At 38.8% G+C, this 288,358-nt stretch overlaps 4 protein-coding genes and 1 long non-coding RNA gene across 9 annotated transcripts in view; 3 read left to right on the top strand and 2 right to left on the bottom strand.

Annotated features, from left to right (window-relative positions):
* ARMH4 (armadillo like helical domain containing 4) overlaps positions 1 to 104,325 on the bottom strand; it is a gene marked incomplete at both ends in the record, with an annotated part of 135,098 nt that extends 30,773 nt beyond the window's left edge. The window contains 5 exons of the mRNA XM_082842175.1: positions 57,079 to 57,294; positions 82,172 to 82,381; positions 84,484 to 84,738; positions 93,304 to 94,696; positions 104,182 to 104,325. Of these exons, the coding sequence (XP_082698301.1) occupies positions 57,079 to 57,294; positions 82,172 to 82,381; positions 84,484 to 84,738; positions 93,304 to 94,696; positions 104,182 to 104,325 (2,218 nt within the window). The remainder of the gene's footprint in view (positions 1 to 57,078; positions 57,295 to 82,171; positions 82,382 to 84,483; positions 84,739 to 93,303; positions 94,697 to 104,181) is intronic.
* Positions 104,326 to 145,561: 41,236 nt separating this feature from the next.
* ACTR10 (actin related protein 10) lies at positions 145,562 to 170,229 on the top strand. The gene is made up of 13 exons (XM_082842197.1): positions 145,562 to 145,697; positions 147,824 to 147,896; positions 149,788 to 149,870; positions 151,123 to 151,231; positions 152,871 to 152,978; positions 155,209 to 155,276; positions 155,546 to 155,625; positions 160,069 to 160,104; positions 163,999 to 164,078; positions 164,158 to 164,231; positions 166,778 to 166,859; positions 168,306 to 168,507; positions 169,818 to 170,229. The coding sequence occupies exons 1-13, from the start codon at positions 145,621 to 145,623 to the stop codon at positions 169,997 to 169,999; spliced, it is 1,254 nt and encodes a 417-aa protein (XP_082698323.1). The 5' UTR covers positions 145,562 to 145,620; the 3' UTR covers positions 170,000 to 170,229.
* An 8,825-nt stretch (positions 170,230 to 179,054) lies between these two features.
* PSMA3 (proteasome 20S subunit alpha 3) lies at positions 179,055 to 201,637 on the top strand. Of its 4 annotated transcripts, none has more exons than XM_082842207.1 (11): positions 179,055 to 179,165; positions 181,728 to 181,810; positions 187,826 to 187,949; positions 190,633 to 190,734; positions 190,813 to 190,886; positions 192,896 to 192,968; positions 194,484 to 194,549; positions 197,523 to 197,569; positions 199,647 to 199,714; positions 201,026 to 201,090; positions 201,499 to 201,637. In XM_082842207.1, exons 1-11 carry the CDS (start codon positions 179,145 to 179,147, stop codon positions 201,541 to 201,543), a joined length of 768 nt encoding a protein of 255 aa, XP_082698333.1. In that variant the 5' UTR covers positions 179,055 to 179,144; the 3' UTR covers positions 201,544 to 201,637. The 4 variants fall into 4 exon arrangements, with proteins under 4 accessions (XP_082698333.1, XP_082698335.1, XP_082698336.1 ...); XM_082842209.1 differs by having other exon boundaries at positions 179,119 to 179,165; positions 187,831 to 187,949; XM_082842210.1 differs by lacking the exon at positions 179,055 to 179,165 and adding an exon at positions 184,276 to 184,354 and having other exon boundaries at positions 181,735 to 181,810; positions 187,831 to 187,949.
* A 123-nt stretch (positions 201,638 to 201,760) lies between these two features.
* On the bottom strand, positions 201,761 to 218,096 carry LOC309963715. The gene is made up of 5 exons (XR_014326306.1): positions 217,850 to 218,096; positions 216,835 to 216,887; positions 207,297 to 207,359; positions 206,209 to 206,991; positions 201,761 to 203,699 (listed from the first exon to the last, which is right to left on the bottom strand). It is a non-coding gene; the product is annotated as an uncharacterized lncRNA (long non-coding RNA).
* Positions 218,097 to 218,643: 547 nt separating this feature from the next.
* On the top strand, positions 218,644 to 277,220 carry ARID4A (AT-rich interaction domain 4A). 2 transcript variants are annotated; one of them, XM_082839262.1, is made up of 24 exons: positions 218,644 to 218,691; positions 219,777 to 219,833; positions 221,864 to 221,974; positions 224,037 to 224,102; positions 225,118 to 225,208; positions 233,375 to 233,454; positions 233,544 to 233,638; positions 234,886 to 235,018; positions 238,234 to 238,313; positions 239,947 to 240,023; positions 240,410 to 240,576; positions 250,700 to 250,772; positions 251,818 to 251,912; positions 252,066 to 252,163; positions 252,709 to 252,940; positions 255,812 to 256,062; positions 258,545 to 258,742; positions 261,398 to 261,482; positions 262,296 to 262,437; positions 265,388 to 266,524; positions 266,791 to 266,895; positions 270,397 to 270,603; positions 271,233 to 271,379; positions 275,433 to 277,219. In XM_082839262.1, exons 2-24 carry the CDS (start codon positions 219,828 to 219,830, stop codon positions 275,534 to 275,536), a joined length of 3,780 nt encoding a protein of 1,259 aa, XP_082695388.1. In that variant the 5' UTR covers positions 218,644 to 218,691; positions 219,777 to 219,827; the 3' UTR covers positions 275,537 to 277,219. The 2 variants fall into 2 exon arrangements, with proteins under 2 accessions (XP_082695388.1, XP_082695387.1); XM_082839261.1 differs by lacking the exons at positions 218,644 to 218,691; positions 219,777 to 219,833 and having other exon boundaries at positions 221,734 to 221,974; positions 275,433 to 277,220.
* Positions 277,221 to 288,358: the final 11,138 nt, after the last annotated feature.

Genomic DNA, 288,358 nt, shown 5'->3' with positions numbered 1-288,358 from the left:
TTTTATATGACTGTAAAACCAAAACAAATTCATAAAGTAAACAGAATCCCAGTAAAAATCCAAATCGACACCACCCGTCGCTCTATGGCTACTGCACTGACTGCTGCAGGACTGGTCCCTGACAGCACAGCAAGCTCAGGCCACACATGCTGTAGGAGACTCCATCCCCTCCCCTCTTCTCTCCAAGAACCATGGCCGGGCTTGCCTGCCGGCCTCAATGTCGTGGCCTTCACTGCATGAGAACGTCATCATAAACACAAAGCAATCACGCGGCACGCTCAGCTCTGAGGAATCACCCAAATAATCCAAAATATGCTTATCTTAGTGGATTCACATTCTCATCCAAATGCAAGCACAAGATTTAAAGTTTCTCATAGTAAACTTGTGGACTTCCCTTTGATAAACATTGATCTCATCCATCTGCCCTCCTTCCGGCAGAGTCAGAATTCAGTGGATGTGGGTTTCAATTTCTTAGTAACAGTTAACACTATATTGTGCTCACTGTATAGCAGACACACTGTTCTAAGCCTTTTACATGAACTAACTTGTTTACTCCTCATATCAACCATGTAAGGCGGGTACAACCATTACCGCCACTGTGCAGATGACAGAACTGGGCAAGAAAGAGTAAGTAATTTGCCCAAGATCACCCAGCTCGTAAGGGCCAGACCTGAGATTTAAACCCAGGAGGTCTGGCTCCAGAGCCTGTGCTCTTTACCACTAATTACATATACTTTCAAGTAAGGTATTCATATTCCAAGATTAATAGTAGAGTCTGACTTCTCTCTACTCCTAACAAGTAGGAATCTGAGGCATTGGTTCCAGGTTGGCATGAGTTGCATTGACTAGGAACTTGGGTGAGAGGTGGGAGGTTGCACTGCATAGAGATAGAAACAAAGGGCCTCAGGGACTCACTGGGTCAAAAAGCCAAGCAAACCCCCCCAAACAGGCATCCATCCAGAAAAGCTGGCTAACGTTGGAAAATCTGGGCGAATAACAATAGGACGGAAACCAAGGAAACCAGATGAGTGAGCAGGTCTGAAGCAGAACCAAACAGAACTTAGAAATATTCTCTAAGCAGAAAAGGGAAACGTCTGCAGCCTTGAGTGGGACAGGAAGATGTTAAAGTGGCCAATTTAGCTGCAGTAGAATGCTGCAAAAAAGAACCCCAGTCAGCTGAGTATGAGCTTATACATGTTGCCCAGGAGGACCGCTCACAAGAGAGGTAAAGGTGACACTGGGATCTCTGGAGAGTTGTAATGAAAGCTCACAGCAGGAAAAACCCAAGGCTCCCTCCTCGAAGCAATTGCGTCTTTTATCTTGTCATCTGCCAGGTGTTTAAATGAACTTTGCTAACTAATACTTACTTCTCCCATTCTAAAAATATAAAGACATCAGGCTGTATCAAGTTGCTACGGACTCAATGACAGATGAAGCAAGAAAATTAAATAGCATGCTTTTCAAAAAACTTATTTGGACATAATTAATGGGAGGCTGCCTTAAAGGAAAACTGGGTATGTGTGGTGACGATAAAAGATATCCTTGTCATACTGGCCAATATGGCTTTTTCCTGCCCTTCAAATTATCTGAACGTTCACCTTGGCAGTCAGCATTTCATGCCTGTCTGCTCCTGGAGAGATCTTGGCACTTCTAATAGAAGGGGCACAACAACAACAAAAAAATCACAAGGAACATGTTGGAAATGAGAAGAACTGAAAGAAAGTAAAAAGAAGGTGAAAACCTAACAAGCAAGAGGAGAAACAGTAGAGAGACATGTGACATATGGAAGCTAGAGAAGGGCGAGCAAAGTAGCCTTTTTAAGTGACTGATTGACATTGAGTAAGAAGAGAGAAAGTCATTCAAACGCAATTTGGAAATGCTTTGTGCCCATCATTAAACCTTTTACTTCATAGATAAGAAAATCAACCCACTGGACTTTAGAATAGCATTAATAAGCCTCACTGATGAGAGAGAAAGAAACTTAAGGAAAATCAAAGAAAAACTGTGCCACAGAGAATAGACGATCGTTTACTGCTGCAACATATACGTATTTGTTTCTGAACTACAAAAATGTCATAATCATAGACACACACATTTCACACTTTTTTCAAAGAGCCTCTCTCCCTCTCTCCCCGTCTGTGTCAGCAGTAAGTTTTAGGTATGATGGTTTCACATCAAAAGTAGCATTTATCTTACGGTACAAAGTAGAAGCAAAGATGTAGACCCAGAAGAACCAAATGCCTTTAATCTGATAAGCCTACATTGATTCTCTGTTTTGACTCAATTTAACAATTTATTAAGATTTTTCTGTGACCAGGCACTTGCTGGAGGATGAAAGAAAAGATAACTAAGACACAGTCCCTGCCTTCAGAGAGCTTATATCTCACAGGAACGACCTCGTGAGGATGAATAACACAAGTGGTTAAGCCCCCATGATGGCAAGAATGGCTGTCACAAATAATGAGTGAAGGCATTAATTAAGGAGTGTTCTTACTACTGCAAAAGCTCAGGGAGAGAGCTTAGTTCCCGCTGAGGATTTTCAAGGATGATGACTTAGTAACATGAGGTGCCACAGAGTAAGCTCACCCTTCCAACAGCATAAGCACCTTCACTGTAGCTCTAAAGTAGAAGAACAACACTTACTTTAAGTCTCAACCCTGATTCTGAATCTGAGTCTGATCCCCTTATGATTCAAAGTTCCCATGGCTTAGAGAGTGAATGATTCTACCCAGAGGTATTTCTGGTAAAGACTTTTGTATCCATCTAGGTTCTCACATAGAGCATCAAAACAACCAATTCGAACCTGGATTTCACAGTAATTTGTCTACATCTCAGGTCCCACAGCATGACATTCACGTTCTAACTGTTGGCTTCAAGTGCAGCATTTTCCAGATGGTTTTCCTCTCTGTTTTGATTTTTCAACTGGCAAAGTAACTGCCATTAGTATAACACTGTCCAGCCCTGCAGACGAAGTAACATGGGGAGGAGGGAGACAAAACAGACCCTTCTCCGAAGTCTGTGGAGGCTGAAATACAGCTCTTGGCTGCTTTACTTGAGTTCAGTTCAGTCTAAGCAAGTCCAAGAAGGACCGTATTCCTCAAAGCCCTGTCTTATAGTACTCAAACCTGTGCCTTCCTCTCTCTCTCTCTCCGCATTGGACCTGGGTTGAGCCAGTGGCAAACAAATCAACCACGTGAGTGCACTCTCCCACAGTGAGCGACCGATCAAGGGAAGAACATAAGGAGACCAGGCACAGACACTGAGACCTGAGGTTACTCCTGGGCAACAGTCCTGGGGGCGAGGGAACAAGCTGCCCAGCTGAGTAACCAGAGAAAGAAGAGCCCAGCTGTTTCCCTGGTCTTGCTTTGTGTTGAGTTTGCTTCTTTCTTTTGTTTTTGTTTCACTGTTGCTTTTTTTAAATTGTGATTAAACACACACAAAACATAAAACTTACCACCTTAACCCTTTTTAAAAGTACACTTCAATCGTGTTCCACATACCCAGATTGTTGTGCAATGGATCGCCAGAACTTTTTCATCTTCCAAAACTGAGATCTATATCCATTAAACAACTCCCCATTTTCCTCTCCCTCAGCTCCTGGCATCCACCTGCTCTTGGTTTTTAATGAGAAGGTAAGTTTACTTAGAAGGAGGGAACAGAGCTGGGTAGAGTGGCATTAAGCTCCTCCACTTCATAATAATATCAACATTATGTGACATCATGTCACGAACAGCAATGAAATAGGAATAAAGGACATTAATTAAGGATAATTTTACAAATAAAGGAAAGATTCCTGGTTTGTTGTTCTGTGTATACCATGAAGTCAGGCAACATCTCTTTCAGGGATGCAGCTTTGGCTAATCAGACACATAAAGGATCCAAGGTTCTTGAATCTAATAATATTTATTCCTATGCTCCTGCCAGTGATCTACAGCAATGCAAAATCTGTGGCAGCTCAGCAAACAAATAATGCAGTTTGAAGAACAGCACTAAAAGATGATGCTAAAATTAACCAAATCCATGTCTAGAGCCAATCGATAACTTCAGAAAACACCAAATTAAACAAACAGCCCCTCCACAGTAAAAAAAAAAAAAAAAAAAAAAAAAGAGAGACAGAGAGAGAAAGAAAAAAAGAAAGTCATATATTCTCAGCAGCGTCAGGCTCCCCGGGATAGGCCTGGCCAGGAAGGTGACAGATGCCGCAAAACTTTGACATAGAACCACCCTTACAAGAGGGCTGCACTCATTCTACTGTCCACACATCCTAGCACGCCACTGGTCCAGGCCAAGACTACTAAGTGTTCAATTGATGCCAACATCCAGCTCAGCTAAGATTATAAAGTTAACAGTTCTGCCAAAGAAAACAAATAACTAGACTTTCATTGCCAATATATTCATATAGATAACATTTATGGAATAGAGAAAACTCTTAGCCTCTCCACAACTTTTGATAAAATGGGTCATCATTTGTTACAGCAAATAATCCATGTCCTTTTCAGTCCAGGGCATCACCACTCTGGATTTAAATGCTCTTTCTCTGAATTCAAAAGGTCTATATGCGCCTGATGGGAACATACTGTATAGCACAGGGAACTCTACCTAATGCACTGTGGTAACCTAAGTGGGAGGGAAGTCCAAAAGGGAGGGGATATCTGTATGTGTATGGCTGATTCATTTTGTTGTGCAGTGGAAGCTAACACAATATTGTAAAGCAAACATACTCCAATAAAAATTAATTTTAAAAAAAAGAAAAAAAAAGGTCTATATGAACTTCCTCCTTTGGCCTCTGGAGGTCCTTCTGGGCTCCACCGTTGGCCTTCAGCCTTCGTTCACTCTACATCAGGAGACAAGGTGACACTGGCCTATTGCTTCCACCTGAGTTTCATAGAGCATTCTTTAAAAGACATCCTAGGCTTGACTACATAGTTAACAACTCAAAATTAAACACACTAAAAGAAAGAGAAAATTCTAGCATATTCTAAGCCTGAATGTTCAAAACTATTTTCAACTTCTCTATTTTAGTCCAGCCCACTATCAAAGTTCTGATACACTATCTAAAAGTTGTCTGCTCCCCCAACTTCCCTGACCTTATCCCAGGCCTTGGTCATCTCCCACTCAGATTATTCCCAGCATCCAAGGCTCTCCTTCATTTGGACCCACCTGCACTTTTCCACCCTCCCAGATACAAACCAAGCTCCAGCCAGACCAGGCCCTATGTCATCTACAACCCTGTCCCCAGCTTCTCTAACTCTCATTTCCTCCATAAAACTTTTGGTCATTCTTATACCAACTAACACCTACTGTATGCTTACTGGTTTCCAGCCCTGTGCTAAATATTTTGCACATATGCCATGCAACTCTCGAAACAACTCTACTGCCATGCCCATTTCACAGAGGAGGGAGCTGAGGAAGTGCTAGGTTCCTGCGGGCATTCTACAAATACTTAATGTGAACTGTCTCTTGATTTCAGAGCTTAGCATCTAAGCATTTTCAGACCTGTTGTTGGTTGGTTCACCTGCCTCTCAGCCGCATTTTCACTCCTCTATCTTGAAACAGTCCTTTCCTTTGGCTTCTATGACACCACGCTTCCCCTCGCCTTTCAGTTTATTCCTCCTTAGCCTCCTTTGGGGGTTTGACCTACTCTATCTCATCTCTGAATTACTAAAGCTTCCCCAGGTCCCATTCCAGGTCACTACCCTTCTCCCTCTAAGCTTGCTCCCTAGGCAATATCATCTACTCCCATGGCATCAGTTACCATCTAATACTGAGGACTACAAAATGGACAGCTCCAGCTCAGCTTCTCGTCTAAGCTCCAGACATATCTCTCCTTCAAGTGCTTTTCATGTACCTGAAATTTAACCAGTAATCTCTCCCTCTCCCCACACTTACTCTGCCCCTAACTCGGGTCATACCCTGGTCTTCCCCATCTCAGTAATGACACCACTACCTACCCAACTGCATCAGCCAGAAACATATGGGTCACCCTTACACTTTCCATCCTCCCTCCCAAGATCCAATCACCATGAAGACCTTTTGATTCTACCTCTTAACTCACTCTGAATCCATCCATTTTCCTCCCTGTCCCAGCAAAAGCCAGCTTTCCTCTTGCCCAGTCGATTGCAACAAGCTACTCGTTTCGTTGGCTTCCCTCATCTGCTCTTGCTCCCTCTCTACTACATTGTCACTCTCTACATAGCGTCCCCTAGCCATCCTGCAGCCAGAGCAACACCTTTAGAACTCAAATAGCACATTAGAACCCTTCCACAGCATCCCACTACTCACAGGATAAAATCCCACATCCTTACCCTGGGAAGCAAGGTCTTGCAGAGTTTGGTCCCTATTAGGTTCACTAGCCTCCCTGTACTTCCTCTTAACTCCAGGCACACCTGCTTTCTTACAAGTCCTCAAATACTTCTTCCTGCCTCCAGCCATTACAATTCAGTTCCCTTTCCCTGAAATGCTCCTTTCTCAGCCCCTGTTCCCCCTTTCCTATGCGCCTGAATTCACAAATACATTGCCCCAGGAAGCCTTCTCTGATCCCCCTCAGGTCAGGACCCCTGCTATAAGATCTCTGGCTACCTAATCTCCTTTATGGTACTAATCATAATAGTAATTTAAAGACTGGTGATTGCTTGATTAATGTCTGTTCCCTTCCCCTCACTGAAATGTAGGTGTCATGAGGGCAGTCACTGTGTCTGGGAGCATGCTATATTGTCTCTAGCACTGCAGGATTCTTACTTAAGTTTCCATAACTTTGGTTAGTTAAGGATGTTGACATGTTTCACAGGTCACATCAGTCACATCCTGATGTGACAACCATGCATGTGTCTTCATGTAATGGTCTTCATTTTTCTATGCATACACTGTTATAAATATGTTATCATATCCTAGACTGTAAGCTCTAGAGAGTCATAAAGGTTTAGCTTCTTAGAGCTGGGATGCTAAGAAATTAATACCGAGAATTAATGCCCTCAGTACTTCTCAAAGAATGTTGATCCTACTATCCCCATTTTACAGTTAAGGAAACCGAGACATTAAAAAGCAAAATACCTCAGACGAGAACACTCAGTAACTTTTATTGCGTTGCGTGGTCTACTTGCTGTGGTGCATGGGCTTCTCTCTAGTTGTAGCGTGCGGGTTTTCTCTCTCTAGGTGTGATGCTTGGGCTCTAGAGCAGGTAGACTCTGTAGTTTGAGGCCTACGGGCTCTCTAGTTGAGGCTGGTGGGTTTAGTTGCCCCATGGCATGTGGGATCTTAGTTCCCCAACCAGGGATCGAACCCACGTCCCCTGCATTGGAAGGCGGATTCTTTACCACTGGACCCCCAGGGATTCTACTATCCCCATTTTACAGTTAAGGAAACCAAGACATGTAAAAGCAAAATACCTCAGACGAGGACACTCAGTAAGTGGTGGAGCCAGGAGTCAAACCCTGATCTGTCGGCCCAGAGCTCATGGTCTGGGAGAGCACATGAGTGATGGCAAAGCTAGGCTGTGACTCTACCTGTAAAGTGGAGGATGGAGCCGAGCAGGTTTGGTGTGAATGATTACATAACCCATTTCACTTCGCACATGGAGACTGGAGACACATAGATTCTACAGCATTATCAAGGCCAGTTTCCACTCCTCTCAGTGTCTATGTTGGCCAACTGAGTGATGAGAAAGGCTTTGAAACCATATTGAAATATGCAATGAAGAGTTAGCTACCTACCAGGTTAATATCTATATGGCTTCCCGACGACATACCATCCAAGGACATTCTTTATCTTAAAAAAAAAAAAAAAAAAGAATTTGGGAATGTCACTTACCAGTCAAGCTACCAAAGCCTGCAGTATTACATACCGTGTGTTGGTGATGGTTTGAACACAAAAATACCACACTGAAAATTTAGATAAAAATATAATTATTCATGCCTCACCACTTATGTCCTTTGATTTCATTTGGGTTTTGTTCAGGACAAACAAACACACTCATTACTTCCCATCTGTCCTGGGTCAGGCCATGGAGCTACCCTCTCCCTTGGACCTGGATTTCAAGAAATGCACAGACCACGCTGCCACTGCTAAATGGAAAAAGTGATGGAAGCCTGCGTGACTTCAATCAAAATGGTGGCTGTGTCTTCCCGGAGCCCTGAGGATGCTCAGGCCGTGTGCTAATGCATACATCAATGGAGAAGAAAATAAATAAAGCACTATGAAAAAAATATTTCCACTGTGATCCTCTATGGGGCCATGTTTCCTCTCATATATTAATTCTGATAGAGAAAGCAACAAAATATGTCCCAGGTCAAACACATATACTTACTACTTGGAACAAAACAAGCATCCAGTTAAACTTGTCAATCATTCATTTAAAAAATAGTTTAAGGGCTTATGAAATACATGACAGTGTGCTAAATTCATAGGAGAAAGTGAGGTGAAGTAAATAGGGCTCTTCCCTGGGTTTCAGGATCTTATCATCTTAAAGGGATCATATATGCAAATAACTTGACTATGAGGCAACATAATGACCTCATATTTACCTAGTAGCAGAGCATATTTAAAGTGCCACGTTAATAGGAAATATTCCTTACATCCTTGCTCAAAGCTTGAGCCACGGACCAGCATCACAGCATCCTGCGGGAGCTTGTCAAAAATGCAGCATCTGGGCTTCCCTGGCGGCGCAGTGGTTGAGAGTCCGCCTGCCGATGCAGGGGACACGGGTTTGTGCCCCGGTCCGGGAAGATCCCACATGCCGCGGAGCGGCTGGGCCCGTGAGCCTGTGGCTCCGCAACGGGAGAGGTCACAACAGTGAGAGGCCCGCGTACCGCAAAAAAAAAAAAAAAAAAAAACAATGCAGAATCTCAGGAGCCACCGCACACCTACTGCATCAGAATCTGCACTATTTTTTTTTTAATATCTTTATTGGAGTATAAGAATCTGCACTTTAATCAGATCCCCGATGATTCAAATGCTCCACACGGTTTGGAGAAGCACTGCTTTACATTATTTGGCAATTCAGTCACTGTCCACCAGTAACAACTTGATGGTAGCCGACTTCAAAACAGGGACTCAGATTTTTATAGAATAAATGCTTAACTCACTATTTTTAAAGTGAATCTCTGAGGGCTTTGTTTTAGAATTTAAATGTACAAAATGTGATTCAAAAGCTTAGCAAACTGTATGGCCCTGCATTTTAATATCCTGTGAGTACTCAGACCCTTGCCTGAAACACTAAAGGATTTTAAAATATAGCTCTATTCCGAGAGGTGAGAATATTTTCTTTTAAAGCTTCATATGTATGAGGTTGACCTTGCAGAAGCCGCTGGAGGAGATGGAAACTTTTGTCCAGATATTCAACCTGACGATAAAAAAACTTTTAGAGGGAATGTCACTGGAGGGAACTGAGATGGGATTCCTCCCAACTTCAGAGCTGCTGAGTCACAGAATCATAAACTGTGAGCATAGGAAAAAAAAAAAAAAAAAAAAAACAACCTTAGAGGTTATTCTCTCAGCTCTGCTTCATTCCCAGAGAAAATCAGTCTGCAGTACTTCATATCTACAGTTTCTTCTTCCAATGAGTTCCCAGCGATTTACATTTGTCAACCAACCAATCAGCCAACCCATAAATATTTTTTGATCTTCTGATACCTGCAAAGTGCTGTAGGGACAGAAAGACATACTTGTTCCCTTTCAAAGCTCATAGCTTCATGAGATGGAATAAAAGCTCCTAACAAAGTTGCAGGAGTTGTGTGCCATGAGATGCACAGTGAAGAGATGCTTAGAGGAGAAAGAGATCCCTTGAGATACGGGTCAGGGAGGGCTTCACAGCGCTGGAAGGAACCTTAGAGCTCATCAATCCCAGGTCTTTCTTCCTACTAAGGAAACCGAAGTGCAAGGGGTTAGGTGCTTTAGCCAAAGTCATGATGCAAGTCTCTAGAAGAAGTAGAGTGAGAAGCCCAGGCTCCTGACCAACGACTCCTTCCACCGTGCCACACAACCCCTCGGCACTATTGGCTCCCTAGAATCAAGCTCAAATGCAAAGTCTGCTGGCTGTCCACCAAAATCCATCCTCCCCTTCTTCTATAGCCACAGAACCGTATCTGGCATGTGCTGGCCAGCTGCCCTAATTTTCCATTCTTTTGCAGTTAGCGCTGGCCCTGTGACTAAGTTGCTGCCAGTGAAATGTCAGTGAAAGTGTCATGTGTGACTTTGGGGCCCAGAAGTGCCTCCTTCACACTCTCCTTCTCCTTCCCATCAACTGCATCCCCAACACTGACAGCACCCTAGTGGATGTCAGTGCAGCAACTTAAAAAGGAACTTGCATCCCTGAATCACCCATGGAGCAGAACAGCCTGCCAACCTGGAATGCTCACTTTGGACTCCATGTGAAAAAAGCAATAAACTTCTCTCTTTTTTAAGCCACTGAATTATCTGGCGATGTTTTTGCTATAACAGTTCAGACTTACCCTAAGCAATATAGTCTATAACTGATATAATATAACCAAAGTAGGGTTCAATGAAATGGTGTAAAAGCTGTAATAAGAAGTCTGATACTTTCCTACTTTAATAAGAAGTTTCTTATGGTGACCAAAGGGGAATGGGGGTGAGGGAGGGATAAATTGGGAGCTTGGGATTAGCAGATACAAACTACTATATATTAAATAGATGAACAACTAGGACCTACTGCATAGCACAGGGAATTATATTCAGTGTCCTGTAATAAACCATAATGGAAAAGAATATATACATATGTGTATGTGTATGTGTGTGTGTGTGTGTGTGTGTGTGTGTCTATATATATATATATATGAATCACTTTGCTATACACCAGAAACTAACACAACACTGTAAATCAGCTATACTTCAATAAAAAATTTTAAAAACAAAAAAGAAGTATTGCTTTGCATTAGCTCAGTTCCTGGTATACATGGATGGAGATACAGAAAGAGATTTTATTGGGCAGACAGACATGTTATTGGGCACTTACCAGGTACCAGACAATTTGTTAAACAACTTACATGCACATTAGATTAATCTTCACTACAACCCTCTGAGCTTGGTACTCTTATTATCTTCAATTTACACATGAGAAAAAAATGCAGCTTAAAGGGCTGAATTAAGTCTATAACTAGTTAGTGCTGAGTAGAATTCAGACCTAAGTATGACTGACTCTACAGCCGGTGCTGTTTCCTAAAATGTTATATTCCGTGTGTGTGTGTGTGTGTGTTGACAGACAGGGATCAAGTGAATAAAATAAGTGTGGCAGCTAGATGTGGCGACCAGAAACACTGGATCAAGAGACAAGAGGGCTGGATTTTTACGAGTTATAGTTCTGGCCAAGCTATTTAGCTTCTCAGGGCCTAAGTGTCCTCCAGCGTTAAATGTGTTACCTGAACCAGATGATCTTTAAAGAAACAGCTCTAGCAGTCTGCAGCAGACGTACAAAGACCCAGCTATCATTCACGCACTACCACCTACATGAACAGTCTTTCACTCTCAAATCTGAACCGAGCAGAACACCTTGCTGGAGAAATAAGGGTTGAGCAGGTCTGAAAGCACAGGATAGTACAAAAGTTTAAAGAAATATAGGGCTTCCCTGGTGGCGCAGTGGTTGAGAGTTCGCCTGCCGATGCGGGGGACACGGGTTTGTGCCCCGGTCCGGGAAGATCCCACATGCCGCGGAGCGGCTGGGCCCGTGAGCCATGGCCGCTGAGCCTGCGCGTCCGGAGCCTGTGCTCCACAACGGGATAGGCCACAACAGTGAGGCCCGCGTACCGCAAAAAATAAATAAATAAATAAAACAACCACGGTACACCCATAAACTCAAATGCGTGGAGTTTCAGAGTGTCACAGGTCATTGCCCTATCTCTTGTTTAAATCGGGTTCTTCATTTTTCTTCAGAAAAGTTAGATAGTACTAATAACTGTCCCAGAATGGAAAGGTGGGAAAATCAGCTCTTTTCTACCATTGTTTTTCATTGCAGCCTTGCTCAAAAAGCAGTAAATTGAATCACTTTGCTATGCACTTGAAACTGACATGTCATTGTAAATTAGCTATACTTCAATTTTTTTAAAGCAGTAAATTAAAGAAGTAAGCATAGGAATACTCTATCATAGGCCATAGCATTTAAAGAGAAGAACTGGGAAGAGTCTTAGGGATAAGCCCAAAGGACTCATGCAAGTGGTGACTGATTCCTATAGGAGGAATCTTTAAATGCTGAGTAACGCGGTGGACAGAGGTAAAAAGAGCAGACAGTTTAAAGTGGAGCACATAACCCATCGTAGAGACACAAAAAGAAGGCTTTGTGGGATATAAATGATCAAAACAAGAGAGCTGCATTAGCACAGGTTAAGGCTGGGAGTCTTCAGCAACAGGAGAAGGCTGCATAAAATATTTAAATGACCTTTCTAGAGTTTCAGGTTTCCCAGGGTACGTATAAATCTGGGAGGTCGCGCTCTTGGTGGACCCGCTGAATGACACTAGGCCACTTTACCAAACACTTTGTCCCACCCTGGACAGTAAGGTCACTGTAGAAAGGGGGGCGAGATTTCAGAAGCGCCATGGCAAGGATACTCAATCTCATCACAGGGTGAGCTCTAATTTTAAAGTCAACATTTATAGCCAGGCTTTTACATTAAGTATGCCTTCCCAAGGTCTAGGGAATGCAGATTCAAAATGTCTCTTCAGCTGCTGCCTGTGGAGAGGACTCCAAATAGTCTGTTGGAAATGACTCAACTAATGTTTAGAACACTAATCATCTCAAAAGTACCCTGTAAATGCCAATTCACTCACAAAAAAAATAATGCCACTGAAAACCCTCTGAAGCAATAACTCTCTCTGCATAAGGCATTTATGGGGAGTTAATGACCAACTGGAGTCTATGGACTTTGACTAGAACCAGAAGCTATTAACTCATAGAACAAATTTTACACTCTCTTGATTTTTCCAAAGGTAGCATCCTTCGATGTGTGTAGAATATAAAACCCCAGAACCTGCATTATATGTGAGTTCTCTGGAATCTATGAACAGCCTGGTGGACTCCCTTGTGACCACAGCTCCAGATTTCAAGCAATTGGAAAGCTAAGTAACAGGATCTGTCAGGAGGATATTTACAGTTTAAGCCATGTTGTCAACACACAGAAAACAAAGTAAGATTCAGACCAACTGAAACATAAAATGGTCCTAGAATCTGCGAAAGGAAAAAATGCTTTCAACGTCTTTGTATTAAGTTCATTGGATTATAGCCCATTTTAAGCAATATTGAATTCGGTTTCGAATCTTATTTAATACGACCACAATTTCATCTTCAACTTTTCCTGAGCTATGTCGCATTCACTCTTTCACTCGTCTGCCTACACTGAAAAGACTGAGTAATTCATCTCTAGAGCCTCCTAAACAGGGTAGTAAAAGCAGCATTGATGAGTCAGCTTTGCAGTTATTTCCTCGTAACTCTTTGTCACTAATAGGGAATAGCTTGTTCTTGGCTTTGTACACCCTCCTGCACAAATTTGCCTCTTTATTTTAACTCCAACAAACTCGTGGAAGGCAATTTGGTCCTAATTCTAACAGAAAAATTGACTGCCATCAGCAAAGACTGGTGAAGGTCTGGTAGAGGTATAAAGTTTTTGAAAATATCTTTTCCTTTTAGTAACTAATAGTCCTCCAAAACTGTGGCTTGTTCACTAGAAACTGCAGCATTTGTGAGTCTTAGATCCAGATATTGCCAACAAGGAATAACTGGACAGCCATGACATTGATCTTGTAGATTATCCCTATAGAACTGTGTCTGGTAAATCTGCATTAAGAGATGTGAAAATAAGGCAACCACACGGAGCATTTCTGAGTCAGAATATCATTTTCAAAATGCCTTTCCGGGGCTTCCCTGGTGGCGCAGTGGTTGAGAGTCCGCCTGCCGATGCAGGAGACACGGGTTCGTGCCCCGGTCCGGGAAGATCCCACACGCCGCGAAGCGGCTGGGCCCGTGAGCCATGGCCGTTGAGCCTGCGCGTCTGGAGCCTGTGCTCCGCAACGGGAGAGGCCACAACAGTAAGAGGCCCGCATACCGCAAAAAAAAAAAAAAAAAACCTTTCTGGCAGAAAAAGGTGACTGCTCTTCAGAGCAATGAAGACCAGGAAGAACGGTATCTCTAGGGCATTTGGGGCTGTCAAGGGACTTTTCACAGAGTTCATACAGCAAATGTACAAAGGGAAGATGTTTTCAGAGTTCCCAGGTTCCCGGACTTCCTCCGTGTGTTTTTCTAATGGTCACAAGCAATAATGGACATGCATCTGTTAGCTTTATTTTCCCTGGCTCTCCCTCTCCAGGTCTTCCCAGCTGGGACCACTGTTGCACCTTGGTCTACCTCAGTTCCCAAGGTAATGGTGGCAGAGACAGCCTGCACCAAGAGCCCATGCTTGAGCCCCTCTGCCCTATTTGATGAGGCTTAGAATTAATTTGCATTCCGAATTTCAGGCTGTACTCCCACCCGGAGAGGTTCCTCCATGACTAGCCTGGCGCAGAGCAAGCTTAGAGAAGAATCTAGCTCATCCCTCTCAGCCCTTATTCCCTAGCCCTGTGCTGGCTCAGTCCAGAGGATCCAAATTCTCAATTCTGATTGATTGCCCAGTCTAGGACCAGAGACCTTCCCCAAGGCCCAGCTCACCGGCCAGGCCCTAAAATCCTGCCTGGTTTATGTCAATTCCTCCTCCAAGGCTCGTTCCTGACATCCTACCTCCCAGAATCCAATTCTCATACCTATAGCCCACCTTTCTGTGTAACAACACACATGAACCACTTCTGGATTCCCCATACTGGGTGCCTTAGAATCAATCATTTCTGAAATCAGGCTGAAACTGTTGATTCCCATCAGACATCATGTCTGGTTCCCCTGCTATCCCTCCAGAGCCAGAGTCTGGTTTCTTCAAAAGGAGAATGCTTCTAAGACATGTAGAAGAAAGCAAAGCCATGGCACCTGGTAACCACTGAATGTAGAGGCTAGTGAGATTAAAACGGCAAATATGACCAGTTTCAATGTGGTAGGACTTTTCCCAGCTCCTTAAGAATATTCCACAGATCTATCTCTGCATCAAAAGTTGGAAGGTGGACGGGGGCAGGGCTGCTGCATTCCATTTTTACTTCAAGTACGTAACTCCCCTTGGTGCTGTGGAGGACCCCAACTGCAGGGCCTTACATGGCAGCTTTAAACTAGGGGGTCAGAGGATGAGCCAGAGGTGGAGGTCCAAGTCATAAGAATCCAGCTTATACTGGGCCCTCTGCTTATATTATCTCATTTACTCCTCAAAAATGCCCAGTGAGGTCAGACTAGCCACATTTTATTTAAAAAAAAAAAAACCATTAGGGCTCAGAAAGGTTAATCTGTCCAAAGTCACTCACTTTAATAAGTACAAAGCTGAGCATTGAGCCCAGATCTGTTAGGTTCTAACCCTTGGGCTCTACCCACCAGCCACAGTGTCTTCCTAGGAGAAGCTCAGCCAGAGGCAGGGAGGATGACCGGAAGGCAATGGAAGACAGAGTCAAGAGAAGAAAGAGGCCAGTAGAGCCCAATGCTGCAGAAAGGCAGTGTAAGATCTGAAAAGGGACGACATATGTGGCAAATGGTATTAATGGAAATAAATGCACATTAAGTGATAGTTATGTGCTAGGAACTACACTAAATGCTTTGGCTGTATTAACTCTTTTAAGCCTTACAACAGCCCCCAGGATAGGCTCATTTTATTGATAAACACAAACTAAGACACAGGAAGTTTAAATAATTTGCCCAAGTTCATACAGCTAGAAGGTAGTGGAGTTTGGACTTGAACCCAGTCAAGTGGGCTCCAGGGTCTGTAGGCTTAGCCCCCCTCCTGGGAGGTTCCTGAAGACCTCAACAAGAACAATTTTGGGAGGGGGTTGCAATCCAGCCAATATGCAACTTGGCTATGAAGGGAAGGAGGCAAAGAAAGCAGGAGCTCAAGGGGGAATGTGTTCATTTCCTAGGGCTGCCACAACAAAGTACCGCAAACCAAGTGGCTTAAAACAACAGAAATTTATCTCTCCGTTCTGGAGGCTACAAATCCAAAATCAAGGTGTTGATAGGACCATATTCCCTCCAGAGCCTCAAGGGGAGGATCTTTCCTGGCCTCTGCCAGTTTCTGGTAGACCTAGCTGTTCCTCGGCTGTGGTAGCATCACTCCAATCTCTGCCTCAGTCTTCGCATGGCTCCTTCCCTGGGGCTCTGTGTCTCCACGTGGCATCCTTGTGTGGCTGTGGCTGTGCCCCAATTTCCCTCTTCTTATAGAGACATCAGTCACATTGGATTCAGATCCATCCCAATGACCTCATCTTAACTTGATTAAATCTGTGAAGACCCTATTTCCAAATAAGGTCATGTTCACAGGTGTTGGGGGTTAGGACTTCAACATATCTCTTTTTTTAGGGGGGAAGGATGCAATTCAACCCATAACAAGAGCCATGGGTCCAAGGGGAGGATTGGATTTTTAAAGATAAAGCTGGGAAAGATGATGTGTGTGCTCTTTCAAAATAACATTTTATTAAAGATCAGTAGGTAGGTCATGGCTCTTTCCAAACGAGCAGAAAATCTGATTAACTGCATCCCAAGAAAGGCTTGCCATGCCTGGCATATCATTTTTAGTATTCTGCTTTAATTTAATGAGTTGGAGAAGGACACAGCCTCATAGCTTTTGCCAGGACTATTCTGGTACAAGCCATCTATCACAACCTCCCCAGCTCACGCCTCCCCTGATCAATATGAAAGCAGAATTGATGTCCATGTCAAGCTGCACGGTTAACTCTCAGTCACACAGACTGACAGAGGCAAGCAGTTGTATAAACACTAAACTAACAAACAGAAACCTTCCACCTGGCTGGAATTTGGTCGGTTTTTTAATTGACATTTTTCTTAGGCAATTTAAAAAATTAGTTCATAATCCCTCAGTGTATATCAAATGGAAGTAGAAGTCCAAGGAAGTAGCCTGGAAATAGCTAGATTAGCAAAAGGAAGCCAACCTGGGAGCAAATGGTCCGTGTAGATAATCCTTACACTTTTAACCAGAGATTAGCTCTACTTAAATAGCAATAGTAGGTTGGTCCAACCATCACAATATTGGCATCAAAATTTTGCTTTAAACAATTCCAGAACAGGATCAGTAATCTATAAAGAAACTGCCACTCACAACATTTATGCATTCATTAACTTTTCCCAAAACGTTTATTACTCACTCCTCCCTGACTAGTTTAGCATAATATCCTAAGCATGAAAATTTAGCTAAACTCTAATTAAAAACACCTACAAAGAATGAGCAGGCAGTAGCTGTCAAAGGGTTTATAATACCAAGAGACATCTCTGATTCTCACTATCTTTGCCCTTTAAGTTCACAACCACTGTATTCACTACAGTACTGGAAGCAAAGAACGACGAATCCGGGCTTCCCTGGTGGCACAGTGGTTAAGAATCCGCCTGCCAATGCAGGGCACATGGGTTCGAGCCTTGGTCCGGGAAGATCCCACATGCCGTGGACCTACTGAGCCTGCACGCTGGAGCCCGCGAACCACAACTACTGAGCCCGTGCGCTACAACCACTGAAGCCCACGCACCTAGAGCCCCGTGCTCCGCAACAAGAGAAGCCACTGCAATGAGAAGCCCCCACCACAATGAAGAGTAGCCCTCACTCGCTGCAACTAGAGAAAGCCTGCTCACAGCAACAAAGACCCAACACAGCCAAAAATGAATAAATCAAATTAATTAATTAAACAAAAAAAGAATGACGACTCCCAACTGAGGAAGCAGACGTCAACATTATCAAAGGGCAAGAGTGCTCTTAAAACAGACACATGACTATTTATACACATGGATACTGCTCTATTCAAATAAGCAACTCAAAGGCTACCATTTCTTCCAATAATACCAATTATTACTCAAAATTACTTTTTGAGAGAATCCTTTCCTATGATTACCACCAGAGTATGTAAAATATTCTTTTGAATTAATTTATTAATTTTGAAAATTCTTATACAGTGCCCGCCACGTGTGCGATACGGTGCTAGGTGTCATAGATTTTGAAAGATTCAGGAGCAATTCAGGGAAAAATCAGACAAACGATACTGTCGGTCAAGCAGAGTCATGTCGTCTGGGATCCAAAAATGTTTCACAAAAAGTATGTTGCTAGCCAGAGTAGAGTTCACTCTTTATGCATCCAGTAGAACCCCTCAATGGTTCAGGAATTTCTTCAGACTAAGTCTGGCTGACACTGGACCTTGGAGGATGAATTTTTAACAAACAATGCCACTGATTTAAGAGAATCTATCTGCATTGCCTTATTTGTGATTGCAGCCATTCTGTTCCCTCAAGGCTCCAGGAGACACCTCCAATCAAGCATTTAGGTTGAGCCCATCAGGCAGTATCACCATTTAGTATCTTCCTCAAAGACTGTCATTTTTCCCAGTTTCCCTTGAGAGATCAAACCAAATGGTGAGTGGCTGTGGTTTCTAGGCAGCACTGCAAGTATTCAGCATACTCTGCACAGAAGTGCTCCTCATACCCCCTCTGTCCTTCAGAAGGAGGCTGTTTCTTTACCTAATTTACTCTTCAATGAAGGATGGAAATGAACTAGCTCTAGAGAAATGCAAATCAAAACTACAATGAGGTATCACCTCACACCGGTCAGAAGGGACATCACCAAAAAATCTACAAACAATAAATTCTGGAGAGGGTGTGGAGAAAAGGGAACCCTCCTACACTGTTGGTGGGAATGTAAATTGGCACAGCCACTACGGAGAACAGTACGGAGGTTCCTTAAAAAACGAAAAATACAGCTACCATATGATCCAGCAATCCCACTCCTGGGCATATATCCGGAGAAAACCACAATTCGAAAGGATACATGCACCCCAATGTTCATTGCAGCACTATTTACAGTAGCCAGGACATGAAAGCTACCTAAGTATCCATCAACAGAGGAATGGATAAGGAAGATGAGGTACATATACACAATGGAATATTACTCAGCCATAAAAAGAACAAAATAATGCCATTTGCAGCAATATGGATGGACCTAGAGATTGTTATACTGAATGAAGTAAGTCAGAAACAGAAAGACAAATATCATATATCACTTACATGAGGAATCTTAAAAAATGATACAAATGAACTTATTTACAAAACAGAAACAGGGGCTTCCCTGGTGGCACAGTGGTTGAGAGTCGCCTGCCAATGCAGGGGACGTGGGTTCGTGCCCCGGTCCAGGAAGATCCCATATGCCACGGAGCGGCTGGGCCCGTGAGCCATGCCCACTGAGCCTGCACACCTGGAGGCTGTGCTCCGCAACGGGAGAGGCCACAACAGTGGGAGGCCCGCGTACCGCAAAAAAAGAAAAAAAAAAAAACAGACTCATAGACTTAGAAAACAAACTTATGGTTACCAGGGGATAAGGAGGGTGGGGGGAGGGATAAATTGGGATATTGGATTGATATATACACACTACTGTGTATAAAACAGATAACTAGTAAGAACTTACTGTATAGCACAGGGAACTCGACTCAATACTCTGTAATGGCCTATATGGGAAAAGAGTCTTAAAAAAACAGTAGATATATGTATATGTATAACTGATTCACTTTGCTGTACACCTGAAACTAACACAACATTGTAAGTCAACTATATTCCAATAAAAATATATATTAAAAAAAAGAAATGAGTCACTCTGCCAGATCTGAGTGACTGGATGACCCATTTATATAGCAATATGGTTCCGCGTTACCCCCACCTCCTAACACTTGTGTCCTTGAGTGTCCTGATACTCCTCTTGAGCATGGGCAGAACCTGTGATTTGCTTCTAACCAAGAATATGGTAACAGTGATGGATGTCACATCTGTGACTATGTTACATAAAACTGTCATGTATGTCTTGCCCAAAGACCTTCTCCCTTGTTGGCTTCAATGAAGCAAGCTGCTAGGCTGTGAGCTATGGTGAGACCCATGTGGCAAGAAACTGGGGGCATTCCCCAAGCCAATAGCCAACAAAAACCTGAAGCCCTCAGTCATACCACCCACAGGAAATTGAAATCTGCCGACAACCATGTGACCTTGGATGCAGACCTTCTCCAGTTGGGCCTTGAGATGAGACCACAGCCTCAGCTGCTACCTTAAAGCTAAGATCCTGAAGCAGAAGACCTGAGCCACGCCTTGCTCTTAACATTACTTCATCTCCACAAGTTTTCTCACCATGTTAGTAGTCTTGCTTGTTCATTGACTTCACATAAAATGACCAGTAATTTATAAACATTCCCAGGACAGTTCTACAACTGCCAACAGCATATATGTTTAGTGGCCAATCCTGATACCGGTGTCTTAGCACATATAAACATGTTATAATATGCCACAGCCAGGCCCGTGCATTCTCTGCCTTCACAGGTCAGGTGAGAAGGCCTGTCCTTCAGAGTTACCTTCGGGAATAAACAGGGAATCCAAAAAAGGTAAATCCATAGAGACAGAAAACAATCTAGTGGTTTCCAGGGCAAGGGGAAAAGAGGAATGGGGAGTGACTGCTTAATGGGTCTTCTTTTGGGGTGATTAAAATATCTTGGAACTAGATAGAGGTAATGGTTGCACAACATTGTGAATGTATTAAATGCCACTGAATTGGAAGCTTTAAAGTGGTTAATGGTTATTTTATGTTATGTGAACTTTACCACAATAAAAATACGTTTATGTAAAAAAAAGAAGTAAACAGGGAGAAGTAGGGACCAAGAAGGCTATGAAAGGTTCAGAGAAATATTTTTTGAAGTGTAAAGGCAGATCAGTCCAGGGACTTCCCTGGTGGCACAGTGGATAAAAATCCGTGCTCACAATGCAGGGGGCCTGGGTTCGATCCCTGGTCAGGGAACTATATCCCACATGCATGCCGCAACTAAGAGTTTGCATGCCACCACTAAGGAGCCCGTGTGCTGCAACTCAGGAGCTGGCGAGCCACAACTAAGGATGCCGCCTGCCACAACTAAGATCTGGTGCAGCCAAATAAGTAAATAAATAAATAATAAAGATAAAAACAAAGGCAGGTCAGTCCAGTCACTTTTCCATGAGGAAAAAATCAAAAGCAACTCTACTCTATACTATTTCCAAATACTATACTCATGGACTCTAAGAGGTCATTGATGATAAGATTTACCATCGACATTAAAAATACACATTTAGGGCTTGCCTGGTGGTTCAGTGGTTAAGAATCCACCTGCCAATGCAGGAACACGGGTTTGAGCCCTGGTCTGGGAAGATCCCACATGTCGCTGTGCAACTAAGCCCATGCACCACAACTACTGAGCCTGTGCTCTAGAGCCCTCAAGCCACAACTACTGAGCCCATGTGCCACAATTACTGAAGCCCACGTGCCTAGAGCCTGTGCTCCACAACAAGAGAAGCCACCACAATGAGAAGCCCGTGCACCACAACAAAGAGTGGCCCCCGCTCACCTCAACTAGAGAAAGCCCACGTGCAGTAACAAAGACCCAATGCAGACAAAAATAAATAAATAAATTTATTTAAAAAAACAACACATTGACTGCAAGACTTATCCATGATTTTAGAAGCATTAAAATGCAAAAATCATTGGTATTAGAATCAAAGGAAAATACTATAACAAACAAATTAAACATGGTTGCTACTAATCTAAGCAGATACATTTTACTGGACCAATTTGCAATGTAATTTAGAATACACTGAAAAAAAATTTTTTTAACTTTAATGTCAACTATGGAAAAAAAATGCATAGAAAAAAAAGACTGGAAGATAATAGGTCATTTGTTTCCTCTGAGTAAAGGGACTGTGGATGAGTTTTCCCATCTTCTTCAAACACTTCTGAAATGTGGCAAGATAGGGTTTCCTTTCCTTTCATCGTCTTTGTGCCTTCCCATCTTCCCCTGGTAGGAAGAGGGCCTTCTAGCCTCAGGTACCAACGTTATGCATTGAGAGGGGAAAGTGATGGCAATAGAGAGGGTGGTTTATCTAGGTCAATATCTTCCTCTGCAAACTTCATTTAGTCAACAAAAATATATCGAGGGTCTATCACATGGCAGGCATTATTCTAGACACCAGGGAGATGACTGTGAATACAAAAAGCCTCTTGACTATGGAACTTCCAACCATGACCATAGGGTACAGCTGGAGCCCCAGCAGGAGAGTGATAAAGAGGAAGGGGTAGGAGACCAAAAGAGAGGGACTTCTGACCACTCATGTGAGGAGCGTCAGCACTGCCTGAATGGAAACCCGAAGGAAATGGTAGCAAAATGTTTGCACCGTTCTCTGGCCTCCAATTATTTTGTGGTCTGCTCTAAATAAAGCTGCTCTTTGGTGTCCAGAGCCAGAAGCCTGCCCAGCTGTTCCTGGGCATGATGCCAGGATTGTATATTTTATCCAAAATTTTTGCTTTGAGCATATACTGCTTCACAATCACGGTAAACAAACAAAAATGAATGAAACAGACTACTATTAACCCCTACCTTACCCCTTGTAACCAACCAAGCAGGTGGTTTTAGAAGGGGTCAGGTCATTATCTGCAAAAATAACCACCTTATGAAAATGTCTTATTTTCTTATAAAATAAGAAATCCCAAGAGAAGCTGAAATTTCACCTCAAGTAAAGAAACAAGAGAGAAAGAATAAGTGAGAGTGTCACGTTTCTCTTTGGAAAGTGCTGGCTTTTTCTGAATGCTAATGGATAGTGTGTCATTGAAACATCATTTAAGTGGTCTGAATTATTTTTGTTTTCAGGATGATAATGGATGTGGCATAGGGGCTAGAGGACTAAAAGGAAGCAAGACTGTGAGACAAGCAGATACTGAAAAAAGATCTTGTGAAAGCTTTTAGTTCTTTTTATTATTCACATATCTGAAAATGGATATGTCTGCAAATTCATTATAAAAATCAACTTTCCACGTTTGGAAACGACGTGGTGGATAATCAGTTCACTCCTCCCCCTCCAAGAAAACCTTCAGCTGCTGATGCTTTTGCATTAAAGGATGGATTGATGTTTCTACCTTAAGCTTTGCATATTGATCACTACTGACTGACTGTAGTAATTGCCTACACTGAGGTAGGCAGTAGTCTTGAAAGATGTTCCTCGCTTCTCGGAACATCACGTCACCATGCCTGTCATGATTAGATAGCATCATATTTGCCTTGCTCAGCTGAAACTAAGACGTTTCACCAGTTTTAATGATGCCTACCTGACAACCAGTTCCTTTGGGAATGAGCCTAATGATCTGTCATTGACCGACACAGAAGTAGATTTCAGAGAACCAAGGTAAGAGGCAATGACAAGTTGTGTTGAGCAAACTACCCTTGTTTCTCAGCCAGCTGGTAAAAGTGTTACAAGCCAAGTGTTCCAACTCTTGGATTTGAAGTCATACAGCCAAAATAAAGTTATCAACTCTTACAGCTTAAGGGGACCCTAAAGATCTAGTCCAAAGATTCCCTGGCCATCAGGTAAGGATCTACCTGCAGATGTCAAAGCCTTCCCCAGAAGATCAAGCCAGTTGTAACTTCCAAGTTTCTTTTTTCCACAGTTACTGTCATTTCCACTGAGATGAGCAATACTGTAGTTACCACTTCTATCCATGCATGTATGCACGTACATTCATCCATTTATTTCAGTCCATCAGGAACCACTTACTGAGCTGCTAAAATGTGCTATATACTATGATAGGTCTTAGGAATACAAAGATGAATGAGGCAAGATTCGTTGCCTTCAACTAGCTCACAATCCTATAAGGAAGACAGACATTAACAAATACAATATAACACTATCAGCAAAGAGAAGTACAAGTATAAACAAGGAAGTAATCAACTCATGAAAATTCTCCCAAATAAGATATCTGCATCAGGTATTGCAGAATGAGTAAGCATTCCACAGACCAAAAGAGGAGAAGGGGAGAAAGGAATTCCAGACAGAGAGGCCTGGTTATGCAAAATCTTAGACACATGACAGACCACAGCACGCTAAGGTTAAGAAGCGTTCAGTGTGGCAGGGATGTGAAGTACACAAGGCAGGAGCAGAGGTAGCAGTAGGTAAGGTTATAGGATGGAAGGTTTGAGGCCAAAATGTGCACAGCCTTAAAGGCCATGCAAAAGAGACTCGTATTATCTCATAGGTAAATGAGGTAGCCAACATAGGTGTTAATTTCAGTGGGACTATGCTGTCTTATTCAAACTGACTGTTTCTCAGAACCTGGCCTAACACCCTCTCAGAATATAAGTATCTGTTCAGTGGGGTTGCGCTGCTACAACAGTCATAATCGGTCTTGTGTTTTAGAAGGATTTCACTGAAAACAATGTAGAGATGGCCTGGAAGTGGAAGGGAATGCAAGGAAGAAGATCAGTAAAGAGGCTCCTGCAATGGTCTGGGCGAGAGAGGATGGCAGCCTAACAAAGGCGGGATGGCAAGAAAGGACGTGTCCAATAGCCACTTAGGAGGAAGAACTAATGGGACTTTGCTACCAACTGGATGTGGGAATTGAGTGAACAGAGAGGAATCAGAGATGACACCCTGATTTCCAACTTAGACAATGAGTGTTCCCAAATGGCTTGTTACCCCTATCAGCTCAAAGAGGAGGAAGAAGTCAACAGGATCCAGATCACAGGTGGAAGGGTTAGACTTGAACAGGGGGTGAGTCACCTCTTCCTTTGAGTCAAAAAGGAAGGCAGACCCAATACACTGGAAGTGAGGACAGAGGAAAATTAAAGGGGCTGGCCTTCCCTGGTGGTCCAGTGGTTAAGACTCCACTCTCCCAGTGCAGGGGGCCTGGGTTCGATCCCTGCTCAGGGAACTAGATCCTGTATGCTGCAACTAAGACACAGCATAGATAGATAGATAGATAGATAGATAGATAGATAGATAGATAGATAGATAAATAAATAAATAAATAAATATAAAAGGGGCTTCTATGTAGTGATCTCAGATCCATTCAAAGCCCCTTTAGGTAGATGAAAAAACTGAAGCTCAGAGCAATTAAAAGACACCCAAGACCACACCATACTTTAGAAGCAAAGCCAGAGCAATATAAGAGGTTTCCCCAGGGCTCCTCCCATGATATTACAATGTTTCCTTTCACAAATTAACATACTATCAAACACTTTAACTTCCTGAGTATGGAAATGGCAGAGGGCACATGTAAGTAAATTAAGAGAACTTGTGTACAGCTATGCCTTTCACTGTTCTGCTCAGCTCTTGGCAATCTGTTTTATGAACTGTACACTGGAACATTTGTTTTCTTTATTCCAAGGAAAATAGTTGGAAAGATCAATAGATATAGTCATACTAGCCTTGAGGCCATGGTTTTTCTAATGTGACAAATAAATGTTTTTTGAATGAATTAAATACAGATGAGTGCAGACCACACAGTTAAGTTTAAAAAAAAAAAAAAAGCTTAGTTTTGCAATTTCTTAACTGAAAAAAAGGCAAGAAAAGTTGTTACTGATTCACCAGAACACATTTCCGCTGTCTTTGCAATACAAATTTTTGAGTCTCTTTAAAAGGAGGCATTCAGGTTTACTCACTTGTTTTTATTCATCCAAAAGTCATTATCTGGGATTCTTAATAAATTGAATTTAGAGTTTCAAAATGTAATTCATGAGTCACTGGAGATACAGCAAATATTGAACAGAGTAACTTCATGTTCCTTGTCAATATTTCTTTCTTTATTATCTGCTTAAAATGTTCGAGATCTAATGCATGCTCAGTGCTTCCCTCCAGCCAGGTCACATAACTGTTACCAAAGTAGCTCCCAGTTGTGCTTTAGGCTGACTTCAAACCCTAATGGAATGTGAAGCTTTTCATTTAATCCATACACCCCAGTGTGGAGTGAATGTAGAAACAAGGGAAAGACAGACCACTTCAACACTCAGTTTTACCTTCCAAGTATCACACACCAATAAAATAATCAAGAGTATCTGTCAAAGTATCTGACATATAAAAGGCACAACGTTTTCAATATCTCAAGGGAGAGGTAATGACATTAATTAATTAATTTTTTAAAATTAATTAATTATAAAAAATTAATTTTTTAGATCTGTCAAATTATCTAAGTACCATAAAATCAGGAAGGAAGACATTTTTCTATGTATTTCAGATGGTACTGATAACAAAAGAGATAAAATGAACCACAAGAACCCGTGAGAATCTTAGAGTGAAGAAATCCAGGTGCTGGCTTTCTAATTTGTACCTTGATGTATAATATGGGCACCTTCTGAAACACCATTTTATCTCAGAGACCATCCTGACCCCTCCACTCAGGTCCCCTTGTCGTCTAGTTCTTTTCATCTAGTAGTTGCCCTGTGATTACACTAATCTCTCTACATACTTCTTTTTTTTTTTTTTTTTTGGTATTGCCTCTTTAATTGCCTGTCTTTCCCACCCGACAGGAAGCCAGACTGTCTGTACTGTTCATCATGGTAAGTCCAGAGCCTGGCAAGTACCTCAAATACCATAGGCACCTAGTATTTCTTGAATGAATGAATTGGTAAACAAAAGAAACATGGAATGGAATGGTTTGCTGAATCAACTTTTTTTCTGAAAAGATTTGCCCATAGCTGGACACATGTTATTAAAAATAATAAACAGTAATATATTGTAAAGGATTTGAGTTCGAGGTGGAGAAGAAAGCTACATGCTCAGTAAACTTTAAAAGCTACTAGTACTCCTTTCCTTTTTCCTCTAATAGAATCCTTTTGGCCAGCACTTTCCTGGAGCTTTAGTTGACTGCAGTGACATCTACTGACAAGTCAGAGGAAGAGCCATCTTTTCACATGCTGGTCGCAGGTGGTGCCTGAGACTAGACCCCAGGGCATTCACTCAGGTGTCACCCTGTCGTCCTGCATAATGATTCTTACAGAATGTTATCTCCATTTTACAGACAGAAGACTTGAGTGCATATTTCATTCACATATCCCACAGCAAACCAGGGACAGAGCCCTCAATAACAGCTCCTGGCTACAACGCCCCTCAATGCAGCCTTGCCGAATGAGGAGGGGGACGACTGTCACACAAATGCCTCCCTAGAGGAAATGAACCGCTAGCGTACCTCCTCTGTATCTGAAAACTACCTCTATGTCTATATTTGTCTTCAAGAAATTCCCACCCTTTTGAGAATTTGCCCCATAAAAATGTGGCAAGTCCAAACTAAATGAATGGTGCGGAAAAAAATCAGGAAACCTAGAATAGTAAAAGGAAACATCTTTATGCCATTTTGCAAAACTAATATAACCTTGTTATTTTTCTAGTGCCTCTTGTTCACTTAAGAAGTCACTCTGGGGACTTCCCTGGTGGCCCAGTGGGTAAGATTCCACGCTCCCAATGCAGGGGGCCTGGGTTTGATCCCTGGTCGGGGAACTAGATCTCGTATGCATGCCACAACTAAGAGTTCTCATGCTGCAACTAAGAGTCCGCATGCCACAACTAAGATCCCACGTGCCACAACTAAGACCCGGAGCAGTCAAAATAAATATATAAATAAATATTTTTTTTAAAAAAAGGAAGTCACTCTGTGTTAGCTCATCACTAAATCCAATCTGCTGCTTATGCTATATAAAGAAGAAAAAAAATACTAGAGACAGCATTGCTTGTGATTACAGCCAAACATATCCCAAGTTATACACTCATATGCTTACAAAATTCCAAATCTTACACAGGACTATGTTGTCTAAAATAAAGTAAAAAGTCAAACACCACCCACCCCGAGCTGCTGTCTCCTCATCAGGTCATTCTGTCCTCTGATGCTCACTCTGGTGTGTGCACATTCATGCTCAATGCCTTTGAGCTCTAAAGCAAGTATTATCCTAGCAAGCAATCTACCGTTGCTTCCTCTTAGCCTCCTTGCTTGATCTCAGAAAGGATGAACTTATTGACTTAACCAGAAAAAAAATCATCTTTCTAAAGCTGCAATCTACCTTTAAACAGACTTTTTTCTTCAACTTGTGCTTAGAAGACATAAGATAATGTGACGAATACTGTGTGGGATTTTCTGTTTCAGCAGATCAAAGGTAAAGGACATTGGAGATGGAGAAAGTGACCTGGAAACCCCAGATCTAGCTTCTCTGCCAACTAGCTCTGCACTTGGAACAAGTTATGAACTACCCTGAGCCTCAGTTTTCTCAGCAGTAAAGTGGGGATATTAATGATTCTCTGTTTATATCATTGTTAGGACAAAGTGTGTTCAAACGTTTAGTAAACTCTAAGAGGGCCATACAAATTTAAGGAACTGTTATCTCTTAAACCTCCAAATCGAATGATTGAGGAGGTTCTATTATACTTTCATATACCTTGATAAACAAGAGGACTGCAGAATTTAAGATTGCAGAGGACTCTGAAATTGACCTTACTTCAAACTTTTGCTTACGATGAAATAACTGAGGGGATAACTCATAAGGACAACCTCCTGCAGGGCAGTAACCCAGGTCTCCTAACTGCCAGCTCATGCTCCTTCCAGGCACCGTCCTCGGCGGTCCCCACCGAGGCCAGTCTCCCATCCCACCCAGCATGGATCGCCTCCTCTCTAGAATATTGTCATGTGTCCTGTTCTGCACCCCTCACGTAAAGAAACGTTCCTACCTGATTCCAGACCACTCAGAGGAAACTTGGAAAATAAAACCTATAGGGAAAGATCAATGAATCACAGATTATTCCACTTAGAGAAGAGAAAGCTGTGGAAGAACTCCATAAGTAGCATGGTTGCAAATGTTCTTCATTTCCACTGAGGACCAAACAAGTGGGGATGGCAGTGATAAACTGGTAAATGTTTAACAACCAATTCTCCTGAGAAAAGGTAGGGGTGTGTGTGTGTGTGTGTGTGTGTGTGTGTGTTTATACATTTTATTGATATAAAAGCATGTGTAGCACACAATGTACAAATAGCCATAAGAGACATAATATTCTTTATTGTAAATCTTATACAGCCAATTGATTCTTACAGAATGCTTTCATTAGTTTTTTTTTTAACATCTTTATTGGAGTATAAATGCTTTACAATGGTGTGTTAGTTTCTGCTTTATATAACAAAGTGAATCAGCTATACATACACATATGTCCCCATATCTCCTCCCTCTTGCATCTCCCTCCCTCCCACCCTCCCTATCCTATCCCTCTAGGGAGTCACAAAGCACCAAGCTGATCTCCCTTTGCTATGCGGCTGCTTCCCACTACTCATCTATTTTACATTTGGTAGTATATATAAGTCCATGTCACTCTCTCACTTCGTCCCGGCTTACCCTTCCCCCTTCCCGTGTCCTCAAGTCCATTCTCTATGTTTAAGTCTTTATTCCTGTCCTGCCCCTAGGTTCTTCAGAACCATTTTTTTCTTTAGATTCCATATATATGTGTTAGAATATGATATTTGTTTTTCTCTTTCTGACTTACTTCATTCTGTATGACAGCCTCTAGGTCCATCCACCTCACTACAAATAACTCAATTTCATTTATTTTTATGGCTGAGTATATTCCACTGCATATATGTGCCACATCTTTTTTATCCATTCATCTGTCGATGGACACTTAGGTTGCTTCCGTGTCCTGGGTATTGTAAATACAGCTGCAATGAACAATGTGGTACATGACTCTTTTTGAATTATGGTTTTCTCAGGGTATATGCCCAGTAGTGGGATTTCTGGGTTGTATGGTAGTTCTATTTTTAGTTTTCTGAGGAACCTCCATATTGTTCTCCATAGTGGCTGTATCAATTTACATTCCCACCAACAGTGCAAGAGGGTTCCCCTTTCTCCACACCCTCTCCAGAATTTATTGTTTGTAGATTTTTTCATGATAGCCATTCTGACTGGTGTGAGGTGATATCTCATTGTAGTTTGGATTTGCATTTCTCTAATGATTAATGATGTTGAGCATTCTTTCATGTGTTTGTTGGCAATCTGTATACCTTCTTTGGACAAATGTCTATTTAGGTCTTCTACCCATTTTTTGGATTGGGTTGCTCGTTTTATTGATATTGAGCTGCATGAGCTGCTTGCAAATGTTGGAGATTAATCCTTTGTCAGTTGCTTCATTTGTAAATATTTTCTCCAGTTCTGAGGTTGTCTTTTCCTCTTCTTTATGTTTTCCTTTACTGTGCAAAAGCTTTGAAGTTTCATTAGGTCCCATTTGTTTATTTTTCTTTTTATTTCCATTTCTCTAGGAGGTGGGTCAAAAAGGATCTTGCTGTAATTTATGTCATAGAGTGTTCTGCCTACGTTTTCCTCTAAGAATTTTATCGTGTCTGGCCTTACATTTAGGTCTTTAATCCATTTTGAACTTATTTTTGTGTATGGTGTTAGGGAGTGTTCTCATTTCATTCTTTTACATGTAGCTGTCCAGTTTTCCCATCTATTGAAGAGGCTGTCTTTTCTCCATTGTATATTCTTGCCTCCTTTATCAAAGATAAGGTGACCATATCTGCATGGGTTTATCTCTGGGCTTTCTATCCTGTTCCTTGATCTGTATTCTTGTTTTTGTGCCAGTACCATACTGTCTTGATTACTGTAGCTTTGAAGTTTAGTTTGAATCTGGGAGCCTGATTCCTCCAGCTCTGCTTTTCCTTCTCAAGATTGCTTTGGCTATTCAGGGTCTGTTGTGTTTCCATACAAATTGTGAATTTTTTTTGTTCTAGTTCTTTGAAAAATGTCATTGGTAGTTTGATAGTGATTGCATTGAATCTGTAGATTGCTTTGGGTAGTAGAGTCATTTTCACAATGTTGATTCTTCCAATCCAAGAACATGGTATATCTCTCCATCTGTTTGTATCATCTTTAATTTCTTTCATCAGTGTCTTATAGTTTTCTGCATACAGGTCTTTTGTCTCCTTAGGTAGGTTTATTCCTAGGTATTTTATTCTTTTTGTTGCAGTGGTAAATGGGAATGTTTCCTTGACTTCTCTTTCATATTTTTCATCATTAGTGTATAGGAATGCAAGAGATTTCTGTGCATTAATTTTGTATCCTGCTACTTTGCCAAATTCATTGATTAGCTCTAGTAGCTTTCTGGTAGCATCTTTAGGATTCTCTATGTATGTATCGTGTAATCTGCAAACAGTGACAGCTTTACTTCTTCTTTTCCGATTTGGATTCCTTTTATTTCTTTTTCTTCTCTGATTGCTGTGGCTAAAACTTCCAAAACTATGTTGAATAATAGTGGTGACAGTGGACAACCTTGTCTTGTTCCTGATCTTTGTGAAAATGGTTTCAGTTTTTCACCATTGAGAATGATGTTGGCTGTGGGTTTGTCATATATGGTCTTTATTATGTTGAGGTAAGTTCCCTCTATGCCTATTTTCTGGAAGGTTTTTATCATAAATGGGTGTTGAATTTTGTTGAAAGCTTTTTCTGCATCTATTGAGATAATCATATGGTTTTTCTCCTTCAGTTGTTTAATATGGTTTATCACATTGATTGATTTGCATATATTGAAGAATCCTTGCATTCCTGGAATAAACCCCACTTTATCATGGTGTATGATCCTTTTAATGTGCTGTTGGATTCTGTTTGCTAGTATTTTGTTGAGGATTTTTGCATCTATGTTCATCAGTGATATTGGCCTGTAGTGTTCTTTCTTTGTAACATCTTTGTCTGGTTTTTGTATCAGGGTGATGGTGGCCTCGTGTAATGAGTTTGGGAGTGTTCCTCCCTCTGCTATATTTTGGAAGAGTTTGAGAAGGATAGGTGTCAGCTCTTCTCTAAATGTTTCATAGAATTCTCCTGTGAAGCCATCTGGTCCTAGGCTTTTGTTTGTTGGAAGATTTTTAATCACAGTCTCAATTTCAGTGCTTGTGATCGGTCCGTTTATATTTTCTATTTCTTCCTGGTTCAGTCTCGGAAGGTTGTGTTTTTCTAAGAATTTGTCCATTTCTTACAGGTTGTCCACTTTATTGGCATATAGTTGCCTGTAATAATCTCTCATAATCCTTTGTATTTCTGCCGTGTCAGTTGTTACTTCTCCTTTTTCATTTCTAATTCTATTGATTTGAGTCTTCTCCCTTTTTTTCTTGATGAGTCTGGCTAATGGTTTATTAATTTTGTTTATCTTCTCAAAGAACCAGCTTTTAGTTTTGTTTATCTTTGCTACTGTTTCCTTCATTTCTTTTTCATTTATTTCTGATCTGATCTTTATGATTTCTTTTCTTCTGCTAGCTTTGGGGATTTTTGGTTCTTCTTTCTCTAATTGCCATAGGTGTACGGTTAGATGGTTTATTTGAGATGCTTCTTGTTTCTTGAGGTAGGACTGTACTGTTATAAACTTCCCTCTTAGAACTGCTTTTGCTGCATCCCATAGGTTTTGGGTCATTGTGTTTTCATTGTCACTTGTTTCTAGGTATATTATGATTTCCTCTTTGATTTCTTCAGTGATCTCTTGGTTATTAAGTAGTATATTGTTTAGCCTCCATGTGTTTGTATGTTTTACAGATTTTTTCCTGTAATTGATATCTAGTCTCATAGCATTGTGGTCAGAAAAGATACTTGATATGATTTCAATTTTCTTAAAGTTACCAAGGCTTGATCTGTGACCCAAGATATGATCTACCCTGCAGAATGTTCCGTGAGTACTTGAGAAGAAAGTGTATTCTGTTGTTTTTGGATGGAATGTCCTATAAATATCAATTAAGTCCATCTTGTGTAATGTATCATTTAAAGCTTGTGTTTCCTTATTTATTTTCATTTTGGATGATCTGTCCATTGGTGAAAGTGGGGTGTTAACGTCCCCTACTATGTTTGTGTTACTGTCGCTTTCCCCTTTTATGGCTGTTAGCATTTGCCTTATATATAGAGGTGCTCCTATGTTGGGTGCATAAATATTTACAATTGCTATATTTTCTTTTTGGATTGATCCGTTGATCATTATGTAGTGTCCTTTGTCTCTTGTAATAGTCTTTATTCTAAAGTCTATTTTGTCTGATATGAGAATTGCTACTCCAGCTTTCTTTTGATTTCCATTTGCATGGAGTACCTTTTTCCATCCCCTCACTTTCAGTCTGTATGTGTCCCTAGGTCTGAAGTGGGTCTCTTGTAGACAGCATATATATGGGTCTTGTTTTTGTACCCATTCAGCCAGTCTATGTCTTTTGGTTGGAGCATTTAATCTATTTACATTTAAGATAATTATCAGTATGTATGTTCCTATTACCATTTTCTTAATTGTTTTGGATTTGTTATTGTAGGTCTTTTCATTCTCTAGTGTTTCCTGCCTAGAGAAGTTCCTTTAGCATTTGTTGTAAAGCTGGTTTGGCGGTGCTGAATTCTCTTAACTTTTGCTTGTCTGTAAAGGTTTTTATTTCTCCATCAAATCTGAATGAGATCCTTGCTGGGTAGAGTAATCTTGGTTGTAGGTTTCTCCCTTTCACCACTTTAAATATGTTCTGCCCGTCCATTCTGGCTTGCAAAGTTTCTGCTGAAAGATCAGCTGATAAGCTTATGGGGATTCCCTTGTGTGTTATTTGTTGTTTTCCCTTGCTGTTTTTAATATTTTTTCTTTGTATTTAATTTTTGATAGCTTGATTAATATGTGTCTTGGCATGTTTCTCCTTGGATATATCCTGTATGGGATTCTCTGTGCTTCCTGGACTTTACTGAATATTTCTTTTCCCACATTAGGGAAGTTTCCAACTATAATCTCTTCAAGTATTTTCTCAGTCCCTTTCTTTTTCTCTTCTTCTTCTGGGACCCCTATAATTTGAATGTTGGTACGTTTAATGTTGTCCCAGAGGTCTCTAAGACTGTCCTCAATTCTTTTCATTCTTTTTTTTTTAAATTTATTTATTTATTTATTTTTGGCTGCATTGGGTCTTCATTGCTGTGCTTGGGCTTTCTCTAGTCGAGGCAAGTGGGGGCTACTCTTCTCTGTGGTGAGCGGACTTCTCATTGCGGCGGCCTCTCCCATTGCAGAGCACAGGCTGTAGGCACACAGGCTCGGTAGTTCTGGCGCATGGGCTCAGCTACTCCACGGCATGTGGGATCCTCCCATCCAGGGATCAAACCCGTGTCCCTTGCATTGGCAGGCAGATTCTTAACCACTGCGCCACCAGGGAAGTCCCCATTCTTTTTCCTTTATTCTGCTCTGCAGTATAGTTATTTCCACTATTTTATCTTCCAGGTCACTTATCTGTTCTTCTGCCTCAATTATTCTGCTAATGATTCCTTTTGGAGAATTTTTAATTTCATTTATTGTGTTGTTCATCATTTTTTGTTTGCTCTTTAGATCTAGGTCCTTGTTAAATGTTCCTTGTATTTTCTCCATTTTATTTCCAAGATTTTGGATCATCTTTACTATCATTACTCTGAATTTTTTTTCAGGTAGACTGCCTATTTCTTCTTCATTTGTTTGGTCTGGTGGGTTTTTACCTTGCTCCTTCATCTGCTGTGTGTTTCTCTGTCTTCTCATCTTGCTTAACGAACTGTGTTTAGGGTCTCCTTTTTGCAGGCTGCAGGTTTGTAGTTCCCGTTGTTTTTGGTGTCTGCCCCCAGTGGCTAAGGTTGGTTCTGTGGGTTGAGTAGGCTTCCTGGTGGAGGGGACTAGTGCCTGTGTTCTGGTGAATGAGGCTGGATCTTGTCTTTCTGGTGGGCAGGACCGAGCCCAGTGGTATGTTTTGGGGTGTGTAATCTTATGATTTTAGGCAGCCTCTCTGCTAATGGGTGGGGTTGTGCTCCTGTCTTGCTAGTTGTTTGGCATAGGGTGTCCAGCACGGTAGCTTGCTGGTCGTTGAGTGGAGCTGGGTCTTAGCATTGAGATGGAGATCTCTGGGAGAGCTTTTGCCATTTGATATTACATGGAGCTGGGAGGTATCTGGTGGACCAGTGTCCTGAACTCAGCTCTCCCACCTCAGAGGCACAGGCCTGACTCCCGGCCAGAGCACCAAGACCCTGTCAGTCGCACAGCTCAATTTGGTACGAGGGATGCTTGCCAGTGAATTAAGGTGCGAAAGAGACACAAGGCATAAATACCAAAGGTGTTGTGTGTGGTGCCAACTCTCTGGTTCCACCCTTTCATTAGTTTCTGCCAAACTTTTCTAGCTGTAAGTAACCTATGGTTGCAACTCATCTATGATTTGACAAGTGGAGTTGCACCCCATCCCACTAACTCTTTTCTCAATACATTTACTGTCATTAAATCTGACGTGTAATCTACTGTTCAGCTATTCCTCATCCTGATACAAATTATATTCATTAAACTGAAGCCACTCTCAGCTTTGGCATTAGACACAACACACTTTTTATCTGCATTATTAAGGTTTTTCTCCATCACTTTAATTCTAGACAATCAACAGAACAGTAAATCAAGCCCTGATTTGTAGCATTTGCCCATTTCTATGGTATAATTATTCCCACCATAGCCAATTCTAAGCTATCAATATGACATTACTGAATGCAGAGTTGGGAAAAGAGACACAGCAGACCACCATTATATAGCACTTCCACCATACAGACACAATAGATGTAAATAACCTCAAGAGCACAGAGAGAACTAAAATGTAGTAGAATAATTAGGAAATGAAAAGTTTTGAGTATGTTTACTTCTATTTTTAATATAATTTATTTAAGTTTAATTTTACATTATTAACTAAATTAAATTTATTTAAATGTAAGTTTAATTTATGTAATAATAATTTGATTTTTAATAATGGCTGGATTTAGCAATTGGTTTACAAAATTCCTGAAACTTTAACAATTGGCTCTTGCAATTCAGTAAGTGCTAGCTCCAGCATGGGGCTCCGAAAACTGTGAGAGGGATTTGGGTTCATACATTAAGAGCAGCATTTTCATAGAGCAACCATATGATCCAGCAATCCCACTCCTGGGCATGTATCCAGAAAAGACAAAAACTCTATTTCAAAAAGATACATGCACCCCAATGTTCATAGCTGCCCTATTTATAATAGCCAAGACATGGAAGCAACCCAAATGCCCATCAACAGATGATTGGTTCAAGAAGGTGGGATATATATATATATACAATGGAATGCTATTCAGCCATTAAAAAGAATGGAATATTGCCATTTGCAGCAACATGGATGGACCCAGAGAATATCATACTAAGTAAAGCCAGTCAGACAGAGAAAGACAAATATTATATGATATCACTTATATGTGGAATCTAAAAAAATAATACAAATGAATCTATGTACAAAACAGAAACAGACTCACAGACACAGAAGACAAGCTTATGGTTACCAAAGGGGAAAGGGATTGGGGCGGGGGGATAAGCTAGCAGTATAGGACTAACAGCTACAAACTACTATATATGAAATAAACAAAAAGGAGTTACTGTAAAACACAGGGAACTATATTCAATACCTTATAAAAACCTATAATGGAAAATAATCTGAAAAATACATATATATCTGAATCACTTTGCTGTATACCTGAAACTAACACAATATTTTAAATCAACTATAATTCAATTTTTAAAAAGAGCAGCATTTTCACAACCAAATACAGATGTGGGTTTAATTCTTGGCTCTGCCACTTGTTGAATGTATGAACTTGATCTTAAATTTCTTCATAGTTAAAATGGAGAAAACATTACTATCTCTTAGGGTTACTGGGAGGATTAAATCAGGTTTTCTGTAAAACAATGAAATTAGAGCATTTTCTCAGGCCATATACAAAAATAAATTCAAAATGGATTAAAGGGGCTTCCCTGGTGGCGCAGTGGTTGAGAGTCCACCTGCCGATGCAGGGGACACGGGTTCATGCCCCGGTCTGGGAAGATCCCACATGCCGCAGAGTGGCTAGGCCCGTGAGCCATGGCCGCTGAGCCTGCGCGTCCGGAGCCTGTGCTCTGCAACGGGAGAGGCCACAACAGTGAGAGGCCCGCGTACCGCAAAAAAAAAAAAAAAAAAAAAAAAAAAAGAATAGAACTACCATATGATCCAGCTATCCCACTTCTGCATATTTATCCAAAGAATACAAAAACACTAATTTGAAAGCGATATTGCATTATTTATAATAGCCAAGACATGGAAACAACCTAAGTGTCCACCAACACATGAATGGATAAAAAACATGTGATGTATAGATATACAATGGAATATTAGACATAAAAAAGATGAAATCTTGCCATTTGTGACAACATGGATGGACCTTGAGGGTATTATCCTAAGTGAAATAAGTCAGATGGAGAAAGACAAATACTGTTTGATTTCACTCATATGAGGAATATAAAAAGCAAACAAACAGGGCTTCCCTGGTGGTGCAGTGGTTAAGAGTCTGCCTGCCAATGCAGGGGACACAGGTTTGAGCCCTCGTCCAGGAAGATCCCACATGCCGCGGAGCAGCTAAGTTCATGCTCCACAGCTACTGAGCCTGTGCTCTAGAGCTTGCGAGCCACAACTACTGAAACTGCATGCCACAACTACTGAAGCCCACACGCCTAAAACCCGTGCTCCTCAACAGGAGAAGCCACTGAAATGAGAAGCCTGCGCACCTTGATGAAGAGTAGCCCCCACTTGCCGTAACTAGAGAAAGCCCACACACAGCAACGAAGACCCAACACAGCCAAAAATAAATTAAATAAATTTTTTTAAAAAAAGTTGTAAAAAGCAAAAAACAAACAAAATAAATGAACAAATAAATAAAAACAAACAAGTAGATATAGAGAACAGAGTAGGGGTTACCAGAGGGGAAGGAGTTGGGGGGAAGGCAAAGTGGGTAAAGAGGATGAACTGTATGATGATGAATGGAAACTAAATTTCTGATGGTGAGCATGCTGTAGGGTGTACAGAAGTATAAGTACAATGTCGTGCACATGCAACTTATGTAATGTTATAAACCAATGTTACTTGGATTAAAAACAAAAAGAAAAAATATGCAACCCAGTAGGATTGAAAGTTGGTCCTAGGGAAGCTGACCAAGAGGGCAAGAGAGCCACCACCTGATAAGAGGAGACTTGGGAAATGGGAACTTGAAGGAGCATCACCTGAGTGCCCAGGAGTCACGTGAGAGCAACTGCTGCCTGCCTGCAGACCAACTGCCCTGCCAAGAACACACTGCTGAACCCAGGCTTGAGCCACTGGATCCTCCTGTCAGGGCCACCTACCAGGACTTTGTTTTGTCTGCATCAAGGCCTCAGCCTGACTGGCCAGCAGCAGTGATGTCTGTCCATGCCGTAACCTTGCTTAGTCCCCTCTGAATACCCTGTGAGCTCTCCACACCATGGCCAATGCCCCAGACCATTCTTAAGCCCCATGAGGGCCCCACAGAGTGCGTGGTAGTGTGTATCTGGTAGGCACACAGAGCAGGGGGTGGGGAGGCTGAAGGAAACAACCTAATGGCCCCCGAGCTAACCCACTCTTAGCCATTAATGACACACTAATTATAAAAGGTTTTGTTCCCTATAAGGATAAGTAAGATCCAAAGATTTTCAAGAGTGACAACTGATGCAACAATGTCTCAAAGTGAAAAAAATGAGGTCAAGAGCAAGAGTGGATACACTGGCCTCCAAGAATACTCTGTATGGGTAAAAATTATATCCTAACTTACAAATGGAGAAACTGAGGCTGAGAGAGGTCAAATAATGCTCTCAAGTTCGCCGAGTTAGTAAGTGATACAACCAGGGTTTGAATCCACATTTTTCTTTTTTTTTTTAACACCTTTATTGGAGTATAATTGCTTTACAATGATGTGTTAGTTTCTGCTGTATAACAAAGTGAATCAGCTATACATATACATATCCCCATATCTCCTCTTTATGACTCCACTGCTCATATACACACATCTTCTGAAATCCAAATTCCTCTTGAAACCACATTGGTCTTTAAAATTCCACCCTTTTCTTCTTCATCAGGTTCATTTTTAGTTGTACTATCATTTTAGTTAACAGAAATTTTTAGGAACTAGTACCAATCATACCAGTCTTGAGGTATGTACCATTTAGAGTTAATGAACAGAGATAAGACTTTCTTAGCTTCCTGACATTTGCTTTGCTGAAGTCCAGAGTACGGTTAAATAAGCCCAGCAATCCCTCCTACCTTAAGATGAAATGGACATTGCCTCTTACATTTCAGCTAGCAGTTCTGCCTTGTTTGGATTTGCAGTTCCTCTTGTCTCCTTCATCTTCAGACTTTAAAACCGCCACCAGGGCAAGACAAAAGCTTAGGAGCTGCTCTGCTCCCTGTCACAACTTCATGTGACCACTGGGAACTACAAGGGACCTGGCACTTGTTTAGTGGTCTGAATTTTTTTTTTTTTTTTTTTTTTTTGGCCACACTGCTGACTTGTGGGATCTTAGTTCCCCGCCCAGGGATCAAACCCAGGCCTATAGCAGTGAGAGCACTGAGTCCTAATCACTGGACCACCAGGGAATTCCCAGTGGTCTGAATTTTGGAAGGATTGTTCACATCTTCCACACGCCAAGACCTAGGAGACATCACTTCTGCTTCTTTCTATTTTTATTCCCATTTAATACTCTATACCTAGCCTCAACCTAGGACCCTGTACTGTCACTGAGGTTACAGCTACCTTCCTACGCAAATGTCCTTCAAAGCACATCTGCTTCATTGGAAGAAAGATGCCCTTCTGTAGCAGTCACTGCTGGTGGCCTAGCCAACAGCCACGCACTCCTTTGTTGATAGAACCCCAATTCTATCCAAATATCCCCTCCTTGGTGCAGGATGTGGATTCTGACTCATCTAAGCCAATAGTAAGCAAACCTTTTCTGTAAAGCACCAGACAGTAAATATTTTTGGCTTTGCAGCGCCATAAGGTCTCTGTTGCAACTACTCCACTCTGATGTTGTAGGGCAGCAGTCCCCAACCTTTTAGGCACCAGGGATCGGTTTCGTGGAAGATGATTTTTCCATGGATGGGGGTGGGGAGAGCAGGGGATGGTTCCAGCAGTAATGTCAGCAATGGGGAGCGGCAAATGAAGCTTTCACTCACCCTCCACTCACCTCCTGCTGTGTGGCCCGGTTCCTAACAGGCCGGACTGGTACCGGTCTGCGGCCCGGGGGTTGGGGACCCCTGTTGTAGGGTGAAAGCGACCATAGGCCATAGGTAAAAAAAATGGGTGGGGCTGTGTTCTAATAAAACTTTATTTAAAGAACAGGCATCAGGATGAATTTGATGTATACTCTCTTGACCCCTAGATTAATGCAATGGGACCATTGTAGTTCTATTTCTTTTGCTAGTGATTGGTTTAGACATGAGCACATGATATAACTACAGACAATGAGAGATGAAGGAAGATCTTTGAGCAGCTTTTAGGAGTCTTCCTTCTTTTAAAAGATAGTAAGGAAGAGATGATCCCTCTTTTCTGCTGGCCATTATCACATCAGGATGTGATACCTGGAAATGTCACAGCCATTTTGAGACCATGGAAATTTGGGAGCCATTCTGACCTGTGGGACACCCAGATGTTCCCCTAAGTGTGAACAGGGAACAATCATATCTACCTATGAGAGCTAAATGACGCAAAGTAAATCAAGCGCTTTGCAATATGAGTACAGAGCAAGCACCCAGCAACAACTGGTGGTAATTTTACTCTACATTTATGTGCCCCTAAAAATGCTGTGTAAAAGGTAGGTGTTCAATAAAAAATTTGAAGAAGTATGTACTTTGATGTTTTTTCTCCCAAGAGCAAGGCTGGATTTGCCCTGTTCTAATCTGCTCTGACTGGGACTCGCCCGTGATAAATGGCACATTCACGTGGCTCTTCTTTAGGATTCAGCCTGTGATCCTTACCTAAAGGGAGCTGGGGAATGGCTTCCTTGGCACTTTGCTCTCACGAGCCACAGGGAAGTTCTAAAATTCCAAACTTCTTATAAGCACAAATAATAACCATGGAAATGATCTGAGTAGCTGGATCACGGCAAGAAGATCTGTCAGTAAGATTACACACACTAGCCAAGAGAGGCAGAGTCCATCCTCATTCCTCCTCTGCAGTAGGTAACAGCCAGGTGGTTTTACTTTTGAGGATACTAAGGCAGAGACAGATGAAATGCCCTTGTCGCTATCATTAAGAGTAAAAAAAAATAATAATAAATTAAATAAGTAAACACTTTAAAGCACAGCCAAAAAAAAAAAAAAAGAAAAACAAAACAAAACAAAAAAAAAGCACAGCCAAAACTAACTAATCTAAGGATCTAGAAAATTCTGTCCTTAATGGAGGACAGAGAGGACCAACCAACTGCAGCTTTAATAAAAGCAGATACTATAAAATTCTAACTCCTTTTTAAAAAGACCTCTAGACCCCTTAATCTCCCAAGTAAGGCTTCCTCAACTTCCCATATAAAAAGTATGCCCATTGGCCCCTTGCCCCTCACAGTGTGGTCCACAGACCAGCAGCATAGACATCTCCTGGAAGCAATGCAGCATCTGAGGCCCCTCCTCAGACCTACTGAATCAGAACCCACAGTTTATCAGGATCCCCAGGTGATCTGGATGCACCTTAATAGTCAAGAAGCACCGTACCTGCTTTTTCCTAAGGATTATACTCAGCTGTATAAAATTATTGTTAAGACATTCATGACACAGAGAAGTTGGATATAAAATTGCATGAGGCTACTAAGTAGTACAAAAGACTTGCAATTTCCAAGTTCACATCTTAATGCTACTGCCTTTATACTAAATGTCCTGAAAATAGTCATGTTGTGAGTTTTTCTTTCCTAACAGCATTCTATAATTATCCTACCTGTTCCAAAAATTAAAATATATAATTAACCTGGGGAAAAATAACCCTTAAAGGCAAAACTATAGGAACGACACAGAAACCTTACCTACAGCTTGAAGAAGTAATATCTGAAAAGTGAAAAACTCTGATCAATTATTTGTGTTGTCTCTAAGACAGGCAATCACTTTAAATCTCCTCACACTACACTCTTTAAACTGAATGGTTAATGGAGTGTTGGGTGGACAACCACTGGGTCATGCTGGAAAAAAAAAAAAAGAATGAATCAGCAAAAGCCACTAGAAATCCTTGTCAGATTTTTAAATAATTCAACTATTGCACTCTCAAGAGCATCTAGGTCTTCCAATTTGTGCTGGGCAGTGGATTCCCTCTCCTTACATATAGTCTTACTGGGAACTCCCAATGTATACAAGCTCCTTGAGAAAATACGGAGGAAAGGACAGAACCCAGGAGTCTTTCTTACCAGGTCCCTTGCCTTCTCTGCCTGTTGAAGTCGACCTAACCTTCAAAATCTCATATAAATGACCTTCTGCTTCACTTTGCATGTATATACCTACACATGTAAAGTTACAATAACCCTATGAGCTAACAGTTATGATGCCCTTTTTCAGAGTTAGGAAAACCAAGGCTCAGAGAAGTAAAAGATTTGTCCAGAGTCAATGGCAGCAAAGAGAAGACTTGAATTCAGGATGTCGTGACTCCAAATTCTAGGCTTTCAACTGTCGCCCTGCATGTTGTCTCTAATACTTTCCATGGTTCCCCTTGGTTGAAACTACTATTTCAGGACTTCCCTGGTGGTGCAGTGGTTAAGAATCTGCCTGCCAAAGCAGGGGACACAGGTTTGAGCCCTGGTCCGGGAAGATCCCAGATGCCACGGAGCAACTAAGCCCATGTGTCACAACTACTGAGCCTGTGCTCTAGACCCCCGCGAGCCACAACTACTGAGCCTGTGAGCCACAACTACTGAAGCCCACGTGCCTAGAGCCCATGCTCCGCAACAAGAGAAGCCACCGCAATGAGAAGTCCGTGCACTGCAACGAAGAGTAGCCCCCGCTCGTCACAACTAGAGAAAAGTCCACACCCAGCAATGAAAACCCAATGAAGCCTAAATAAATAAATAAATAAAATTACTATTTCACCCTTATGTACTTTCAGAGCATTTTTTTCCACAGCATATGTCACTTCCTGCCTCACATTATAGAGTTTCGTCCCCATGACTCATATGCTCCTGGAGAGCTGACACTGTGTTCTGCTCATCACTAAGGATCTAGTAATAATTTATAAATAGAAAACTGGGTTTTCCTCAGTTCTCTGGGGTTTGCCTTCCTAGAGGAAGTGTCCCTGGAAGCATACCCCTGAAAATGCAAGTGGTCACCAAGCTGGTTTTGATTCAGCTAAGTTGCAATAACCACCATGACCACGACCACCACCATCTGCCCCACCTTCACCCGCGTGGGGTCACATGACTAGTTTTCACCAATAGAATCTGAGTGGAAGGAAAATGAGTCCATTCCAGGCTGAGGAATTACAAACAGGCTTCCCTAAGTTTCCTCTTTTTCCTGCCTCCTGGCTGGATGCAGAGGATCCACTGAGGTCACATAGGCCCAAGAAGATAGTGGAGACACTTGGTGGAAGTGTAACTAGTGACAGTGGAACTGTGAAGAGGGGAAGTAATAAATCTACTGTTAAGCCACTGAGACTGGAATTGTTTGTTACAGCAACTGACCTTCCCTGACAGATACATCCCCATTTATCCAAAGTCTACCATTCAGTTCTTTCAGTTAACATGTATTCTTTTACAATAAAATGCTTCCAAACAAATTAGGGCTACAAGATATTCTTTGAGATAAGGAAGACATTACTGAATATTCTTTTAATGGAGTGTTGGAGCCCCTGAGAATTATCTGATTCCCTTTAGGGCTCTGAATCACCTTTGGACTCTTTCACAACTCTTTAAATTGCAGATAACTGATAGCCATACAAATAATTCTTCTCTAGATGAGAAAATTAATTGTCCAGTGGAGAAACAGCCCTCATACCTCGGAAAAAGTCTGTCATGCATCCATTTGTAAATTTTTTTGTTGTTGTTGTTTAAAAGTTTGAGTTTATTTGACAATACACAAGTGATTTGCAAATTTTATGGTTTAGTTGGAGCCAAATTTGAAACAGTCCTTGACTCCACGTAAATTTGTGATGCTTTGGTCTTTCCTTTGAACAAGTTGTGGCAACCGCCTGGTTCCTTTATTAATTAATAAGCTTTTAAAAATCTTTGACACATGTTCATTTTATATCAAGAATCATAATTATATCTTCTTTAAAAATATATTTTTGGGGGCTTCCCTGGTGGCGCAGTGGTTAAGAATCCGCCTGCCAATGCAGGGGACATGGATTTGAGCCCTGGTCTGGGAAGATCCCATACGCCGTGGAGCAGCTAAGCCCATGCACCACAACTACTGAGCCTGCGCTCTAGAGCCCGCAAGCCACAGCTACTGAGTCCGTGCGCCTACAGCCTGTGCTCCCCAACAAGAGAAGCCACCACAATGAGAAGCCTGCACACCGCAACAAAGAGTAGCCCCCGCTTGCTGCAACTAAAGAAAGCCCACGCAAAGCAACAAAGACCCAACGCAGCCAAAAATAAAATAAATAAATAATAAATTTATTTTAAAATAAATAAATAAAAATAAAAATATATCTTTTAACAACTATGAATTATTGACGGTCCCTCAAAGTCTTTAAACCATGTTCTTAAAGAAAGAGTGTTCTGATATAGTGAAAGGGATTAAGAGAAGACTGAAGCCTCTTTGGATCCCAGGGCAGTCCTGGGTGGCCACTACCAGTGCTGAAAGGAAGGGTGGAAAGCGAGGATGATAAGGATGATGACCAGGGAGAAGGAGGAAGAAAATAGAACACAACAAACTTCCCCCGCATCATGATTTTTTCCATGGTTTTCCCCTACCTCTTTTCATTAGTGGATTAAGTAAATGAGTTGTTTTTAGAACTATCTGTGGTTTCTGTGGCTCAGCCCTGAATAGTAAGGCCTACCTAGCGACAGCTCTTCACTTTAGCTCTGTGTGCATGGCCTCCATCACCCACCCGCTTCCCACATGGCAGGGCTCAGAAGCCCAAGGCCGTGGTCCTGCAGGATGTGCAATACTTTATCAAGCTTGTGATAAACAAGGTGGTAGTTACCCTGGTGCCTGTGGCTGACTTCATATCAAACCTTATGCTGTTGGAAGCTGCCGACATTACTTGGAGCATTTATCCCCAAGGATTCATCAAAGCCATCCTGTTCCAGACAGTTGCTGTCCTCTTTCAAGAGGAGCAGCTTGAAATTCAAATCCCATTATTTCAGAAAGATTTCAGCCCTGCAGGAAAACTTAGAGGTGGAAAGCATAAATCACAATTCCCTCAGCTGTAAACACTCCTCTGTTTTAAATTCTTTCCCTGGGTCTTGATAATCTGGATGTTTGTAAAGTTTATTTTAAAGATTCTTCACATGAATTGAAACTGGGCATTCTTTGTTGGACACATATCTATATTTTGTGCCAGATTCTGTGAAAAAGTCTTTCTGTCCAACAGAAAACCAGAAAAGTTCTTAGTTGGAAAATCAGAACTCCGTGGTCGTTAATTCTCAAATGCTGAAATGAAATGAACTGGCTGACTTCAACCTCACCTGATCACTAAGCTAAGCTTTGAGGATTTAGCATCATCTTTTTATGATCTCAGTAGAGAAGGGGAAATTACTGAATTGCTCTATTTTCTGAAATGCAAAAGTTAAGTGCATTCTTTCTCTGATCCAAATTAAGGAAGACAAATCAAACTGCGGAGACTACAAATATTCCAGATTCTTAACACAGCAGACCTATAACATTTGATTAATTCACTTTAGCATCATGTAACTTCAAATCAAGAGATAGGGACACTGTTTTCACTACTTTCTCAATTTTGTTTTAAAATAATTGGAAGCTTTTTTTTTTTTTTTTTTTGCGGTACGCAGGCCTCTCACTGTTGTGGCCTCTCCCATTGCGGAGCACAGGCTCCGGACGCGCAGGCTCAGCGGCCATGGCTCACGGGCCCACCCGCTCCGCGGCATATGGGGTCTTCCCGGACCGTGGCACGAACCCCTGTCCCCTGCATCGGCAGGTGGACTCAACCACTGCACCACCAGGGAAGCCCTGGAAGCTTATTAACATCATCTTTGTTTACTTTCCTCTGTACTTTTCAAAGAGGACAATTTATACTCAGTTTCTTCATTTCTGAAATTTTTTTGCAGTCCTCTCTGTATTTCTTGTTTAATTCCCAGAAGAGCCTACTAAATGTTTTCATATGTTACTAATTCCCCAGCTGAGCCTATGAGTGCATTGTGATTACAAAGAAATTAGTTCAAAGTACTCTCCTCAGATATAATGTGCGTTATTAATGTTTATATTAACTAGCTGATGAAGAGATTATTTTCTGGCTTAGTTCCAAGAATCCTTTTTTAGCTCTCCAAAGGAAAAGTGACTGCTGAATTTTCACATAAGAAATTCATTCCTAATGAATGAAATGTGATTTTTTTTCCAATTCTCTAATTCAATATAGTTTAATCATGAAAATACAGATAAGGGCTTCAACTTCTGGAAAGCATTACGTCTATTATCTCACACAGATCATTAACAGAAATAAAGACAAATAATGTGAAGCCGAGATGTTTGGCTTTAGTTCCAGAAGGCTCTTCCTAAATCAACAAGTCCAAATTTACTTTTCTTTTAAAGCTTTGATACAAGAACCTATGATCCAGGGCCTTTTAAAGGGCCTTAAAGACATGAAAAGAGAGAAATTTTGTTCAAACCAGAACCCTAAAACATTTAAAATACTATATTATAAGTTTCTTCCAGCCAGAAGTGAGATACAAAAAGACAACTCAGTTCTCTGACTCAGAGAAGCAATGATCCAGTGGCAAAGCGAATCAGGTTTAATAAATTTCTCACTTCCATGTAGATGATGCCATGGCTGCTTTTATTCTTCGGCAGAAGCTATCAAAGGCCTTATTGCTATTAAGGCACCTAATTAGCTATTTGGAAGTTTTTTAAATGATTGATCACTACGAGAATGCAATCATTTGATTCTCATCTGATTCAGATTCGAAGGTAATGAAGGTAGCTGGCCCAGCATTTTCAAGGTCTGCTCATTAAACGGTGTAGAATCACTCCAAGCTCATTCTAAAAACCCATTCTAAAATGTTAGATTGCTGCCCACAAAAAAGAAAAGGTAGTTACTCAACACAGTGCAGGTGTTAGCTAATGCTATGATGGTAATCATTTTGCAGTATATAAGCGTATCAGATAAACACGTTGCACACAATGTTATGTTAATCAATACAGCTGGAAAAAATAAAATAAAACATTAGATTATGTTCCAGAAAAAAACCTAGGCTCAAAATGTTATCTATGGCCGATGACCTGAAGGCATGCTATATTAGTTCATTACTAAAGGCTTTGTAGATGTAAAAACTATTTTGAAGTAAGTAGAGAGAATCAGAGAAAGTTAAGATCACATGAAGTCCTACCTGTCACGTGATATTTAAGTTTAATCTCAGTTATAAGCATTATGGAGAACCCTCAGCACCTGATCAGTTACCATTTTTTCCACAAATCCAACTAACTCCATTTAACATGCCCCTTCCCGTCCCGTCCCCTTCAGGTCCAGCATGGCTACCAGCTGGAAGAGAACCCCCTTTTAATCAATCAACAGTACTCAATGCTGAGTACTAGATATTGTGCACTTCCAAAAAAGTCCTAAGCAAAATGAGACAGTGGAGTGGAAATGATCCCTACTGCCAAGAACGGCTGGGGGAGTTTCACAGGGGAGGACTGAGTGGGAGTTAGGGTTGCCAGGAAAGGCTTCAGCGAGAGCCAGGGCGGGGGGTGGGGGCAGACAGACAGAAAATGGAGAAGACCATCCCAGGAAAAAAGAATAATGGTAGGAAAAAAATGCCAGGTCCGGAAATGTCTGATGCATGTTCTGGTGACAGTGATTACAGCCCGCTGAAGGCAGAGGTCTTGGACAAAGCAGTCGAGAGAAACGAGGAGGGAAGATAGACCCCAGACAGACCCTGGAGGTCCTTGAATATATCAGGGGTGTATAAAAGAAACAAATACACTTCTAAGAAATGCTTCCTACCCATGAACTGTTGAATCCCTGAGTTACCTGATGAAAATCTCTGATCCCTTCATTTTATATTCAATCTCTCCTTCACTTCTGCTGTGGTGTATTTTTAATTCGCACCACCAATCCTCTGAATTTCAAAAATAGCTCTGGCTTCCTGAGGCCAGTTTGAGAGGTTGGCAGTTCTTTGAGATCACACAGAACCTACTACTAAAGTTCTGGAGAGACCCAGCGGCACAAAGATCAATGTTTTAACAACGAAGACTGATTTCCCTTCCTCCACACAGGAACATCCCCAGGGAAGGTTTATGCACAGGGGAGTTAGCTGCAGATGGGGCTGTGGCTGCCACTGTGCTCTCCACTAACTCTGTTCTACTAGTTTCCCTCATTAGCGTTTGAGACTTAGAGTTGACTCCTCACTAGTTTTCTCAAAAGAAATCTTTGGAGGAGAATAAGGGAATTTGCAGTGTCCCACAGCTGACTTGGGCAAAGGGAACTCTGTGTGTGTGTGTGTGTGTGTGTGTGTGTGTGTGTGTGTGTGTGTGTGTGTGTTAATGATCTGAGTTCTACCACTCTTGGAATTTATGAATTTCAAAGCCTCAATTCCAGTCTGCCTGAAATTCTTGGTGCAAAAGTCCTACATATAGCTGTGAAAAATCATTAACTGTCAGTCCTAAAAAGAAAATTTAACACAACCCACAAAGTCATCCATGCCATCAATCCTTTCCTCCTTCCAAATGACTTAACATTTCCTATGCTGAAGGAATATAAAAGTTTGACTGTAGCCATTATACATAACTGCTCATCAGAAGTGTCATGAACACCAAAATGAAAGAAAAAAACCCAGAATACATTACATTCTTTTTAGGCCAGAACCTGGTCTTGTTTAGCCTTGGCCAGCTATTTTTTTGATTTTTGGTTCAAGACAGGTGTCCTCAGAACATATCTGCAAGCACGGTTGGAAGTGGGCAGCGGGAAGGAAGTCTATTCACTTTTATGTATTTAACCTACTTATAACCAACCCCAGGCTAAAAAGAGGATTTATGGCTTCTAACAAAAATACCTACAATATAACAGGTTAAAAATAAATAAATGGAAAACTCAGGAAATAAATGCATTTAAAACCTAAAATCCTGAGTTTGTCAGATTTTTCACCACAGGCATGGGGACAGATTTTCTCCCCTAGAAATCTCCAACTACTGCTAATCTGCAAGTAACCAACGGCTCAAATGGAAAGATCTATGAAGAAATGATTTCTTGGACTTGGAAGGCATCCTGCTCTGCAAACCTAACATCCCTTAAGCACTCATTCTCCTGAGGTGGGGAGAGGCAGGGATCACAATCTCTAATTTAAACTTTGGCATCAGTGTGTCCTGCCTAATGTGGAAAAAGGAGGTCTACACCCGAGTTCTGCTCCTCTTGTCTCAGAAAAATAATTCAGTTCTTTCCAAAGAAAGAGTAAATGGCATTACTCTTAAACCCAGAAACCCTGGGCACCATCTGAGGACAGGAAGGAACTCCAAGTAACTCCAAGGCAGGTGCCTACTCAAGGAAACTCACATCCGGAGATGCTCACTCATTCCAGATGCAGAGGTCAGGGTACAGACCTCCATGGTACAGATTTAGAAGTCTGTCATGTTGAGGCAGGAGGCAGACAGGCCCCAGGTAAGATACTTACAGCTGGCCTCCTGTTTACATTTCATGAAGCAGGAAAAAGTGGGCTTCAGGCCAGACACTCACAACTAGCCTCCTATTTACATTTCCTGAGATAGGAGATAGGTGGGCTCCAGGTTAGGCATTTACAGTCAGCCTCCTGTTTGCACCCCAAAATGGACGTAACAACTGAAACAGGGTAAAAAGCCAGGCTTTGCCTCTTGTGGACGCCTTAAGATAACAGTTGTGGCAGGAGCAGAGAGGAGCCAGACCTTGTTTGAGTAAAGGATCAAGAGGCCATATACTTCCCATCCTTGGGGCAAGGGAGACACTACACATGTGCAGAAAGGCTCCTTGCAGGTCAAAAGTCAGGGGACAATGCCAGGCCACAGCGAGAAAGAGAAGAGCTGACACGTTTGAGGACAAGGGCTCTGACTTTCTCACAGACCAATGCTCAGTTTCTCTAAGGCCGAACCCCCTCACCTTTGCCTACCGTTCATTCTACCTTTCTACCAATTCAAAACACATTCTCTTTCTTTCATATTAAAATCATCCTAAATCACCAGGTAATGAACCTGATAAATAATAATAAATCCATGATAACATCTTATGGGTTATCCTATCCAGACAGCAGATCTGCATTTTTGTAAGGCCTTCTCAAAATATATTATTGCAATCCAAAGGAAGGCTCTTAATATTGAAGAGTAGGCACCATGTTCAAACGGGGAGGGGGATATAAATTAGAGATCACACAAGCACTCCCGAAGTCACACCCCAAAGATGGCTGCCCACTCAAAGAAACGCCCGGTTGTAAATGATGATTCAATTCCCCACTGTGTAATCGCTCAGCCACTGGCCTCACATCTATAGAACCATTCTCTGCCCCATGGCAATTTATCTCTTTACAGGTCAACCTCTCACTCTTTCCACAACATACAGCACACACTTAGCTCTATGAATGTCTGGTGAAAAACTAGAAACATGAATGCTCTTCATTCTTCTGCTTTCCACAAACAGCTCTATACTGTTAATTGAATACTTATCATGTTTTTTAAAGACCTCCAGAGAAAAATATTCCACTTCCTAAATCAGGAACCCCTCCCAATGTTAGATGCAGGCTTTCGAATAAAACGTGAAGACAGCTATAGTAATTCTGCACTTAATTAATTGATGGCTTTTGGAAGCCTTATCTATTCAGAACATCAACCAAACCATAAAGTGGCCAAAAAATGGTCTCTTCTTGGAACAATACCACCACCCTCGGGCCCTCATCCAGAACTCATGAATTCAAAACATATTTAAGATAAATACATTAGTTTAACAAGATTAGTCACAGGATTCTTGGAAGATAAAAGAAACATGGATAAGAACCAGCCCCAAGAGAAGTAAACAGAAAAACACAGAAATCATAGATAGGTATAGTGATTGACACACGCCCCCATCCATTCCACCAGTCATGTGATCACATTCCCCTTGCCAATGATTGTTTAGAAATGAGCATGTGACCTAATCCCAGCCGATCAGTGGTGAGAATTCTACTGGGGGATTCTTGGAAAGTCTTCCTCTCTCCTGAGGAAGAAACACAATAAAAAGACAGTCCTCTTCTTTGTCTGAACAATGTCTTGTCTAGGTGTGACATCTGAAACTGCTTCAGCCACTGCAACTGTACGGAGGAGAGCCTGGGGCCAAAGTGAACATCCCAAGGAGGACAGTGCAGCAAGGTGGAAAAACATGAGTCACTGATGACAGCTGAGCTACTGAGTCAACTGACCCAGGAGCTCCATCTCTGGACTTCTTGTTTTCAGAGAAAATATATTTCTTTACTCTTTAAGTCAACTTAAGGTTTCTGCTACGTATAGCTAAAGGCATCCTAGCAGATACAGAATGCACAGAGAAAAGAATCACCAGACATTAATTACATGGCAAATGTTTAAACATTAAAATGGATATGTTGGGCTTCCCTGGTGGCGCAGTGGTTGAGCGTCCGCCTGCCGATGCAGGGGACACGGGTTCGTGCCCCGGTCCGGGAGGATCCCACATGCCGCGGAGCCGCTGGGCCCGTGAGCCATGGCCGCTGAGCCTGTGCGTCCGGAGCTTGTGCTCCACAACGGGAGAGGCCACAACAGTGAGAGGCCCGCATACCGCAAAAGAAAAAAAAATAAATAAATAAGATATGTTGACTCAACTTTGCCCATATTGATTTTATACTTTTAAAAGAATAATCGTGTGATTTATTAGAGTGAAAGGATAAGAAGTGGTGTGGGGGGTCACAGTACCTGCTCTCTGTACAGGTTCTTACCAATAAATTTGAAAATAAACTTGTTAAAAAGAAAAAGAAAATAAACTTGTTAGATCAGAAAAGAAATTGATTCTGCATATGTAAATAAAGAGCTTCCTATATGCTACTAGCACTTTACCAATCAATGCACCTCAGTCATAACATGGAACTTTCACTCCTGATTCTCTGTCCTCTATAGTTCAGTCCACAATCACACCTCCCAACAGCAAGATCAAGAAATTGGGCTCTCTCTCTCCAGAGCTTTACAGGCAATGTGTATGTGACAATACAGAAAACAGAAGTGCACAGAATTAAGCCATGGATCTACTGCTTTGCCTCAGAAAGTCATCTAAGTTTTCTGCTCTTGTTACTTCACAGAAAATGAAACGATAATCTATTCAAAGAGTATGTATTATTTTTAGCCAATCCCAACTACCCACTTCAATCTGTTCATTTTTAAAGGTTTCTATGGGTTTTAGCATTTGCTTTGGAATACCATTCATATTGTAAAATAGGATGTGATAGTCTATAAATAAAAATAACCCACTTAAAAATAGGAATGAATAAGATGACCAATGAAAGTATAATTATATTAAACTGGATTACTTTTTAAAGGTCTCAATCTTTGCATTTTTAGTGATTCATTAAGAAAAAACTATAGTTAAGTTTACAACACTCACACTCAGACTACAGCTGCCACGCAAGCTCTACTTCTAAAAGGAAGCTGCTCATGAAATACTTATTGAAATCTGTATTAGTTTCCTATTTTTGCTGTAACAAATTACCACAAACTTAGGGGCTCAAAACAACACAAATTTATTACCTTACAGTTCTGGAGGTTAAAAGTCTAACATGGGTCTTGAGGGACTAAAAATCAAGGTGTCAGCTGGGTTGTGTTCCTTCTAGAGGCTCAAGGGGAGAATCCATCTCCTTGCCTTTTCCAGCTTTGGAAGCTGCCAGAATTCCTTGCTTATGGCCACATCACTCTGACCTCTGCTTCTGTCATCACATCTTCTCTGACTCTGACTTGATACTTCTCGCTTATAAGGACACTCGTGATCACACTGGGCCTTTGCAGAAAATCCAGGATAACCTCTCCCTCCCATGATCCTTAACCTAATCATATCAGCAAGAGCCGTTATTCTTGGTACCACAAAATCCATCACAAATAGGGGAGGTTTCCCTCTACTGCACGTGACCTGAGAACATTTAGGAAACTGTATCAATGAACATTGATCCAGAAGTTGTCACTCATTTTGAGTTACTAGGAAATACTCCTGTCCCTCCAAGAAAAAGTTGGTGAGCTAATAAAATCCTAGACCCGGACACTACTACTCCAACCCAGTCTTCCCACAGTGGAAAAAAAGGAAGGGCTTGAAAGATTTGTTCCTTATTTTGGTTCCCACGAAAACTACAATGCTAAAAACATGTTGGCAAACTGAAGATATCAAGAAAAGAAGTGAAAGTAAAAGGTAGGAGACAACCAGGAAAATGGTAAATTTTATTAAAAGGAAAAATCTGATATGAAATAAAAATTCAGGACTTGGGGAAGTCACTTTAAAAAGCATAGCAAATCACTCAATTGGTATCACTAATTTAAGAAACCTTAGCCATGCATGGAGGCTGGAATCAGGAGGCAGGACAGGGGACAATAGGGCTATTTGTCCTGTGCCTCATACCCTACACACCTTAAAATGTAACTGCTATTAGCCAAAAACTGGGGAAAACCCAAATGGTCATCAACAGGTGCCTAGATAAACAAAATGTGGTATATCCATACTATTGAATGCTACCCAGCTATAAAAAGGGAACAAATTACTGATACAGACCACAACATGGTTGAATCTCAAAATCATTATGCTAAGTGAGAGAAGCCAGGTACATAAAGGCATGTATTATATGATTCCGCTTATATAAAATTCTAGAAAATGCACTCTAATCTGTAGTAATATAAGTAGATCGGTAGTTACCAGGGATTGGGGACTGAGAGAGAGACAGACTGCACAGGGCATGAGGAATCATTGGGGGGACAAAAGGGAAGTGATGGAAATACTCTGCATTTTCAGTGAGATGGAGGCCACATGAGTGTAGCCTCCATCTTGACAACTGTCAAGACTCGTCGAATTGCATACTCTGAGCGCAGTTTATCGTATATAATTTATACCTCAATAAAGTCAATTTTTAAAAAATTTGACTCTTCTTCAATGGTAAATTTGTGTTGAGAAAGTCTAGAGCCCAAATGATCATGTTACCCTTGAATTGTAACCACTACAGATTTTTCTAAGATTCATAGCCTCTCCAATTGCTTATAATTATCATAAATGGTAAGCCAACTTCCTAAGTGGGGAAAATTGGCTTCCTGGACCACAATCCAGGAATAGATGCCATATGGCCTCCATAGAGTACCTCTGTACAAAAGCAACCCTCTCTCCAGTAAAGGGGTACAGTCCCTAAACATTCACCCAATCCATACTTAAAAGACTGTCCAACTGTCCATGATCCTTCCATATTATAAATCCACTACCTGAGGAGTCACTTGATGTGTAGATTTTTGTCTTTGTGCTTAACCTCTATAATAAGTTACACTGGTATTTTGTATTTTATTTTATTGATCTCAACCAGCTCATGTAGAACAGGTGCATTTCAGACTAAATATTTATTCACATGTTCCCAGGCCAGTGTTTGTGTTTGTTTTATAATATTTTGATATATTTATAACTTTTAGCAGTTTCATTTGATACGTTTTTTTTTGTTTTTCGGGGTTTTTTTTGCGGTACACGGGCCTCTCACTGTTGTGGCCTCTCCCGTTGCGGAGCACAGGCTCCGGACGCGCAGGCTCAGCGGCCATGGCTCACGGGCCCAGCCGCTCCACGGCACGTGGGATCTTCCCGGACCGGGGCATGAACCCGTGTCTCCTGCATCGGCAGGCGGACTCTCAACCACTGCGCCACCAGGGAAGCCCTCATTTGATATGTTTTTAAAGTAATTACTGCCCAATTACATGCCGGATTTGTTCAGGAAATAATTAAATACATAAATGCATAAATACAGCGTTGTATGCACATGTATGATACCTTCTGCCTGTCCAGTGGAAGTCCATCCTTTATCACTTCCTCTGCTTACCATAAGCATATTCCACAGGAAATCCCCGGTACCTTTCAACTACAACCTTTATGCCAACCTAGAGGGTGATAATCCCAGAATAATTTCTCAGTCGCAGACTTCTTCCCTGAATTCAAGACTCAAAATCGAAGTCCATCCTGGACACCCCACAGGCTCCTCGTATTCAATGTGCCCGGAACTAGCTCATCATCTCCCCAATACGCCAAGTTCACGTCACTCTCTCTATTCTCTCTCTCCATCAGAGATATCACTCTCCACCTGTTCGCCCAGGCTAAAAACCTAGAAATCATCCTCAACTCTCTTTCTATTTTTCTTCATCCCCCCAAATCAGTTAGTACCCGTGATGAAAAGCTCTCAGGTTGGCTCCTTTTTCTTCATCCCACTTCCTCTGCCTTAGTTCACGCCTTCGTTCCTCACATGGACATTTCATTGGTCTCATAAGCGGCCTTTCTCTCTCCCCAATCTCACGCTCCTCCCCTGTTCCTCCATTGCACTATCACTAGAATGGTTTTCATAAAGGACAAGGGAAAGCCTCTTGGCAGTCACCGCTCTTCGTGATGCGTCCTTGTTTACCTTACCTTTCCAGCCTTGTCTGCTGTTGTATCTCCTAGAGCTTCTTTTTACCCACTTACAACGTTCTTTGCCAACCCATCTGTATTATGCCATGCTCTTTCATCCCTCCAATGCCTCTGTGTATGTTCTGTCTTTGACCTCTTTCTCCTGCAAGCTATCTCCTATTTATATATCCTTCAAGTGACAGCTCTGAACTCTCCAAGCTACTCTAAATGGCCCCCTTCTACATTTCTGCTCTGGCCTCCTATAACTCTACTTTTATTATAGAATTCATCCACCCTGCACTGAAGCCTTTACAAGTGGGCTCTGCTCTAATCAATAAAAGGCACTGCCTTGTTTTTCTCTGTGTTTCCAATGCCTTGCAAAGGAACATAGTAGGTGTTCCATTTTTGGATAAATTAATTAACCAAATCTAAAGGACAGCTCGTGAAAGAATTCTATAATGGAAGAGAAGATGACATTAAAGATCCTTATGCATGTTTCCTTAGTTTTAGAGATTAGGGAAAGGATTCCCCCTTTGACTGCAAACCTTTAAAGGTTTACCAACTTCAGTCTGAGCTTTGAAAAAAGCGAGAGAGCTTATTTTAAACTACACAATCGTGTGATAAACAGATGATGCGACTTTCCCACTCCATACTCATTTTAATGCACTTACCCTTCCTCATCACTAATCTGAAAGAGTTTTCATGGGAGGAGAGGAGAACAATATTTAAGAAACCATATGTAATAAGATTCTGAATTGGAAGTTTCAACCGAGGCACCAGGATACACTAGTATGATATTCCAGAGCGAAGTCGAAGACCAACATCCCAGTTTTCAATGAAATACTCCAAACGCTGGTTATATGACCCTTAAATCTAACCTCTGCTGTACTTAAGGTATAAATGGGCCTTTTAAAAACTAAAAGAGTTTCAGGGAGGAGATTTCTTTGGAGAAGAGGTCACTTCCCCTCAAGTCAAGAGAGTGAGGCCTCAAAGAATCACCCAGAGCTTAATAGCCTCTCTCCAGAAAAAGGTAAGAGGAGACAGACAGAGGAACGTCCCTGCTGACAAGAAGAGAGTGTCATAAAGTTGGGGTCAGCCTGCATCCGCGGAGACTCTCACCGAACATCCAGGCCAGGCACAAGAGAGAGTAAGCTTGGAGCTGTCTGGACACTAACTGCTGAAACAACATTGTATTTGATGATGAAATGCAACCACGAGAACAAGCAGAAAAGTCATGGGACGGCTGCAAGCTCACCCAGAAGTGAAGGAAGGATTTCCCCAGGGAGGAAATTCTAAAAGGACAGAGGATGACAAGATCCATTTGTTTTCCGACTCCAGTCCGTTCACGCTGCTTGTGCAGCTGACTGGTTACACACAATTCCTCCCATTTTGGAAGTCCTCCCAAAGCCGACAGCTGTCCTCCAGCTGGGAAGGAAAGATGGAATTCCTTCCAAAAATTAGGTAACTGTGCTCTTCGTGGGCAGATGGAGACTGTCTGGAGCCTGAGTATTGAAGAGCATAAATATAAACATAGTGAAGAAAGAACTGAGAACCTTTTCCCAGCTGAAACACCCATAAACAGAAGATCCATTTTGTTCCATAATCTATGCCAATGAAGGAAAGCTGTCACCTAAGAAAACTACAATGAGGGGAGATGGGAGGGAAAGAAACACACATGACTCTTACCCAGGCCCTGACTCTGCTGTTCCCACTCGATGGTGTCCGGCACCTGATAGGTGGCTCCCTCCAAAGAGACCACGTTTCCCTGCTCTAAGCCAGGCTCCTGAGACGTGATGCCGGGGAGAGTAAACCCAGGCAGCTCGGTGTCACCAGCCAAGGTCTCATCCAGGGAGTCTGCATCTTTATCCTCCTCATCTTCTTCATCCTCATCTTCTTCTCCCTCTAGGCAAGAAGAAAGCAAAGGGAACATGAAGAAATACAGTGAGTGCATACAAATGAATCTTTTGAAATGACCCAAACACTACAAAACAATCATAATTGGCCTTTTCACACAAATTTTACAGCTAAAGTTGAGCAATATGGGCTTTGCGGGATTACATGCCCACCGTATTCTCACATTTTAAACTTTCAAAACCACAGCTACGTCAGATGATTATCACGCATCATGTTTACTGGGAGTCAAAGTTCAGGTAATACGGATTTTTGTTAAAGCCATATTTATACTTACAAGGGTAGGAAACATCCTCTTCCTGTTTTCTGGAGATCATTAAAGATTTATCTGTTAGAAAGCACACTGAAACACTAACAGAATTTCAAAGGAGTGTTCCAATCTCTTTCTATCTCATAATACTAAACAAGAGAATTATTATGTTGGCACAGTTTTCTTTCTGTTCTTCTTCCACATTAGTGAGTAGAACTCACAACAGTGTTAAGTGTGAGGTCCATAAATCCACACCTGTATCTGTGTTCCTTACAGAGGAGTGACCCAAGAGATGGGAAACCATTACATCAACGTTCTCCATACAATTCTAAAGGGGACTGGGAAATGAAGTATTGATCAAGGACAGTCAGAAAAGCAACACATGAAAAAAATCATTATCGTTACCATCATCATAAGAGTTAAATTCACAGCGTGTCATCTGTGACGCTTCAAAAAGTGTTGGATTAGGAAACATAAGGCCCCCAATTTCATTTTATTTCATTAATTTTAATTTTCTAGGAATACTTTGAGCCCCCACCCACATCCTGAAGGCACCTCTGAAGCCCCGGACAAGGGCCCACAAAATCCACTGAAGGCCTTTTCCTTGGTCTCCCTGTTGGCTCTGAACACAGTGGTGACTGCAACAGGGAACGCTCTTTAGATGGTAAAGAGGAGAGGGAGGTGTAAAGCCACCCAAGAATTCTGAGACTTTCCTTTTCCTCTTCCAGACAATCTTCTCCACATATATCCCTTTTCATCTATCATTTACAGGTTTTCTTAACTTAAAAAAAATTACCTCTAATCTTTCTCATTCTTATATATCCTTTAACTTTGTGGGCCTTAATACCTGTCACTGTTCCAAAAATTCAACAAATATTTATCAAACACCTAGTTCCAGGCACTAGGGATAGAGCAATGATGTCTCTGCCTTGATGGAGCTGATATGTCCCTCAGGAGATGTACAGCAAACAAAGAGATATACAAATAGATATACAATATCTCCTTACAATACATTACACTCTGATTAAAACCAGCAAGAAGATAGAAAATGCCCGGTACTACTATTATAGTATACTATACTATAGTATAGTATACTATACTATTATAGATGGAGAGATCAAGGAAAGTTTTTCTGATAAGGTAAAGTTTGAACAGAGATCATAACAAAATAATGAATTCTCTTGTTTCATTTAGGTCATTAAACATTCCAAGCAGAGGAGAACAGGGGGAACAGCAAGACCAAAACCTTGAGGCAGATGTCTGCTTGCTGTGTTCTAAGAATGGCAAAGAAGACTGGGCTGGGGGGCAGGAGGGACAGAGAGAATACAGGAAATGAGGGGGAAGGGGTAGGCAGGGGCCACATCTAACATATATTTATAAAGAATGACTCTGCTGTAGGGCAGAGTATAGGCTATATCAGAGCAAGAGACAAAGCAGGGAGACCCAATGGGAGGCTATTTCAAAACCCAGGGGAAAGGGAGAGCAGTGTCAAATCTGGGATGTAATTTGAAGACAGAGCCTCGCTGATAATTACAATGTGCGATGTGGGAGGAAGACCCCACTTTACTGAAAATAGGAACGAAAGAATAAAAAGCAAAATCAAGAATTTTATTTGAGATATATTAATTGTGTGGTGGCTTGTGCCTATGACATACAAATGGAAATGTTGGAAACCTAAGGAAGGTCAAAGCTAGAAATAAAAACCTAGGAATCATCGACCTATAAATTATATTTAAAGCCTTGGCACTGGCTGAGATCACCAAGAGAATGAGAGTGGATGAAAGCGAAGTGGTCCAGCCCAAGCCCTGGACAATCAAACATTAGAGGTTGGCCAGCAGAGGGAGATCCAGCAAAGGAGACAGAAAAATGACCACAGGTGGCAGAAAAACTAAGATTGAAGGACTGAGTAGCAAACTGAGACTCTGGCTTTGACATTTGGGAAGTCATTAGTGACCTTGACAAAACTTGCTTCCTTGGAATGGTAGGGACAAAAGTCAGACTGAAGTTCTTCCAAAGAAAATTAGGAAAATGGAAGTAGACACAGCAAATAGAGAAAACACGAGAAATTTTAAAAAGAGAACAGGGACATTAGGGGGTAGCTGGAAGGAGATATGGGGTCAAGGGTAGGTTCTTAAAATAGGAGCTACTAGAATTTGCTTGTAATTGATGAGTAAGATCTGGTAGAGAGGGGGAAATTGATGACGCAGGAGAGAGGGGAGAGCGGCTGGAGGAATGTCCCAAGAGATGAGGTATAATGGAGAGGTTACACACATGGACCCTGGAGCCACACCAACTTATTATGGCTGCGTAATTTGGGGAAAGTTACTGAATTTTGGTGTGCCTCAGCTCTCTCGCTGTAAAACTGGTATGAGTCCTACCTCACAGGGCTGTTGTAAGGATTACATTAGTTAATACATCAGGTACTTAGAACTAAGCCTGGCACGTAGTGGCCACCATATAAGGTTGGCTTCTTTGCTATTACAGAGAGGGGAGGGGGCCCAGTGCACGGCCTGCTCAACTACATCCTCCGCCGTAGCAGGCACAGGTGCCGGCGGGCAGGTAGATTTGGTGGTGGGAATACGTGAAAGTTATCATATTTCTTTTCTTAGTCAAATAAAAAACTGGAAAGGAGAAGAGAAATGGTGGTGGTTTGAAGCAACAGGAAAAAGTGTGGAATAGTCACCTTGAAGAGTGTGTGAGTGAATTCTTGGGGAAAATGAGGTAGGACTGCCAGGCCATCCTATGAGTCCACATAAGATATGATGTCATAAATTTAAAGTAAGGCATGTTAAGATGATTGTGTGTTTTTCTTCAGCCACATTCAGCTGCTTGGGTGCAGGAATGGGTGGAGGGGTAGAGTAGGCAGAGACATTTAACCAGAGTCAAGTTTTGCTAGGAGAGCTCAATCGGGGAGGGGGGAGGAAGAAGCAGTTGATTGTGTCTGGGCATCTCATGTACAGCATGGTGACTATGATTAACAACACAGTATCATATACTTGAAAGTTATTAAGACAGGAGATCTTAAATGTTATCACCATACCAAAAAAAATGGTAATTATGTGAGGGGATGGAAGTGTTAACTAACCTTACTGTGGTAATCATTTTGCAATATATATATATATATTGCAAAGTGCAATATATATATATATATATATATATATATATATATATATATATATAGCAAAATGATTACCGTGTGTGTATGTATGTGTGTGTATCAAATCATCACCTTAAACTTACATATGTTATATGTCAATAAAATCTCCATAAAGCTGGATGGTGGATAGAGAAAAAGTAACAGGGTCAGATTATGGAGAAAACTATCAAGGATCATCAAGACTATTTGACAATTTTGCTGACCTTCCTCCTATAGACAGAAATTTGTCATAGGCTAAAAAGAACACTTTATTATTTTTAAAATGTTATAAATCACTTTTAGTTATGTTTCCTCTCCACAAACCTAAGAGGGTTGTACTAGATGGAATAATTGTGACAATATGATACTGATCCCCTAAGAACCGCAAAGGCGAAGCCAGAGCTCCGAGCCATGGATTTCCAGCTCTCATCATTGAACCATTGTCCTCTGACCCAGCGGTCCCCAACCATTTTGGCACCAGGGACCACTTTCGTGGAAGACAATATTTCCACAGACCGCGGGGGTTGAGGGGAGATGGTTCAGGCAGTAATGCGAGTGATGGGGAGTGATGGGGAGCTATGGGGAGCAATGGGGAGCGATGGGGAGCTATGGGGAACGATGGGGAATGATGGGGAGCGATGGGGAGCGATGGGGAGCGATGGGGAGCAGCAGATGAAGTTTGGCTGGCTCGCCCGCTGCTCACCTCCTGCTGTGCAGCCCAGTTCCTAACAGGCCTCGGACTGGTACTGGTCCATGGCCCTGGAGTTGGGGACCCTTGCTCTGACCACCACCAACCACCAAGGACAACTTCTATTTGGTCCTCAATGTGTTCAGTTAGTTCCTCCTCTTTAAAATATAGAGCTAACTACATGATCCAGCAATCCCACTGCTGAGTACATATCTAAAGGAAATGAAGTCATTGCCCTGAAGGAACATCTGCAGCCCCACATTCACAGCAGCATTATTCACAATAGCCAAGGTATGCAAACAACCTAAGTGGCCATCAATGGATGAATGGATAAAGATGTGGTATATACTTATAAATATTTATATGTATTATGCATATTATATAATTTATATTATACCCATAAATAGGTGTAATAGAAGTATATTATAACATAAATGGAATATTATTCAGCCTTTAAAAAAAAAAGAAATCCTGTCATTTGCAACATGGATGAACCTGGAGGGCATTATGCTAAGTGAAATAAATCAGACAGAGAAAGACAAATACTACATGGTATCACTTATATGTGGAATCAAAAAAAAAAAAGAAAAGTCTAACTCATAGAAACAAAGAATAGAAAAGTGATTGCCAGGGTCTGCCGTTACAGGTGGAAATAGGGAGAAGTTGGCAAAAGGATACAAACTTTCAGTTATAAGATGAATAAAGTTTGGGGATCTAATGTATAACATGGTGACTACAGCTGAAAACACCAAATTGTACAATTGAAATTTGCTATTAGAATAGAATTTAAATGTTCTCACCAAAAATAAAAAAGGTAAATATGTAAGATGATGAATGTGTTAATCTGATGGTGGAAATCCTTTCACAATGTATGTGTATATCAACTCACCAGCGTACACGTTAAATATCTTACAATTTAATTTGTCAATTATACCTCAGTAAAGCTGAGGGGAGGAATACAGAGCTATAAAAATAATGAAAGGGACCTCAAAAGTCATCTTCCTCCATCTTTTTGCATCCTGAGGAGAGGGCAGCACCTATGCAAGTCTACGCAGACAAAATGTTTGCTGCCTTCACAATGGGATTTGGAGGACCTTGCTAGGTCAACGTGCCTCATGTCTCACAATCTCTCCCACACTCACCCCCCATGGTAAAGCCTTCCTTCTCCTCCCTGCCCTGAAATGCCCGACATGAGATGTCTAACTCCAAGTCAGACAATAAAACTGAGGAATACTCTCTCCAGAAACACATGATTGAGTAACATACAATTATTCAATTGTATATTGAGAAAGGGAAAGGAAGGACCCTGTCTGACGTGTGGGGTGAAAGAGGAAAGTCTTCTCCTTGTCCCAGCAACACTGACCTTCAACACAAAGAACTGTATAAGGTTTACTAGTTGTCACTTTTAATACCTGAGCAAGCCTGGGGAGACAGCTATAGAAAAAGGAAGTTTCAGAAACTGTGCAGAGAAAATAGGAGGGAGACAAGCCTTACAGGAGTGAGAGTTCTCCTTTAGTCTAGCTTTATCCCCTCATTATCTTTTTCTGCCAGGGAATTTTCTTATTTTTTAGGAGGCCACAACCATTTTGTAGCTGTTAAACATCTTTAGTAGAATGTCACCTGTACCATGCTGCAATTTCCAGTGGAATGTTGACTACTATTACAGATCAGTAACAAAAACAGGTATGATAACCTTTCTAATATTAGCAAAATAAAGTATTTTACAGCAGCTTGGCCCAGAAAGGTGAAAAACTATTGGATAAAGGAAGGACAATCTTGTCCTCTGCTGTATCACCAGTGACTAACCCAGTGCCTGGCAGTCTGTAGCTCTCAGTATTTGTTGAATGAATGGATTGATGGAGGAATGAGCAGTCAGTGAGCTAGATCCAGGTTTTTAACAACTGGATCTAAGGAAACACACAATAGCATTTAATAAGCAATTAGTAACACATTCCTCTGAGTAATCTTGCGACAAGCACAAAGGCAACATATCAAATGGACAGGTACAAAACAACCCAGAGTTGTATGCATGCTTCTTCCACTAATAAAAACTAAAGAGAAAGTCATCTGTATTTAGCCAGTCTTTCCATAGTTGCATCTAAGAGAAATAATAATGTTATGAACACCTCTGAACATAAAGGACAATCACATGAAATAATCATTCAGCAAATAAAACTGTGCCAAAAACAATAACAGGATCCCCGACTCAAAGAACTGAAACTAAACGAAGAACTCATTCAAATAACACTACCAGGTTATATGTTAAAGGCTATAGGGTAATGCTTTCTGAATTTTGTAATTTGGGGTTAAGATAAACCCAAATTTTATTTTCATTTATCTGAATCCCAAATAAGCATGTGGATCAACATAAAACACACACGCACAATTATTCCATACAAAGATAGCACAGAAAAAGAAAAAATGAACCTTTAAAAATGCTCTTGGTTTACCATTTATAACAGATACACCTCATATATCAACATCTGGCAACAGTGATCAGAGACTGAAGTTATATTTGTCCTGAGAATCCCTAAAGAACACTGCAACCCAGGAAGGGAAGGTTCAGAGAGTTCAGCCTAAGAAGTTTCTTCTAGTCATGTCCCCTGGAATGGAAAGTGCATCCTCGTAACTGATGCTTCTTCTTCCCAGGTTGACTGGACACCGATTACTTCATAAAACCAAACAATAACGCTGATGCTAACAGCAATCAAAGGGGCAGTCATGATGGTTTCCGAGTAACCACCTCCCGTGAGAGGCAAAATCCTCCCACCACTTCGCACCGCTCTCACTCCCAAACACCTGACACGGATTACATAAAATCCCCTGGTCACTCGTGCTGAACCAGCATCTGCTCAAGGCATCCCACTGAATTCAGGATGCACAGTCAGGCAATGACTAAGCTACTTGCCGTGGAGTTAATGGATTTTTCCGTAGTACTCTTACCAAGATCAAGTCACTGGCTAGCATGTCCAATGTCAAGAATTCTGACACCTAACGATAGTGAGAAAACCGACTTAGGTGTCAGCCAAAGCGCCTACACAGGTGTTTGGACGTTAGGCAGCTCAGCCTGCAACAGGGTCTAGGATATGGTTTGATTTCTGATTGATGGGCTTGAGGTGAACTGAAACAGTTAAAATTAAAACCGTAAAACATTAAATAGAGATGCCAGGTTACGTGCCACATGGCCAAGAGATGCTCGATCATATTAAGTAGTGTGGCAACAGCTCAAACAGAGAAATGGCCTGTTGCAAGTGGCAGGAAGAAAAAAAAAATATGTCTAGACAGTATCATCTCTAAGCCAATTTCATGTGTCCGGCCACTCTCTGACAGACTCTCTTCACAGCTGTTTCATAACCCATAACAGTACCTTGTACTTACATGGGGCTTTTCTTCTGAGGAAGTCAAAATGCTTTGCAGGCATTATTCTCCAAATGTACACAGTTGGCTAAGGAGAGCAAGTTTTATAAGCTCTGTATTACTTACAGCCTACTTCGCTGGTGATATAACGGCCTCGGGTGCTCAAATATCACAGCAGAGCCTCAAATGGGTTTGTTAAACCCCAAATCTTGACTCTCTAGGTCAGGCCTGTTTTCTTTATTTACTGCAAACATTTCTGCCTAAGGTTACCAAAACCAAGAGTTTTCATTTTGTTCGGGACCAGGGCCATGATCTTCCCAACAAAATCAATAGAAGATATGGGAGAAAGCTTGCCCTGTGGTCTGGGCCCGAGTAATCTGGTTCTGCTACAAAGTCCAGTTACCATTTAATAGGCAGTTCCCACCAAAGATGCTCAGTTTCTCTCAATCCATTTTTATCACAGTTTAGACATTTTAAGATTTCCAGAAGATAGAGACATAGCTAGCATTCCTAGAGTATTGCTAATGAGTCCAAGGGGAACCCTTGGTTGAGAATACGTCATCCCAACAATATGAGTAGGAAGGACCCCACCTGTAACACTTGTTACCCAACACGACCTCTCTATCCTTGACTTACAGGGAGAACAGGCTCCTGCCTGTACTTTCTGTCTCTTTAGAATAGCAATGATTAATTTGAATCCTTGTCTTTGCCTATTTATTCATTAGGTTTCAGGGTCAAACGTCTCTTTTTCTTTCCTTTACAAAGTTTAAAATTAAATCTAAGGTACACAAATTAGGACACGTGAAGAAGAGGAAAGATACCATGAAAAGAAACAGGGTGAATTCTCTGGGAAGAGGCTAAGCATGAGTCTTTCTCCCATTTCCCCTGTAAATGGAACGGCTGTGACACATCCAAGTGGCAGACTTTTAAAAGAAGAAACACTTGTTGGCAAGTGTTTTCCTGGGAACCCCTATACAATATAATCAAGAGCCACTGTAGCAAAATGGTTTCACACATAAAGAGCGACTGAAGTACTAGGGATGGTACTGCCTTAATTTTCCAGATTTATTTTTAACTTTGGCTTCAAATCGGATGCAAAACTTAAAGGCCAGAGAAAACAAAATTAAACTTGTTTTGAGGAGATGAAGCAATTCTCCAGCAGATGGCTCCCTGAGATCGAAAGGGATTGAGAAACCCCAGAAACTACTGAAATAATGACCAAAAAATTCAGCAGCTTACAATGTTAAATTTCATTACATTTCTTAAATCTTAAATATTTCTGCCAACTAAGTGCTTCTACATTTTTATCATGTAATATTAGATATATACAAGAGAATATGTATATAATATTTCTGTTATTAAGCATAATAATGAAATCACCTCCAGAGAACTCATCATTCAGCTAAAGAACTGGAAATATTATTACTGTGGCATCTGTTTGCATATTCCTCTATCATCTTAACCACCTACTTCCCCTGAACACCATAAAAAATTACTGAACGATGAGTCACCTTGCTGTACAGTTGAAACATTGTAATCAACTATACTTCAATTAGAAGCATGTAATGGGGAAAAAATTACTGAATGTTATATTCTGGGACTTTTTTTCCACTCAAAATTATGACTTTAGGTTTCACACATCTAACAAAACACTGGTTTGTTAATTTCACCAATTTATGGTATTCCATTTTGTAATTCATTTGTAATCATGTAATTTGTAATTCATTTGTAATTCATGTAATCCAATTCATTTATTTAGCTTCATGTGAATAAACTTTTGGGTTATTTAGTTGTTGCCAATTTTTTTGCTGTTATGCATAGTACTGTTATGAACATTCATATATGATCTCTAGTGGATCTATTCATTGGTTTCTCTAAGGCATATTCCTAAAAGTGGACTCGCTCGGTCAAAAGGAATAGAGGTGTTGAACATGCTAAATGATGTCTAGATAGATTTCCTTAGCTCCACATCCTCACCAACCTTTGCTACTGTCAAACTTTTTCTTTTCAGTCTAGTGTGTATAAAATGATGGGTCAGGGCTTCCCAGGTGGCGCAGTGGTTGAGAGTCCGCCTGCCGATGCAGGGGACACGGGTTCGTGCCCCGGTCCGGGAAGATCCCACATGCCGCGGAGCAGCTGGGCCCATGAGCCATGGCCGCTGAGCCTGCGCGTCCGGAGCCTGTGCTCCGCAACGGGAGAGGCCACAACAGTGAGAGGCCCGCGTACCAAAAAAAAAAAAAAAAAAAAAAAATCAATCAGTATAGTGTAAAGCAACTATATGCCAACAATAAAAAAAATCAATTAGTATAATTCACCGTATTAACAGAAAAACCATATCATCATCTCAATTCCAAAACACAGATTCGGAAAAACCATTTGACAAAATCCAATATCCATTAACGACCAAAAAACAAAACAAAACGAAAAAGTTTCAGCAAATTAGAAAAAGGCAGAAACTTTCTCAATTTGAAAGAGGACATCTATAAAAATCCCAGAGCTAACACCATATTTGGTTCCCTTGTATTTACTGTCATTATTGATATATTTGAATTTGTTCCTTTATTTGTTCCCACTTTTTCTATTCTTTTCCTTCTTGTTGTCTCACTTGCTGTCTCTTGGTGCTACTCTCTCTATAATGTCTTCAAACTGATCTTCCTGTTCACTAACTCTCTCTTATTGCATACTTAACCATTTAATTATCAAAGGTTTTTCCCCAACAATTCTATTTTTATTTCTAAATGCTTTATTTGGTTCCTTTTTTTTTCATATTTGGCTGCATTGGGTCTTCGTTGCTGCCCACATGCTTTCTCTAGTTGTGGTGAGAGGGGGCTACTCTTCGTTGTGGTGCTCGGGCTTCTCGTTGCTGTGGCTTCTCTCGTTGCGGAGCGCGTGCTTCAGTAGTTGTGGCGCATGGGCTTAGTTGCTCCGCGGCATGTGGGAATCTTCCCGGACCAGGGCTCAAACCCATGTGCCCTGCATTGGCAGGCGGATTCTTAACCACTGTGACACGAGGGAAGCCCTATTTGGTTCTTTTAAAAAATCTGCTGGGTCATTTTTGTTAGTTTCTTATTACTTGCTCATTTTTGTGATTTCATCTTTTCTTTCCTTCAACCTTTTATGCCATGGTTATTTTATATTCTACTCTGATCATTTTAGTATCTAAGGTCCTGGATAAGGAGTATGCCAATCAACTGTTTGACTTTTCTGCTGACTCTCAATCATGGCTGTTTGTTTTCTTGTTAGTTTATTGACCTTTTATTATGAGACCCTATTTGCCTGATTTTAATCTGTGGGTAAACTATGCATCTCTATTGGGCATGCTCTTTTCCAGAGAGCATTTACATCTGTTTTGTAGGGAGTCAGGGTGTGATATAAACCTGGAACTACTTTATTCCCCTTTTAAAGATACAGACTTAATGTGGAAATTTCAATCTGGGTCCCTCTTCTTGCTACAAGTCCAAATGTAGACTCCTAATATTACTACTGTCCTAGAGCGCCTTTACCTTTCCAATTTGTTTTCTCCTTACAGCTCACTTGTTGGGTTTCAGCTCACTTTGGGATGGACTGAGCTAAAAAGTACAGTCTTTGAAGATTTTTCTGATTGCTTGCAATTTCATTAATGTACTAAAGCATGTGTTTCACCCAAGATCTAGGCATTTCGCTATGGTTGGGTCTGTCAGAGTCTTCATCAGAAGCTGAAATCCAAACAATGAGCCTTCCAAAAGCAACCATATCATCTACATTTGTCCAATAAGTTGAGTGAGAGCGCTTATTGGCTTTTCAAACACCATTTTCAAATTCCAAATTTCAAACACTCATAAGAGCATCTGTAATCTGGGGTGCATTTTTAAATTAGATAAAATTTCAAATGTTATTGTCTATTAAATATTCTGCTTTAAACATTTGTTTCTTTAATTCTCTCTTTTCAAAATCTCCTCACAGTGATTTTTTAAAACCTCCTATATTAATCTATACAAATTTCTGGAAAACATTTTACTAAAGTTCAAACTTCCCAGTAACTCTATAATAGTAAATATAATCATTAGAAACTTCCTCCATTCTATCCTTAAGAATATTCAAAAGGTACATACGTGAGAAAATTTAAAACTTGAGACAAGATAATCTGCACACTTCGAACACCCCTTGAAAGATATTTTAGATTCAACCCACATTTCAGATAGATGTTTAAAATTTTTGTTTAATTTAATATTACTTTCTTTAAATTAGAGGATTCTGCTCTTGATAATGTAATCTCCTATATCTTGTTAGCAAGCTAAAAATATCAGTCTACATAACTAACCTCACATTTACTGGTCATTACATAATCCCTTTTCAGCCTTGACCTCATATAATTGGTGTTCTCCATTATCTTCTATAAATCCTGCCCCAAATTAAACTGAGTTATCTTAATAGAGAGAGCCCTAGAGCAATAATTATAAGTTCTCAAGTCTAGCTCCTGTTCATTAAACAACTCACTTTGGATTCAGATGACAGACTCTTATGTATTTCCCTTTGGAAAATGAGACTACAGCAATATTGCTCTATTTCTCAAGGGTGCTGTAAAGAGAAACATAAAAGCTTTATTATTATTGTATCTATAAATTCTGAGCCATCCAGAATAAAGCTTTCTCTGCAGTAACTTAGTAGTCTTAAAGGAATATTTGCTTTAAGCAAACATAGGCAAAACTTGTGTTTAAGAATCCACATACACTCAAAAGATAAATCATGGGTTGGTTAGGCTGATTATTGATTTTGCAAAAAATACCTATGAAAGTAGATATCCCCTTTAAAACATGACTCAAGTAATTCAAAATGAGGTTTACGTATTAATTAGTGGAAATGTATTTTATCATACCTGTGTATATTCTTGAAACCAGAGATCCTGTCTTATTCTTCTTTGTGCCCTACCCCCCCAGGATCAAGCATTGTGCTCTGCAAAAAAATAAGCCCTCAATATATGGTGACTGAACAGAAATAAAATGAACAGAACTTTAATTCATTATCTTCCTCCTCAAAATAAGTAGTAATGCCTTTATAGGACTCCAATATAATTTTTATTAATTTATATTATATATTCACTTCAAATGAGTATAATATCAACTTCTTAAGGAAAATCCACCTACATGCTTCTGTCACCATTGGGAGAGGGGTGGCCCACGGGGGGAAATGATCTTTGTACAAATTAACTTCAATAACGTTTCTAGAGAAGGATCTCCCTCCTCCCCCCTTAACTTTTCTTCCTTCCCTCTCACTCTGGCTTCTCAAAGTGGGTTTAAAGAATCATTTAAGTTTACTGAGTTGCCTTACCTGACTAAGTGCAGGTATCAGTATGGATTCCAATAAGAAGGAAATGAAATAATGTTCAACCCCACAGTGGGATGCAAGAAATCTAAGCAAATTCCTACCAGAAATAGATTTCTAGCAGAAGGTAGTTGGGAGCCACTGCTTTGTTCACATAAAAAGTGCTCAACTTCAGGCCCAAAATAAGCACTGGATTTAAAACAATAACAAGTAGGGCAAGTCAAATCAAAACACATCAATTAAAGAAGATAATGGTCCTAAAACCATCCACTACATCGCTGATCATCACTTGCCCAACACCTGGTACCTACAGACACTAGGGCAGAAAGCTCTGACCCTGCCCTTAAAGAGGTTCGGAGAATTCAGTTAAGAGCACAAACTGATGATCAATGGCTGCGAAGACAGATTCATTTCGGTTGTGATACTAATAAAAATGAAATAGGATAGGTAAACACTAGAACTGATTTCTGACACTTTAAAAAATCAGAATATTTCATATAAAAAATGGGAATTTTCAGCTTACCTCGGAAGAAATCTGAGATCTAGCATCACTGAACTCACATTCTCCTCCTTGCAACCATATCTGGATCTGTCTGGATCAGAGGGAGTGTGTGCTCTCTACTGAAACACACCACTCCCTACTGCCTTAGGCACCTTCCTCTTTGCTCATTTACACTATCTGCCTGGCCCCTGACCCCTTGGTTGCATGCAGAGGATGTGAATATTTCACTATAACAATGAATACATAATAATACTTGATCACAATACATAATTTTAATTGATAAATGATATTAAAAGTTCATATTTATTATGTATTTACTCTATGTCATGCATTATTTACTATACACAAGCTCTCATTTTACTTCATAATAGGAGACAGGAACACCAATATCTCTGCTTTACACAGATGGAAAAACTGAAGCCTAAAGAAATTAAATAGTTTGGTCAATATCACAGTGCTTATTCATGATGAAGCTAACACTTAAACTCAGGCATGTCCATTTGAGACCATAACCACAGCTATTTTTTTACTGTACTACTCATCAATACAGGCTGGGTGGTCTGAGAAGCTTCATAAAGAAGAGATATACAGAAGACCAAAAAGCACATGAAAAGATGCTCAACGTCGCTACTTATTAGAGAAATGCAAATCAAAACTACAATGAGGTATCACCTCACACCGGTCAGAATGGCCATCATCAAAAAGTCTACAAATAATAAATGCCGAAGAGGGTGTGAGAAAAGGAAACCCTCCTACACTGTTGGTGGGAATGTAAATTGGTGCAGACACTATGAAGAACAGTATGGAGGTTCCTTAAAAAACTAAAAATAGAACTACCATATGATCCTGCAATCCTTCTCCTGGGCATATATTTGAAGAAAGCCATAATTCAAAAAGATACATGCACCCTAATATTCACTGCAGCACTATTTACAAGAGCCAAGACATGGAAGCAACCTAAATGTCCATAGACAGATGAATGGATAAAGAAGATGTGAGATATATATATATATACAATGGAATATCACTCAGACATAAAAAAGAATGAAATAATGCCATTTGCAGCAACACGGATGGACCTAGAGATTATCATACTAAGTGAAGTAAATCAGACAAAGACTAATATCATATGATATCACTTATATGTGGAATCTTAAAAAATGATACAAAAAAATGATACAAATGAACTTATTTACAAAACAGAAACAAACACATAGACTTAGAAAACAAACTTACGGCTACCAAAGGGGAAAGGTGCAGGGGAGGGATAAATTAGGAGTATGCGATTAACATATACACACTCTCTATATAAAATAGATAACCAACAAGGACCTACTGTATAGCACAAAGAGCTCTACTCAGTACTCTGCAATAACCTATATGGGAAAACAGTCTGAAAAAGGAATAGATATATGTATATGTATAACTAAATCACTTTGCTGTACACCTGAAAGTCACACGACATTGTAAATCAACTATACTCCAATATAAAACAGAAAGAAGGAATGAAGGAAGGAAGGAAAGAAAAAAAGAAAGAAAGAAAGAAAGAAAGAAAGAAAGAAAGAAAGAAAGAAAGAAAGAAAGAAAGAAAGAAAGACGACTTAGAGCTGAATGGTTTCTGTCTCTCCTTCCTGTCCTCTTTTAACTTGAACTTCATAGCCTTCTGTTTATAGAGTAGCGTAGCACTGAGTATTATTTGCTATAGAATATGACAGAATGACTCTATACAGGTATATTTCTTGTATAGTGAGAACAATGTGATATTGCCCAGATGTGAATCATGACAGACTTTTAACAGAGATGGGATTTCCTCTAAAGAGTGGGATGTACATGGTGTCAATCATGATGGTTATCTGGTTGTCAGTTGCCTAGGGATTGGAGGTGTGTCCTTCAAACTGGAAAGCAGGACAGACAATATGTAAGTGGAGTTGGGGATTCCCTACTTGGCGGTGGGCCCTAGAGGAAATTTACATCTTTGTTTTGGCTATTCCACATGGGAGCAGGGATGGGAAGGAGAAAATAAGTTATCCTCAGAACAGGAAACAAGCCAAGAGTTGTGAAGCCAGAAAGCCTAGCAAGGTGCCTGAAAAACTGTTCCAGAGCTTTGGGTACCAAATATTAAAAACCTTCTCAGACCATGGAATGAGTCGAGGCCTGGGAGCCCTGGAAGCTCCTTAGCTAAGGTACGATCAGAGAGAAATGTGTACCTCATAAGCCTAATTCATTTTGTTTCTTTTATTTTCTTGGTTCATTTGCTTTGTGTTCCCTTAGGTTGGAGCCAAGTATATTTTAAATTTCTACTAATTTTAGTTGAAACAAATGAGAGGGTTTTCATCTATGCTTGAGCTGGAGTTTTAACAGGAAGTAGGGCTCCTCAGAGAGCACGTGAGGCAGATACCTTGAGAAAACCCAGAGGGAGCAATGTCGGGCCCCCACTGCACAGCATGCAGGATCTTAGTTCCCCAACCCGTGTCCCCTGCTGTGGAAGCCCTGAGTCTTAACACTGGACTGCCAGGGAAGTCCCTCTTTATATTGTTTTTATAGAAGTTTCCACAGAATATTTTGTCTGGAGATATCAAACAATTAGAAGGGGACTTCCCTGGTGGCGCAGTGGTTAAGAATTCACCTGCCAATGCAGGGGACACGGGTTTGATCCCTGGTCTGGGAAGACCCCAAATGCCACGGAGCAACTAAGCCCGTGCGCCACAACTACTGAGCCTGTGCTCTACAACCGTCGAGCCACAACTACTGAGCCCAAGTGCCACAACTACTGAAGCCGGCACGCCTAGAGCCCGTGCTCTGCAACAAGAGAAGCCACCATGATGAGAAGCCCACGCACTGCAGCAAAGAGTAGGCCCTGCTCACCACAACTAGAGAAAGCCCGCGCGCGGCACCAAAGACCCAACACAGCCAAAATTAATTAATTAATTAATTAATTAATTTTAAAAAAAACAATAAGAAGGAGGTAGAATGGCTAAAGAAGAAGAAACACAGGTAAATGCAGGCAGAATCAATGTAAATCTTTCAAGACAAATTTAATATTTCCAAGTGTGAACACTTTTAAAATCTTGTAAGTCCATTCAAATTGATGCATTATATTTTTCTTCTAATCTTTTCCTTTGGGGATATGTGTGTATTTTAATAATAAAAGGTAGTCTGATGCCAAAACAATTTCATGGTTATGAGCACAGCCTGATAAAGTGCAGTTGGTAATATTCTTACATTATTTTATACATTGTTAAGGTTTTTAATTATTTGTACTCCGATGCAATAAAATTCTCAATGATTATACCAGTAAAAGGATAGTTATGTCTAGCCTCATATTGAAAAATCATATTTGAAAAATCATGCTTTTAAAAATGCCTTGAGGGGCTTCCTTGGTGGCGCAGTGGTTAAGAATCCACCTGCCAATGCAGGAGACATGGGTTCGAGCCCTGGTCCCGGAAGATCCCACATGCCGCGGAGCAACTAAGCCCGTGCACCACAACTACTGAGCCCGCGTGCCACAACTACTGAAGCCTGCACGCCTACAGCCCGTGCTCCACAACAAGAGAAGCCACAGCAACGAGAAGCCCATGCAAGGGAGAGTAGCCCCCACTCGCCACAACTAGAGAAAGCCTGCGCACAGCAACAAAGACCCAATGCAGCCAAAAATAAATAAATAAAATGAATAAATTTATTTTTTTTTAAATGCCTTGATTTTCTGCAAACATCTAAAATGTCTTTGAAATCTCCACATCCTATTGTGCAGTTGCAAGCTGCATGCTTGCTTTGACAACTGCAAAAAACACCACACATGGAAAGCCCTGCTTGGACCACTCCTCACAGGGATTGTCAGTCCTGGAGTATGAGCCCAGATGAAACACTCAGAACCAATCATCTTGCCTAGGATTCTGAACAATCCCCTCAAGAGAGACCTGGTACAGTTTCCTATAAATCATATATTTGTTTGGCCTGAGGCTGAGCACCTGGCTGCTGCATCTAAAAACTATTCTTAAGAAATAATTTACCTCAGTAATAATGTAGTGGGACTTCCCTGGCAGCACAGTGGTTAAGAATCCGCCTGCCAATGCAGGGGACACGGGTTTGATCCCTGGTCTGGGAATATCCCACATGCCGCGGAGCAACTAAGCCCGTGCACCACAACTACTGAGCCTGTGCTCTAGAGCCCGCAAGCCACAACTACTGAGCCCACGTGCTGCAACTACTGAAGCCCACGCACCTAGAGCCCGTGCTCCCCAACAAGAGAAGCCACCGCAATGAGAAGCCCGTGCACTGTAACGAAGAGTAGCCCCTGCTCGCCACAACTAGAGATAGCCTGTGCACAGCAACGAAGACCCAACGCTGCCAAAAATAAATAAATAAATTTATTTAAAATAATAATAATAATGTAGTACCTTTGCATGGTGATGTACGGTAACTAGGCTTATCATGGTGATAATTCTGAAATGTATAGAAATATCAAATCCCTATGTTGTGCACTAGGAACTAACCTAGCCGGTCAATTATACCTCAAAAAGAAACGAACAAACAGACTCATAGAAAACCAGATCAGATTTGCGGTTACCAGAGGAGGAGGGTAAGAGGATAGAAAACTGGATGAAGGCTGACAAAAGATGCAAACTTCCAGTTATAAGATATGTAAGTAGTAAGGATGTAATGTACAATATAATTAATATAATTAGCACTGCCGTATGCTATACATGGAAGTTGTTAAGAGAGTAAATCCCAAGAGTTCTCGTCACAAGGAAAAAAAATTTTTTCTTTTATTTTGTATCTACGTAAGACGATGGATGCTCACTAAACTTATTGTGGTAATCATTTCATGGTATATGTAAGTCAAATCATCATCCTGTACACCTTAAGTTTACACAGTTCTGTATGTCAATTATATCCAATAAAACTGGAAGAATAAAAAAGAAAGAATTCATCTAACCAAAAAGCTAAAATTATAGAAACATGCTTGATCACATGCCTATAAAATAATTGAATGGTAGTGTAGTATGTATGATATCTAAAGGATGATTCACCAACCTTTAAAATGTTTTCCATATTTTTCGATATCCTATGACTTATTTTTATATAAATATCAAAAGAACAACACACACACACACACACACACACGACTCCCAAGAAGGGGCTCCCCTGGTGGGGCAGTGGTTAGGAATCGCCTGCCAATGTAGGGCACATGGGTTCAAGCCCTGGTCTGGGAAGATCCCACATGTCACAGAGCAACTAGACCTGTGCACCACAACTACCAAGCCTGCGCTCTAGAGCCCGTGAGCCACAACTACTGAGCTCACGTGCCACAACTACTGGGCCCACGCACCTAGAGCCCGTGCTTCACAACAAGAGAAGCCACCGCAATGAGAAGCTCGAGCACCGCAGTGAAGAGTGCAACTAGAGAAAGCCCATGCGTAGCAATGAAGACCCAATGCAGCCAAAAATAAATAAATTAAATAAATTAATTTATTTTTAAAAAAAGACTCCCCAGCATAAATATCAATTTTTATTTCTCTAAGCTGGGGCTAAGCTCTCTCTCCTATCTCTCTCAGTCCTTTTTCTGTAATTGTTTTGTGATACTTTCCCACCTTCTACCTTGTGTGTCTGTTATTTATGTATTTATCATAACTTCTACTAAAATTTACACAAGATCTACTCTCACTTCTTTTTATTATCTGAATGACCAAATACTTGCTAAGCGTACACATAAATGAATGAATAAACAAAACCACTGAATATGTACAAAGCTAAATCCTTTTGTCATCATGAGCCGTTATATAAAAATTCCTAAGTGTCTAAGAGTGAGCTTTACTAAGCAGTGTAACTTTCCGGTGCTGGGCAACAAAGATGCAGGAACAAAAATGGGAAGAATCGACTCTATAACAATGCTTACTTAATTGTGACCACACCAATAAATAAATTCCCTATGATAAGAAAGCACACCAGAAAACTTAGAGTGAATGTCAGTTATCTTTCTTCAACAGCAGAATTTGTAGCAAAGCTTTATGGTAATACATCGTAATATTGATTCTAAATATTCTTTGAAATACCACTGGCTATGTGAGCATTAGCAACAGACATGTGATGACCACTCCGAGAGCTGAGTAATTTACTGTACTAGCCTATAGAACATACAGGTACTTAAGAACAGAGACCTATCATAAATGCCAGAGGAAGTACGATGATTTCAGGACAAGCCAACAAAGTGACTTACCATACGGGTAATCAATGACTGAAATCATTGCCTCTGTTATTGATGCAAAATTAAATCCAAAGCATTTTCAAGAACAAAAGCCAAAACTTGTATCCATTCTTAACATACTCAGAGTAAAAATTAGAGTGAACATCCTTAACTTCATACTACAGTATCATAAGTAACAGTGGACAGTTCAAATTTCCAACACTCTACTGGATCTTTAATATTATGTCCACATAGCAGCTCCCAAAGGTAAGTCACATAAACTTGGCTTCATGAACATGGACTTGAGATGAGATCTTTGACTACACTTTCTCATTCATCCATTCTAGCTGCCTTCTGAGTTGAAACATTATATGAGAATTGAGAAAATAATAAGAAAATATTCTCTGAAAAGGAGTGCATATTGGGAAGACAAAAAAAAATGATTTTGTGAATTAAAGTGCAGTTGAAGAGCAAACACTTCTCTCATAAAAATTACATGGGCTCTTAAGAATCCTCAATGGAACTATTAAAGAAAAATATCTGAGGCTTCTCCACAAAGCCACTTAAAGAATGCATTTCCCAATTCATTTCTGATTGACCAATAAAAGACAGAAACTAAGCACCTTTTTTTCAGTACCAATTAAGAGATCACACAGCCAAAAAATATCACTCAGTCATCTGAACAAAGGCATACTTTTCAAACACGGCTTTCTCCTGAAATCCCTATCTATTGAAATTCCTGTTATTGTAGAGAGAATCCTAGAACAGAGACAGAACTGAGAATGCCAGATAAGAAAGGAGAGATAATATCACTGTCTTTCAGCAGAGGAAATTAAGAGATGCTGAAAATGTATATAGGACATGCTCTCAGGGGACTGTGGAAAAAACATCCATGAAATTAAACACACAGATGTGCACACACACACACTCACGAAGGGAGGAAAATTGATGTCACTGAAATAGATTAAACAACAAATGACAGAAAAATGACAGCCTTCTGCCCCATGTGTGCTACCTCGCTGGGAAAAGATGTCAAAAATACAATCTTTCAAAACCTAAATATAAGGACATCCAAAATGGTCTTCGAAAAACAAGGAAAAAACGGTCAGAAAAGAGAAAATTGAAGTCAAATGATATATTTGGTCTTATTTTTTAAAAATCAAGATATTAAAAAAATTAAACATGACTTTCCTGTTGGATACTAAGAATTTAAAACCTCTTTATATGTTAAAAAGGTAATATGCTATATGTTTATATATAACGTGTCATATGTAAAAAAAAAAAAAAAAAAAAAAGGTAATTCCCCGGCATGTCAATAACCCTGTAATAAACCCTGTAATAAACAGGCACTTTGAAACAGATGAGGAAATGGGAGTTGTCTGGAATAACGGCACGGGATTTTACAGCCCCACCACTCAGTCTATTATGCCTATAGAAACACATTAAATAGGACCAGTCAGATCGAGAATTCACATTCTCCAGATCAAAGACACTAGTGTTTCTCCTTGTCTTGCAGAAAAGCAATACATTAACCCAGGCTCATCTTGAGAGAGTCCAGGCAAATTCACCCTGTTCCCAAGTCTGTCCGGTCAGCACCATGGGGAGCACCAAGTGGTTTCCCACCTCTCACAGCTGGAAGGCCCGGCTATTGACTTCCAAACTTTAAGGGAGAAAGTGCTGGGGATGTGAAGAAGGATTACCAACACCTTAATCACAAGATCTGAGACACCTCCGTTTTTGTTCTCTTACCTCCCACACATTCTTAGGAACCTAGTACCTGGTACAAAGAGACCCACAGTAGATTTTTTTTTCTGAGTATTGAACTGTTAAAGCCATAACCTTCCACCCTACAGAATTATTGCTACAATGTTACAGCACAGATGAATTTCCATCTTCTGTGGAAATATAGGAAAGGCAGAAATAAGTCTGATTTGTTTAGAGTAAACAGATATCTTCATTTGGACTTCTAAAATTCACAAAGCAGAATTACATTCAGTAAGAAATATTGAAGGCCTTAGTCCATTTGATATTAGTATTAAAATATTTTAAAGACAGTTAACCCAAATGAAAGAACTCCAAGTAAGTTTTCATAAGCAATCAGAAATTTTAAGTTGCCGTTTTGGAGCAGAGGAAGATATTAACATTCAACCAAAAAGGACATCAACCTAAACAAAGATCATGTCCAAAAATAAGATTATGCAACACTGTTAATCAACTATACTCCAATAACAATTAATTTAAAAAGAACAAAAATTAGCTTATGTACATATATATGTACCTGTATATATATACACATATATACATATACGTGTACTTTGCCATTACCCAATTTTTGAATTAAAAGTTAGAACACTTTGTCATGTTTATATTTCAAAGATGCTGAATACGGCCCTAGTAGAGTTATGCCTGAGATAAGTATAATGCATTTTTTATCATCCTCAAAGCATTTATTCCCTAAAAAAAAAAAAAAATACAGACAAGTAAAGTGTATCAGGCAAGGTGACAGATAAACCATTATCCCTTCAAAAATCAAACTGCATTTTTGCTGACAAGGTAAAAGGCGTACTGAAATAGGCACAAGGCAGTACGCACTTATAGAAGCAGGCTTTCTTCAATGCCTGAGAAATATAAACCACACCAAACTTCTCCCACTCTACCAATGCCCATCTCTCAAGTGGGCGTTCCAGAGGCAGAGCAAGTCTGCCTTCAGAGCCAGCTGGAAAACTCCTCAGAAGCAGACCTCCTATTACAAGTTGAATTGTGTTCCCCCAGAAAATATGTTTAAGTCCTAAACCACAGAACTTGTGAATCTGACCTTATTTGGAAATAGAGTTCCGGCAGATGTAATCAAACTCAGATGTAATTATCGGGGTGAGTCCTAATCCAATGGCTGATGTCCTCATAAGACAAGGGAAATTTGGGCACAGAGACACAAAGAGGGAAGAGGTGAAGATGGAGGCAGAGACTGCAGTGATGCTGCCACAAGCCAAGGAATGCCTGAGGCACCAGAAGCTGGAAGAGGCAAGGGACGATCCTCAATCAGAGGCTTTGCAGGGAGCGCAGCCCTGCCTACAACTTGATTTCAGACTTCCAGGCTCTAAAATTGCAAGAGAACAAATGTCTGCTGTTTTAAATCACCCAGTTTGTGAGACTTTGTTATGGCAGCCCTAGAAAACTAATACACTCCCTTAGTCATTATGTTGTAGAGACATGAAGGAGAAGACAAGACAGGATACCACGCAGATACAAATTTTAGGCTCATCTGGGACATTGACTATCCCTTAAAGAGTAAACATTCAGAAATTTCCACAAAGGTTCTTGCTCCTTGGGTGTGTGGTGTCTAAAAGGGGCAGGTCTCTTGTCCATATCTCACTGAGACAAATACCCTGTTCTCTGGAGAACTGACATTTATCAACACATCAGACACAGAGATTCAAACTTGAAAGGTAGATAACTTGACATCACACAACCTCGTTCTAAGTGAGAATAAACTATCTTCCCCTGGGTCCAATGCTATGGAAGAATTAAAATGTTTCATCCAGTCAAAGCCTCAGGCTGCACTTACATTCCTGGACAAAGTGGAAAAACATGCACTGAAAATGGAGGCCTCCAATACATCCAGGAATCTATCGATTTATCGATTTAAATAATTGTAGTCACTCCTGCTTTAAGAGGACTAGATAGACCAGCATAAAACTAATTGCGACATTATTAACATACACTAATTAAATATAAATTGTACTCCCCGGTATTTAGGAGAAGAGATGTGCTCATTCAAAATCTTGTCTTAAGCCCAACAACATAGCAGAAAGAATATTTTTAAACCAAAAATGTCTTTTCATAAGCCTTGACAAGGATCATAACTTCGATCAAAACTGACAAAATATATTCTCAAAAAGAAGCTGGAATTGAGCTGTGTAGAAGAAAAGCACTAAAACTCTAGGACATCTTAGGCAAGTTAAGAAAATTCTCACACATCTCAATATAACTGCCACCATCTACTAAATTTAGAAAAGTATTGCAGTTTCACAAGTATGGATTATTCACAAACACAATTTTTTTCCTCTGATTAAATGAGCCCTGCCGGGTAAAGCTGTCATCTCTAACTCAGGTTAATTTGGGGAAACCTGGTCTTTCCAGATGTCATCAAGGAGAGCAGACAGCTAATATGAGACTACATTCCAAGTTTTTATCTTAATGTGGAGAGCAAGAGCTGCTGGCCTCTGAGCTCGCTTTGATCCATTTCTTAAACCAGCACTCCATGGAATTCACATTCCTCCTAAAATGTCACATTTCTCCGCCAGAAAACTACCAGCATTACCCTGAAAGTCTGCAATACAGCCTGCTGCAAACCTGGCTGAACCACCTTCTCTGTTACAGAGTAGACAAAATATAAAATAACAGCACATCCTATGTCTTTACTGAATCCAACACATGGCTAATTTAGTGCCCAAAAGCTTACCTGTCTTCCCGATTAGTTTAAGAAACAGCACTACAAATCTCTGGGCATTTTGCAATCCAGCCAGGAGCTGTTCACCTGCCAAAATGCTGATTACTTAAACGACCTTTCATTATATTTCCCGACTTCTCATTTGTGGATGTGCAGTTGTGCTCCAAGCATCTTTTTTCATGCTCAAAGCCAATGTCTTGGAAAGTAAAATTTGGCAAGAATTTCTCAGCCTTAACAGATGAGGAGACTGTCTATCTCCAAAAAGTGGAACATCTAACCCAGAGACGTAATTAAGGAAGAATGACCCAGTGTTAACAACCAGAGCAGTGTTACGAAAATACAATTCACATTAAAACTTCCACCCAAGAAAAGCTGGTGGGGAAACTCAAGTTTTCCATTAAACCAGTTTTCTCAATTCAGCCTGCACACTGAAATCATCTCAGGCAACTCTTGAAAAATGTTGATGCCAGAGTCCATCCCAACTGAATCAGAATCACTGGGAGAAGGACTCGGTCATTAGGATCCTTTAAAAGCTCCCCAAGGTGATTCTAATGTTCAACTGTAACTGAGAACTACTGATGGAGAGCAGGGGTCAGCAAGCTTTTTCGGTAAAGGGCCATCTCATAAATATTTTAGGCTCTGTGGGCAATTAGTCTCTGTCACAACTACTCAACTCTGCTGCTCTGGCACAAAGGTAGCCACAGACAATACACAAATGAACAAGTGTGGCTGTTAATTAGGAACACTGAAATCTGGATTTTATAAAAACTTCTACATGTCACGAAATACTATTCTTCTTTTGAGTTTTTTCAATCGTTTGAAAATGTAAAGACCAATTTTAGCTTGCCATACAAAAACAGACGGCAGGCTGGATTTGGCTGGTCATGGTCTACGGACCCCTGATCTACACTACACACAGAATATACTTATCCTGGATCTTTTCTCAAAGACAACAGTTGCTCAGTGACTCACTGAATCTGTCCCTTCAAAGCATGGATACCTTCAGATTCGAGTTGGTCCAGACCATAGGAGGCAGCTGTATTAACATAGCTAATGGATGGAGCAGCAGTTCTCTCGGAAGATGCCTCAGGATCAGCAAGCGCTGGGGAAGTGCTAGGTGCTTCCTCCATTATCCCAGGGGGCGTCACTGGAGAACCCACAATTGGTGTGAACAACTCCTCATTCGGCCCTGTGACTGTGTCCATTAGGTCTGCCAAACACAAGAGACATGACCCAAAGATGATCAGTATGGGGAATATATACAAGTGCTTTTACTTCTTAAGCAAGAAATGACGAATGAAGCCAGTATTCTTATACACAGTAAGTTTGGCACTTAGACCAGTTCTTCCTTCCCACATTGTACCAATCCAGCCACCGGAGGCAAATACTTTATCTTCCAGGAAAATATATTATCTCAAATCAGAACTTTGTTTTCAAATGTTAATCTCCCGTTTATTCTATTAACAATATTATGGATTTTGTGGGATTTTATATAACCTATTACCAAAGGTAGAAAATTTAACAAAAATGTATTTAAATATACCCCAAGGATGACTTTTAAAAATCAAGTCAAAGAGTAAAAGCTTAGATCTGTGTCTGCAATATGCTCAATTTTAAAGCAACCAAATTTAGCCCCAGATATTCCCAAATCTAGAAACTCTAGAATAGTAGTATTTTGCAAGCTTGGTGGATCATCAGAATCTCTTGAGGTAATTTTTTAAATGTCAGTTTTCATGCTTTCTACATATCCCAACGTACCGAATCAGAACCTCCTTGGTGATGAAGCCTAAGAAACTATTTGTGAAAGCTCCCAGGAAATGGACCCACAGACTCTCATATCCATTGCTGTTTGCAGTATAAATGGAATCAACCACTTTGGAAAGCAGTTAGGCATTGCCTCCTAAAGTGAAATATTCATATGCCCTATTGTCCAGCAATTCAGTTCCTAGGTATTTACCCAAGAGAATCTCCTACACACGTGCAATGGAGAATACGTAAAAGAATATTCATGGCAGCCGTGTTCACAATAGCCAAACCTGGAAATGACCCAAATGCAAATCACTAGAAAAGACTGGATGAAGATTGGGTGAATAAACTGTGATACATTTTCATAATGGAATATTGCAAGCAGTCAAAGCAAAAGAACTGCGGTAAGTAAATATAGGCCTTAGAATATTAAGTAAAAAAAAACAAAGTCCCAAAAAGGCTATCCACAGCACAATACTGTTTTGATAAAGTAAAAAATCTAAAAGTTTTAAGTGTATAATATCAGGAGTACATACAGACACGATAAAACTAAAAGAAAAGGAAGTCAAGGAAATGATGAACACAAGATTCAGGTTAATGGTTAACAGAGGAGGATGGGGTTTAGATGGGAAGGGTCATGGGGTTACCTGTAGGTTACTAACAAGATCCTAAGGGTTTGTTTTGCAGGGGAGGCCAGCAGGCAGGATTAGAAGGTATTTATTACATTGTTAAAGATAACTCAGTTAATAAATAAAAGTAGGATTTACTTAGACCAACGATGAGACAGAGACATGAAGTCCAAAAGTAATAACTAAATAATAATAATAATTTTTGTATTCTCAGGTGATTCTGATGATCACCCAGATTCCAAAACTTCACTGTCCTTAAGATATCAGAGCATCTGAGGGCCTCCTACATAGAAAGTACTTTTTATACATTATTCAAAATCCTTAAAATAACCCATAAGACAGGTAGGCATTATTTAAAGAGGAACAAACCAAGGCTTGGAGACATTAAGAAACTTTCTTGAAGCCACAGTGCTAGTGAGGGCCAAAGCCGGGATTCAAACCCACGTCTTTGTTGGTTTCACCCCCAGGTCCTTGCTGGTTTCACCCCCCTGGCACCTAGCAGCCAGACGTGTCAAACTAGGAGAGAGTTCTCAGGAGACTTGGCCTTCGTGGGCCTCAGATATGAGCCACCAGGAGATTTTACTTGGGAACTAACCCCTTGTCCTTTAGCTGTGCCACACCTCTCCAAACAAGAAAGAGTTCACCTACCTTTCCTGCTGAAAAAATATACTTCCAGGTGAGGGGTGTGTGTGTGTGTGTGTGTGTGTGTGTGTGTGTGTGTGTGTGTGTGTGTGTATTGTGTGTATGCGTGTATGTGTGTATGCGTGTGTGTATGTGTGTATGTTTGTGTGTGTGTGTGTTTGTGCTCTGTGTGTGTGTGTGTGTGTGTGTGCGCGCACCTTGATGACAGGGCCATCTGCCTCACTCATTCTATTCCTCATCAACTCAGAAAAGATCCACCCCCAAAACACTGAGCACAATTCTCTCCCTTACAGACCTTCTACAGCGGGAGTAATTTCGAAAGACAGAGGAACGGGTGTCGTTGAAACCACAGTGGCCAGAGGCTCCCATCTTCTCGACAGCTGAGTAACACCAGGAGCATCAGCTGTGGCAGAGGGCAACTCTTTCCCTCCCTCAGTCTCGACATCTCCTCTGGTAACCTCAAGGGTAGAAACCTGCTGCTCTTGCATCACTGAAGATAAAGTGGCTTCTGCTTCTTGAACAGCTGTTGTCATCTCTTGAGTGATGATGCCTTAAAAGGGAGGAAACAACATTTTTAAATACACTAAATCCCTATACCTGAAAAAGTCACTATATAATTAATAATTAAAAACAAAAAAGCAGACAGCCATTTCAGGGAATGAGAAGGGAGAGAAACAAACTGCCAGGAAATAAATGTTTTCAGTGTTGCTGTCTTCAGGAGTCATGAATCAATCTAAGACAGAGATAAAGATGTTAATATAAAAAACAAGAGAATAACATTTAAAACAAAACAGGAAAATCAACAGCTGAGCTCCCTTTTATGAATATCAACATAATCAATTTGTTCAGAAACAAATTATACAAAACTAAGTTCAAAAATGCTCAGAAGCAGGGACTTCCCTGGTGGCACAGTGGTTAAGAATCCACCTGCCAATACAGGGGACATGGGTTCGAGTCCTGGTCCGGGAAGATCCCACATGCCGTGGAGCAACTAAGCCCATGAGCCACAGCTACTGAGCCTGTGCTCTAGAGCCCACGAGCCACAACTACTGAAGGCTGCACACCTAGAGTCCGTGCTCCACAACAGGAGAAGCCACGGCAATGAGAAGCCCATGCACCACAATGAAGAGTAGCCCCCGCTCACCGCAACTAGAGAAAGTCTGTGCACAGCAACAAAGACCCAATGCAGGCAAAAATAAATAAATAAATAAATATTTTTTAAAACTTGTCAGAAGCACTTGTATATATTAATTTTCACATTTGCATTCCTGAAGGGGAACAGGAACTTGACATTTTGAATTAAAGGAATACTAATTACAATAACTAATGTTTACTGAGTTCTTATTATGTGCCATACACACAGCGCTAAGTGCATGATGGGCATTACCTTTTTTTTTTTCATTTATTTCTGCTCTGATCTTTATGATTTCTTTCCTTCTGCTAATTTTGGGTTTTGTTTGTTCTTCTTTCTCTAGTTCCTTTGGGTGTAAGGTTAGATCGTTTATTTGAGATTTTTCTTGTTCCTTGAGGTAGGATTGTATAGCTATAAACTTCCCTCTTAGAACTGCTTTTGCTGCATCCCATAGGTTTTGGAATCATCATGTTTTCATTGTCATTTGTCTCTAGGTATTTTAATTTCCTCTTTGATTTCTTCAGTGATCTCTTGGTTATTTAGTAACGTATTGTTTAGCCTCCATGTGTTTGTGTTTTTTACGTATTTTTCCCTGTAACTCATTTCTAATCTCATAGTGTTGTGGTCAGAAAAGATGCTTGATATGATTTCAATTTTCTTAAATTTACTGAGGCTTGATTTGTGACCCAAGATGTGATCTATACTGGAGAATGTTCCATGTGCACTTGAGAAGAAAGTGTAATCTGCTGTTTTTGGATGGAATGCCCTATAAATATCAATTAAATCTCTCTGGTCTATTGTGTCATTTAAATCTTCTGTTTCCTTATTTATTTTCATTTTGGATGATCTGTCCATTGGTGTAAGTGAGGTGTTAAAGTTCCCCACTATTATTGTGTTACTATCAATTTCCTCTTTTATAGCTGTTAGCAGTTGCCTTATGTACTGAGGTGCTCCTATGTTGGGTGCATATATAATTGTTATATCTTCTTCTTGGATTGATCCCCTGATCATTATGTAGTGTCCTTCTTTGTCTCTTGTAACATTCTTTATTTTAAAGTCTATTTTATCTGATATGAGTATTGCTACTCCAGCTTTCTTTTGATTTCCATTTTCATGGAATATCTTTTTCCATCCCCTCACTTTCCATCTGTATGTGTCCCTAGGTCTGAAGTGGTTCTCTTGTAGACAGCATATATTTGGGTCTTGTTTTTGTATCCATTCAGCAAGCCTGTGTCTTTTGGTTGGAGCATTTAATCCATTCACGTTTAAGGTAATTATTGATATGTATGTTCCTATGACCATTTTCTTAATTATTTTGGGTTTGTTTGTGTAGATCCTTTTCTTCTCTTGTGCTTCCCACTTAGAGAAGTTCCTTTAGCATTTGTTGTAGAGTTGGTTTGGTGGTGCTGAATTCTCTTAGTTTTGCTTGTCTGTAAAGCTTTTGATTTCTCCATCGAATCTGAATGAGATCCTTGCCGGGTAGAGTAATCTTGATTGTAGATTCTTCCCCTTCATCACTTTAAGTATATCATGCCACTCCCTTCCGGGTTGTAGAGTTTCTGCTGAGAAATCAGCTGTTAACCTTATGGGAGTTCCCTTGTATGTTATTTGTCGTTTTTCCCTTGCTGCTTTCAATAATTTCTTTTTGTCTTTAATTTTTGCCAATTTGATTACTATGCGTCTCAGCATGTTTCTCCTTGGGTTTATCTTGTATGGGACTCGCTGCGCTTCCTGGACTTGGGTGGCTATTTCCTTTCCCATGTTAGAGAAGTTTTTGACTATAATCTCTTCAAATATTTTCTCTGGTCCTTTCTCTCTCTCTTCTCCTTCTGGGACCCCTATAATGCGAATGCTGTTGTGTTTAATGTTGTCCCAGAGGTCTCTTAGGCTGTCTTCATTTCTTTTTATTCTTTTTTCTTTATTCTATTCCACAGCAGTGAATTCCACCATTCTGTCTTCCAGGTCACTTATCCATTCTTCTGCCTCAGTTATTCTACTATTGATTCCTTCTAGTGTAGTTTTCATTTCAGTTATTGTATTGTTCATCTCTGTTTGTTTGTTCTTTAATTCTTCTAGGTCTTTGTTAAACATTTCTTGCATCTTCTCGATCTTTGCCTCCATTCTTTTTCCGAGGTCCTGGATCATCTTCACTATCATTATTCTGAATTCTTTTTCTGGAAGGTTGCCTATCTCCACTTCATTTAGTTGTTTTTCTGGGGTTTCATCTTGTTCCTTCATCTGGTACATAGCCCTCTGCCTTTTCATCTTGTCTATCTTTCTGTAAATGTGGTTTTTGTTCCACAGGCTGCAGGATTGTAGTTCTTCTTGCATCTCGGACATTATCTTATTCTATCCTCCCATATGTACTAAGGGGAGGTAGGTACTAATATTCTATGGAAGCCATATATCATAGTGGCCAAGAACACAGGCTCTAGACCCAATTTGCCTGGGTCTCAATTCGGACTCAGCCACCTACTATCTGCGTGACCTTGAACGAATTACTTAATTTCTCTGGGCCTTGAGCTTCCTCAGTGGTAAAATGGAAATAAGAGTATCTATCTCATAGCATTTTTACAAAGATTAAATTAGATAACACATGTAAAATAGTACATGCCCAGTGCTTTGTAAGTATTCAATAAATATCAGCTATTATTACCTCATTTTACAAACAACTTAGGTGTAGAAAGGCTAAGGAATCTGACTAAGGTTACATAGTTAGGGCTCTTAACCACTGTGCTAACTGTGCTTATCCCATCAACAGATGAATGGATAAACACACAGACACACAGACATACACACACATACACAGAGGAATATTATTCAGCCATGAGAAAGGAAATCCTGCCATTGCCTAAGGAACAACTTGGAGTAGCCTCTGTAGAAGATCTGCACTTGCTTTTAAATCATAAAACAGAATGAAACAGACCTGTGGGGTATGACGTATCTATCAGAGGTCCACTTTCTTTACAACATTATAATCCACTCAAATACATTATTAAAGACTATTTATAAGGGTTAATATTTGCCCCCTTCCTAGGGAGGGGCTATGCTGGAAATTTCAAATACTGAGCCACTGTGAAAACTTAATTTCTAGAAGACTCTGTTATCTCTCTTTTTTTAAATACTAATCCTAGATACTTAGCACATTACCAAGTCTGGTAAATTATGCAATGAGAAATAACATTCTAGAAATAGGTGAAAAGGTTTTCTCAAAGTTTTTATTAATGACTTCATTGTTCTTCCTATTACTAAAAATATTTTTCCTCAGAAACAATTTATTTGCTTTAAAATAGTGTTTGCATGTTTTCTGGTACAAGCAGTTCCATTTCTTGGTCTCCAAACAGTTTCGACTATTTTTTCTTTTAACTGGAGATTTTTACATTTGATGGATTGATATACCTGGTTATAAGACAACCTTACTTGTGCTTCATATTCATATTTGCTCTTTGTGCCATTGTTTAAGTTTTATTCTGAAATAAGATCACACATCTCTTGAGAGATAGGATTCATTGCCCTTTTTGTATCTTTAGCACCTAAGACAATGCTATGTTTGCCATAAAAAGCTAATATATAGTTTTATCATTTTAAGCAGTATGCATTCTCCATGTTGCCCTCATTTTTGAAAGCATAATGAACACTTTTGAGAAAAAATATGTCAAAATAAATGTTCACTCTATGCTCATAGTTTCATGAAACAGCAAGAAATATCAAAAGGGCATGGTATGGCCTTCCCTGGTGGGACAGTGGTTAAGAATCCTCCTGCCAATGCAGGTGAAACGGGTTTGAGCCCGGGTTCAAACCCTGGTCCGGGAAGATCCACATGTCGTGGAGCAACTAAGCCCATGCACCACAACTACTTAGCCTGCGCTCTAGAGCCCGCGAGCCACAACTACTGAGCCCACGTGCCACAACTACTGAAGCCCGCGCGCCTAGAGGCTGTGCTCCACAGCAAGAGAAGCCACTGCAATGAGAAGCCCACGCACCGCAATGAAGAGTAACCCCCACTCACCGCAACTAGAGAAAGCCCATGCGTGGCAACAAAGACCCAATGCAGCCAAAAATAAATAAATAAAACAAATAAATTTTTTCAAAAATGGGCATGGTATAATACTTTGAATAAGTGACTGCTGTTAGAGAAAGAAGAGTGAGAGCTAGAAATAGTAATGGGAATTTTTTAAATAACATTCAGAATTTCTCCACATCTCTCATTCTTCCCAATTCCTGTAGAGAAAAAATATATAATTATTATAGATTGCTCTTAAAACCTGATCTTCAAGTGAAACAGCTGAAGAACCAGCTGAATCAGAAACCTGACTATAATCTCAGGATCCTCATCTGTTCATAATACCCAAAAATGCCAAGAAATTATTTCATTCCCTGAAGAAGAGAATGTCTTAAGTAGTCCCTGGGCCCTAAAATGATTGGCATTTGAGGTGATTACTTCTTCTTTTTTTTTTTTTTTGAAATTTAAGGCATTTTAATGGAGTAAAAATTAAGAGTTAAAATTCAGGACACCCAGGGATAAAAGTCCATCTTCCAAGTACTGGAAGCCACCCCCAGTTCCTTGGCTGAATTTCCATCATCAGCTATTCACATATATCCACCCCTATTCCCTCTTTCTTTTCCAATGATGAGTAAAACACACAACCTGCACCCCCATCACATTTACAGAATTCCTGTATAAAATTTCTCTAGAGCCTAACCTGCAGGAGTCAACAAATCTGAATACAGCCAGTAGGTTTGCTAAAAGGTCACTTCAAGAACGTGGTAGGATAATGCAATGGGTTGGTCATGACAGTTCATCAGTCACAGTTACCAGCCCTGCAGGGGGTGAGCCGAGACCTTAGACACCCCTCTTAGACAAATAAGGAAGGAAGGCCCTTAGATTTAATTTTGTCTTCCCCATTTCCAGATGGAGAAACTGAGGCCAACAGATTGGAAAAATTTTAATCAAGCTCAGTTGTGAAACCAGCTGACCACATCAGTGTGACTAAACCTTCTTCATTGATTAAAATGGGCAGAACAGTTCCAAAGTCCCTCTGCCAATGCAACCAGGTGCCACTGGCTTCGTTCAGAAACTAATGACTCCAGTTTCTCCAGCTCCTTCAGAAGCTCCTGGGATAAGACACAATCCAGGATATTTCTGAAGCACTCTTTTGACAATGTCACTCTCTGGGGGGAGAAAAGGCGAAAGTTATCGCCCTCCTGGGGGCTCCACAGACTGTAGTTGTCACATATCCCTCCCTCCTTGAGGTCACTAGGATCAGCATTTGTCCTGGGCAGGGGCTTTGAGGTCACTTAATGATCCTGAGAAGGAGACTCAAGGAGGAAATCCAAACCTGTTCTGCAAAAGTGACCTTTCTTAAAACTAGATTGTGTGGGATTGAGTGGTTTACTTCTCAGAAATACTTGTAATCACCAGAAAATGGGTAGAAAAGCTTTTTGGCTATTCTCTTACTACTACTGTCAATAATGTCAATTTTTCACATTATTTTTAACTCTACAAAACAACAAAAAAAGTAAAGGTGAAAGGAATTATTTGACCGTTCCTCTCTCTACCAAGAATTTTTCGAAGCTTTTTGATTAATTTGGACAATGCAGGCAGTCGGATTAGATAATTCTAGTCTGAATGGTTCTCTATCTTCATTTAGTCATTCAATGAACAGATATTTACTGAGCACCTACTATGTGCCATATATTGTGCTATGTGCTGGGAATTAAAAGAAGCTGCCTGTTAAAAGACTGTAGTTAAGTGAGGCAATTATGACTAAGTAAGGAGTATATTCAATAATCAAAAACAACAATCAATTACCAAATTCATTTTACTTTTTTAGGCTATATTAATGGAAGCTAATGCAAGTCTAGTACATAAGAATCATAGATTCAACTGTGCAGTGAATAATCTGGAACTACATGATTTAATGCTCCAGGAATATCTTAAAGTGTAATGGAGAACTGAAATAAACTTCTTGTTTGGTCATATGGACCCAACTCTCTTAATAGAATTTAAAAACCAACTTACAAAACATTTTCTGGAAACTTCTACAAAAACTTCCAGTATACTAAGTCTTACAGTCTTTAAAAAATGAATTGGAGGGCTTCCCTGGTTGCGCAGTGGTTGAGAGTCCGCCTGCCAATGCAGGGGACACGGGTTCGTGCCCCGGTCTGGGAAGATCCCACATGCCGCCGAGCAGCTGGCCCATGGGCCATGGCCGCTGAGCCTGCGCGTCCGGAGCCTGTGCTCCGCAACGGGAGAGGCCACAACAGTGAGAGGTCTGCGTACCGCAAAAAAAAAAAATTAATTGGACATGTAAAATTAAATCTTTTATCGTTTTAATTCAATCTCCATAACACTTTCTAAAACATATTATTAATTTGATATTTTCCATTAGCTGGAGTAACAGTTGTACATATTCCAAAACAATCTGGAATGAGCATATGCACATTACACTAAGTCTTTCCCTCCCTATTCTGTTATCTGACCAACTACACACAATAAAAGAAAAACATCATCCTTCAGCAACAAATGCAAGGATTGTCAGCTCATAGCATTCACAGATGTAGAAGCCACGAGGAAGTAGAAAGTGCAGAATCAAGCCAGCAGAGAGGATTTATCTGTACTGGTATTTTTTCCCCCTTATTTCTAGAAGAATTTCTTTTTAGGAAAACAAAGTCAGAGAACTCATATGGTTAATACTATGAAATAAATATTTACCTAAGGCTTTTTGGTAAGAAATATCAGGAATGTGAGTACTTTTTACAACAATGTATAAATAAGTATCCAACATTGTTGAGTATATCATTTAAACATATAGCTAATTTTTTCACATTTTCCTGTAAATATACACATTTTCATAATAAAAGGTTTAAAAATATTAATCTATATCAGGGCTTCTCAGATATATATATATACACACATATATATGTTTTTTGGCTCAGATATATCTTGGTTGCTGTGCACTGTAGGATGTTTAGCAGCATCTTGGCCTCTACCCGCTAGATGCTCTCTACTGTGATGACCAAAAATGTCTCAAGAAATAGGTAATGGAGATGAAGCGGTACAAACTTCCAGGTGCAAAATAAATGAGTCACAGGTATGAAATGTACAGTGTGGGGAATATAGTCAATAAATATGTAACATCTTTGTATGGTGACAGTTGGTAACTAGACTTATCACGGTGATCATTTTGTAATGTATAGAAATACCGAATCACTATGTTGTGCAACTAACTAACTAGGAACTAACACAGTGTTTTAGGCCAATGATATTTCAAAAACAAACACACTCATAGAAAAAGAGATCAGATTTGTGGTTACTAGAGGCAGGGGATGGGGGAGGGGAAACTGGATGAAGGCAGTCAAAAGGTACAAACCTCCAGGTGTAAGATAAATAAGTACTAGTGATGTACAATATGGTAAATATAATTAATACTGCCATATGTTATATATGAAAGTTAAGAGAGTAAATCCTAAGAGTTCTCATTACAAGAAAAAAAATGTTTTTCTGTTTCTTTAATTTTGTATCTATACGAGTTGATGGAAGTTCACTAAATTTATTGTGATAATCATTTCATGTTGTATATAGGTCAACTCATTATGCCACACAACTTAAACTTACACAGTGCCATATGTCAATTACATTTCAATAAAACTGGAAAAAATGTCTCCAAACATTGCCAAATGATTGGCGCAGGGGTGGGCACAAGGCATGACGCAAATTATTCCCATTTGAATACCACAGGTCTATATGCAGGGGTTATATTTGGATGTAATTTTTATGCATTTTTTATTTATTTACTTTTGCTTTTCATTAAAACTTAGATAACTTACTTCTAAATTGTCACTTTAAAAAAAAACATAAAACATCTAAAACATTACAACGTTATGTGTCAACTATATGTCAATTAAAAAATAATAAAACCAAACAGAAACATTCCAAGTTAAACAAAGCTTATTTTCCTTTTTTTTCTTTCTTTCTTTTACCTTTAAATGTATTTCCCAATGGCTGATATGCCTCAGACTCATATTCTGAGATGGAAACAGTGGTCTCTAAGAACAGCATGGCATTGTTCTCCTTGGTGGATTCCATGAAGTCTGCAGTATTTTGGACCAGGTTTTCCACAGAGACTTTCATACCTTCCACTGGACTTGTGGGAGTAAAGGAACTTTGATCAGTGAAGGCAGGTGACCTCTCATCCCCACGTGCTATTAGCAGGGCTGTTCCCCTGTGTGCTTCCCCTTCAGGCAGCCTCAGAGCCACATCTGCAGCCTCTGTCAAAGTTTCGCCCCCTGTCATGCCTTCCATACCATTACTGGTTGCTTGGGTTGTCTGAGATGTTTCCTTTCTCACCTGAGTCTCTGTATTGTCTCCAAGCTTTGGGGTCTTTATCTGGCTTACACTCTCTAATTTGGTGTCATCCCACTCAACACTTACGACGGAGACAGCTGGAACAGCTATGGTGACACTCACTGTGACTTCTGGGGCTCCCAGCAGGCTGTCAGTTTCTGGCTCAACACTCAGGGTGGACTCGGAGGTTGCGAGCCAGTGCTTGGTGGCAGTTGCCTGGGTATTATCAGCTGTCATCTGGGAAGGCTCAGTGCCTGCTGTGGGCTCAGCACCAGGAAAAGAAGTTGTCTTATGCTCTGGGTCTGCTTCAAATTTCTCAGTCCTTGGACGGGTGGTTAGCATCTCTTTAGCATTCACATAGGATAAAGGTGAATGTCCCAGACTAACTCCTGCCTGATTTTCAGTTGCAAACAATTGATCATCCACATAGTGCAGAAAACCTTGTGTTGCTTCGGTGGTCCCTTCCACAATGGGCTGAATGATGGTACTACGGGAGGATTCCTCCTTCTCATCAATATTCAGAGAAGCAGTTGGAGTGATAGGGTTGGTTAACATGGCCTTGGAAAGTCGGCTTTCGGGAGACATTCTCTCTGGCTGGCTGGAACCAAACAGTTCTTCCCCTGCTGAGATCACTGGCTCAGTAGCAGTGTAAACGCCAGGGCTATCAGGCTGTGTGAGCCCAGCTCCTATAGGAGGGGTTTCTTTGTTACTAGGGAATACTTTACTTAATGACATTGTTGATGGTCCTGCTAACACTATCATTGGTTCTTCAGAGACCAGAGTGTACTTTGAAGTAATGGAGTTATTTTCTAGGTCATCTGTGTTCAGCCTCTCAGACTGCCCTTTTTCTTCATGAACAGGTGCTATCTCCCTTCTTTCCACATTGGGGAAGGCCAGACATTGTGTGGCAAAGCCGAGAAGTAAAAGGCTACAGAAAGCCAGAAAAATGTGCAGTACAACTGGTCTGCTCATAGTGGAAGAGAAACGTGCACATAAATTGGTAGAGTTGACAATTCCAGTAATTGAGTCCTGCAGAAAAATAAAGCATATCAAACTGTCATATAAATATGTTGTAAATAAGCCCCTTTAAATTAAACTATAAGTAAAATAATCTCCTTGACTCCCAGCTCAGAGACAGTACATAGGAGGGAATGTTCTATTTCTTTGTACCTTTGAGACGCGGATAACCCAGTTCATTTTTCCCTGCTGAATTTTCAGCTGACTTAACTTGAAGTTCTCTAGCAAAGGGTACACGTAGTTACTAAGTTCATTGTTTTTTAAATACCTACTTGAAATAAACTACCCTGGAAGTCACATTTGTAATATTCTCCCCAATTCTTCTATTAATCATGGAGTCAAATGACTACAGAAATAGCAACACATCCAGGAAATAAAAAGTAATTTTAACATTTATTTACATCACTTTCACAGAACCTTTTAAGTATGTTTTAAAACTTATTAAAGGGGCTTCCCTGGTGGCGCAGCGGTTGAGAGTCTGCCTGCCGATGCAGGGGACACGGGTTCGTGCCCCGGTTCGGGAAGATCCCACATGCCACGGAGCGGCTGTGCCCGTGAGCCATGGCCGCTGAGCCTGCGCGTCCGGAGCCTGTGCTCCGCAACGGGAGAGGCCACAACAGTGAGAGGCCCGCGTACCGCAAAAAAAAAAAAAAAAAACTTATTAAATATCATCATAAAATACTGAATACCAGTTTCATTCAAGAGTTTTTAAAGTATATAAATGACTTTCAATTAAAATTTATCTTTAAAATACTTAAATTGTTTTCTCTGCAACAACTATAAAAATTATAGGTAAAACCTTCATGTCTCAAAAAAAAAGATTAGAAAAGGTAAACTAGTTAAACAATGTAAACAAGTGTGTTTTTGAAAAAAACTTTTTTAAGAGAACCAAAACACATTTTAAATTAGCAGTCTTTACTGAATGCACATTATTGTAAGATTAAGATTTATTGTATTTTTTTACAAACTGCTCACACTCTCATGACAACTAAAATTATACCAAAACTGCTAATTTCCCCCCAAACTTAAGGGTTTTAGGTCTTATCTATCCCATCATCAGAAAGTTCTTAGATACTGTGGGTTTTCTAGAAAATTAAACCTAGGAATGAAAATTCTAAATCTAACTATAAAGACCTTATCTTTATAAAAGTTATACTTTTCCTTTCTTGCATGTCTGATCATTAAACTATCTGGGTTAAGCATGTGATGTGCACACATCAAGTATAATAATTGACATTTTCGGGCTTCCCTGGTGGCGCAGTGGTTGAGAGTCCGCCTGCCGATGCACGGGACACAGGTTCGTGCCCTGGTCCGGGAAGATCCCACATGCCGCGGAGCGGCTGGGTTCATGAGCCATGGCCGCTGATTCTGTGCATCCGGAGCCTGTGCTCCTCAACGGGAGAGACCACAACAGTGAGAGGCCCGCGTACCGCAAAAAAAAAAAAAAAAAATTGACATTTTCATAGGGTCTTCTTCCCCTTAAGGAGTCTGAAGCTTCCACATGTTACCCCATTCAGTCTTACAGGTCCTTTTGAGATAGAGAAAAGGTCACGTGCTCAGGGCATAATCTAGACAGCTGAAGAGAAAAAGAAGGTTGAATTTTTCTACATGAGGAAAGAGGAATCCATGAATTCGGAGCTAGGCATCTTGCTCAACTACCAGCGTCACATGACGGAATTATCTTGGAAGCAGCTCCTCCAGCCCCAGTCAGGCCTTCAGATGACTGCAGCCCCAGCTGCTATCTTGACTGCAACTTCTTGAGAGACCTTGAGTCAGAACAGCCCAGCTAAGCTACTCCCAAATTCCTAACACACAGACATGGGATGAAATAATAAATATTTATTGCCACCAAGTTGGGGGTAATTTTTTACAAAGAAATCTTGAATCCACAGTTCTTTGGGAGAATACAGGAATGGGAAGATGTCATGAGATGCCATGTGCAGAAAAGGAACAGCATATCAGGGATCATAAATTTAGAAGCAGAAGAAAACTGAAGCCAGAGATGACTAGGAGAAATGTAAGCCACCCCACCCAAGAATCCTCAGAGATGGTGAAAGGGATGCTACATATCCTCATATGTAGGATGAGAGGTTGAAGCAATTGTATTTAAATATTAAATTACATACAGGTAGCTAGCATTATTTTAAAAGGAGAGAATATGAGAAAGATATCTGAAAAAGACGGAGTAGCATGTGAACATTCTGGACATTAGTTATCCCCATACTTTGGATGAGCCATAAAGCATCCCAGTTCATAGCCAGGTAACAGAATTAGTAGCAGTATTTGGCCTGCTGCCTCTATTTTCCTTCCTTAAAACAAAAACATATGATAGCTGTAAAGCAAGAGTGCTCACAGTTGATGAAACTACACCTTTGATTTCTGAAAATACAAGCTGAACTATAAACTACATAGTCAAAGATACATAAAAGCTAGAGAACTCTCTGGTTCATTTCTGATCTGTTCAGAGATCTGCCCTTTCCTATACAAATATTTCTCCCATTCAGTGAAATCTTACTAAACACCCCAGGAGATGGAGAGTGTGGCCTAAAAGTTGGGTCTCCATGACCCCATCCTTCTGGATTAAAAACCTGAAAAAGACAAGCCATCATGAGTGGCAGTAGAGTTTAGAGGGGCATAGACAGGCATGAGAAAAATGAATCCTAGCTTTTTTTTTTTTTTTTTTTTTTTTTTTTTGCAGTACGCGGGCCTCTCACTGCTGTGGCCTCTGCCATTGCGGAGCACAGGCTCCGGACGCACAGGCTCAGCGGCCATGGCTCACGGGCCCAGCCGCTCTGCGGGATGTGGGATATTCCCGGGCCGGGGCACGAACCCGTGTCCCCTGCATCGGCAGGCGGACTCTCAACCACTGCGCCACCAGGGAAGCCCAATCCTAGCTTTATTGTTGTTAAAACATGCTATGTGATACTGGACAAATAGCCGCAGTTTCTCCTTTGACAGAATGAGGAGTTAAAAAAATAATCTTTGAACTCCTTTCTATCTCCATGATTCCATTTTCATATTTTATCTATAGAACACAAAATAAAAATACAAATGCTTTCATTTTCCCACAATTTTGCCATCAAGTAGGCAAGGCACCCAAATGATTGCACAAATGCTTCACATTTTATTTATATGTTCTGGAATCATGTGAACTGAGAGGAGAATTTTATGAACAAATCAGATTTGGAGGGTAGTGGGGACAAACAATAAAGATGTAATACAACCTCTACTGCCTTTCCAAAACAGATTTTTCCTTCAAGGTTTCATTTTCATCTACATCTTGAGCTTTAGAATTTTGGGGTGAAGGAATTCTGCCATTGTTCTAAAAGACTTTCCTTCTGGGCTTCCCTGGTGGCGCAGTGGTTGAGAGTCCGCCTGCCGATGCAGAGGACACAGGTTTGTGCCCCGGTCCGGGAGGATCCCAGATGCCGCGGAGCGGCTGGGCCTGTGAGCCATGGCCGCTGAGCCTGCGCGTCCGGAGCCTGTGCTCCGCAACCGGAAAGGCCACAACAGTGAGAGGCCTGCGTACCGCAAAAAAAAAAAAAAAAGACTTTGCTTCTGTAATGAAGTGTCAGCCACCTGCTTTCTAAATCCAATTACCACAGAAAAAGTGGGGTGAATTGCAAGCCTATATTCTATGTCTGCATATTGCAGCCATATGCTCCTTCTCCCCAATATTCAAAGCGACGCCTGAACTTTAAAAGAAGCAGAAAAGACAGCCTGTAGGAAAGGCAGCAGGGAACACGTCTGCAATTCAGATGAATTGGTAGATGACCTTCAAGTTCCAGGTCTTTCTCTGTCTTTCCAAGCACAGAGCAGGTTCACATAGCCACTCCCATGAGTTTGTTGTCCTTCGCTGGGAGTTGCATGATGTTAGAGAATAAATAAGGAAAGACTGACCCTTGTCAATTCAATGACAATATTTCAACCTAAACAACCATCTGCAATCACATTTTGAAGGCTCTAGGCCTTTTATTTTTTCCTCAACATTGTCTCCTGTCCCTGGCAAAGTGCCTGGCACAGAGGAAACGTTTAGTAAATACTGGCTGATGTCTATAGCCCTGCCTTGCTGGAGGAGGGGGAGGGAGGGGAGATTTCATTGCTTATTAGAAATTGGGTTTTAATTATCTTAAATTAACTCAAATATCAGAATATTTAACAAACAAAACATGTCTCTAACTTCTCCTTTACACTGTGACTTTCGAGGCTCCTTTCTTTTCACTATATCCGTCAGTGCAAATTAATTCAGATAAACGAACTCTCACCCAGTTGCTGATAGTGGACATTAGCTTCTAAGAGCTTAAAAAGCATCTCTTTCTGAGCAAGTCATAGCACTATGTCATTCGTTATCAAGGTATCCTAATGGCTTGGCAGTCCTCTGAAAACTTTACTGCATTTCTGCCACCAGTGAGCAGATAAGCTGTTCTGTCAAGCCTTATCTTGGACAATCTTAAATAGATACAGTCCAGAATCTGTTTCTTTGTCAAGTCTAGGCATATTCAAGTTTCAAAGACAAATGAAAGGCAACATAAAAAAATATCGCCTTAGCCGTCTTGTTAGACTTAATAATCAGGTTTTTTCAAACACTTGGTCAATATTTTTCCAACGAAAATGTATGCTGCCATTGTTCAGTGTGTTACCAAAATGCAGACACAAAAGGGAAACAGTGTGTTCAATCATTCTCTTCAGTGACAAAGCTGCTTTTTTCAAAGCAAGTTGAGTTTCATGTGTAATATATAAGGAACATGAGCATTGCCCTAAGGGTACTCAAGACACAGGAGGCCTGTAGAGTATGCCAAAAAACTAGTGACAATCTGCCTGATATTCTCCTTTTGGGGGGATAAACACAAATACCTTAAACAGCTGATGTGGAGTTTGGGGAAGAAAGCTGCCTTAGATTTTCTTTGTCTACTGGATGGTACTTGGATGCCACCTCAAACACACCATCTTCATCTAAACTGCGGTGTCATCTTGAACTCTTCCCTCCTATATATTCCAGATTCACAACCTCTGTGGATCCTTCCCTCATAATGTCTCTTGGAATTGTCCCTTCTTGGGGACACTGGATTGTCATTATTTTAACTGCCTCTAACTGATGATCCTGATCAGACTCTCTCCTCTCCAATCCATTTTACACAGTCCAGATGGTTTACTCTTAAGAAAAAAGATGACAATAATCAATCAAAAATGGCTACCATTCAGGGGATGCCAAGTGTTTAACTGTCTTATGTAAATTATGTTATTTAATCCTTTACAACAACCTAATGAGATAGGTACTACCATTACCCTTTCCTTTTTTTTTTTTTTTCTTTTTTTTTTTGGTGAGAAAACTACCATCTCACAGAGGTTAATTAACTTGCCTGGGTGATCATGTCTGTCAGATACCAAGTTTCCTGCCTTTGCCACTGCAACCCTCTGCCTTCCCAAAACACATCATTTAATGACCCCAAACATACAATTGCCAAACTCCACACCTATAATGCAACCCCACACCACCAGTGCCCGGTACAAACACCATCGCTAGTTGCGTATATTGCCCTCTTATGTGCCTTACTCATTTCAGCGTCCCAAATTTTGCTCATGCTATTGCACTAGCCCAAATGCTCCCTCCTTCTTCCTTACCCCAGGTATCCAAACCCTGGTCCCATAGGTCACGTCCTGTTTACTAATTGCTGTCACAAAACTGCCTGGCCCGTTCTCTTCCCACCCTTCTCCTAGCTTCTCCAGCACAAATCGTCATGTCTGTAACACTTATCACCTCAAATAAAATTATGTTCTTTGCATGCAAACACTAGTCTTTCAGCTTCCTTTGCCATATAATTGCTAATAATGGTAGACACATAGGAGAGGTGTTCGATAAATATTAAGTGGCGTAAAGTGAATATAAATAACCATTTAAAAATGCGAAAAAAAAATGGGCTTCCCTGGTGGTGCAGTGGTTGGGAGTCCGCCAGCCGATGCAGGAGACACGGGTTCCTGACCCGGTCTGGGAAGATCCCACATGCCGCGGAGCGGCTGGGCCCATGAGCCATGGCCGCTGGGCCTGCGCGTCCAGAGCCTGTGCTCCGCAACAGGAGAGGCCACAATGGTGAGAGGCCCGCGTACCGCAAAAAAACAAAAAAAACGCGAAAAAGAATGTTCAGAATCTCTATTTTATACTGTACGATGTTCAATGACATTTCACAGTCTATCCATGTCTAACTGTACGTTTTGTTCATCACCTAGTCAATTTTGGCTACTTATCCAGTGTGTGATTTTAATAATAGTAATAATTTCTGTATTCTCATTTCTGCTATATTTTAGGTTTTCAGAGTGTATTTCATTTAAAAAAACAAAGAGAGAGAGAGAGAGAGGTCACCAGGAACAAGGGACAAGTTTCAGAGCTTCAGGTTAACTTGCTTCCCAATTCCCCTTCACCTTTCAAAATCCAATTCGTAATTCTTTGATTGATAATGGGAAAAGAAAGCTCTTTGCCTTCTTCGTTTGTGTCTTAATAACCTTTCCATTTTGTGTTTTTCCTGATCCTCAATGATAATTTCGTCACTGTCTTACCTTTTCTTTTTTTAATCCTTAAGGCTCTCATTGCCAAGCCTAACTCATTTGCCTGAAGCAGAGCTTAGCAAGACTCTGACCCTATTAACCCAGCTGTGGCACACAGCATTAAGGTACCCCATTTGTGATTCACTACTATTCACTGCTATTGACTACTGCTACTTGGCCTGATACATTGGCTTTCAGATGATCTGACCCCAGTCATCCTTCACTATAAATTAAGTGGCTGGAATGGCAGATGATCCTCTCAGTAGCATGTTCAACCACAGTGGAAGGAGGGAGAATAGAGTAACCACAAAGAAAAATCATAGTCCCACAGGAGAAAAGTGGCATCGTGCTGACAGGGAAGAGGATAAGTAGGCTGGGGTCAAGACGATTACTCTGGCAACTGCCAGCAAAGTGCTTTGCCATTCCTGCAGACCACAACTAAATTCTACGTATCAAGCCCACAAGCTTTATTCTCTACAATTTAGTGATGGAGACAAATGAAGATATCTGTGTTTATCACTCCCAGTGGATAATCCTATCCCTGGTAAAAGAAGCTGGACTTAAAGCTGGCTTCGAATTCCAACTCTACCTTGGGCAAATCGCTGAAACTCAGTTTCTTCTTTGCAAAATGGAGAAAATGGTGCTCATTCTGTTCTCTTCAAAGGTGAAAGACCAACAAAAGTGATAATAGACATAAAAATGGTTTGAAGAAAAAATGTTTTAAGTATCATACAATTTAAGACATATTATTGTGGTATTGCCATTCATTCCCCTCAAAATACAGAAACATGAGCAGTCTGAAACATCCATAACATCCTTTTTCTCCTAAGCTATTTCCATGGAGCTTCCCCTTTCAGCTTTTCATGTTGACCAGATGACCTGGGAATTGTCTGTTTGCAGAATTCCATCCTAGTCAATCTTGCAACAAGCTCCTATCCATCCATCATCCAGTTCTTTTCAATGACCCAATGGGACACTTCATTTCTGTTCTCTGTAGTTCACAAACCTCATTTGCTTGACAAAATCTCTAAATACTAGCTGGCATTTAAGGAGAAAGTAATCCCCAGGTAGACATTTCACGGAATAAGCATAATCTCTAACATTTCAAGCTGAAACTTGATTCAGATACTTTTCTTATAATCACCAAGTAAACACAATATGAAAAAACAGGACTGACTACACATCTTAATTAGAGAGTGAGCTTTCATTCTACAGAGATTAAACACAGGTTCTCTCTGAATAGCCAGCTTCCCTACGTGAGAATAAACAAATTCAATGAACAAAAATACAATTCGTTACACAAGTTTTCAGGCAAACACCTGCTGAATAAAAAGTGAAATACACCTTTAGTTGACGAGTAGAGATTTTCCATAGCAGGTAAGCCCATCGTCCGCATTTTGATCCTATACTTATATTTATCATCAAACCATTTCCACAAAACCAAATTATGATATTGAAAGGTCTAGCAGGAAATGCTGAATATAATGTTAAGAAGCCTCCCATGAAAACATAGACATCCACATCTCCCTAATCGGCTCTGTTGCTGTAGCTACCTTACACTTGCTGAGTCTTGGAGTTTTGTGAATAAATACAACCAATATCAAGTCTGCTGCATAAGTGCTTAGTTCATAATATGACAAATATAGCAACTCTACCTTATTCATAAGAGTAAGTCAGACTACCCTTAAATCTACTGTGTGTAAATGTTCTGATACTGTGAAATCTCACCCAGTTTTGAGTTTCTTTCAGTAGATGCTACAGTGGGATTCTGCCGGCAAGTGAGCAGAAAGTGGGTCAGTGACTGACTCTGTAGGTGTTTAAACAAGACTCCTTGGAGCCCAACAGCATCACTTGTGATGAAGGAAATTCACAAAAAGGAGGGGAGACATGCAAATTATGGCCACACACTTTGCTCCCTAAGGAAAAAAAAAATCCTTCAGAGTTCTATGGATGGTTTTGGGAGCCACTCCCTCTTCCCCTTAAGTTTCAAACTAAAACTTCCATAGAAAGAAAGCAGACTCTTTAAAGCAGCCTCTCTCCTCTCCTCCACAGCAGCTCTACACTGAAATGAGGTGCCAAGAGCCTGGCAGATCCTCGGCATCAGCTTGGGAAGGCAAAGATTTCTTATCTTTGAGAACTCCAAACTCTTGAAGGCTCTATATTTTGTGCGCCCGGCCGATTTTTCGCCAGCGAGGCTTTGCATGTTGGGAATGTACACAGGTCGGGTTCTGTCAGTGACCGGGACGCACATGCGACATCTGGGCACCTCCAGGTATCACCTTGCAACCATTCTGGAGTCTAACCCGCAGGCCCTCTTTCCAATTAAGTGACCGTTCCAAGGAGCATGCTCCTGCCGTGTCGTGGGGGACCGGTCAGGGTCTGAGCAAGGAGGTTCCGTGACATCCTTGCGCTAAACACTCAACTGTTTGTTTTCTGCAAAGTAACACAACACATTCCGGTGGCCACCACAGCCCCCATTAGCTCCTCGGCTGCTCGCACCGACTGGCATCGGGGTCATTGGAATCGATGCTTTAAAAGGAGCAAATCTTAGTCTGCGGGAACTTCTCTACCACCGCTGTGAGACTGAGAGGGGAGGGAGAGAAGAAAGAAAAGCCCACACAAAAGCAGCCAGCCCTGCAAGCTCCGCCAGCACAAAAGGCCCGCTCGCTGGTGTGGAGCCGTGAGGCTGGGCTGGAGCGAGGAGACAGGCCAGTCCTCCGAGGCCTGCACGCCTCGCCCCACACTCCCGGAGCTGCCCCCGCGCCCCCCGAGCCGGGGCACCGCGCTCTGGCGGGGGCGCAGGGCGCACACCTGGCGCGCCCCGGGCTGCCGCGCTCCCCGGGCTGCACAGCTACCGGGGCGTCCCCGAGCCGCCAGAGGCTCCGGCTCCGTCTCTGCCCGGGCGCACGGTCTGCAGCCGCGGTCGCCCGAGTGGCAGAAGCCTGGCCCGTCCTCACCTGTGCGCCTTCAGCCGCGCAGCGCGCAGAGGAGAGCTCTGGTGCCCGCGCTCGGCATCCCCGCGGCGGCCCCTGCAGCGGTGGCGACTCCCTCCGCTGTCTGGGACGCCAGGGGGAGGGCGCTTCGCTTTGTTGCTTATTCATGAGGCCGCGACTGAGGCTGGGGATTGGGCGGCGGGAAGATGTGCCCGCCCCGGCTCGGCGAGCACGGACAAGAGGGCCGTCGCCCCGCGCCCCTCAGCGCCCACTTCCCCGCCTCCGCTCCCGCGATGGGGATGAGGCGTGGGGCCGCGCGGGTCCTACCAGCGTCCGGGCTGCGACCCCTTCGGAGCCTCCCTGCCCTCCTGCCTCGCTTCGAAACCTGGGCTTCTGCGGCAGCTCTGCCTTAGTGCCTACAGAGAAGAGACCAGGGCACCGTTTTCTCTAGAAGAGCCCTAATTTCTCTGGTCCGTGACTGGGGCGAGGGGCGTAAGCTGGAGGCCGCTGGTTGTTCCTTGTGAAAACTGTACGGCTTAGCCCTCAGCCGTGCCCCTAAGTAGGACCCACTAAAGTAGCCCTACACCAAGTGTTCCCTTCTCAATCAGAGAAGTCGAAAATAAGGAGTAATAAGAAGGACTGTTTCTTGAGCCCTTACTCCTGCCGGGCACAATGCTAAGTGCTTCACTCATTACCTGCTTTTAATCTACTCAACAACCCTCAAATATAGATATTGGTAATCTGCTCAACTTAACAAAGGAGGAAGTTGAGGTTGAAGGCTGTGCAAGTTGCCCAAGGTTTTATGGCTAAGGTGGCCACCGGGAATTCATGACCTTCGTTCTTGAGTTTCTCAAGGACTCAGTTTCCTTTATCTGATTCTTCTAATTTTGGATAGAATCTAAAGACCCATTCTAGAAGAACCCCACAGCACTTTACATTTGCAATGCACTTTCCACATACATCATCTCTTGTACTTATTAACTCCCTTCTTTATAACAGCTTAGTCTGCTTTGTAGCTATTTGTAAACATCTTGAAGTCAGAGCAAGGTCATGTTCACCTTCGACCTCCACATCTAACACAATGCACAACTATGCACTATCTTTCCTACTCCACCTCTCTTTAAAATATATTATGTTTGTATTTCCAGAAAGCTAGTCAAATAGGTGTCAAATGCATGTGATTGGACTGAATCTGTAAGATCTGTTTTTGATGTGTATTCAGTGTAATACAATATAATACACTGTACTGTGACCAGGCCTTCTACATGGATTCAAGACCCACCAGATGGATAAGCCACACATCCAGCTGAACCAAGATGTGTTTCAACATTTTATTTTCTGCTTCTGCTGTTTCTGTGCCCCCCTCCCTGGGGGCTGGGAGGCCAGCGCTTGTGGTTCAGTGCAGAGCCTGGGGTCCCTCAGCCCCGCTGGCTCTTCCCTTTGCACAGTGTGCTGCAGAGCCTCCTCCACCCTCCTTACCTCCACTGCCCACACTCCAGCTGGGCCAGGGCTGGAGGGGCCTTGTGATGAGTCCCAGGAGTTGCCCTCGTGCCTGGGAATGCAGGGACGTGGACCCGGGGGTCAGAAGTCTGAAGCTTCCCATCTACTTCTTTAAGGCCACTGCAAGTGAAAGATGTAAAATGTAATAACGTTTGGGCTTCCCTGGTGGCGCAGTGGTTGAGAGTCCGCCTGCCCCTGCAGGGGATGCGGGTTCGTGCCCCGGACCGGGAAGATCCCACATACCGCGAAACAGCTAGGCCCGTGAGCCATGGCCGCTGAGTCTGCGCGTCCGGAGCCTATGCTCCGCAACGGGAGAGGCCGCAACAGTGAGAGGCCCACGTACCGCAAACAAACAAACAAAAAAAAGTAATAATGTTTTCTGGCCATGAGACATGACTTTTGTTAAACAACAAGGAGGTGTATGTGAGTGTGGGTTCACGTTGAAAGATAGTAAATATTCTATATAATGAATATAGCAATATATACATCCAGGATTTGGGCTTTTGGTTATTGATTGCCTGGTGGATTGTTTAAGAAAAATGGGCTAGCAGCTGTTGGATTTTCACTCAGAAGCATGTTCATTTATGTAGATGCCACTTTAAGCTTGATCAGAATTAAATGTGAGATTTCTTATATGAAAAAAACATTTTATTTTCATGTCAGTTTTTTGAAATTCAGACCGTATCTCATAAAAATAATGTTATATAGTGTGGTGAGATTCCCAGCTAGACTGCAAAATTGATTCTATTTGACCCAAATGCAGTTAAATAATAGTACTAATAAAAAACAACAAAATCAATCAGGTGGACCAAAGGACCAAGCAGAATAGGAGAAGCCAGCAGGAGAAAGGGATTACAGCTCTCCATGCATCTAGAGCCAGCCCTACACACAAACTTGAAATATTCAGTTTCTTTGACATCTTCCTGGCTCTCATTCTGCATCTCTCTCAAACATCCTAATGTTTTTCTTAGAGACTGTAATACTCTTAAGTCCCAACTATAGAACTCCACTTCCCAGACTGCCTTATTCTCAAAGTTTTCCATTCTCCCAAATTACCTTTCTCCCATAGTAGAATTCCTATTTCTCTTTTCCTTGATACAAATTATTTCAGCTTGCAGTTAAAATGATCTTATTGGAACTCATTTATATTAGTCCTTTATCCTTCCCCCAATGGTTTGTATTGCTTTAAACAACTCTGATTAATGCAATTTATCTCAACAGCTGCTGTTGGTACGTGGCAGTGATAATAAGATCCATTCTCCCACCCCAGCATATACACAAATTATAAATCAGGAAAAGTCACACTCTAATCAGTAAATCCACGCACTATGAATGTTATTAGCCTTTTATGGGTAAAGCAAGAAATCGTATGTGTACATTAAGAGAATTTGGGAACACCCAAAATTCCAAACAATGTAACAAGGAAGGAAGCTCAGGAAGGCAGTTTTGGTGTTGCCAGATTAAGTAAATTAAAATAGAGTACTTCCATTCAGTATTTGGGACATTCTTATGCTAAAAATTATTATCTGAAATTCGAATTTGACTGTATTTTATCTGGTAACCTTTGCAGTATTAGGTCATTACCTGGTCCTGGTTGGTAAAAACCTTTTTGTCTGAAAGGTTTTGGTCACATGAAGAACTGGATAACCAGCCAAAGAGCCAAGGGTGGACAATATCCCTGCAAATACCACCCAGAAGAGAGAGTCTTGGTAATGAGGACCTGAGCATTGTGGTGTCCTTGGTAAGGCTATCACTAAATTGGGTAGAAATGCTCTACAGTATATCAACTAATTTTCTTTACCAAGTACCAAGTAATCTATCTGACAGCTTGATTCCACATGTGTGTTGCTTATAAGGCACTGCTGAAATGAGTGTATGTGAGCTGGATTTTGTGTGTCTGTTTGCAACCAAGGTAACATTACCAAGGTAAGTACCACTTAAGGGCTCACATTAAGGGCTCTTGAAAACCAGCTGGCAAGACTTCCCCAGACTCTGCACCGCTGTTTCCTGAGGATGTTTTTTTGTTTGTATGTTTTAGTTTGTTTTGTTTTGTTTTCGTTTGAAATTACACCAGCGACAAGCATGTGAGGCAATAGAACAAAATGAATTGAAAGAGGCACACGAGAAAAAATTCTTCTTGGAAGGCTGAGTTTCCCTGGAATCTCCTCAAAAACATTTCCCTCAACTTTCTGAAAGTTCCTTTCTTTCAGTGATTTTCCCTCCCTTTATTTTTGAACACTTTAAAACTCCTTCCTTGGGGCTTCCCTGGTGGTGCAGTGGTTGAGAGTCCGCCTGCCGATGCAGGGGACACGGGTTCGTGCCCCGGTCCGGGAAGATCCCACATGCCGCGGAGCGGCTGGGCCCGTGAGCCATGGCCGCTGAGCCTGCGCGTCCGGAGCCTGTGCTCCGCAACGGGAGAGGCCACAACAGTGAGAGGCCCGCATACCGCAAAAACAAACAAACAAACAAAAAACTCCTTCCTTGGATTTTGTTGTTCTTATAAGCTCCCAAGGCATCCAACAAAGAGGTCCAGCGATGGAAGAAGGACAGGAGCTGCTAGAATAGTGGTCATTTGCATATTGGATATTTTGGTTCTCACTGCAGAAGACTGTCTTATTTTCCTGGCCTTCCTAAAAGTTTATGAACACGAGCTATGCAGCATCTCCCAATATTCTCTGCCCAGGTGCTCCCTGACTCTAATTCTCTATTGAGGACCTTCTGTTTGCTTTTAATTTTTTAAGTTGAAATTCCTAGAAGTAGACTTCAGTATAAAAGAGTATTGCTAAGTATACTCTACTCACTCTGGGTATTCAATAAATATTTGATGGTTGTGGTGATGATGATGTAGTAAATAATGGTAATAATGTTAGAATAAGCTGTTTAAATTCTGATACATGTTTTCATTGCATTCAAAACCCTCAAACAGGGGACTTCCCTGGTGGCACAGTGGTTAAGAATCCTCCTGCCAATGCAGGGGACACGGGTTCGAGTCCTGGTCTGGGAAGATCCCACATGCCGCAGAGCAACTAAGCCCGTGTGCCACAACTACTGAGCCTGTGGTCTGGAGCCCGTGAGCCACAACTACTGAAGCCTGCACGCCTGGAGCCCATGCTCTGCAACAAGAGAAGCCACTGCAATGAGAAGCCTGCACACGGCTCGTTGCAACTAGAGAAAGCCCGCACGCAGCAACGAAGACCCAACACAGCCAAAAATAAATAAAAATTAATTGATTAATTAATTTAAAAAAACAAAAGACCCTCAAACACTTGACAGACTTATTTCAGTACTAATGAGCTTAGATTTTTACCTTATACTAAATTATGTCTTCAGTATGCCGTTTACTGGGAAGACAAGTAGGTAGAATAAATCCAATAATAAAATGGTTTTCTTTAAGCAAACTTTTGGAACAGCAGAATTTTTTTTGAAGTATAGTTGATTTACAATGTTGTGTTAGTTTCTGGTGTACAGCAAAGTGATTCAGTTTTACATATTATATATATCCATATTCTTTTCCATTATGGTTTATTACAAGATAAGGAACATAGTTCCCTGTGCTATACAGTAGGACCTTGTTGTTTATCTATTTTATATATCATAATTTGTATCTGCTAATCCCAGACTCCTAATTTATCCCTCTCCCACCCCCTTTCCCCTTTGGTAACCATAAGTTTGTTTTCTACGTCTGTCAGTCTGTTTCTGGAACAGCAAATTTGTATACACTGTAGTTGCTTTTAACTGTCAACACAAAGTCCACAATATTTACCTACCTTTATTATTTAACTCTTATTATGCAAACACCCGGATGAATCTTCTTGCTTCTCTTCTTTCCCCCAAGAAACCTACTATAATTGTGGAAGCAGAATATTATATGCTTTATAGTCTCTTCTTTTTAAAATCTGTTATTTTCTATATTCCCTTATTAAGTGTCAGGTTTCTTTAGGCCTTGAACTTTCTGATTCTGTTTTAACAAGTGGAATTTTGTCTGTTGCCTTGAAAAAGCAAGATAAGAGAGGAAAGAGCTACTGATGCAGGTACAAAAAGAAAATTTCTAACAGTACAGCCATTTAAAAAGAAACTTTTTAGATAAAGTCAAGGCTGAAAACATTTACAAGAAGGAAATCTTGTCTCTCTCTCTTTCTCAGCCATAAATCATGTCCTTGTGAGACTGTCGGTAAAAAAAAAAAAAAATTAAGAATTTGAACATCAAAGGTCTAATGTCTCCTGTGGAGTATATACCCTTTAATCCTAAATGAATTGGTCATCATGAATAACTCTATTCAAAATGGCATCTATGGGCTTCCCTGGTGGTGCAGTGGTTGAGAGTCCGCCTGCCGATGCAGGGGACGCGGGTTCGTGCCCCGGTCTGGGAAGATCCCACATGCCGCGGAGCGGCTGGGCCCGTGAGCCATGGCCGCTGAGTCTGCGCGTCCGGAGCCTGTGCTCCAGAACGTTGTCTCTTTTTTTACATGCCTAATGATAAATAAATCGATGACGTCAATAGATTCCTAATATTAAATAATGAGCATGAGATATTTATTATTGACATATGGTGTATATACCTACTGCCTACGTTGCGAAGAAAAATTTACTCCTTTCTGCCTCTACCAAGGACAGAATTAAAGAAAATGGCTTTACCGGGAACGGCAAAGCTCAGGTCCAAGTAACCACTCTTGTCAGAGAAAGTTCTTAGAGATGGGAATAGATTAGTGAAAGAGGTTATATATTCCCTTTTGTTCTAGGTTTCTAAAAAAGGACGAATTTTATGCTGGCTGGGTTGGGGGTTTCTGGCGAAACCACATTAGCTCACTCAACAAGGAAATTATAGGAATAGTTTTAAGTGTGGGAAAACTACCAAATATATTAACTATGGCTAACCACATTGTTGTTTATTATTTGCTTTCCAACAAATGTTGCTTATTTTACATTTTAAAAATATGATTTGGGTATTAATATCACACTCAGGATACATTATATCAATCTGCAGCACACTGACAGCAAAAGCAGAGAACAGGATATGATGAAGGGGGCATCAATACCATTACAATGAAGATGTTCTTGAGACTCATAATCAGAATAATGCCAACAATTTGAACAATTTGAACATTGGTTTACTAAGCTTTAAATATGGTATGGACATCAGTGCAAAAAAAAAAAAAGACTCTCCTTCAGTATAGCACTCAACCTCAGGCTAAATTCCTTGTCCTTATACATTTTGGCTAATTCTTCTGGCTAACCTGTCTAAGAAACAGCAGAATTGAGTCTGTGTTTCAAAGTCATTAAGCAATAAGCAGCACATCACTTAATGTGGGCTATGCATTTATTTTGGCATTGAGTTTAGCTCCATGGTTAATCAATCAACAAGGGTTTTTGTTTTATGAAAAGAAAGTGGTTTATGTGACGATATCTAAATTGGACTTAACTTTCCTCACAGATCTTCAGTTTAGCTGAGAGAAAAAGTTTATACACACAACATTATGAATAATACATAATACATAATACATAATAATAATACATACATAATACATAATACATACATAATATATATATAATACATATACATAATACATACATATAATACATAATACATAATATACATACATATATACATATACATATAATACATAATACATACATAATATATATATATAATAATACATACATACATAATACATAATACATAATAATACATAATATAAAATTTCCTCATGTGCTTCTAAAAGTGGCACTGAAGAACTCTGAGAAAGCCTACGCGGAAAGTCCATGTCCTGATACAGTTAGTACATGTGTTATGTAACCATTTCCTCTCTCCCCCTAAAATTGTAAGTTCTCTGAATTAAGACAGTGTGTTTTATATAGTCTCACATGTCCCAAAACACCTAGGCAGTGCCTTACTATTCAAAAAGTATTTGTTGACTATTTAATTACGGCCATAAGCCCATTACCAAAATAAACAGGGTAACGCCCATCATCTTACAACTGTGAAGCAAGAACTAAATACTACTAACCAAAAAGGAAGTTTGACCAGCTTCAGAATGAAATATATTAATCTCATAAAAATTGGGAAGATATATTCCATTGTAAGTGGATTTGAGACTTAGGATTTAATTATTTTTTACATTCTGTGTGGAAGGGTTATTCTGTGCCTGTATATGTCTTGTCTGAAACCAGAGAACTAGGCCAATTGCTACATCAAGTCCCCTTCCTACTACAAGTCTGCAATCCTTTTCATTGGTAAAGTTCACATTCATTTAAAGAGAAGTTGCACATGAAAACAAGATACACCCTGAGAATAAGATTAAAAAGAAGAAAAAAACTGCTTCAAGCTGAATCTAGAACTCACATTCTATCCAGGCCCAAATCCCTTGAAATAGCCAGAGTAGTAGGTTTTGTTTTATTTATTCTTCGTTATGACCTACTATATAAAGGAGACATAAAACATGCATTTTGCAGAATGAGTTCAAAGCAATTCTTCCATAACTGGTGTACAGAAATAGCCAAAGGGAAAAAAATTTTTCTTCAGAATCAGAGTGATTGAAAATATGTCGCATACAGAAAAAATTACTTACTTTTGGACTGGTCTAAAGTGTGAGGCATCACCACAAAAGAAGAAATAAATTTGTCCCCAAAAGATTCCCAGTAAAGATAAATGGGATGATCATGTGATGCTCTTTCTTTTCTCTTTTTACTTTTAGGAGCTTTCTATAAGTGGTTTCCAGGCCTAGTGACATGTTTTGTTTTCATTCCATTTCTCTCTTTGTAAAAGGCATTTTAAGGCACTTACCACTGCCAGCTAATGTTCATTTTATGACATTTTTCTCCACAGTCATCTTCCATAGATGAGCATTTTTCACTCAGATCATATTCTGCTTAGTTCATCAAAAATATAAAACTTCTTTTTTTCCCTGTCAGACTTCATTTTTCCTGTAAATTCTATTTCTCTGGTCTTCTTTTATATATCATACCTCTCTGCTTGTTTCCTAGATTCCATGCTGCTGCTTTTGAAATGTATTGTCTTCTCCAGTGTGTATATTGTTCCTTGTTTCAAAGATGCAAGCCTGGGCACTTTGGCCCGATCCTTTTTTATGTCAGCGTCTTGAATCCCAGTTTACTGCTGCGTTTGAAGCTGCCTCGAGGACTAGAACAAAATCCCAGGTAATGCAATGCCCTGTTCATTCATGAGCAGTTTTACAGACCCATTCCTTTGCCCAAGGCACAATCTCAGCAATTGGCTCTACGTGGGAGGGGGAAATGTGGCAGGAAGGGCATCTTAAGCAGACAATAAAAAAAAAAAAAAAAAAAAGATACGGGAGGGCTTCCCTGGTGGCGCAGTGGTTGAGAGTCCGCCTGCCGATGCAGGAGACACGGGTTCGTGCCCCGGTCCGGGAAAATCCCACATGCCATGGAGCGGCTGGGCCCGTGAGCCATGGCCACTGGGCCTGCGCGTCCGGAGCCTGTGCTCCGCAACGGGAGAGGCCACAGCAGTGAGAGGTCCTCGTACTGCAAAAAAAAAAAAAGGACACTGAAACCGCAAGAGGTTGCCCGATACCAGCGGAAAGCCCATGCAGGAATCCTCGCCTCTGGATTTGTAGCCCAGGGCTCTTCCTCTCCTATACAGGCTAACTTTAGTGGCATGGTCCTGTTTCAAAGTGGGAGAAACATGTTCAATGGCTTAATCGAAGATTTAGCTTTACAGTGAAGCATCATAATATATGTTGACACCTCTGTGCCTGGGCTCCTGTTCTTTGCTCTGACTTGAACACTTTTGTCACCTTTCTTCTTTGGCTGACTAAGGATGTTACTCTTCTTCAGGACTCAACTGGAGCATCGCCTCCAGGAAGCTGTCTCTGATAACCCAGGCTGGGCTAAGTGCCCTTCTTCAGGCCCCCATCACACCTGGGCACACCTCTGTCGTAGCACTCAGGTTCAGAATAGCTACTTCTCAGGCACCCAGTCTCTGCATTGGTGCTGTGCAAAGTCTGCTTCCTGCATCCCACTCCAGCCTCTATCACTTTCCAGGTTGTATTCTCCCCTTACCCTGTATCATACCCTTGCCCATATTCCCCCTCAGTTTGTACCACTCGCCCACCTGTATGCCTCTCAGCTTTTGTCCTCCCAGCCTATATCCTTCCCAACCTACATACCCTCAACATATTCCCCTGCCAACTAGTAGTCATCCCAGCCTGTATCCCTCCCAGCTTGCATCCCCTCCCACCTGAATGTGCCCTAGTTGCGTCTTCCCCACCAGACTGTATCTTCTCACCATATCCCTCCAGCCTATATCCCCCTGTGAAAGGAAGAATTCTACCAATAAAACAGCTCCAAAGATGCCTGGTCCCTGATATGCACACACCTTCTCCCAGTTATTCAATCAAACTCTAATTTAGGTGCTGCTGTAAAGGGATTGTGCAAACGTAATTAAGGTCCCAAATTAGTTACTTTAAAATAGAGAGATTATCTGGGTAGGCCTGATCTAATCACATGAGCCCCTTACATCTGAGTGTAAAGGTTGGAGACAGAGAAATGAGAGATGTGAAGCATGAGAGGGCATGTGGAGAGGGCCTGATGGCAAGGATCTACGGGTGCCTTCCAGTTGCTGAGAGTGGCCTCCACCAACAGCCAGCAAGAATGGGGGCTCTCTGTTCTACAGCCACAAGGAACTGAATTCTTCCAACAACGATGTGAGCTTGAAAGAGGCCCCTGAGCTCCAGAAAGGAATACAGCCCAGCCGACACCTTGATTTTAACCTTGTGATACCCCGAGTGGAGAACTCAGCCTCACCATGACTGAACTTCTAATAAATGGGTGTTGCTTTAAGCCACTAAATTTGTGATAATTTGTTACACAGCCGTAGAAAAGTAACACAACCAAGCCCTGACTCTATCTCCCCAGTGTGTATCCCCTCAGCCTATACCCCCCAAGCCTGAATTTCCCCAGGATGTATCTCCCCAGCTTGAATCATTCTGCAGCCTGTTTGCCCCCCTGCCCCAGCATGGATCCCCCTGGCCTGCGTTACTCCCAGCTGGTACCATTCCCCAGCATGAATGCTCCCCGCCCACATACACACAGCCTGTAACATGCAATGCCCTCATCAATGCAGACACACACACACGCACACACACACACTGGTGTCACTACCAGCACCGATTCCTATGCACAGCACAGCACCCTAAGTGATTCAACCCAAGGAACACACCAGTCAAATCCACAGTCCACATTACCATATAGAGATTTTGTCTCCTTTCCAAGACCAGTGAGCAGGGCTGGGCATCCCAAAAGCAAAACTGTAGTCTCTCCTCCTTTGCTCCCTTGAGTCTCAAGCCAGTCGTGAGTAGACTGTCGGCCCCACTTCCTAAGCTCTGAGCTCTGCACTAGTTTCTCCAGCACTCTAGAATCGGAGGGCCCCTACAGGTGGCCAAAGGTACTCCATTTCCAAAGGAAATGAACTGGGCCTCAAACCCACTGGCCAAAATCCTTTCATCCCTCCTCTCTAAGGCTCTGAAAATCCCTTTCCTTCAGGAGTATTGCTGACATTCCTTCTTTCCCTGCATTTCCCACCTCTGTTCCAGGGCCAAGCATTGTTTCCTCTCCTTCTGGACTTTTTTTCCATTTGTGCTATCCCACAACTTACATTTGCAAGATGGTGCTTTTCTCAGTCATGTATTCCTCCATAATATATCATTGTACCTAAACCAGAACTCTCTCTGAGGTGGTTGGGATGAGTGGCATAAGTTGCTAATACTTACCTTCAAAAAGCAAACATTAGGTGAAGAAGATGGAATATCAGCATAAAAGGATAAATACCTTTATAGATAATAACCCTACGAGGTACAGTTATACTCTTATTTCACAGATGAGGAAATTGAGGCTCAGAGAGGTTAAGTAAGTTGTCAAAGATCACACAGCAAGCAAGCAGCTGAGCTGAGATACCAACTCAGGAAGTCTGGCTCCAGAGCCCATCCTCTTGCCTGCTCCACTGAACACTTACTAGGTGTGAGGATCACTGTGCTAAATAGAGTGTGTGCACGATTTATGTGACAAAGGAGAAGGAGAGAAAGCAGAGAGAACTGTGTGCTAAATTGATAGGGAAATTTTCCACAGAGAAAGTGGGGCTTGAGCTAGCATGACAGGAAAATTAGGACTCAGGGTTACAAGGGTAGGGTGTTCAAGTCAGGGGAATGGGATGAACTAGGCATAGGAGTGAGAACATGCATTTTCTGGTACCACAATTTGCATAGGGAAATCATGGGAAATAAAGCTGGAGACAAGATTGTTGCTGCCTTAAATGTCAAGGCAAGGAATCTGGCCTTAGTTACAAGGCAAAAGGGAAGGATTCTAAGCAAGTGATTCGTGAGAAGGGTGGGGCAGCTGAATATGGTGACTGACTGGACTTGGGAGATGAAAAGAATTTAAAAATTTTTCCAAGGTTTAGTGCTTGCGTGTCTAGAATAATTTTAGTTTTAATAATAGAAATTGATTAAATTCTATTTGGAATTGAAATGTACCTCCTTATAATAGTTACACATATGATTGGTCTTTAAATTCTGCTGGGATGAAGTTGCATTTGCCCTCTCCATAAAGCAATCCAGGAAAATTTTGTATAGGGCCAGACATATATGAGGAATTAACAGTATCATCAGAATCCTGTAGATGCTCCTTTCCTTATAGAAAAAGTCAAAAACTCCAGCTACACTATGGGCATTTTGGCAATGACCCAGTTACCTTCCGGGGTAGTATCGCCTAAATAGAATGACTGAGGAATTCAGTTCTAGGGGTTTCTTTCTTGCTCTGTATGTATATCTAGCTGGTGAGAAGTGGGTTTCTGTTGGCCATGAGATCAAAGCAGGTCTAATTTGAGGGTATAGAAAATATTGCTGGTCAACAGGTACAGATTGTAGGTCATCACTGTATACTCTCCAGCTTTTTAAAGATACTTCAGTGTTGTACAAATGAAACGGTTTGCAGGGCAGAAGTTGAGACACAGATGTAGAGAACAAACTTATGGACACCAAGGGGGGAAAGCGGCGGGGGGTGGGGATGGTGGTGTGCTGAATTGGGCGATTGGGATTGAAATGTATACACTGATGTGTATAAAATTGATGACTAATAAGAACCTGCAGTATAAAAGAACAAACAAGCAAACAAACAAAACAACTAATACTAAACTTTCTTTGGGTTATTTGTATGGAAATCTGTTAATATAAATGTTTCAGACTTTAATGAAATTTCTAAAAATCTTATATGTTCTGGTATAATGTTATAAGTCATAATTCTAGTTATTACTTTAAAATATATATATCTCAGAAATAACTAAATTTCCTTGTCAATTGCATTATTATGAACTTTCATCAAATCTTTAACTGTGGTCATTTTTAAGTCTTTTGTCATTTACAGACAGTTCTGGGTGTACTCTGATGCTTTTGCAAATATGTTCCTATAAAAGGGTTCCCATAAAAGGGTTTCATCTTCAAGGAATTCATGGAAAAGACTCTGACAAGTACAGGTTTCTGGTAACTGACTATACTGTTGAACTGAATGAATAAGCATTTTCAGAACTCTAATGGAAAACTGATGAACTCATAAAAGTGCTAACAAAAGATCAAGATAAAAAAATTAATTACATGGGACTGAGTGAACTGATGGGGATGATTATAATTTTTGTGACTTTCTGTTTGAATTAAAAAAAAAATCCCACAAGGACTCAGAGGCAAAAAATATACAAATCAATTTTCACTGCAAAGTAAAGGAGCTGTTACAGTGGAGGATTACTGTACTGAATGTCAATATTAGGACACAGTATGAGTGTGAAAAAAAAAAGTTTGTTGAACTTAACTCATCACGGGACTAATAGGATTTTAGAATTTCTGAGAATGTCACACCACAGAAGTTTTCATATGTAATTGGAATATGTCCATTGAGGCAGATATGCATCCAGGTGCAGGGACTTATGTATTTGGAGTGGATCAGAGAAAGGGTAGAAATGAAAAGGAAAGTGTAGGAGATGTACAAGCCCTGTACAAAGTAGCTCAATACTTCTTTAAAAAGAAGACAGCATTGAGGAAACTCAATCTTAAGGAGATTTACATAAGGCATTTTGAAAGATAAGCAGGGGTTTCTTGGGGGGGAGGAGTTGGTGGGTTTTGTCTCATTATCTAATTCTATTTAGATATTATATGCAGATAAAATGTTCAACTAAATTGAAATTTAGTTGAAAATACAAAATACATTTTTTATAATATAATAATAAACTAATTATGGAACATAAAAAAAGATACTTCAGTGTTTTTAGGAGTTTAGTTGCAATGAACACGCAACTTAAAAGATGTACGTTTTCATGCAAAGAGTGAATTAGCAGTAAACAAGAACGGAAAGAACGTGAGAAAAAATACCTCTTGTTGGTGCTGGGACACACTGTGAATACTCAACAAACCAGGAGAGGAGCCAGGTGTGCTCCAATACTGCACAGGAGAGTGAACTGAGAGGAAAGGGAGCAGTGGGGACCTGCAGCTGTCATGCCTCTCCCCCCAGCAACCTGCAGGACAGTCCAGACCTGCAAGATAAAGCCAGAAAGCAGAAACTCTAGAGCCAGCTCAGTTGAATCCTAGTCTTGCCATCTACCAGCTGCATTTTCTGTGGACAAGTTACTGTACCTCTCTGTGTCATATTCTTATCCCGCCCCCGAAAAAAAGTTAAAATAATGTGTTACATTAAATGCCATCTGCAAAATACCTCTTAGCAAAGCATCCAAAACATTGAAGAGGCCCATAACTGTTAGTTCCTTTTCTCTTCCCCTCAGTGGGCAGCAGGAAGGAAGCAGTGGAGGTAATGGGATTTTCCACCAGGCATGTGGGCAGGGCCCAGGACCAGAACCCAAGACAAGGCAAGTCCTGGAGAATAAGGCTGGGGCTGGGTGCCAGTATGTTGGGGACACAACTCCACAGCTGGCATACAGCTTGCTGGGATCGACCTGCAGAGTCTGTTCACGGATGTTCATGGGAAGGTGAATGAAGTCAGAAGTGGGCCCCAGGGAAGGCACCAAACACCTGGAGATGGCGTGGAAAAGAAAGGGAATTTAAACTGAAAGTATGTGTGTGGAGGGAGGGAATGGGAGTGAGGAGGGATTGGGGAATAGAGTGGGGCTTACAAAGTGCTGAAGGTTGAGTGTTTTCAATTAAAAAAACAAAAAACTAAAATCTGAGCCAAGGTAGGAAAACCTTTGTCCTGAGACCAAGATTCAGGGACATTCTCCCCTGAGAAAACTGGTGAGAAAAGGACAGGGGTTTGGTGACAGAACAAAGACCCGGTTATCGAACTGGGATAGAAAATGGGAGCAAGGTTAGAGCTGGGTGACGAGATCAGATCAGGAGGAACAGTTGAGACCTGGTGCTGAGTCACTCTGACCTGGTGCTGAGTCAGCAGAAGACGGACCCTCTGATTGGTCCCCAGGCTTGGGGGCACAGATGGGAGTCCAGAACCCTTGCTGTGAGCCGGGACGGACTGTGAGAGCAGGAACTTGAGCTTAGTACTAAAAGGGCAAAGATTTGATGGAATGTTGCAGTCAGGTTCTCTCCAGGCAATAGCAAACGCCAAATTCTTTTCACGGTTTTTGCCTCTCACTCACCTGGGGGGAACCTGTTAAAAATGCTGGTGGTCAGCCCTCCTCAGACTTAACGAATTAGGATCTTTATTGGTAGGGACAAATCAACTGGATCAGGTGAATCTGACGCACACTAAAGTTGGAAACCCAGAGGTTTAGATTCTAAACTTTAGGAGGACGATCTTCCTTACCTTGATTCTGAATTCTTGTATTTGTCTCTCCCCTCACTGTCTCTAGAAAGTAACCAGCTTCTAATAACTATATGTAGTTCAGACTGAGGTAGGTTCAAATAGGTTCTTTTTGGTGTGGTAAAATATATATAACATAAAATATACCATTTTAACAATTTTTAAGTGTAAAATTCAGTAGTATCAATTATGCTGTGCAACCATCACCACTATTTATCTTCTTTTTCATCACTCCTAACAGAAACCCTGTACCCATTAAGCAATGACTCTCCATTTTCCCCTGCCCCAACTCAGCTCTGGTGACTTTTATCCACTTTCTGCCTCCACAGTTTTGCCTCCTCTAGATATTTCATGTAAGTGGAATCATACAGTATTTGTATCTGGCTTCATTCACTTGGCGTAATGTTTTCAAGGTTCATACGTGTTGTAATATGTATCAGAACTTCATTTCTTTCTATGGCTGAAAAATATTCCATTGTATAATATGTATATACCACATTTTGTTTACCCATTCATCTGTTGATGGACACCTGGGTTGTTTGCACCTTTTGGCTACTGTGAATAATTCTTTTTTTTTTAATTTTATTTTATTGAAGTATAGTTGATTTACAATGTTGTGTTAATTTCTGCTGTACAGCAAAGTGATTCAGTTATACATATATATATATATACGTACATTCTTTTTCATATTCTTTTTCATTATGGTTTATCACAGGATATTGAATATAGTTCCCTGTGTTATACAGTAGGTCCTTGTTGTTTATCCATTCTGTATATAGTAGCTTGCATTTGCTAATCCCAAACTCACAATCCATCTCTCCCCCACTCCCCTCCCCCTTGGCAACCACAAGTCTGTTCTCTATGTCTGTCTATTTCTGTTTCATAGATAAGTTCATTGGTGTCCTATTTTAGATTCTACATATAAGTGAGGTCATATGGTATTTGTCTTTCTCCGACTTGCTTCACTTAGTATGATAATCTCTAGGTCCACCCATGTTGCTGCAAATGGCATTATTTCATTCTTTTTTTATGGCTGAATAATATTCCATTGTATATATATACACCAAATCTTTATCCATTCATCTGTCGATGGGCATTTAGGTTGCTTCCATGTCTTGGCTATTGTAAATAGTGCTGCAATGAACATTGGGGTATATGTAACTTTTTTTTTTAACATCTTTACTGGAGTACAATTGCTTTACAATGTTCTGTTAGTTTCTGCTATATAACAAAGTGATCAGCTATATGCATACGAATATCCCCATATCCCCTCCCTCTTGCATCTCCCTCCCACCTTCCCTATCCCACCCCTCTAGGTGGCGGCTACTGTGAATAATTCTTCAATGAACATTAACATGTAAGTATCTGTTTGAGTCACTCTTTTCAGTAATTTTGAGTATATACCAAGGAGTGGAATTGCTGGGTTATATGCTAATTCTGTGTTTAAAGTTTTGAGGAACTGCCAAACTGTTTTCCACAGAAGCTGCACCATTTTACATTCCCACTAGCAATGTACTATGGTTCCGCTTTCTCCACATCCTCAATGACATTTGCTGTTTTCCATTTTTTTAATTATGATCATCATAGTAGGTGTGCAGTTATATTTCGTCGTAGTTTTTATTTGCATTTCCGCAGTGACTGATGATGTTGACATCTTTTCATGTGTTTACTAGCCATTTGTATACCTTCTCAGGAGAAATGTGTATGCAACTCCTTTGCCCGTTTTTAAATTGGGTTGTTTGTCATTTTGTTGTTGAGTTGTAGGATTTGTTTATATATTCTGGATTTTAAACCCTTATCAGATATACGATTTGTAAATATTTTCTCAAATTCTGTAGGTTGTCTTTTTCACTTTCTTGATTTTTTTTTTTTTTTTTGGCTGCACTGGGTCTTTGTTGCTGTGCATGGGCTGTCTCCAGTTGCGGCGAGCGGGGGCCACTCTTCACTGCAGTGGTGGGCCTCTCATTGCGGTGGCTTCTCTTGTTGCGGAGTACAGGTTCCAGACACGTGGGCTTCAGTATTTGTGGCTCACGGGCTCTAGAGTGCAGGCTCAGTAGTTGTGGCACACGGGCTCAGGTGGTCCGCGGAATGTGGGATCTTCCCGGACCTGGGCTTGAACCCGTGTCTCCTGCATTGGCAGGTGGATTCTTAACCACTGCACCACCACGGAAGTCCTCTTGATGTCTTTTGATGCACAACAGTTTTCAATTTTGATGAAGTGCAATGTATCTACTTTTTATTGTTGTTGCTTGTGCTTTTGGTGTCAAATTAAGAATTCATTGCCAAATCCAAGGTCATGAAGGTTTATCTCTATGTTTTCTTCTAAGAGTTTTATAGGCTTTGCCCTTATATTTACGTTATTGATCCAATTTGCATTAATTTTTACATATGGTATGAGGTGGGGTGGTTCAACCTCATTCTTTTGCGTGTAGAAATCCAGCTGACCCAGAACCGTTTATTGAAGACACTATTCTTTCCCTATTGAATAGACTTGGCACATTTGTCAAAGATTTATTGGTCATATTATTACTGTTTAATGGATATAGAGTTTCAGATTTGCTAGATGAAAAGAGTTCTGAAGATGGATAGTGGTGACGGTTGCCCAACAATGTGAATGTACTTAATGTCACTGAATTGAATACTTAAGTTGGTTAAGATGATACATTTTATATTACATACATTTTACTACAATTTTTAAAAATCAATTGGCCATAGATGAATGGGTTTATTTCTGAACTCTCAATTCTATCCCACTAGTCTATCTATCCTTATGCCAAGAGCACACTGTTTTGATTACTCTCACTTTTAATAAGCTTTGAAATTGGAACACGTGAACTACTCCAATTTTGTTCTTCTTTTTCAGAATTATTTTGGCTTTTTGGGTCCCTTGCAATTGCATATGAATCTAAGGACCGTCTTTTCCATTTCTGCAAACAACACTTTTGGAATTTTGATGGGGATTGTATTGAATCTGTAAATAGGGATATTGCCATCTTAATGATATTAAGTTTTCTAATCCATGGATACAGAATGTCTTTCCATTTATTCAGGTCTTCTTTCTTTCTACAGTCTTCTTCTTTCTCTCTACAATATTTTGTAGTTTTCGGTTTGGGTAGGTTCTTAAACTATAAAGTTTTTCTTCCCTTGCTTCAGTATGACACTCTTTAGATCAAATAAGAAAGGAATAAAACTTACAGGAAGGCAGTCAGTATTTCCTTCATTTTGTTCGCACCCACCCATGAGAAGAAAAGACTTATAGATCACTCGGTATTAAATGAGCATTTATTGACAATTCTTTCTATTTTGAGCCCTGAACTAAGTGCTGGTTTCCATAAGTTTAAAATAGTATGAGTATCAGGTTGAAATCCAAACACTGATGGTATAATGGGAAATACTATAAAGCAGCCTTGGACAGAAAGCTGAGGGAATATAAACAAAGCAGAACTACGGGTTCTGCAGAGGGGGGTTGAGTTAGGAGAGGTTTCAGATAGAGGCTTTGAATGTGAAGTGGAATTTTGCCAGCCAGAAAAGGGGAAGGAGGAGGACAACATTTGGGGAAGAGAATGTGAATCACAGCATGAGGCAAGGCAAGTTCAGGAAATGCTAAGCCTGGTTACTGAGGGTTGTATGTGGCGGGAGAGGGGAAGAAACATGGGGCTAACAGGGAGGTAGACATGCCTCACTCACCTGTGGTTAGTCAACCAGCTTGCTCATCTGAACAAGTATAAAAAAAATCTTGAGGCACATTATCTGTTGATGTATTCCTTTCAAAATAAGATGATGCATTTTAAAAGTGAGACATAGAATAAAAGCTGTTGAGTAGATAATAGTATTTTTATCAATGTTAATTTCCTGATTTTGATACTTGTACTATGTTAGGAGAGAGAATGTTCTTAGGAGGTACACACTGAAGTACATAGGGGAAAGGGGGCACCATGAATGCAACTTACTTTCAAATGGTTCAGAAAAATAATATGTTTGTATATAGATAGAGAGAAAATCATAAAGTAAAAGTGGTAAAATGCTAACAGGTGGAGAATCACAGTGAAGGGTGTAGAAGAGCTTTTGTACTACTCTTGCAACTCTCTTACAAGTCTGAAATTAATTAAAATAAAATCCCCCCCAAAAGTAATGATGTCTCTCTTCTCTATAATACAAACCGAGTTCTGAAAAAAATAGAACAATTTTTGTTTAAAATGTTCTTATACACATAGAAAATGTCTGAAAAGACACCAAACTACCTATCAATGACTACTACTAAAGAGTAGGAATGGGTTGAGAAAAGGAGGATTTAAATTTAGTTTATACCTTTCAGTATTGTTTGAATATTTTATCAAGAGCATGTATTAATTTTATAATTAAAAATAAAACCACAGAAGACATCAAAAAATACCTGGGGGGGTAATAATTAATGACTGAGGGACTTCCCTGGTGGTGCAGTGGTTAAGAATCCTCCTGCCAGTGCAGGGGACACGGGTTCGAGCCCTGGTCCATGAAGATCCCACATGCTGCAGAGAAAGTAAGACTGTGTGCCAGAATTACTGAGCCTGTGCTCTAAGAGCCTGCGAGCCACAACTACTGAAGCCCACGTGCACCTAGAGCCCGTGCTCCGCAACAAGAGAAGCCACCGCAATGAGAAGCCCACGCACCGCAACAAAGAGTAGCCACCGCTCTCTGCAACTAGAGAAAGCCCGCGCACAACAACGAAGACCCAACACAGCCAAAAATATTTAAAAAAAAAAAAAAGCGTGTCATGTGAATGTTTAAAAACAAAAAATTAATGACCGAGGAACACTTCTCCATTGTATGATAATAGGGAGGGGGTGGTAATAAAAGATATTTTTAAATAAAGAAAAATATATATCTTACATAAATACATAAAAATCAACAAATAGGTGTGAACATATAAACAACTGTTGGTACTTAATGAGAAAGATTTTTATGTCCCTGAGAAGCTTTTCTTCAGAAACTGAGAGGTCAAAAATCTTACCACGTTGTTCTCCCTGTCCAATGCTCCATTGGCAAGGAAAATCAAAGAAACTCTCTTAATAATTTAAGCAAAAAGCCTACATTTTAATACTACTGCCTACATTTTGCCGAAGCCAAGGTTGTTTTTGTTAAGGATGACTTCTATGGGCTGACAAAGAAAAAACAAAAATTACTGCCTGTTGTAGTTTCCTTAGCCCACCCACATGATCAAACTGAATTAAGCACTCATTAAAATCGAGCACTTAAAAGAGAGAGGGATTTCCCTGGTGGCGCAGTGGTTGGGAGTCCGCCTACTGGTGCAGGGTACACGGGTTTGAGCCCTGGTCCGGGAGGATCCCTCATGCCACGGAGCAGCCGGCCTGTGCGCCACAGCTGCTGAGCCTGCGTGCTGCGGCTGCTGGGGCCCGCGTGCCTGGAACCTGTGCTCCGCAACAAAAAGAGAGGCCACCGCAATGGGAGGTTTGCGCCCGGCGACGAGGAGTGGCCCCCACTCGCTCCCTCTGCAACTAGGGAGGGCCTGCGCGCAGCAGCGAGGACCCAACACAGCCAAAAATAAATAATTTTTTTTAAAAAGAGAGAGAAGTTTCATTTAGGATATGTATAGATGAAAAGGGAAATATAAAAATGACACCAATAAAGCCAGTACTCAATTTCCTGCTTCTGGTCCCAGAATAGAAAGACCACCAAGTCATGCTTTCCCCAGGGTTAGAAGTGGCTGACAACAGAAGTGATGTTGATGAAGCCCCCTAAACCAAGGCATGGATTTGCCCCAACTCTCCAGTTCAAGAGAGGGCCAGAGGAGTCAGGTAAAGTCTTAGGTCATCATCCTATGAGGAATATCAAATGCCACGCTCAGAAGCTTCAGATGATCAGGGTTCAGACCTTTTATATGCTTTTATACTGTTGTCTCCCAACTAATTTCTCCCACTGCTGTACACCATTGTCATGGTCCCTCAGCCTCAAGGGTATTGGTGCAAGAAGCAGAGTCTTATCTGTTACTACTTTGGGTTGTTAATTCCCAAGACTCAGCAGAGGAGAGGGTGGCTTGATTGATCTATCTTACTTGTGATCCTTTTAATAAATGAGGACATTCTTCTGACGGGGTTCTTTTGTATCCAAGTACAATGTTATCTTTTTTGGCTCTTGATATATTTTGAACTAAACTATGCTCAGTGTATAAACTCTGGACATGAATGTGACCTAGGTTTTTCTTCTTTAATAAAAGAAAAAATTATAGAAGAAAACCCCCAATCACAGGTTGAAAACTACCTCACTTTTTAAAATTCTAAATCCCAAATTTAATGATCACAAATTTACCTTTTAAGATATATACTCTACAGCTTGACATTCATCTATTTATTCAAAAATTATTTAGTATCACTATGGTGCTGAATAAAACATATTCCCTGCCTTTAAAAATCATATACTCTAATAAACAATTTTTTTTATTTTTAAAAAGAGGACAAAAAGAAATCACCTAAATATATCATATCATCCTATCAGATAATAGATTATTTTGGGCAAGTTTGCTGAGTGACACACATACACACACACACACAAAATAATACAAACTGGCTCACAAAGAATTGTCTTGTATCGGTGGCAATAAATTCAACTTCATGTTGCACTACACTGCAGGTAGGCATCTAGCCATTTTGTATTTTATTCTTCCCTGAGATAACTTTATTTTAAAAGCCTTTAATTTGTCTTAATGTGTATTCTGAACCAGAATAAATATTGGATAGTATTCTCACTGAAATATTACAATGCAACAGAAACCAGTTTTGAGTAATCGCAACAAAAGGAAGCTCATGTGTTTATCTTCCTTAAGTTAGCCAGCTAACCATTCTTTTAAAAATCTGGATGTCTCTATTCTTTCTTTTCAAAAATATATATCCCAGGTGGGTCAGAAATTTAAACATAAGTATGTGATACCATAAATGTATTATGGGAGTATTTTCTACATATTATAGTTGTTCCAGAAGCCATAAAAAATGATAAAATAGATCATATAAAAATTACAATTTTTAAGGGTGAAAATTACTTTAAATAGAGTTGAAAGAAAAACTAAGAAAAATATTTGCAGCAAACATAAAAAGGACTGATTTATTTAATAAACAAAGAGCTCTTATAAAAATAAAAGCAAAAATAAATAAATAAAAGCAGTGATTAAATCAAGGAGGAACTGGGAGATGGGTAGGCTATTTCCATTACCTGTCCTCTATTCTTTGATAAGGACAATTGACTTTTTCTCAATCTTATGTAAATTACTGTGCAATCACAATTGCAAGGCAAGGTCCTTAGCTTTAACCTTTCCAACAAGGTTGCTTAACTTAAGCTCTTCCTATATAGAAATTCTGGTGTTGCTACTAGTAAAGAAGATATCAACTCAGTAGAATAATGGGCAAAGAACATAAATAGGCAATATAAAATAACCACATGAGAAGGTCTTCAATAGCAATCACTGTTATAGAAAATTACATTAAAATAATCATGCGATACCATTTTCCATCTATCAAATAGGCAAAGACTAAAAAGACAGATTATACCTTGTGCTTGAAAAGGTGAATGGGCAATCTTCTTTACAGTTGGTGGGAGTGTAATTGGTACAACTTTTGGAGATGCATTACAGATACATAAAGGATATATCTATCTGTATAGACATATATTGATACGGACCTTAAGCAATTCCACTTATAGAAATTTATCCTATAGATATACTTGTCCATGTTCACAAACATTATATATTTATTTTCAAGGATGTTCATTGTAGCTTTTGATAATAGTGGAAAACTAAAAATAACCTACATGTCACCAAAAGGGCTCTGCAAAAAAAAAAAAATCCATGAAAAACTATTAAACTATAGTTATTAAAAAGAGAGAGGTGAGAGTATATTACAGACTTAATTAGATTTCTAAGGTATATTATGTGAAAAATAAGTTTTAGAACCAATGATCACATTTGTATAAAATAATGTGTATATATCCACACATATGTGGGGGGAAAGGGCACATTTTGCTTGATATATTTCTGTACAATATGAATATTTGCCAAGAAAAAATGTTAATAAAAGATGTTTGTATCCTATGGACTTAAAGTGGTTGAATATTGTCAAAAACTACAAAGCATGTTTGTATTTTTCCAGAAGAATTAAATTACAGTTGAGGGGGGACAGTTGTTTATGTGTTTAAAGCAAAACATCTGCCAACTGTATTTAGTTTGACATTTTTTTCATGTCCTGCTTACCAAACTAGAAACAAACACTGAATCATAATTAAGATATAATTAGAGGGCTTCCCTGGTGGCGCAGTGGTTGGGAGTCCGCCTGCCTATGCAGGGGACACGGGTTCGTGCCCCGGTCCGGGAAGATCCCACATGCCGCGGAGTGGCTGGGCCCGTGAGCCATGGCCGCTGAGCCTGCACATCCGGAGCCTGTGCTCCGCAACGGGAGAGGCCACAACAGTGAGAGGCCTGCGTACCGAAAAAAAAAAAAAAAAGATATAATTAGAAAGAAGTGCTACCCCAGAATGATATGCTTAATGATGTATTTGCACTGTGGTGTACGTTGATGTGTAAATGCAAAAGAAGACTATAGCCGGAAAGAAGTGTGTAGGTTTAAGCAACTTGATACCCACTGAAATAACCCACTTCTAGTTAAGTTTTCTTCCCCACTGCCTTCTCTCATACGCAAGAGGGAATAATAATCCAAAAATCAAACTATTTATCTCTGGGAAGTCTGAAACTAGATGCTGATTGTGTTTATAAACCAGCTGGCAGCAGTCAGAACAAAGGTCAGAATGAAGAAAGGATCAAGACAACTTGCTCCCTTAGAGCTTACTAGGATAAACCTCTTAGTAATTTCCTTCTTTGTAGGCATTTTACTGTGCAGGAGTAATTTAGAGCAACAACTCTGGACCTCTCCTCTGAAGGTAAGTTGGCTTGCCTTCTTAAGCTATTATAAATGAAGGGAAAAAATTACAGGCTCTGTTTTATTAATTCATTATATCCTTCATTCATTCATTGTTCTATGTATCGTTGATTTATTTAAAAAAACATTTATCTAATAATTTGTATGTTCAGTTCAGGGAATACAAAGTTAAAAAGCCATTCCGTGGGAATTCCCTAGTGGTCCAGTGGTTAGTACTCCGTGCTTTCACTGCCAAGGGCCTGGGTTCAATCCCCGGTTGGGGAACTAAGATCCTGCAAGCCGCTTGGCATGGCCAAAGAAAAAAACCATCCCTAGACTCAAAGTAGATACTAAAGGTAGATAAAAGAGAAAATTAGAAAACAACATAAGAAAAGGTTCATACAGAAATGGAACCCCAAGTAGGGGCACCTAAGACCCAGGGGAGACTTCCCAGCAAAAAGGATGTCTGAACTAAGTCCTGAAGGATGAAGACCATCCAGAGAAGAGGGAGCAGTGTACAGCCACAGCAGTGAATTGAAAAAAAAAACAGCACATTTAGGGAAGTGCTCATAGCTCAGGGTGGTTATTGGAGTTCTAAGAGGGGAATGGTGGGAAGACAAGGCCAGGGATTGGTGAGCTGGGGTCAGGTCCTGAAGGATTGTGATCACCATATGAGAAATCTAGAATTTGTCCTAATGGTTATGGGTTTTAAGCAGGAGGATGACATGATCAGGGCTGGGTTTTAGGAAGATCTCTTGGGCAGCAGTGTGAGTAATGTGAAGGAGCAGGACAATGTTTAAGATAGAAAACTTGCAGCAACATAGGAAAGAGATGATGAGTGGTTTTGGTCTTTAAAGAACATACTGAATGACAGATGAGGACACCAGTCCTCTGGTTGGACCCTGAGGCCCTGGGAAGAACTCTGGAGGACAGCGCTGAGGCAGTTTATGGAAGCGTTTGACAGTGATGGTCGGGCCTTTGGAGGCAAGGCCTAAGACAAGGAGCGGTACTTGCTATACAAGGTGGGCCACTCGTTTAAGGCCATGGAGGTTACTTCCCTGGAGGACATTTCTTCTCTCTGCCCACCAAAGAGTCTGAGATTTTTTTTTTACTCCTTCCGGGGGAAATCCCTCAAGGTCCTGAAGATCTTGTCCATTCTGAAACAGACCCAGGGCAGTAAATGACTGAGGCTGAAGGAATTTGCGGCCATTGGGTTGATCTGGAAGAGTCCAAATGCCCCAAGAGAGCCAAACTATCATCCATGGTGCTGTCATTCTGACCAAGCCGCCTTAATTCCTGTGGGATGAGGCAACTGAAGGGAGAACAAAATCAATAAGCACTTTGCTCTTGCCAGGTGACATCCTCTTTGCAAGGTGACAGGGTGCAGGGTCTCATTAGGGGCGCATCTTGTTCTTGTTCCTAAAATAACTGACACTATCTCTCTGCTCTTGTGCCTAAAACACTGCTGCTAATGGCGGATGTGGATAACTGCTATACCTCTGCTAAAAGCTGCACTTCTACGGGCAACTTTGCTAAAGCCATCTTTGATGCCATCTCCAAGTCCTGCAGCTATCAGACCCTGAACTCTGCGAAGAGACCATATTCATCAAATTTACCTCTCAGAGATCTACTGATCATAAAGACTCAAGTGACAGTGCAAAGAACCCACAGAATCCTCCTGTGGCTACCATGTTCAGTTCTTATAGTACAAGCAAAAGTAAAGAAAGAGTGAGAGAGAAAGATGATGAAGATCTGATTAATCTGAGCTACTACTAGTAGTAGTAGTAGTAAGGATAGAGAGGAGGTAAGACTGAGATATACAAGAAGGGGAAATCAGAGGACTTCATGACTGATTGAAAGTGGGAAGTAAGAGGGAGGGAGAAGTTGAGAATGACTACTTTGGGTTTTGGCGTCTGGAAGGTCTTTCAGAATGATAAGAAAAGTAGGATATGGGGCCACTTTTCAAGGGATTACAAATAGTTAAGTTTGGGGACATACAGAATTTAAGCCAGTTGAGGGACATCCACAGAGATCAGTAGATAGTTGGATAATACAGCTTTTAAATTCAGGCAATAGAACTGGGCTGAAGGTACAGATTGTTAGAGAGTGGGTGGGGTGGGTGGACATGAGTATAAGATGGTAAATGAAGCTGTGGAGGAGAATGAGATGACTCAGGGAGAGTGTGTAGAGGTGAGAAGAGAAGTGAGCCAAACATAATGATTCTCTAGCCGAATGGTAGAGAATATGTATTAAGAGGTAGACAGAATAACAGAAGACTCCAAAGAAATACCCATAAAGTATGTTAAAAACCAAAACAGGGCATCATTGTAGAAGCTAAGAGAAAAGAAAGTTTCAAGAAGAATTGTTAGTTGTGCCTATGATTTATTTAAAGCTAAAGCTTTGAAGTACTAGGACCCCCGATTCTTTTTTTGTTTGTTTTTGTTTTTTGGCCACTCCACTGACTTGCGGGATCTTAGTTGTTCTCCGACCAGGGGTTGAACCTGGGCCCTCAGCAATGAAAGCACCGAGTTCTAAGCACTGGACCACCAAGGAACCCCTTAGGACCCCTGATTCTAATTTGTTTCTATGGAAAGCACCCTTGGCTTTATAATGATCCACTTTTTGATGCAGTTCCCAAGAATGTGTCTGGGAAAAACAGGAGCTTACACAGACTCATTTTTTTAATTGATAAATTCTCTCTGTTAATTGATAAACTAATAAATTACACATGTTTATATTTGTGCATTCTGTACATGTTTATATAAGTTATAAATGGAGGGAAATCTTAAGTCTTAAAAGTATTAACAGAATTTTGAATATACAATAAAATGCCAAAGTCAATTCCAAAAAAAAAAAAACAGTTTGAAAACTTGCAGAGAAGTTATATATAATAGGTTAAAAATTGAGATGTGTCCATTGGATTTAGCAACCAAAGAAGTCACCGATGTGTTAAGCAATAGCAATCTTGGTCATGTGGCAAAATCTAGAATGCAATGAGTTAAGAAAGGGAAGGGAAAAGAAGGTATAAGGCTGTTGCTAGAGAAGAAGATAGGTTGAGGGAGGGTTTTCTTTTTTGGAAAGATGCTGATGGGAAAGAGAAGGAGGCAGGCAATTGAGGATGCATGGCCACCGAATAGGCTGGGGAATGAGGTCTAGAGCCCAACTGGAGGGATTAGCATTGGATAAAAGAAGGGAAGCCTCTTCCCTTGTGATAAGAAGAAAGCCATGCAGATATATTTCTAAGAGACATCCACCACCCACCAAAATTTTTTGACACAAAGCTTTTTGGTGCTGGAATTCCAAATCGGATGGAGAGTAGGCATTCACAATGTTGTAAGAGGTGACAAGCAAACCCTCTCCCTGGGTCACCCCATCCCACAGCTTTGATAACTGCCACATCTCACATGTTTAGTAATGTCAAAAGTAGAGTGAAAACCAAGTCCTTAGTGCTGCTTAGTTGAGGTATAATTTACATACCATAAAATTCACCAGTTTTAAGTGTACACTTAAATGACTAGTAAATTTACCAAATTATGCAAGCATCACTGTTACCAAACCAAACTTGGGTCAGCTTGCCCATGCCCAGTAAAGCCAATCTACTGACACCGGGATTGTGGTGAAGGAAAGTGCCTTGTTTATTGCAAGGCCAACCAAGGAGTATGGACAGCTAATGCTCAAAAGACCCAAGCTCTCCAATGGATTTGAGGGAAGGGGTTTTAAAGGCAAGGTGAGGGAGAGAGCTGCAGGATGCACAATCAACTCATGCACAATTCTCTGACTGGTTGATGGTAAGGTAACAGGGTGATGTCACAGGGATTAACATCATCATAGGCTCCAGCCAGTCTGGGGGCTATGTGTTCATGGTCATCAGGCAGTTAGCTTCTTCCATCTGGTGGGGGCTTTAGTATCTGTAAAACAACTCAGGAATGTGTGTCAGACACTGTTATCTATGTCCTTCAGGGAGGAACTAAAGATTCTGTGACTCTACTGTATGGCTGATCTATTGTTCAAATTGTTACCAGTTCTTCTGGCCCAACTGCTATCTTTTGTTACTACATGTTCACACTATTCTAATCATTAACTCTTGAGCCAGCCTTTTGTGACTCAGGGGAGGCCTGGGAAACTAAAGCTTTCCTACAAACAAGAGGCAGGCAGAGGACGGGGACAGGGGTGGGGGGGGTCTGTCCTGGGAAGGCACCATAGAATCCTCCTTGGTTACATCACCATAATCCAGCGTTATAATATTTCCATCACCCCAGTAAAATCCCTAAAGCCCATTTTCAGCTAATCCCCATTCCCACCCCAGCCCTAGGCAACTACAAATCTATTTTTCATGTCTATAGATTTGCATTTTCCAGACATTTCATATAAATCATACAAAATGTGGTTTTTTGGCTGGCTTCTTTCACTCAGCATAATTGACTTTTAGGCTCATACGTATTGTAGCATGTATCAGCAGTTCATTCCTTTTTATTGCTGAGTAGTATTCCTTTGTGTGGCCATACCACATTTTGGCTATCTATTCACCAGCTGAACATTTGCTGCTTTGCTTTTGCTTCCCCCTTTGCCCCTGAATGACAGAGCATAGGCTGACAGTTTTCTCTTCATTCTTTCAATATGCCTATTTACAATTTTAGAGAGTGTGGCATATCAATTTTCCTAAGGGTGTGAAGCTAGGCTTTGCCAATTTTTTGGTGAAGGATAAAGCGATTTTTTGGGAACTGGTGAGGATAAAGACGTTATGATTAGACCAATGCCTTACAAATATTTCCAAACCACAGACAATTGTGACAGGATGTATACCTGCCACAATCCACAAGAGGATACCTCACACACTCCGAAACTGCTGCCATTACAATACAACAGCAAAAACAATAATGACAATAACAGTGATGGCCACCACAATAAAACCTCCCAGGAAATAATGGGAAGAATGATGCTATTTGGGGGGAATCCAAGGAGAAAAATTACATCAGTTATGCCAAAATAGGAATAAAAATGTTGTCCTAACATAAACATTGTCCTATATGCACTGATGTCTGTGGACAATAAGCAACCTTCTCAGAACATACTTTGAGAGCTATATGTACAGCCTAAATGGTGCACTTGAAGGTAAGAATTATCACTAAACGAATACACATCCCAAGAAGTGATTCAATCATTTTGTATTTTTTAGTTTTTTTTTAACTTCTACTTTTTAATACACAAAAGTATACAAACCAGTATAAAAAAGCCCCCGAGTAGCTATCACCCAGGCCCAACAACCACCAAACCATGGCAAATCTGCCCCATCCACAAGTTAATTCTGCCCCCCCATATTATTTTACAGCAAATTTCAGGCATCATATAATTTTATCCATAAATATTTCATCATGCAACTCTACAAGAGATTTTTTTTGGAATAACATAACCACAATACCATGATCACATCTAAAATATTATAATAATAATTGCTTAACATAAATTTTCTAGTCATTGTTCCTGTAATGTGAATTTATAACTTAAAGCAACAAGCCTAGATGGCAAAACAACCTCTATCAGATAAAGACTTGAAGAAGAGGGGCTCCATGCATGTCTTGATAGAATACACATGGTAACATTTCTTCACATTGCCAAGTGATCTTGTCGGGCTGGGTTTTAAAGGACAGAAGGGAATGCAAAAATAAGCTTGGAAAACGTATGCCATATGGACATTAAAGAATTACTCTCCTCTTTTGGGTATGAAATGACTAATTAACTATTTGCAGCTAAAATGTGTGAGCTCTTTTTCAGAAAATGGAATATCTTTTCCTCACTGAGCATATTGATTAGAGACATAATCTAGACTGTCTGGGAATAGTTTCTCTGTAGCAGAACAAATCACACCCTTCAATACACTGTTTAATTTTAGATATATCTTGACACATTTATTTAAATATTTTGGCTCTGGATTTTCTTTTCCTTTAGGCGTGCCTGATGTCCGCATTTAAAATTTAGCTGTCATTTTTCTCAAAAGGTTGTGTGGGGCAATAGGAAAAGCAATTCCAATTTGTCACATATGAGCAGTATGATCTTATACAAGTTACTTAACCTCTCTGAGCGAGATTTTTTTCCCATTTGTTGGCCAATAAGGATTTCTGAGGATTAAATGAGATAATGAATTTAGGATTATGCCTGCATCAAGAAATCAGAGCTGTTGTTAAAAAAAGAGGAATTTTCTATAATAAAAATGTATAATTTATCAAAAGTTCCCCTATGAGAGTTTTTCTTTAGCAGTATTATTTCTTACTGATTCTTCAACAAAATTATAATGTTACTATGCATGGATCAGATAGCCAAGAAATAATTTACATTGCCTCGAACGTTAACAAGAGCTTAGAGTAATAGAACTGTAGCTGATAGACACTCTCTTAAATCATTCTATTTTGAATCTATTTTTTAAAATTAGGTCAATTCAACCATCTTTATCTATTCTAACCTCTCAGAATAAAATATCAAACTTTTCTGTTTGAAACTAACACAAAAATAATGGGAAAGACCGAAAAAGTCTAATTCTCTCATCTTAGAGACAATATCAAAAATTCTACATCCTTAGGTTCTATTCCAAACCTGACCCTGGCCTGAAGTATGCATGTGAGGAAACCAGAAAACTCCCATTTTTGTCCATCCATTTGTAGGCACAGAATGAAAATCATTTATAGTAGAATATTAATGAAAGGTTGCTAGTTCAGCAAACACTTCTATGCTCAATGTATGGCTTATGAAAATCTGTATTAAATGTTTAAGTCAACTTTCTCTGCTTTTACAAGTTTAAATATGCTGTGGGTAACTGATTCTGTGATTGATGGTTTAGGATCTTGCCATACCTCATAGTTAGCAATAAATCTTCATTATGTAGTTCCTCAGAAATGAAGAGTGTAATAAATCAGCCCAAATGTGTCCTGACCTTAACACAGTTCCTGGTACTATTCTCTAGTGAATTACTTCCCTTTAGTAAAAGGGGACACAACACTGTAATTCCAGCTCATTGTAAGCTCTGATTCATTACTTGAAGTTTTATTACAAGGTGTCATGAGTATTCATGAAATGTGGCATGAAATATTCTTTGAGAGGTCAGCTTCAAAAGCACTATTGTGGTCAATCCTGTAGACGGATAGCTACATACTGAGTTTAAAGCAGTTTTCTATTGTCATTTGCCAACCAGCTACAAGGTGAGCTGGGAGCAGTTCAGCTGGCCACTTTTCCATGTCACTGTCATCCATTTAAAAAACTAGTGAGTGCCTACTCCATAGTCAGTCCTACGCCAGATGCTGGTCTACAGAGGCCCTGCTCTCCGGGTGAAGGCACAGTAAATCAGCAATCGCGTTACAGTAATAAGTGTTAGTCACTTATCAAATATTTATCCAGAACCTACTATATGCCAGGTGCTCTGTTAGGCCACTAGGGAAACAACAGTAAACTAAGCAGACAAAAATATTTTAATGTGCTGTAATGTGCACAGGATGCCATGGAGACCCAGATAAGAGGATCTAAATAGACTAATAGCACAGGGGTCAGGGAAAGCTTTTCAGAGGAGGTGATACTTCAGCAGAGTTTGGAAAGATAAAGAAGAAAAGACATTAGATAAAGAAGGCATTCTAGGCACATTATGGGAGGTGTGAAGTAGCAGGATACATTTGGGAAACCACTGGCAGGTTGATATAGCTGCTGCCTTATCTGAAAACAGCAGAATATCATTGAAAGACTAAGCAAAGAGTGTCATGATTGTATTTGCATGTGAGAGTGCTCACTCTGCCTGCAATATAGAAAATGGACTGTGGAGAGGATGGAGAGACCAATTAAGCAGCTGGTGCCATGATCCTGATTGCATAGTAGGAATGGAGAAGACAAGGTTTATACTAAACTTATAACAGGACTTTGCAACTGATTAGGATAGTAAAAGACTGAATGAGAGGGGCCTAGGAGACTTCTAGGTTTCTGGCTATAAATGCAACTACTTGAGTCATTGGTGCTGATGAAAACTCTTCTTCATCAACTAAAAATTGGAGAGCTTGTATAGTGCACTCAAGAAGCCTAAGATTAGGTCACCTTCCCAGCCACTCTGGACCCAAAATTGGTTTCTGAGTTAAAGAAGGTGAGTTATTCCTGGAGACATAAGTGATTGTTAGTTTTGAGGAGGGCTTTGATGACTAAGAATGAACAGTTTGTTAACATGGGCAAGAGCTAGTTATCATTTTCATTTTGGTGACATAACCTGCAGAAGTAGTTGAAAAAGAGGTTAAAAATAAAGCTACAGGGACTTCCCTGGTGGCGCAGGGGTTGGGAATCCGCCTGCCAGTGCAGGGGACACAATCGAGCCCTGGTCAGGGAAGATCCCACATGCCACAGAGCAACTAAGCCTGTGTGCCACAACTACTGAGCCTGCGCTCCAGAGCCCTTGAGCCACAACTACTGAAGCCCGCGCACCTAGAGCCCATGCTCTGCAACAAAAGAAGCCACCGCAATGAGAAGCCCGCTCACCGCAACTAGAGAAAGCCCGCGTGCAGCAACGAAGACCCAACGCAGCCAAAAATAAATAAATTTAGAAAAAAAAATAAAGCTACATTATGAGAGCTGCAATTATGATTACATCTTGTACTTCAGAAAGGATTAATTAGGAGGCACTAATAAAATTAGAACTATAAACCTCTCTGACCATGTAACTTTAGTTGACTAAATCGGAGTATTCTTTTTCTAGCACAGTGCTTGAGAAAACAGCTCTAAACTGTGATCAGTGCCTTATTACAATTTTACTGTGATTAAATATAAAATTACATCTTTTCCCATATGGATAACATTTTTTTTTTTCCTTCGGTACGCGGGCCTCTCACCGCTGCGGCCTCTCCCGTTGCGGAGCACAGCCTCCAGACGTGCAGGCCCAACGGCCACGGCCCACAGGCCCAGCCGCTCCGCAGCACGTGGGATCCTCCCGGACCGGGGCACGAACCCGTGTCCCCTGCATCGGCAGGCGGACTCCCAACCACTGCACCACCAGGGAAGCCCATGGATAACATTTTAAAGGTAATTTGTCACATATACATTATTATTCCCTAATTAACGGTCATCATTTCTCTCATGGACTCTTGCAATAGCTTGCAAATTGGTTTCTCACCACCGGTCTCTGTCCCCTCCATTTCACTCTGGTCTATCCCACTTCAGAATAAGTGAACACAAACTAATCAAACTGAACACAAAGCTGACATTGTATTTCCCTTACATATTTTGAATGGCGACTAATAACTATAAAGCCCAAACTCCCCAGCATATTAGTAAAGGGCTTAAGATTTGGACCCATCATTTCTTGTCAATAGACAGCATATTACTAAGCCTCACCAACTTTCTTAGACTCATGCCATGTGCAGTTATCTCAACCTGGAATGTCCTCCCTGTAGCTCTAGATTGGAAAACTGCCACTAAGCATCTAGAGAGTTCACATATGATGTCCTCCATTATGTATGCCCATTCCCACCTCTCCTGAAAAAATTTCAAGTTGCTCCCTGGTCTCTGCCTCTAACTACCATGTTCATGCAAGCATTAGCTTTTATCAATAGTTTTAAAAGTTTGTTTTTGTCTGTAAATGTGACTACAAGTCCCTGAGGCTAGTAATTTTCTTTTACATTTGTACCTCCAGTGCCTAACAGAGCATCTGCTTGAACTCAAGAATGGATAAATGAACATCTCCCTGAAGCTGCCCTTCACCATTCCCTAGGCAGTTAACTGGTCCCTTCCTCTGTCTTCCTTTAATACTTACCATATTATCGCCAGTATGGTACAGTACTTATTACTTTATACGTCTATCTCTCCAATATAGTCTATGAGCTGAGACCATTTTTTATTCTTATAGTTTCTGAACCTAGCACGTAATAGGCCCTCAGTAGGTACTTATTAAAAGAACGAAAACCTTGAAAGCATGCTCCTCAAACTTGTGGGTTGCAATATATTTAATATGTTTAATGTCAGACTCTTGATTCAAAAAGATTTGGATTGAGGGAAGACTGCTGCCATGTCTGCTGCAAACAGTGGGGTGTTGCTCCAGGACCTTGCTTCAGACATATGTCTTACATTTCATCCCTAGCCTGAGCAAAGGAAATCTCCTTGAGGACTGGGAAGCAACAATGGCCTCACTGCAAGATGAATCTAACTGTTGGGTCTACAGTGAGATGCTGTTGTCATCCTCCTCTGGACATCCATGGAAAATTGACCCAGGTAACGCGACCATGTGGGGATGACTGACAATGGGGGGAAAAGACAAACCACTTTCCTGTCCTGCAAGCCAGTATGTCAAAAGAACCCCCATCGGTAAACGTTACTGTACACACCACACACTTTGCCAAGGTTACTGCTCACGAGCCCCCCACCCTCACCCCCACCCCAGGCTATGTTGTGTGGAATGGAATAGGCTGGCTTTTGGACACACAAGTCCAACTAGCAGGATTAACTGCTTTTTGTTTGGAAAGTCATATAATTGGTCCACCCCTAATAGCACCCAAAATAACATGGGATGCCAGACCTGTACTGTGACTGCTGACTTCTGGCTAGGCCGCCAGAATGTTTCTTTAAAAGCTGGGCCTTCCCCTCTCCATGCAGGTGCCTCCGGGTTTGTGAAAACCCGGGCGGCACTTACCTTCCTTATAACTGGACAGGACACTGCTGCCATTGACTCTCCATTGACCTGGTAAGCAATTGGCTCCAAGATTTGCCTATATCCTGGCAAATGACTGTTCTTAGCATACTGGGTATCTTACTCTCGATAACCCTTGGCTGCTGCTGTCTGGATTCTATTTGTGGTATCTGGTGGCAGTGCCCCTCTATATACCCGACCCAGGGATGTCTCAGAAGAGGGCTGGACCAAGACTGTAAGGGTCGTGCAGGGTATGTAAGGGTGGAGGGTATGGTCAGGCCTGCCGAAATGGTTGTTCTCTTGCTCCCTGTATATCCCCCGCTTGACCAGTCCCTGCTTCACCTACACCCTACTCCCCTGACTGACCTTCCCTCTTAATCATAGAGCCTAATCAGTAAATGCCTAGTACTTGCCCCTAGCCCCAGCTAGTGATTGTTCTAATCTTTAGATCAGAACATCTCCAGCAAGATAACTGGGCTTCCCTGGTGGCACAGTGGTTAAGAGTCTGCCTGCCGATGCAGGGGACACGGGTTCGTGCCCCGGTCCGGGAAGATCCCACATGCCGCGGAGGGGCTGGGCCCGTGAGCCATGGCCGCTGAGCCTGCGTGTCCGGAGCCTGTGCTCCGCAACGGGAGAGGCCACAACAGTGAGAGGCCCACGTACTGCAAAAAAAAAAAAAAAAAAAGCCTGTTCTCCACCAAGATAACGTATCAAAGGGGTGGTGAGGGGCGTGCTCCTCTGCTGGTTTCCCTGGTAACAGATAAGCCAACCTGATGTCAATTTCCCCTATAACTGGTAAACACCCCTTCCCCACCCCAGGGAACAAAGACCGCTGCCATGTCTTGCATGTCCTGCCCATTGCAGTCTGCTGCACATGTTGGGGTGTTGCTCCTGTACCTTGCTTCAGACATGTAAGATCCCCCCCATCCATTAAACCATCGATGTCTCTGTTGCTGACTCGGGCTCTTTTTTCGGTCTTGAGGCTGGGTAAGTACAGAACCTGCAGGCCTGTGGCGTGCAGCCCAACAACAGTGAACTCAGGTGATCTGTCAATTAGTAGGCGTCAATCCCATTTGTGGAAAGTGAAAGTAAGAGTATGTGTGAGATGGAAAAGATTCAGAAAAGGATGAACGTGTTTATGGAGTACAAAAGGATAGTTACCAAGGTATAGTTGGATTGCCAGATATATTAGAAAGTTACTGGGATTTGTGATTCTGTATTTAGATGAGGATCAATATTCTAATAATGTGCTTCATCTGAAGCAGCCACTGAATAGGAAAGAATTTTGAGTCACTGGGATTGGTATCTTGATCAGGATATATGGTAAGAGGTCAGATAAACTTATGAATCATTTGTCTTAGTAAAAATGAGTAAATGGGGATTAAATTAGGCAGTAAGAACAAGGAATGCTAGGGGCTGATGGATGGAAAGTGGGGACAATGGAATATCGGAGTCCCATGTGATAGGAGAGCTTATACATGGGGAGTGATCCTGTGAATAAGCTGGAAGTAGACAATGTTGGGGTTGCTGGATGTGGTCTCTGATTATTGATTTTATAGGTCACATTCATGGTGAAACCTAAGTGTGGTATGTATCCTATTTTTAGAAATGTTAAGTTGGAAAACAAAGCAAAATTTGTACTACAGCTGTAGCATTGTTTAACCATGTAATTTTGTGATATCATTCCTTCCAAACCTTTGTTCACATTATTTGTTAAATAAACCACATCAGCAAGTTTTTTTTAATGAGGATTAATAAAGCAAATATATGTAAAAAAGCAAACTGGATTTTAAAAATATGATATGGAATGGCTGGAAAGATGAAACAAAACTTGCTAGATTAAATTTAACAGAAAGAGGGGACTTCCCTGGTGGTCCAGTGGTTAAGACTCCACACTTCCACTGCAAGGGGCGCAAGTTCGATCCCTAGTTGGGGAACTGATATCCTGAATGGCATGCGGCGCAGCCAAAGGGAAAAAAACAATTTAACAGAAAGAGGTGTAAAGCTCCAAATTTAGGTAGACATTAGGTTTTCATTTGCCAGGTGAGAGAGAACTGAATCAACAGTATGATATGACTGAAAATAAAACGAAGAAACCTGGGCTTCCCTGGTGGCGCAGTGGTTGAGAGTCCACCTGCCGATGCAGGGGACGCGGGTTCATGCCCCGGTCCGGGAAGATCCCACATGCCGCGGAGTGGCTGGGCCCGTGGGCCATGGCCGCTGAGCCTGCGCGTCTCGAGCCTGTGCTTCGCAACGGGAGAGGCTGCAGCAGTGAGAGGCCCGCGTACCGCAAAAAAAAAAAAAAAAAACCGAAGAAGCCTACTGCTACATATTAGTAGAGAATGCAGCTGGAGCAAGAGAGTTGAGCCTTATCATACCATGAGCTCTTCAGACATATCTTCGATATTGTGTAATTTATGGGCCCATACCAAAATAGAGAAACTCCAGAAGTAGGTAAATGGGCTCATAAGTGGCCTGAAAACCATGAAAATGAGGGATAGAGAGGAATAGGAATGACTAGCTTTGGGGGAAAAAAAGGTAGGAAGAGCGGGGGAGAATACTCAGTATTAGCCAAAGGGATGAAGATTCCAGTTCAACTTAGTTTAGGTTATTAGTGCTTATACATCTACCTCATTTTGCAAGTGAGGAAGGCATTATGTTAAGTGAAATAAGTCAGACAGGAAAAGACAAATACTTTATGATCTCACTTATATGTGGAATGTAAGGAAAACAAAACAAAAACACCAAACTCAAAGAAAAAGAGGCAGAGTGGGGGGCGGGAGGGATTGCAGGAAGATGGTTAAAAGCTATAAACTTCCAGTTATAAGATACATAAGTACTAGGGATGTGATGTACAACATGATGACTGTAGTTAACACTGCTGTAAGATATATAGGAAAGTTGTTAAAAGAGTAAATCCTGGGACTTCCCTGGTGGTGCAGTGGTTAAGAATCCGCCTGCCAATGCAGGGGACACAGGTTCGAGCCCTGGTCCGGGAAGATCCCACATGCCGCGGAGCAACTAAGCCCGTGCGCCACAGCTACTGAGCCTGCACTCTAGAGCCCGTGAGCCACAACTACTGAGCCCATGTGCCACAACTACTGAAGCCCATGCGCCTAGGGCCCGTGCTCCGCAACAAGAGAAGCCAGCGCAACAAGCAGCCCATGCACCACAACGAAGAGTAGCCCCCGCTCGCCGCAAGTAGAGAAAGCCTGCATGCAGCAACGAAGACCCAATGCAGCCAAAAATAAATAAATTTAAATTAAATAAATTTAAAAAACAAAGCAAAACAAAAAAGAGTAAATCCTGAGAGTGCTCATCACAAGAATTTTCTTTCTCTTCTTTCCTTTTTATTGTATCCATATGAAATGATGGATGTTAACTAAACCTATTGTGGTAATCTTTTCACAATATATGTAAGTCAATCCATCATGCTGCTTACCTTAAATTTATACAGCAATATGCATCAATTATTTCTCAATAAAACTGGAGAGGAAAAAAAGATTCAGGTTTCCTAAGGAACCAGGATAAATCTTGATACTAGTTACAATTATCTACTCAGGCTGACTGATTGGCAAAGAAGTCATCATTCTATCCAAAGGAGAATCAGCAACCACCAGGGCACAAAAACAAACAAACAACAAACAAAGGAGGAAACTGAAGCCCAGAGAGTTTAATGGAGTTGCCTGAGGTCAGTAGGCTAACTAACAGACTTAGGACTTAAACTCAGGTTCATATACCAAGCTGCTGGAAGTTGGGTTTCTTTAAAGTGATTCTTATCCTTGGGACTTCCCTGGCGGTCCAGTGGTTAAGACTCCACCCTTCCAATGCAGGGGGCGAGGGTTCGAAAAGATCTGGGAACTAAGATCCCACATGCCGCACAGCGTGGCCAAAGGAAATAAAAAAGTGATTCTTATCCTTACAGCATTTTCTTTTTTTCTTTTGTTTTTTTTTTTTAAACCTCTAAGTGTATTAGCAAATGCATTTTCAGTATCTTGTAGATCCCAACCAGTCATGAGTTCTCTGTTCACCCCTGGAACCATTTGAGGAGATAATTCTCATCAGAGATGAACAGGAAAGTCTTGTATTAGGTTGGAGTTTAGACTTGAAAAACTCTTATATCACTTCATATACTATATTAGACTTGAAAAACTCTTATATCACTTCATATATCACTTCATATACATATACATATCAGAGATGAACAGGAAAGTCTTGTATTAGGTTGGAGTTTAGACTTGAAAAACTCTTATATCACTTCATATACTAGGATTGTAAAATTCTACGATAAGATATAATTACTTGAATTAATATATAACTACGTTATAACCATGCAGTATAGTTTTGGTCCTGGAGTCAGACTGTCTGGGTTCGAATTCCTGCTCTGCCACTTACCATTTTGAGAGGCCTTGGGCACAGGATTTAACCTCTTTCACCTTCAGTATCCTCATTTGTAAGATGGAGATAATAATAGTTCATAAAGTTATTGTGAGAAATGAATGGGATTATATACAGCAAACAGCTAGCAAACAGAACTCAACAAATATTAGTTCTAGGTACGCAGGGGAGTAAGATTATTAAAGGAGAGTGTATACAGTAAGAAGAAAAGAGGTCTGAGGGCAGGGCTGTGGAGAACATTTAGCTGTTGTGCTGGGTTGCACAGTATTCTCCCCATTTCTTGGCCACTGGGAACCTTAAAATATGATCTTTTTTGGAAATAGAGTCTTTGTAGATATAATCAAGTTAAAATGAGATCATAGTGGATTAGGATTGGGGCCCTAATCCAATGACTGGTTTTCTTTTCTTTTCTTTTTTGGCTGCATGGCCCAGAATGTGGAACTTCCCCAACCAGGGATTGAACCCACACCCCCTGCAGTGGAAGACGGAGTCTTAACCCGGAAGTCCTGGTTTTCTTATAAGAGGGAAATGTGGACACAGAGAGCTATGCAGAAAGAAAATGTTGTGAAAACGATGGGAAGAGAACGTCATATGAAAGCACAGAGACACAAAACCAGGTGACAACAGAGACAAGAGATTGGAGTGATGCATCCACAAACAAAGGAAGACCAAGGGTTGCCAGCAACCACAAGAAGCTAGAAAGAAGAAAGGAAGTATCCCCCTAGAGCCTTCACAGAAAGCATGACCTTGCTGACACCTTAATCTCAAACTTCTAGCCTCCACAACTATGAGGATATATTTCTATTGCTTTCAGCCACTCTGTTTGTGGTACTTGGTTATGGCATCCCTAGGAAACTAATATAGCTGGTGAGCAGTCAGGGAAAACACAGAATGGATAATAATACTTTATAGTTTCAAAATACAATGTCAATTGATCCTCACAACTACCTTGAAAAGTAGCAGGACAGTTTATATATAAGTAAATGGATGATCAAAAGTATTAGAGACTTGACAGAAGGTGGCAGAAACAGAATTTGAGAGATGAGTCCCGTTCCAACACTCTGATCCTAGTTAGCAAAATGCTTCATCCTTTCTCAACCTTTCTGAAGTTTCCTTCCCCATTCACAACTCCAACATCGTCCTCTTACCTCTGGCAACTCAATTTCAGGAAGGCCACTGATCAGTGAATTATACTAACGTCACATTTACCAAGCTTACGCATTGTATAGCTTTAACTCTTATTATAGAAGGACCTTATCCTTCGGTGGGGAGGTTCAGGCACGTACAGTAGGTAAGAAAGACACACTGGGGAAAAACAGGTCACTCCCCTTTCTACAGTCATAGAGACAAGGCACCAACCTACGCCACTGACTCCAGTTTTCACGGGCAATTTCAGCAGAAAGAAAACAGACCTAATCTAACTTTTCTCAGGTTACACAGTTCCTCAGTTTTAGAGTAAACAGGAACCCGATTCAATGTTCCTTCCATTAAACCACCTTGATTGTTCCTCCACAGACAGATTTGTAGATGCTACTGCTTTCTTCTAGATTAAAATTAACTTTCAGCAGAATGACCCCCAAATAAAAATTTGTACGTGTTCTTTTCTAAGGCATCAGTAGTACAGGCTTTGAAATCAGAAAGTCTTGGGGTCCAATCCTGGCTTGGCGGTGGGGCACTGGGAACATTACTTCGGTTCAAACACGTAAGGAGGTAACACCTACTTCCGATATTTCTTGCGAAGAATAAATGATAGGCAAAACACCTGGCACAGCAAATTTTGTCCCAAGACTGCAGGAATCAAAGCTTTTGGGGTTGTGACTTCTCCCAGCGTCCTCTGCAATGGAGAGGTTCAGCGATCTAAGCACAGAAGCTCTCGAAAGGACCCCAGCCCCTGCGCCATTTGAGGGCGTGTCCGGAGGGAAGGACCCAGGGGTTGGCTCCGCCCCAACTCGGGGCACCCGGCGCGCCTGATCGCCTCGGTCCTCTGCATCCCCCGCATCCAGATCAGCAGCTGCCTGCACCCGTACCTTCCTAGTCCCCGGGACGCGGGCTCCTGCGAGGGTTAAAAGCCCGACGCGGAGTGAGGCACAGCCAGGGACAGCCCGGGCCCCGTGCGCCGCGGCCACGCGAGGCCCCCGCCCTCGCCACCACCTGCGCGCCGTCGCCCCAGCCCCGCCCCCGAGAGCCGAGAGCTGTCGGCAGCCGAGGTCTGGCAGCGCTCGTCTCCTTACCGGCTTGTTTACTACCATGCCGCTGTACGAGGGCCTGGGGAGCGGCGGAGAGAAAACGGCGGTCGTGATAGACCTGGGAGAGTCTTTTACCAAGTGAGTGGTCGCGGCGCCAGCTGCCGTTGTCCCGAGGGGAGGGCGGGTACCCGAGCCCCAGGCCCAGCCCGGGTCCTCGTCGCAGGCTCCAGAGGCGGCTTGTTCCGTCTCCACTTCTTCCCCCAGGACCCGCAAATGACGGCCCTTGTTACTTACACCGTGGGCGATGCAAATCCCGGGAATCCGGTGGAGCGGTCAAGTTCTGACTCCTGGAGAGGCCCAGGAGGCTTCGGGAAAGTTGCCTTCGTTGTTGCCCCGGTCGTCACCCCAAACTGAACGGACTCTTTGGGGTCATCTATGCAGGGGATGACAGCGATGACCTAGGCCCCGCTTATCTGGCTTTATCTGCTTAGGGAGGTGGCAACCGAACTGTAATCCTTGATGACGACCTCCGTTATTAAGCATTTATTGAAAAGGGATGCTATTGGTGTTGGAAATTCAAATATGTTTAAGACAGGGTTACTGCTTCCCAAGAGTAGGAAGTCGAATTAGGAAGGCTGAATGCATGAAAAATTGAAACCCTATAGATAATTCTCTAGAGAGTCTTCGTTGCTCCCACCCACCAACTCTTAGATTAGGAAATTTAGCATTTTAAAAGGCAACTTGTAAACACTAGAGTAGTGGTTTTCAGCTTTTTGGATGGCATAGATCCCTTTGACGACCGAAAGAAAGCCACAAATACACAAACCTTAAAATATTTGCACACAATTTCAGGGGTTGGTGGACCATCGCAGTGGTCCTTGGACTCCGGATTGAGAGCCCTTGTACTGCTCTCAAGAAAAAGGAACGTGACAGCCAGAATTGCATCTTCTATCTGAAATGGAAACATTTGAAAAAATTTTGTATGTCTCTGAACAGTGCCTGACATGTAGTATGTGTTTAATAACTATTTGTTGAACAAATGGTCAAAAGAGCCTATTTAAGAATTGGAGGGAATTCCCTGGCGCTCCAGTGGTTATGACTGGGCATTTTCACTGCCGAGGGCCAGGTTCAATCCCTGGTTGGGGAACTAAGATCCCACAAGACGCCCAGTGCTGCCAAAGAAAAAAAAAAAAAAAAAACAGGAAAATTGGACTTCAGGTGCTCCAGAATTGGATTAAACATAGTCCTTGGTTCATGTTATTCTCTTACTGTTCTAAGCAAGATGCTCCCATAATTATATATTTTTATTTATTTTTAAAGGTTTATTTAAATACCATAGTAAGTACCTTGAGGCTGACACCCAAAGATAATTATTTTAGGTATGCTGTGGAAATGAGAAATGGAACTACTATATAGGAGGACGGTTATTGACAAAGACAACAGGAGGGTGATAAGATGAGTTTGTGCATCCTGGGGAATTTGAGGAGCACTGGTACAAGTCAAGTAAACATGGGGATGTGACTAAAAGAAGATGGAGAGAGCTATTTGGGAATAGGAGGAGAGCAGTACTGAAAACCAGACAGGACAAGGAAAGATATTAAGACTAAACTTACATGGCAATCCTTTTTAACAACATTTTTAGCAAAGTTTTGTTTTACGTGAAACAGAAATGGAAATACTTAAATACTCTAGAAAGGAGAATAGTTTTTTAAAAGGGATGAAATATTTTATGCAATTTAAAAAATGATAGCAGTGAAGACTAACAATATGGGCAGAATCTTATTTTATGAATTCATGATGTGTGAACAGTGTGATTATAATTATGTCACATATAAAACTAGACCAAAGGAAATGCATCAATATGGAAGCTGATATTAGAATGATGGAATTATGAGTAACATGAATTATAGACATGAAGTCAGATAGTGGAGTACAGATTTAGGACTGTATTGATGTGTTACCTAAAATTCAAGTAAAATTAAAAACAGAAAAAAAAGTAAATGCGACCCTAAAATAATACACTGGTTTATTTCACTGTCACTAATTTGAAACAATTTTATTTTTTACCTTTAATACATAATTATGAATAGATGGTATTAACTTTTCCTTAGTTTTTTTGTCCCTTTGAATACATCAGAGATGTTTCTAGTTGTTTTTGTGACCACTACTTTGAAAAAAAATACAGAAAAACTTGTTTCTGTGACAAATATATAAAAAGAATGTTATAATAAGTTGAATTGTTTCAATTTTCTATTTATTTGTAGATGTGGATTTGCTGGAGAAACTGGTCCAAGATGCATAATTCCTAGTGTGATAAAAAAAGCTGGCATGCCTAAGGTATTTTTTTAATGACAAATTAGCAAAATAAATGCTGTACTGTAAAATATTTTTAAATGTGACTTTAAATAAGATTGATTAGAACAGTGCTAAATGTATAGCTTAGACTGTATTCCAAGAAAACTTTTTTGATTCTTTATTTAGGTTTAATTTCGCATACCGTAAAATTCATCTATTTTAAGTGTGCGATTCAGTGATTTTTAGTAAATATATCAAGTTGTGCAGCCATCACCACAGCTCAGTTTTAGAACATTTTTGTCATTCCAGTAGCATCACTAATGCCTACTTATAGTTAATCCCCATTCCCACCCCGAGCCCACCACGGATGTTCTTTGTCTTATAGATTTGCTTTTTCTATTTAATGTATATAAATGAAATTATATAACATTAAGAGAAAGTTTTTGAGCTCAATAAAATAATTGCCTGAGCCTTGTAATGTAATTATAGAATCATTTTATTCTTACCCTCTTCAGAATATGAGCCAGGTCCTCATTTCTTTATCTGTAATTCAAAAGACCTGTGAAAAACACAGTTTTTAAAAGCAAGTCTTGCCAAAGTTAATTTTGTAGAGTAGGAATTGTAGAACAATAGAAAGAATAATTTTACATGCCATAAAATTTGCCTGTAAAATCAAATACAGATTTTTCTACCATAACTTAATATTTGCATTCCTGAAAAACCTCTTCTTGATAGCAAACAAAAACAGGTTTTGGGGAAAAGTAGGTTGGGGTAGATTATTTAAAACCCATGAAACTTTGTAATCCGAGCATTAGAAAAACAAAAATTAATACCTCAGGAAAAAATTGGAATAGCTTTGAGTTGCGATTGAGTGTGGCTGGAAACTCTCTTGGGGATATTTAAAATAAAATGAAATAATTGAAACTGTTGGTTGGTGGGTGCTGAGACAATGCAGATATAAAAATGAGCTCTGAGCCTCTCTGGCTGTTGTTAAGGTGGGACCAGGAAGAAATGCAGCCCAATAAAGAGTCTTGAAGGGGTCCACTCTGTTACGGGAGCCCCTGGTACACGGGATCATTTAAACTTTTTAAAAATAGATCTGAAAGAATGCTGATTTGTGTGACCACTGAGTTGATGACTTTCTTTACCTTGATGAAGGTTATAACTCTGCTGTCATCATTTCAGCTCCTTTTGCCTAATATGAACTGTACAACCTTCACATCATATAGACATTATTCCCTTATTTAACAAATATGAGCATATTTGTTTTCATAAAAGCACATATTGGAGCAAGATACAGTAAATGGAGCCCTTGTGATGTGTTAGTGTTGACTTAGCACCCATGGTTTGGTAGGGTTTACTTTAGTGCTAATGGTGCATGTTTTCATTTTTGCCACACATATTTATGAGCTGTTTACTTTGTTCCTGGCACTGTATCAGTTGAAGGAGGATATATCATAAGCAAGCCAGAAGTAGTTCTTGCCCCATGGAGTTTGTAGTCTAATGGGAAGGTAGACATTTTACAAGTAATTAAGTGGGGTGATGCTACAAAAGAAAAAGTGTCAATGCTTTGGGAGTAAATAACAGGGACTGAACCAAGTCTGGAGTATTTGAGGAAGCCTTTGATGCTTTTTAATTGATGCTGCTTTTGATCGGTGATGCCAAAATAATGTCAGATGGAAGAAAAATGTGATGAGTACAGCTCTTTACTTACTGTGGACACAGATTTTTATTCCATAAACCAAAACATTTTGTCATCTTGGACATGCCAGTTCTTAAACATTTCTAATTTAAGTGATTAATCTATATTTGATGTTTGTATCTATTCTCAATACAAATTGTTTAGAAAATCCATTAGAAAAATAAATAAGCATGTTTTAGTTTGAGATTATTTTATTATTATAAATTAATAAATCATTTTAATTTTTTATAGCCTATCAAAGTTGTACAATATAATATCAATACAGAAGAATTATATTCCTACCTAAAGGAATTCATCCACATACTGTATTTCAGGTAAAATGCAATTGTGTTTCCCCCGCCCCCCAGCTTTTCCTCGTGCCCATCCTACTGATATTTGGTTGTATTATTTCTAATGCAAAAAAAAGGTTAATTTCCATTGCCATTTTAACTTTCTTATTTTCGATCTTTTCAAAAATATATTTGAAGACTAGGAAACTAGCAAGCATAAGGAAATATTGAAAATAAGTCAAATGTCTATTAATAAAGAGGATTGGATAATTTAATTATTGTACATCCATATAGTGAAACACTATATTGTCATTTAAAAAGTTCTGTATCTATATGTACTGATACAGAAAGATGTCTTAGATATTCTGATAATTGAAAACATGTTGCAGAACAACATCTATGGAATGAATATTTTTGTTAAAATATATGCGTATACATACACAATAATGAAAATCTATAAACTGCTGTAAGTGAAAGTTTCTGGGTAGTAGAGGTATATGGTATTTTTGTATTTTCCAAGTTATAAGCTTCTATAATATTTGGAGTCTTGTGAGCATATACTACTTTTGTAGCTTAAAAAAAGAAAATATCTTTTTAATGGCTCAACTCAGTATTCATAATAGGCTATAGTTTTTGTTTTCTGAGATAAACGAGTTAATAGATGTAAATTTCCTGACACAGTACATGGCACGTAGTAAGAGTTCAAAAATGTTATCTTTCTGTGGCATATATATTGATATATACCATGGAATACTACTGAGCCATAAAAAACCCCCGAAATTTTGCCATTTGCAGCAACATGGATGGATTTGGAGGGCATTATGCTAAGTGAAACAAGTCAGACAGAGACAGACAAACACTATATGATATCACTTCTTTGTGGAATCTAAAAAATACTACAAACTAGTGAATATAACAAAGAAGAAGCAGGCTCACAGATATAGAGAGCAAACTAAGGGCTACCGGGGCAACATAGGGGTGAGGGAGTGGGAGGCACAAACTACTGGGTGTACGATAGGCTCGGGGCTGTATTGTACAACACAGGGATAGAGCCAATATTTTGTAATAACTGTGAATGGAAAATAACCTTTCAAAGCTGAATAAAAAATTTTAAAACATTTAAAAATTTAAAAAATGAAAACGTGATCTTTCACAGATAATTAAATGAAGATGTCTTTTTGTTGTAAAGCTTCTTAAGTGAAGGTGGTACGATTTCTCTAATCTTAACAAATTGCATTATGTACCAAAATAAATACAAACTTTTATTTACTTTTAAAACAAAACTATCACTTTTCAGGCATCTATTGGTGAATCCCAGAGACCGCAGAGTTGTGGTTATTGAGTCGGTATTATGTCCTTCCCACTTCAGAGAGACACTCACTCGTGTTCTTTTCAAGTATTTTGAGGTACCTGTTTTTTATGTTGTTGTTTTTAGTAGGTACTCAAAGCTTAAACTAAAAGGTCCTCATTTTATTTCCTTCATTGGAAAGAGGAATTGGATGACAAAATAAACTGAATCCTTTACAAATTGACCGTTTATTTTCTTTCTTTGTGTGGTTACTTCATGCGTAATAAGCATTTCATCTAATACTTAGATAATTGAAGGTTTCTTTTTATTGCTGTTTCCCTTGTTTGTTTAGTTTAGTACAGGTTTTAAGTTTTGGGACTTCTTTCTGAAATTAAAAGTTATATTCTGTGCTGTGAAGTTGATGTTTTTCTTCCAGGTCTTTTCTAGTTTTCATTGTTTAGTTATGCTGACTGTTCTAAATTCTCCAATTCTTTCATTTTAGGCTTTAAATTCCCCTTAAATGGAGTATTCAAATAATGTCTCCCATAGAGTAAGTGGGCAGTGCCAGGAGTGACTCTTATATCTTGATATTAGTAATACTACTTGTAGCTTTCATTTTATAGGAGTCAAGATTATTTTAAAGACCAAAATTATGACTTAAATGATTACATTTCATAGTAGGCCAGAATCTTTATTATTTAACTTTTTAAAAAAATCTCTGCCTTAGGAATTTAGAGTTTTTCAGCAATTTAGAAGAATGTATAAAATGTGTATAGTATATAAGAAATTAAGCACATGTAAATGTAATTTTCATACATTCTACTGAACACAAAATATATCAAAAATCACAATGTATTTATGAGATAAGGGCAGTTAATATTTCTAAGTTATAATTTAGTAAGACAGGCACAGAGAAACAGGTTACATACCCTCCTGTACTTACTGATGTCACTAATTCAGGAATTTGGTTTGCAATAGGGAGAACACAAAACACAGCAGGAAGTCACTTTAGCTCTTACCTGAATAAAATAGATGATTTTCTGTATTTTTACTTGAACTTAGCATTTTAGTTATATTTATGTTAGTATGCTTATCTGGTGTATAACCAGAATACCTGCTGTACTTAGATAAAGGAAATATAGCCATTATTTTGTTTGCCACATGGTTATTATGGACTTCCATATTTTGATTGAATATTTACCTGATATTTGGGATGTCACCAGATCTGGCAAATTTTCACTGAAAAATGTCACTTAGAGCTAAGGATTTTTGTAGTTCTTCAATTTAATTTTAACTGCTATATTATAATATTTTTAGAATATAGTTCATATTGTGAACTTTGTGAATGAGGACAATCAAGAATTCTTCTTCTGTATTTCTATTTTGATGATAAAGGCATCTCTTTATTTTTTAAATTTAGCATCTTCCTTTGAATGTATGTTTCTGGACCTCTTCTTTTATCCTTTTCAGTTTTCCCTCCAAAAGAGAACTGAATTAATAAAAATGCTTCATAATTGTCATTTCAGAATGAAAAGACTTAGAGAACTTAAAGAGTGTTTCTATTTGTTACAGTGTATTTTGTTTATTGTGTAAATTCAAATAAATCAACTAATTCTTAATTTAGTGCCATAAAATGGTTGAGTAGGTATCATAATTATGAATTTTTTCAAATATATTTGAAATGTAAGGGAAACACCTTCAACTACTGACATTCATTCTGGTTTTGTTGTTGTTGTTTTGGATTTGTTGTTTTCTAGGTTCCATCTGTCTTGCTTGCTCCAAGTCATCTAATGGCTCTTCTTACACTTGGGATAAACTCTGCCATGGTCCTGGATTGTGGATATAGGGAAAGCCTGGTGTTACCTGTATCTTTTTTGTAAACCAGCTAATTTTGCAGTTTTTACTCTACTTTAGAATAATTAGGCTTATTACAAATTGTTTTTATTGCATCAAGCTATTTTGGGTTATCATGTACAAATATGACATATGGAAAAAATTCACAGGATTGTGAGACTTAAATTTACTTTTTGTAGAAATTGTCATTATGACTTGGTCCCAGTATAAACTCCAGAGATCAGACCTATTACGTTCAGTTTTTAAGAGGAATATCCGCTAATTAGGATGTGTCAAAGAAGATGGGTAGGATAATCAAGTTCTAAAAAAAGATCATATGGAGAATAACTGGAAACAGAAATGAAAAAGTTAGGGACTTCCCTGGCAGTCCAGTGGTTGAGACTTTGCCTTCCAGTGCAGAGGGTGCGGGTTCGATCCCTGGTTGGGGAGCTAAGATCTGACATGCCTCACGGCCAAAAAGCCAAAACATAAAACAGAAGCAATATTGTAACATATTCAATAAAGACTTAAAAAATGGTCCACGTCAAAAAAAAAAAGAAAAAGAAAAAAAGGCAGAGGTAGATTAGTGGTTACCAGGGGCTAGAGGGAGTGTAGAATAGGGGAATGAAAAATAAATAAATAAAAATAAAAAATTTAAATAAATGAGAAAGTTAAATCAAAAGTTAAAACTTAAATGGCAACGTGAAATCTGCTTTCAAATAGCTGAAGGGCTCACTGTGGAAAAGTAAATAGATTTTTTTTTCAATCTATTTCCTGAGGCTATGATGGGGGCAGTATGACAGCTAAGCTTCTTTCTAGTTGTATGATTTTGGTCAAGTAGCTTAATCTCTTTTGGGCTTAGTCTCCTCATCTGTAAAATGGGAATCATAATAATTCCGCCTCATAGGGGCATTGTGTATCTTGAGTGAGATAATGTATGTAAAATATTTAGCATAAGACCTAGCACGTAAATTGCACAGTAAGTGCTGTAGTTTTTATATCATTTGCCATTAGGAAGAACTCCCTAGTAATTTAAGCTGTTCCACAATGAAATTACTGACTATAAACTGATCCATTCCCCATCATTAGAAGAATTTAAGTAGAGTATAGGTAAACATCTCTTAGAAATGTTACAGTAGACATTTGCTACATTTGAAAAGGAGTTTGAAGTACATAAATGCAAGACGCTTGCAATTTTGAGACCTATGTGTGTATTTATTAGAAGAAGTACTCATGGGAAGGAAATCAAGAATCATTAGCTCCTAAAGAACTAAATTAGGCAATAGCTTTTTTAAATATAAAGTATTTTGTGTGTTAGTCCCTGCAACAAAAGTATTATTCTCTTCATTATATGATTGAAAGTTGAGATGGTAGTTGACCCAAGTTAATATTAAGTGTATAGCCAAGATATAAACCCATGTTTGTCTCCAAAGCCAGTGCTCTTAACAATATACTTTTTTCTTTTTCATAAATAATGTACTTATGAAACATCAGCAAAAACAATATATAAAATAAAGTAGCAAACCCACAGTACAGTATTGTCCACTATCCTCTCAGCTTTGATAGAAATACAGTGTGAGACATATGTAATTTAAAATTTTTCTAAGAGCTACAAATTTTAAAAGTTCAGGGGCTTCCCTGATGGCACAGTGATTGAGAGTCCGCCTGCTGATGCAGGGGACATGGGTTTGTGCCCCGGTTCGGGAAGATCCCACATGCCGCAGAGCGGCTGGGCCCGTGAGCCATGGCCGCTGAGCCTGCGTGTCCGGAGCCTGTGCTCCGCAACGGGAGAGGCCATTAGTAGTGTATTTTATCTAGCCCAATGTATTTAAAATACTATCATTTCAATATATAGTCAATATAATAAATTATAATGAGATATTTTACAGGTTTTTTTTTTTATTACTAAGTTTTCTGTGTTTGCTGTGGAGGTTATTCTTACAGCACATCTCAATTCGGACCAGCCATATTTCAAGTGCTCAATAGCCACATGTGGTCAGTGGCTACATTGTTGGACACCCAAGCTCTAACGAATGAATTGTGTGTGTGTGTGTGTGTGTGTGTATATGTGTGTATGTATATGTTTAACTGTTTTCTTTGGAGAAGGAAAAAGACTCTTTGATTTTTCTGTAACTCTTTTTAAAAAAAGAAATAAGAATTTGCCAGCCAAGCTGATTTAGAACAATAATGCAGAGGTGAAGAAAATACTGAGGGAAACACATTTTACCTCCTAAAATAGTAATACCCTTGACTGCCTTATAGATATATGAAGGAATCCCAGTACTAAATTGTTGGGGAGCACTCCCCCTAGGAGGAAAAGCTCTTCACAAGTAAGTTTCTTGGCATTTAGCACATTTGCTTCACCTGTGCCAAAAAAATGCAAATTTTTTTTACAGTGATCAATAGAGGACTTGTAGTATGGACATTTAATGTTATTTATTCCATTCTTTACTAGCCTTGAATATATTCATCTTTTAAGGGTAAAACCACTTTTATTTAAAGCATCATGATCTGTTATGAAGTAAAAGTATTAAATAAGAAAAGGACATCAGTTGCATTATTGTAATTCCAGTAACTTTTTTTTTTTTTTAATCTTCAGGGAGTTGGAAACTCAACTATTGGAACAATGTACTGTTGACACAGGTGCTGCTAAAGAACAGAGCCTTCCCTCTGTGATGGGTAAAATCATTATAAACTTTGAGTGGTTTACATTCCCTTTTCGTTCAACTCATCCCCCCCCCCCCCCCCGCCATTGCATAGCTATTCTCTTTTTCTCACATCACTCTGGTGACATGGCTCCAATTATAAGGTCATCATTGAGCTGTTAATCACCAAACCCAGTAGTTGAATTTTATTCATTCTTTCCAGAACTTTTGACATTATGGATTATCATATACTCTTTTTAAAAAAATTTTATTGAAGTATAGTTGAATTACAATGTTGTTAATTTCTGCTGCATAGCAAAATGACTCAGTTATACATATATATACTTTTTTCATATTCTTTTCCATTATGGTTTATCACAGGATATTGAATGTAGTTCCCTGTGCTATACAGTAGGACCTTGTCGTTTATCCATCCTATATATAATAGTTTGCATCTGGATTATCATATACTCTTTTTTTTTTTTTTTTTGATACGCGGGCCTCTCACTGTTGTGGCCTCTCCCGTTGCGGAGCGCAGACTCCGCAGCCATGGCTCACGGGCCCAGCCACTCCACGGCATGTGGGATCTTCCCGGACTGGGGCACGAACCCGTGTCCCCTGCATCGGCAGGCGGACTCTCAACCACTGTGCCACCAGGGAAGCCCTGTCATATACTCTTGTTATTATCTCTTCCCTTGGCTTTCAGGACTTTTCTTCCTTTATGGTTTTCTCTTATTTCTCCAAGTATTCCTTCTTAATTTCCTCTGCTCTTGCTTTCTCTGCTGATATTCTTCTAGCGGTTTATTTTTTGTTTCTTTTTTTCTTCCTACTGTCTTTTTAAAAGTGATCTCATGGGGCTTCCCTGGTGGCGCAGTGGTTGGGAGTCCGCCTGCCAATGCAGGGGATGCGGGTTCGTGCCCCGGTCCGGGAGGATCCCGCGTGCCGCGGAGCGGCTGGGCCCGTGAGCCATGGGCACTGGGCCTGCGCGTCCGGAGCCTGTGCTCCGCAGCGGGAGAGGCCGCAGCGGTGAGAGGCCCACGTACCGCAAAAAAAAAAAAAAAAAAAAAAGTGATCTCATGTGTTCCCGTAACTTCAGCTACATCAATATGCTGTTGGTTCTTAAGTGTATCACTGGGCCCAACCCTTCTTCTAAACTTCATATTCATAATTCCAATTGATTATTAGATATAAACTAGGCATCCCTCTCGGCACCTCAAACTTAAGACTTCCAGAAGTAAATACATTATCTCTTTCCCTAAATTCATTTTAACAAATCATGGTTAGATAAAGATAATATCTTACTGAACTCCCATTTTAGATAACTGGGAGTTTATCAGTCCTTTCAATTCTCCCTCAGAAATCTCTTTTTCATCTCTTTTTTTTCTGTCCTCCACAACACAGAACATCGGAAAACAAAGACGTCAACTAGGCCCTCATTGCTTCTTGCTTGGATTATTACAGGAGCCTGCTTTTTGGACCCATTTAGTCTATTTCACACTGTTAGCAGGAATAACTTTCACAAAATTAATCTGATTACATTTCTCTTTTGCTTGAGAATTTTTGCTGGCCTCCACAGGTTAAAATCCAAATTATCTGTTTGATATGCATGTTTCTTCACAATCCGACTTTATTCTACCTCTTAGCTTTAACTACTAAACTCAACCCTTTGCACCTTATTTCAGCTACAGTAAATTTCATACATCTTCCTGGCACCATTGTTCTTCGACAACCCTGTGCCTTCATTTATACTATTTCTTTACCTGGGATGTTTTTCTTTACCTATTTGGGTTTTTGATCCCTCTACATGACTCAACTGAAAGATCATCTTGATTGTGAAACCTTCCTCATTTTCCCTAAGCAGAATAAATTGCTCCCTTCTCTGTTACACCCTCAGCAGTATTTATTATAGTACATATAACAGCCTCATTTACCTGATAACTGTTTCCCTCAATAGACTTTGAGAATCCGTGTCTTATTTATTTTTCAAGTGCCTGGGCACTGAATAAATGTTGGAAAGAGAAAGGTGGGTTGTTAGGACATTTATCCTTGCATATATTGTTTTCCTGTTCTTCTTTAGGTAGTTAAGGTAATAGCACATTCTTCATTCTGTAGATCAGATTATTATTTTTCTATTCCAGATAAACTTTGTTACCTTTTTAGTATATCATGATGACAGTTAGTTAATAAAAGATATCCAAAGGTAATAAGTTTAGTGTAGCATCCCAAGTTTGTTTTCTTTTTTTTTTTGGTGGCCATGCCACATCATGCAGGATCTTAGTTCTCAGACCAGGGATCAAACCCATGCCCCCTGCAATGGAAGTGCGGAGTCTTAACCACTAGACCGCCGGGGAAGTCTCCCAGATGTTTTTAATAAAGCTCTTCACTAAAACTATGACATTTCCTTAAAATTCTAAACTGTATGTTCTTGGACACCCCTTTCTTTAACCAACTGTCTTGGACTGTGATTCTAATCTTTCCCTCTCATATGCCCCCAAAATCTTGAGTCTGCAATCCTAATAATTGAGGAATTAAATCATATCACTGTTTGCTGAAGGATCCACTTAGGAGGATCAGAAATGCAAATGTATTTTAAATATCTCTTGTCAAGGTCCTTAGCAAAGATTAGATATAAGTCTTACATATACTGGGATATCCTTAAGTGAACTTTGAATGAGCCTCTTTCATTTAGTATTTAGAACCTAGTTCAAAAAAGAATGAATATACTACCTTAAAACTTACAAAGACTAACTTAAGTACATTGATTTGAAAAGTGTACAGTTGATAAGTAAATTATATATAAAATATTGTACTTCTTATTCTCCTTAATTAGCTGAAATTTAAATATGATTTTTCAAAGCCAGAGCCAGTGAATGCCTCTTATTTCTACTCCTCATTTGCAAAGTTTAAATGGCTGTGATTATTCCCTAAGATTGAAAAGTCCCTTCCCAAAGCACCATCTACGCCCAGCTAAAATAAGCCCTTTATTTTGAAGCCTGCCTTCCATGTTGCCTAAAGAAAACTGTTTTTCATATTACCAAATGTCTCTGGCACATGTTGGAATTTATTAGAATATTCCTAGAGAGAGTTTAGCACATATGAAAAGTTACGGTTTTTAGCACTTATTCTTAAATTTGCAGGTTCTTATAATCTAGTTACATTTCTCTTATCTATTCATAGCCAGGTTTAAATCATTTTGGAAATCTTTATCCCCCTGTGAGATAAATTTTAACATTTAACAATAGGAGTCTTCAAACTTTTTGATCACACACTGACGGCATAGTAAAAAAATTTTGAGCATGTACCTACAGTACATATTTATGTCTATATTTATTTATAAACTATATGTGTATCATTATTACTATATTACAAAACACAGAGGTAAGAATTTGGAAAGGACAATATAATAAAGGTAAAATAATAATTCTCAAGTCATACTTACTAATGGTAAATTTTTTTTGCTCCCTCTCAGAAAAGCAATGTGATTAAATATTGTTTATTATTTTTAAAAAGTTATGGCTTAACATTTTGAAAGTGTGGTTTTAATTTTATCTTAATTCTTAGTTTCAGTAGCTGTCATAATGTAAAGATGTAGCTAACAAGATACGTAGCTCCAGATGGAAGAAGTGCCTGATTACCCTTATTAAATCATGATTCCTTTTGTAGCTATAAACTTCTGTCTTCATTGATATAAATAATTTGTTCTTACAGATCAATCAGAATATTTTTACATACTTAACAATGAGTTAAAAATTCTGAGTTTAGAAGATTCTAAACTTAGAAAACTTTGTTTTTGAGTCTGACTTGGAAACCTAGATTTATTGGCAACAAAATCACATAACAGTGGTAACATATGCAAATACTCTCTTCTAAAGTCATCCTGTATTATATAGGTTTCTCTGAATAGCTACTTTCTCACTCATTTTTTAAAATGTCACGTTTACCTTGAAAAAAATTAAAAGTCTGTGTGTGATCCTTTTTACAAATATGTATTAGGTTAGCATGTCACTGACAGTCATTTATTATCACAGAAAAGGTAAGCAAACTTGAAACTTCACTTTTTGTAAAAGAAAAGTAAATAGCTCATGTTTAAGCCCTACCATTTCTTCTAAGTACTTTAACACAGATAACCAGCAAATCTTTTTATGGTAGAAAATATTTTCTTGGTCAATTCCTATCTACTGCCAATTATTCTATGATATTTTTAAGGTCTTATTTTTATCAAATTTATGAGTATTAGTGACTTTCTTCAGCACCTTGTGCACATCTGGCTTCAACTTCCGTGCTTTGGCTTAGCTTCGAATGCTGAAGTTTCTTCCCTAAAAGCAAAGTTGATTTTTTTATTTGGCTTTTAAAAAATTATGGTACTTTTAAATTTTTTTTTAGGTTGCTGAAATGGAAAATGGAAATGTGAATGCAATTTTACAGACTGTTTCTGCTTATAAAGTTCTGTAGTTCTAAATAAAAATTTCTGTTTTAGGTTCAATTCCAGAAGGTATCTTGGAGGACATTAAAGGTAAACTAAGTTCCCATTTTTGTCCCCTTCATCATTAAGTATTCATTTGGAGGGCAAGTGTTTCTAAGTATTTACACAGATATAAAATATATTAAATTCATAATGTAATATCCTAAAAATATTTAACATTTAGGCTATAGAATAACGTAAATAAAATATTGGGTTTTCTTCAGATTTATGGAAGCTTTTGGTATTACTTTTTTTTTTTGGCCACACCATGTGGCTTGCAAGATCTTAGTTCCCTGACCAGGAATTGAACCCAGGCCTTCGGCAGTGAAAGTATGGAGTCCTAACCACTCGACCACCAGAGAATTCCCTTTTGGCATTACTTTTGATGTATTATTATTTTTATTTATTTATTTTTATTTATTTATTTTTTTTTTTGCGGTACGCGGGCCTCTCACTGTTGTGGCCTCTCCCGTTGCGGAGCACACGCTCCGGACGCGCAGGCTCAGCGGCCATGGCTCACAGGCCCAGCTGCTTCGCGGCATGTGGGATCCTCCCAGACCGGGGCACGAACCCGTGTCCCCTGCATCGGCAGGCGGACTCTCAACCGCTGTGCCACCAGGGAAGCCTGATGTATTATTGAAGAAACTTCTCAATGATAGAGTATAGAGAGTTACTAGGGAATTAGTAGTTTTCACAGTATGAATTAACAGTTACATTACTTATGAAAGCCACTGATTTTATGTTGTTTAGCATTTTTTTAAACTCTAGTATGTTAAAGGTCATTTTTATAAGGTCAGTCATTTTACTGACTTCAGAAATTCTACAGTTGGGTAAAGTATATTAGATTCACTTTAATAAGATATGTTACTTCTCCTTTGCTAGAGTGTATTTTTATGATAATATTTAAATTGAGTTTTCTGGTATTTTGATTCACTAAAAGGAAAAGCAGTTAAACTATAATGTAATGTTCTTCATTACTGAAAGTGTCATGTAAAATTAATACTCTAGAATATTTAATAGAGAATTAGACAATAATGGATTTTAGAGTTAAATGGGACCTGGAGATAATCTGGTACAATTGGGTCCCTGAAATATTAAGTGATTTGTTCAGTGTCACACAATAGGTAGGGTTAGACCTAGGGCTGCAAAATGGATCTTGTTCTTCATTATATTGCTTACTTATGTTGTATAATTACCTAAAATCTCTTCAGTTATTATAAAATTTCAGTCATTTGTACATGCTTATTGCAAAAGCTCAAGTAATACAGAAATATCTCAAGTGAAATAAATGGTTTCCCTTTTGTTCTTCCAATCCTATCCCCCATGATGTAACAGTTGATAATTCCTTGGACTGTTTCTTTCCATATAGCTTCCATCTTGTGAAAAGATGTTCAACTTTCCCATTACCCAGGGAAACATCAGATTGGCAAAAATTTGAAAGATAGACATTTAGTATTCGTGAGATTATGGGAAAATTAATATATTGCTATTAGTAAGAATTGAAAATTAAACTCTTTGGAAAGCATTCTGACAAATATATAAAAATTGAAAAGTGTGCATCCTATCTAAGAGGGTATGTTGAATGAAATTTGGTGACTTCATAATAAGGAATATCATATAGCTTTTATTTATTTGTTTTTTAAAATATTTATTTATTTAATTTTTGGCTGCGTCGGGTCTTAGTTGCGGCACACAGGATCTTTTGTTGCGGCGCGTGGGTTCTCTCTAGTTGTGGTGCACAGGCTTAGTTGCCCCTGCATTGCAAGGTGGATTCTTAACCACTGGACCACCAGGGAAGTCCCACCATATAGCTTTTTAAAAGGAGGAGCTAGATGTATTGATTTGGAAGGATATCCATAATGTATTAAGGGAAAAAGCATGTTGCTGAATAATATGTACAGTAGGAACCCGTTTCTATTAAAAACAAATATGCAATACGTACACATACTCTTGCCCACTCATTTATATTAGTTACTTATGTAGTACCTACATTTTTTTCAATTATTTTAAAATCCTTAAGTGTAATTTATCTGTTCTTAGATTTTTAATTCAGTGAATTTGGTTTCCTTAAAGAAGAACACCTTCATATGCCAAGTATGTAAGATGTTGAAGTCTAAGTATTTACCTTGCTTAGTTATGAGGACTTAAAGTGTAAAATATGTAAGTAACTTGAGCACGTAGCTTACTGTCTAGCATATTAGCATATTGTAAACTCTTTTTTTTAAATTGAAATATAGTTGATTTACAGTGTCTCAGGGTACAGCAAACTGATTCAGCTTTATATATTCTTTTCTTTTTTTTTTTTTTCTGGCTGTGCCATGCAATCTATGGGATCTTAGTTCCCCGACCAGGGATCAAACACATGCATTGGGAGCACAGAGTCTTAACCACTGGACTGCCAGGGAAGTCCCCAGTTATATATATTCTTTTTCAGAATCTTTTCCATTATAGGTTATTACAAGATTTGATTGAATGTAGTTTCCTGCGCTATACAGTTCTTGGCATATTGTAGATTCTTAACAAATATATTTTGAATTAGTAAATGAAAAGAATTTTGTATAATATATAAGTTTATGTAAGCATGTTTTGCAAGTCATTAACCAAATCATTAGATTTCTTGCTCTCAACATCAATTTTTAAAAATTAATTAATATATTTATTTGGGGCTTCCCTGGTGGCGCAGTGCTTGAGAGTCCGCCTGCCGATGCAGGGGACACGGGTTCGTGCCCCGGTCCGGGAGGATCCCACATGCCGCGGAGCGGCTGGGCCCGTGAGCCATGGCCGCCGAGCCTGCGCGTCCGGAGCCTGTGCTCCGCAATGGGAGAGGCTGCAGCAGTGAGAGGCCCGCGTACCGCAAAAAAAAAAAAAAAATATATATATATATATATATATTTATTTGGTCTTCATTGCTGCACATGGGCTGTCTCTATTTGCGGCGAGCAGGGGCTACTCTTCGTTGCAGTGCACTGGCTTCTCATTGCAGTGCCTTCTCTTGTTGTGGAGCACGGGCTCTAGGTACACGGGCTTCAGTAGTTGTGGCACGCGGACTCTAGAGTGCAGGCTCAGTAGTTGTGGTGCACGGGCTTAGTTGCTCCGTGGCATGTGGGATCTTCCCGGACCAGGGCTGGAACCCATGTCCCCTGCAATGGCAGGCAGATTCTTAACCAGTGAGCCACCAGGGAAGTCCCTCAACATCAATTTTGTCTCTATTTGAAAAAATTTTTTATTCCTTACCTATTTCTGAAAATAATTTGCACCCGCTTATTATAAAAGGTACTTTGCAACAGAAATAATCTTTAAAAGAATAAATGTTCATAGTGAAAGAAAAGAAGATATAGTGTGCAAGAGGGAGAAAATTATCATGCCAGAAAACCCTAAACTAAGGAGTGTTACTGTAACTAAGACCAAAATTTAGCTTTGTGTTCTGACCAACCAACATTTTTAAAAAAGAATAGGATAGATAAGTAAGATTAGATATAAATCAATCTGGTTCAAAGAGATATGCTGTTCAGTTAGAATGGCTACATTTTCATGATGGTAAAATTTATTTTTATTATGGTACTCTTTATACAAGGAATATCAAAGAACATAAGTTTCCTCAAATATGGTTTTTTTTTTTTAATGTGGCTTTGTGGAAGACGAACATGGAACATGTCTTATGATTCCTCAGTGAATGAAAAGTTTTTTATATGTGTATAAATTGTCATAAGCTAACTAAAGACGGAGATAGTTTATAAAATTGGAAGGAACAGATGATTAACATGTCCACTTGAATAGAATTGTTTTAACTGGGACATTGATTCAATCACAAACCATAACAACTAAAGACAGATAGTTTATAAAATCGGAAGGAACAGATGATTAACATGTCCACTTGAATAGAATTGTTTTAACTGGGACATTGACTCAATCACAAACCATAACAATGTCTCCTTTTCTTTTAAGTGCGCACTTGCTTTGTTAGTGATCTGAAGCGTGGACTAAAAATCCAAGCAGCAAAATTTAATATTGATGGGAATACTGAGGTAAGCTAAAAATAAATGTATATTCTTTTTTTCAGAGGTTGTAATTTGTATACTTATGCTTATGATACTTATATTTCAGCGTCCCTCACCACCTCCAAATGTTGACTACCCATTAGATGGAGAGAAGATTTTACATGTCCTTGGATCAATCAGGTTAGACCTTAATTTTTATGAGCAAAATAATGAACTAAAATAAATTTTTGGCCTGAATATTTGTATAAGCCTTTAGTATTGTTGATTTAATAATTATGTGTTTTTCATTAAGCCTCATCATTCGTGTTTATTTTTATTATTCGACTTTTTAATGTTTTAAAACTTAAAAAAATTTTTTTTCTGTTCTTCAAAGTAATTCAGAATCAACCATTCTTTGAGATGGAGAATAAAGTATGGTACTTTAAAACAGGATTCATCAGACTTTTTCTGTAAAGGACCAAATGGTAAATACCTTAGGATTGGTGGGCCATATGGTCTCTGTTGCAGCTACTCAGCTGTACAGTTGGAGTGCAGAATCAGCCATAGGCAATGTGTAAATGAGTGAGCATGACTTGTGTTCCAATAAAACTTTATTTGCAAAAACAGACAGTGGGCTGGATTTGGCTTGCAGGCCATAGTTTGCTGACTCCTGCTTTAAAACATTGTCTTGTTAGAAAGAATGCATTCTTCCAAATATACTAAATCTTTAGGACCAGTTAGTAATTCACCTTTTTATTATTCATTATTCGGTCTGATGATGCAATATAAGTTGTCAAGGACTTACATGATTATATTGGTAACAATGTAATTTTTGTTTATACCCAAGCTATATAAAATTTGTATTATAAAAGTTTCATCTGTAAAATATTAGATCAGAAGATGCACAGAAAAGAATTATATAAATATAGAAGATCCTGTTAGATTTTGAGATAATTAACATAGAGGTTGAGATACTAGAAGGATGAACATAAATATACAGATGTTAAAGATAGTAGGTTGGGGAAACAAAAAAGTCAGAATGTAACACTTTTTGGTAGTAAGTTTTTATCATTTTACCTTTTAGTTAAGTTATATTCACTAATTTACTACGTAAAAATTTCTCCTGATTGTTTAGTGGAGCCCAGAATAAGAGAAGAAAATAAGTGTTTATTTTCTACCGTAATATTTCATTGCTTAAGTGATAATTGTTAAATTATGTCATTTCAATATCAAATTAACTGACAAAGATTTGGAAAAAGAAAACTGATGCTTTGTGAGTATTTAGCTCAACTGGTAGAAGCACAAGTACGCAGGCATAGAGGCAAGTGACTGACTAACTATGAGTGAGTGAGTGTTCAGCATACTGTAGACCTCAGTATACTGTACTAACAAAATTGACAGGAAGTAGGTTGAATATCAGGAAGAGAATTTTATGTTTTGAAAAAGATTCAGAAATCTTTAAAGTAGTATGCATAGTATGGTCCCAGTTTTATTTTAAAAGATATTGTATGTATATGTATAGCTTTATATTGCATTGGTTCGGGTTCAGTTTGTTTACCAGTTATACAAACCGGAAAATAGTGGCTTCAACAAGATAGAATTTGTCTGTCATTTAAAAGAAGTTCAGAGGTAGATAGTCCAAGGATGGTATGATAACTGCTACCAGTGACCCAAGCTTCCTTCCACCTATCATCTTTGAGGTGTAGCCCTTGTCCTTGGGGTCCAGGGTAGTTGGTAAAGTTAGCTACTCCATCCGTGTTTCAAGCATGCAATCCTAGGAAGGAAAAGAGAAAAATGCTTCCTCTCCTTTTGAAGTGGACTTTCTAGCAGTCCCACATACTACTTTTGCCTCCATCTCATTGTCCAGTACTTAGCTATATCTAGCTGCAAGGGAGGCTGATAAATACAGTGTTTCAACTGGGGAGGGGCATTGTATCCAGCTTATAGGAGTTTTATCTTTTTTTATTTTCAAATAATTACAGATTCACAGGAAGTTGCTAAGATAATATAGAGAGGTCCCATGTACTCTTCACCCAGTTTCTCCCAATGGATACATCTTATGTAACTATAGTACAATATCAAAACCAGTAAATTGGCATTGGTGCAATGTGTATATATTGTTCTGTGTAATTGTATCACATGTAGATTTCCATAATCAGCACCACCACGATCAAGATATAGAACTATTCCATCACAACAAAGATCTTCCTTGTGCTACCAAAAATAACCCTAATAGTTCTATATCTTTTAATTTGAAAATGAACAGGCACATGAATATTTTATTAGGCAACTAGCCATCTTTGCCATGTATTGTTTTTAAAAACAAAGAAATACTTTGGGCTGGGTGGGGGAGGGTCTTGTTTGGTTTTAAATCTGTTGTATCACTACTGATCTGCTTGTTGAATTCTACCAACTGTTACAGAATTTCGCTCCTTTTCTGTTATTAGGTTTAAGGTGGACAAAATACTTGTAAATCTATACATAATAATAATAGTTATAGTTAGTACTTAGGGAGTACCTCCTATGTGCCAGGCACTGTTCTATTAACTCATTGAATCTCTATCACAACACCTGTGAGGCAAGTGCTATTATTTTTCTCATTTACAAATACAAACACCTTGTGTTTTAACCATTACTCTACATTAATATAGTACTGGTACCTAAAAATATGTCAGTAGAACTAATGGTATGTACTATGTCGTATTATGTGATGCCAACAAAACACTGTCTGTTTTTAATCTCATTAGAGATTCGGTTGTGGAAATCCTTTTTGAGCAAGATAATGAAGAGAAATCAGTTGCCACTTTAATATTGGATTCCCTTATGCAGGTACTTTTATTTTGTAAAAGGTTTCAATTTATGAATACAGCCTTTTACAGAGAAATTTTAAAAATCATATTGTCTGTCTTTTTAATTTTAGCCATTAGTTACATTTTTTAGCTTTTATGTGAAGTTTTATAGTTAATGAGTTTTACTTTGGCACTTATATATGGTACCCACAACATTTCAAATCCGGGATAATACGCTCTATAGACACATCATGCATTTTTTCCATGACAACGATAACAGATTTTTATTTTGTACCTAGTATGGCTTGTAGTTTCTTCAAATGTAGGTTTGTGTAGTATTAACCTTTTCATTCCACAAGGTATATGTCTCTTTTGTTTAATGACTGTGGGACCATAGAACTCCTATAAAATACTATCACTTTGGGAGATATTGTCTACCTCTATGGCTCTACTTGAGGACTTTATGAAAAACATAACGTCATTTAAGGACTGTAACATTCCTGATGCTTAGAGAGAACTGATGTGGAAACAATTTTTCTAAGAATGTTATCTTCCCACTCGATAACAGGCTCTGGATATAGTGGATATAGTACCTTAGAAAAATCAGGTTTCCACATGTTTTCCTTACTAAAAAAGAAATGGAAAGTTATTTCTTCTCATGTTCTTTGCACAGCTCAGTCATTCTACCCTGAAAATGAGAATACTCCCATATTACTACTATATTCCCTGTGGAATTTAAAAGTCTACACTATTAGCTTTTTAAATCTTTAAGGATTTATATAAGTACATGATAATATTATCATGGGGTTTATTTGCCACTTGAAAAACTCTTGTTAAAGAAACCTTGCTGTAGCCCTTTTTGAGGGATGGGATGAACTAGGAGATTGGGATTGACATATATACACTAATATTATAAAATAGATAACTAATAAGAACCTGCTGTATAGCACAGGGAACTCCACTTAGCTATACAGCAGAAACTAACACAACATTGTACAACAATTATACCCCAATTAAAAAAACAAAAAGATAAAAGGGCTTCCCTGGTGGCGCAGTGGTTAAGAATCCTCCTGCCAGTGCAGGGCACACGGGTTCAAGCCCTGGTCTGGGAAGATCCCACATGCCGTGGAGCAACGAAGCCCATGCGTCCCAACTACTGAGCCTGTGTGCCACAACTACTGAAGCCCATGCGCCTAGAGCCCGTGCTCCACAGCAAGAGAAGCCACTGCAATGAGAAGACCACACACTGCAATGAAGAGTAGCCCCCGCTCGCCACAACTAGAGAAAGCTCGCACACAGCAGCGAGGACCCAATGCAGCCAAAGACAGATAGATAGGTAGATAAATAGATTAATTAATTAAAGAAAAGAAACCTTGCTGTGGCCCTTTTTTGTAATACAAATGATCACCTAATAATCTGTATATTTTCTTAAATTCAATCAAGCATTATTTATAGTTAATTCTTTTTTCTTTCTCTTTAATAACAGTGCCCAATAGACACTAGGAAGCAACTAGCAGAGAACTTGGTAGTCATAGGTGGCACGTCTATGTTGCCAGGATTCCTCCACAGACTACTTGCAGAAATAAGGTATTTGGTAGAAAAACCAAAATATAAAAAAATACTTGGCACCAAGACATTCCGAATTCATACTCCACCTGCAAAGGCTAATTGTGTAGCCTGGTTGGGAGGTAAGAACTGCTTTTTTTTCTTTTTTGTTTTTGTCTTTGTTTTTGTTTTGTCCATACCACATGTCTTGCGGGATCTTAATTCCCCGACCAGGGATTGAATCCAGGCACCCCAGCAGTGGAAGTGTGGAGTCCTAACCACTGGACTGCCAGGGAATTCCCAAGAATTTCACTTTTAAAAATAATGATTATATAGTAATTGGTTCCTGAATGACATTACTAATGGTTATATTAGAACAGATGATTCATTGTTCAAAATTGTGTACTTAGTAAACTAATAGAACTATTAAATAATTTTCTTTGAACATTTACTTTTCCTTAAATTATTAGTTTTCAGAATTATATACTTATTTCTCTTATCATTTGCACTTCTGTTTTTTTTCAGTGAACTCTGTGCAATTAAAGTCATCCCACATAATGATAGTGATAGCTATGCATTTATTTTAATTATGCTACCATTGCTTAAAACCCTTGTTTTAATTCCTTACAAAGCTAATTTGTGAGCCATATATGAAAACTGATCTCTTTATTTTATAATTACACTATATTTTGTGACTGAGTTTATTGAATGTTTTAGGAAATGATAGTTTTATTAGTTTTATTGAAATACGGAAATAGCCTAATAAAGAGATTACTTTGAAGAGAGAACAATCATAGATGTGTATATTTGTGTTAAGTTCTGATATGTGTCTTATGATGCAGTTACAGCTCATAGGTATCAGGATCATTTAGAGAGAAAAAACAAGTCTTGAGATTTAAATTGATACGTATTATATTTCTTATAAAGTAGAATTTGGTCAAAATGTAATTTTGATCTAGGAAGAATGGATTTGGTCACTAAATTATTTTTTTGAAACTGCCTTGTGGGTCTTTATAAGGTCTTCAGCATAGACTCTTAGGATACTATGGTTGGCTTATTGAGTTTTGCACTGCTGTTTTTTTACTGACATATAATCTTAGAGTGTGGCAAAGAAAACTAAGATTATTATTTCTTGTGTTTACACAGAGTTGAAAATACTTTCCACCTTACTCTACCTCACTCTACCTGCATTTAAACACAGTAATACTTATCATTTTCACTATACTCTAGTTTAGAACATTTAAGTTAGTTTCAACACAGGAGTTATGGCTTAGCCTGTTTTTCAAAATATAGGATATAGAACAACTTAACCAGAATTAATTTGAAGACTGTGAATATGCATTACTGAATTTTACCTATTCTCTCTTGTCTTATAATGAAGTGGATGTATGTGTACATAAAATTTTCCAGTAAAAGTTTTCATATCAGCTATAAAAATATGTTTACCACACAGGAGCTATTTTTGGAGCACTGCAAGACATACTTGGGAGCCGTTCAGTCTCAAAGGAATATTATAACCAGACAGGCCGTATACCTGATTGGTGTTCTCTTAATAACCCACCTTTGGAAATGATGTTTGATGTCGGGAAGGCTCAACCACCTCTGATGAAGAGAGCATTTTCCACTGAGAAATGAAAGTTTGATTAAAATTCAGCTTTGCTTCTTTTCAAATATCAACTACAAACAAACTGTACAAAGTATATAGGATGGTGTTAGAGATGACTTTAGTAGAAGTGCAAGCGTTTCTGTAATTATACTTCACATTAGTATTTAATCATTTTGCCTTTGGTGTAATGGTAGAATGGTAGCTGATGCTTATTGAAATTAGTTGTATTTATATCAATAAAATATAGTAAAGCAGTTAATTTTGGAAGTTTGTTGCATAGTTCATTTTTCAAAAAGAATAAAAACATTGTCCCTCCACAATTCACATAATCTGTCCTGGGCATTGGAGACTTCATTAATTTCATTGTGTTCAACAATTATTTTATTTAAAGAATAATGTTACCTTTTCCAGTTATTTCAAGTATTAACATGGGTCTATGTCTTAAAATCCTTTTGTTTTGATGTTTGTGTCCATGTTATAATTATGCTACTTTTGGGCTGAGAATGTTGGGTAGCATAGTTAAGCATTTGGTAAGGAAAATGGGGAAATGTTCACTTTTTAACTTTACAGTTTATTTTATGAATTGCTAAGAAAAAAGATATTTCATTTTTATGCGGAGATACTCATTTTATGCATTTTTATGAAACTGCTTTATAAACATGTATTCATAATGTCTTTAATCTTTTGTGCTTTTTATCTTCTAAGGCAGGGGTTCTTTGAAATATGTACTCAGTCATTATTTAATTTTTATTTTTGTTTTTCTTCCTTTGTTTTTAATGAACTGCCTCTTACGAGAATTTTGCTGGTTTTATTCTTTCTAAATACCTATGAAGATGGGAAATATATGCGTATGTATGCTCATAGTCCTGAAGACCGATTATGAATTTATACATTTTCTAGACTATATATCCCAAGTCCATTTTTACTCATAGTTCAATCATTTTGATTGTCCTTTTTCTGGATCCTTCCTACTTTTGCTATATGATTTATGTATGAAAATACCAACACCAAGTCACACTTGAAAGAGCTGGTTCCTGGCATTAAGAACAGGAAAGGATTGGGGCTTCCCTGGTGGCGCAGTGGTTGAGAATCCGCCTGCCAATGCAGGGGACACGGGTTCGAACCTTGGTCTGGGAAGATCCCACATGCTGCAGAACAACTAAGCCTGTGCACCACAACTACTGAGCCTGCGCTCTAGAACCCGCGAGCCACAACTACTGAAGCTTGCGTGCCTAGAGCCTGTGCTTCGCAACAAGAGAAGCCACCGCAGTGAGAAGCCCAGGCACCACAACGAAGAGTAGCCCCCGCTCGCCACGACTAGAGAGAGCCTGCACGCAGCAACGAAGACCCAACACAGCCAAAAGTAAAATAAATATATTTAAAAAAAAAGAATAGGAAAGGATTCATTTGTGTGTGTGTGTGTGTGCATGTGTGTATGTGTGTGTGTATTACTTTAAAAAATACTACTAGCTCTACTTTGTCACCATGTAATCCTACTTTAGTAGCCCCAAACTAAGATTCATTCAGTATTTATTGACTCTCTACTGCGTACCTAGTATAGTTTTAGATTCTATAACTGCTGCAACAGGAAGACATGGACCTTTGCCCTTAGAGGGGTTGCAGGTTAGCAGAAGTGGATGTGTACACAGGTGACGATAAACAGTGTGCTGTGTGCCATAAAGGGATCAATTGCTTATTGCTGATGTAGTTAGTCCTGACCAGGGAGCCAAGGAAGCCTTCATAGAGGAGGCTTTTGACCTTGTTCCTGAAGGATGAGGAGAATTTCAATAACTGGGGGTTACTTCAGGCTATGTGAACTGAATTCTCGACACAAAATAAAGCATTGAGATGAAGCATTGCAAATTATAATTTAGGATTAAATCACAAAGAACTTGAAAGCCATATTAAACCAGTGAATAAAACTATGAAAATTCAGTTTTACCATCCAGTTTCCCAATATATTCATTCCTAAAGTGAGACCCCTCTGCCCTCTGGGACTTACTGCTTTCCACAGCACCCTTTCCCCCAAGGTAGTGATCTCACTCATAAGCACATTATCTGTAACTGAGGCACTTACAATTTCACCTTGTATTTGTTTCTATACAGGTTTTATCTTCCTTTCTGGAATATAAGTTCCATAAGAACAAAGCTCCATTTCTTAACTTTGAAACCCACCAGTGGGATGGCCAGGGATAGGTGTACTCGTTGTCAGTCTTAAGGATTCAGTATTTTATTAACATTATCTCTTGTAGTAAACATTAAATTGTCTTTTGTAGAATCCAGATTATTTATTAGAAGATTTTCATTATTGAATAATACAAAATATAAGCTGAAATATAGCTTTATAGAAAGCTATAAAGCGGCAGACACCCAGTGGCTGAGGTTAAGGAATGGAGCCCTCTTTTAAGGGTTTAGTTGTATGCCCCAGAGATATGTTGAAGTCCGAACTCCTAACACCTATGAATGTGGCCTTACTTGGAAGTAAAGTCTTTGCAGATGTAACCAAATTAAGATGGGGTTATTAGAGTGAGCCCTAATCAGGCACTATGACTGGTGTCCTCATACAAAAAGGAAAATGCCATGTGAGACAGAAACACAAGGAGAAAGGGTGTAACAACAGAGGCAGAGATTGGAGTTAGGCACCTGCAAACCAAGGAACACCAAGGGTAGCTGATGACAGCAGAAAGCTAACAAAGAAGCAAAGAACAGATTCTTCAAGACAGCCTTTGAGAGCATGACTCTGCCTACACCTTGATTTCAAGCTTCTAGCCTCCAGAATTGTGAGACAATACATTTCTTTTAAGTAACTCAGTTTGGGGTACTTTGTTTATGGCAGCCCTAGGAAACTAATACACCCTTCTTAATTCACTAATTCAACGCATACTTACTGAACATCTGCCAGATACTAATTTAGGTGCTTGAGATACATTCGTGAGCGAAGACAAAGATCATGCCTTTGTGGACCAACATTCCAAGGGTGTGGGTGAAAGTGAAGAGAGGTAATAAAGAAGATGATACCTTCTATAGAAAAAATAGTGTAGGATAAAGTGGATGGTGGGGTAGTTGCCAATTAGGGTGATTGTGGTTGGGCTTATAGCGACTCAAAGACAGATTAGGCAAGTGTGACATAATAAGAAATATATATTTGGTGTCTGCCCCTAGTTTCTGACACAGAGCTCCTAAAATCCTTGTCAATTCCTGCGTGATGGGGGTGTTAGGAGCATCTTACACAGAGCTTCTAAATCCCTTGGAATTTCCTGGGTAATAGGAGTGTCTTGTTCTAATGAGGCAACTCTTGGAGGGCTCCTGGATGATTTCTGGATGAGGTCTGGTCGCCAGAAAGTCTAAGTCATGATTAGAAACAGAACTTGGAAATTGATCAATAACTGATCATGCCTGTGTGATGAAGCCTCCATAAAAATCCCTAAAATACAGGGTTCACAGAGCTTCCAGGATGGCGAACACATCCAGGTGCTGGGAGAGTGCCATGCCAAGGAGAGGACGTGGGAGTTCCATGCTCCTTCCCCATACCTTGCCCTCTGCATCTCTCCCATTTGGCTGCTCCTGAGTTGTATCCTTTATAATAAACCAGGAATAAGTAAACTGTTTTCCGGAGTTCTGTGAGCCATTCTAGGAAATTAACAAACCTCAGGAGAGATTGTGAGAACCCCTGATTTATAGTGGGTTTGTCACAAGTGGGGAGGCCTGGACTTGGAATTGGCATCTCACAGAACCATTCACTTTAGACAAGTTGGTCCCTGTCCAACTTAAAACACCAAACATCATCCTCTCCTGCTAAATGAGTGACTTTACCAGTTTCAGCTTTATCCCTCCTTTAGTCTGCTTTCCCTATAGGTAAGATTTATTTAGATGATAGAATTGCCCTTACTTTCTGAGAACACCCAATCCAAAAGGAATCCTCACTTCCTTAGACCCTCCGCAAAATTCCACAACTATAGCCCCAATCCTGTAATAGGTTCTTTCTAACTCCCTCTTACTGAGACACCCCACAGGTCTCCCTCGCTGCAAGGGATTTTTTTTTTTTTTTTTTTTTTTTTGTCTGAAGGGCATTGTCAGGTTTAAGAGATGGGAGGAGAGGAATGTGACCTTAGGCGACTGTGGGGTAACTTACCCCAAAGAGGAACAGAGAAATACTGTAGAACGGTAGCCTGCAGGGAAACTAGGTCAAAGTTTTCGTTTTCTTTTAAGATAGAGAATTAACAGCATGTTTGTACGTTGAAGGGAAGAACCGAGAGAGACAAATGGGTCGTTTAGCAGGAGAAAAGCTAGTGGGTAACACGCCGAGTACAGGAACTAGTGCTTCAGGTAGGAGCATGCGTCGTTCACCTGCAGGGTCGGGTGAGTGAGATCCTGGAACGTGCCTGGCTGTGGTGTGGACATTCTCTTCCTGATTACTTCAAAGTTCTCAGTGAAGAGGCGAAAAAGGCGGAAGTCCTGCCTCCCACAATATCTAATTGCCTATTCGAAATTTCACGTCTCAGTTCTTTTGTGCTTCTGTTTCAAAGAGCCTCCCCTCTACCGGAATATTAATTTCCCTAATACCTATCCAATTGTATGGTTAGATTCCAAATACAGTCCCACGAACAATGGGAGAAAACCTGATTGTGCCCTAGTTGTCTAGATCTCACAACAGAAGGAAACATTTCTCACTGTGTATTTCTCCACAAGACATTCCCCCACCTCCACCCCAGGACAAGCCCTATATTGAGAAGAAAAAAAGTAAAATAAACAAGAAAGGACTTTCTTCGAAGTCCTCCGACTCTCTAACTGCTTTTACATAGGATCGCTTGTTTTAGAAAAGCTGCCAATATTCAGGCTCATAATTTTGGTCCGATAGAATAAAACACTGCCCTCTATCAGCAATAATGCAGCTATGCACAGTAACACAGAAAATCAATTTCAACTTTAAACAGTGGCCTTTTCAGTTTCTTCTGTGCTTTACGGAGGAAGTAGGCGAGGGATCCGGGAGAGGAAGAAAAACTTGCGCTTTTAAGTGCGCAAGCGCAGTTTGAGAACTGTTTCGTTTGCAAACTGGTCTTTTTTCCGAAGATCTGGTTAATATTGACAGTACGTAAATTAATCCGGTTTAAAAAACAAACAAAACCGTTCTTAATTACAGTGCTGTGGAGAGACCTCAAAATATTCAAGGGAAATTAAGTGCTATAACAAAAGGTGCCTTGCGCCCAACGTGGGGCTCGAACCCACGACCCTGGGATTAAGAGTCCCATGCTCTACCGACTGAGCTAGCCGGGCACTTAGATACCAGCTTTCTTTTTTCTTCTCTTGAAGGGTTCAATTACATTTGATTTTTGTTTTCCTATAATTCTTTATTTACATTAAAAAATTTGTCATACTATAACCTCCAAATTCGTTTCTTAAATTCTTTGAAACAGTTCTTTAATTGTATTTAGATTTTATATTTTTTAGTGCGTGTGTATCCCAAAGGCACTGAAAACACGCGTTTCTCATTACAGAATCACTGAATCTCTTTTTCTGAAGTGTTTTAAAATATTTACTGCCCAATACGTTATCTTCTTTACATAAACACGTATCAAGACTGTTCACTTTCTATCAAATGGCATAATGGATTCCTACAATTTTGGGCGCGGCATTAAAAAACAAAGTTTTTAATGAAGTTAGTTACACACACGGAAGAAAAATGGAGCTTAGCTATTTTCCTTTAATAGGATCTAGTCAAGGAAAGTTAAATTGAGGAAGGGGATACTGGTTCAGTTAAAATAAGCCCTCTTTCCGGTAACTGCCTGACAATTGAAAGATAGGACCCTGAGAGGTTGTCATTACCATCCATCTCAAGAGACAAGCTGAGAGGAAAGGATTGTAGAGACTGTGGGTCTTCTGGCAAAGAAAGTTACTTCTAGAAGAAAAGGAGAAGAACTGATTCTGACCAAATTATGACAAGCTGAGACAATGGAATAATCTTCTATGGAAATATATATATTCTGAGATACTAGTGAAGTTCTCTAGATAAGGAACTCTGCAGATTTCTGTGATGGGAGTGGTGTCTATCCTACTACTCAGAACAGCAAGCTAAAGCCTAATTGTAAACCTGGGAGTAACAGAATCCTTAGGTTACTATCCCTGAAACCCTAAAACACAGTATTTAGAAGTTAAACACATTGCGCATCACATTTCCGAGCTGCTTAATTAACACATAATAATAAGGTATGGCATAAAATATGTTTAGATTCCTCAAAGTGCACCTAGGATTTAAGTAGAATATTTAAAATTTCCAAGCTTGAAATATTAATGCAATTATTCACCAACAATTTTTTCCTGCAGTTGCAAATTCTGGCTTATTTTGACAATTTTATAACTTGGCAGAATGTAACTGGGAAGTGAATTTGTATTTATTTGCATTTTCAACACATTTATTAAGTACCTATCACGTGCGAAGCACTGTGTTATGTATTTTAATAGATGGAAGTATAAACCAGACTCTGATAACCAAAAATACCTTATCACCCTCTAAGAAAGACATGTAGATTACATACCGATTTTATATGCACTACTTCTAAAGTAATTTAAAGTAATTAAAACAAATACATCCATACTCACACCTTTTAAGTCTTCTAATGAATCAGGCAAACAATCACGAACCTTAGACCACAATTCAGTGTATTCTTCCAAGATACGAGATATATCAACAATCCAGCCCCCAAATAGGCAGTTCATCGAGTTCAGAAAGAGTTCCAAATTCATAATTATTAATCAATACACAGTAGGTATTAGACACTCAAATTGTGTTTATCACACACAAGCAGGAAAGTTAATTAAGAGTTTAACTGGATCCCTAAACAAGTTGGGAGTACTTGTAGTTTGCCTTCAAGGTGAACCCTCCTAGGACTATACTCTTCAGCTTTCTTCAGCACTTTCTTGGCCTACCCTGGACTAACTCAGGACCCTTCATGAAAAAATTGCAACTAGAATATTTCAGTGAGGGTTAGGCAAATTAAATGGCTAGTCTTCCAAGTATATCCAAATCCTTTCTTTATCCATTTGTTCAAGAATAAAAACTAACCTTTAATTATAATGCTTCATTAGCAGAAATTAGCAATTGAATTTCCTCTTTCTCTCTCACTTTCTACATATAATTTTTCAGCAAGCCCTACACTTCTAAAATCCATCCACGTATTTCCACCTCCACTGCCGCCACTCTGCTCATTCTCCATTACTGCTTGCCCACCGGACTGCAATAGCTTTCCAACTAGTCTCTGTGCTTCTGTTCTTCCCTGTATTTATCATTCTTCACACAGAAGCAAGAGAGATCATTTAATAAATAAATTAGATCATATCATTCTGCTTAAAAAACTGCTGATGACCTCACGGTAGAAAGCCAATCATTAACTGTGGAAGGAATGACGGAATTAGAAAATCACCATTTGGCAACCATCATCATAATAATTGATTCAAATATGAATCATGGGATACTATAATTAGTGGGTGAAAGGTGAAGGAGTTGCAGGATATTTACATAGTTTCAAGGTGTTTCTTCACAAGATATTTATTAATTACAAAGGGCAAAATTGAAACTATAGCGGAGAAATCTTAAGTGATCAAAGTTAACATCATCTGTAGTGGAACAAACTGACATCATTTGCCTCCTAATATAAGATTCTAATATGAATACATGTTACTTTTTTGGCATTCCTGACAAAGAATGCATCACCCAAATCTAATCATGAAAAAAGTCACACAAACCTAAACTGCAGAATATTCTACAAAGTAAATGTTTTGTATTCTTCAAGTGTTAATGCCATAAAACCTAAAGAAATATTAAGAAACAATTTTCCAGATTAAAGGAGACTAGAGACATGACAACTGAATGCAATGTGTGATCTTGGATTTTCTCTTGCTATGAAGGGCATTACTGAGAGATTTGCCAAAATCTAAATGAAGTCTGCAGATTAGAAAAAAGTATTGTTAATTTTCTACTTTTCATAGTTTTACTGTGGATATGTAAAATGATGTTCTTGATTTTGGGGAAATACACACTAAAGTATTTAGCAGTTAAAAATGGCTTTCCAGGGGAAAGAGGGGGAAAAATGGCTTTCCATTTAAAATCAGATTAAAATCCAAACCACTACAAGGTCTGATCCCACTTCCACCTCTCTGATTTCACTTCCTGTCACTCTCCCCCACTTAATCTCTATGACAGGCCACACTGATCTGACAGTTCCCATAACAAGCCAAGTTTATATTTCGATAACAACCCCACGTTTCAGTTTAAATATCACCCATTCCGAAAGTCATTCCTTAAGTATCAATAATAGGTCTAAAGTTCAAACTTCCATTGTCTCTTTTTTTTTTACCACAAGATGCAACTATTTGCCTATTTACTCTTTGTTGCCTATTTCTTCCCACTGAATGTAAATGTCTCCTTCGCCGTTTTATCAGCCAGCAGTATTTAACTGAGTACTTGGGACATATAGAGCTCAACAAATAATAGTTAATCAGTCTTATCCTTAATTCTACTAAATAGAGTCACACTCAAAGAGTCCTAATGCTTCTGTAAAATTCCGACCTGAGCTTAAAGGTCGGAATTAGAGCGCTCTCCTTAGAGCGCACGTTCCTTCTTTTTTGTTAGAATAGGTGGATGAAGGGGATGCCATCAATATACTGGTTTAGAACAAGGCCGCCAAGGGTGGAGGGAAACCCTCTCCCCTACCGTTTTCTCTGGTCTTTGTAAGAGTATAAGAACAACTCTCTGCTTTGCTCTAAGAAAGAATTAGGCAGAGAAAGAGAGGGATAAAAGATAAATAATAATTCCTAGGAAAAGGAATGGCGCAGCTCCTCAAGCCACCCGAAAACTTAAAGTTTCTCAACGACCCTCAAGACCGAAACCTGACTGTCAGAAGTAAGCAGAACCCTACGTAACTCCACGTCTATTGCTTCTGCACATGCGCGTTGCACCCCACGCGTTGCTTGCACCCCACGCGTTGCACCCCACGCACATCCCCTTCCTTTTCCCACAATCCTCTGTTCCTGGGCTAAGGCCCCAGGAACGAGCCACAGAGAAGGCTATTGGTGGAAAGAACAGCCAATGAGAGAGCCTGTTACTCGTCTGCGTGCTGCAGCGTAGGGGGGATCGCTTTAGATCCTGAAGACCTAGGCGTCCCCGTGGGTTTTAGCGCGATGAGCTCGATCGGCACCGGGGTGAGTTCGTTGTCTCTCGGCGTGATAGTCTACATAAGGATTAGCGTGGGAAGGGAACGCGGACGGACCGCGAGGGGTGCGCCGGCCCGGGGTGCGCTGGTGCTTCCGGGAGGCAGGTGGGCCGCTTCCAGTTGCGCGGTGGACCTGGGGTCTTTCCGACGCTGATTGCTAGGCCCGCGTCTGCAGTGACCGTGGCTTGAAGCTTCTCAGCTCAGGTGTGGCGGGCTTGCCGCGCAGCAGTTAGATTTGGAGCCGCTTTGGGTTGCTGAGTCACTATCTTTAGTCGCTTAGGGAAACCGAAAGTGAAAACTCGTGGGGCCTGAAATTGTGTGTGAGTGAAGGGTTTGGGCGACAGTTAGCCTCTTGAGAACCACTGAGGCAAGGCGGCTTGAGAGTCCAAGGGCTGAGACGCCGCTTTCCAAGGAACCCCTTTGCAGTTCCTGGGGTGCTGCTGCCTCACGGGAATTCTCTGTCTTTCCTTCGAGTGTAGTGATGGACCGCTCTGTATGAGTCCCTGGAGCTTTCTCAGAACTGATAAGAAAAATAGTCTAAAAAGCGGAATCGGAAGAATCCTTTCCATTTTTCCTGTGTCTCAGCTTTTCCTGTACAAATTACTTAACAGCACTATGAGGTATCAGTACCGTTAAGCGTTTAAATGGTTAGCTACAGACTTAACCGCTTCTGACTTTGAAGAGACAGTTCAGGATTTTGGAGTTGGATTTGTTAACTTTTCCGGCCTACTACTTTCCTTTGTCAAACGAACTGCATATATGCAATCTTCTGCTTACTCCTTTTATGTATTTCTCCATGTAGAAAATACAGTTTTTGTTTAGAAATATTTATTGGTGGTTTTCACTAGAGGCATTGAATGATGGGTTTCTCAGTTCATTTTATACTCCTACTGTGCACAAGACTTTTATACTCACCATTAGGCCCAAGTACTGGTTTTCCGAGTTTGATAATACGCAACGTATACTTGGAATGGTTTAATCCATTCGGTTATGAGATGCTAAGATTGTCATATCGTTTTTGGATTAGTTGATGCTCAGTAATGCCTGTTGTAGCAAATTGACTTTGCAACTACATTAATATTACCCTAGATTAATAGTGTTCTAAAGGGTTCTACAAACACTTTAAAAATATTTGATAATATAACCAGGTGAGATATTTCGGTATTACAGTGGTAGAGTTAAGGATCTTCATTTAACAAATCAACAAACTGAGACCAGGAAGCACCACTGTTGAAGATTTATCTCCTGTCTTTACTTGTCCCAAGAACTCTGGATATGAAGACCTGTCTTCTTGACATTTCTCTCCACTTGATTAATAGCCATTTCAAATGACATGTCCAAAGTAGATCTCTGGGTTTTCTTTTTCCCTTGCCATTTTGCATCTCCTACAATTTTCATTTCAGTGAATGGGCGAGTTCTAGTTGTGCAAATGAAAAATAATCTATGATGCACTTTTAATTTCTTTTTTACTCTACTCCTAGGGCCAATCCATTAGCAAGGTTTTTCTGATTGTACCCTCCAATGATAACACCTTCCATCTCTTTTTCTATAGTCTAAGACACTACCTTTGGAATACTTAACCTCTGCTTCCACTCTTGTTCCCTCTCTAATTAATTTTCCAGATGAACAACGTCTTAAAAAAATTAGACATAACCTCTCCCCCTTTCCCCCTCAAACTCCAATGACTTTCTGTTGGATTTAGAATAGAAATGAAAACTTCCTACTCCAGCCTAAAAGACTTAACATAGTTTGGCCCTTATATGCCTCTGATACAGTTTACTCTTCTGTTTACCACTTATGGTGCTCAAGACACAGTGGCCTTATTTCTTTTTCTTATTGTGCTCAGCTTATTTCTACCCTAAGGTCTTTTATGCCAAATACCAGGACGCTCCTCCTCCATATCCTAAATGACTAATTACTTGTTATTAATTCTAGCTTAGCCTAAATAACTAAATATAATTGCCCCAACAACAATGCCTTACTTGATCAGGTAGTCTGTGGTAGTCCCTGAGACTATCACTTCACCCTGTCTTATTTTCATCATAGTACCTTTTCTGATTTACTGCTGTATCTTCAGCTCCTAGATTTGTTCATGGTCTGATTTTTGAAGATGAAGGACTTCTAGAATGAGTAGTCTTTGTATTTCCTTATAGTGACTAACATATAATAGATGCTTATTAAATGTCTGAATGCTAAATGATGTGTCCAAGGTCCCTCAGTTTCTTAGTGCCACAGCTATGAATTAAAATGCTCCAATGCTGTTTTTACCATAGCAGTTTTTTTAGAAATGAGCCATGTCCTGTGTGGGAAAAGTTCTGACTTGATGCAGGACTTGTATCCATTGCTTTTCTAGCAGAAATCTAAAGTGTATAACTTTGTCTTAGCTTCTGTTGCTGCTCTGACATGCTTCCCCTTTCTCTTTAAAGCAAAATCTGTGTTGAGATTTAACACACATTTCTGATGTGTAAGCCATTTAGGGGGGAAAAAAAGTGTAAGGTTATTACTGCCAAAGATACATCATTATAAGCTTATTATTGCCTTTTCCTCCTAGTATGACCTGTCAGCCTCTACATTCTCTCCTGATGGAAGAGTTTTTCAAGTTGAGTATGCTATGAAGGCTGTGGAAAATAGTAGGTAAGAAACATTGTTTTACTTGAAATTACCATGTTTTAACCAGGTATTAAATGTCTTCTTTTCTATATTTTTGGTAATTAGGGTTTGTTATGTTACTTTGGCACAGAATAATATATGCCCTAAAATAATCTCAATTTATTAGTCATTTCCAGATCTCTCTTTAGGCCAGATCTTTCCATGTGCCTATATTTTCAGTTGACTCCAGAATTATCCACTTAGACATTCTGCCAAGTCTCAAATGAAGTGTATAAAACCAAATTCATCAACATCTTTGCTAGACCTTTATTCCTTTTTCAAATTCCTGATACATATCATTGTTTTCCTTGGCCATTAGGATTGTGACTTTATCGTCTGATCTTTTATTTCCTTGTGTTTTAAATGTCCTGTGCAGTTGGTCACATGATCATCTCAGCAGGGATGTTTTTTATTTTTCTCTTCTGCTGCCATACTCCAAAAGGTGTAGGATCACTAAGATATTTTCCCGTTGGACTTATTTCCTTCACTCTGTCTTTTTTTGTTTAGAGTAATTCACTAAAATGATTCCTTGCCACCACTGTAACATCTTAGTTGAATTACTGGCTTATTGACAAATTCTCTGAGTCTTATATTGAAGAATTTTTGCAATCAGTTATATGATCTTTTTTTTTAATTTTTTTTTTTATACAGCAGGTTCTTATTAGTCATCCATTTTATACACATCAGTGTATACATGTCAATCCCAATCTCCCAATTCATCCCACCACCAACACCACCCCCCGCCGCTTTCCCCCCTTGGTGTCCATACGTTTGTTCTCTACATCTGTGTCTCATATATGATCATTTAAAAAAAATCATTTCTAATTGAACATAGTCTGCACAAACTGGTTTCATTTTTAATTTTTTTTAATAGAGTTTGTTTGTTTATTTATTTATGGCTGTGTTGGGTCTTTGTTGCTGCGCACAGGCTTTCTCCAGTTGTGGCGAGCGGGAGCAACTCTTCATTGCGGTGCCTGGGCTTCTCATTGCGGTGGCTTCTCTTGTTGCGGAGCACAGGCTCAGTAGTTGTGGTGCATGGGCTGAGTTGCTTAGTTGCTCCGCGGCATGTGGGATCTTCCTGTGCCAGGGCTCGAACCCGTGTCCCCTGCATTGGCAGGCAGATTCTTAACCACTGAGCCACCAAGGAAGCCCCTTTAATTTTTTTTTTATTGAGGTATAGTTAATTTACAATGTTGTGTTAGTTTCAAGTGTACAGCTCAGTGATTCAGTTTTTTATTTATATATATATATATATATATATATATATATATAAATAATCGTATTTTTGAATCTAAAGCAGCTTCGGGATGAAAAAAATTTTGTTCATGACATCTCATTCAGATCTCTCAAAAATTTTTTTTTAGGCCTACTAAACAAATGGTGTTGATGTTTGAGCTTGGTGTTTTCATTATAATGAAAACCTGTGTAGTAGGGAAATGTTTCCAGAATTTTAGAAAAGTCCACGTGTAGATGTAGTTTTTTCACTTTCTACTAGTATCTTCGATATTTGATTATGGAAGTTTCATGAGGGTAGGGACTGTAACTGGTCTTTGCATGGGCTAGCACATAGCCCTCAGTAGTTACTGAATAAATAAATGTTCATTTTTTGTTCTATTTTCTGGGTGGTAGAAAGAAGGTATGTGGATTTCTAATGGTTTATGAAATAGTATTTTAAAGTTTTTGAGCAAAAATATTTTTTAAGTCTTCTTACAGGATTTGTTAATGAAGCTAGTAGATTCTGTGTTTAAATGTATTATTATAGATATTGTTACTTACAAACTGTCAGTATCTGATAATATAATAGAAGTAAGGCTGTTAAGAATTTTAGGCTGCACTGTATTTGTCGTTGTGTACAAGGCCTGAAAGAGTTCAGAAGAGAGTCAAATTCAAGAAAAAAGTTGACAATAAAAAAACTTAAAAATTAAAAAAAATGAAAGCAAATAAGTGTACTGGGGAAACTGGACAGCTACATGTAAAAGAGTGAAATTAAAACATTTTTTCACACCAGACACAAAAATAAACTCAAAATGGATTAAAGACCTAAAAAAAAAAAAGAAAAAATAAGTTGACACTTATTTTTCCTGTTGGTTAAAGAAGATAGGCTCATAGGCCAAGGAGCTGGAGAAAGACTTGAGGAAGTCATTGTTTTTCTCTTCCTCCTTTGCATTCTTGCGTTTTCATTGGTGTAAAAAACTGGTGGGAGATGTCTTGACTAAGAGAAAAACTGGGGATGCATTTTGAAGTCATCTGTAACCCAGAAAATTGAGACTAGCCTGTGAGGGTCTGGTTATCTTAGCAATTTGTTTTCTATAAAGTATTTCTAAATATGGTTTAAAACAGTTACATTTAAGCAAACTTGAAGAAATATAATTTTTTAAAATGGAAACATTAAAAATTAATGTATTTTTTCTGCATAAAGAAAAATTACTAGGAAAGTTCCTCTTTTAAAGGGATCTGTGTAACTTGGTATGATGGAATACTGGATGAGGATCAGAAGATGTGAATTTTTCTCCTAGCTGCTGCCTAATGGTAATATTATATAGGTTTCCACTATTCAGTCCTCTGAATGTTACTTTTCTGTCTGTAAAATTGGGATGTGGACATCTAACCTAACTACTTCATATACCTTACCATAAGAATGAAATTTGAAAATGTTTGTTTTGTGGGCACAGAAAGTAGAAAATAGAAAAATTACATATGAATTTTCTTACGAGTCTGGCATATAAACTGATAGTTAGAAAACATTTAACCAAATAATTTGATATGATTATATTCTGCATTAAAAGAGATAAATTCTTTTTTTTAAATTTTTTATTTATATTATTATTTTTTGGCTGTGCCTGTACAGCATGTCAGATTTTAGTTCTCCAGCCAGGGATCAAACCCATGCCCCCTACAATGGAAGCGTGGAGTCTTAACCACTGGACTGCCAGGGAAGTCCTGGAGATAGAAATTCAATCTCGGGAATTTAGAAGGCAAATACTTTTGAGTACCTGTTACGTTAAGCATAGGAACTACCAAAACAAATAATTGACATATAAGTGAATACTTAAAAACATTTTATTAAAAAAAAAAAAATATATATATCATGATCAAAACTATTTTATAAAAGTATGCTCCTAGCAGGTAATATGCAAAAGGAAAAACGGGATAAAATTATAATCGTTCCCTTTAGCCTCATTGAGGAGACAGGATATGAAAGGAAGATTGAGCAACATAACTGAAAGGCTAGATTGTTTGGAACAAAAATGTACACAAAATTTTGGCCTTAGGACCCCTTTATACCTGGAAAAAAAAATCACTGAGGACCTTGAAGAACATTTAATTATGTAGGTTGTAGGTTCTATCAATATTTAACATCACCCTGAAGAGCATTTATTTATGCAGGTTATTGGTTCATCAATATTTACCATATTAGAAATTGAAACTGAAAAATTAAAAATACTTATAAATTCATTTAAGTAACAGTAATAAACACAACTGCATGTTAACAAATAATTTAAATTAACATTTATTAAAATATTTGAGTAACATTAATAACATTTTTTTTTGAAGATGTTGGGGGTAGGAGTTTATTAATTTATTTATTTTTGCTGTGTTGGGTCTTCGTTTCTGTGCAAGGACTTTCTCTAGTTGTGCCAAGCGGGGGCCACTCTTCATCACGGTGCGTGGGCCTCTCACTATCGCGGCTTCTCTTGTTGCGGAGCACAGGCTCCAGATGCGCAGGCTCAGTAGTTGTGGCTCACGGGCCTAGTTGCTCTGCGGCATGTGGGATCCTCCCAGACCAGGGCTCGAACCTGTGTCCCCTGCATTAGCAGGCAGATTCTCAACCACTGCGCCACCAGGGAAGCCCATTAATAACATTTTTAATGCAAATTACTTTTCCAAAACATAGAAAAAAATGTTGTGAGAAGAGTGGCATTGTTTTACATTTTTGTAAATCTCAATAATTAATTGAATCTTAATTAAAGAGAGTCTCATATCTCCTTCTGCTTCAGTATGTTGTTACTTTTGTTGGAGCTTGTGAAACAAATCAGGCTTCATGTTGTTTTATGATACTATACCAAAACTGGACAAATATTAGTTTCTTAAAGATTAGTTGCAGTGTGGAGTCAGAAAACATAACAATGAACTTTTTCTACTTTTACATTAAAATCTGTTGGGCTGTCTTACACTTTGCATGTTTTACCCGTCAACATTGTGAGTTGGTCATTTGGAAAATATTGGTTCACTGAGTTATAACAGAGCTTCCAAATTAGACATATTTCATTATAGACTATCAGAAACATCACACTTCTTTTTTTTTTTTTTTTTTTTTTTTTGCGGTACGAGGGCCTCTCACCGTTGTGGCCTCTCCCGCTGCGGAGCACAGGCTCCGGACGCGCAGGCTCAGCGGCCATGACTCACGGGCCCAGCCGCTCTGCGGCATGTGGGATCTTCCCGGACCGGGGCAAGAACCCGTGTCCCCTGCATCGGCAGGCGGACTCTCAACCACTGCGCCACCAGGGAAGCCCCTGTCTTTGTATTTTTATGAAAATAATTTTGACCTCACAAACCACACTTTAGAACTTTTAGTTTAGAAAAAAGAATGTTTTAGGTTCTGAAAGGTGAGGAAGATGATGAGTTGGGAGAATTGGGAATGGCTACCTGAGGCTATTCAAGTGATTTTGCAAAAGTTTGTGGAAATTTATTTAAATGGGCAGTGGTGAGGAGGAAGTGTATTCTAGTACCCAGGATAACCGCAATAAAGACAGAAAAGCAAAAATGAACATTAAGGTGTTTGAGGGGTGACAGTGAGGTTGAATTTGGTAGAGCACAAGACCTCTATAACAGGAAACTGAATTCGCTAGATGGGCTTTGCAGATTCTTGGGGAGTGCTGAAAGCTGGGCCAAGGAGTTTAAACTTGAAAAGATACCTGAAGTGTGGGGGAAGGAGTGTCTGCAATTCTTTACATATTTGTGCCTGTGGCTCAGCTCATTTTTCTGGTTGTTTCTCTTTGTTAAAAGAATTAGAAGATTAAAGTAATTCATGTATTTTCATCTTGAAATGGCAATGTATAATTTCTCCACATTTTACTTCAGATTATTTTTTGATCTACTTTGTTTTAAACAGTTGTACAAAATGTTTATTCTTTTACACTTAAATAGTAAGCAACACATGATTATTGCAGAAAAAGCAAAAGAAAGAAAAATAATCTTTCCACCGAGAATAGTCACTGGTAACTTTTTAGTTTGTATGTAGCCTGTCTTTTGTATGCATATTATGTACCATTTTTTTTTTTAATAATAAATTAATTTTTTTGGCTGCGTTGGGTTTTCGTTGCTGCATGCCGGCTTTCTCTAGTGTGGTCAGCGGGGGCTACTCTTTGTTGCAGTGCGCGGGCTTCTCATTGCCGTGGCTTCTATTTGTTGTGGAGCACGGGCTCTAGCGCATGGGCTTCAGTAGTTGTGGCACACGGGCTCAGTAGTTGTGGCACACGGGCTCAGTAGTTGTGGCTTGCGAGCTCTAGAGCGCAGGCTCAGTAGTTGTGGCGCACGGGCTTAGTTGCTCCGCGGCATGCAGGATCTTCCCTGCCCAGGACTCGAACCCATGTCCCCTCCATTGGCAGGCGGATTCTTAGCCACTGCTCCACCAGGGAAGCCCTTACATACCAGTTTTAATTGCACATGACTTTAGTCGGCATTTGTTGTAAGATGGCTAATATATGCTAGACACTGTGCCATTTGGTACATATTTTGTTGGCATCTTTTTTCACTTATGTATTAATATCTTTCCATGTCATGATATGAGATTTTTTTGGTCACATGATTATTTATATGGATCTAATTCATCACATTTTAGACTGTCCTTTCTAGTTTTCAAATGTATTTATTTTAAAGACTTGATATGCTTTAAGAAACAAATTTGCCTGTTTTTGTGGTTTTTGTTTTTTAAACTTGGGTTTACAAAGTTTCTTTTATTTTCAGTTAAAAAAATTGATTTTCTTCTACTTGTTTCAGTACAGCTATTGGAATCAGATGTAAAGATGGCGTTGTCTTTGGGGTAGAAAAATTAGTCCTTTCTAAACTTTATGAAGAAGGTTCTAACAAACGACTTTTTAATGTTGATCGGCATGTCGGAATGGTAAGGTTACATTTAAAAATGTTCCTTTTTGCCTTGTCCAGTTTCTTGTGAAATAACTAACTGGAATATGTGAAAATGTGATTGTTAAGAACCCATTTAATACTTTAGCACTGAGGCAGAAACAGCAGAGAGCAGCTATAGAAGTAATCAGAAAGTTACTGGTTTGTGAACAGCTCACTGTCTAAAAGGAAGGTAGCATTCTTATTGTATAACCTGATTGGAGATAGATATGAAAAACCAAGTTGCCTTAAGAAAAGGAGGGGGGGGGAGGGGGTGAGAAGTATGGGTTAAAAAGAAATCTTGGCAGTATAGATCAATGAAGGTACATGCTTGGGAGGCAATGAATCTTTGGCTTTTTGTATCCTTTCTGGGGATCACTGTTACACTGAAGATGTTATCAGAAAGAGAAGACCTTTATAGTAAGGTGGAGCATCAGGAAAGGATGTCCGATGAAGGGAAGAGTGAACACATGCTTTCTAGTAGCTTCATAAGCATCACTGTATTTATTTCATGCAGCTGGTATCTTGAGTGACTGCTTTGCACAGTTGCAGGCCAAGACATAGATACATTACTGGTATATACTGAAGTCATCCTATATAGATGTCAGACTTTCTTCAGTAAGAGCAACAATCCAAAAAAAAAAGAAAAGAAATGATTTTTAACTTTGCTTACTGAAAAGTCAAGGAAGAAAAGAGAACACTGTGTGCTAGGTACTATGCTAGTTCTTTACATAAATTATCTCATTTAATCCTGACAACCCAGTACAAGTAATATTAATCCCATTTTTACAGATGAGAAAAAGATGCACAGGTGGTAAAGAAATATGCTGGGATTCATACTTGGGTCTGCATGGTCTGTGTGTTACTCTAGAGACCATTCTGCAGGGTGAGATCCTATAGGATCCACTCATTCTGCTGAAATACGAGTAGCTTTGTTATTTCTAAATGAGATGTGTTACAAACACAAAAAGGACTAGCAAAATATAGCCAGTAAACTATAAAGCTACAGATAAAAATTTTTTTTTTTTTTTTTGCTTCAGATTTTTTTTTTTTTTGAACTTGTTTTCTCTCCTGAACAAATTTATTATTGCCAGTGAAACTGGTATGTTTTCTTGAAACTTGCCCGATTGTAACCTAGCTGGTATGAGGTAAGGAATCCTGCTTTCTTTCACTTAAAAAAACTTTAGATAGGTATATTTTGGAAAAAAATCATATATGCTTATAAGCACTTTAGTGATGGAAAGAATTTTATCATCCTAGAATTTTCACATTTGTCCCATTTGTTATTTAAAGCCAGGAAACTGATGGCATTCCTTATAGCTGGAAATTGGCAAAACATTAGACATTGAACAGGGTTGGAGAAAATGAAGGATTAATGTTCTGTCTCCAAGTGATCTGATAAATTTTTAGACTTCACAGTGGGTTTTATCCAAAGCAATGGAAGATTGTTTAAATGGTGAAAATTACTACCTGGGTATCCTTGTGGAAGTTATTCTAAACAGCAGTTTTCTAACCTGCAAAACTATGGTGGTAATAGTACCTACCTACCTTCATGTATAATTATGTAAAATGCTTATTAGCATGTAATGAATGATCAATAATATGTTAAGGATTTTCATCATTATTACTACTACTAGGTAGCAGTAGAAAAAAAGGCTATTAAAAATTTTGATAGTACTTATTTTTAAATTCTGCAAATCTTTTGTGCCACTGGTTCCCAGTACCCATAAGTGTTTCAGTAGTTTTTTCTGTTTTCATGGCTTCCCTAGACCAAAAGAAATACCCAGTGGTTCTGTTTATTATATATGTAGGTCTAAACAACTAAGTGGTTGTGTCCTAAAAACTTAGTAGCTGTAAAAACAAAACAAAAACAAACTCATCACAAACAGCAAAAGAAAAATATTTTTAAACAGTCACAGTTAACTAATGTGTACTGCACAACTTCTTAAACTTTGGAATTGGATTAGATGCCGCCCCCCCACCTCCACCCCGTTTCCTGTTCTGCATTGTTTTTTGCACAGTACTTATTTTATATCATGGCAACCCAGCTTTTCAACGAGCGGATGGCAGTAAAAAGAATGTAGAATGATCTAATGTTGAAACCGTTAAGTACTTCAACATATGTTTCCCCCAAACTTAAAATGCCCCACAACTCTGAGTTCACTATAGTGCCCTGGGATGTCTCAGCACGTGGTTTAGTAATTGCAATTCTAAGCCACCAGATTTGTGGTTTGTCATGTTTTGGTTTGTCATTACAATTTATTAGTTAAGCTGAAAAAGGAATTTGAGGTTGTGCCTTTTAGGTGAAAACTTTTAATAGCTTTTTGAACACAGAATGGCTTTAAATAAAGGATCAGTGCTAACCAAAACAAATGGTTATATTCTTCTTTGTTGTTGTTTTGTTCTTTATAATGAAGTGGAGAATGGGGAGACATGGAGGTTTTTCTGAATGTGATCAATGGACAAAACAATGTAGTCACACTTGGGAAATTTCCAAATTGTAATCCCGTACTCAAGCATCAAAATGCCAGAATGCCTTGTAAAGAAAGACCTTTAAGCCAAACAGATTTATTCTAATAGTGATACTTGTTAAAAATATCAAATAAGCCTGTAATAATTACATACTTTCCTTGATTTGTGATAGGAATGTTATCTACTGAATTGGTACTTTTTTTTTCTTTCAGGCCGTAGCGGGTTTGTTGGCAGATGCTCGTTCTTTAGCAGACATTGCGAGAGAAGAGGCTTCCAACTTTAGATCTAACTTTGGATATAACATTCCACTAAAAGTAAGCTGATAACATGTTGAAGAGCCTTTGGAACAGAAAGAGAAGAGTATTAATAAGCTCTTCTGTTTTTCCCCACAGCATCTTGCAGACAGAGTGGCCATGTATGTACATGCCTATACACTCTACAGTGCTGTTAGACCTTTTGGCTGCAGGTATGAAATTTACTGAGATATTCAGTGATATCTGTACTGTAGGTATTTGTTTTCTCAGAATCTAATTAGCCTTTTATACCCTTAAAAAATGAAGTATCATCAAGAAGTATTAGGGCAGTGATTAAATAAAATGATGTACTTAAAAATAAAAACTGAAAAATGAAAGACTATGCAGATTTGGACAGGATAAAACACAGAATTCATAGTAATATTTTAATCTAATTATAATAAATTCTCTGGAGGAAGGTGGTCAAAAGGTATATAAACTTTTTTTAAAATTATTTTTGGCTGTGTTGGGTCTTCGTTGCTGTGCACGGGCTTTCTCTAGTTGCAGCGAGAGGGGGCTACTCTTCGTTGCAGTACATGGGCTTGTCATTGCGGTGGCTTGTCTTTGTCGTGGAGCACGGGCTCTAGGCATGTGGGCTTCAGTAGTTGCAGCGCATGGGCTCAGTAGTTGTGGCTCGCAGGCTCTAGAGCGCAGGCTCAGTAGTTGTGGTGCACGGGCTTAGTTGCTGCTCCGTGGCATGTGGATCTTCCAGGACCAGCGCTCAAACCCATGTCCCCTGCACTGGCAGGCAGATTCCCAACCACTGACCCACAAGGTAAGTCCCAAAAGGTATAAGTACTAGGGATATAATGTACAACACGATGACTATAGTTAACACTGATGTGTGATAAAAAGGAAAATTTTTAATATAGTAGATCCCTTAGAGTTCGTCACAAAAGGAGGAAGTTTTTTTTCTTTTAATTGTATCTATATGAGATGATGCATGTTAACTAAACCTATTGTGCTTATCATTTCACAGTGTATGTAAATCAGACCATCATGCTGTGCACCTTACATTTATATAACAATGTATGTCAATTATTTCCCAATAAAACTGGGGGAAAAAAGTATCTGGAACTAAACCCAAACATTTTCAGGAAATGGCAAACTGATTTTAAATATATTCCATGTTGTTACTATTTAGTAGCCAATTATACTGACACTTCAGTTTTCTCATTAGTTTCCATCTGATATACTTTAAGCAATAGGTCAGATGTTCTTAAATGGGATGTAGCTGTTACAGTATTCTGCACATGAAATGATAAGGCTGGTTTCTTTTCTACTTGTAATTTCAAAATATCAGTAATTCATATGATTTTTTAATACCCTAATTTTAATTTGTTGAGCATAAAAAAAATGCATTGAACCAATTTTCCTGCAATTTTTATTGCAGGAAAATAAATGGAGGAATACCGGGGAATAGCCAGAAAAGAATGAAGGGTGGAACAAGAGTTTTAGGTAGTTTCAGCATATTCACATCAGGAATTTTGTCCCCTTGGCTTTTTCATGTTTATTCCTTTAGCTGTTGGGCCCCCTTATTACTTGTCCATCTATCAGTACTCCTTTCTCTCCACTGCTGTCCTCTCAGGAAAGTTTCATCAGAAAGTTTAATACTAAACAAAGGCACATGAATTGTGAAAAGTTTTCAAGTATATACTAGTTTTTATCCAAACTACATTATCAAAGTGTTTACTATGAGTTATATGGGTATTAGTAAATGTTTGTCTTAGAAAGTACAATTGCATTTTTATCACAGTACTTTTTATTTTTTAAATTTTATTTATTATTATAAATTTATTTTTGGCTGCATTGGGTCTTTGTTGCTGCGCACGGGCATTCTGTAGTTGCGGCGAGTGGGGGCTGCCCTGCGTTGCGGTTCGCGGGCTTCTTATTGTGGTGGCTTCTCTTGTTGCAGAGCACGGGCTCTAGGCGCTTGGGCTTAAGTAGTTGTAGCTTGCGGGCTCTAGAGCGCAGGCTCAGTAGTTGTGGCACATGGGCTTAGTTGCTTAGTTGCTCCGCAGCATGTGGGATCTTCCCGGACCAGGGCTCGAACCTGGGTCCCCTGCATTGGCAGGCGGATTCTTAACCACTGTGCCACCAGAGAAGCCCTATCACTGTACTTTTTAATACTTTTCTGGTATTAAGAATCATGGTTTAAAATTACTAATTTACTTTTATGTAGTTTCATGTTAGGGTCTTACAGTGTGAATGATGGTGCACAACTCTACATGATTGACCCATCGGGTGTTTCATATGTGAGTAGTTTTGAATCATCTGAAATTCTATTTCTAGTTTAATGGTCTCTCATTAGCACTTAAATCATGTATTTGGATTATATGAGGTTTCTTTAATATTCTTTCAAGGAAGGTAACATTTTTTTCTTGTTTTAACATTAATGACAATAACCTATGGATGTGAGGCAGAGGAAGATCTGTGTCTTTTTTTTTTTGGTTTTCTGGCCGAGCCATGCCACATGCAGGATCTTAGTTCGCCCAGCAGGGATCGCCCCCTGCATTGGGAGTGTGGAGTCTTAACCACTGGACCATCAGGGAAGTCCCAGATTTGTGGCTTTAAATATGCTATTATAGAAACTGCATAGTGAAGATAAAATCTTGAATATGTGCTATTTCCTTTATTACTACAAATATTAGCAGTATCTTAAAAATGAATGTAAAAGTGAATGCCGTCCTTTTTTTTTTTTTGTGGTACGCGGGCCTCTCACTGTTGTGGCCTCTCCCGCTGCGGAGCACAGGCTCCGGACGTGCAGGCCCAGCGGCCATGACTCACGGGCCCAGCCGCTCTGCGGCATGTGGGATCTTCCCGGACCGGGGCAAGAACCCGTGTCCCCTGCATCGGCAGGCGGACTCTTCAACCACTGCGCCACCAGGGAAGCCCAATGCCGTCCCTTTTAAAGTTTTGTTTTTGTTGTGTTTTTTTGGCTGTGCCACACGGCTTGTGGGATCTTAGTTTCCCACCCAAGGATCTAACCCAGGTCCATGGCAGTGAAAGCCTGTGTCCTAACCACTGCACCACCAGGGAGTTCCCCAATTCCCTTTTTAAAAAGGATTTCAAGTGGGATTTCTTGGACGTTTCTCTAATTACCTTTTCTTAAGTGTCTTCTGAGATTTTTATGGTTTTTTTTATACTCATTAAAAAAAATGTTCTTTATGTTTTGCCATTATACACTGGTTACACAAGTAAAAAAACCTTTACAGTATAAATTAGGGGATTCCCTGGCTGTCCAGTGGTTAGGACTCCGTGCTCTCACTGCTGAGGTCCCAGGTTCAATCCCTGGTTGGGAAACTAAAATCCCACAAGTTGTGCTGGTGTGGCAAAAAAAAAAAAAAAAGTATATATTCACACACACATAATTCATATGTATATATTAAAAAAAGGCTTATTTAACTCTTAGGAATTATTTCTTTCTCTAAAATAACTTCCATTGTCAGAATGCTAAAATTTTTTCTATTCCTGTCCTCAGAAATGCTTCTAGTTCATGAAGTGTATATACATAATGAAATAATTTGTTTTTCTTTGGATATACTTCTTGAAAATAATACAGATTACTCTAGATTTAAGTTATTTTAATTTTTTTGAGTCCCTTGGTGGTCATTAAAATGTCTTTTGACTATATTTCTCCAGATGTGCTTTTGAATGTCATTTAACAACCTTTCATTAACCTTTAAACAAACAGTAGTCATTAATGACTTATGATAGTGTATTAATTTAATAATACATATGTATTTTTCGTGTATGTTCTTTTTAAATAGGGTTATTGGGGCTGTGCCATTGGCAAAGCCAGACAAGCTGCAAAGACAGAAATCGAAAAGCTTCAGGTAATACATACATATTTACTGCTTGAAATTTTGCTATAGCATTATCCTCATGTGGTGAAATTTTATCACCACAAACTAAACCTTTTACTCCAAGTGTGGTTTGCCGTTTTGAGTAGAGCTTTCTGAAGCTGCTAGCTAGGTGGCTGAGTAGGAAAGCTGGTAGCATATTACCTGTAGAGTTGGGTCATGGATCCCTTTATGATTTTGGTGGCTGCTTAATCCAAAAAAAATACGAACAAATCTTCATATAATGTCACAAAATCCTTGAAGCCCATTCATGGAGCCCTGTGACCCTTAGGCTGAGAACTTTGCTCTTTTATTGTATCATTTCTTCCATCTGGAGAACAGCTTTTGTCTGTGGAAGTCTTACACATTAAGAGTCTGTGCTCCTTTGCTTCTCTTTCCTTTTTGTTCCTAGCTAAATAGGGCATGGGAACCCATCATCTATCTATTAGTGTGAAAAAGGTTTCTTAAAAATTTGCTGGCTTTCCTTTTAGCCATAAATTGATCAACTTTATATTGAAACAGTACCCACCAACTCTTCATTGCTTATCAGAAACTTCCCTAAAGACAGGTGTATGATTCATCAACATTTTGGTAAATTACAGTGAGAAAAAATTTTATATACATTTAAATATTAATGCTGTACTGGGAGCCTTGCTCAACTAATTAACTTATTCAGCTTATTTAAGGCTAGGTCCTAGAAAACATTTTTTTAGTGCTTGGAATTTAATGGCAAGTTCTAGACGTATAAAAGCCTAATTTATGTTTGGTATTTTAGTATTGATAAAATTGACAAAAGGACTTTAGAGATCACTTAGTCCAAGTCCAGCCCTGGGTTAAACACACTGGCTAGAGTCATAGAATATTGCTTATGAACAATTCACAGACCTAATAACTCTTAGACCAGTGTTCTTTTCCATCATATACTCCCTGGTTTGTGCTAAGTTCCTGTCTTCTACTATCTTCTCTTTTGCTTTGATCTCTCCGTAGTATTATGTGGAAATTTGAAAATAGATTGTTTAGTACAATTGTTCTTTTGTCCTCTGTGGTTAAATCCTAGCAAGGAATGGGAATACTAACAAATCGTACTTAAGAATTGAGAACGATTACTTCTATTGAGGAACATGTACACTTAATGATGAAAACATATGCTCTAAATCAGAGGTTAGCAAACTGGCCCACTGCCTGCATTTTTTTTTTTTTAAAGTGAAGTATAGTTGATCTACAATGTTGTGCTGATTTCTGCTGTACAGCAAAGTGATTCAGTTATACAAATACATACATTCTTTTTTTATATTCTTTTCTATTATGGTTTATCATAGGATATTGAATATAGTTCCTTGTGCTGTACAGCAGAACCTTGTTTATCCATTCTGTATATAATAGTTACATCTGCCAACCCCAACCTCCCACTCCATCCCTCCCCCAGTCCCCTCCCCGTTGGCAACCACAGCTCTGTTCTCTGTGTCTGAGTCTGTTTTTGTTACATACATAAGTTCATTTGTGTCATATTTTAGATTGCACATATAAGTGATGTCATATGGTTATTTGTCTTTCTCTGACTTCACTTCGTATGATAATCTCTAGTTGCAATGCTTTTTAAAGTTTTATTGAAACCCAGCCATATTCAGTCTCTGGCTTTTGCCCTAGTACAACAGTGGAGTTTAGTTGGTGACGGGGACCAAACACCATATCCCAATAAGTCTAATAAAATATTTACTACTTGGCTCTTTACAAAAAGAGTTTGCCAACCCCTGCATTACTCTGGTCTGCTTTTCTGCTTGTGTTCTGTTTTACCAAGAATATAACTTTATGAAATAAACTTTACCAACATATATAAAAATATTTTTGACATTTAAGATGTATCTTTTCAAGTTTAAGTTTGTCTTTGTATGTTACAATTAATATACTAAATATAGAACTTAACATGTAAGGGCAAAAGTATGAATATTGGTATTTTCCTTTTCTTCACTCCCAGTTTTAACATGAAAAAAATTAATCATCAGAAAAGATACTGTACAACAAAATATCTCCATCTAGATTGAGTGAACAGTTGTTATTTTCCAATATTTTACCTATTTGTATAAGCTGGGTCATCAAGATTTCTAAATATAAAAAAAATACCAAAAATAAATAATAAGCCTAGATATACACCTCAAGTCTGGACTGCTGTATGACTATATTCATTATTTTTCACCATTTTCCATCCTCCTCCACATATCCAGAATATGAACACTAGTTTGCTCTTTTTTTGTTTGTTTGTCAGTTGTGTTCAGAAACACATATACCTAAAAAAATTTTTGCATTGGTTACTTCCAGTACCTACAGTACAGCAGACTTTTCTGCTGGGCATTTAAGGGCTGTTTTCCTACCCTGATTTCCAAATGTTCACTTTTGCTTTGTGCTGTTCATTTATCTTCCTCAAAATCAAATCAGATCCAACTAAGACCCCACTCAGATCTTGGTTCTTCAAAGCTTTCCCTGACATTTTGCATTTTTGTCTCAAACAGTTTCATGAGGGACAGTTTATTTCACTCCTTCATCCCCCTCTAGAATATAGAAGGTATTCGTGGTTTGTTTACATTTTATTATCCTGAATTGGCTATAAAGAAGAAAAGAAAAAACATTTCTTTGCTAATGTTTTAAATGTCAGGGTCTGCCTGTGAATAAATTCATAAAGGAATCTAGATTTTTATAAACTTTAATATTTTTCACAAAATTAGTGGTGCCCAAGGGTTGTCCAGAATATGTTTTGGCATAATCATTAAAAAACATTACACTGTAAATAAAAAACTTTGGTTCTGGTCTTTTTGTATTTCAGGTTATTTTCTTTGGTTTTATATCTGAGAATCTATCTCAAGAGCATGGGGTTACTGATAAAAGTTGTGGAAAGAACCTGGAAAGTTACACAAGTGGAAAGCGTTCTTCTTTGAATCATAACATAATGAATATATATTTTATTTTCTGTAGATGAAAGAAATGACCTGCTGTGATGTTGTTAAAGAAGTTGCAAAAATGTAAGTTGAAATTTTCCTTAGCATTGACAAAAATATTTCACTTGACCTTACCTTATACATTAACCCTGAGGCCGTTTTGTTTGGAAATAACTTGTTGCATAAGTTTTAGAAGGTGAATCCAACATTCTCAGAAGGCTCATTAAGGAGAATATCCAAGTGACAATGAATAGGATGGGGAAAAATAGCTTTTGACAAAATATACTCCTGTTCAGGTGACAGAATTCAAGAATAGGAGGATATAGTGAACCTCTAGGGACTTCATTTGATAGCTCCCGACTTCTTAAATCTCAGAAGTCCCGATAATATTAACCTTAGCTTACAACTTTAAGGTCTACAGCTAAAGTTGTAACAAGATGAGAAGAGCAATGTTTCAAAACATCTAGCAATAGCTGAAGAAAGCCTGAAGTAGTTCATATTACAGTAATAGTAAGCAAAAACAAAGCCAGTAAAAGCTCAGTGAACATGCTTCGAAGCCCATGATTTTTTTTACATCAAAGAAGGCAGGCATTTGGTATTTCAAAAAATCTAATAAAATGCTGGTGTTGCAGCCAGCTTTCCAGAGTTAAAAGTAGTAAATGTAATATTCCAGAGAATTCACAGAGACTTCTAACTATTCCACATTAGAACTACATGAACATGGTCTAGTCAGCATTTTGTGCACGTGTCTCAGGTTTTACATCTAATAACACATGCAAGGGAAAAGTCTTGGAGGGCTCTATTATATAATAATAAATATACTATTTGAATGGTACCCTTAATCTCTATACTGATGGTTGTAGCAAAGTATTAAAATCACAAGTGTTTTATAATTTTGTACTAATCGTCCACCACTCCTGCTACCCTCACTTCCCACCCCCCACCCCTCTTTACCATGAGACCCTTCCCCCCTTTCCAGTTGTGAAGAAGCAGAATCCATTCCATTCTACGACTGTCAGTTAATAACAACCTAGGGGACACTGGCAACTAACATATAATAGAACTAGTTAAAAAGTAATCCTTATTGAATTGCACAGCAGTTTAACATGATAACTCAATTTCCTTCACTGAGAAGTCTTCTGGAAATCAGTTCTTCCTGCACCTTTTATGTTTAAATATAACACTAGACTCTACTTTGTTCCGTGTAGGAAAGCCATCCCTTTATCATTTAATAAAATGGAGCACTATGCTTCTTTTACTTAGTTCTAGCAATTTTAAGGTGCTTTCTTAAAGCAAGGCTTTAGGAATACTCTCCAAATTACTTTTGTTACTTTGTTGTGTAAGATGGTGGAAAGTATAAAATAAGAAAGTTTTGCTGATACTTTGTTTTTACTTCTACTTTAATATGTTGTGTGACAGTGCCTTCTTGCTGGCAGCAATTTGTCATGTACTGTTTGAAGGCCAGGTTAAGGGACATACCTTAAGGGGTTTATCATAGGTATTTAAGGGGTTTAAAAATATTCCTGCCAAGAAGGTGCAGAACGAAGAGACCACTAATTGTAAACTAATGAATTAGTTTGTTTTTTAAAAAAATCAGTTAATGAATGGAAAAAAATATACTGAAAAGGCACACAGGGAATGATGGCCTTTTCCCATTTGAATATATGTTCCTTAGGAGGTATCTTTCAGGTATGTCTCTAAAAGAATGTATCAAGGGCTTCCCTGGTGGCTCAGTGGTTGAGAGTCCGCCTGCTGATGCAGGGGACACAGGTTCGTGCCCCAGTCCAGGAAGATCCCACATGCCGCGGAGTGGCTAGGCTTGTGAGCCATGGCCGCTGAGCCTGCGCGTCCGGAGCCTGTGCTCCACAATGGGAGAGGCCACAACAGTGAGAGGCCTGCATACAGCACAAAAAAAAAAAAAAAAAAAAAAGAATATCAAAATAAACAACTTGGGTTGTAAAGGTGTAAGGTATATTGAATCCTTTGTAGTGAGTGTTTAATTTTTTAATCAGTCCTAGTGTAATTTTCATAATAGACTGTATATAATGTATCATTTTATAGATACTTACATTAGGAATGGCTGTTCTAATTTGCTGAGCTGGGTGCATGAACTATGTATGTAGATGACCAAATGAATGTTAACGTCCTCTTTCTGTTCTAGAATTTACATAGTACATGATGAAGTTAAGGATAAAGCTTTTGAACTAGAGCTCAGCTGGGTTGGTGAAAGTAAGTTATTTTTCTACATTTATTTGCTCTCAGAGTCATCTGTACCAAACCTAATGTACTACTGGGTGCCTTATTTTTTCTTAAAAACAACAAAAAATTAGTAATGGTGTATACACATATAAGAGTACACAAATAACAAATGAATTGATAACTGTCACAACATGGATACATTCATGTAAATACTGCTTTGGTCAACAAGTAGACCAGCCCCCCAGATCACCCCTTAGGCTTCTCCCCAGAGGTAACCACTATCCTGAATCCTAACACCATAGTTCTTGGCCTGTTGTTGAATTTTATATAAATGGAATTAGACATTATGGATTCTTTTGTTCATTTCTTTTCACAAAATTATATTTGTGTAAATCAGTTTTGTTACATACAGTAGTATTTTTGTTCATTTGGCTTGCTGTACAGTGTTCTGTTGTCTGAAAATAACACTTTGTTCATCTCTTCTGTTGTTACACTGTTAGGCACTTTCCAGTGTTTGTTTACTGTAAAATGAACAATGCAGCTGTGGACATCTTGTACATCTATTGTGGTACACATATGTAGTAGCATTTTAGAAATATATGTTAAGAGTGGAATTGCTGGGTCATGAAATAGGCACACATTCAACTGCAATATTGGCCACAATGTGTTCTGACCACTGGGTGCCCTTCTAATACAAACAGAGCCAGAACAAATTTAGGAGGTACTCTATTTTTGAAGGAAAAGCTCTGCTTAATAATTGACTAAAGCTGTGACTAGTTTATTTACTTTTTTTGAAACATCCATTGCATTTTTTTTTTTTTTGCGGTATGCGGGCCTCTCACTGTTGTGGCCTCTCCCGTTGTGGGGCACAGGCTCCGGACGCGCAGGCTCAGCAGCCATGGCTCACGGGCCCAGCCGCTCCGCGGCATGCAGGATCCTCCCGGACCTGGGCACGAACCCGTGTCCCCTGCATCGGCAGGTGGACTCTCAACCACTGCGCCACCAGGGAAGCCCCATTGCATATTTTAAAAAAGAATTACTGGGAAATCACCATTTTTCTTTCTAGCATGGCAACTGTAGGGCTTCAAGGACAGCTTTTAAAATCTAACCATGCTGTGAATGAATGCTCAGGACTTAATAGCATCAGGATAAATCTTAGCATAATGTATTCTTTATTATAAGAGCTAAATTTGCGCAGATTTAATATGTAGGGAAAACACACAAAGATGAGTTCAGAGAATCTGGTATTACACTTGTAGATTGGCTAGATTATATGGTATTTGCAAATCACAATTACAGTCCTTGTTTTTAATTCATTTAAATATATGGCTTAATTTACAGTAACTAACGGAAGACATGAAATTGTTCCAAAAGATATAAGGGAAGAGGCAGAGAAATATGCCAAGGTAAGCCACAGCATTGAAACGATTCTAGCTGAAGATATGGAGATACGTTGAATTTTATTAAATAACCCTTAAGAGTTGAGCTGAACTGAAGGATGAAAACTTTCTAGGTTATCCTCAATGGGGATAAAGTTGCCCTGGTTCCAAAAAAAATTTTTTTTGTGCTTGTGAAAATGGCAAAGTTTTTTCAGGACATTTAATGCTTTCATACTGTGTGTATCCTATCAAGAATATAGTCATTGATTGTTACAGCAAGATGTACTTTAGTTACCCGTTTCTTTACCTGAATGTCTTATTCTAAACCAGTGTTCATTTTCACTTACAAAGAAGTTTAATGACAAGTGCTTAATTTAGATTCAGCCTGTTATAGCAATGCTAAAAATTGATTTTAAACACTTTTCTCTTTAACAGGAATCTTTGAAGGAAGAAGATGAATCAGATGATGATAACATGTAACATTTACTTCGTTTACTTCTATTTAACTATTTAGCCCTTTGGATTAATACATACCCACTGACAAACTTTCATTAAATCTTTGTCTTGTAACGACTGAAGTTTGGTTAATATCTGCTTGACAAAATTGGTGGGGGTAGCTGAGCACATATTTATTCAGCATTAGGATGCTGCTTTATGCCTGTTGTAAAATTCCTTGCTCTGGAATCAGATTAATTCAAAACTCCATTTCTTCACTCATCTATAACCTAAAGATCATATCCTGCTGGGCTGTTGTGTAAAAAGTACCTACCAACTTTGTAGGCAATTGATGCCACTGCCCAATTTTGTATTTAGTGAGATGATTGTCGGTCATCAGACACTGTTAATCTTTAGAATTTTATTTTTTTTTACTTTGAGGAGTGGATTTAAGGATTCAGAAAGCCCCTATCCTGTCACTTAAAAGAATTTCTTGATCTGTAAAGTTGAAATAAAAATACCCACATTTTATGCTTAAAAATAAATTAGAATGCATGTGGAAACAGAACTGATACTGAGTGGAAAAATGAGTATTGGAAGAAACAGTCTGAACTCAGGCCAAGCGTGCCATGCGTACACACACCCTTTATTGGCCTCATGCCAGTATCACTCCATTCAACTGTCATGCTTTCCTGAGGTCACTGAGTTTATTAGCAGCAGGGTGTTGCCAGACTTTTGAGCATCTGTATAGTTTAAACAGCAAATCATTATACCAGAATACTTAACTACTATACAAACAACTCAAGAGCAGTATCTCATTACCATGGCTGCTTTTATGTAAAATTACCTGCTACATCTTACAACCCGTATATTTAACTCAGAATGACACCAGTGGCCTTGGGCAGACACCTAAACAACTTAAGCTGGATGGATAATAAGTTGAGTATCCCTAAGCCAGTCTGACCATTCTATACTTTTCCAACTTCCAAAGTATGAATGGCACATGAATCTTCTATTTTCATTGTACTGTGAGTACCTCTGTTCTTAAATTCACATTGGAATAGCTAATAATCCTCTTTAAAAAAAGACAATGGTTCTCAAGAAACTTAAATCTGAGCAGCTAAGCCACCTCAAAAACATATATCAGATAAATCTAAAACTAAGCTTCTCAGCTATTAGAAAAGAAAAGCAATTGATTTTCATAAAACTATATAAAGGATTAATAAATAATCTAGGTTCAGCTGTAGGGGGACTTCGTAACTGCACCACTGAGGCATGATTAGCCTCTGGGGGGAAAAAATGGCTGGCACATTTTACTTTGACAAGATAACAAATTTATTTTCAGCAAAGACTGAATACCTTATTACTGTAAACCTCGATACTGGTACCTAGGAAAGAAAATTACAAACGTTTTAAAGAATAAAGTTTTGGTTTAGAGATTACAAATAATATTGGGTTGGCCAAAGAAGTTTGTTCGGATTCTTCCATAACATCTCTTCTATTCCACATTATTGTACAGTATCCAATTTTCATTGCCCATCACAATTTGTTTTTAAAAACGGAATGTTTTCGTTACGTAAGTAGAGAATCGCAGTGCAGAAATATGGTCAAGGTTTCTTTCGCTTAACGTGGAACCCAAACATCAAAGCGATTAACATAACCAAGCTGGTGCGAATGGTTTTCAACACCTGATTTGGAGATTTTGAGTGTGTCGGCTTATCTCCTGTGTGGTATAACGTTGATTGTTCTGAAATTTATGTCTCGATCTGACTGCTATCAACTTGAACTGGTCTCCCCGACCATGGAGCATCGTCCAGTCAGAAATCTCTACCACAAAACTTTGCAAACCACTTTTGACACGTTCAGTCACGGCACCTTTTCCATACACTGCACGAATGTTTTGCCTTTTCAGTTGTGTTTTAACCTTTCTTGAATAAAGCATAATATGCTGTTTTTTTCCTTCCATCTTCAATATTAAAATGGCTACACAAAAATTCACCAATTTTGATGCTTTTTTTAAAAAAGTACGCTGATATGACAGCTATCACAATACAATCTAACAAAATTGTTTCAAATGAAGTTAAAGACAACTAAGCACTACTAAAGCCATCTTATGGAAGAAACCGAATACATTCAGATAAAAAAGCACTTATCTGATAAGACTATCCCTTTGCTTTCATTTCTATCATTCTCAAAGGAACCTGAAAAATAAATGAGAAAAATAAAGTTGTAGGTCCTCAATATGTTTAACTGATTGAAACATTAAAATACTCTTCAAATTAAGATTTGAAAAGCAAATTAAGGTTACAAATTAATATCTCGTTAAAAAAAATCTATCAAAATGCTACTAAGAAATCAGAAGAAATCCACAAATGAAAAAAATGAAGTCTTAATGTAAAACAATTCTAATGCTGTTCCTCACCTTGGAAATGAAACCCAGGCGGAACCTTTTACTTTCCTGTGCTCTACCACATCCATATTGTATTTACTGTGCCTAGGCTATCTCTTAACTGGTCTTTCTGAAGGACTCCCACCACCTACAAAAGCAAGCCTTCTGAAATGACTGACAGATTTCTCCCTCTCAAAGCCCTTTACACGTTTCCCTCTTAATAGTTTTCAAACTATTTTTTTTTAAAAGGAACTCCGAAATATGAAATAAGAGTGCAGCCTACTCTTAACCCCAATCAAGTAGAAGCTTTTGTTCCACCATTGACCATGTGTATATATCTATTACAGTGTTTACTATAGTAAAATTTACTATAATTATATAAATGTATTCCTCCTCCCCCACCCTCCCTTGGGAGTTGTTCAAGAAATCATCTTTGTATCTCTACTGGTGAGCACACAGTATGTAATCAAATGCTAAAGGTATGTATTTTTAAAACTAAAATAACTCATACTAGTTAACTACAGGGTGAGATATTCAATATATTTAAAAACACTGGTTCACTACTGTATTGGTCAGAGGCTTCTAAATTAAGACAAACGTGGTTTAAAACGATTTGAACAGATCTGGAAAACCTAAGCTCAGGCAACAAACTTTGGGGGAATCAATTCTTTTATACCATCATGATAATGGGATTTTTCTTGTTAAAAAAAGTTGGGGCTGCTTCTCTGTCACCATTGTAACCACAATTTCAGAATAAGAAAACCAGCATCATAATTAAAACCAGGATAGTGGTTTATAAGCTAACGTAGGTTTCATACTGGCTTTGTCACTTAATAATTGTGTCACCTTGGGCAAGTTACTTATTCCCTCGTCTATAAAATGAGGATTATGTACCACTTTTAAAATGACATCAAAAACAGGAATACTTAGATATAAATTTAAATTTGTACAAGATTTTGTGTTGAAAATTATAAAATGTTGGTGAGAAAGTGAACTATATAAACAAACTGATCAGAAGACTCAGTATTGTCAGTTCTCCTTAAACTGATTTATAGATTCAATGTAAAACCCAATCAAATTTGCAAGAGGGTTTTTTTTTGGGGGGGGGAGGGGTGTGTTTGTGGAAAGAAATCAAGCTATTTCTAAAATTTATTTGGGAAAAGAAACTAGAATAGCCAAAACAATTTCAAAAGAGAAAAAGTTACAAGGCCTATGCCATCTGATTTCAAGACTTACTATAAAATTAATGTAATATTATTAATGGAAAAGAATAGAGTCTAGAAATAGAAATATATGGTTAATTGACAAAGGTGCAAAGGCAAATCAATGCACAAAGATAGTGTTTTTCCACAAATGGTGCTTGAACAACTGGACACCAAACACCAAACCATACCTTGTACCATATACAAAAATTAACTCAAAGTGATAAGTCAAAATGTACCTCAGGGCTTCCCTGGTGGCGCAGTGGTTGAGAGTCTGCCTGCCGATGCAGGGGACACGGGTTCGTGCCCTGGTCCAGAAAGATCCTACATGCCGCGGAGCAGCTGGGCCCGTGAGCCATGGCCGCTGAGCCTGCGCAGAGCCTGTGCTCCGCAACGGGAGAGGCCACAACAGTGAGAGGCCCGCGTACCGCCAAAAAAAAACCCAAAAAAATAATGTACCTCAAAGTCTAAAACTTCTGGATGAAAACAGAAAACCTTTGTGACCCTGGTTTAAAAAAGAGCTCTCAGATACTACACCAAAAGCATGATACATAAATGAAAAAAACTGACAGTGAATTTCACCAAAATTAAAAGCTTCTGCTCTCCTTTAAGAGAATGGAAAAAAACTCTAGACAAAATATTTGCAAATCACATATGTGACAAAGGATATTTGTCCAGAATGTATAAAGAACTCTCAAAATTCAACAACCCAATATTTAAAAATGGGCAAAAGACTCAGATAATTCATATTACAAATAAAACTAATGTTCCTTCTTTAACCATCCTAACCCTGCAAGAGGTAATCACCATATTATGTATATCCTTCCAGCCAATAAATATTAATTCTTTCAAAGAGTAAATGCTAGTGTAATTATAAAGATGTTGAAGAGCAAGGGTACTCACACACCTTGAGTCTGTGTTTGAAGTGTATGATTTGGAATTTGATTTTGATTTTTACTATGTGGAACCATGAAGTGGAATTTTAGGAAAAAGTCATTTAAATAAGTTGAACTATATGATCCATATAGGATTTATTAAAACTTTTAAATTTTTTAGGAAAAGCCAATAGGCTTCAAGATATAATATGGTAGAATCTGACATATAAAGATGATAACCTACCTTTAGTAGACCGATTGGTTTAAGAGTCAGCAGCAACCAAGTGATAGTAAAGATTCAATGCAAAAATTTAGATGTCTAAAATGGATCATACTGCCAGGAAAGATTAAAAAAAAATGATATGCAATTCTTTCCCCAGTGGGAAAAACAGACACATTTAAAAATCACTAGGAAAGTATATTAGAAATACATGGGGACTTCCCTGGTGGCACAGTGGTTAAGAATCTGCCTTTCAATGCAGGGGATGTGGGTTTGATCCCTGGTCAAGGAACTAGATCCCACATGCATGCTGCAACTAAGAGTTCACATGCCACAACTAAGGGGCCTGCTGGCCGCAACTAAGACCCGGCACAACCGAAATAATAAAATTAAAAAAAAAATATTTCATATCCATTAAAAAAAAAGAAATACATGTTCATGTATTATTAAGTATACATAGCCTGTATGTATATACTGACCATAAATGTGTACTCTGAGAAGGGGGGAGCAGGGGAGGAGATAAATCCTGACAAGGAATTTTGGACAGTTCCCTGGATATCTGGTGCATTAGCTCTCCAATTCAGTGAACTGGATGAAAAACTAAGGATGACAATAATAGGAAAAAATCTGAGATGTCAACAGTTGAAACAAACTAAAAAAAACTAATCCATATAAGAATATGAAGAACAGAATTTAGATGGGCGTGCCCGTAAGTTGATAACTGTTTCTCCATCTTGTTCAGAGACCACCCGCATAAGAATTCTCCATGGATTTGAATTCACCAGATCTGAAGCGAGGCCCAGGAATCTGTATTTTGAACAAACAACTGATGTAATGCTTATGAATACACTAAAATTTGAGAATCACTGATTTGGACACAGCTTATTAAAATGAGAATACAGCAACAGAATGGTTATTAAAGGGTTTCAAGAAAAGAGATTTCTGATATATAGCAAAACGGAGGATGAAGCTGTAGGGCATGATGGGTACTTGGGAAAACTTTTTTCCATTGGATTTTTAAAGAAATACATGTCTCAGAAATAGGAGCACATAACTAGATGATAAAAAGAGAAGTATCTGATAGAAACTTTATAAAAGATGGTTTCTAATACCTTATGATTCAGCATCAGTTCTCTCACCATTTCCAACATGAGGGTGGACAAAGAGCCAGGGAGCTGATAAAGAAGAAAATGCATATGAATTCAGAGATTAAAAAGCATCTTTTATATTTTACTGACAGGTCAAGAGAGAGAAAAATAGCTCCGACTTAAGACAGGCCAGGTCAATATGGCCAAAGAAAATTTTATATTAAGGGCTCAGTTCTGCCACTGCAAAAGAACCTTAACACAAGATTCCCTTACCAGCAATATCAAGGGATTCAGGTTTACACTGAAAGTATCTTCTACTGACACGTTCTACTAATACCTAATTCGAAGTTCATTTCATAGGATAAAAATAAGTGACAGATAATTCATTGTTTAGATAAATGTTGTATTTACTCACTATTTTACTAACAAAAGAGTAACATCATTTTACTGCAAACTTTCCCCCAAAGATATTCAATATTCACAAGGCAGCCCATTTCTATTCTAATCACCATTTGACCTTTCACCTGTCCCTACTGAAAATGGAGTAAATGTGGCTGAATGCAGTTCTTACATATTTCTAGAGGAAAGGTCTACTAGAAGTGAACACAGATAACAACACTTCCTTCAGAGGCAATACAATGATTCATTCACAAACTGAAACACGTTTGACAGGGAAAGTCTAAAAGGCAAGCCACCAATGTTGGCAAGTCATACATTAGTAATTATTTCTGACAACTAAGTTTTTCCTTCCTTGTCGGCAACCCTGGCTTTCATGATATGAAGCCAAATGAAACTTTCTGACAGATGACTTCATGTGAAGACATGACGTGCCACCCCCATCCCTCAATCTAGATATTTGGACAGCTTCCAAAAAGAATTTCAGAAGAGATGCTTTAAACATGAAACTCAAGCTTGTCTACTCTAAATCCATTCTTTTCCCTACATGGAAATCTGACAAAACAGGAAGTACTTGGCAGGATGGAGAAGCAAGTCTTGCGGCTTAAGTATTTACTGGTAACAGACTAAGTTCTTCGTGACTGTGTAATAAAATGCAGAACTACAAATTTGAGAAGAAAACAGCAAAAACTTGCCTTGGTTACCAAGCTTCCCTTGGCAATTTAAAGGCCTTAAAAAGACAGTATATCACATGATACATAGAGGAATAAGAAACAGGAAGATGGCTTTTTTTTTGTTATGGTACTTCATGTGAGAATCCCTCTCCCTACCCTGTCAGACCAAGATCTAAGCCACCAAAATTATACAAACACTGAAAGGAGTTTTGTGACTATATAAAAACTAAGAAACACAAAGATTCAAAACAAAACAAAGATTTCTGGTTTCGTTTGAGAGAACCTACTTGGGGAAAATCTTTGGTCTACGTTTGCCGAAGGATCTGAGTATAAATACAGTATCCTAACTACAAATAAATACAAATATAAATATACACCCTTAAATGGGCTGTTAGGATTAGCAGAGTCAATAACACACTAGCAAACATACTAAGGAAAAAAGAATCCCTCCCCCGTGACTCCTTCCAGCTGCCACCCCCAGCCCCAATTGAACTGTTGTTGAAACAACTAGAAGCATTTTCAGTTAACAGTTAGTTTGTATCTTCACTTTTAAGCTATCACACTTAAGGGTACAGCAGTATATCAAAGTGCCCAGTGAATGTTAAAAACTACCAAACAAATGTAAAGCACTGTTATCTAGTCCATTTGCCTACCCCTCAAAAGCAGGTTCAGACCCACAGTAAGTCATAAAATCAATTCGTGGGTCACAACAGATTTTATAAAAAAGTGAACTACAGGACAAAATACTGGAGGGCACTGTACTTTCATCTGTGGTGTGTATGAGCAATACACACACATACACAGAATAGAAACTTCACTATAAAGAAATTAATCCACGACCTTCTTAGCTATTATTTCAAATATCTGTTTTACTAGAACACTTGTTATATAAAACAGTGAGGTAGGTAAGGACATTAAAGCTTCTGTCAATTTGATAATAGCAGCAACTTCCTTAAGTGCTAAAATTATCAAGTCAGTGTCTGATACTTCTGATTTTCAGAAGTATCATTTAACCTTTCAGGGATACATAAATATTAGAAATATGCCTAGGAATTCTTATTAGAAAAATATGGTGCTGGATTAGAACCGTTAAGTATTAAGAGCTGTAAATACCTAGCCCCATGTCCCTTACACTTTAAAAGCAAACACTCATGTAGAGTAATGTATCCCAACCAATGAGAACACGCTTATGATCAGAACACAGAACACCTGGTCTTCAAATCCAGTGTTTCTACAGTAGGATACTTACTGAAATCAACATCCCATTGAACTATTGTAAAAATTCTGAGCATTTTCGAGCTAAGAGTACATAACTGCTGCTTTAGCTCTAAAAATGCCTACTATGAGCCTGATTTTTTAACTTATCTCCCCATTTCCCAACATTTCCATTTCTTCTAAATCTAGAGGCATAGACCCCGTCAATCTTACAGTAACTAAATATCAAGTAAGTGTCCTCATGAAATGTCTCACCCAGTTCCTATTTTCAGCCTACTCCTATTTTCATGCCTAGAGGCATTACGGTATTGTGAAAAGAAAAATGTATGTACAGAGTGAGATTATGGGTTCAATAACCAATCGAGCCACGTGGTTTGTAGATTCTGTTATTGGCAGATGTACCCTTAGTACTGGCCCAACTTTTCACAAATTTGGACCACTGAGGATGAGAAGATTGGTGGGCTGGCAGATCCGTGAAAAATCAGCTGTCAGAAGAAAAATCCCTCTGGTGGTTAATTAGACATACTAGCCTTTATAAAACAATAGGAAATCATTCTAATGAAAATTCCTGACCTGTGGATAGTCCCCAGAGTGATCTACCCCCACTACACATTCTGGAATCTGACCCAATTCCTAAACCTCAAGCGATCTCTCATTTTAAGCAACTCATCAGGCAAGATGTTCCTCTTGTACAAAAACTGACAAAGCACATTTTCACTGGCATGCATTTGTCCATTAAATGTCACCTTTTAGCTTGCTATACCTTTTATAAACTGTCACTCCACAAATGAGTGCGTACTAAGTGCCAAGGCCTGTGACAGGTTCTAAACCTACAAAAGTGAATAAGGTGCAGTTCTTTGTAAGATGTCATAACTTAGTGAAAGACATATTAGTGGACAAAAAGCTAAAATGCAATACAGAAAGTGGTAGAAATCACATAAAAGGAAATATATGAAATTCATACGGACAGATTACCTATAGTTGCAGAGGTATCAAGGAAAGCATCACTTAAAAAGCAGCTTTTGAATATGTGGCAATAGGGCAACGATCCAGATGGTGGGAAAAATATGAATAAAAACAAAGAACTGGGAAAATACAGAGCTTGTGTGGTGGAGCCATGATAGTTTTAGTGTGACTGCAGCAAATAATACCTGAAGAGAAGAAGTATGAAATAAGTTTGGAGAGAGGTCAATATGACCTTCAGGAAGGGAGAGGCAAAGAGTCTAGGTGCTTTATTTCTGTATATAAATATAACATTTCTTTAAAACTCTTGAATGACAGACATTATGAAACAGCACGATACATACTAACAACACCACATAATATCTGGAATCATTCTAAGCACTTTACGTATATTAATTCATTTAATACTAATCCTAACCAGGTCAGTTCTATTACTATCCCTATTTTACAGATGAGGCAGAGATTAAATCTGCCCTAAACCACCCATCCCCACAAAAAGCCTGGCCACACCCACACATTCTAAAGCTGAAGTATCTTCTTTGCTATCCCTGAATAATTCCCTGGATATTCACTAAACTGTAGTCATCATTTCATGATGTTAAGTCAAATCACTACGCGGTACACAAACTTATACACTACTATATGTTAATACCTCAATAAAACTGGAAGAAAAAAAGAATGAAAAACTAACCTTTCTTTAACTTAGTTCAGGAATCATCTGGTTTTCCTGCGTTTATTTTACTTAATAATCCACTTTAACTTTTCAAGTTAAAACCAGAAATAATAAAAGCCCCAAAAAGTCTAATGGAAGAATAGAATTAAAAGTCAGAATACAAGGAATTCCCTGGCAGTCCAGTGGTTAGTACTCCACGCTTTCACTGCCAAGGGCCTGGGTTCGAGCCCTGGTCGGGGAACTAAGATCCCACATGCCACGCCACGCAGCCACAAAAGTTGGAATACAGAAAACAGTATACAGTCCAGCATATGCCTTAATCCAATTAGGGACCTTATAGGCATTTTCACAAAAGTAAGAACAGATGCTTACTGGACATTTCAAGCTCTAACTAGCATGTTTAAAACTGATTTCACTTTCCTTACCAACCAGTAGCCTTTCCTGACTTTCCAAACTGATTAATGGCACAATCTATTTCCCATTTTTTAAAATCTTGAGTTTTCTTTCTTTTTACCTCTATAATCAATTAGAAATCAAATGCTATCAACTCTTTTTTTCTCACAGTCTCTTGCTCACCTATCCTTCCTTACCCTCCCTCCAGGCCCTACTCACTCTAGTTTCACCTCATGCTGACATCACTACAAGAGTATCTTAATTGTCTCCCCACCTCCAATTCCTGTGTCACTTCTTCAGTCATACTGGACACTATTTCCAAGTAATCGTTCAGGAATACATTTTGTCTATTCAAAAACCCTCAACACAAATAATGAAAATCAAAAGGGAAGTCTTTATGGAAAAATACCTGTAGCAAATTACTACTAAATATTATATAATAAGCTCAAAAAATTAAGGAATATCAAAACTCTAATATATAAATGGACAAAAGTCTTGAATAGACAACTTGTCTACTACTAAGAATCAGTAACTGAAATTATGGAAAGAGGTCCCACTTCACAAAAATATTACAGAGAAAAAGAGAGCTCAAAATATTTTGTACCTAGTAACTTAGCAAAAGTTATAATTACAGGCTACCCAATGTTGGTAACTAAACTCACAGGGAAGGTAGTGTAAATTATAACTCTTTTGGAAAACAACATGGCAACATTTCAAAGAGTCATAAAAATGTTCATACAATGACCTTTTAAATCAATCCTAAAAGAACAGTGCAAAAAAACAGAAAATACTGTATGTACATAGATGATAATTACAGCACAATATTTAAGAACTAAAAGAAACCTAAATGGTCCAGCAATAGGAAAATAAAGTCAGAGATAACAGAGTTTGATGGAATATTTTCAGACATTAAAATTACTGTTGAGGACTTCCCTGGTGGCGCAGTGGTTAAGAATCCGCCTGCCGATGCAGGGAACATGGGTTCAAGCTCTGGGCTGGGAAGATCCCACATGCCGTGGAACAACTAAGCCCGTGCGCCACAACTGCGGAGCCTGCGCTCTAGAGCCCGCGAGCCACAACTACTGAAGCCCACGTGCCTAGAGCCCATGCTCCGCAATAAGAAAAGCCACTGCAATGAGAAGCCCGTGCACCACAACACTGAGTAGCCCCCGCTCGCCGCAACTAGAGAGCCCACGTACAGCAATGAAGACCGAATGCAGCCAAAAATAAATAAATAAATTAAAAAAAATTACTGTGGAGACCATGCAGTCACATTGAATGCCTATTACAACGTTAAGTAACAAAGAAAAATAAAAATTTCTCTGAGTCTAAAGAAAGAATATGCATACAGACAAGGAAAAAGAAAATTTTAAAAATCCAATGGTAGGGTGGGATTAGAAGTAAGTTTTTGTTTGTTTGTTTAATTCCATTTTGATTTGTAAAATTTGAAAACAAAACAAAAAATAACCTTCATTTTCTGCTCATATCCCACCTTTCAAGGCCCTCTGGAAGTTCCCAAACCTATAAAAGACAAGCACTCTACATAATTCTGATGTGCAGCTAATTCTAGAAACCTCGACAAGCTGGCTTCACACAACTTTCCCAATGTAATCTTTAATCAGTCATCCTCTCCAAACTGGTTCACTTACTGTCCCAAACATAGCTTTTCTTATATATTGGGTTGGCCAAGAAGTTCCTTCAGTTTTAAGTAACTATAAAAGACACATTTTTCATTTTCACCAAGAATTTTATTGAATAATGTATTCACTAACCAAACAAACTTTTTGGCCAACCCAAATAACTGCATCCTTGCTCACAAGCTACATCCACTTAGAATGACTTCCTTTCTTCTAATTTTACATATTACATATCATTAACCTTGAAAAGCCTTCAATGATGGCTAAAAAAATTTCTTTCTGTTCTGTATTATAAAACAATTTGTTTTTTAAAACAATTAGATCCAATTGTACACTGAACTTTGACAAATCTATTTTTCTCATGTGCCATGATTTAAATCTTTAAAAAGTTAAACCAATCTAAATTGATGGAATCTTTTGAAATAACTATATTAACACCCACATGTTTAATTATGGTTTTCTTTTTATTGACAGTAAGCTTCTGAGGACAGATCCTAGTAGGAATGCCACTAGGTAATCTACCAAATCCTAAAATAATGCTCTTGTTTGCATTATATATGAAGGAAAACCAGTTATCTATGACTCCATGTGGCCATAAAATAAGCAGTGACATCTACTAGGGCAAAAGACCATACAGAGATTACAAAGGTTGCTTTGGTTGCAAATAAGCAAATTTAGTAACTTTCCAAAAAATAACAAAACCATTAGGAAAGCAGCTACATTCAACACAACAATCTGTCTGCTTTTCAACATACACAGACAGTTACAGGAATAACTGTACAGTGGAACAAATTCTATCATTTTTAAAAAGAGATATACATGTAAAGGCAACATGGCCAATCTCGATTACTAAAGAATAGTTAAGTAAAACTGCATACCAGAATTACAATTTCAACAGAGAGCAGATCCAAGTCATTTAAAAACTGGAACACTTTCCTTCATTATTCCACAAAGCGAGGCTAGAAGACAAAGACTTTTTAAAGTTTTGAGTATGTTATATAGCCCACACACTCAGAACAGACTGTTTTGCTTCACTTCTAAACACTTTTCCTGATGAGATCTTTATATGTCAAGTATTTTACCATGGGTTAAAGAAAAAAAAAAATCATGAAAATGTTCACAGTGTTCTGTGATTAAAAATCCAGAAATGGGAACCATATGAATGGGTAAAAAAAAAATTCATAGGAATGTTCTAATTTTGAGATTTCAGTCTAAGATACCATGATGGGAAGCTAATTTCATGCCCTCATTTGAATTCTTGACCAAATAAATAAAACATTCTGCTTTCAAAATAGTTTTTCATAAAAACATTATTAAAAATTTGACCATTTTGATTTTGTAGAAACATTATTCTACTAGTTTGGGCTCATTAAAATAGGTTACAAAAATCAATTTTATCAAAATTAATTTTCATTCATTTATTCCTAAGAGATGATTTGAGTGTTCAATTAATATTCATCTATAGTTGCCTTCCGCTAAGGTATCATAAAATCTTTAAAAAAAAAAAAGAATTGAGGAAAAAAGTCAAGAATAACTATTCTCAATGAGTTCTCTAAACCTACATTATTATTAGCAATTAGAAATCAAGTCAGTTCTGGGACTTCCCTGGTGGAGCAGTTGTTGAAGAGTCTGCCTGCCAAGGCAGGGGACACGGGTTCAATCCCTGGTCTGAGGGGATCCCACACGCTGTGAAGCAACTGAGCCCGTGTTCCACAACTACTGAGCCTGTGCTCTGGAGCCCTCGTGCTACCACTACTGAAGCCCTTGAGCCTAGAGCCCACGCTCCGCAACAAGAGAAGCCACCGCAATGAGAAGCCCGCGCACTGCAATGAAGAGTGGCCCCTGCTCGCCGCAACTAGAAAGCCTGCGTGCAGCAACGAAGACCCAATGCAGCCAAAATAAAAAAAAAAAAGTTTGCTCCCTTCAAAAAAAAAAAGAAAGAAATCAACTCAGTATTAAATCAAGTATTTGGAACATTAAAAAAAATTTCAAAGTTAAGACACCATTTGTGGAATATCATGAATTTTCAGAAGAGAACTGCTGTTAAAGAAAACATAAGTTAGCTTACTTCACATATTTTGTATATGAAAGTACATAACGATTCATAAGAAACAGTGACAGAGCACATACCATGTATCAGGTAAGGAAACATAAGAGTGATTAAAACAGCAATTGCTACCCTCTGGGAGTAAAGTCTCAAACTCGGGAAGAGCCAAACAAATGCAAAGTAAATGTGATGAGAGAGGCATGTAAAGGGTCCTATGACAGTACAAAAGCACCTTGAGAATGCACAGAAAGATGGAAAACTTTAAGCCAGGCTACAAGGAAACAATAGTTAAACTCAACTAACTCTACCATAAAAAACAATGTTTTTAGTTTCCTCTAAGTGTCACTTCTGCATAGCAAAATGTTTCACTGTACAAACGCCTAACTATTCTAGAGCAAAAAATAAATTAATTTTAAGAAATTACTCTTAAGGTCCAAAAAATTCTCAAGTTTATTTTACTATATGTGTGACTTGAAAGACTGATAATTTTACCTGAATAAACAGAGACCCAGGAGAAAAAGCTCAAAAATAAAGCTAAATTAAATTTTTAAAATGGGGATTGGGGGGGAGGAGAGTAATAAAAGGAAAAAGGATAACAAAAAAAGAGCAAAAGCTTTCTGATGAAGCATGGTATAATCTCTCTGGCCTTGTATTTCCACTTACAGAAATTTATTCTAGAGAAATAATCAGGCATGTGAGGGAATATCAAGATGCCTAGAAATTTTAGGCATAGATGTCAGTTCTCAGAGAAAATCTTTTGTAAAACATGCACAAGGATATTCAGACATATTACTGCCATTATAAAAATTAAGAGATCTGGTTACATAAAATACAGTACATCTATCCTACAGGACACTATGCAGCCATGAAAAACGTGCAGCATGTTCCCAATATTTTCCAAAAAGGAAAAAAACCTGAGTGACAAAATGAGCATGACTAGAATGATCTCTATTTTGTAAAACAAAACCAGCGAAAGAGAAACCCCTCTGAATAACACATAGGTACAGTACAAACTGCAATCACCTTTTGGTGGTGGTGATACAAGAGATTTTGTTTTCTTCTTTTGCCTTTTGGTAATTTCCAAATGCCCACTGACGTACATTATTTGGATCAGATAATAACCGTTTTAAGTCAGGTAGTGGAATTATAGGTGATTACCCACCCGCTCCGACCCAGGAAGTTAAGTAGTATTTACATGTCCTATAATTTCCTTAAGAAAAAAAATTGCTTAACTTCTAAACTCTTACTGAAATATCTTTTCTACATGCCAAATTTTTAAATATTGAGTAAAAAATCATGAAAATGTCCACATTATTCCTTGATAAAAATATTAAGTACTTAAAAATCTAGAAATGGGACTAGCATGAATGGGTAAACAAATTCTTAAGTATGTCCTAATTTTGAGACTTCATTCTAAAGTATCATATCAGGAAGCTAATCACAGACTCATTTGAACCCTTGACCAAACAAAGACTTTTCAACTACCATTCTTCCATCTTGCTATTTATGGCTCTACTTACTGGTCTCCCTAATTCTAAAGATTTTTACAGACATTAGAACTCACCTCAGTAATACTTCCGGATGTTTGTCACTTAACTGTCCTTTTCTTCAGGCCAACTGCCAAAAAAACCCCAACAAATCATTAAATCACTCGATCATTTTCTAGTCTGGAGCCCCACCAATACAGCAATAGGGTTCAAAACAGAAGTATTATGAGGATAATTTTAAGCAGCTATTCAGATCAGTGTGACTAGGTCACTCAGCAGAAATACTAACATGCATTTCATTTTCTTAACAATTCTGAAAAAATCACTGTTACGAATGAAAAATCGATGCAGCCTTAGTTAACATGTCCTCTTAACGAGTAAGTTTAGTCAACATGGATTACCGTCGATATTTTACATTTTTTTAATTATTTCATTCTTTAAAACAACTTGCCAATCAATACTCTATTTCCACCATTTCAAATGTGGTTTTGTTTTCTTTAACAGAACACAAGATCGTGCTAATGGAACGAGATCAATGGCTACCCTGAACAAAATCCTATCGGGGAGGCCCTTGTATTTTTATCTAAGGTGTGTCCCGTCCCTGCAAAACCACTGCTCGCTCCTTTCAAAAAGCAGCCTAAGCCTCGTGCAGCGTGGCACAGCTACTTGTCTAAGGCCAGAGCGGCAGCGTCTGTGCTAGCTAGGGAATTCCTCAGCACCCCAAGCCCAGCGTTTCCTTCATTTTCCTCACTGCTTAAACGCGTGACCAGCACGCGGAAACCCCTCCCCACGCAGGACCGGTTTGCCTCAGAACCCTGCCCTCCCTGTCTTAACTAAGGAGGAGCACACAGCCGGTGGCCTTGGTCGCAGAACGTGACAAGCTGCCGAAATCCACTTCCAAAGGGAGGAAGCACTGCTCTGAGAGGAGCGGCATCCCGAACATCTCTCACACCCCCGAGAGGAGTCCAAAGGATCAGCCCGGAGAAAAGAGACGTGCACGTCCCCTCCGCCTCTTTCTCTAGGGCCGCGAGAGAAGCCTCGCCCCCTCTCAGCCCGCCCCCAGCTCCCCACCCAGCCGTAGGGAGAACTTACTCAGCTATGGCTGCCGAGCGGCCCCCTCACTTCCGGTGCCGGTGCCGCTAGAGCTGCGCCATCCCCCAGTCCACCGGACAACTACCGCTTCCAACTGACCTTTCTGACAGATCGCTACTCTTCCGATCTTCACTAGGTGCTGTCCTGGAGGGAACGGTGGATGGTTGCCGCAGTTAAATGAATCCACGGGATAAAGATTCCGCTCTCGTCTCGCCAGAAACATAAAATACGGTAGACCTGCAGCCACCGCTGCCCAGACAAAATGGCGCCGAGAAACTGGTTCAGCGCAGGCGCTTTGGAAAGACCCTGCCCCGCCCCCGTGCAAGTCCTGGCCACAGCTCCGGGTTCGGTTTCCATGGGACACCCCACCGCCAATCCTCGTGCCGAACTGCTCTTCCTGACCCCTCAATTGACCAATCAGTGCTCAGTTAAGTACATCCGGAGTCGTCTTTACCAATCATTTTTCAGGACTTGCTTACTCAATACCTGATTCTCCAGTAACGTTAGTCTTCGGAGGCAGCCAATCATAAGTGGCAGATGTCCTACCTGCTGTTTTTCGCACCAATCCGTGAAGTTTCAGAGCTACATCCAATGAGGACGGCAGGTAGCGAGCTCCAATCCGAAACTCTTCGGCGTCATGAGCAGCCAATAGGAGTTCGTGTAGAAGCGAGTCTGCTCAACAGCTTGTTATTTGGTGGATTGTGGCAGTAAATCGGGCGAGTGGGGAACGGGGCGCAGGAACTGCCTCCGCGGCCGGGAGTGGTGCTGCCCGGACTGGGGCCCACGGGGGTCAGTGGGGCGGAGGACTCGGGGGCTGACAGCGCGCACTTCACCGGCAGTTGGTAGGTGGGGAGAAGAGAAGCGGAGGATACTGAATGGAAGAAGCGGCACTAGCAGCTGGTGCTGCTGCCCGGGGTCCCGGTGCAGTTGGAAGCTTTGGAGGTGGGGAGGGGGATGCTTGGCAAGCGGGGCGGCGAGCGCAGGGGAAGGGGCAAGTCGTGGAGCAGCGGCAGCAACTGCGGGAACAGCCGCCGCAGCTGCCTCGTCGGCCGCTTCCCCGGGTTCCCCGGGAAAATGGCTGTGGGCTGGCCGCGCCGCTAAGTTTGCTTCCGCGAGGCGAGGAGCGGGCTGCTTGGGGCAGCCGGCCCCCAACTCCCCAGTGCGTCCTCTCCCGTGGAGTCCGTGGTTGGACCCGAGGGACTGGGGGCTGGTACTGCTCTGGATTGTACAAAAAGTTGAGGCGGGCGCGGGGAGGAGGCGGCGGCTGCCGCTGTGCGGCTCCCCTCCCCTCCCACACCCTGTCCGGGCCACCTCCCCTCCTTCTCTCCGCCCCCCCCAGCCTTCTTCCCCTCGCGGGTCTTCCCTCCCTCGCGCGCCTCGGGGCTGAAGGCCACGGCCCCTGCCCCTTCGGGTGAAGAAGTGCTTCTCCTTTCTGATATGGTGCAGAGGAAAGGAAGGAGAGCAATGGCGCCGTGACACTCCGCTGCCGCCACCGCGGGCCCGGGGCGGGCGGAGGGGGCCGATCGGCGGAGGCGGGGCGCGGGCCGAAGTCGGGGTATCCGGGGGGCGGTTGAGCTCGGCGACCGCGCCTGTGGGGGGCCCGGGGAAGCCCAAACGGCGCCCTGCCCTTCTCTAGAGCGACCCGTCCTGGGGCTCTGAGTTGAGCATTCCGGGTCAAAGTGGCAAGCGAGGCGGGGGCGCGGTGGGCCGCTGGCGAACTCCGCGGCGGAACCCACTGCCCTTTGGCGCCCGTGGGGTTCTTGCCACCCCCTCGGCTCCTGCGTCCTGGCTGCCCTCGGAGGGGATCTTATCCCTTCCCTGTTGAGGGTTCTGCCCCTCCCCGCTGGCGTTTGTTTACTTTCTTTCCCCGGGTCGCTCCCCTCGTTGACTGATTCTGTGCCTGTCTTTCCCCTCCCCTTGGTTCCAGCGACGGAGAAGATAGCTCGTTGAGCTGGAACCCCACAGATCACCAGTGAAAATGAAGGTAAGTAGAGTCGACGCTGCTCGGAACCTCGTGCCCTGGACACTGACTGTCGTGAGGCCAGTGCTATGGAATGTCATTTTTTTGCTACTCAAAATTGATTCGTCTGCTGAGCAGCGCTTTCTGAAAATGAGGACGTGTTGAATGGGTGAGAGATGATCATTGTGTCTAAATGCGGTCAGTTGGGCCCCTCTCCGAAGCAGTTAGCACTTTGGAAAGGCTGCTGCAGCCTTTCCATTGTTGTCCATTGGGCTAGTATTTTTAAACACTTCCTGTGTTGGCAGCGACCTTTGCAGAAGTAAAGCTTTTGTCCTGCTTTGGTTCTTTGGGGGATTTTTTGATTTTTTTTTTTTTTTTCTCCAGTGCCAATGCGATTTTCTAAGGAAGGAATGTGTGGATTGTGTAAGGGAGATACCATTTCTTCTGGGGATAAAGTGAAATTTTGTGGGTAAAATATTTGAAGGTGAACTAAAACTAAGTATTATTATATATTATTATTATAACTAATAATACTTAATTTTAGTTCAGTAAATATTTTAAATGTATATCCAACCTAAAAAAAATTCTTCTGAAGACAACAAATATTGCAAACATCGTATGTGATGTTTAAAGGGAAAGGAAGGTATAACATCCTGCAGTTCTGTGGCATTGAATGTTTCAGGTCAGATATTTATTTGCAAAAAGTATTTCTTTTCAATTTGCGTTATTCGTAAATGCACTAACTTTAAACTTGATTCCTTACTCATTTACTCTTTCAGTGTATTAAGCTCTGAAATACAGGATTTTCCCAAACTTCCTCTTGCTTTCTTATCTCCTTGAAATGACAGTGTACCTTCTTTAATGTTAGTTGGGAAAACTTAATGAAAAATCATTTTCTACTTGAAAGTATTTCTCTAAAGTGTACACTGTCACCTTTGCACTTAGCATTGTTGAGTTGAGCTTTTATGAATACACTTAACTTTTGGAAAATATTCTTAAAATGACAGATTGAGATAGCAGTCATTCTGTTACTGTCAAGATTAAAATGAATGGTGGAGTGAAATTTCTCACATCTTTCCATGTATCATTCTGATCACGGACATTTGCTAAAAGTAGGTATTTCTTTGTGAAACTTTTTTTTTTAAAATATACCAAGAAGATTAATATTGATAAACTAGGTACAGCTACCCTCAGTTCACATCTCTGCATTCATCAGTTAATTTAGATTTAAAGCTTTAAAATGCAGCTTTTAGCCAATGATTTTTCTAAATAATGCTCTCCTTATCAAAAAGGTTGGCTTCATTTATTATCTGTACAGTTATTATGTATCCAAAAAACAGTTGCCTTTATGTAGCTATATTAATAAACATTTGGGCTTCCCTGGTGGTGCAGTGGTTGAGAGTCTGCCTGCCAATGCAGGGGACGCGGGTTCGTGCCCTGGTCTGGGAGAAGATCCCACATGCCGCGGAGCGGCTGGGCCTGTGAGCCATGGCCACTGGGCCTGCGTGTCCAGAGCCTGTGCTCCGCAACGGGAGAGGCCAGAACAGTGAGAGGCCCGAACAGTGAGAGGCCCGCGTACCGCAAACAAAACAAAACAAAGCACATTTAATTATGTATTTGTTAGTGTTAATTTTAATAGCAATGTTTCTTTTAATTTGAAAACAAAATTTCAGGAGGCCATAACTGACTAACTTAAAGTTTTATGAGACACTTAAAACAAATATACCTTTTCTGGATTTTTAAATTTTTTCATTTCTTAAATATATTATAAAATTGTTGAATCATTTTGTATCTGAATGAAAAAACATTATATTTCCTACTGATACTTTCTAGTTACAATTTAAATTGTTTTATGTTTTCGCGATATAGTTTATAAAGTAAAGGATTGCTAATAAAGTGTTTGCTTTAGGGATATTTTTCAAATTATCAATGATACTAATAAGCAAATAATGTTAATGTTCTTATTACTTGAAATACAGAACCTTTTGATGGGACTTGGGGTTGGAGTAGGGGAAAATAGTAGTGACATTCATATTGTATGTTCCTTTCATCAGGCGGCGGATGAGCCTGCCTACCTGACAGTGGGAACTGATGTCAGTGCCAAGTACCGAGGTGCCTTCTGTGAGGCAAAAATTAAGACTGTGAAAAGGCTGGTAAAAGTTAAGGTAATTTTTTTTTTTTAATGGAACAGCTTTATTAACTCGATTGAAGAGAGTTAGGGATGGAATTCGGAGACTACAAATCAACATTTTATTTACTGAACTATTACTTCACTTCGTGAATCATTACTATGTGAAAGCACTGTTATATACAAAACTATAGGAAAAGCACATTAAGAATTGGGAAATAAAGAACTCAAGATGAGAAATTATTCCAAGTGCTTCCATGAAATACCATACTCATGATACTTCCCATCATTTGGATCTTTCCTGTTTGCGGTAGCATGCTTACTTAGGCTATAATCTATTTTCTCTCCTTTCATATTATTCGGGTAGCGATGATTTCAAGTGATTAGAAAAAACAATAGATTACTAAAAACAAAACAGTGGGAATTATCATTTCAAGACAGCGATAAAAATGGCTTAAGAATTTTATCCTAAGATAATTTTAAGATGCTTTTGTGACCAGAAAAAAAGTTATTGATTGCTGTACAATATTTGGAAGTACAGAAAAGTACTGAAGGATTAAAAGCCATAGTTGACCTCAGAAATCCTACTATTATCATTTTGTGTTTACTCCTAGTAATTTTTCTATATAAATGCTTTTAATAATCTTAGTTACTTAGACTACAAAGGTAATCCATGCTTATAAACTTTTTAACATTGTGGAACTGTATAATGAAGTTCATGGAGGTCCTCTGTGATATTACTCCAAAGAGCCTTTATGTGTTCTACCAAATTTTGTGCTGTGCCTTTCAGTAACAGTGTTGATGTTATTATTATCATTGGATCATTCTGTACTTTCAGTTTTGCAGTTTGCTTTTCACTTACATATGTGATCCTTTCCTACAAAAATTAAGCACCCTGGAAGGAGGAAATGTTTGCCTTGTTCTGTTCACAATACCTAGAGCAGTGCCTTATAAACAGGGGGCGCTCAGAATGTGTTGAATGAATAAGTGAACAGTGGACCCAGGACCAGCAGCATCAGTCTCACCTGAGAACTGGTTTAAAATGCAAATTCTCAGGCCCCCACCCCAGACAAACTGAGTCAGAAACGCTGAGGATGGGGTCCTATGATTGTGTTATAACAAGCCCTTCAAGTGTTTCTGATGCATGTTGAAGTTTGAGAACCATTAAACTAGAGGAGTGTGATTTGTGTGGTAGACAAATAGATTTATCTATGATTATTATAAACTTTCTGTTTAAATTTCCATCTGCTGGTGAAACTTTTCTTCGAGTATTCTTAGGATATCATTTGACATTCATTTCTTCCTTGTTTCATATAGCCTTTTTACTATGTCAGCTATACAGGATTTCCTTACTAAATATTTACTTGGAATTCTTTGAGAATTTTAACTTTTTGTTAGTATTGTGGCTCTTTGTAGATCAATTTATTTAATTTAAAATCAATACAGTGATTGTCTGGGGAGGTCTTATACATAAATTACCTAGAATTTGAAGTTTCCCCTTATTTGGGTACATGCTTCCTTTCTGTCTCCCTCTCCCATTCTCCCTCTCTCTTAATAGAGCAGGTTACATTATATATGTGGGAGGATCTGTAGTAGAAGGGAGCACTTATTTGTGACTGAATTGCATATCAGATTATTATTTAGGTTTACTTTATAAAGGACCAGAAGACTTCTGGTTTTAATTTGTTTACCTTGCATGTAGGCAATAAAGTTTGATGCTGTTTTTTTTTAAATATACTTGGCGACGGAACCTTTATGACTAGTTGATAAAAAGCAATGAAGGCAATTTTAAGGTTTTACAATAATCACAATAATCACTACAGATTATAAACCTTCTATAGTCAATTCAACATTTATTAAGTGCCTGTAATATGTATTGACACTTGCTAACTGCTGGAGATATAGTGAGGAGGACTCCAGCCCTCAAGGAGCTCACAGTTAGTGAGAGAGACAATAAACGTAAATACAATGGAATAAGTATTATACCAGAGGTAACCCCAGGATGCTAAGAAAGTATAAAGACATTTTTGTTACAGTATTACCATAAATGTACTGTTTTAAAAGTAACATGCAAACTATTGTGCAAAAATGTTTTTTAGGTACTCCTGAAACAGGATAATACTACACAATTGGTGCAAGATGACCAAGTAAAGGGTCCTTTAAGAGTACGTATTTTGTACAGTTTACAATCTGAAATGAATCGTAAATTCATACAGTGATTTATTGGATTTTATATTTGTAGATACACTTTTAAAATGTTAAAAAATGTTAATCAGAAAACAAAATTACAAATAAGGTGTTGTAGAGTTAGTATAAATTACAATATTACAATGGCTGTATCCTTAGTTAAAGAATGTTAAACATCTTACAGAAGGATAATTTAATATATGTGGACATGAGTTTCAGCTACCTTTTGTTTTGAATTCTTGGACTGAATACTACATTTTGTTTTTCATATTGTTGCCACAGGTGTTTAGCTTGATAAGTGTAATATACCAGTATCATAAGTCTGAATCTTCTGTTTTTCTAACTTACCAAGTAAACTATGTTGACTTAATAGTTCAATTTAATGAATACCTACATTATGTTTTCCATCCATTTCTGGCCATTTATGTTATAAATCTTCATTATGTCAGAGTACCACTTCGGTTAATATCTGATATACAAAGGTCTGGAAGCTGAAAGAAGGTCAACTGGTCCATCCCTCTCTCTCCAGGTGAACCTTTATCTAAAAGGTCCCTTAAATACAAATGCTGAATCCAATATTCAATATTTACATGAAAGAAAATTGAAGCTGTTTTTGCTGTCCTATGGTGTTTTGGTTCTTACATTCCACAATTTTCTTGAAGGCAGTATCATGTAGTAAAAAAAAGCTCTGAAATGAGACTTAAAAGACTGGGTTCTCATCCTGGACTCTTTGCAAATTATTCTCTCTTCCTAAACCACAATTTCCAACACGTAAAATAGGGGTAATAATAGCTATCTTACTTAAGCCTAAGCATTTTGAGACTTGAATTGCATGGTAAATGTATGAACACTATAAATGATAAAGATCTAAGCCAATGTAAGGTATAATTACCATAAATAGATATATTTTTTTAACCCAGGTCATATAGTTGGTACGAGTGATTTGGTTTGTTTGTTTAAATTTGGTGATGAAATTTCGATTTTTTGTTTTAGGTTGGAGCCATTGTTGAAACAAGGACATCTGATGGATCCTTTCAGGAAGCTGTTATCAGCAAGTTGACAGATGCTAGTTGGTATACTGTGGGTAGGTAGTTAGGTAATTTAATATAGAGGATTTAATTTGTGGGTTTCATATCTATCTCTCTGTTTTGTAAAATCATTGAATCATTACCTTGGCAGAGAAATATGTATTCTTTCCTGTCAATTTACTTGATATAGACAGCTACAATTTTAATGACACCCTGATGGTAAAAAAAAAAAAACCCTATTATCTCTTTATAGTAACTTGGCCACTTATGGCTATTTCATCCAAGAATGTACTTCTTTTTTAGGTTATCTTGATATTTCCCTTTAAGAAAGTTAAATTATATGGTTATTTTTCTTCCGTTAGAAAAGTCAATACAACTTAGTATTGTAAGTCATCAGACTTTTAAACTTTTTCTGGAATTACAATTAAAATTGCATAGTTGCAGTCTTTTATTGTATTGCTGCCTATTCTATATAAGGGTGCTATAGATATTACCACAGAATTTACAGACTAAAAAAATTTGGGCCAGAGTAGATTCAAGCCTAGGTGATCATAGCTTAATTTTTGATTTTCAGTGCAGTCAGGACTCTCTTAGTAACACCTTTCACGAAAGATATATATGCTGCTAATGTGAATTCATTCTTAACATTTCATGCATAAGCTTATACTGGCTTTAAAAAACTTTACTGTAGTGAGTAGCAACAAGTGTCACAGTGCATGTAAATGAAAACCTAAATGTAGTACCTATATTGTTGCTGTCATTATGTTGATGAGAATAGCAATACTTAAGATTTCCAAGTCTCCTCTCATTACTTTCAGACTACACAGTCCTGTGGATAACATCCAATCGTTGGCTTTACACTGAACATCTGTAGCATTATTTGGTTTTTACATTTATGTCTTGGTATAACAAGATATAATTATAGTGTTGTGGTTTCCTTGCAGAAGGTAAAGAAATGACCCTTTAGGTTTATTTTTAGTTTACTTGATTTGTTGCTTTGGGTAAACATCATTCATCTGTAGTTGATGCTCAAAGCTGTGAAGAACACGCTTTGGTTGAAAATTGTACTTCCTGTGTCTTACTCTGTGGCTTCTATTAGTAGTAGCAATGTGCTGTATGTACCTAATATTTTCTAACCATTTTTATTCTTAGACCTCCTACAAGTTGGTGTTGGTTCACAATAGTGCTATTATTCTGAACTATACATATACATATATATATATTTTTTTTTTTTTTTTTTTTTTTGCGGTACGCGGGCCTCTCACTGTTGTGGTCTCTCCCGTTGCGGAGCACAGGCTCCGGACGCGCAGGCTCAGCGGCCATGGCTTACGGGCCCAGCCACTCCGCAGCATGTGGGATCTTCCCAGACCGGGGCACGAACCCCTGTCCCCTGCATCGGCAGGTGGACTCTCAACCACTGTGCCACCAGGGAAGCCCTGAACTATATATTTTTAGGAGGCTTAATTGTGACTGTTGATAGTTGTTAGAGATTTAAAAACTAAGCTTAAAATTAACTGTTAGATTTTAAGTGGATACAATTTTGCTATATTAAACAAAGCAGTGGTAAAAATTACAGGAGTTGATGTGTGCAGAGTCATGGGAAATAATATGATGCATGTTTGAATACTAACATGCATCCTGTTTGGTGCCCAATATCAAGGTTACATTCACAATACTTGTGAAGTTTTCCTGATGTAATGCTTACACTTCTGCAGCAGCAATACTTTTCAGGTTTTCACATTTTGGATTTTCTGCACCCCAGAATAATCCTTCATTTATGAATAGCAATCTCTGTCCTTTACCTGAATGGCACTTTAGTATTGATGAAAACTAGTTGCTACTTAGCATTCTCTGTGGTGATTTTCTTTGATAGACAATAACAGAAGAAGTTGTATAATTCTTGTTCTCAAAGAGCTTAGAATCTTAATTGCATATGGTTCATTTATTAAGCATTAGTGTACATAATCACTTGGTGCTCATTTGAAAAAAAAGGATTTGAGGACCCCAAATCTCTCTAATTTAGTAGGTCTGGGATGGCAACCCAAGAATCTTTTTTATAAGCACATTGGCTGAATCTAATGCAGTTAGTACACACTTAGAAAAACAGACCACATTTGTAGAAACAGAGACCAATTAGGGGAGAAGAATCCAAAATACTTAAAATTTTTGCATCTGTGTAATGAGAGACAGTGACCAAAAAATTTTAAGATGTTAAGAGGCACTATTCTCTTAAGTATTAAGAGTATTAAGTATTAAGAGGCACTATTCTCTTAAGTATTAAGAGAATTAAGTATATTCTTTTATTCTCTTTATAGCACTCTGCTATAAAGAATGTTTAGGTATTGAAGGATGTAGGCCACATAAAGAATGATCCTTATTAAAAGATGGCAAAATAAAATGTGTGATCTCTCACAGGTGACGAACTTTCTATAATTTTCTTTAATTGAGTGACTACCTAATTGCTCTTTTCTGGATTTTTTCTTGATTTCTAATTCCTAGCAAAGTGTTATATAGGTAGAATCAGAAAGTATTCAAAGTATTGTTAATGGTCTTGATGTTTTTTGATTTTAAAAGAACTTGAAATTATGTCAGGCTCTTAAAAATGAAACAAGGGGATACCATACTGCTGATTTGGATTAAATAGGAGTTATAATTATCAGTGATCAAAAATTATCTGAGAAACTGTTATTAACTCCTTATATAATATAGGTATTAATTTTTCATATTATAGCTGAATGATCAATTTTGAAAAAGATTATGGATCTAATATAACTCAATTAAAAAAAATCTAATAATACCTTGCCCTCCAGTGTTGAACAACAAATAGCACCAGTTCATGGATTTTTATGTTTTTTGAGACTTTGAAATATTTCCCCTTCCTATCATAAAACAATGCTTCCTAGTAGCTTATTCATTTGGCAGTTCTTTTCCTTGCATTAAAGATAAGGAATCTGTAATGTATGGAAGTATATTGTTATCTGTCCAGCCATTCAGAAGATACCAAAATTGGGATTAGAATTCATATCTCCACTTGAATGTTGCCTTTAATTCCTGACAAATATAACTGTCAGTAAGACATTCTAAAACTGTTCTTCTTTTGCTTTGTTAGAATATAAAAATAACACATGGTATTTGAAAAATAAGAAAAATGTAAAGGAGAAAGTTGCTTTTAATTTAAATAATTTATATATAAATGTACGTAAACACATACATCATATATCAAGTTTAACACTAAAATATTTTTGATCATTGATATATTGTGACAAATGCTTTTTAAGTTTCTGGATTTTTTTCATACCTTCTTATTATTTTGCACATCAGTTTGATCAGATCTCATGGAAATTCTAAGTTAAAGGAGTAGAGGAGGGTTACATTAACCTGGTGAATGGACTGACTTTTGTAGAATGTACTGTAGGCTTATAAGGCTTTTAATTTGATTAGAACTGCTTATGACAAATGTTGTTATAACCAGAATCAACCACAAAATGTTTTCAAAGCCAAATGGTTATTCCCCTGACTAGAAAATCATTCATTAAGAAAAAAAGTACTAAGTAACAAATCTATTTAGTCCTGTGATAGGCTTTAACCCATTGTTTAAATAGCCTTCTGTAAGACTTAACATCTCATGATATTTTGTTAACATAATTATACATTTGAATGTTAATTTCTTAAATTTCCAGATTCCTGAAGTTTTTGATCTTAGCTGCTGAGGGGCTTCTATAGTTATCACAGATGATTTTATGAGCAACAGAACTATTGGTTTTACCTAGGGTATGCATATATTTTTAATTTTAAAGTTTTTACCGTATCACGTGAAATGTTTTGTTAATTGTTACCGATATAAGCAGATATAACAATAATACTTATTTTCACCAAGTCAGAATTCTTTTTTTGTCTGTTTTTTGTTTATTAACAAGATAAAGTTTGAGGGTTTTAAAAAAATTAATTTTTATTATTGAAATATAGTTGATTTACAGTGTTGTGTTAATTTCTGCTGTATAGCAAAGTGATTCAGTTAGACATATGTGTACATTCTTTTTAATATTCTTTTCTATTATGGTTTATCACAGGATATTGAATATAGTTCCCTGTTCTATACAGTAGGACCTTGTTGTTTATCAAGTTAGAATTCTTAAACTCTCTTCCCAGTGTTCATTTTATGCCTCTGTTTCTTACCTGTTTGTTAATTCATTTTGATCCCCCCTTAACTAAATTGTAGCTCATAGATGAACCTTCTAATTCTCAATTTCTTTATCTATAAAAGGAAGATAGTGATTCCGACCCTGTAGAGGCTGCTGTGAGGATTAGGGCATAGTAGAAGCTTAATAAGTAATAGCCAATTGTATCTTTGGATAGATAAAGTTAATTTACTGTTGTTATTATCTTATTATTCTCCAGCATCTAACAGTGCTATGATAACAGGTAAATCTTTTGTATTTAGTAGTTAGATTAGATCCCTTTTACTTTTGTTTCTTTGAATTCTAACAGTTTAGGGTCAGGCTTTGTTTCCATTAGCATTATTTTGTCTAGTACAATTAATGTTATAGAGAGAGTCTTAGCTTTGTCATTGTCCTCAGATTAGGTTTTAGAATTTATATGTAATATACTAACAGATACAACTTTTGTAGTATCTGCTCTCTTGCACTCAGTGAATGATCTATTCAAATGCCATTTTTGGCAAGTATAAGACATTTCATATCTCATAATTACTAAATCCTTATACTCTGACTTTTTTTCTCTTGGTGTGCTGTAGTATACACCTTGAACCAAAAATAAGCTTAATATACTATACACACACCAGTTAATTATTTCACTCTTATCAAAATGCTAGAGTCAGTGTTCAATGCCTTCAAATTATGTGTTCTTTAAGATGATATTTCTAACATGGAAGTTATAGAGGAAACTTTTTGTTTTTGGCCGCACCGCGTGGCGTGTGAGATCTTAGTTCCCTAACCTGGGATTGAACCTAGGCTCTTGACAGTTAGAGTGCAGAGTCCTAGCCACTGGACTGCCAGGGAATTCCCTAGAGGAAACTTTTTTTTTCTTGCGTTATGCGGGCCTCTCACTGTTGTGGCCTCTCCCATTGCGGAGCACAGGCTCGGGACGCGCAGGCTCAGCGGCCATGGCTCACGGGCCTAGCCGCTCCGCGGCATGTGGGATCTTCCCGAACTGGGGCACGAACCCGTGTCCCCTGCAGCGGCAGGCGGACTCTCATTGCGCCACCAGGGAAGCCCGAGGAAACTTTTTTAAATAAATTTATTTTATTTATTTATTTATTTATTTTTGGCTGCGTTGGGTCTTCCTTGCAGTGTGCGGGCTTCTCATCGTGGTGGCTTCTCTTGTTGCGGAGCACGGGCTCTAGGTGCGCTCTAGGGCTCTAGGGCTCTAGGTGCGCGGGTTTCAGTAGTTGTGGCTTGTGGGCTCTAGAGCACAGGCTCAGTAGTTGTGGCGCGTGGGCTTAGTTGCTGCGCGGCATGCGGGATCTTCCCAGCCCAGGGCTCAATTCAGTGTCCCCTGCACTGGCAGGCGGATTCTTAACCACTGCACCACCAGGGAAGCCCTAGATGGAACTTCTTAATGATTTTGATAATCAGGGATGTCATGATTAAATAGGTCCACTATGTTGTCAAGTTTTCTGTTTGTCTTTCAGAAAATCTTGAGAAGTTATATGGCTCAACAAACTTGTATAAAGTACTCAAATACATACCTTTGTATAGTTTTATGAATTAAAAAAAATTCTTAAAAATATTTTTTAAGAGAAACAGAGAAAATTCTGTTTCTCTTTGTTCACTTGAAGTTGGAAGGGGTTCGGTTCTTGTGAAAAAATGTAAAAGGCTTATTTGTACCACAATTGACTTTGGTCCTTACCTTATTTCTAACCATGGTAAAATTGTGTTGAAGTGAGATTAATTTTTTCTTTCAAAAATCTGATATATTTTCAAGGTGAATATTTTAGAAAAATAAGAACTCAGAATGTTAAATTGTTGAAATTTCTCATCAGAGCATTTTGATTTGGGGCTGCCATTGATTAATAATAAAACCTTGTGGAAAAGATTTTGTTACGTAAATTTGATATTAGTGATTTGTCTTATAGTCTCATTTTCCTTCCTCACATCTCCACCACTTAAATGTGGTGTATATAGTGTATATGTGCGTGTCCAGTGTCACCGTCTTTGCTATTGTAGGCATTAAGGAAAATTGGAACTTTTAAGTTTTATTCTTTAGCATACTTATGGACATTAATAATAACGTGAAAAATTATTTTAAGTTTGGTATGATAATTTCATGATTTTGAATTTTTCAAAGAGCAGTGGTTTATCAGACTCGATGACACCATGTAAATCATAATTGTGATACAAATGTTTAAAGCAGTGTTAATCAAGTGTAGATTGGTGATGTAATTGTTGGAGGATGTTGTGTTTTATCCTGTCATTGTGTCTGCAGGTGGTCATTAATTTCTGCATCATTGACAGTGTATAACACAGATGATTTTGCGGAATTATTATGGTTCTTTAAATATGTGCACCAGGAGCTTTTAATATTCTCTGCATTGTCTCCTGCATGTAAGAGAATCTAAACTAGGTGTCTTTAGTCTAAGAGAAGGAACTGACTGAGGTGGATAAATATTGAAGAAGTTGAGTACTCTTACATAGTTAAGTTTCTACCGTGAAAAAAGTTTATGATTCAAAGGCAAAGTTTTTGCTAATAAAGCAGCCCTTTAAAAAAAATTCAGGATTGTAATTATATAGGTAACAAGGTAAAGATTTTAAGATATTAAATCAAGATAATGTAGAATTTTCCTTTCTTAACATTAATATATTCTGTTAAATTGGAAAAATATTAAAAAATTGAAAAACATGTAGAATTATAAAAATTAGGATTAAATCTTAAAATAATAATCACTTTTGTTTATGTATGCTTTCCTGTGTATGTGCTTTTTCCATAATATATATAAACATTTGTTGATGTATATATGCATTTTAAGTATCAGAGGTAAGGATTCTGTCTTCTTGTATTTTATTTTTTCAAAATGCTGGGCATCAGGTATCTTCTGAGAAAATTTTCTTTGTGAATATTAGATGGTAAAATCAGAGTACCTTTCTAGAAAATTAAACCTTAAGGAGGGTGGCAGGGAGGGTGGCAGGGAGGGAGACGCAAGAGGGAAGAGATATGGGAACATATGTATATGTATAACTGATTCACTTTGTTATAAAGCAGAAACTAACACACCATTGTAAAGCAATTATACCCCAATAAAGATGTTAAAAAAAAAACCCTATAAAATTATCAAAATAATATATATAGCTAGATATATGAAGAGCATTGGTGGTAAATTGTTAAATTCCTTGCCCCCATTTTCTTGAAATATTTACACATAGTTTCCAAGTAGTATTTCTTTTAAATGTAGTAGAAATAAAAACTTGAGAAAGCTTCTGTGCAATTATGACTTATTTTTTAGAATTAAAAAAATTCTCTTTCTGGTGTTTAAACTTTTATTTCTAAACTTCTTGCATCCTCCTCTAGCAAAAGAAACAAGTTGAATCTTATGACTTTAGAATTTGGCAGCCAGTACTTCTGTTGTATTAGGTTATCATGCAAATAAGTAGAAGCAGTAGAATGAACCAACAGCATTACGAGCAGTCAGGCAGTTTCTGGACATTAGAGATACTCCATTGATAACTGTTGCGAAAAAACCCATAATACTACTTCTTTTTTTTTTTTTTTCTGTACGCGGGCCTCTTACCGCTGTGGCCTCCCCCGTTGCGGAGCACAGGCTCCGGACGCGCAGGCTCAGCGGCCATGGCTCACGGGCCCAGCCGCTGCGCGGCATGTGGGATCTTCCTGGACCAGGGCACGAACCCGCACCCCCTGCATCAGCAGGCGGACTCCCAACCACTGCGCACCAGGGAAACCCCTACTTCTTTTTTTTAAACCAGGTTTTTGCTCGTTCTTCTAAAATTAAAGGTAATTTAATATCTGTGCTTTGACTAGGTTGCTCATGGTTTAAGAAGGTCGTTCTGTAGTGATAGAGATTGAAAAAGTGAATGGAGACACTTAAGCAGTTTGGGGCAGCCATTAACCTGTGTTTGTTTGGTATCTATAGAATGAAAAATGTGTGTAAATTTTAAAAGGTTTTGAAGCGTAACTAACAATGGTTCTTAAGCTCCAGGTAAATAGCAATAAGTGTGCATAAATTCTCTGATATTTTCTGCCTATTGCAGTGTTTGATGATGGTGATGAGAGAACATTGAGACGTACCTCACTATGCTTAAAAGGAGAGAGACATTTTGCTGAGAGTGAGGTAGGGTAACATGGGTGGACTTTTTAAATTGAACAACAGCTACTAATGTAGAAGCAAAAAGTGATTTAATTTGTCTGTTTCTTATCCAGACTCTTGACCAGCTTCCATTAACAAATCCAGAGCATTTTGGAACTCCAGTAATTGCAAAGAAGACGAACAGAGGAAGGAGGTCCTCTCTGCCTGTGTGAGTGTTTTCATGTACAGTAACATTACAATTATCACGACATTAAATAAGTGGTTTTTCTACGGTGGTGAAATTTGTTTGGGTGGCCTTTCCACAGCATCTTGTATCCTTGTTTTAGACATTTTAACCTGAGTAGACTTTGTTCTTAATTCTTGGACAAAGTAATAGGAATAATGATCTCAACCCCTTTTTAAAAAAGGCTATTTTTGTTTTGAGTTACTTTGCCAAATTCCTTAATTGATAGGATTATTTTGCTATGTTATGTGCGTATATGTGTTTTCTTAGCCTTCTTATTTCAAAAACATTTCAAGTTTAAAAATTGTAAGAATAATACAATAAACTTTCATATACTCATCATCCAGATTCACTAAATTATTAAAACTTTTTGACACATTTGCTTTATCATTTCCTGTCTTTATATACATATATTGTAATTATTTTTTATTTAATAATAATTTTAACTGGCTGAACCATTTAAGAGGAAGTTGCAAGCATCATGACTTCTTACCCCTAAATAGTTTATGTAAGAACAGGGACATTCTCTTATATAATTGAAGTATGGTTATTAAATTCAGAATAGATAACATTGATAGAATGCTATTATCTGACAATATATAATACATATTTCAGATTTTGCCAGTTGTCCCAATAATAGCCTTTATACCATCGCCTGATTCCAGGATTCAATCCAAGATCATGCATTGCATTTAGTTTACATGGTTCTTAAGTCTCCTTTAGTCTAGAAAAGTTCCTCAGCCTTTTTTTGTCTTTTCATGACAGTGACATTTTTGAAGAGTACAGGCCAATTGTTTTGTAGATTTTTCCTCATTGTGGCCTTGTCTGATTGTTTAGTTATCCAGATAGGTTATCTAAATAAACCTCCTGATGTGTTTGGTGAGATCTTTTCCTAACCTGTTGGAGAATTAGAGTTATATTATCTGGAACCTGGCATACATAAAAAGTGGAAGGGCAATCTCTTAAACTGTATTTGGCACAGCGAATACTTCCTGGTGATATAGGTTTTCTGTCCCAGCCAGTGGTTGGCATGAGAGTCTAAGTCCAGGTCCTCACTGATCTAGTGAAGTGGACTCAGAGTTACCATGGACAGCGCAGGACTACCTTTTTAGGGCTAGGGAAGTATCCATTTCTTCAATTCCGACTTGAATGAAGAGGCTACTACCCTGGGGTAATGACTGTATCAAAAATGGTTGATGTTAAGATCATGATAAAGTTATTCTAACTTTTAGTAACGAAGATGAAAAAGAAGACGAAAGTAGTGAAGAGGAAGATGAAGATAAGCGACGTCTCAATGATGAATTATTAGGAAAAGTTGTAAGTGTGGTATCTACATCTGAGAAGAGTGAATGGTATCCTGCTTTGGTAAGTATGGTTTCTTTGCAGAGTTAATTAACCATTTAAAGTATTTGTTTAACATGGATTTTAAGAAAGCATTTAAAATATTTTGAGAGTGTTACACAAATTTAGTTGGGACTTTATTGCAAAATTGAGCAGTCCTACTCAGGTCCCACATTCTTCACTGTCTTCTTTTGTTATTTCCTTTCTTTAATTCTCTGTAACCAAGTATTTATTGAGATCTTTCAGTTTTTCCTTCAAAATGTGTCCAGTGGTCTGTGTTTACTCTGTTCCCATCACCTTTTTCACCTGATGTATAGTACCTACCACCAGCTTCTCTTAACTTGATGCCTGAATGCTTTCTTTACTAAATTCAGACTTATTTTCTAGAAGTAACTTTTATAGAGAAATTTTAAAACATTGATTTAATCATGACAGTCCCATTCTCAAAAAAAAAAAAAAAAAAAAACCGGCACTGACTCTGCCTAGTGAATCAATTCTGCATTTTTAGATGGGTATCTGTGGTCATCCTTAGCTTTTAGTTTGTTTCTCATTTTCAGTGTAAGCTGTGTACTTAGGCTGTTTCTTAACTGCTCCCTGTGTAAGACACTTCACTCCTCCAGTCCTTTACCCCTTAAATCAATTAGTATTTACTAAGGATTTGCAGTGACTTCAGCTTTGCTCTAAGCTCCTTAAGAAAAGAAAGAGGTATGAGACATAACACATTGCCCTCAAGGAGTTTACTATACACATCTCAAAGACTGTGTAGTAGTTAAATATTATACAGTAATTTAAAAAACTTTTGGTGCAGACACTGGAATAGGACAAAGAGTTTTAGGGAAAGGAAGGGTATACCTAAGCTTTAGAAATGGCAAATCTTGGGTAGGTTGGTAGAGAAAACTAACCTTTGCTTACTTGGGAAAGGAATGAGAAGGTATGGGCAAGAGAATTACTTCACAAGAGGAATCAATAGTACTTGGTAATACCTATCTCCCTTTTCTCTTCTTCCTACTCCTCTCTTAAATATGTCTTAAGGCTCAGCTCAGGTCCTACCTTTCCTGCAGATTCTCCCCTAACCACTTTAACATAAGTATGCCCCTTCTTCTCTGAGTTTTGATATCACTTATATCTCTAATAATAATTTTGGCACAAAATACCTCCCAAATTAGGTTAGCCTCCTTTAAAGAACTGAGGCCTTTTTTTTTTTTTTTTTAGGTTTCTATGTGCATGTAAATACATTACTCAGTTCCTATGTAGTAGATTTACTTCACATAGGAAAAGTCTGAAAATCCTTTGAACCTTTCAGTTGTATAGGCCAACAAGTAAATGGGTTTGGATTCAGAATACTCAGGTCATAATTTGTCAAGAGATTAAAAAAAAAAAAACCTTTATTTACTCAACAGGTTTATCATTTCCCAGGTAATAAAATAAAAGATGAGTAAGAGTCAATGTAAGAATCAATCTTACATTTGATGATTTTAGTGTACTGCAGAGAATAATCCAGGTAACTGTAATATAAAATAGTATACATTCAGTATTAGGACTTCTTGTCCTGGGACCTTGCATTTATTTGAAGGAAATCCAAAAAGAAAAAAAATAAAAAGCCTTCATGAAGCTTTTGAGCTGAGCCTTGAAGGATTTAAAGTTAGTTAGCAGAGCTTCACTAGAGAACTTTCTTAGAAGAAACAGAATAAGTAATAGGAAAGAAGGGGGTTTGTTCATGAAACTGTTTGCTCTGGGAAGTCATTTTGGCTAAATATTAGATGTGAATAGGGGCATAATAGGAAAGAAGACTGGGAAATAATTTGGATTGAGGGCAGAAGGGTCTTTAAAATTTCATCTAAAGAATCTGGACATAGTTCTGCATAGAATTTTGCAGAAGAGTGACATTATTTGAGCTGCATATTTAGGAATGTTAATGACGCAGTGGTATGATGAATGGAGTGTTGTTGAAAGCAGTGGAGGTGATAGGAATCAATTTGGAGGCCATTAGAATGGTTCACAGGTGAGGTAATTAAGCCTTGGGTTTTGTCTACTCATCCTTTAAGACTTACCTTTAGCCTTTGCTGCCACACATTTTCCCTTCCCAGGTCTGGTTAAATCTTCCTCCTAGGTGTTTTTATTGATATTTTATCTTATGCCTAGTTGGTATCACTGTACTTAGCCTTCGTTATGTTTTTTTTGTATATCTTTTTGTATTTACCCTTCCATTTCAGTGTTAGCTCCTTGAGGGCAGACACAACTATATTATTAGTCTAGTAATTACCAGCACCTAACAAACAAAAAAACATTTAATACCATCTGATGTTAAAACAGCTGATACAACTGCCAAGAATTTTTGATTGTCTGGACATAACACTGTTTAATATGATAGTCATGAGCCATGTGTGGCTATTTAAGTTTAAATTGTAACTTAATTAATATTAAATAGAATTAAAAATTCAGTCTCTCAGTTGAACTGGCCACATTTCAGGTGCTCAGCCCCATGTGATTCATTGCTGCTATATTGGTCAGTGCCGACAGAGAACATTTCCTTCATTGCCTAAAGTTCTGTGGTTGGTGCTCGATTACCACAGAGGGGCTAATGTTGAGCAGGTACAGTTCAGCAATTTATTAGTAGTCTTTAATGTTTTTTAAATATTAAATTCTATAAAGAATATACAGAGATTGGTTAGTTACAAATGTTAAGACATTTGTTGTTTTTAAAAGTTAAGAAATTTAAAAGTTCTTCATTCAGATTTTCTCTGACTTGTTTAAATACTAAAAATTGTACATGCCTTGGTAAGAATGGGAACTTAGGTGCTTATTTTAACCAAATAGCCAGATTTCAAAATTGATCCTGATTTAAGTGCATTTAAAAAAAATAATAATATGGCATGTCTTCATCATAGATCATACATTTTGTTTTTTGGACAGTAAATGAGTTGTTATTATTTGGCTTAGAATAAATCCTAATATTTTTAGGATTTATATTATGGTTTATATTTCATTAATTATTCATTTTATTATCTAATGACTGTGTATATTAAATATCTAGAAAGCCAATATGCTAAAGAAAAATTATAAGGCAATCTTTTGTAAGTAAATTTATTATGGTATGGAAGCTGTTGACAATGAACCTATTTCTTGTCAAATATAATCATTTCAAGAAGTTAGGGGATCCAGAATTGTTATTTTAAAAAATATATTCTTTCTTTGAGTAGGGAAAGTAGTAATCAATCTGCTTTTATTTTATATTTCAGGTAGTATCTCCCAGTTGTAATGATGATATCACAGTGAAAAAAGACCAATGTTTAATTCGGTCATTTATCGATTCTAAATTGTGAGTAATGAATCACTTAATAGTGTTACATTGGGAGAAAAAAATGGAAATCAAGACTTTATTTTTAAAAATTTAATCATTTCATGAACTGAGAAATTGTTACCTAATATGTTTTGACTTTTTTGTAATGTAGGTTATTTAAAAAAAAGTTTTTTTTAATAAATTTATTTTATTTTTGGCTGCCTTTGGTCTTCAGTTGCTGTGCGCGGGCTTTCTCCAGTTGCGGCGAGTGGGGGCTACTCATCATTGTGGTGCGCGGGCTTCTCATTGCGGTGGCTTCTCTTGTTGCGGAGCACAGTCTCTAGGCACACAGGCTTCAGTAGTTGCAGCACGTGGGCTCAGTAGCTGTGGCTCGCGGGCTCTAGAGTGCAGGCTCAGTTGCTGTGGCGCATGGGCTTAGTTGCTCCGTGGCATGTGGGATCTTCCCCGACCAGGGCTCGAACCCGTGGCCCCTGCATTGGCAGGCAGATTCTTAACCACTGCACCACCAGGGAAATCCCTAAAATTTTTATATAAATACTGAACAACAGTATTTGAGAATAATATTTAAAAAGTTTTAAAATAAAGCATAGTATTGATTTTCTTTTTAATTGTAAGAATTCTTTTTTTAATTTATTTTATTTATTTATTTATTTTTGGCTGCGTTGGGTCTTCATTGCTGCGTGCGGGCTTTCTCTAGTTGTGGCGAGCAGGGGCTACTCTTCTTTGCGGTGCTCGGGCTTCTCATTGCGGTTGCTTCTTTTGTTGTGGAGCAAGAGCTCTAGGCGTGCAGACTTCCAGCAGTTGTGGTTTACGGGCTGTAGAGACCAGCCTCAGTTGTTGTGGCGCATGGGCTTAATTGCTCCACGGCATGTGGGATCTTCCCGGACCAGGGCTGGAACCTGTGTCCCCTGCATTGGCAGGCAGATTTTTAACCACTGAGCCATCAGGGAAGCCCTAATTGTAAGAATTCTTTATTTTTATTATGTGTACTATTTCATATTATAAAACATGAAATTTACTTTTAATAGAATTTATATTACTAGAATAATTATTTTGACTTTTTTTCTGATTAAATGTTAGGTTTTGAACTCCAATAAAAATTAATTTAAAAAAAAGTCAGAGTTTTAGAAACCTTCCTTCACTTCAACTTTGCTTTGTTTCCAAAAAATGTAAAATTATGTATTCATTGAGTTGTGATTCTCTGTGAAAAATTTGATACCATAATGTATCTTACAATGATAAAAATATTTTAATGTTACCATCTATTAAATTTTTCATACTGAACTGAATAGTAAATTTGAGAAATATGAAAGATCAAAATAGACACTATAAGGAAAATACCATGCTGATATAAATAAACTACCCCATATTGTAGGTAAGACAGTTACATAAATTGAAATATTACAAATCTGAGGCTCTCAAATTAGTGTGCTTTGAGTATGTGAATCTTTAGAATTAAGATATTAGCTTTGCCTATATTACCTCTTGCCCTTTATTAAGGATTAGGATATACATGGTCTTTTTAAAACAATTTATAAGTAAAATAATTTTGATTTTGAGATTTATATTTTCTGTGTGTTAACATGACTCTTTAAGTGATAATCCTTATTTAGTAATGGTTTCCCTCCTATTTATTTTTCTCTATAATTAGTTATTCTATAGCAAGAAAGGATATCAAGGAAGTAGACATTCTCAGTCTACCTGAATCTGAGCTCTCTGCTAAACCAGGTAAAATAAGGATGAATCAATTCATTATTTCATGATGTGACTCTAAATGGCAAATTTAGTGGCAAAAGCAAGACTGAATATTTTCTGGTGCCATTTTAACTGTTTAGAGCTGGTATCCACTCTTCTTTAATGCCTTTTTTTAATATCTAGATAAAGTATTTGACCTTAATTCTTTGTATGTTTTATCACTAACATTTCTGACAGTATTCCCTAGAGAAAAATAAACATTAATATAATATTATAACTTATATGTTCAAATTTACTGTATCATTTTAGAAATGACAGCTGAATTTGAATCCAGATCTTCTGACTCTGAATGTCATGGCTTTGTATTATTCTGTGGTGCTAATTCCATAACAACTGCTGAAGTACATTTTTACTTTTAGGGCTGCAGAAAGCAAGCATCTTCTTAAAAACTAGAGTTGTTCCTGATAATTGGAAAATGGATATAAGTGAAATCCTTGAGTCATCCAGTAGTGATGATGAAGTTGCCCCAGCTGAAGAAAATGATGAAGAGAAGGAAAAGGAGGCCAAAAAGGAAGAAGAAGAGATGGTAGGTGAAATTTCATGTTTGTAACATATGAAAACATTTCAATACTCTAAAAATAATACCTTCATATATTTTCCCTGTGTTTAGATTCTTTATATTATTTGTTGCTGTCTTTTTCTAGCTCAGCTTTATTTGGGGAAGGGGGAGCTTTCTGGCTTTTAGCTTAGTGGGCAAATCAGAACTAATTTTTAGTGGGTAAGAGATTACAAAGAAGAACTTTTCAGGTTAAATGAGCAGCAAGTGCAGACTTTTTTTTTTAGTAACATCTTTTCCAAATAACCAAGGAGGAAGGAAATGTAACTTTTAGGTATATTACATGTGTTAACTCATTTAAATTATTGCCAGATGGAGTAACTGTTATTATTCTACTTTAGAGAGAAAAGAGAGGGTCAGAAAGATTAAATAACTTTCCAAAGATGACACAGCTCAAATGTGGAGAGCAGGGATTTGAACACGGGTCTTGTCTGTCTTAACTTTGAAATTTCACCTCTTTCAGACATTTCACAGTATCTCAAGGATAATGAGGATTTAAAAAATCCTATCTAAATGGAAGAATATTTCATTTGGCAGTTGGATAAATCATAGAAAAGATTTAGATTGTATTTTATAGGTGCTAATGGTTTCCTTTGTAATATCACTGTGTTGTTAAGAATGTATATGTAATTGTAGGAAATCATTCATGAAGTACCACATAATTGCTGTCATGAATATTGCTGTCTATTTTTTCAGCAGTGTTTTGTCAAGTGGGATAAACTGTCCAGTATAGTTTTGGTTGTTATGAGGTAAAGGGGCTTCGGGGCAGACAAAGAGAATGAGTTTACTGAAAAAGACCTATTTGAGCATGAAAAATATTTGCTTGGAAAATGTGGAATGTTTGTTTCTGTTTTACATACACAAATAAGAATTTTTGAAACAAAATGAGTGTACTTGTATGTGATATAGGGCATAGGGTGTTTCTTCCCTTTTACTTCCCCTGCAGTATTTGGCTTTTTGCACTCTGAAATCAGAATGGCGGTTCATACTTACAGGCTGCCTACAGAGTTGCCATAGTAACGGGCTGTTGGTTTTAAGTGAGCATGCTCGGAAAGACAGGAAGGTTTTGCAGAGGCTTGGCGGGTTGCCAATGGAGGTTTGCCAGATGCTTTGAAATGGGCTGTCTTTCTTTTCCTTTCATGTAATGTCTGATTTTTATGTGGAAGAGAATGTAAGTAGTGCTGTATAACCCTGCGGATGCTATGCCCTAAGAGGAAAAGCAAATATTGCAAGTCAGACTGAAAAATGTTCAGATACTGTACTGATTAAGTAGAAGGGGAATCTAACCATTTTACATGTGAAAGAAAATGCAGCATATAGGTAAGTTTTTTTTATATATTACCATTTTGATTGCCAGAAATGAGGTTAAATAAGAATTTTAGGTATTGATGATTTGGCTGATATGGTAGGACTCGTAACCAAGCGTAATTGTTTCATGTAAAAGAGACAGTAGGAGTCTATTTTTAGAATATCAGAGGATGAAGGCTATTTTTCTGAAACATAAGATAGAGTTTGAAATGAAAATGACAGTTTGGAAAAATTTTGGGATTTAAAGTCTAAATATTAAATGTGATTTTTGTATTTTATCTGTATTTATTTATAGATTATATGTTTTCAGGGTAAATAGGCCACATTTTCAGGGTGTGAACTGTTGGAGTCTGGTTTTGCTTTTTTTTTTTTTTTTTTTGAATTAACATTGAAACATTGAAGTTAGGATCTTATATTGCCAAATACTGAAATACATAGTCTCTTTATTTTTGCTAATACTTTTGATTTGTATCCCTTTCAAAATGCATTTTCCCTGATCCCCACCCCCCCAAAAAACCTGAAATTTTAAACAAAGAGGGTTAAAAAGGCTGAGTAGTAAGGGTGGAGAGTATGGCTGTAAAATAGTAAGTAGTAAATAGTGGTCTTATTATAGCTATTAATTTTGTAAAAGTCATAATGTTTTGTTTAAGCTGTGAGTAAATGTTAGTAAAAAAGAATGAAGAGCAGAGGCAAGCTCTGTTACCTATTGTTTGCAGGTAGTAAGTAAAGAAATTTAAAAAGGTAAGGACCTTTGTAAGGATAGTATCTTCTTAAAATGTATTACTTAAATTATGAACTGTTAAAATTAAGTGAACCAAGATGCTTTTCATCTACTAAAGAAAGAAAAGCACAATCGCAAAATGTAGTCATTGATTATATGATTATTTAAAACTATTTTTCAGATATTCATTTTCATGCATCTACTTCATTGAATTACCTAATAGAAACTAATTTCCTCTTTTTCTCTGGCTGTACAAGTAGATTTTCTTTAGTGAGATTGGGTTGCTTTAGAAAAAAAAAAATCAGCTGCATTTCTTGCTCTTGGATTTAAGATTTAGATGCTGAATCATTCTAACCTGTCTTGGACAGTAATTTTTTAAAATTTGATATATTGTAAAACTGAAAAGCAGTTTAATCTATATTTAACAAAGGAAAAAAATGGATATGGTATAAAATGAATTAAAATCTGATAAGCCAGGGCCTACCTGGCTTAGTCATTACAGGCCTTTACTATATAAGTGAGGCTAAGCTGTTATATTTACATTACAGATCATATTCTTCCCAAAATGTAATTATGCTATGCTTTCCGTGAGGATTTAATGTTGCTTGACAATGATCAAAAAGATCTTTTATAATATTCTGTAAACCACTGTAACAATACTTCAGCCAGCCATTTGGTGTTTGTAAATTTTATGCAGTAGAATCATACAAGTGTTAGATACTTCTGCAGTACTAATGGGCAGTGCACATTGTTTTTATATTTGATACTTTGAGTACCCTAACATAGCCTTAATCAGGAGATTTGAGACTTACTGTGGAGGAGCATCTTTTATACTTAATATTATTTTGAATTCCTAAGCATTGGTAGTTCAGGATTTGAGTACAAGAAATATATTTCATACTATTACTGGGTAGGAAGAGACTTGAGAGTCTGACAGGAAGTAGGTCCTACCTATATTGATGACTCTACATTTTAAGTCATTGATAATTATATTGAAAAAGGTTCGGAGAATATTTTTGTGGGTATTACTTAAATGTCTTTTGTTAGGACATTTTTATATTAGAAAAGATATTACTGAATTTCCTTTTGAGCTTTGAAATTGATTGAAAAGTTCATGTAAACATAAACAATGATGTCAGGTATTCATTTACTCCTGACTTACATTCACTTTGGATGAATGTAGGAGAGTTGTCTAAGGGTAAAATAAATAGGTGAATGTTTAGAAGACTGAATATCAGGTGGGAATTTGACTAGTCTTAGTTCTTTTATCCTTTTGGTTTGCTATAGGTAGGCTTATATGTTGGGCCCTTTCAAAAATCTCCTCTAATTTCATATTTAGTAATGAAAATTAGAATTTAGTGAATTTTTATAAGAAATGCTCTTTTTTTTTTTTAATTTTTTGGCCTCTCCTGTTGTGGAGCACAGGCTCCGGACACGCAGGCTCAGCGGCCATGGCTCATGGGCCCAGCCGCTCCGCGGCATGTGGGATCTTCCTGGACCGGGGCACGAGCCCGTGTCCCCTGCATTGGCAGGCAGACTCTTAACCACTGCACCACCAGGGAAGCCCAAGAAATGCTCTTTTTTGTTTAGAAGTATTGACACCCATTTCTCCAGTCGTTGAACTTCTAGGGATCACTGTTAAATTTAATTCCTAGGATTACATTCTCCTATTATAAAAATCATAAGTGCTTGAACTTTTTAATTCATCGAAATGTGAGGGTTTTTTTTTAATGTTTAAATCAAGTGTTTTTTGTGTATTTATGCCTTTTTGTAGATCAACCATAAAGGCATTTGTTAGTAATCTTTCAAGATCACTTTGGGTATAAACCTATAGTAAATGCTTGATAACTCAGGAAAATCCTGTTAAGTCAATAAAATTTACAGAAAAATTTAAAGGTAATATTAGTATTTTAGGTATATCTAATAACTCCAGCTGCCAATCAGGTGTTTCTAAGCAGACCCTATAAAGCCAACCTTCAATGAATAATTGAGACTTTAGCTTGCATTCAAATGTAATAACTTACCTGCTAAGGTCTTAAAATGTAGCCTGTTAAATAAGCAAGCAAAAATGTCCTAATGTCTTTAGCAAAGCCTTTCTTCACAGTGTTAGCATAAGACTCTAACCAAATTAGGATCACCTCATCAGATTAATGAGGATTGCACATTTGTACACACAAATACACCTACATTTTAATGTACTTATAGAAAAAGGTATTTTATAGTTGTGTTAGTAAGACTGATTTTAAAACCTTAGATTTGATAGCATGTGAACCACAGCTTGATGACTGAAAGTAAGATATATGTACCTTTTAAAATGGGGGGGATTGCTAATTTGTTATAGGCAGGTTGTTTGTAAACTGTTCTGTGAAATTATAAAACAGTGTCTTACCACATAATGAATATATTAGGCATGACATGTGGTTTCTGAAATTTTCTGTTTAAGTGTACACAACAGAGAAGAATGGTACCACTCTAAATTTTATGATGAACAAATTTCACTGGGCCTTCGATACTATTGGTCGGTTCTCAGTTTCTATAATCTAATCATTATCTCCTCCATTAAGCCAGCAACGCTAACCCCACTCCACTCACTTTGGAAAGAAACTAGGAGCTTCAAATTGGGAGCCAGCTCTAAACCCCACCTGCCTGCTCTCCTTCCCTTAATGTACAATTGATAGTATGTTGTCCTCTTCTGTAAGATGAGTCCATCTTTTTAGGCTCTGGATCTCATTCCCTTCTTTCTTGTCTTAGACTGTGAAGTATCTCTTTTCTTTCCAGCATCTTTAATCTATTCGTTTGTGTTGTAACCTTCTTACCAGCTTTTAAAAACATGCTTACATCTCTTCCAACTTTCTAGCAACCTGTCCAGATTCCTTCCACCAACCCCTCCACCTTAGGGCCAGATTGCTCAGAGGTATATACACCGTTCTATTTCCTGACACTACCACCCTGCCCCCCATTCACTCTTAATTCACTGTAGTGCATCTTGTACTTCCACCACACCTAAAACAACTGAACTAAGGTCACCAGTGACCTCCAACAAATTTTTGTGCTAAGTCCAACAAATTTTTGTCATGATTTCATTTGACTCCTTAGTAGGCATTCAGCATCTTTGACATGCCTACCTTCTTAAATCACCTGACATACATGACATTGTATTTTTTTCTGGTTTACTTCGTAACTAAATGATGTAATGACTCCAAATCTATATGTGCATCAAAGATGTCTCTTTCTTAACTCCAGACATTTATATTAAAATTCCAATGAGGATTTCTTCATATTTTGTAAGTCCTCAAACTCTGTATGTGCAAGACTGCACTCATCTTTTCCCCCAAACCTGTCCTTAACCTGTTTGTTCCTAATTCACTTGAATAGAAGCACCATCCACCCAATTACTCAAGCTAGATAAATGGAAGTCGCCTTAATCCTCTCACCCTTGCCTCCCTATCCAATGAGACATCAGATCCTGTCTCTTCTACTTACTTTATAGCTCTCAAATTTGCCCACTTCCTTCAGTTCCTACTCTCTGTCACCTTAGTTCAAGCCACTCTTCTCTTTCACCTAGCTAGACTGGTGCAGTAGCAACTTGTTCTTTCCATGTCCATGCTTTCCCTACTCCAGTCTGTTCCTCTGTACTGCATCAAATCAGGTTTTTTAAAACTAGAAATATAAAAATGAGATTCCTCTTGGAATAAATTAATTTTGGGGCACAAAAATAAAAATAAATACCAGTCATTGACAATAAAACTGTGACTAAAATCAGCATGTCTTTAACTTCATGGAATTTATTGAGCACTTATAACATGTTGAAACTTTGAGGACAACAAACATGAATAACCTAAACTAAAAAAAAATCTCAGCATTAACACCTCTCTCTCACTCTCCCATGCTCTCTTTTCTCTCTGCTTCAGGGGGAGGGGTCATCTTTCCATCATCAGGTGGCAAGACTAATTCAGGCATTGATCCTCTCTTTGTGGACTGTGACAGTAGCTCCCCTTTCCCTTCCAATCCATCAAACTCAGAGAACTTTTAAAAATACAAATCTGACCTAATTCCTCTCTAGCTCTCTCAAACCTCACATCTACCCAGAGTGTCCAGTTCTGATTCTCTAACATATCATTACAAAGTCCTTTCCTAATCACAGCCTGCCTTTGCAAGCCTCATGTTTATGCTGTTTGCTCTTGTTCCCGGGCTGTATGCTCTTCACATTCTGAGGCTTTCCCTACTATTACCACCGTCACCGCAGCCCCAGCAGAACCATTCATCCCCTCACCTTGCTCCTGTATTCTTTTATGTATTTTACAACACTTACCACATTTTGTCGAATTGGCTGGTTTTACATTTCCACACCTCCTGCCAGACTTGAGGGCCAAAAGTTTTCTGATTTGAATTGCAATACTTTTGCAAAAGTCTGTGATTCATGGTAACTATCAAAAATGCTTGAGCTGTATTTGAAGACATAGTGTCCAAAGTCAGAAAATACATAATCTAGTAGTAGATAGATATACAACTACTATAATACTAGGAAGTTATACTCCTGCTAACTAAAGTTGTAAGTTTCTTAAAATTATGATCATATTCATGCCTCTTCTATATTCTTAGCCCCCTTCCCTGCCCTGGCATTTTAGTGGGTGCATAGTTACTCTTCACATCCTTGACTAAACGAAGGGAAGAAGGCTCATCAGCAGTCTAGTGGGCTCCACCTCCCATTATTATAGCCCTATTCCACTTCAGAACCCTTGAGGGATGGAAAACCCTCTTGGCTCCCAACCGGGAGAGAGACCCTGCAGGTATTGTGATAGCAAGCGCCGCCCCCATATAAAAGTCATAAAGGCAGTCTTTGGAGTAGTTGGAGGCATTTTCTACCATGTGCAATTTTACTCTAAGGTGACTAACAAGACAGCTGTTTTTTTAAAAAAAATGATTGTGAAGAATTACTTATTGTAAGAGATTAAGCAGTTTTGAGTTTTGCAAAGACCATCAGGTAAATTTAAAACTTTGTTTATAGCATCATCTTTTTTTTTTTACTCGAAATAAATTTCCTTTCAAGCAGGCAGTTGTTTTTAAGTAGAATTCTTTATTCATTTATATCTTGTTTTTACACATGATAACTGCATTCTGAACTTAAAATTTTATGGCCATAGTTTCTCATGGTACTTAAAACACTCTTGACATCCACTAACTTTTAATTCCAATGCATTTAAACTACCAATTTTTATCTATAAAACTATATTCTTAATCATTAAGAATTTATCAAATGTTTGGTAAAACCTTAATAAATACCTTATTTGCAATTGATGGGTTCATTTCGTTTACTTGCTTTTGGAAGAAACTTTGATTTCAAACCAGTGCTTTTTAAAAACAATTGCTTTTACATATACTGGATACAACAGTCTTCTTTGAATTCTGTAAGATCATAAATACTAAAAATGAGGTGTTAGTCTGAGGAGAGACTGTTGTGATTACGAGGTACAGGCAAAGCATAGACCCAGTGTGGTATAAGTTGTTTTTGTTTTTTTCCCCATACCAGAAGTCCTTAAAATTAGTATCTGAAATGATTCTTAGGCTGCCAGATTACTCTTTTCTTGAGTTAACTCATTGGCAGTTGTTTTCACAACCTTGTAAAAGCAAAATTTTTTAATGCAGTTGGGAAAAAATTGCCATGTCTTGATCTGAGTATTTAGTTAAGACCTCTATTAACTCTGTAGTGATTATTAAGTCTGTATGTATATTGCTAACTATTAAGTCTGTATATTGCTAATTTTTTTTTTTTTTTTTTTTGCGGTATGCGGGCCTCTCACTGTTGTGGCCTCTCCCGTTGCGGAGCACAGGCTCCGGACGCGCAGGCTCAGCGGCCATGGCTCACGGGCCCAGCCGCTCCGCGGCATGTGGGATCTTCCCGAACTGGGGCACGAACCCGTGTCCCCTGCATCGGCAGGCGGACTCTCAACCACTGCGCCACCAGGGAAGCCCGTATATTGCTAATTTTTGAGGCTTACTAGAACTTCGACTTAAGTTTCTTAAATTTTGTTAAACTGAAAGTACTCCGATGCTATAAGTCATTTTTTTTTAAGAAGATATTGGGGGTAGGAGTTTATTAATTAATTAATTAATTTTTGCCGTGTTGGGTCTTCGTTTCTGTGCGAGGGCTTTCTCTAGTTGTGGCAAGCGGTGGCCACTCTTTATCGTGGCGCGCGGGCCTCTCATTATCATGGCCTCTCTTGTTGCGGAGCACAGGCTCCAGACACGCAGGCTCAGTAGTTGTGGCTCATGGGCCTAGTTGCTCTGCGGCATGTGGGATCCTCCCAGACCAGGGCTTAAACCCGTGTCGCCTGCATTAGCAGGCAGATTCTCAACCACTGAGCCACCAGGGAAGCCCTGTAAGTCATTCTTAATGAATGTACTGAAAGAAAAAAAAGACTGTACTGAGGGAAAGACTTTTCTGTTGATTGCCTCATGCTTTTTATGTTATATATTTTAATCGACCGTGATTGCCTCATGTTTTTTTAATATATTTTAATTAACTACATGTTTATTGATCTTGGCTATATTATTAGCTGTTAAAAACTTAAAAAAATTTTTTTGCTCTCTGGATTTGTGAGCACTCAATATTTATTGCTTGACAGTTGCCTTTGCTTTGAATATGGCTTTGAAAGACAAAAGTCTGAATTCTTGTTTTGGATCATGGAAAAATAGTAGTACTCTGGGGCTTCCCTGGTGGCACAGTGGTTAAGAATCCGCCTGCCAATGCAGGGGACACGGGTTCGAGCCCTGGTCCGGGAAGATCCCACATGCCGCGGAGCAGCTAAGCCTGTGTGCCACAACTACTTAGCCTGCACTCTAGAGCCCATGAGCCACAACTACTGAGCCCATGGGCCACAACTATTGAAGTCCGCGCGCCTAGAGCCCATGCTCTGCAACAAGAGAGGCCACCGCAGTGAGAAGCCCGCGCCCCGAAACGAAGAGCAGCCCCTGCTCGCTGCAACTAGAGAAAGCCCGCGGGCAGCAGCGAAGACCCAATATAGCCAAAAATAAATAAATAAATAAATCTATTAAAAAAAAAAAAGTAGTGCTCTGAAATTAAATTATGATAATTTATATGAAAGAAATATATCAGTGTTTTCTTTGTTTCTCCATAGTATTGTTAAACTTCAAGAATTTTCCCAAATATTAATTTATAAGTAGTCTATCAGAAAAGGAAATATTAAAACCCCAAATCCATTTGTTTGCATAAGAAGAAATCATTAGGTTTATATAATTAGTAAAATGTAACACACAAATAGGTATTTGTAGGAATAGTTGTTTCTGTATGAATGTTTCCATTAATTTTTTTTTCCATAGAACTAAATTGTAGTTATGTATATAGTTTCCTTCCTTAAGAAATAATTTTCATTGTTCTATTTTAAGGGGTTGCAAAGTCAACTACAGAGGCCCTGCAAGAAAGGCAAATGAGAAAAGCAGGCTACTGTGATACAAGAGGGGCTGGTGGAGTCTGGGACAAAATAAAATTTATATGGCTCATTTACATGCATTTAAATTTCTTTAAAACATTGTGCTATCCAAACAAAAAACCTTTGCCATGCGACTTCGCAGCCTCTGGTTTATATTCATTCAACAGTAACAAAATTTTAGTATTAATTTGTGGATTATTTTAAAATAATAAATACATTTGTGATTATTATGCTTATCTATCAGTATATTCCTATGGGCCACATGATAATTTTGAGGATTTTTAAAAAAACACTAGATGAGGTGAAAACATTCTCACCCCATTCCTAAACCTTTTCCTCATGGCTAATCTTAGTCCCCACAGTGATAATTAACAGGAAGCTTCAAGTGATAAATGGGGCGAAGAGTAGAGATTGTATATCTTGACAGTCGCATCAAACCAGCTCTATCAAAATATGAATTAAAGTATGGCGTTGTAGGATTTTGAGAAAAATTCATATTTTCTGGCTTCATTAAAATTTTATCCCCTTACCTTGGGTTCCCAAAACAAAAAACAAAGAAGACAGTGTATCTCCTATTCATTGTTCTGTATATTTATATAGTTTATCTTTACAGCCTGAGGAAGAACCTGATCCTGAAGAGAGGGACAGCTTCCTTCAACAGCTTTATAAGTTTATGGAAGACAGAGGTATTTTCATGCTTATTATTTAAAAGCAGACATTTCTGGGAATTCCCTGGCAGTCCAGTGATTAGGACTCAGCGTTTTCACTGCTGAGGGCCCAGGTTCAGCCCCTGGTCTGGGAACTAGTGCGGCATGGCCAAAAAAAAAAAAAAAAAAAGTAGACATTTCTTTTACTGTTTTATATTCTAGGTTTATGTATTATTTTTGTTCAAATCCTGGTACAGGGATTTGGATTTCAAGCCTAAGAATCAGTTATAACTGGTAATAATAAGTATTGGGAATACAGACAACTACTAATATCTAGTTTGAGTACAAATGTAGAGGAAAAGTAGTTTTGGTATAGTTAAATTTTATCTTCATGAGACTTACGAAACCAGAAAATATTATAATAATATTTGAGTAATAGAAAGTGAACAATCATAATGTAAATCTACATACCCATTATTTACTAATGGCGTTTTTGTGGCAAGTAAACTAGTCTGATCCTTGGTCTCAACAAATTAAACATAATAGCCCCTATCTAAACGGAGTAGGATTTCTAATAAAGTTAGAAGAAATAGAAGCTTTATAAATCATCATACTTACTGGCATTATGTAAGTCCTGGAAATCCTCAGATAAATCAGTTCTACTGGCCTTCAACAGTGATCCTTCAGATGACTGCCACCCGTCTTAACGTTTGTGTTGAAGCATTCAAAATGGAACCATGGCCTCAAATGTGCCCTTTCCATTGTATGTTTTCTTGCCCAGGCTTCTTGAACCAGCAACATCATTGGCTACACCTTGCAGGCCCAAGGTTTGATTTAGTTTTATCCAATTCAGTGGCCGTTAGAGAGGTTATTTTATTAGTTGTGGCAGTAAAACTAAAGACCACCACAATACTGTGTAAAGAATATAGAGAATATTTTGTGTTGTCCTATATAATTTGAGGTTCTTTAAATATATGCCTCTGATTAGTGATATTTGGGAAATTAGAAATTGATAAGCTTTGTTTTCAACTTAGTATTTTCCGTTGGAATTAACATGGTATTTCTGCTCTCTGATATTTAAAAGGTACTCCAATCAACAAACCACCTGTATTGGGCTATAAAGATCTCAATCTCTTCAAACTTTTCAGACTGGTTTATCATCAAGGTGGATGTGACAAGGTAAGTAAGACTGTAATGCAAAGTTAAATTGTCTAATGTTGCACTATAATATGTACTTTAGGTAATAAGCACATTTTCTTAATGAACATACAGTATTAGTGTAAAGATTATTTCCCTTTGCAAACATTAACAAATAAAAACTTAATTTTCCAGATTGATAGTGGTGCTGTATGGAAGCAAATTTATATGGACCTTGGCATTCCTATTTTGAATTCAGCTGCTTCCTACAATGTAAAAACTGCTTATAGAAAGTAAGTAGTATAGTTTATTCATCAAAGAATACATATTTACAAGGAGTATTTTCCACTTAATTTGTTAACAGTTAAATAAGAACACATCAGTCGAAGAACATTAAAGTCAGAGAACGTATATTAAAAGGTTTCAGTTAATAAATACTGTGATTGAAAGTTATTTCAGTGTACCAAGTCTGCTTTACTCCATTTTTCATGTTCTGATTTTCTTTTCAAAATCACAGATACAGGCAGTGTTTATAGTCTGAAATTACGATACATGTTATAGAGTTGTACCTTTTGTGGTGAACAGCCTTCACATCAAAACTATGATAGCTGTGTTCACTTATCACAAGCTCAGATTTTTCAGGAAAGAAATTTTATGTTCTGATCAATATTTTTGTCTGTTTTCCTATATAAAACACCAATAAATCAGTAACAGAAAAAGTACTTTGTAAAAAAAAAGGCTTGAGTTTTACTTTTCAAAAAACATGTGTGTGTTTAATATAGTATTCAAGTTAAATGTAAAGACTAAGATTTCTTAAAATGAAATATTGTTTGTTTAGGTATCTCTATGGTTTTGAGGAGTACTGCCGTTCTGCAAATATTCAGTTCAGAACTATTCACCACCATGAACCAAAAGTAAAAGAGGAAAAAAAAGACTTAGAAGAATCCATGGAAGAGGCTCCAAAAGTAGATCAAGAAATGCCTTTAGTAGAAGTGAAGAGTGAACCTGAGGAAAATATTGATTCAAACAGTGAAAGTGAAAGAGAAGAAACAGAATTAAAATCTCCAAGGGTAAGTAGTTAAGACTAGTTTCATCTAGTTCATTTTTAGCATTATTTTAACCTTTTTATTATGGGCATTTTCAGATATACACAAAAATACTCCTATGAACCTAGTTTATTTTCCAGTATTTGGTTGTGCTTCAGCCAGGCTAGCCTAGCTCCCTTTCTCTAAATACACCACATATTATTTCTTCTACCTGAAAAAACATTCCTCCTCTTGTCCTGTTTATGTTTGTTCAAGTCATTCTCATCTGGGATCAGTCTCAAATATTCACTTCCGTCAAGTCTTTTGCTAAAGTGTCACCTCACTGAAGCCTATCCTGGTCACCTTACCTAAAATTGTAACCTACCTCCTCTCTTTGGCACTGGAAAGCCCTCTAATGTTGCTGTTTCTATCTGTAATTTACTTACTTGTTCAGTTTACTATTTATTGTTTCTTTTACCCCACTCTGGACTAGTATCACACTCCACAAGGGCAGGGATTAGTGTTTATTCCATTAATTGAGAGATCCCAGGCATCTAGAATAGTGCCTGGCACATAGTAAGGACTTATTAAATAGTTGTTGAGTGAATGAATCTCCTCTTTATAATACCTGTGCCCTCAGCCAGGTGGGATCTTTTCTTTCTCTTGACTTCACAACACACTGTACAGCTCTTGTGGCAGTTTTTCATGCTCTGCCTTGTTTCCTAGTCATGTGCACACTGGTTTTATGTTCTAAGTCTACTCTTCCTCTCCATTAGTATATAACTCAAATCAGGAATTGTCCCTCACTATTTTGATCTTTGTCTGATGATGTCTACACAGTAGGATTTATCAAATTTTAGAAGTAGAAAGAAAATTTAATCACACTGTCAAAGAAGTTCACTTATTGTAATGCATCTTATTTTTCAGTGAAATTGTATTTAAAAGAAAAGGTGAAATCATCTTCTCTTTTATTTGCTCAGAAACCATTTTTTAAAACTGTCCATTTTATCATCTAGTAAATGGAATCTTCTAGTGAATTTCATGAAATATCCAAAGTGGTTTGTTTCTTTTCTTTCTTTAATTTTTAAAAATTGTAAGTACACATAACATAAAATTTATCATCTTCACCGTTTTTACATGTGCAGTTCAGTGGCATTAACTACATTCACATTGTTGTACAACCATCACCACCATCCATCCCCAGAACTTTTTTCATCTTGCAAAACTGAAACCGTACCTGTTAAACAGTAACTCCTCATTCCTCTCTTCCCCAGCCTCTGGCAACCACCCTTCTACTTTCTATGAATTTGACTACTCTAGGTACTTCATATAAGTGGAATTATGTAGTATTTGTCCTTTTGTGACTGGTTTATTTCACTCTGCATAAGGTCTTCAAGGTTCATCCATGTATGCATTAGAATTTCCTTCCTTTTTTTTTTTTTTGCGGTACGCGGGCCTCTCACTGTTGTGACCTCTGCCGTTGCGGAGCACAGGCTCCGGATGCACAGGCGCAGCGGCCATGGCTCACGGGCCTAGCCGCTCCGCGGCATGTGGGATTCTCTGGACCGGGGCACGAACCCGTGTTCCCTGCATCGGCAGGCGGACTCTCAACCACTGCACCACCAGGGAAGCCCTTCCTTCCTTTTTAAGACTGAATAATATCCCTTATATGTATTGTGGACATACTTCCTTGTCATTACATAAAGACCCTCCTCATCTTTATGTAAAACATCTGCAGAGTACTGCGTAGTATGGATGTTTCATAAATTTACCTTCCTCAAGATTTTGTCCAATTTTTATGATTATAAAAAGTGATGCAATAAATATGCTTGTAAAAATGTCCTCCCCATTTATCTAAATGTAGAGGTTTGTAAAAATGTCCTCCTCATTTATCTGAATACAGAGGCCAGACTTCTAAAAATGGGATTTCTGGGATAAAGGTATAAGTTATACAAACCTAAATTTTGATGGATAACAGATGCTTTCATTCATTTACCTACAAATATTTAAAGAGCACCTGCCATGTGCCAGGCACTGTCTAGATCTGAGGTTACAGAAGTGAATAAGACAGAGACCCTGCCTTCATGGAACTTACATTTAAGTTCTTTTTTTTTTTTCCCCCGACCTTTGATGTTTAAATAGCACATAGTCGGCAACTAGGTAAAACATTTGTTATACTGAGATATTGTTAAGTATTCTAGTGCTCCCAAAGTTCTTGGCTCTTTTTTTATCCTCACTTTATTCCAAGTAGAGGGGAATTCTGCCAGTGTATAGAGGTTGACTGGAAGGAGAATTTAGGAGATAATGAAATGGCTCAACAGTTTCATGGTCGTTTGAGCAAGAGACTGGAGAAAAGCTGCTGGGCGTATAACAAGTCACTGCTGGCCTAGTGAGCTCTCCAGATACTCATTCAAAGAAATGAGCTCACTTTTTGGCCATTGATACAGTTCAGTCCTTTTAAAATGTAATCACACTGAAACACAGTGATATGTTAATTTTATCGTAGTAAACAGTAGAATTAGAGATGACAGAACTTCTAAAAACTTAAGGGACTGATTTATTATTATTAACTTACATCATTGACACTTAGATAATTCTTTAAAAAATTTTATTATAGTCAGGAAATATTAAAAGTGAGATAATAGAGTGAACACAGGAGAAAATTTTTATTTTTTATGTAGTATGTAGCCAGGGATCATAGTACACTTGGACATAATTAAGTAATTTACATGGGTTATTCTTTTCCTTTTGAGAGGAAGAGAAAAGTGTTCAGGAGTTGATGGGTTATCAGTGTCATGCCTCAAGCTAGAGAGAAGACAAGTCATTGCTGTGAAGGTTTAAGGAAAAGATGCATTTTTCTATGTTTTTTTGCCCTTTGTAGTGATAGTTACTTTAAAGCTTTTATCCCCCTATTAGGGACGAAGGCGAATTGCTCGAGATGCAAATTCTATTAAAAAGGAAATTGAAGAAGAGAAAACAGAAGACAAATTAAAAGATAATGATACAGAAAATAAGGATGAAGATGATGACTATGAAACTGCAGAGAAAAAAGAAAATGAGTTACTACTGGGGAGAAAAAATACACCAAAGCAAAAGGAGAAGAAAATTAAAAAGCAGGAGGATTCTGACAAAGACTCAGAGGAAGAGGAAGAGAAGAGCCAAGAGAGGTACATTATCTTATATTTGTTCTCCAGAAGCACCTGTCTGGGGTACAGCAGCGCTCTGTTCCTGCTTAGAGATTCAGGTTTGAGGGAATGTTTTCTTATTGGGACTTCCATTCCTCTTGTCTAATGAAGGTGAGACACATTGTGAAGATGATGTGTATCGCCTTTCGGAATTGGAGAATATACTGGTCGCACCATTTTAATAGCACTTGTGCCCTAAACAGTGGCCTCAAAGAAGGCTGCGCCACCCAGTCAAAAGAAAGGTCCTGCAGTTGACAGCAGGGAAGGGAGCTGGAGAAAAATGGAGGAAGTGGACAAGAGGAAACAGCGACAGCAAAAATTCCATTTTAAAAAAGGTACAATTTGGGAAAGCTAACAAACACATGGGTGCACAGTACTAGCAGATGTTTCTGTGTGTTAGCTTTATCTAAGAACATTTTTCTTTTTCAAGTTATTGTATTAGAATAAGTGGCATGCACCCCTGATTCTAGTTTGGAAAGTACATTCTTGCCCCACATCACAACAATTAAATTTCGGCCTTTTAATGTTCATCCTGTTTGCTGTTGAGTGAAAACTGTTTTTGTTTTTTCTCATGTATTACACACGTATGGACTGAATTGACTTAAAAATAACCAATGATTAGGCAGTCTAGCTAGATCACGGTAATGTCCAACTATGTTCAGTTGGCCATTTCTTTGTTGTCAAATGGATTTACTAATTTTTAGACACTACTAAAAAATGAATTTTAATTCAGCAGCAGCAGCATAACACACTTACTTGTATAGAAGCTCTCCTCCATAGTTATTTTTTGATTATCATCTGATGCTAAATTTTCTAGAAATGTGAGTTACTAAGCAAAATTGGGAACAGTGGCCTGCTGCCTCCGACTAGTGGCTGACACCCATCTGAAAATTAACCGTTGAGAAAATTACTGGAAAAATAGTAATGATTGGTGAGCGGGAGGTAATTTTATGATTCAGTACAAATAGGTGCAGGAGCTTTCACAATTACATGTGAATTAGGTTAGTGAATAAAGCAAGTTCTGTCGTGAAATAGGATTAGGATTAGGGAAAGTGGGAGGAAGTAATTCGAGTTGAGTATAATGATGTGAGTATAGTATTTGAAGTATTCGGACAATAAATTTAAGCAAAGATAAACCACCTAAAACGTAAGGCCTAATTACAGTTTGAAGATGTGTTAAAAATAAGCATCAAAATGTGTATATTTTATAGTAATGCATCAAACATGTAATACACATATATACACATACACACTATGTGGTTTGAAAAGCCTTTATAATTAATTGATATGTAAATGGAATATTTATTTTAGAGACAGAAAATTTCAGACTTGAATATGAAGAATGGTATTTCCTTTTACTAAATAAAAATTGAATATACAAACATAGTCTGTATTCTCATTCAGTAGCAGGAATTATGGAAATAGGAAGCTTTTTTATGTATAGAGACTTCTGTCTTAAGTAGTTTCTCATGGTGTTTTGAAATTACCTTATCAGGATATAATTGGAAGATGCCCTTGGAAAGAAAACATTCCCACTGCTAATGGGTTATCAAAGCTTCTTCATGTCGGGTCCCCCAGTGGTCCCTAAAATAATGCCCTATGTTTATGACAGAACACAGTACCTCCTTTTAAGCTTTTTAAAACTCTTGTGACGCTAGTGTGATCTTTGATGCAAATCTTTTCTGAATCCTTGCCAGACTAATAAAGAATGTTTTATTTATAAAAATATGAAAAATATTGTTGGACCTCCCTATGTGAATCTCCTTTATATCTGATTATCAAAACAAAGAAGAACTGATGGGAGATACGTAAAAACAAATAGGAATCAACATTAGATATGCAAAGTTTTGTTCTCCTGGTGCTATGCCACAGTTATAACAAGTGGCCTAATACTCAAGTCTCGTTTCTTTGTTAGGGTGGGGAAACCTTTAAAATAGAAACTATCAATAATTTAAAAGATAGAGTTACTAAGGTAGTTAGCCCTTGTTCATTATTTTGCCCACCAAAAAACTAGTCTTGGTTAAGAACCGTTCTGAATTGAGCAGAAAGTAGTAGTAAAGTAGACTTAAAAGGCATTTTAGTTGCAGGAAGTTAAAAACTATCTTTAGGTCATTTTCACCTGTAAGGTGGCACTTGAGTATGAATCCTAAAGACTTTTTCAAAGCATGTTGTCCTTATTTTGCTTTATCAAAAGTGACTTATTTGACTCCACATCATCATTAACTGTGATTATTGATTGGCCTTTAAGAAGTATGGATTTCCTTTTGGTACAGTGCACCTTTACATAGTAAATAAAGTCCTTAGTAAGTAGTCTGTAAAAATCTTCTCCTTCTCCTCCTTCTTCTCCTCCTCCACTGACATGAATTAGGTTATGACTCTTCTACATGTTGGATTCTTTTAGCATATATTATTTTGTTTTCCATTAAGTTATTAGTAGCATTATCAATGTTATAACTTACTGCAGGGAAGAAACCGAAAGCAAATGTGACTCTGAAGGGGAGGAAGATGAGGAAGACACAGAACCTTGCCTAACAGGAACCAAAGTGAAAGTAAAATATGGACGAGGGAAAACGCAGAAAATCTATGAAGCCAGTATTAAAGGCACTGAAATTGATGATGGAGAAGTTTTATACTTGGTACATTACTATGGATGGAATGTCAGGTAAGCAAGAAATTATTTTCTTTTTTTGAAATTTCTTTCATTGGTTCAGAAAGATCAATTTAATGTTTTAAAGAACTAAAGCAAATAGTATATATGTATTTACAAAGCACACCTTGTATCTGAATTTTCCAAGACTCCTGTCATTCCCACTGTTTTACTAGCTATGTCAATACTTCCAGCCAAAGGTCACCAGGATCACATCTGTAGTTGAACAAGTTGGATTTATTACTCATTTTCAGTGAGGGAGGACACACAGCTTGGAGAACCACGTGGCACCTCAGTTAGAGGGTGGATCTGTGAAAGCTTACAGCACCACCTTGGGGAAAAGCAATAGCCCAGGATTCTGTGGAAACATCCTGTAGGGAGCCAGGCCCATGGCGCCCAACAGTGCAAGTGGTTTTGTTTGTTTGTTTATTAAATTTATCAGAAATCAAACCTGTATCAAGCACTGTAACAATTCTGAATTGGTTAATTAATAAAAAAAGAATATTAGATAGGACTTAGATCTGAGCTTCTGTTAGGTGATTTTGGGGTGGGTTTAAGGAAATGGGGCTTTGCTCTAGACTGGATGCTGTCAAGAAGTGGGGGGTAATTCTGTGATTGGTTATCTTAATCTTATGTATAAGGAGAGAAGACTAGAACAAGGTTAATGCTATAATTGGTAAAGCAGCAGCAGTCAGGGAAAAAAAGGATGCTTGGTCATTTTTGTGGCTTGGAAAATGTTCCTGTTTTTTTCTGGGTTGAGACACAACTAGGGAGTGGTCTTGTTTTTGTCTTGATCCATTATGGTCACGGAACAGACATGTCTGATGTTGATGTTTTGTGAAATTGTTCACATTCAACATGAGAACAACACGCCCAAGCTGTGAGGGCCAGAACAGCTCCGTAACAACAGCAAGGCCCAGCTAATAGTACCAGGCTAGTTCCTGAATGGCAGGGACTACTTTTCTCTTTCTCCTTTAGAAAGTCTTGTGTGTTCAGTATCTCTGCTTGCCCTGTAGTTGCTTTGAGCCAGAGTGCTCCAAAATTTCCCTACATACTCAGTGTGTGCCCTGTTATGCCTCAATTCCCTCATCTGAATTGGGGAAGACAGAGTACCTACTTTACAGGGATTCTGTGAGAAGCAGTGCTAATATCTACATTAACATGCAAAGTTAATATAATTAGTGCCTAATATAGTTAGTAAGTGCTCAATAAACATTAACTTTTCTTTAGTGAGGGGGAGTTTGGTTTCTGTCCTCTCATGTCATTTTAAAAGAGTATGGTTTTAACGAATAGCGTATAAAACTTGAAAATTTCTTTTCTCTTTTCTCAAACCAGCCCTTGTGCCCTTCACATTTCTGCCAACACTAAAAACAAACTTTTTCGTCCATCTCCCAGTTGTTTTGTATGTATGTACTGAATTTGGGAAGAAAGACCGCACTTACCAACCTCGAGTCCCTGCTTTGCAGTTGCAGTCCATTGTAGCCTTTTTTCCTCAGATTCTATTTAGTTCACATCCATCTACTTTTATTTACCATCAGTGTGTCTTTTCTGCTTTCCAGAATTTCCCCCTTCTGTCATCCTTCTGTCTCATTTTTTTAATGTTTTACTGTATGACTCTTCTTCACAGTCATTTTATTACATGCTCATGTTCTTCCTAACTGGTTACCTAACTGGAATTCACATGGTTATGCGTTTTCATTGACCTTCCATACTGCTAGATATTGGGTTAATGCAGGAGAAGATCATTTTTAAACCATAGTATAGGTAGTCATGGTACTGTGTCAGCTGAACTTGCGCATATCGGAACAGTGTCCTTCTTTTGCGTGACTTCACGGTAATTCGGTAACAAAGTGAGGGTATGGTTGCCATCATCATGGTGCAGTTCAAAGCAAGGACTGCCTGTAGTTTTTTTGCTTAAATGTTCAGATTTTAGATTCTGGTTGAGCTCTATAAATACCTATATATTCACATAATATAAAAGCTGTTATTTAGTTCTAGGAAGTTTAATTCCTTATTTGCCCCTGATTAGTAACTTGGACTATGTTAAAATTTAGAAGTGATGTCAATATTTTGGGAAAGGGGAAAATGAGGAGTTCTCAACTTGAGCTAAACAGAATAAACGTAGGTAAAGGAAATATCTATAAAAAATTTCAGTCTTAGAGGTGATACAATTCAGAATAAAATTTTATTAGAAATACTGGAGGCTAGAGAGAGTTCTGAGAGGAAAAGAGTTGAAAAGGCCTTCATAAAATAATCTGGAACTGAGCATATTACAAACTTGAATTTACCTGACTTGTTTTGCATCATTCGATCAATAGAATGAACTCCAGTGCAGAATCACTTATTTCATTAAGCTCAGATGTGTGGGAGTTGTGGAAAAGAAGGCAGTTCAAACAATCTTGAATCTATTTAGAGTTTGCCTACCCTGCTATCCCTGTAAGCCTGTTTTCCCTGAGAAATTCTCTTGCCTTGCCCTGTTGGGAGCAGGTACATAAAACACCTAGTAGAGTACTTGGCACACATGTTACCAGCAAACTAGCATCCGTGCCCTTCGCATTTCTGCCAACGCTAGAACCAAATTCTTTAGCCTATCTCACTGTTGTTTTTATTTGGTGAGTACCTTTCAAATAAGGTATTCTTGTGAATTTTTAATATATTCTTTATTTTAAGGTATGATGAATGGGTGAAGGCTGACAGGATAATCTGGCCGTTGGACAAAGGTGGACCAAAGAAAAAACAGAAGAAAAAAGCTAAAGTATGTACATAGGTGTCATATCCTTTATGATAGGTACAGGAATTATTCATATTGTATTTTCTGTAAACGTTGTTTTCTCATTGTATAATCATCTTGAGTCTTTCAAAGTAATTGTGATTTTCTCTTCTACAACACAGAAGCTTAAAAAGTAAAAAATGTAAACACATTACCACGCTGTTTCAGGAAAGGTGAAAACCAGCGACCCCTAGGGCACAGACTTCAAACACAAAGGCCTATGAGGTTCTCTAGAAAAGGGGTGTAAAGTGGGACTGAGAGTGAGAAAGGAGAGGTCAAGTTCCTCATCTAGAGAGAATGGAACTAACTACTCTGCTGTGGGATGCAGACCCAGGGTTGCCAGATTTTAGGATTTTTCAAGACAACTGTATTTTTTAAAATGTGAAATCTAATTTTTAAATGCTGGAAGCTGATACTAAATTTTAAGACATATGTTGGCCAGTTGTACCCTCATGCACGCCCACAATTTTCAGCCTTTGCTGTATAGATGATGATGTATCTTTCTTTTCCTCAGGGAATAGTAAGAAACAAGGGGGAGAGTTGAGTAGTGTATAGCTCTCTAATGTACTGACTCTGACCTTCACAATATAATTGCAGTGTTACAAGTTGCAGTTGTAGAACATCATATTCACATAAGTACAAAAATATTTTAGAAAACGATTTAATTTTAATTTTTCCATAACTACAGATTAGGAGTTGACATAACAAACCTTTTTGAGTTATAGTTTTCCTTGGAGAAGTAGACTGTTCATTTTTCATAGGCTGGTGCTTCTCATACATTTTGTTGTTGTTACCCAGAACAAAGACGACAGTGAAAAGGATGAAAAGAGGGATGAGGAGAGGCAGAAGTCAAAACGGGGACGACCTCCTTTAAAATCTACTCTTTCATCAAACATGCCATATGGTTTGTCTAAGACTCCAAACAGCGACGGAAAATCAGGTACCAGAAGTGCTCACATCAATATGCCAGACAGCTCACCTCTGTCAAATGGAATGGAAGGTGCTGAATTCTGAGAATCACTGGTTTTTTAAAAATCAATAATAAAAATAATAAAACTTCAGTTTTGCGAGAGATTCATAGAAAGTCATCTAGGTTTTTTTTTTTTTTTAAGGAATCAATTTTATTTATTTATTTTTGGTTGTGTTGGATCTTTGTTGCTGTGCGCGGGCTTTCTCTAGTTGCGGCAAGCCGAGGCTACTCTTCGTTGCGGTGCGCGGGTTCTCATTGCTGTGGCTTCTCTTGTTGGCGGAGCACGGGCTCTAGGCATCTGGGCTTCAGTAGTTGTGGCTCGCGGGCTCTAGAGCGCAGGCTCAATAGTTGTGGTGCACGGGCTTAATTGCTTCACGGCATGTGGGATCTTCCCGGACCAGGGATCGAACCTGTGTCCTCTGCCTCGGCAGGCGGATTCTTAACCACTGCACCACCAGAAAAGTCCCTAGGCTTTTACTATATGATTTAAACTACAAAATTTGATTTGAAGAAAATGTTTATTTTGCTGTATCATGTTTATTTAAAATTTAGTGATGTTTTACTTTATTAGGAATAACTTTTCTTATTAATACCGTAGGAATATTCTTTTTAAAAATTGTTTATTTATTTTTGGCTGCATTGGGACTTCGTTGCTGTGCACAGGCTTTCTCTAGTTGTGGCGAGCGGGGTCTACTCTTGGTTGCGGTCTCCTCTTCGTTACAGTGCGCGGGCTTCTCATTGCGGTGGCGGTGGCTTCTCCTGTTGCGGAGCACGGGCTCTAGGTGCGCGGACTTCAGTAGTTGTGGCACGTGGGCTTAGTTGCTCCGTGGCATGTGGGATCTTCCCGGACCAGGGCTCGAACCCATGTCCCCTGTGTTGGTAGGCGGATTCTTAACCACTGCACCACCAGGGAATCCCCCCTAGGAATATTCTATTTTAACAGAGGGTGCGTTGACAAGCCATGCGTCCTCCTGTGTGCTGCACTGTCCTACAAAGCATGTGCCAGTGTCTCCTGTAATCTATTGCTGTTCACCTAGGATCTTTCAATAAAGTTGTGACTGTGTTGTTCAAAGACAGGACAAACTAATGTGGTAGAGGCATGTTTTGTGATGAATATAGGTGAACATATTTTATTCTGATTTTACCGTTTTCCCCACTTTTCTACCTTTGTATATTTTTCCATGTAATTTAAGAAATGTTAAATTTAGAAAAACGTTCATATAAAAATGTCCCTCCCTTGAAGAAAAAAGCTTTTCTGAACCACAGGATTGCCGTGAGTCCACCATGTGGAGAAAACGGCATCTTTCCTCCTCTTTACTGCCATCTGCTGGAAGGTTGTCATAATACACAAATGCAAGATGTCCACAAAGTGGAAGATGCCCTCTTAGATGCATGCCCATGTGCAGTGTATAGTCTACAGAACTGTACGTGGTCTTGCTAAACTACTTCATAAAAGTAAAAAACTACTTTTAAAAAAAATTTATTTATTTTGTTTATACTTATTTTTGGCTGTGTTGGGTCTTCGTTGCTGCGTGCAGGCTTTCTCTAGTTGTGGCGAGCGGGGGCTACTCTTCGTTGCGGTGCGTGGGCTTCTCATTGCGGTGGCTTCTCTTGTTGCGGAGCACTGGCTCTAGCTGCGCGGGCTTCAGTAGTTGTGGCACATGGGGTCAGTAGTTGTGGCTCATGGGCTCTAGAGCACAGGCTCAGTAGTTGTGGCGCATGGGCTTAGTAGCTCCGGGGCATGTGGGATCTCCCTGGACCAGGGCTCGAACACGTGACCCCTGTATTGGCAGGTGGATTCTTAACCACTGCGCCACCAGGGAAGTCCCTACTTTTTTTACCATGAGAAAAAATTCTAAATTCTATATATGATAAAACCACAAAATAAAACTACACACCTTTTCACTTAAAAAGTACATTTAAGCTTGCTTTTTTGCACTTCTTTAGAATATGAGCACCATGTGGGTAGAATTTTTGTATTTTACAACTTCTATACCATCTTAGAACCCTAGTTATTATTTTAAAAATTTTCTGAGTTAAAGAGAATGATTTAAGGTAGCTGGCCTGTACTTTCCTGTCTCTTAATCAGAAGAATATTTAAAGTTTTGAGAATTCAAGCTTCTCATTCTGTACATCTTTTCAGAATTAAGTAGAATATCATATTCCTTTCTAAGGACACAAAATGGGCATCTCATTTATTAATCAGTACCTTCTAGATCTCAGATCAAACCACTTAACATATTAACTTCATATCTCAGTACTTAGTCCTTTGCTTTTTCTAGGGGTTACTGTAGCCTAAATACGATACTAGTAAAAATTGCAAAATAGCTCTTTTATAGAATTGAGACAGTAATATTTTCTATGCAATGTATTTTCACATGGAATTTGAGGTCTCCCCTCCCCCATTTTGGCACAAATGTATGATTTATTTTTTTAAAATTTATTTATTTATCTTTGGCTGCGTTGGGTCTTCGTTGCTGCACGTGGGCTGTCTCTAGTTGTGGTAAGCGGGGGCTACTCTTCATTTTGCTGCGTGGGCTTCTCATTGTGGTGGCTTCTCTTGTTGCGGAGCGCAGGCTCTAGGTGCGCGGGCTTCAGTAGTTGCGGCGTGCGGGCTCAGTAGTTGTGGCGTGTGGGCTCTAGAGCACAGGCTCAGTAGTTGTGGTGCACAGGCTTAGTTGCTCTGCGGCATGTGGGATCTTTCCGGGCCAGGGCTTGAACCCGTGTCCTCTGCATTGGCAGGCGGATTCTTAACCATTGTGTCACCAGGGAAGTCCTGATTTATTTTACATAAGAAATTTCTACAAGGAGGTATTCAGAGGTACTTGATAAAGAGTTTTGTCTTTGGCAGAATTTTTATTTTAAAATTGCATTGGTAATTAAGATAGAAACCTTTGTAATACAGTATTTCCTCTTGCAGACTCCTGTTCATCTGATAGTGAAACAGAAGACCTTTTAGAAAAGAATTTGATGAATGAAGAACTTTCTCCTGATATTAAAGAAGAATTAGAAAAAAATGAAAGTTTAAGTGATGATAAACTAGATGAAGAAAATCCAAAGATTGCTGCACATATATTAAAAGAAAATGATAGGACTCAAATGCAGCCTTTAGAAACCTTGAAGTTAGAAGTTGGAGAGAATGAACAAATAGTACAGATTTTTGGAAATAAAGTGGAACAAGTAGAAGAAGTTAAGAAAGAGGCAGAAAAATCTCCTAAAGGAAAGGGAAGACGAAGCAAGACAAAAGATCTTTCTTTAGAAATTATAAAGATTTCATCATTTAGCCAGGATGAAGCAGGAACTGAACCTCATATAGAAGCTCAGAGTATAGAATTTTCTTCATTAGACAATAAAAACTTTTCTTCTGCTACAGAAGATGAAATTGACCAGTGTGCAAAAGAAAAAAAGTTGAAACGGAAAATACTGGGACAGTCATCACCAGAGAAAAAAGTAAGAATGGAGAATGGAATGGAAATGACAAATAGTATTTCTCAAGAAAGGACCAGTGATTGTGTTGCATCTGACGGAATGAAAAACTTAAATTTTGAACAACACTTTGAAATAGAAAATGAAGGAATGCCATCATTAATAGCAGAGCCAAACCAATGCATTCAAGAATTGACTAAAGAAAAATTTGATAGTCCAGCTGAAGAAACTGTAAATACTCCGCTAAAAGAAGAAGAGGATGCAATGCCTCTCATTGGGCCGGAAACCTTGGTTTGCCATGAAGTAGATTTGGACGATTTGGATGAAAAGGATAAGACCAGTACTGAGGATGTAGTAGTTGAAAGCTCTGAATCTAACTCTCTTGTTTCTATTCCACCTGCCCTACCTCCTGCAGTACAGCATAACTTTTCAGTGGCTTCACCACTTACTCTCAGCCAAGATGAGTCTCGAAGTATAAAAAGTGAGAGTGACGTAACCATTGAGGTCGATAGTATTGCTGAAGAATCTCAAGAAGGTCTCTGTGAGAGGGAATCAGCAAATGGATTTGAAGCCAGCGTTGCCTCTGGTACCTGTAGTATAATTGTTCAAGAAAGAGAGAGCAGAGAGAAGGGTAAGGACTTCCTAGGGAGAAAATCAACCGTTATGTTAAAACCAAAAACTAGTGAGCCAAGAGTTTTAGGAACTAATGATCTGTTAAGTACCCTCCCTCCCTCCTTCCCTCCTTCCTTCCTTCCTTCCTTCTTTCCTCTCTCCCTCCCTCCCCTCCTTTTTTTTCTTTTTAACATACACGTGGAAATTCATGTAGAGTAAATAGGTGAATGAATGTTCTTGCTCTTGATTTTTTTTTTTCTAAATCTCTCTTTTCACTTATTTCAGGTCAGAAAAGGCCAAGTGATGGAACTAGTGGATTATTGGCCAAAAAGCAGAAGCGAACCCCAAAGCGAACAAGTGCTGTAGCCAAAAATGAAAAGAATGGAGCAGGTTGGTACTTTTCAATGCTGGCTTTAGTATGGTGTTAGTACTTTCAGCAGTTTGTTGGCTTGATCATTTGTGTCAGCTTAAAACTCAATTTGGTTTATTATGTTCTGAAAAGTAGCAATTTTTCCATTAGTTTTTAATCTGAAGGTGCTTGTCAATTTTATTTAGAGCTGGGATAGCTGTGGTTATTTTTTATGCTTATTTCATTTGTATTTCTTATGTAAAGCAGTTTAATATTAGAGGAATACATGTGGGAATCTTGAACAAAAGAAAAATAACATTTGCTCTGGTAATAAAAGCAGATTAAGTTTACATTTCTGAATGGAATGTTCTCCTTTCATCTAGAAAAACTGACTTTTAAATAGTAACACAGTAAGTTTGAAATACGGGGAAATAAAATTCTTACTAAAACAAACAGGAAAATTAGTAAACCAGTAAGAATAGATTACACGAAAAACAGATTTCTGTACAATAAGGAGTAAAATTAAGTTGTAGAATATAGTAAATAGAAATAAACATGGTTGATTTTAACAAATTAAAATTTTACCTCCAAAGCATGCCTTCATACAAGTCTGAAAGGGAAATTCTAGATTACAGTAGATACATATTTCAAGGAAGGGGCATATAATTTATTTAAGATAAAAGGCATTTCAAAGAAAAACCTTTGAGCCATATTTCAAGTCCTCAATAACCAGGTATGGCTAGTGGCTGGACAAGACAGGTCTAGAGTATAGAGAAAGAGTGATGGGAGATGAGACTAGAAAGACAGCAGGAATTACAAAGGGAAAATGAGAACTTTACAGTGGCTGAGCTGGGCAGGCATCACCTTAGTCAAATGAAGTGAACACCACCAGTAATGGGACAAAGTGAAATGTACCACCTGACAGGACGCAATAAGAAGAACATAGCTGCACATCTGTAATATTCCTGTCAAAGATGTATAACCTGACTGTAATCATGAGGACCCATCAACAAATTCAAACTGAAGGATGTTCTATAAAATGACTGGCCTGTGATTTTAAAAATTGTCAAGGTTATGAAAGTCAAAGAAAGAGGAACTGTTCCCGATTAAAGGAGACTTATAAGGTGTGATAATTAAATGCAGTATATAATTCTCACCTGGATCCTATTGCTGTAAAGAACATTATCGGGTCAAGTAGAGATACTTGTGTGGGATCTGAGGATTAGATGATAGTAATATATCTGTGTTAATTTCCTGATTTTGATGGTTGTATTATGGTTCTTTAGGAGTGTGGTGGTTTTTAAAACATATCCACAAATGTGCTGATATGTTTCCCTTCAAGAGGCAAAGCCTAATCCCTTCCTCTTGAGTGTGGGCTGAATTTAGTGACTCACTTCTAACTAATAAAGTGGACGTGATGGAGTATGTCTTCAGAGAATGGGTCATAAAAGGCACTGCAAATTCCTTCCTGCTCTCCCTTGGATCACTTGCTCTGGGGGAAGTTAGCTGCCATGGTGTGAGGTCACTCAAGCAGTGTATGGAGAGGCCCACGTGGTGAGAAACTGAGCATATCCTGCCAACAGCCAGCAGGGAACTGAGGCCTCCCAAAACTCACTAACAGCCATGTGAGTGAGCCATCTTGGAGCATATCCTCCATCTCCAGTCAAGTCTTCAGAGACCAGAATCTTGGCTAAAAGCTTGACTGCAACCTCACAAGATTCCCTGAGCTGGACCACACAGCCAAGCTGTTCCCAGATTCCAACCCTCTGAAACCGTGTGAGATACTAAACATTTGTAGTTTTAAACTGCTAAGTTTTGGGCTAATTTGAAGATAACTAATACAGGGAGAATGTTCTTATTTGTAAGAAGAGAACACTAAAGTATTCAAATATGGCAGGGCAACTTATCCTCAAATGGCAGAAAAACATTCTTTGGTAATTGTTCTTCTCTTTTTTGTAAGTTTGAAGATTGTCTCAAAATAAAAAGTTAAAAAGATTAAAAAGGAAAAAAAAAGGAGATCAGTTTTTCCTTTTGGAAAGAATCTTTGGCTTAACTAAGGCAGTGAAAGAAGGAATGAATTAAGAGAATTGGGACATAAAATCACTAGTACTCAATTATTATTAGTTAGATATGAGGAACTGGTTAACTGACATATAGCATATAGGAGTAGCAGCAGGCTGTTGGAAGAGTAATTTAGGGAATGTTGCTTTTAGAGATACCGCGTATTAGGAAAATAAGGCTCTGGAGCTTCGAAGAAAGTCTGTTTTTAGAAGATAGTTGTTGAAGGATTACAAGATGATAAAGCTGCTATGGGAGAGTTGTAAAATGAGAAGAAAAAGAACCAGAAGTGGAATTATGTGGCATATCCCTTTAAATGGGCCAGGAATAGCAGAGTAGAAGCAGATTAGAGATAAATGAAAATCAGTAAACACTAGTTGGTTTGAATAAGAAAGACGTTTCAAATGCAATAGAATATTCAAGTAGGATTAAAATATATTCATTGAATTTGGTGAATAGTAAGTGTTTGGGGCCCTAACAAGAGCATGGGAAGGAGACATGATTAGAAAGTATGGAAATAAGAAAGACAAAGAATTTCTCTTTCATGAAATTTGACCCTAAAGAGAAGTAAAGAGGTGCCAGCTAAAGGGGGAGGCTTTCCTCTCCTTCCCTCCCTCTCTCTCTAAGGGTAGGAACGCTTTAGGCATGGAAAAAGATGCTTAAAGAAGCATCTGGAAAAAGAAGAAAGATAAAATGACATTGGGATATTTCAGAGGAGCTGGGAATAAATGGTTTCAAGAGTATAGCTGAAGAGATTAGTTTGCCCAGAATTAACAGTCTCCTCTTTTTGAGGCCCAAAAAGGGAGATAAGGACAGATACAGTAGGGGAGGGGCTGGGAAAGTGAGTGTGTAACCCTCAACTTTGCCTTTTCAGTAGAAGGGAAGGTTGGCTGTTGAGAGTGAATAGGATGGAAGTAGGGTGTAGACTTTGGAAAAAAGCAGAAAAAGTTGAGAGAAAATTCTAATTTGTTATTAAGTGAAAACCAAAAGCATCTTTAAATACACATTTGGTGAGGAGGGATGTAGACTTGCAAACAAATATCTGACACATTTTATATATTATACATATGTTAAAAGTTGGATGTGTATTTTATGCTTGTTCATGTGTAGTTTGGGTTGGTCCCCTTTTGGGTTGTTTTTATGTTTTGTTTTAAACATAAGTGGGGCAATACTGTGCTTATTGTTTTTTAACTTTATCATTTCACAATGTATTTTGGATATTTTGCCATTTTTGTTCTTAGGAACTCTAGCTTATTCTTTTTAACAACTTTAGCACAGTATTCAATAATACTGATATATAATTCTTAGCCATTTCCCTTTTGGTGGGTATTTAGGTTACTTCCATCTTTTTATTGTTATAAAAGTTGGCACATTTGTGCATTTATTTCTTTAGGATACCGAAAAGTGTAATTACTGGGTCCGTTGCATTTTAATATTTGAGATTTTTATCATTTATAACCTGAGTCAACTTTTTCTTATTATAGGACAAAGCAGTGATAGTGAAGATCTTCCTGTCCTAGACAATTCAAGTAAATGTACCCCAGTAAAGCATCTTAGTGTATCTAAGCCACAGAAGCTTGCACGATCTCCTGCAAGAATATCCCCTCACATCAAAGATGGAGAAAAAGATAAACAGAAAGAAAAACATCCGAATTCATCTCCTCGGACATATAAGTGGAGTTTTCAACTCAGTAAGAAACTTACAGAAAACTTGAATGTATATTACAAAGTGGTATATATTTTGAAATGTCAAAATAAGGAATAATGATTAGCAAATTCATTTATTTACGTATCCTAAATGTTGTCTTATTAATAATCACTACTTATTATCTTAAATACAAATCTGTGTCTTTTTATAATACTAACTTGATAAATATTGATTGGAGAAAGCTCTCCAGTTATGGAATGAGACATGTATGATTTATATAAATTGATGAAACTTAAACACCCTTTCTTGTACTGACAATTGGAAATAACTAATAAATGAGGAAAACATCAATACAAAGACACTATTTGGATAAATAACTACAATTATAGATCAGAGTTGCTGAATGTTGATGTTTCCTTGTGCTTTTCTGATTATTTCAGTAATACATCATTAAGTAATACATGTTTAGTGGAATATTTGGGATATATATAGAAATCTTATTCATGAATTTAATTAAGGCCTTCCATTTTTATAGAGCCTTATTTAGTGTACTGTTAGGTTTTAATAAACTAAAGCGTTTGTTGATTTATGAATTGGACTTTTGATAGAACTGCCATCATTTTTTCTCATAGAATTATTTTTAAATCCAGATTAACTTTTTTTCCCTTTTAGATGAATTAGATAACATGAACAGTACGGAGAGAATCTCTTTTCTCCAAGAAAAACTACAGGAAATCAGAAAGTATTACATGTCTTTGAAGTCTGAAGTTGCAACCATAGATAGGAGGAGAAAAAGATTAAAAAAGAAAGACAGAGAAGGTAATTTGATTATAATTTTTCTTCCCCCTGTTTTTCAAATATATGTCCTATCGTTTTAGAAGATTTAGGTTTGCCACTTTTTAATATAGTATATACTTATTGTTATCTTTAGACTCCTAGTGTTTTCTTCTTTGTTGCTATTGTTGAAGTGAGTCAACAGCTGAATCCGAATGAGACTCTTGAAAGAGACTATGAACTGTTTTACAAAATGTGTGATTTTACTAAATGTGGTGGGTTCTTAAGAAGAGCTTACTCCCTCTGAATTTCTCTCACTGCTCAACAAACATTTATTGGCTGCCTATTAACAGGCACTATATTTTTCATTATGGGGTTCATCAAAATGAAGAGGGATATGGCTTATCCTCTAGGAGGTTATCTTGTTGGGATCATAAGTCATTTCCTAAGCAACTACTATATAAGATAGTTCAGCTTTACAACATTAATGCACACATACCATATGCCAGGCCCTCTTTCAGGTGGGGGAAGTACAGAGATGAATAAGATACAGACCTCGATCTCAAAGTCTTAACGTCTAGTGGAACTGTATGTTGAGGGCCCTGAGGGTGATATTAACAAGAACAGGAGTTGGTGGAAGGAGAGATGACTTCGGAATAATCACGAGGAGAGAAAAGCATCTGAACTAAACCTTAAAAATGTATAGCACTGACTTCTAGTTAAACATTGACATCTCATATCTACCCCAAGCCCAGGCCTCACTAAAATAATAGTAAAGAAAATTAAAAGCCCTATACCCACAAGGACGAGAGAATGGGACAACAGACTGACTACGGTAGACAAGAAATGTCAGCAGCATATCTTTTGGAAGCTGAGAAGCAGATGGACTGTAACTGTCCTAGCAGATGACAGAATGCTAAACACCTAAGCTTGTTTATCCTTCTAGTGGGACAAAACAATGAGAAGCAAGCTAATTCACACTACATCACCCCAGAAGAGCTCTGAGGACAGTGTGAGGTGTGAGGATGAAAATTGGAGATGGTTTGAAAAAGGAAGGAGAAATTGGATCCTTTCATCCCACCCTCTGAAGCAAACTACCTTTTCCCCTAACTCCAGCAGAAAATAGGAGATTAAGTTATTGGAGGCTGAGAGCGATCAACAGGCTTATAGAAAGACCCAGGGACACCAGCCATAGCTGAAGGTGAGGGTTAGGTGCTAAACCAAAAATAATGAGCTTGAGTGAAAGTTTCCAGTACTAAATGATGAGACTTCTGTCCCTTTTCCAACCAACGATCTCATCTTCTCGTCTCTGAAAGCTGGTAACCAAGCTTATGCTCATTCCTGGAAGGAGATTGAAAGATTCCTCTGGAGAAACTGCCCAAGGGAAGTGATCTAACATAGATACCAGCATTTGGAGGTTCCTGAACCAAAAAGCAAAATCCTTACAAATCACTATGTGTGCACTGCCCAACATTTAAAAGCCCGGCGGCCTCATGTATAGCCTCCAGTTAGCTTTTTAATGCTCCCCCTTAAATATGGAAGCCACAAGACCAGATGTTTGAGGAAAGCCTTTACATAAAGACAGAAACCAAAATATTCAATAGAAAAAAGTAACTTGGACAATGTGCCATATAAAAACAACAAACTATAATTAATATCCAGAGTTACAGGAAAGATATTGCCGTCTTGAAACAAGAATATGATACTATCAATGAATTCATCTCTTAAAAATTAAAAATATGATATTTGGAATAAAAAATAAATAAATAGAAGGGTAAGATAGCAAGGCTAAAGAAATCCCAGTAAAATATCAAAAAGATAATAGGAGAGAATAACTAAGAGAAATATAGGATCTGGCTGGGACATCCAACTTCTGAATCATAGGATTTCTAGAAAGAGAACACTGAATAAACATAGGAGGAAGTTGTGATCAAAGAAATAAGAAAAACTTCCAGAAATGAAGGAGATGGGTTAGAAAATTGAAAGGACTCCCTGCGACCTCTATAAAGAATGGAGGAAAAAATCACACCAAAGCACATTACGAAATTTCAGAACCCTGTGGATAGAGGTAAGGTTCCAAAAGCTTACCATATAAAGGTATATACAAAAAACTGGGTCTCCGAACAGCATCAGATTTCTCACGTCAGATTTCTCAATGGTGACATTAAAAACTAGAAGCCAAGCTATTAAGATAACGTGACATCCAGCAAACAAGGAATCCCACGTAGGAAAACAGTAAGGAAAATCTCAAGGTGATGGCACATGGAAGCCCTAGAATGATCACTACATAACAGGCCTACAAAGCAACTATTTCAGGAATAGGATGGAACAGGAGGGGAGGGGTCTAGGAGGGATGTCCCTTTACGAAAAAAAACAGTAAATTATCTGATAGGCTTGCCCATCTTGAGAGAAGTTTTCTATCTATGGCAGAGAATTAGGGGATGAAATACTAATAAAATGGCCTGTGTCATATGTGGTCTTGAATCTACTCCAAGTCCAGCAGTTTTCAATTCCTGGAAATGTGATGGAGCAAAAGGAAAGAGATCGACCTTCCATGTTTGTCCTTTTCTTCTTTTTTTTTTTTTTTTTTTTTTGCAGTACGCGGGCCTCTCACTGTTGTGGCCTCTCCCGTTGCGGAGCACAGGCTCCGGATGCGCAGGCTCAGTGGCCATGGCTCACGGGCCTAGCCGCTCCGCGGCATGTGGGATCTTCCCAGACTGGGGCACGAACCCGTGTCCCTTGCATCGGCAGGCGGACTCTCAACCACTGCGCCAACAGGGAAGCCCCTGTCCTTTTCTTTAAAAACTGTAAATAGCAAGAAGTCTTTACAGCATTTTTAAACACAGAAAGAAGAACAAATTAACAAATTGAGCTTTTCTTCAGAGAACCTTCAACGGCTTTGAGTTTCCTAAAGGTCATATAAGTTCAGACAACTAAAAAGATGATTTTCTTATAGTCTTCTTCCCTTTTTTGTTTTCTTAATTTTTTGTGTGTGAAGTGAGTTATTAAAGTGAAACATTGAGTGACTTCTAGCACACATATTAGAATTTGTAGTAATGAGTTAAATGTCATTTTGGCAGTACACACATTGAGGAATGTATACTTAAACAAAAATTAAGACTTTAAGTAAAATAGGAATAATTGGGCAAACATGAGCAGGAGATAGGAGGGCCCTGCAAAGAAAAAAGTAAAAACTAAAAAATGACAGAGCACCTGATGTATAGAGTAATGATCTTTAATCCAAGCTCCATGCTCCTGGAGAGTTTTGTTAAAGTCATTTGTTAAAGTCATTTGAAGACTTTTTCTAATCACTCACCCACATTTCCATCCTGATCCCATGATTCTGATACCTGACTTAGATTACTGCTTCTTGCTTATGAGAGTTTTGTGTCCATCGGGTATATTGGGACAGGATAAAGATAGGAAGCCAATGGTTAGCTGGTTAAAAGAAATTCTCTAGGATAAGTGAATTCTTTTATGGTCCTATAACCCAGAGATAAAGCAGGAATTTGCTATAGTGAAAATTTATCTCAGGTTGATCTCATTTCTGATTTGGGACAAGGTGAGTTTCTTTCAGGGATGTTTCAAGTAGGGATTTAAGATTTTTTTTTATTTTTATTTTTTTTGCGGTACGCGGGCCTTTCACTGTTGTGGCCTCTCCCGTTGCGGAGCACAGGCTCCGGACGCGCAGGCTCCGGACGCGCAGGCTGCAGACGCGCAGGCTCACGGGCCCAGCCGCTCCGCGGCATGTGGGATCTTCCCGGACCGGGGCACGAACCCGTGTCCCCTGCATCAGCAGGCGGACTCTCAACCACTGCGCCACCAGGGAAGCCTGGGATTTAAGATTTTATATATCTTTAGTCTTTACATTTTCTGGTGCCTTTTTTGAACTGAGTTACTTAAGTGATGAGAGACTGATTCCACTCAATTGAACCAAACAAAATTTTTGCTGACAAAATGTTGTTATTCCTTCATGCACCATTTAAGAGGACTGTAATTGAAGTGAATAATGTTAAGAAATTTATTTCTGATTTGCCGGTGGCTGGGTATCTTTGTGTGATAGTTGTCGGGTCTAATGTAGCTTCTTTGATCCTACAGTGTCTCATGCAGGAGCCTCCATGTCATCTGCTTCATCAGACACTGGAATGAGTCCCTCCTCATCATCTCCCCCACAGAACGTACTTGCTGTAGAATGCAGGTGATAAATGTTTTCTCTGCCTTCCCAGCAGTTTGCTGCCAAGGACATAAATCCCAAATCCCTGAAATACAACCACAGAAAGCACTCAACTGGTTTGACATTGCTAAGTATATCCTGTACACTTTTCCAGGCTGGATTGTATCTATTCCCTTCTCTTTTCTTTTTTTTTCTGTTGCAAGAAAAATAAGCTGATTAATAACTGAAGTTTAGGCAGCCTGCCATATTTGTCATAATTTTTAATTTTTTTTTTCATTTTTTTGTGAAGATAGAAAAAGGGCACTTAGCAAATTTGAATTTGTATAATAAAGCTTTCAGGTGTTATAGAAATCATAGACAAGCAAGTGCACATGATAAACATCAAAATATCCAGCTAAATAGTTACTGCTGCACTTTCACTGAGATGTATTTGAACACTTGGTGACTAGGGGGTTTATGTTGTGTTTTTTTATTGTTGTTGTTGGTTTTCTTTCTTTTTTTTTTTTTTTTTTTTTTTGTGGAAGCACTTGCTATTTAGAACTGCCAAGTATATGTTCAGCAGTGTGCCCAGGTTTAAGGTGTAAATGGGACAAAATAAATTGTGAAAGGAAGTGTAGTTGACTGAAAACTACAGTTGTAATAAGTCTTCCACTTTTTATAGGATTTTTGAGCACACAATTATGCAAATATTTTAATGTTTATTAATGTTTACAGTGGAATTGTGAATAAGTTTTCAGTGGACTATCTTATCCCTTGACAAAAATATTTTGTCTTTTTTCTATGTAATTTCAGAGTTTTTATTTTGTTACAAAAAGACAAAAATGAAATATATAACAACAATGAAGTTATTTAACAAGATTTCTAAAGCTGAAAATTTTGTGTAAAATAAGGTATTATCTTGCAACTTGTTAAATATATTTATTCAGACATTGGATGTTGTATTTTTATGTATTTTTTAAAATATTAATAAAATTGAAAAAAAGAAAATTCTAGGTTAATTCACTCTTCGAATGACAATAGCTCTCAGCTGTCCCTTTTACAGGAGGTTGCATCCAGCGGCTTTGCCTGTACTGAAGGGAGTCTGTCTCAGTCCTTCAAACAGTGTAGAACTATAAATGGGCATCTGGATCATTAAAGTATGTCCTTGTTTAGAAACTTTGGCAGTCCTAGTACTTAAACTGTTTTGAGGATCAAATTTTTGGTTGCCCTTAAGATATTTTGTCACAGTTTTTATGTTTGCTATACTGCCGAATAAATTTATATCTCCCAAAGTTGAGATGCAACAACTAAGTAAAGCAATTATGTATGCTTTGTTTGTGAATTGTTTCACAGACTGATACATTTTGTAAATAATTCTTCCAAAACCATGTATTTAAAGCAGTTTTGCCATATACATTATGTAAAAAGGTGATTTTTTAAAATCAGTTTTTAAATTCATGTTTGTACATTGAAAGGGTTTTTTTTTAAACCTTCTTTCCTGTGTTTAATATGCGTAGAGTAATAACCTAGATGCTCTAGACTGTATATCAGGATCTGATTTACAAGAACAGAGTCAGAGCCAAACACTAGTGATGGCATAGCATTAATGAAATCATTGTTTCTTAATTTCATTTTACCACATTGTGAACTTGTGATTCAGATTCCTTCCATTTTCGCAGAGAATTAAAAACAAAAAAGTACTCTTGTAAAATGCACTTTCCTGTCTTTTCTTTGCAAAGCAGAAGTATTTCAATGTAAAATAAAAATGGAGCTCAGTGGGCAGTATTAATAAAGGCCATGTTTTAAACATAGGCTTTATATTTTTAGTTTTCATTTAAGTGATTGTTTTTTTCCCCTAAGTGCCAATAACTCACAGTTGGAAAACTAGACTTCATAAAACAAAGCATATTCAATATATTCTTCAGTCTCTACAATTAAATATTTCTAGTACTTAATTATAAAAATTTTAAAAGTGTGTCATTCAAATACAGTTGGAACTAGGAGGCAACTTTAGATTCATACATTAGATATTTTAATGATGTATCAGCTTGAATATTGTCCTTTCTAATCAATATGAATCTGGTGATGATGTACTGGGATCTTGCTACAGAGAGTAAAATTATAAATTCATTGAATGGGTATATGGACACTTAAAATCCTTTTATTTTGGGGGGCTGGAAAGGATTATGAAAGTTACTGAAATTTGTAAGAATATTGACTAGGTATTAAATTCAAATATTGACCATATTTTGAGATTAGCTAAATTTTGAGTAGATAGCTCTTGCATATGACTAAAAAAATAAAAATATACTCTTTAGTATCTAAAATGGAAGGTGCTATCTATAAAGTCAAGTTATTTGAAGATTATGGAGATTTCTGTTTTAATATTCCATGTGTGCTTTTGTTATTGTTTATGTTAAATTTCTAGTTTTCCTGCCCTTCACTAAGAAAGATGTTCGTATCTAGCACATATATGCTATGTCTTCTACGAAATTGCTTTTAATTGGAAATCTTTATGCATCATGCTGTTAATTTGCTTATATACCTTTCTTATACGCCCTGTAGTATAACATAGCTGTCAACATTGTGAAAGCATTTGAAGCTATATTCAACCACACGTTTTAGAATTCAGTCATCAAAAATTTATGAATTTTTGATCATAAAAAATTTATTGGGTATCTTTGATGTGCCAGGCATTGTGCTAAGGCTCAGGAGACCTAACAGTGAACATGATAGAAAAAAGTCCCTGTATTTGTGGACTGCATAACCTAAAGAGTTATATGTTAAACAATTATCCCATGTAATTCTTTTTTTAATTAATTAATTAATTATTGGCTGCATTGGGTCTCCATTGCTGCGTGCGGGCTTTCTCTAGTTGCGGTAAGCAGGGGCTACTCTTTGTTGCCATGCATAGGCTTCTCGTGGTGGCTTCTCTTGTTGTGAAGCATGGGCTCTAGGCGCACGGGCTTCAGTAGTTGTGGCGCGCAGGCTCAGTAGTTGTGGCTCACGGGCTCTAGAGCGCAGGCTAAGTAGTTGTGGCACACGGGCTTATTTGCTCTGCGGCACATGGGATCTTCCTGGACCAGGGCTCGAACCCGTGTCCCCTGTATTGGCAGGCGGTTTCTTAACCACTGCGCCACCAGGGAATCCCCCATGTAATTCTTAACTGCAGGTGTGATTAGCATATGAAGTTATGGTGTGCCACGAGAAAACGATACAGAGCCCAACTAGTTTGAAGGCAAAGATGGTCGGCGAAGACTTTGCAGAGAAAGCAACAGTAAAACTGGGCCCCAGTGGGGATTATAAATTGGTTAGACAAATGGGAGGAGCGATATGGTGAGTAAAATGCTCAGGCACATTGAGGAGGAGAAATTGGTGGTAAGAGAACAGACCTGAGGCAGAAGAAGCAGGAGCCAGGTAAAGCAGAGTTATTCAGGCATTGCTTAAATCTTATACCTGCCGACCTCGGCCTCTTGCTCCTTCTGTCCCCCCTACCCCATCCCTACTTATCCAGGGCCATTTCAAGAGCCACTTTTCCGGGAAGCTTTTGCTGACTTCTTACCACCCCCCCAGAATATCACACTCTTTTACTCTCTGATAGCATTTTCAATCTGTATTATTTTACTTGACAACTCACCTTGTATTGAATATATTGCATTTACTTATGCCTGTGTCTTTCTACCCGACTAGGTGTTTAGTTCCCTAAGTACTCCTCAGTCACAGGGGTATCCCACAAAGTGCCTGGTCCGGCATCTAACGTATAGTAAGATGGTCAAAAGCTATGTTTACTTAAATTGAGAAAAATTACTTTTGAATTGCCATTGTATTTTTACCAGTGATCCTTATGCACAAAGTCAGACATTTAAAAGTTGTCTTTGGTGTTCTTTTCATAAAGCGATTTAAAAGTATCATTTGAAAAATGTAAAACTTGTTTAACAGTCTAATCCCCAACTTAAAATATTCTTAAGCTGATGAGTTCTTTTCCCTCCTCTCCTTGTTTCTTCTTCCCTTCCCTCTTCCATTACTGTCATGCAGTTACAGACAGACTTTTGTTCCATTACAGGAAGACTACAGTATGTGATAGCATTCATCATTAGTGAGGGTTGAATGACTCTTAAAATGGAGTTTGCACTAATAGGGAATTTCTAACAAATACATACTTGGTGTTTTCAGCATATAAATATTTTTTTAGTCCTTCACATTTACTAACAAAATCAAATGTTGTTTTCCATGTTGAGAAGGACAACAAAACCTTTTTATTCATAGAGACCCATTATATCTTTTTAAACAGAATAAGAAGGGCAGTGTTTATAATTTTGGAATTTGTAGTTAACATAATTATGAAGCCATCTTCATTTTGTAATCTATACCATGCAAAATTCATTTTTAAAAGTTCTACTTTTGAAAAACTTAAGGAACTTCCATGTAAATATAATAAATGATTACTCTTCACAGGTAATTGGATTTCTTCTCAAGGCTAAATTACATTAAACAAGACAATCTGATTCAAGAGTCTCACCAGTTTAGGGTTGCCAGATTTAGCAAATAAAAATACAGGATACCCACTTAAATTTGAATTTTAGTCAAACAACAAATAATTTTTTAGTATAAGTATGTCTCATGTAAAAATTGTTATTTATCTGAAATTCAAATTTAACTGGGCATCCTATATTTTATCTGCAAATCCCACAGCTAGTTCCTTTACTGTTATATTCCAGTACATGTTATCCTCTAGAGAGCCTTGGTCTCTGATGGAGGATAATAAACTGCTGAAGTTTCCCTTGGTTTCCAACGATGAATGGTCCTGGGAAGTCCGTAAGTGATTTCTAGAATTAACCATTTCTGTGATGCAGTCATTATCTCCACAATTGGCCCTATAATAGCTAAGCTTTAACAAGATAGTTGTGAACACAGATTTTACTGGTAGTGTTCCTTTGATGGGGCACCTTTCCCACCAGTTGCTAACTGCTCTCAGAAATTCTCTTTGATCCTTATCCAAACCTACTCTTAAATAAAAACCTAAACTAAATCTGACTGCATTAAAATTAAAAACTTCTCTATGACAAGACATTTAATAATTATGAATAGAGCCACTGTAAATATTCATTTCTCCGGTAAACACCTAGGAGTAACTTTTGTATGACCGTACCATTTTGCATCCCCACCAGCAACACACAAGAGTTCCAGCTGCACTATGTCCTTGTCAGCACTGGATATTGTCAGATGTTTTTGTTTTTTAGCAGTTCTAATAGTTGTGATATTTAGAAGGGTCAAGTGATTTGCCCATGTTCAAACAGTTAGCTAAGTTATAAATGACTGCTTATAAATCCTACTGAGCAGAATCCCAGACCCTGTAAGTTCTCCTTAACCATACCAAGTGTTGGGGAGGATGCAGAAGAACTAGAACTCTCTTACGCAGCTGGTGAGAATACAAAATGGTACAAATACTTTGGAAAATTTTTGGCAATTTGTTAAAAATTTAAACAATATGACCTAGCCATTCCACTCCCAGATATTTAGCCAAGAGAAATGAAAGCATGTCCACATAAAGCAACTTTGTTAATAACAAATACTTAAAACAATCCAAATGCCCATCCACTGGTGAACAGATTAATAAATTATTGCATATCCATATAGTGGAATACAACTCAGCAGTAAAAAGGAACAGATGATACAGGCAACAAATTCGATGAATCTCAAAATAATTATGCTGAGTGAAGCCAGTCAAAACAGAGTACACACTTTGACTGCATTTATATAAAATTATAGAAAATACACATTAGAGCGACAGCAAGTCATTGGGTTCTTGGAAAGTTGGTGGGGGTCGTGGCGTGGGTGGCCTGGGAGGAGAGATTACACAGGGGCCAAGGAAACATCTGGGGGTCACGGTTGTGTTCATTATTTTGGTTGTTGTGATAATGGTTTCATGGGTGTACACATGTGAAAATTAATGAAAGTGCATACTTTAAATGTGTGCAGATTGAATGTAAAGGAAAACAATCTTCTAAATCAAAAAAGCATAGGGAACATGCAAACCCAAAGTCACTGTGGTTGGCTAGTACAAAACTCAAGTTTAATCAAGTCAGTGATTTTTTTTAGCCTGGGGAAAGCAAGGAGAAATTTGTGCTTTTTCCCCACCTACATATGTTACGACCCTTTTGAGGTTCCTTCATCTGACCAGAAATCTTAAGATCTTCCTGCTAACATAGGTAAAATAGACCCAGTATATTATTTTTCAGTGTTGAGTATAAATAGAAATCCTATTTTTCATTATTTACTGAAGCTAATTTATGTAACCTTTTTCTCTAATTTCTGAACATTTCTCAAATATCTTTTTGAAACACTGATGCTATTAAATTGAATATTTTACTGTAACTTTGAGTAGTCACTCTTGAATTAGATTTTATGTGACCTTCATTTCTTTTTTTTTTTTTTTTTTTTTTTTGCGGTACGCGGGCCTCTCACTGTTGTGGCCTCTCCCGCTGCGGAGCACAGGCTCCGGACGCGCAGGCTCAGCGGCCACGGCTCACGGGCCCAGCCGCTCCGCGGCACGTGGGATCTTCCCGGACCGGGGCACGAACCCGTGTCCCCTGCATCGGCAGGCAGACTCTCAACCAATGCGCCACCAGGGAAGCCCGACCTTCATTTCTTGTTACTAGAGTTTATACTGTTTCATCCTGTTTAAGTTGTTAGTTTAATATCCCAAGATTCCTGCCTTATAGTTTTATTATACTTTCTCTGATTCACCGTGTCCTCAGCCTCCATCTGTTTTCTTCATTGTTTCAAGGTTCCTTCTCTCCTCAGTGCCAGTCACCTGCCTCACCTCCCTTTAGCCTTCTCTTGGAACACATCCTCAAGCATTTAACCTGGCCTCTGGCAATTTTGCTGATTTGTATCTTACTAGCCCTAAATAATTGACCTAAGAGATAAGGAAATGGTTAATGTCTAAAAGAGAGTAATAATATTAAAAGGACTTTACATGCAGAAATCAATGGGGTTTTTTTTCATTCATTGGATCAGTAGAGTGCTTTCATAACATGTACTGCTCTGGTAGAGTAGGATTTTAGCACAATGGACTCAATTTGCCAATAATAGACTTCAAAAATAAAGAACTATCTTTAAAATTGATAAGCCTCTAGCCAGGCTGATTAGGAAAGGAAATAGAGAAGACACAAATTACCAATGTCAGGAATGAGAAAGGTGGCATCACTGCAGATTGTATCTATAGCTATTATAGGGATAATAAAGGAATACTATGAACATATCTATGCTAATAAATTCAACAACTCAGATGAAATAGAAAAATTCATTGAAAGACACAAATTTCCTAAATTTACTCAAGAATAAATATATAACCTGATTAACCCTATATCTGTTATCAAATGGAATTAATATTAAAAAACCTTCCCACAAAGTAAAGGTCCAGCTTCACCATGAATTCTACCAAACATTTAAGGAATACATAATACTAATACTAATTTAAGGAAGACATAATACTAATTCATCAAACTCTTCCAAAAAATTGAAGATGAAGGAATGCTGCCAATTCACTCTTATGAGGCCAGCTTTACTCTGACACCAAAACCAGATATTGCAAGGAAGGAAAACTAAAGACCAATATCCTTAATGAGTATGTATGCAAAAACTCTAAACAAAATTTTAGCAAATAAAATCCAACAACATATTAAACGGATAATACAACATGGGCCAAGTAGGGTTTATCTCAGGAATGTAGGGTTGGTTTGATATTCAAAAATCAATATAATTCAGCTTATTAACAAATTAAAAAAGAAAAACCATCAGATGCAGAAAAGGCATTTGACAAAACCCAACATCCGTTCCTGAAAAAAAAGCTCAACAAACTGGGAATAGAAGGCAACTTCCTCAACCCGATAAAGGACATCTATGAAAAACCTACAGTTAACATCATACTTGATGATGAAAGACTGCATTATTTTCTCCAAGATTAGGACTAAGACAGGGAGAGCTACTCTCACTACTTCTATTTAACACTGTATTGGAGGTTCTAAAGCATTCAAGAAAAAAGAAATCAGAGGCATTCAAACTTGTGAGTTTAGCAAGAATGTAGGATGCAAGATTATAAAAATCAATTGTATTTCTATGTACTAGCAATAAATAATCAGAAATTGAAATTTTAAAAATATCATTTACAATAGCATAAAAACATGTTACAATGAATCTGACAAAGGATGAAAGACCTAAACTGAAAACTACAAAGAATTGCTGAGATAAAATAGAGACAATCTGGGCTTCCCTGGTGGCGCAGTGGTTGAGAGTCCACCTGCCGATGCAGGGGACACGTGTTCGTGCCCTGGTCCGGAAAGATCCCACATGCTGCAGAGCGGCTAGGCCCGTGAGCCATGGCTGCTGAGCCTGCGCGTCCAGAGCCTGTGCTCCGCAACGGGAGAGGCCACAACAGTGAGAGGCCCACGTACCGCAAAAAAAAATAATAATAAAATTAAAAAAAAATAGAGACAGTCTATGAGGACATGTACCTTGTTCATGGGTCATAAAACCTAATATTGTTAGGAATTTTTTTGCTTCTCAAATTTAATGTAATCCCAATCAAAACACCAGGAGGCTTTTTTGTAGAAATTGATAAGCTAATTACTAAATTCTTGTGGAAATGAAAAAGACCTAGAATAGCCAAATCATCTCGAATAAGAGCTAAGTTGGAGGCCTAATGCTACCTGATTTCAATAATTATTATAAAGCTATAGTAATCAAAATGTTGTTTTGGAACAAAACAGGGAGTCCAGACCCATAGAACAGAATAGAGAGTCTGGACTCATGGAACAGAAAAGAGAGTCCAGAAATAAGCCTCCCATGTATGGACAATTGATTTTTCATAAAGGTGCAAAGACAATATAATGAAGAAAGGACGGTCTTTTTAAAGAAATGGTGCTGGAACAATTGGACATCCATATGCAGAAAAAATGAACTTGGAGCCATACCTCACACCATATACAAAAACTCAGAATGGGTTACAAAACCTAAAACCATAACACTTTAAAAAAGAAATCAGGAGAAAATCTTTGCGACCTTGTCCGTAACTGGGTTAGGTAAAGACTTCTCAGATACAACACCAAAAGCACAATCCATAAAGGAATAATTTGATAAATTTGACTTCATTAAATTTTAAAACTGGCTCTTGAAAAGACATTGTTAAAAGAATAAAAAGACAAGAAACTGGGAGAAAATATTTGCAAAGCATTTATCAGATAAGGGACTTGTATCCAGACTATGTAAAGAACTCTAAAAACTCAACAGTAGAGAGCAAACAATGCAATTAAAAAAAAAAAAGACTAAATATTTGAACACACACTTCTCCAAGGAAGATACATGAATGTCAAAGAAGTACATACAAATGATGTTCATCAAGAGAATGAGAAGGCAAGCTATAGACTGGAGAAAATATTTGCAAAAGACATACTTGATAAAGGACTATGTCTTAGTCTGTTTGGACTACTATAACAAAAATATCATAAACTGGGTGGCTTAAAAACAAATAATTTATTTCCTATAGTTCCAGAGGCTAGGGATTCTAAGATCAAGGTTGCCAGCATGGTCCAGTGAGGGCCTTTTGGAGTAGAAAGGGATGGGTTGTTCTGTGGGGCCTCTTTTATAAGGGCACTAATCCCAATCTTGAGAGCTCCATCCTCATGACCTAATCACCTCCCAAAAGCCCCACCTCCTAATACCATCATTAGGAATTAGGATTTTAACATAAGAATTTTGGGTGGACACAAACGTTCAAGTCATAGCAGACTTATCCAAAATAAACAAAGAACTCTTAAAACTGAACAATAAGAAAATGAACAACCAGATTTGAAAATGTGCCGAGGCCCTTAACAGACACAATCATCGAAGAAAATAAACAGATGGCAAATAAGCACATGAAAAGATGCTCCACATTATATGTCATCATGGAAATGCAAATTAAAATAATGAGATATATGACTACACATCTAATTAGAATGCAAAAATTCAAAACGCTGACAATGCCAAGTGATGACAAGAATGTGGAACAAGAGGAACTCATTCATTGCTGGTGGGAATGCAAAATGGTACAGCCACTTTGGAAGACAGTTTGGCAGTTTCTTACAAAGCTAAACATACTCCTACATATGATCCAGCAATCCTGCTCCTTAGTATATACTGAAATGGGTTGAAAACATGTCCACACAAAAACCTGCCCAGATGTTAATAGCAGCTTTATCTATAATTGCCAAAACTTGGAGGCTTCCAAGTCCTTTAGTAGGTGAATGAATGAACTGTGGTACATCCAGACAATGGAGTATCATTAAGCACTAACAGAAATGTGCTATCAAGCCATGAAAAGACTTGGAAAAGGCTAAGTACTATATGGTTCTAAGTATATGACATTCTGTAAAAGGCAAAACTATGGAGACAGTAAAAAAAATTAATGCTTGCCAGGGGTTGGGGAGAGAGAGGGATGAACAGGTGGAGTGAAGAGGGTTTTAGGGCAGTGAAACTATTCTGCATAATACTATAAGGATGGATACATGTTATTATACCTTTGTCATATCATTATACATTTGTACAGCACCAAGGGTGAACTGTAATGTAAACTGTAGACTTTGGTGATAATGATGTGCACGTAGGTTCATTGATTATAACTAATGTGCCACTCTAATGTGGGAGGGAGGAGTTTGTGCTTGTGTGGGTTCAGGGGGTATATGGGAACCCTCTGTACTTTTCAATCAATTTTCCTGTGAATCTAAAACTTCTCTAAAAAAATAGTCTATTTTTAAAAAGTGTTCAATATCATTAGGCATTAGGGAAATACAAGATAAAACCACAGTGAGAATCCACTACCTGCCTATTATGTTAAAATGTAAAAAGGTTGACCATACCAACTGTTGGCAACAATATGGAGGAACTGGAACTCTCATACACTGGTGTAGCCATTTTGGAAAAATGTTTGGCAGTTTCTTAAAAAATTAAACAGACTCCTACCATATGATCCAGCCATTTCACCTTTAGGTATTCTTAAGAGAACAGGAAAGATGTGTCATATAAAGACTTGTATACAATTGCTTGTAGCAGCTTTGTTTTGTTTTCTTAATCCTTTTAATTTTATTTTTGTAAGCGCTAGTCTTTTTTTTTTTTCTTCTTCTCTTTTTAAATTTTGGCCATACCGCACAGCTTGCAGGATCTCAGTTCCCTGACCAGAGATTAAACCTGGGCCACGGCAGTGAAAGCCCGGAATCCTAACCACTAGACAACCAGGGAACTCCCTCAGCTTTATCTGTAATAGCCCAAAACTGGAAATAATCCAAATGTCCATCAACAGATGAATGGTTAAACAAATTGTAGTATATCCATAAAATCAAAACTATTTACCAATAAGAATGAACTACTGATAAAACAACATGGATAATCATTATGCTGATTGAAAGAAGCCAGACAATAAAACAGTACACATTGTATGATTCCATTTAGAGTCGATTCTGGAGAAACATGGGTTTGAACTGCCTGGGTCCACTTACACATATTTTTCTCAATAGTAAATGCTATAATACTACACAATCTGAGGTTGGTTGAATCTGAGGATGTGAAACTACGCATACAGAGGGCAGACTGTAAGTTATACAATTTTTGACTGCGCAGAGAATTGGCACTCCTAACCCCCCCACTTTGTTCAAGGGTCAACTGTATATAATAATCTAGAAAATGCAAACTATAGTGACAAAGCAGAGGATGGTGGGGGAGGCAGGGAAGGATAAGCGGAAGAACAGACTAAAAAAAGGGGCCAAGGAGACTTTTGGGGATGATGGATATGATTATTATTTTGATTTTGGTGATGGTTCAATGGATGTATACATATGTCGAAATGCATCAAATTGTACATTTTATTTTTTTAATATTTATTTGGCTGCGCTGGGTCTTAGTTGCAGCACATGGGATCTTCAGTTGCGGCATGTGGGATCTTTAGTTGTGGCTTGTGAACTCTTAGTTGTGGCATGTGGGATCTAGTTACTGGACCAGGGATCGAACCCAGGCCCCCTGCATTGGAAGTGCAGAGTCTTAGCCACTGGACCACCAGGGAAGTCCCAAATTGTGCACTTTAAATATATGGAATTTACTATATACCAATTATAACCTCAATAACGCTGTTGAAAAGAGAGCGATCATCCATCATAGAACAATTATTAATGCTATCTCAATTTTGAAAAAGCTTTACTGGAATTCTTTTTTTTTGACTGCATTGGGGCTCCATTGCTGCGTGCAGGCTTTCTCCCTAGTTGTGGTGAGCAGGGGCTACTCTTCCTTGCCGTGCACAGGCTTCTCATTGTGGTGGCTTTTCTTGTTGTGGAGCACAGGCTCTAGGTGCGCACAGGCTTCAGTAGTTGCAGCACGAGGGCTCAGTAGTTGTGGCTCATGGCTCTAGAGCGCAGGCTCAGTAGTTGTGGTGCATGGGCTTACTTGCTCCATGGCATGTGGGAATCTTCCCAGACCAGGGCTTGAACCCGTGTCCCCTGCATTGGCAGGCGGATTCTTAACCACTGTGCCACCAGGGAAGTCCCTACTGGAATTCTCATCACCAAATTAGCAAGAGTGGTATCTATATTTGAGAAGAAAAATCTACCCTTACCTTAGAAACTTGCTTGAAAATTTTTCAATTACTTCATGGCATGGTCTCTGTGGCAATTTCAACTTCAGTGAGCTGTTTATTTCTATTTGCCTTAATAGTTCTCCTACCTTTACATGTCACTGTTTACTTTGTCCCTGAACACCCTGCTAGTCTCCATAGTTTCCCTGGTGCCACCCCTCTCCATGTACCACAAGGATTAACTATGAGCTTAGTGGAAGTGAAGGATGGGAA

The sequence above is a fragment of the Leucopleurus acutus genome (assembly GCF_964270905.1).
Source record: "Leucopleurus acutus genome assembly, chromosome: 1".
Lineage (NCBI taxonomy): Eukaryota > Metazoa > Chordata > Mammalia > Artiodactyla > Delphinidae > Leucopleurus > Leucopleurus acutus.
The sequence above is the reverse complement of the archived record's forward strand: the minus strand, read 5'-3'. Positions and strand labels throughout refer to the sequence as shown.

What these genes read in the sequence shown, in the direction of transcription:
- PSMA3 (XM_082842207.1), top strand. Translation starts at nt 179,145, where the DNA reads ATGAGCTCGATCGGCACCGGG. An exon ending in TTGATCGGCATGTCGGAATG is followed by an intron (nt 187,950 to 190,632) that starts GTAAGGTTACAT and finishes TTTTTCTTTCAG; the next exon opens with GCCGTAGCGGGTTTGTTGGC. An exon ending in CAGAAATCGAAAAGCTTCAG is followed by an intron (nt 194,550 to 197,522) that starts GTAATACATACA and finishes TATTTTCTGTAG; the next exon opens with ATGAAAGAAATGACCTGCTG.
- ACTR10 (XM_082842197.1), top strand. Translation starts at nt 145,621, where the DNA reads ATGCCGCTGTACGAGGGCCTGGGGAGCGGCGGAGAGAAAACGGCGGTC. An exon ending in AAAAAGCTGGCATGCCTAAG is followed by an intron (nt 147,897 to 149,787) that starts GTATTTTTTTAA and finishes AATTTTTTATAG; the next exon opens with CCTATCAAAGTTGTACAATA. An exon ending in ATATTGATGGGAATACTGAG is followed by an intron (nt 164,079 to 164,157) that starts GTAAGCTAAAAA and finishes CTTATATTTCAG; the next exon opens with CGTCCCTCACCACCTCCAAA.
- ARID4A (XM_082839261.1), top strand. Translation starts at nt 221,759, where the DNA reads ATGTTAATGTTCTTATTACTTGAAATACAGAACCTTTTGATGGGACTT. An exon ending in GAAGAGAAGAGCCAAGAGAG is followed by an intron (nt 256,063 to 258,544) that starts GTACATTATCTT and finishes AACTTACTGCAG; the next exon opens with GGAAGAAACCGAAAGCAAAT. An exon ending in AAAAAAGAAAGACAGAGAAG is followed by an intron (nt 271,380 to 275,432) that starts GTAATTTGATTA and finishes TTGATCCTACAG; the next exon opens with TGTCTCATGCAGGAGCCTCC.